Here is a 239,883-nt window from a genome sequence, read left to right as displayed (position 1 = left end):
ACTTGAATCAAAGCTTCTAAATAATAATAACTTCAAAAAGACTGTCTTTACATAAGGGGGGGGGGGGAATAAGTCATTGTTTAACATTGAATAATTAACTTCTTCTAGCACAAGGGAGCCAGTTCTCTTAAAGTATATCTCTTAAGGAGAGGATACCTTGCTATACATATTAAATGTTAAATATTTTTAAAAATAACTTGTAAATATAACTTCTGTTTTTCTTTATAGAATACTAACATTAATAAATAATCATGAGATGCCTACTATGGAAGATAATGTCTTTTATTATTTATGATAATAAACTAAACCAGCGGAACAGAATGACTTAGTCGTTATTTTCCTCACTTAAAAGAAGAAAGCTATTCTGATAAGGACTTTTGTTAATAGAAAGTGCTAACTGCTGGAGATATTAAAAATATTTATAGGCCTAACCTGTTTGGCTCAGCGGATAGAAGGGTTCCAGGTCAAGGGCACAGGCCTGGGTTGCAGGCTCCATCCCCAGATGGGGGCGTGCAGGAGGCAGCCAATCAATTATTCTCTCCCATCATAGATGTTTCAATCTCTCCCTCTCCCTCACTCTCTGAAATCAATAAAAATATATATTAAAATATATTTTAAATATATATATATTTATATTATCTGTTGAGTGGAAGTCCTAATCTCTCTTCTAATTACCTTTCTCCCCAAATAACCTGCCAATGACCTTCATAAATATAACTTACATTTTCATAACATTTTCTTTTTTAAAAATTTGTATTTATTGATTTGAGAGAGAGAGAAGCATTGATTTGTTGTTCCACTTATTTATACATTCATTGGTTGATTCTTGTATGTGCCCTGATAGGGGATTAAAACCCACAACCTTGGGTATTGGGACGATGCTCTAACCAACTACACTACCTGGCCAGAGCCTCATAACACTTTCTTTTTTTAAAAGAAATATAATATATATATATTTTTATTAATTTCAGAGAGGAAGGAAGAGGGAGAGAGAGCTAGAAACATCAATGATGAGAGAGAATCACCGATCAGCTGCCTCCTGCACGCCCCCCACTGGGGATCGAGCCCGCAACTTCAGCATGTGCCCTTGACCGGAATCGAACCTGAGACCCTCCAGTCCGCAGTCCAACCCTCTATCCACTGAGCCAAAGTAGCTAGGGCAACACTTTCAATTTGTTACTTAATCTGTCTTCATTTTAGAGCAAATTTTAAGTAGGAATTTACTCTCCAACTGTGAATATCAAAGATCACGCCAATTTTCCCTTCCAATTGAAATCAGCTGAACTACTAAAAAAAAAACACTAAAATTTGAAATCTTTTTAAATGGAAGCATTAAGACCATAAATTATGGTAGGCAGAGCCATCTCAGAGTCATCTAAAAGTCACCTCAGCCAAAACCGGTTTGGCTCAGTGGATAGAGCGTCGGCCTGCGGACTGAAGGGTCCCAGGTTCGATTCCGGTCAAGGGCATGTACCTGGGTTGCGGGCACATCCCCAGTGGGAGATGTGCAGGAGGCGGCTGATCGATGTTTCTCTCTCATCAATGTTCCTAACTCTCTCTCTCCCTTCCTCTCTGTAAAAAATCAATAAAATATATTAAAAAAATAAAATAAAATAAAAGTCACCTCAAATGAATAACACACCGTCCCCAAGAACAGAACACAGGAGCCCAGCCTGAAGGGCATCCATCAAGGGCAGGTGCTGGTGCGCTGTTTGCCGGCCGCTCTTGGGAGCTGTGGTTTCGGAAGGGACTTGCTCCCATTGGCTGCTATAAACAAAATCTGAATCATTGTATCATCTCTTACGGGGAGGTTAGAAAAATACCAGGCATAGTTTCAAGTATGGCAATTTATACAAGTGCCTCTCTAAATGCATGTTTTGGGATGGTTACTAAGCCGGGTAATCAGGGGCATTCCCACTTTTACTGAGGCATATTTGTGTGACAGATTAGGCCTTGTTTAGGCATCTACTTACAGGTCAAAGCCTGCAGGCCTTGCAAGGAGAAAGCAGGGAGCTCACCCAGCCGGGCCTCCAGCTCCCAGGCAGCTGTGCAATCCCACTGAACCAGTTTGGCAGCTCGGCAGGCACTGCTGCAGCTGGCAGATAAGACCCTCTTGGAAAGCCTGACAGTCCTGTCAATATGGAAACTGCGGAGAGCAAGTGGAATTTTCCAAAGCACCGACACCGATTCTCTGATTTGGAAAAGTGTTGGTACTCCGTCATGACAGGGAGCCCTCTGAGTAAGATTTTACTTAAGGTTAGACGACAGTTATTTGCTTCTTTAAGTCATAGGCAAATCTCAAGCTTATCTTGGTCATAAACAACCATTGTTTGTTTACCTGTTGCCTCACTGAAGCAAAAGGAGGCCCGATGGCCATAGCAACAAGACTCCCATTGTATTTCCGCTGCTTTTTTAAGCAATGGGTTGGAAGATGTTACACAAACAGAGCTTAAGTTTCCCATTTCTTACGTGAGCGTGAGTTTTCCTGCTTCTAGAAAGGCAGAATGGGCCTGGGCCAGGGAGCAAAGGAGTGTCCTACTCACAACCTCTAGTCAAGCGAGGTTTCCAGCCTCGGAGGAATGGAGCTGTCTGCCACTGAGCCGGTCCACAGCTCCCCTACTAGCATATCCCTCCCAGGGGCTGGAGAAGGTTCCAGAAATCCTGCCGAGTCTATACTCTTTGCTTTTCAAACCCCTGGTCTCTAAAAAGAGACTATGATTATTAAAACTAGATACCAATCACCCTCTCATTGTGAAAAAGAAAAAAGTTACTGGAACGTGATACTCAAGAAAACCATGAGGATGTTTCAGCCAAAAAAAAAAAAAGATTGAGTGGGTAGACAATGGTAAGAGGGCTGGAATGTAGAAGCCCAAGGGAGCCAGAAAAGAAGGGAAATGTGGTGCATGTGTCTGGTGGAGCTGTTTGAAACAGTGCCCTATCTCACTGTGTCTGATCGCTCAGGGTGTACTCTTATAGTGCTTTCACTGCCAACTGTCCTTTCCCTATAATGCCACTTTTTAGTGTAAGGGGTTGAGTTCCTTTCAGGATTATGATTTAGCTTTTCTTTTCTAAACAGCTTTTCAACTGTTTAAAAGAAGTTACATATACATATGAATAGTCTCACAAGATAACTGAAAAAAACCCCACAAATTCTTTGTGTTGAGGCCTTGATGAGACAAAGTTCTCTTAATTTGTTATAGTAATTTGATTACCACAAAGTACAATCAAACTTCAGGAAGCAGGGTGGTGGAATAAAACCGTTAAATAGGAGGTCCTGGAGGAAAACACCGGGCTATAAGGTCGTGGGCCATTAAAGAAATAAAACTAAAAAGTTTCATTAAAAGTATGAAAAGAAAATAAATCTTTTAACAAATATTGCTCTTTTGAATCACTGTGAAAAAGTTCTCTCTGAATAAGAAAAACTCAGGTCAAATGAATATAAACGTTTTTTGCTACATTTTATTATCTATGGGGAGAAAACTGGGGAAAAAAATCTTTAGAAGTTACTTAAATATATTTGTTTTAAGTCAAATTTAAATAAATTATATTACTCAATATTAAGTATTTCCATGACAACATTTCAAATTTTTCTCTAAATGAGTACCAAATTTCACTAGAAGTTTGTTGAGGATTTTTATTCATTAACTTATTACCCCCATGATGAAAATAGTTTTGTTTTTCTGATTATATGAGTAACAGTTTTAAGAATCTGAAAACAATATATAAACATATAAGGAAAACATTAATAATGACCTGAAATCTCATCAACCAGCCTGAGAAAACCACTGTTAATATTTTGGTGCCCATTCTTTTATTCATCTCATATATCTATATACATATTTATGTAAATGGAATACGTCTATGCTATCTTTATTGTGGCACTTAAAATTATTTTTAAAAATATTGCTCAGAGCCCTAGCCGGTTTGGCTCAGTGAATAGATTGTCGGCCTGAGGATTGAAGGGTCCTGGGTTCGATTCCAGTCAAGGACATGTAACTCCGTTGCAGGCTCCTCCCTGGCCGGGGCCCTGGTCAGGGCATGTGCAGGAGGTAACCAATCAATGTGTTTCTCTCACATGGATATTTCTCTCTGTCTTTCCCTCTCTTCCACTCTCTCTAAAAATCATTGGAAAAAACATCCTAGGGTGAGAATTAAAAACAAACAAACAAAAATCCCCAAAATATATTGCTTGGAGTTGGCTGTTTTTAATCAGATATTTTTATGGTCTATGGTATGTTTCTGTGTGTGTGTGTGTGTGTGTGTGTGTGTGTGTGTAATAGACATGTCTCTGAATTTCATCTGTCCTGTATAAACTACATAATGAAGATTTCTCCATGAAAATTGATGTAGTTCTAAACTCATTCTTTTTAATGACTGCCTAGTTTTATTTCATTATATGAATGAGCAATACTTTAATTAATCATTTTTCTACCTAATGCCTAATGTTTAAGTTTTATTTCTACTGGCAAACAAAGATGCAATAGGCATCCTAATCATATATTCTTTCATACTGGTGCATTTATTTAAATGAAAAAATGTTTTCTAAGAGTGAATTGCTAGAAAGAGAGTATGTATATTTCTTATTTTAATTTTGGTTTTCAAAAGTGTAACAAATCACATTTCTACTAGCAATGTAAGAGAGTGTCCCTTTCTGCGTATTCCTAAAAGCAGTAGCTGTTTCCTCTCTCTTTTTTTTTATTTTGCCAATCTGATGTCTATAGAGGGAGTTCAAATTTTTGCTACTTTAATTTGCAATTCCCTGAGTCCTCATGAGGCCCGCATCTTGGCATCTTTTTCTGTATCTAGTGGCCCTCTTGGATTTGCTCTTAGGTAAATTTACATAAATTGCCTTTTTACACCCTTATCCATTTTCTATTAAGTCATTTTTTTAAAGCCTTTTTTTAATAAAAGGCTTAAAAATATTACATATATATGTGTGTGTGTCTCTATATAAAAGCCTAATATGCAAATTGTCCCCCTGGGAGTTTGACCGGGAGACCTATCGCTCACTATGCCTTGCACTATCACCAGGGGGTGGCACGGAATGAAGGAAGGCCCCGGCCGGCAGCCAGCAACTGGCATCAGCAGCCAGGGAAGGGAGGCCCCGGCTGGCAGCTGGAAGGCCCTGATCGGCCCTAATTGCCATCCAGGCCTAGGGACCCTACCCGAGCATGAATTTCGTGCACCAAGCCTCAGAATCAGGCCTAAACCACCAGTCGGACATTCCCTGATGGGTCCCAGATTGGAGAGGGTGCAGGCTGGACTGATGGGACACCACCCCACCCCTGCATAAATTTCATGTACTGGGCCTCTAGTATAATATAAGTTAATGGTCTCACTTTTATTCTAACACATGTATAGCAAGGAGTTTGCCAGCAATATATGTGAAATGAATCATCCATTACCATTGCATTAAAGTACCACATTTTGCATGTACTAAATTCCCATATGTCCTAGGATAAAGGGTATGTGTGAAATATAAACTGTCAAACCAGTGTGGGCACAGACCAACAGAACAGATGTTGGTGGTAAATCAGTGCTCCAGGGACACCATGCCAACCAAGGACTGGATAGTAATCATGCCTTGGATCTACTCCAGATTCTCTATTCTGTTTCATTGACTTATTGATCTATTCCTATGCCAGGATCATGTTGCATAATTTCTAATTTCAGAAATCATTAGAATTATTAGAAATAGTTATCAGAATAATAATAGCTTATTATTATTCTACGAAAAGATTCGTGCGATAGGCCTTCCTTTCCCCTGGCTGCTGGCACTGGTTTTCCTCTGGCACCCGGGACCCAGACCTTTGCTCCGGCCGGAGCCGCCTTCAGTCTTCGCTGCTCTGGCCGGAGCTGCCTTCAGTCTTTGCTCTGCTGCTTCACGCCTACGTATGCAAATTAACCGCCCTCTTTGCTGCCTCCAATGGGAGGCGTAGCAAAGGTACGGTCAATTACCATGTTTGTCTATTATTAGATAGGATGTGTCATGAATGTTCTAAATACTCTTTATAATAACCCTATAAGGGAAGAATATAAAACTATTTTATAAATGAGGAAACTGAGGGTCACAGAAATGAAAGACCTTGCCCAAAATAAAAAATTAAGTCAGTATTCAAACCTAGTTAGTCTGACTTAAAGTCATTTAGAGTATTCTTAACCACTATGCAACAAATATGCATTTTAAAAAAATCATCTCAATAACTACACTCAATAAAAAGCTATAATAGTTTTTCTTTTTTTAAAAAATGCACACATCATGACTTTTTAAATTATTATTTATTTTTGAGAGAAGAAGGGGGAGAGAAAAAGAGAGAAACATTGATTTGTTGCTCCATCCACTTATGCATTCATTGGTTGATTATTGCATGTGCCCTGACCAAAGATGGAACCTGCAACCTTGCTTGGCCTAATCCATGCTCTAACCAACTGAGCTTCCCAATCAGGGCTATAACAGCTTTTCTTTAAATGACGAAGGGCTCTCAATCAGAGAAAGATAAGTGTCACATGATCTCACTCATACGTGGAATCTAATGAACAAAATAAAGTGATGAACAAAACAGAGACATAGAAGCATAGAATGGACTGTTGAACCTCAGAGATAAGGCAGAAGAGGTTGGGTGGGATGAAAGAGATCAAAGAACTTGTATGCATATAGGCATAGTCCACGGGCATGGACAATAGGGTGGTGAAGGCCTGGGGTGAGGGGCGGCGGTTGGCTAGAAGTTTTTTTTAAAAAAATTACTAGGGGCTCTAATCATAGAACCTTTATATTAATCACTCTGAGAATATTTTTGTCTCTATACTTTTGTTAATGAAATAACAATTTCTATATTTTAGGTCACCTTTAGGGATTTTAGTAATGGAAATTTCCAACAAGAGTCTATCACAGTCAATAGGTGATGGGCACTTTGACCTTTCAATTCAATTCCAAGGCTTAAGTGTTGTGGATATTAATGGCAAGTTGGTCATTATGCATTATATCTATATATATAAAAGGCTAGTATGCAAAGTGTCCCCTCGGGAGTTCAACCGGGAGACTGGAAGTTCGATTGCTCGCTATGACATGCGTTGACCACCAGGGGATGGTGCAGAATGAAGGAAGGTACTGGACGGCAGCTGGCAGCTGGGGAAGGGAGTCCCCGGCAGCAGGCGGGACGCCCCGATTGCTGGCCAGGCGTAGAGACTCTACCTGTGCACCAATTTCCTGCACTGGGCCTCTAGTTATACTAGAAAAGGACAGGTAATGTGATAGCATATTTAATGTCAATCCAGCAAGGCTTATTTCTCATTCTACATATCCAATGTGAGCCAGTGGGAGGTTGAGGTGGAAAGTGGATCTTCTCCGCATAGTCACTCAAGACCTCAGGTCAATGGGGGTGCCATCATTTTATGATGCTACCAGCTCAACCAGTTGCTTCAAGGGGAAGAGAGAGACCAGAGAGAATTTACATCCACATTAATTTGACTTGCTGCCCTTGATGAGACCTCACCTATTTGCAAGAGGCTTGCGAAATATAGTCCTCCTGTATTCCCAGGAAGACAAGAGTGCCACGTAGAAGCACACAGTACCGTCTCTACCACATCTATTCACTGCACCCTTTGCAGTGATTTCAATCTGTTGTGATGCTTTTCATCCATAAATTTCAAATGTTGATAAAAAGGAGATAATTAGAATTTGGCTAAAATTTGTTTATATGACAAGTAGTATAGTTGTGGTTTATGTTCTTGATAAAGTCATGCTAACCATAACATTAACAGCAATGAGAACGACGAACTACAATTTATTGAGCATTTATTATTAGTTAAGAAAATCTGTTTCAATTATCTCAGGCTGTAAAATAGTTCCTCATGTTATTTGAATTTTATGGATAAGAAAGTGAGGCCCAGACTTTAAGCAATTCGTCTAGGGTCGCAGGTGGTAAGGGGCAGGTCCAGGAATTGAATTTATGATGGCTGAACCCAAAGTCCAGGTCTTATCCATTAGGCCAGAGTAGCAAATGCATGCAGCTGTGCCCCATGATATGCTGTATAAACACGGCTATGCTTCAAAGCCTCTGTAACACTTTAAAGTGGCAAAATCAGGCTTTGATTCACGTAGGTTGGCACTGGGAAGCTTCGTAGAGATTACCTAGTACAGTACAGCCCTTTTGATTTTCTTGAAAAGAAGCCGTGTTCGTTAGGATCAAGTTAAGCCATGCAGTGGCTCAGGAAGGGGGTTTCTTTCTCTCCCATGTGACAGTCTCAGTGCAGATGGTCCAGGTCCTCAGGACAGCCTTGCTCCTCATGCTCACGCGGGGATCCAGGTTCCTTCCAGGGAATTGCCGTGCCCTTTCCTAGGGCTTGTCATCAAAGCGAGCTCACCACATCCAAGTTCCAGCAGCAATTAGGGGGAGAGAACACACACACGGTACATGTAAGCTCAGCCCCCAAAACATTAATGAAAACTGAAGGGGAAGGAGGGAGAAGGCCAAAGGCAGGAATATACAGAGGAAAACAAGAGAAAATGACAACCTTTTGTGGGTTTTTGTTTGTTTGTTTGTTTGCTTTTTGCAAAAGGAGGAGAGATTATGTGCTCAAAGTAAAAAATCTTATTAGCCTCAGGTTAAACAAAACATACATCAGAGGACAGACTGCTGTCTGCTTTTCCCCTCTTCTTCCTTTCTCTCTACTTTCTCTATTTCAAGTGTACATATGAGGAAGAAAAGCCTGGAAAGTGTAAATGAGCGAGTACCTCATCAATCAGTAGAAACACGACTGAAGAATAGGACAGGACGTACTTCTATCCTGAAATAGGTACCTGGGATGCCGGCACTGAGATATTGCGGTTAACGAAACTTTCCATTGAACCAGTAGTTAATCAGAAATATCTTTTGCTTGTTTTGTATTTTAAATTCAATTAAACACTTTAAAGTAAGCAATGCAGTCACACATGGTTCAGAAATCAAAATGATACTGATGATGACAAAAGCCTCTGGCAGCAATAAACGTTGCCCTTAAAAAAAAAAAAACCAAAATCAAAATGATATAAAGAGATTTCCTCAGAGAAATTTCCCACCCCACCCCCATCCCTGTTGTGAAAACATACTGGACAATTAAAGAGATGATTTTATCCTGGCTGTTACAAAGGGGGTATGTTGGTTCAGGAGGGGTGTCTCAGAGAACAGGCCGGGGACAGGTAAACAAGGGAGTCATCCATGCCAGTCTTACCGGGCGTCTGGAGAAAGAATGCAGATGGCTCTTATTTCAGACAGCAGGAGGGTCCTTGGTTATTTTCCGGAACGCAAAGGGCTGGGGGATTTCTTACCCTCACTGTTTTCCTGGAGCCCAGGGCTCCCGTCAAGTTAAACATTATCACTATTTATCCCTCCACCGCCACCACTCCCCCACAGGTGAATCCTTTCATTGGCGTCTTGTGTATTCTAACAGTATTTCCTTATACAAACTCAAGCAAATATGACTATTTTATTTTTCTTGAAGACTTAATTTTTTTTTCCAGTTTGGCAGGGTTTTTTTTTTATTGATTTGAGAGAGAGAGAGAGAGAGAAACATGGACCTGTTGTTCCATCCATTTATGCATTCAGTGGTGCTCAACCTTCTGGCCCTTTAAATACAATTCCTCATGTTGTGACCCAACCATAAAATTATTTTCGTTGCTACTTCATAACTGTAATGTTGCTACTGTTATGAACCGTCATGTAAATATCTGATATGCAGGATGGTCTTAGGCGACCCCTGTGAAAGGGTCGTTCCACCGCCAAAGGCTTCTTTATTGGATGATTCCTCGGAGTCTTCTCATGTTCATTGTGAATTTCTAGCAGGAAGGAATCCTAGCCTGAGTCAATGAAGCCCTTTTCTGAGAGCATCTGCGGGAGTTTTCCTGGGACACCCTTCTCAAAACATTAATAGAGAAACTTTATATCTAGTCAAGGGCCAACCCTGAGAAGTAATTATAGGTGTGTGTGTGTGTGTGTGTGTGTGTGTGCGTGTGTTAGTAAAAATTCTTGTTTTTCTTAAAACATTTTTCTAAACATTGAGAGGGGTGGAGAATGAGGATCCCAGTTAATCGAAGCTTATTAATAGTTGGATTAACTGAGGTACAGGATCAGAATTGGACCTGGTCAGCTTCCTCCAGGGCCAATCCAGGGACATAAGGACATTCATTGGTAAAGAGCAGTTTCCTAGTCCTTTTCCTCTCAGGGCTTTGCTGGGTCCCCCATTGAGAAAAGGCCGGCAGGAGAAGACCTGAACACTCACTTGCTGTAAGATGTTAAGGGTTGGTTCATTTGTTCGATTACTTATTGAACAATTTCTCACTTTATTGCCTGTGCTGGGTCCCCGAGTTTGTCCCACAAGAAATGTAAGGCCCTGCTGACTCCCCAGCAGTCCCTAATCAGTCAGTAAAATATATGCCCTGCAGAGAGGCAACAATGTAAGAGATTAAGTGACAAGATGAGAGCTAGGATAATGTTACTTCTCCCAGGGAGCGCCTCTCTTGGGAGTCTGCTTTTTAACTCTGGTAAAGCTGTGCTGGGAGCTCTTGGGGAATTTCCCCAATTCCACAGCCCCATAAGGAGGCATTTTCTTTCTTTCCTTTTTTCTTTTAAATATATGTTTATTGATTTCAGAGAGGAAGGGAGAAGAAGAGATAGAAACATCAGTGATGAGAGACAATCATTGATCGGCTGCCTCCTGCGCGCCCCCCACTGGGGACCGAGCCCGCAACCTAGGCATGTGCCCCCGACCGGAATCGAACCTGGGACCCTTCAGTCCACAGGCTGATGCTCTTTCCATTGAGCCAAACTGGCCAGGGCTTTTTTTGTTGTTTGTTTTTTTAAGTGTGTGTTCCCATGCACTCTCCCTACTTAGTTGTCTAGCTTTGGGTGCCTCCTGCATCAGGGTAAGCTGGCTTCTGTGGGGAATCCAAGAGGCCTGGCCTGAATGCCCAGGGTATTCCTTTAGTAGCCTTTGGCTCCACCTAAGGTTTTTCTCTGTTAATTGCAGTAATATGGCCAATAATGTAGAAGCGGGAGGGGGAAAGCTGTCTACTTTATTATTGCTTTCCCTCAGTCTTCTTTTCACCTCCGATTTTGTGTTCACTTCATAGTAGCCACAAATTCCTTTAGCTGTGGGTAAAATAACCATGCTCTGAATGTGAGCACTGGTGAGTAGCTTTTTGGCATCTTGGTAGCTTTTGGGGCAGTCTAAAAAGAAACGTGGTTTTTCAAAAGAGCTAAAAGGAGGACATATTTTAGAAATGCCAACATGCTTTTATAAGGGTTTGGCTTCTGGCAAGAGATTTAATGTTTAGGATTTCAAGGAGATATTCCAAAAAATGTGAAAGTACCTGTTTAAATGTGGTTTCAAGAAGTTAGAAGCAATAAGTCAAGCAAACTGGATGAACTTTACAAACGACTCCGTCTGGAATGCTTTTTCACAAAAGTAGTTCTACGATCAAATACGACAACCAAATACAACGATGTTCATCTTAGTGGTGAAAACATATGGCAATAGTTTTAATGTCCAATAGATAAATGAAAATTAAAATTAAGTTTCTGAAGAACTCTTAATGGAATTGATAATGTTTACTGTTCTGGATATATACAGATGTGCATAGAAAAACACTCAAAGAAAATACTTTATATCAAAATGTTACTGGATAAAAGTGATTTTCATTTTCTTGTTTCTTTTAGTTTTTTTTAGAACTTCTACAGTGAACATGTATCATTTTCATAATTAGAAAATTTGAAAATGAACATTAGTATTATAAAGAATTTATATCTAACATTCATTTTATGAGAATTGAAATGTGACTTAAATATAAAGAATTATTGTATTTTGGTGTAAACATTGTTCCTGTCCTTGAAAAGGCTAAATATACTTATAGTAAAGAATGCACTTAATTTTTTCTTTTTTTTTTTTTTTTTGCTTCTGTGACATACAGGTTTTTTGGCACTTCCATGAGGCAATAGAAAACCTGTTCTCCATCACTGTTTATCACATTTTCACAAACCCCTGTTGGAAAAATTAGTTGAAATTATGGTAATGCTAAGAAAATTTAATCTCTTCAACTAACTCCCTGGGGCTTAAAAAAAAAAAAAAAATTCAACACTAGGCTGTGTGATCTGAAAAAAACCTCCTGGGCAAAAGATTAAATTAGGAACTCTGGTTTGGCTGCCCAGCAAGACTGACATAGGATAGCCTTGATACTGTTACAGTGGAAACAAAAGTGGAAAAAGAATAGAAAAACCTAGGCAGTTTATAATTAGACAAAGTGACTGGATAAATTCAGCAACTTGTAAATAAGTCAAAAATACACAGGGCCCTGGCCAAATTATCTAGAAAATGCCACTTACTGTCTAAGGTTTTAAGTCAACATCGCCACGTTGTTGCCAGAGGCTACTACCTGGCCATCCTATTCCTTTAAAAAAGCATCCGCCTCTTTTTGACAGTTGAAGCAGAAAGGCTAGGGGAGCCTCTTTCATGAGTGGCAGTGAATGCCAGGGATTTGGTTCAGCATTCAGTCACTTACCTCAGGGTTCCAGACAGTCTGGAATCCCAAAGCAAGCTCTTCTCCAGGGTGGCAGCTTGCTGTAGAGAAAAAAGCTTGAAAATTCAAAAGCACCCTACCTTATCTTTCTTCCCCAACTGTGGAGCAGTCTAGAGAAATTAACCCTCTCATTTGTTAACCTCCATAACAGGCTTTAACAGATCTGCAGCCCTGGATGGCTCAGGCAATTGCCCTAATTCCTTTGGTATGGAGGGAGGCAGGGGCAGCAGGCACTTGGAGCTCGAGTCATTAAGCTTAAATTAAGAGGGGAAAAAATCAAGACGGTATGCCTTACAGATTTGACATATGAATTCCAGATGTTATGGAAGACATTTTACTGCTAAGGCTTTTGGGCCATTTTTTGTAATTAAGGAGAAGATTGGAGGGGAAGGCCTGAAGGCAGAACATGGTAAAGAGAGCAAGGTTCTATAGACTCTTAGAGCCTCAGGAGGTGTGTGTGTGTGTGTGTGTGTGTGTGTGTGTGTGTGTGTCCAAACTGAAAACTAGCAAAAACTAGCAACAGAGTCTTCAAATCCCCCTGCACGTGAGCCGCAGAGGAGTTATGTGTGAGGTGACTTGCTTATAGCTTTGCTGGCAGACACGTCACCTCCTTAGTTGGAAGTGCTTGTTTTGTTATTTCCTTGCAGTTTCTCTTAGGAATTCTAAATTTAAAATGTTAATGCAAACTCCCCAGTGTCCTTGGGAAGGTTGTTAGAATTTTTGTCCCACTTAGAAACAAAGACAGGTAATTATACCAGGAATAGAGCTGCACTTTTACTTCAATGATATGCACTAAATCCTGTTTCTTCTCCTTTTTCAGAAAATGGCAAAACACAGGGAAAGGAACAGGAGTTCCAGACACTGGGTACCAAAATATTACAGACACACAGGAAATGACTTTTCAAATCCAGCCTGTAAACCTGTCATTTCATGGGCTTGTCTGTGAGTCTTGAAAAGAGAGGCGAAGATCATAGAGCAGACATTCCTACATTATGGGAAGGCTGTACCGGGGCACCTCTGGAGGACTTCCCACGCCCCAGTGCTATGATTCTAAATTCAAGCCATAATTTGAAATGTTAGAGAAAAGCCAATGAAATTTGAAGCAAAATTTGTGGCTTAAAACTATCTCACTTTGCTTTAAAAAACAATTGACAAGCTAAAATATAGTTTTAAAGGGACAGGGATGTATCCCCGGCCCTATTGCTTTAAGGTGTTCAATTAAAAATACTCCAAATAGGTGGTAATTAAGCTACAAAGTCATTGAAATATGCATTGATCCTCTTTAAAACATTTACATATTGACCTTCATTTTACATCAGCCTAATGAAAGATGTTTCCGGTGTATTCAACAAATTCTGCACTTTTGGTGAACTGGTTTTGGATTCACTAATTATCCAAATATTTGTATTCTGAGTGCCTTCTGGGCACTCAAATTGGTTTAAACTGTCAAGATTTATTGGCACATATAACTGAAAACACAAACCTCTGCTGGATCACTCCCAAGCATGGGGTGAGGAATTCAGCTTACCATCGATGTCTAGGGGTAAGACATTCTCTGAATGAAACAGACAGGAATTAATAAATCAACCAGCTGGCTCATTCAGGCGCTCCTTCCTCTCCTTCAATGTAGTGAGGAAGCCCAGTTTTCTCCCCTGAAAAGAAGGGCTGGTCATAGCACATACCTCATGGAATTAAATGAGTTAATACATGCACCAAGAGCAAGCCAGACAAGTACTCAGTAAATGCTGGCTATTCGTTTAGTACTGAGCATGGGGGAAAACAATGTACAGGTCCAGATTTATTGATAAACAGAACCAAGTATATAAAGAAGGGAATGTTTGAACTGCTTCTTGGAGGATAAGAAGTATGTAGATGAAGCCTAGGCCAATCAAACTGTACAAGAGAAGGCACAGAACTATGAAACGAATAGGGTATCTAGGGAATTGTAAACAATTCATTAGAGCCAGATTAAGAGGTATGTGAGAATAGGAGAACCTTCAGGGTTTACTGCCCAAACCTATGTGATGGGAAGTGATGCAGAGGGCAAATTTCTAGACGGTGACACCATTAACTAGAAATGAAATATGGGAGGTGACATGGGTTTTGACACAGTCTCTGGTTTTGGACATGTGGTATGTGAGGGGTCTTTGAGAACCAAGGGGAAATATACAGTTGGATATGCAAATCTGGGGCCGAAACTTAGCTGGAATCAAGAACCAGTGTGGAGAATGAGAAAGGAACTATATAATCTACATTGGCATTCAAGGACTGTTGCCAAGAAAGAGCCAGAGAAAACAGAGACACGAACCAGGATAGCAGGGGGCCCTGGGAGAAATCAAGAGAGTAAGAAGAGTTTCACATCAATTGGGATGTTTTTGATGGAAAATGACAGAAAACTTAACTCAAATTGGTTTAAACTGTCAAGATTTATTGGCACATATAACTGAAAACACAAACCTCTGCTGGATCACCCCTAAGCCTGGGTGAGGAATTCAGCTTACCATCAAGTTAGCAGTTACACTGAGTGCCTACCATGTGCCAGGCATTGCTCATCAATAAACAAAACAGCCTGGAAGTTCTACCTCTGGGGGCAGTACATACAAATGCTTCTTGGTATCTTTTTTTTTTTTCTCCTGCATTAAAATTTGCCATGCTTCAAATTGGGAAAACCAAGTGGAAGGAAAGGAAGCTTCAGAACTTAATGAAAAGTTCAACAAAACACTTGCTGGGAATTTCACACCTGTCTGCCTGGCACTCCTGTACTAAGTGATCACGGAGGGTAAAACAGGGGAGCAGTTCTGGATGGATACAAAACTCTAACATCCAAAATTCCACCAAGGATACATTTTAAGTCCAGTTGTGAATGTAAATTCATCAGTTTTGACCTATCAAGTTGAGTTGCCAAGTTCATTCAAATTATCTATAAAATAATCACATTTTTCAAATATCTCTGGTAGGGCTTTGTATCTCAATCATGTGGCAACATGTTTTATATATATGTAGGTCATGTCCAAAGCTGCATCAGTTCATTCATATTTTAATTGTCCCTCCTCTCATTTGGAAATGATTTTAATGGCTAAAAAGTAGTGTCAATTTTCTCAACAATGCTCTTTGATTCCAATTAGAATGTTTTCCACAAAGCTTTATAAGGCTATTTACACTTTAAATTTTAAAACATGACCCAAAAATGCTTAAGTTCTTTTCTCAATTTTATCCTTATACAAAAAAGTTCTTCATGCTTGATACAACTTCCTTATCCTAAAGATGAGCAAACAATCAGAAATATCAAGTGATTTGGTTATCTAACAAGGAAGCAATCTGGTTAGAGGATTTTTCTTATCTATATGGGTTTTTCTAAGCTTTTTCACGAGCTAAACTAAGCAGCTCCTTACCTGAGAACCCACATGGACACCCTAAGCAAACATGTTCCCAAAACATCTCTGAAGGGGTAAAGAATCCATTCTCTAATGAGGTGACAGATATAGAAAGTGCCACGAAAAAGTCTACTTTCCAACCAGGGATATTTCTGTGGAAGGTGAAGAAACCCATCTCCCTTCCCATTAATTGGCCATATTTTGAAAAGAAACTCAAGATACAAATGGCTGAAACTGTTCCAAAATATTTAACCTTCCTTGTTATCTTCCCTTCCCCCTCCCAAATGAACACTAGCCTGACCACAAAAAAAAAAAAAACAACTAGCCTGACCTATGTATCATAGATGCACATTCCCAGAAGTTGCTTAATATCGCAAGTGTGGCCACTACTTGTCCTAAAATATTGAACCACACAACCCCTCCAAAAAGAATAGTATGTTTCCTCTCAATTCTGTTACCTTTTAGAAAGGAGGCTTAAAGCACCAATGGGGACTGCTGTAGTGAGCTTTTCTGTCTTAATTGGTATAAGCTGTGAGTTAAACCAATGGGAGTGGAACAAAAGGTTTAAGACTTTCAGACAGTGGCTTGATGGGCTTTTTTTTTTTGGTGGGGTTATGGTTTGCTGTCATTTTTTTAATTTTGTAATATTTCAGCAACTTCTGAGCTATCTGTCCCACCAATACACGCATTCAGACTATACATTTTGCCTCATAATTATAATCCCATTTAATTTGGTGCCACATTGGGTTAAGCTTTACCAGTTGATGCCATCCCCCTCCAAATTATTTACATACAAAGACTTCAACCTTAAACAGTTTCTTGCTTTGTCAATTACTTCAATTTTGGGATTCATACATTTGTAAACCTAGAGGATAGGCAGCTGCAGAATTGTTTTTTTTTTTTAAGTTTGAGACATACTAGAAACCATCATACTGTTACGTTCCTTGCTTATTCCAAAAACATCATGGCTGGTATATTTTTAATGACACAAATTTTAATCTACTTGATCATGTTCCCAACTAAACAAATTTTATAGTTTTTTAAAGATTGGCTTCCGGTATGGGGGGAAACAATTGGACTGGGGATTTTTCAAAACTAATGTCTTTTTTTGACACTCTAAATTCAGTGTGTCCTGTAATTAACACTGTCTCTTACAGGCCTAAGAATCATGGACAGACTGATGCAGTGTTTTTCCTTTTATTGTTCAAAATGTTACAAATAACAGCACTACATTTGACCATATAAGTCAAATAAAATATTATCTTCCTGACTACAATCTTGTTTTCTTAATTATCACTATATACAAGCATTAAAATAGGAGCTGGGTAGAGAAAACATGTACAAGTAGGGATGGCAGATAAATTATAAGACACCCAGTTAAATTTGATTTTCAGGTAAACAAATTTTCAGTATAAATAGGTTTTAAATATTACACATACTAAAACATTATTTGTTGTTTATGTAACATTCAAACTTAACTGTGTGTCCTGTATTTTTATTTTTGACATCTGGCAACTCTTTGTATTCAGCAAACTTACTATGTAACAGGGAAATCAATGAATTTTCACAATATAAGACATATATGATACGTGCAATACAATAGGTGAGGAGAGGATCTCCACTACCTACCACAGAAGGGTACCTGGAAAAGATGCCAATCACAGTTCCTAAATTTTGATTGGCGGACAGATGGTTTAGCGTGATGATTTTAGAGCTCAAGTGTCGTGAGTTAAATCCCAAATTCACTGCTCACTAGCTGTGTAACCTTGGATGTTACTCTTTATTATACAATAAGGCTACTAATACCTGTTTTACGAGGCTGTTTGAGGATCACAGATAATGTATGTACAAAGCACCTGGAACACAGGAGGAAATCCCTAAATGGTTAATACCTACTATTAACATCACATGGCAAAGAGAGTATCTGTCATAAATATTCAAATGTTAATGTAATGCAGTAATAGTACTATTGAATAAGTAATTTTATTTCCATGATCTATTTACACTGTACAAACACTGTTGAAAAGCACCCTACAAGTTCACAGTACATTACATTATATTTACTTTAAAAATACATTCCTTTATAAAAGGTTCATAGAACATTGGCATGTCAACATCTGACAGAAATCTCAAAGCATGTCACCAGTTCTGTGAAAGCAAGAATGCTTCTAAGTGTTGTCAACTTCACAATCACAAGTCACCATTTGAGTTTTAAATACATACAAGTTTTAAATAAAAAAAAGTGAATTTTACAGTGGAAAGTTCCTGCAGCAAAACTTATTAACAGGTACTTTCATGGAGATGATATTTCATATTTTACAATATCAACTTATCTGCCCAAAAAACCATTTCATCAAGAAGTTTCGCAGTTCAAAATCTGTCATTTGTTGTTTTCTACTTTTTCTTCTTTGTTGGTTCTCCTGGATCTACTTTGCGCTTTTTAGAAGTATGCTCATCTTTTTCATCATCTTTAAACAGGAAAGAAAGAGTTTCAATCAGTAATTTTTAAAAAGCATTACAATTTCATTTACTTTGTAATAATACCATCAGCTAGCTTCAACTAATGTTTCTTTTAAAGTTTCCCAATAAAAAACCAAAAATTAACTTTTAAAATTCTGATTTTAAAGTGCAAATAAAAAAAGGGTTGTTTTTTTTTCAATTGTTATACAAAATTCACCCTTTAGTGCTATATTTAAGGTAAAATACAAAAATCAGATTTGTTCTGAAAAAGCTATTCCCATGTATTCCACAGCATATGTTGTATGTGTTCAAATATATAACCTACACTTTGTACAAATGGAACACACTATTTTTCACACACACACACACACACACACAAATCAATTTAACATAACGTTATTTAAATGGCTATCAGATACTTTTTCCCTTCCAATCTGCTTTAACTCCCCCCTCTCCCACCAAACGAATAATTTCCTTATCTCATCCTCAGGCTCCTTATATTTTGCAGTTAAAAAAAATCACTTACAGGTAGATGTTTCACTGAAACTGTATTTTCAATTATGTCCTATGTAGTTAGTTCTACCTCCCTTACCCTCACTATCCCATTCCTAGCAGGGTGAGACTATTACAATGGTAATAGAAAAACAGACATCTTTCCTCCTTCATATTGTGAAGAATTTGAGAGGGAGGATGGAGAAGAACCTTACATTAAAACTATGTTCTCTTTAACTTTTCTAATGTCTGTAGCTACAAAAAATTAATTTGACAATATGTCAAAAATGAGAAGTGGACCATTTTTTTCAACTTAAAATATCCAACTACAGAAACAGAAAAATAACAAAAAAATCCAACTACATGTTTCAATAAAACACAGGGTAGCACAGACCAGCTGCTAATTTCCCATTTCTCTGAACAAATGTGTGGCTTTATATTAAGAACACTACATAGATGGAATAAATAACTTGTAGAAGATATGATTTACAAAATACAAATTTATTTTAAGCACATTACTGAATTCATTGAACTTTTGACTTTATTTTCTCCATCAACAACAGATACTCAAAGTTCAACAACTGTCACGTGGTGGTCTAAAAACTATTTTGATGTTGAAAGGGTCCTTTATATTAAAAAATTTTGGAAGCCAATGATATCAGATCATAAAACTATAGAGGAAATATAGTTAAAACCTTAAGTCTTCAATTTCTTTCTGCTAACTGTACCATACTCAGAATATTTCCTTTGTTGATATGGGCAATAATTAGTATAAAGAGCAGGTGATTCATCTTCATCTTCAAACATAGCATGGAAATGTTATTCATACATTTCATAAAGCACTATGGATTTATGTAGATGGTAAGATAAAAGACAATTCAGATTAACAAATCATCCCAGGAATTTACAAACCAAAGTTTTAATCAGTAGTTTATTAGTATACACGAAGATCCTTGCTCTACAAACCAAGTAAAATAATATACAGCTCAAATAAACCAAGCCTATGGTTTTTAATTGGAGTTTAATTATCATCATGCTTGACTTTAGAGATTATTTTCAGTACTAATATAAAAATTAGTTACTTTGTAACTCTACTAGAAAAATCTGTTAACATATATTAAAAAGATTATCTTAAGACACTTCTGCTTTTAACCCACCACTTGTTATAAGCGCATTTACCGAATAACAACAAAAACACAAATTACTGAGGCTGGAAAAGTAAGTTATCACTGATATGAGAAGAGCTAATGCCATCTAGTGACATAACAAGGCATTGCCTTAAAAACCAGAGCAGGAAAAAGCAACTCCAAAACCCTGAAATGTTCCTTCATCAGCTTTACTACTTTGTGCCATATACTACAGAGGCAAGAGTAAAAAAAACAATTTTTCTATTATGGAATTCATGTCACCAGAAGTAAATAAGTTTAAATTATTAATACAAGCTAACTTGCTAAATTAAAAAAGAAAGCATTAGCTACTTGAGCTAAGCTTTAGTGATTGTTAATAAAGCTACAATTCATTATCTAAGCACCTTACAGATCTATATTTAACAATCACTAAACAAGAGGTGCTAATAAACAGCAAGATTCAATGACCAGTTTTGAACCTTTCCCAATTCCTCTTAAAATATCTGGAAGAAGTTAACTGGCAAAAAGGACAAAAGGGCAGAAAATGGGAAGAAAAAGTAAGCACAATAATGTGATAATCTAAAAACTTAATACAAGATATTTTATGAATTAAAGGAAGGTATTTATTATAAGAAGATAGACTTCAGGATTATCTTTCAATCTTGTGATCCAGCTTTAAACTGGCTGAGTGTGTTTGGGTCCTTCTGTTTTTTGATATTGCCAACATTCACTTTCTGATGGAGGACCATCACATGATCAAAAGCTCAGAAAATAACTAAGGCAATAGCAGTCTGTCACATATTTGGAATTCCTTCTATCTGAACTCAACAGGCAAGCTGGGTAAAAAGGAAATTCTTTCCACGTGTCCTGGATATATAATCCTCGCCTTTTCCACAGAGGAACAAAGGAGAGCACCTGTGTATGGCAGGCACCCCAGTCACACCGTCAACTCTAGTGGCCTTGCTGCCATTCTTCCTATGGAATATTTCTTACGCGCTCTCTAGCTCGGAAAATATACAAAGACTAAATTCCAATTTAATAATGCGTCAGTTCCATTTAAAGACCTGAATTTGTGAAGGTGCCTGCCTCAGAGCATGCCATTTTCTAGTTTTGTGGCCTTGGACATGTCACACAAGCTCTCAGTTCCACATTTTCACAAGGTGTTGTAAAGATTAAAGAGTATTTATGCAAAAGTGTTATTATTAATGATATAAAATACTATACAATATGAGGTATTTTAAATGCCCCCTTCATTTGGTATCTTCAAAAAGATGCATTTACTGATGATGTGCCTTGATGATGTCTAATACGTATTGGGAAATCAGTGAAAGAAATGAAAAAGCCAAGTAGAATAAAAACTGAAGAACTACCAGTTGGTTACCCTTGCTCTTAAAACAATCAAAAATCTCTGCATGGTTGCCTTTGATTTATGGGAAGATGATCAGAAATCTATTTAACAAAAATGGTACACCCTTTCATTAAAATGATAGTCCAAAATATTTAGTCCAACAACTGTCCTCTGAGTACTTAGGATGTATTCTCCTGCAAATTTTGATACAAACAAACATAAATAAGATCTGGACCCTGCTGTGTAAGGAACTCACTTTCATAAAGGAGACAGACTGTGAATAACTAGTCACATAAAAGGTGGTAAGTGCAATCAACAGCATTAGAATACACAGGCACAGAAAATTAGTTAGAGGGAGTTTAAGGGATAAATGAGTTTACCAGCCAAAGAGGAAGAGAACATTCCAGACTGCGGTGCAACATATATTGAAAGGCGTGGAACTATAAAATAGCACGGCACACTCAGTTTTGAATTTTAAAATCTTAAAGTGCTAGAAAGGGGCCGGGTGAAATGAGCGCGGAGAGAAAGGCAGAGCCTGTCACAGAAGGCTTTGACTCTGTGCTGTTGCTGAAGGGTATTGGGCAGGTGAGTTACATAATCAGGGATGATTTTTGGAAAGTTAACATTATTAGCTGCAGTGTGAAGGATGAAAAGGGGTAATTAAAAGTGTGGCAGCAGAGATTACTGTGGCTATTTCCAGTCCAAGTAAGAAATGAAATTATGCCCTAACCGGTTTGGCTCAGTGGATAGAGCATCGGCCTTGGACTGAAAGGTCCCAGGTTCGATTCCAGTCAAGGGCATGTACCTTGGTTGTGGGCACATCCCCAGTAGGGGGCGTGCAGGAGGCAGCTGATCGATGTTTCTCTCTCATTGATGTTTCTCACTCTCTATCCCTCTCCCTTCCTCTGTGTAAAAAATCAATGAAATATATTTTTAAAAAAAGAAAAAAAGATGAAATTATGATATGATGAAGGCAAGACAACTAGGTCATTACATTACTATTTTTAATGACTATATAGTATTACCCGATTAAGCTCATTTTGTCACACTAATTTTCGCTTTAAACCACAACCCCTTTCATATAATATGAAGCCTTCACAACTGCAATCACAAGAAGGAATCCATGCCGTCATAAACCCCCATATGCCACTGCCTGAGATATCAGATTTCACTCTAGAGAGCAGTGGTTCCCAACCTTGGCTGCACATTAGAATCACCTGGGGATCTTTTAAAAATCCTGATTCCTGGGCCTCCTCCTCCGGAAATTCTGTTTCTTTGTTACTAATGTGGTGGCCCCACCCCATAACAAAGAAACAGAATTTCCGGAGGAGGAGGCCCAGGAATCAGGATTTTAAAAAGATCCCCAGGTGATTCTAATGTGCAGCCAAGGTTGGGAACCACTGCTTAGAGCCTGAATAATGTGTGCTCTTTCTCTAAAACAGAGCAAATACTACTGGCGGAGACAGCAGCGCTTCGCAGCTGACTACATACTATCTTTCAAAACAAAACAAAACAAAAACAAAAAAAACCCCACAGTAAAAAGTATTCAAAGACTCTCCTCATCCATTTGCCAGCTCGCTGGATTTAAACTGCATCAAGCACCTCCATCTTCCTGAACCACCTCCGGGTCCAAAAGGTGCTGGTCCCCCCGCCCGCCTCGCCCGCCCCCCTTACCCGACTCCACCGTCTCCTCCCCGTCCGGCAGGAGCCGCGCCTTCCGGACGCTCTGCGGGGCGTCGTCGCCGTTGTCCTCGTAGATGTCGGACCACTTGATGGCCATGTCCAGCTCGGGCGGCGGCGGCTTCTTCTCCGCCGCGTAGGCCTCCGGGGGCGGCACGCAGCTGGACTTCCAGACTCTGAACTCCTTCGGCGGCTGTTGAGCAAACACACGGGGCGCCGTGAGCCACCGAGGCGCCCGGCGTCCGCGGGGCACATGCACCTCCCTGCCTGCCGTTCCATGGCTGTGCAGGGCGACTTTCTTTTTTTTTTAAAGTTTAAAGATACATTTTTCCTTTTCCATCCACATCACAGTACCGTTAAGTGAAAAGCCAAAGGGTTCCCTAGAGACGAAGAAAGCTGATAACTTTTTTAATTACCAAAGCAGAGTCCGGGTCAGACACTACGCCAAGGCGGCCCTCCCGGCGGCTGCAGCAGACACTGTCTTGGAGGCAGCACCGCAGGCACTTCGGCGTCAGGGGGGAGCGGTCTCGGGGACCAGCTGCAGCGGGGGCGGGGGAGTCACCACCGTTAGTCCTGGCCCCGCCCGAGGGGCACCGAGCGCGGAGGTCTGGGTCTCTTCACGAGCGGGCGGGGCTGCGGGTCCGACCGGACACCCACCGGGCGGGGGAGGGGGCCCGGGCTCCCGGGGGCGGAGGGGGGCGGGGGGCGCGGCCTCCCCCGGGGGGGGGTGGTGACTGCGGGCGGGGGGGGAACGGACTTCCGGCCCCAGGAGGCGGCTCGGGAGGGCGGAGGCCGGGGCCAAGACCCGAGAGCGGGGCCGGGGGCCTCACCTCCTCGGGCGCCTTGACGACGTGCCTCTCCCAGTCGATCTGCTTGTTGAGCGGATTGTAGAGAAAGGCCGGGCGCGTCACGCTCCGGAACAGCTCGTCGGGGCCCGGCAGCTTCTTGTTCCCACAGCCGCCCGCCGACTGGGCCGGGTCCGGAGCCCCGCGCCTCGCCTCCTCCGGCTCGCTGCTGTCCTCCTCGTCCGAGGAGCCTGAGCTGCTGCTCCCGTACGCTGCGAAGTAGCTCAGGGGGTCCTTCTCCTCGGCTGCCATGACGGCGACGCGCGGCGACCGAGGCTTCCGGAAGCCGGAAGCGGTCACAGGCCCCGCCCCAGTGCCCCGCCCCCGTCTCGCAGGTAATATCGGGGAGGGGTGCGCTCCCTGGCGGCCATGCCGCGCTATTGCGCCAGGACAGGCTGAAGAGGCCGCGCTGCCCCCCAGCAGGGGCTTACTTGGCTCATTGCTGTCCGAGGTGCACCGAGAAGAAACAGGCCCTCGGTCAGTGGTCCCAGCCAAACTTTCAGCGCTCAGTAAGTATTTATTGAAGGCGCAGAAGAGCTAAGAATTTTGTCATTTCACTGCCATCTCCCTTTAGGTCTTGCCTAGAGAAAACCAGTATTTTTTTCTGATCCTGCTGCATCTTCTCTTCAAAAGAGAACAAAAGATTAAAACTATGAACAATAAAATGGCAACAAATACTTATCTATCAACAATTGAATCTAAAAATCAAAATATACGAACAAGGAATCTAGTGAACAAAATAAACTGGTGAACAAAACAGAATCAGAGGCATGGAAACATGGAACAGACTGAGGCATCTCAGAGGCAAGGGGGGTGGGAAGGGATTAACCAAAGATCTTACCTATAGACACAGACAATGTGGTGAAGGCCTGGGGCGGGGTGGGAGCCGGGTGAAGGGGGGTCATGGGGAGTGGGTAAAAAGGGGGACATCTGAAATACTATCAACAATAAAGACTTTTTTAAAAAAGAGAAAAGAATCACTCAGTGTGCTCCCTCCGTCACCATGGAAATCACACACCAAGTCTCTGCTGGTTGACCCCATTCCAGTGCACTCTGAACAGCCTCTCTGATGAAACTCCTTCTGGATTGCAACCCCCCATGCCAGGGTCCCCCAAACTCCCTGGTTTCTCTGGTCATCCTGCTTCTTCCATTCCTGCATCACTCTGTAATGGCCCTTAAATGTTGGTGTTTCCTAACATACAGGTGTCCAAAAACAAGTATACACACATTCACAGCTGATAGCTCCATGTTGAAAATGAAATGTATTTTAATAAAAACTGTATAATTATTCAATGTGTGTGCATACATTTTGGGGGGGCACCCTATCTTATACCACCTTTCAGCAATATTAACATTTTCCTACTGCCCATCCCTTTTTATGGCATTAACTACCTTGTGTTTATGACTCCCAGATCTGGGCCTCTGACCCCAGACTTACCCTCCAAGCTCTGGACCAAACCTCTACCTGGCTCTTAAACTTGCCATATGGATTTCCTGCTGGCATCTCAAACACCCACTTAAGGGACAAGTAACTTGTCTTTCCATATAACTTTCTTTTGCATTTGTGTTTCCTCTCAGTAAATGACATAATGATGTGCCTAATCACCAGGAAAACTAAAAATCCTTGCCCTGGCCGGTGTGGTTCAGTTATTTGGGCATTGTCCTGGGCACCAAGAGGTTGCTGGTTTGATTCCCAGCCAGGGCACATGCTCTGATCCCCAATAATGGGCATGCATGACAGATGCTTCTTTTTCCCTTTCCTTTCCCCTGTCTCTAAAAATCAATATATATATATTTTAAAAATCCTGACTCCTTCTAGTGAACTAAGAGGGAATGCTACCCAAGTGAAAGTGATAAAGTTGGTGTCATGTAAACATTCACAGACCCCACTAAGGATGCCCGCTCACTTACACAGTACCCTCATCTTCGGGGGCGGAGAATATGTCTCTTAGCCACTCCCCTTTCACAGTCCTATAGCACAAGCCTGAGGTCCTTGAGGGGGGGAGTTGATTATGCTTTGTTCACTTACATATTCCTAGTGCCAGCTCAGTGCCCGCCACTAAATATGCAGATGATCAATAAATACTGGGGATTATAACTTAGGAGGGTGTATGTATAGATAAATGTTCCTTAGAGTTTTCCATCCAAGTACATATGGTAATAGGGAAAAAGGATGGTCCCAAAGTGCAAAGTTTGGGAGACCATCCTCACTCTGACACCAGTTGCAAGCTCGCAGACCCCCCAAACCAACCTCAGGTTTGATAATCTGGTAGAAGGCCTCACAGAACTCACCGAAAGCTGTTTTACTCATGCCTATGTTTTATTATAGCAAAAGGACACAGATTAAAATCAGTCAAGGGAAGAGGTGCATGGGGCAGAGTCCCAGAGACTCCTACATGCAGAACTTCAATCTGGCTTCTTCCAGTGGAACTGTAGACACTGTTAACTTCTTGCAGCAAAGATATGTGACCAGGTGCGTGGAGCATTGCTAATCAGGGAGGCTCACCTGAGCCTTGCTGTTCAGAGTTTTATTGGGGCTAGCTCATATACACATAGTGGATTTCAGAGGTCAAGCTGATACAATGTGGCCCCCAAAACCCCATAACAGTTTTTGGGGGTACATAGTATAATATCTTGAAAATGTATGCAAATGTTATACATTAGTTCCTAATGTAGTTCTTTTATTGTAATACTAGAGGTCCAGTGCACTAATTCATGCACGGGTGGGGGCCGGCTGGCCCGGCCCCAATCAGGACAGATCAGGAAGAGGAGATGGCAGGAGGTTGGCCTGCCAGCCTGCCCTGATTGGGGCCCATCAGGGCCCAGCCAGCTGGGGGAAGGGGCCCTGTGCCCCACCCCCAGTTAGGTTTGGGGGGCTGATTGGGGCGTGGCTGGCCATGGGGAGGGGCTTTGCACAGTGAGCTGGCTGGCCCTGCCCCCGAGTGGGGTGGGGGGTGCCGATCAGGGGCCAGCAGCCTGGGGGAGGGGCCCTGCCCCTGATCAGGGTAGTGGAGGAGGGGACACCTATCTGGGGTGGGGCAGGGCAGGGGGAGGGGCAGCAGGAAGTTGGCTGGCTGGCCCCACCCCTAGGGGTGAAGCCAGCTGGGGGGAGGGGCTGCAGGCCAATCAGGGTGGTGGGGGCCCATAGGGGGTGGGGCAGGCTGGGGGTGGGGGGGTGGAGTGGGGGGGAAGGGTTGCAGGAGGTTGGCCTGCCAGCCCCACCCCCTATTGGGGTGTGGGAGGCGATCAGGGGCGGGGAGGAGCTGAGGGCCTGTTGTGGTGGGGAGGGCCGATCAGGGGCGGGGCTGGCAGGGGGAAGGCCGCGTGGGGCATTTGGCCAGCTGGCCCTGCCCTTGATCGGGGTGGGAGAGTCCGGTAGTGGACAGTACTTATTAAAGGATACTTTCGAGAACAGTAACTGGGAAGAATGAGAAAAGAGCAGGTTTGAGCAGAGAAATAAGTAAAGCTGCAATGCTGGCCAGGGATTAGCCTCAGAGAACCACATAGAGAACTCCTGGGTCAATGGGGAAAAAGGAGACCTATGTACCTAATCGGGCTGGTTTGCTGGCCACAGTGGGCATCATAGCAACCGGTCGTTATGGTCGCTGGCTTTTTATATACATAGATGCAAAATATTTTTTTTTTAAAATATATTTTATTGATTTTTCACAGAGAGGAAGAGAGAGAGATAGAGAGTTAGAAACATCGATGAGAGAGAAACATCGATCAGCTGCCTCTTGCACATCTCCCACTGGGGATGTGCCCGCAACCAAGGTACATGCCCTTGACCGGAATCGAACCCGGGACCTTTCAGTCCGCAGGCCGACGCTCTATCCACTGAGCCAAACCGGTTTCGGCTAGATGCAAAATATTTAAAAATACTTACCATTGAGTAAAACTGACAGTCTAAGATAACCACATTTATTCTGTGGCTTTAAAACTGTCCCACTGCTGAGTGCCTCTGCGGTTGGGGTACCCAGTTTGAGTCACATAAGTCCCTGTTATCAAAGTTGCCAATAGCTTCCATGTAACCAAATCTAAGAGCCACTTCTTACTTGACCTTTTAACAAGATAGGCCTTCTTCTTGAAACACTTTCCCCCCCGCCTTTCACTAGCTCATACGCTTCAGTTTTCTTCCTATTTCACAGGCCCCTTCAGTTTCTTCTGTCACCTTCTTCTCTGTCTTACCTTTAAATGTGAGAGCTCTTCAGGCTCAGCCCTAGACCTTCCTCTCTTTTCTATCAAACCTTATTTCAAGTTTGTTTTTTTTAAGGAGGTCCCATGATTTTAAAAACTTTTTTTTGCTAATAACTCCCACATTCATATAACCAGTCCAGAAGCCTTCCTTGACCACCAAACTCTTGTCATCCCATTTCCAACTTTACTAACAATTCCTTCAAACTTAACATATTTGTGGTAGATTATCTACCAAGATTATCAACACTGTGCATGTGCGCTCCTCCTTCCATCAAGAGGTGTAGAATCTTTCCTCTCTTTGAAGCTGGGCTGCCTTTGTCATTTGCTCTGATGAACAGAATGCTCCCACTTTGCTCCCTTGGGAACACTGAGCCACCATGTCAAGAGGCCCAGCTGCCCAGCTGGAGAGAGAAGGGTCCCTGGCCAGTTCTCAGCCAGTACATTTATGCTAGGTACGGCACCAGGCATGCGAGCGACGTTATCTGGAATCATCCAGCCCCAGTTGAGGTTTTAGTTTCCAGAATGACCCTAGGATAGATTAGAAAAATCATGAAGCTAAATCCAGCCCAATTTGCAGAATCATGAATAAATACTTGTTATTTTAAGCCACCAAATTTTGGAATGGTGTGTTATATAGCAATAGATAATTGAAAAATATGTCCTTAACAGAACTCTTTATTCCCTACCTTCAATACTCCTCACAGTCTTGCCTCTCCCTTTAATTTCCACTATTATTAATTAGGTGCTCACGACAAAAATCAGAAAGTCATAATTTTAAGTTTAAAAATATCTTCCAAATCCAAACACTTTTTACCAGTTCTACCTCTACCACCCTCTTCTTTTGCCCGAACAATTGCAGTAGTGTTTTTTTTTCTTTATTGCTAACTTTTTTTTTTTTTACATTTAATAACCTTTAAATTGGTTCAGATTCATGCATTGCATTTGGTAGTCATGTCTCTTTGTCTCCTTCAACCTAGAATGATTTTTCAGTCTTTAACGTTCATAACCTTGATATTTGGAAGAGTGTAGGCCAATTATTTTGTAGAAGATTCCTCATTTTGAGTTTGTCCAATGATTAGATTCATCAGTAGGAAACAGTGGTGTATTCCTTTCATTGCATTCCATCAGGAGGCATGGAATTTCAATTTGCTCTGATACTGATAATTTTAACTTTTTTTTTTTTTTTTTTGAGGAGGTGTCTGCCAGGCTTCTCTACTAAAAAAGTTATTTTTTTCTTCCTTTATAATTTATTAGTATTTTGTTGGGAGGTGCTTTGAGACAATGCCAATAACCCATTCTTCAATTAGTTATGTTTATGTATTTATATTAACACCGACTCATTGTTTCCTGTTTTATCCAATAATTGCAATCTATTACTATCACTAATTATTTTAATGTTGAAATTGTCCCAGTTTTGGCCTATGGGAGCCCCTTCAAGCTGGCTTCTGTGCCCTCTGGACATGCCCATTCTTTGAACACTTACCTACTTTCTGGTGTAAGATATTCTAGGCTTATTTTATACTTTGCCCTGGAATTAGACATTTTGCCAATGAACTCTGATTCTTTCTAATGGAGAATATTTAGGAGACATGATCTACGTGTTTGGTGTGTTCATTGCTAATGAGATGTTAATGTTCCAGGTTCTCTCAGTAGACAGAGTTAATGTACTTATTTCTATATCTATCACATTCACACTGATACCTCTAATTTTAATCCAATACTACAGGATTGATTACTTTTTGCTTTCTCTTCCCATATTTGTAACTTTATTTTCTAACATTGAGAAATCTGGCTTCCATTAGCCTAGATGTTATTTGATCAACCCCCAAGTATGCAGCCAACCTTCCGTCACTGCTGCTGGTCCTTCCCTCATGTGAGCACCCTGCTTAACCCTACTGGGCTCTGACATACAGCATTAGCTTGCCCTTCTTCAGACGCCCTCCTCACCCTGTCCCTACCTCCTACTTCAGGCTCTGATGTTGGACATCCCTACAGATACCTTCTTCACCAGCTCAGGCTTTCACACCTTTTGAGGGGACGCCTTTCTCTGGGCCCTGACACTATACTGAGCCATGTCTACACCCTTCTTACTGTACTCAGGCTCTGAGAGCCCATGCCCATCTGTATTTCCACTCTCATTCTTTTTGCACCCTAAAACTCTATACCAGCGATTTTCAGCCAATGTGCCGCAAGAACTTTTAAGACATGCAATACCTATTTACTCAGGGGCAGTGAGCTCTTTTCCCTTAGACCAATGGTTCTCAACCTGTGGGTTGCGACCCCTTTGGGGGTCAAACGACCCTTTCACAGGGGTCGCCTAAATACATCCTGCATATCAGATATTTACATTACGATTCATAACAGTAGCAGAATTACAGTTATGAAGTAACAACGAAAATAATTTTATGGTTGGGGGTCACCACAACATGAGGAGCTGTATTAAAGGGTCGCGGCATTAGGAAAGTTGAGAACCACTGCCTTAGACTGTCACATAAAAAAATGACAACAGCCAACACAGTAACAGCTGTCTGGTGTGAATGAATCGAAATTATACTTTTTTGGTCAGATCAGCAAAAAATATATTTTCTGGTGTGCCACAGAATTTTAGTAATGAATTTCTATGTGCTGTTGCTGGGGTCCAACCCCAGCAGGTCCAGGGGTCCCCAAAGGTGTGGACGGAGTCGGTGAAGAAGGAATGACACGGAGACAGCGTTCAGTTGATCAGCAGCCTAGCCAGGATCTCTAGCCAGGATCTCCAGCCAAGTTCTGTTCAGGATCTCCAGTGAAGTTCTGGTTAGGATCTCCAGCCAGGTTCTGTGTCCATGTTCTCTTGCTAGGTTCTCCAGCCAGGTTCTGTCCAGGTTCTCCAGCCAGGTTCAGTCACCAGGTTCTAGTCAGGTTCTCTTGCCATGTTCTATCCAGGTTCTGTAGCCAGGTTCTGTCTCAAGGTTCTTCAGCCAGGTTCTCTCGCTAGGTTCTGTCTCTAGGTTCTGTGGCCAGTTTCTGTCCAGGATTTTTTGCCATGTTCTCTCCAGAGAAATTCTTCTGTCTCTAGGTTCTGTGTAGGTTCTGTGTCTAGGTTCTGTGTGTAGGTTCTGTGTCCTGTTGTCTTGTTACATCTGTATTTAAACCAGTTGATTCCAATCCTATCAATCTCTATTCCAAAGGTTAAGGCGTTTATCTCCATTCCAGGGAGTAAAGATTATGTAGCTTAAGCATGATTGTTCGTAGTTAAAGTGATTAATTACCCACCTGGCACTTAGTTAAGGGGTTTTATTCCCTCCCTAACTTCAGGGGAAAATCCCTACCTGGGGAAACAACCTTTCTCAGAGAGGTGACCTTGGTTAAAACACATAGTGCCAAGAAGGTGAGCAAACATATTAAGAACAGTATGCCATATATGCCAGGTCCCTTGAAACAGCAAGCATGGACCGGCTCCTGGCATGCTGTGAGATGAAAAAGGTTGACAATGGCTGCCCTATCCCCACCCCATACTATGCAGATCCTGTCCGGCCTCCCACACTCCACTCTAGACCCCATCACTCCCCTAAGCCCTAGAGTGCAGGTACTTACTGTTTGGCCCCCAATAATGGCTTGTGGATTGAGTTGTTAAAGTGCAGAGAAGAGAATGAAAGGTTAGCATGGTTCTCAACCTTCCTAATGCCGTGACCCTTTAATACAGTTCCTCATGTTGTGGTGACCCCCAATTTCATTGTTACAAATTGAACGTAATTAAAGCATAGTGATTAATCACAAAAACAGTATGTAATTATATATGTTTTCTGATGGTCTTAGGCGACCCCTGTGAAAGGGTCATTCAACCCCCAAAGGGGTCACGGCCCACAGGTTGAGAACCGCTGAGTTAGAGGAAGGGAAAGAACAAAAAGATAAAGTTGATCTCTTTCTTCCATCCTGTCCTCCAATCCATTCTCCATAAAGCAGCCACAATGAACTTTTAAGACGTGAATCAGATCATATCACTTGTTTAATCCCCTCCAATTGTTTCCCACCTTAGAAGAAAATCCAAACCTTTGGAGAATGGTCTGTAGGCCCTTGTGAAATCTCATTTCTATCCAGGCTCCTAAGTTCCCCACTGTCACCCCTCACACTTATGTGCCAGCCACACAGGCCTATGAGGCTCTCAGTAACTCATTCCTGTCTCAGGCTTTTGCCCTGGATATTCCTTCTGCTGGACTTTTCCCCCAGAACTTCATGTGACTGACTTCTTCCTTCTTAGCATTTAAGTCTGAGCTCAAATGTTACCTGCTCTGAGTGCACATCCTTCATAATGCTATCAATACTCTTTCCAAGTGACTTTGTAGCTCATGCATGTACTATTTCATATCTATGGCAACTAGAATGATCTGGCTTTCCTTGTTTATTTTCTATCTCCCCTAAAATGTGAGTTCTACAAGAACATAGACTTTGTCTGTTTTATCATTATCTCCACTACCTACAATAATGGGGACTCAATAAATAATTATTGAATTAATGAGTCAAAAATATAATCTCCACTTACCTTTCTGCCATTTAAGAAATGCTAATAAGAAAGCATGGAGTTGTGGAAAGAACATTGATCAATCTTAGAATTAAACAGTCCTGAATTTTAATCCTAAAGAGCTATGTGATTTTGAGTCCTGAGTTTGTTTCTCATGTGTTAAAAAAAGCTGAAAATGAAACCTACCTTGCAGGGTTGTTATTAACAGTAAAAACAAGATCACACATGTGGAAACACTAAACACAGTTATTTGGCTTTTTATACGACTGTGGTTTCCAAATATTGTTGCATACTGGAATCACTTGGAAACCTTTAGACTTCTGATGCCTGGCTTCCACGCCCAAGCATCTGATTTAATTGGTATGGGGTATAGCCTGGACATTGGGATCTTTCAAAGACCTCCAGGTGATTCTAAAATGGGCAGTCAAGTTTAGGAACCACTGCAATCAAGAACTGACTTATCATTAAATGGTATGGCAAATTCAGAGTAAAAATTTTTGGAGCATTCAAGTTATCTATGTACTTTTTTGTACTTAAATTCAGCTCTCCTTTCAGAAAACCCTCTTAAGATTGTATTTAACAACTATGGATCAATTTGCTTCGTGGTTTGCTTTTTTCCCAGAGTGTACAATGTACATATTTACCCAGTGACACAAGATAAGGCCATAGCTTAAACTTCGTGCTCCCTTTTACATTGCTTTCGAAAGAGAGAGTAGCTATAAGACTTGACTTCTACCTTATACCATGCACAAAAATTACTTTGTAATGAATCACAGAGCTAATTGTGAAGCTAAAACAACTAAGTTTCCAAAAGGCCCTAGTCGGGCCCTTGGACTGAAGGGTCTCCGGTTCTATTTCAGTCAAGGGTAGATACCTTGGTTGCAGGCTTGATCGCAGGCCCCCAGTCAGGGCGTTTGCGGGAGGCAACCAAATGTTCCTGTTTCTCCCCTTCCTTCCACTCTCTCTAAAAATCAATTCGAAAAATATCCTCCGGTGAGGATTAACCAAAAGAAAACAGACTATCATTATGACATTAGGACAAAAATTTCTTAAACAGGAGACGAAAATTACTAACCATAAAAGAACCATTGGACTTAATTTTAAAAATTATCAAAATAAACAAACAAAAAACTCCACAAACAAAAAAAACTCCCAAACAAAACAAAACAAAAAAACCTCAAAACAAAAAAATTTGAACAAAAGCAAATTTCCCTTATGCTGGCTTGCCCCTAATTTGCCAGTATCTGACTTTGCGCTAAGAGCGACTTGCTGACGAAATGGAATTACCTCTTGAAAATGTGAGCTCACCATGAAAAGACATGGAGATACTTTAAACGCATATTGCTAAGTAAAAGAAGCCAAACTGAAAAGACTCTATTCTGTATGATTCCAACTATGAGATTCAGGAGAGGAAGGGGTTGGAAAGAGGTTGAGTAAGGGGTAAGGGGATCAGAAGATTTTTAGAGCAGTGAAACTACTCTGTATCATATTTTAGAATAGTGAATACATGACATTTTGCATTTGTCAAAACTTGCAGAACTGTACAACACAGAAAGAACCCTAATGTACACTACTAATTTTAGTTAATAATGTATCAAGACTGGTTCATCACTTCTAACAAATGTATCACACTAATTAGAGATGCTAATATGGGAAACAGGAGAGGGAATATACCGTAACTTCGTACTTTCTGCTCAAGTTTTCTGTAAACCTTTAAAACTGCTTTAAAAAAGTTTATTAATTCTTCAAAAAAGCGATTAAAAAGTGAGCTCAAAAGTATTGTGTTGATAACATGGTATCTGTAAAAAGTAAACTTTTCACTGCTATATTAATCAACCCAGTAACCAGTTTCATTGTATCATGTCAATCATTCATTTAAACATTTGTTGGCAATGGCTTGTTTTCAGTGTTTAGCTTGTTTTCAGTGTTTAATGGGGGGGGTGGTGGGGGGGGAATGACTTTATAGGATTCAGAAAACCCAAAAACCTAAATTTGTTTTTAAAAAAACACAACTTATATTGTCTATATAGCTATTCAAAAGTCTGAAAAAACTCAGTGTTATAAACTATAAATATAGGTACTCTAGCATATCTAAATTATGGTCTTTGAGCCCTAACCGGTTTTGCTCAGTGGATAGAGCATCGGCCTGCAGACTGAAGGGTCCCAGGTTCGATTCTGGTCAAGGGCATGTACCTTGGTTGCCGGCACATCCCCAGTAGAGGGCGTGCAGGAGGCAGCTGATGGATGTTTCTCTCTCATTGATGTTTCTCACTCTCTATCCCTCTCCCTTCCCCTCTGTAAAAAATCAATAAAATAATAAAAAAATTATGGTCTTTGATTATGAGTAAATCCTACTTAAATTTAAAAAAAACTGCATGTCAAATTTTAATAAGAAAAGCCTGCTTCTGCTTTTAAAATAGATTTATTTAAATGTAATGCCACTATTTTCTTATGCTACATTGGACATGAAACATGTTTCTCCATAATCCTTAGAAAATGTTTACACTAAAAAAATCACCCAGTCTTTACAATTTTTTAAAACCAATATGCCAATCTTCTTTATGAGCGATAAACTCAGTCTATCCAGAAATACAACTCGATCCCATAACTTGGAATGTTTTCTATAAAAATTAGTACATATAAAATAACTTTTATATATTTCTTCCTACTGAAAGGTTTGAAACTTCCGAAACACAGCACAATTTAAAAACTTTTATTGTTAGTAGCATGTTTCCATCTCCGTTTTTTGCAACTAATGGAAATATATTAGCTAGAGATCAGAAAATAGCATTATAATTTAAATGAACACAATGAGGGCATAATTTATAAATGCACAAATTTAGTCAAACTTGGTTATATAACAAATAGAAAAATCTAACTACTTTGATTGTTCCAAATAGTATTAAAAACAGACAAACACATACACACAAGGGAAAAAAACATTTTGTTCCAGTTATTTTAACTCGCACAGTGGTCCTCATAAAAGAAAATGAAAAGTGCAGAAAAAGTATTTCTTAAAAACCTCATCAAATTACATGTAATAACAGGTTTTTGTAAAGATATTTCTTTAGGAATGAAAATGTGAAAATCTTAAGTAGCGTGAATTAGTAAGGTTAGTAGATGTATGTTGGCAAATTGAGATTTTAGGTGGCTCAAACTCCTATGTTCCTGTGCATCAGAAGGGGATTTTGTTGTGTCTGCAAGCCAAACTAAGTAGGAAAGAGATTTTTTTTGGTTCACTGACAGTTTTTCCCATTAGTGACTGGCTTTATTATCAACTAGAGGCCCAGTGCATGAAATTCGTGCAGGGTGTGGTTCCTAGGCCTGGCCGGTGATCGAAGCACAAGCCTCTGGTGAGGAAGGACAGGTCCCAGCTGACCTCTGGGCCCTGGGCAGCACTTGGGGCCCCGGGGCCCTGTGCGCCCCCCTCCACCTGAGTCATCGGGTCCCCACCCAGCTCCCTCAGCGCGTGGGAGCCAGGCAGCGGCCCCACCCCCCACTGCCGCCGCCGCTGGTCACTGTCTTTGGGGCGATCGGACCCTGCTCGCACCTGCCTTGGCCTGGCGCCGCCTGCTCACCTGCTCCACCATTCCGCTGCGGTCCTGCTCTCGTCAGGGCCCATCGCCGGCAGTGCCTTCACTGCTACCCGCTGCCAGCACCACGTCACCAATGCCTGCTATGTTCCACGCTGCCCCCTGGTGGTCGGTGCATGTCATAGCGAGCAGTTGAACTCCCAGTTGAAGGGACAATTTGCATATTAGGCTTTTATTGTATAGGAGATTTAGAAACAGCTTCATCCTGAATATTTACTGCTAGATGGTTGGAAAGGACTATTAGACTGTGAAAATTTCTAGCACAAATGCACTGAGAAACATCATTCCCAGTCTGAGACTCTATTATCAAATAGAGAAATGTTCCCTATTAAAATTGGTCTTAAAACATAAAAAATGTGAAAACAGCAAATACCTATAAAATGAAAAACAAAAAAAAACCCCAAACCCACAAAATTCTCAAAAGTACATGATCAACATGATTTACTTTAGCTATCTAAAAGTATCCACAAAAGTCTATTTACAAAGTGTGCTTACATTGCATTTAAAAAGACATGTGTCAGGTGTTAATAAGTCATTATAGCAGTTTTATAAAGATTCATATCCTTCCAAATATTAGTCATTATTAAAAAAATAGAAGAGGCTGTAAACAGTCATTGCCTTGAAAGAGCACGTGATCTTAAGGGAAGAAACATCTCACTAGAGTTTCCACAAGTTTCTTCGTCTAGCTGCAAGTCTGGGGGCAAAGGAGGAGCCCCAGGGTCCCCAGGTCTGGGAAGTGTAGTTGAAGAGAATGTAGGGTTTTCACTTTTGCCTACTTCTAGGACAGGCAAATTCAGAGATGAATCAGTAGAAAAAAAGGGGGCTGTGCTGGATTCTCCTTCGGGATGGTACATAGTGGACGCTCTCCGTTTTTCAGAGAAATAACTCTCATCTGAATTAGATCTAGAGAGGTTGTTTGTGGCTCCATCTGGAAAAGGCTCACAGTTGCTACATTTTAGTCCTACAATAAAATTATTCAGATGTTAATAAAAAGTAACAAGAAAATAGAGTTCAATTTTAAATATTACAAACTAGTTACCACACAAAATTTAAATAACTTATAAATTCTGTCATAATCCATTTCACATTTCATTTGCTTTTCCCAACAACTATGAAGTGTATACAATTATATACATTTTTAGGTAAGGAAATAGTCTCAAGGAAGCTAAATAACATGCTATAAACTCATTTCGTATACTTATATCCTTAACCATTGAAAGACCTGGGAAAAATAAAGTAGTCCTTAAAATTTTTCATAAAATAAGAAATGGCTTTCAGCCCTGGCTGGTTTGGCTTGGTGGATAGAGCGTCGACCTGTGGACTAAAGGGTCCCAGGTTTGATTCTGGTCAAGAGCACATGCCCGGTTGCAGGCTCAATCCCGAGTAGGGGCGGGCATGCAGGAGGCAGCTGATCAATGATTCTCTCTCATCATTGATGTTTTTCTCTCTCTCTCCCCCTTCCTCTTTGAAATAAAAAATTATATATTAAAAAAAGAGAAAGAAATGGCTTTCACAACTAATATTCTTTAACATATTGGCACAAAAAACCATTATCTAATAAAAACAAAATTTTAACAGGGTATAGCTAAAATTCTATGAGTTAATTAATCTTTTTGTATTTTATTGATTTTTTACAGAGAGGAAGGGAGTGGGACAGAGAGTCAGAAACGTCGATGAGAGAGAAACATCGATCAGCTGCCTCCTGCACACCCCCGACTGGGGATGTGCCTGCAACCACGGTACATGCCCTTGACCAGAATCGAACCTGGGACCTTTCATTTCGCAGGCCGACGCTCTATCCACTGAGCCAAACCAGTTAGGGTGAGTTAATGAATCTTAATTACTGAGTCTTGAATCACAGGGTGTTAGAAGTGGAAGGGATTTTAGAGGTCATCTGGGAGAGCCTCTATTTTTTTTTTTTAGTCTCTTACTATTAAAGATAGGCAAAAGGGGGCCAAAACCAGTGAAATCATGCCCAGCATTCCAGGACTATTTCATTGAAAAGAGAGAACTAGATCCCAGGTTTCCTCTTCACATTAAATAATGTTCTGATTTTCAATCTAACAATTTACTTAAGTGATGGCAGTTGTTCTGATCAAAGAATTTTACCATATCAAAAGGGTATAGCCAACAATTAGCCTCAATACAGAAAGAATAAACACAAACACAATTTATTTTTGTTAGGCTTAGCGAAAATATTCAACCCACAACTATCTATTGACGCAGAACCTTCTGAGTTGACAAATGTTATGTAAAACTTGAAGTCTATAAAGCACATTTATATATCATTTTTTCCCACTAGTTTTTCAATTTCACAATACAGTCAGCATGTCTGTTCCATGCTATAGAAACTATTTTCTTAAATATGGCTCAGAAGGGGAAACTTCCATTGTGTTCCAGCATGCACATGTAGACAGTGATCTCCTTAAAGGCAGAACCCCAAATTACTCATTTCTGTATTCCCAGTGCCTAACGCAGCTGGAGTAGAGCTACATCATATACACATTTAACGTAACTGCTCTGGAAAGAGAGATGGAGAATGAGATGGGGTTTAGGGTGAGAGGGGAATTTAAATTGTACAGGCACTAGTGTTTAAAGTTATGTATAATTTATACAACATGATTCTTATAAACACAGTCAACTACTTTATCTTGTGGTCAACTGGTAGGAGAAACACTGAGTTGGACTTATTAAAATACTTTGCTTATACACTATTCTTTATGTGTTAAGTGCATTTTCAGGAGTTACTTTTGACTAGATTAAGCTGCCATTCTGCTGACTTTAGAAACAAACCCCTGTGTATACTGGGACTTTATTATAGTTATATTTTCTATAAATTATACTGTTAACTGGATATAAATATAGAACATTAAGTTATATTCCACTTAAGTGATAGTCCACTTTTCCAGTATAATGACATCCTACTATATATAAGTTAAAAATGCAAATGAATGTAATTCTGAAGCTTAAACTTTTCAATGAAAGCAAAATGATCATTTCTGGTTTTTTTGTTATTGTTTTGCATTTTACTTCTAAAAGCATTGTTACATTTTATAAATATCTTGGATACCTAAGATATTTACCTTTCAGATATTCTAGTTTTATATTTCGAAGTTTTAGCACTTCATCTGTAATCTTCTGTATCAGGAAGTTCTGTGTTTTTTCTCGCCGAATAGATTCAACAAGGGTATCTAGTCCTTTGGGGTTTTCTTGTAAGTAGTCTAACAATTTTCCAGCCCTTTTTCTACTTGATGTTCGGCAAGAAATTTCTTCAGTGTCTTCTCTACTGAGTATTTTTTTTGCACGCAGATGATCAAAATGTCTCTCAGCTATGATTTTTTCACACAGATATACACGCAAATTTTCTAAAGCCTGAAAGACATAAAATGTGCTTCAATGTTATTTTTTTTTTTTAACACCTAAGGAAATCACGTAGGAAACTTCAGGCTTACTTAAATGCATGCTATTAAGATGAAGGTCAAGTAGACAAAATAAGTCCTAGATGAGACATTCCGTACAGCTTCTGTCCTGCTCCGATCTCATTTTCACATCTATAAACCAAGACCAGGGCATTGTGAGAAGAGGTCATGGTAATCCAAAGGGTTTGGGTCCGTGGGAATAGAGAAGTCTGCTGAAGGCCACCTTTGGGGCTAAAGATGAGGGCAGAGGCTTCCATACATTTCAGTTACCATTTATCAAGGAATCCAGAATTAGTCAGGACCAGAGAGGGTAACTTGAGGTCCCATAGCTTACAACTTCCTCATGTTTGTTAATTTTCCATCTTCCTTGAGTAAAACCATTATAAAAAAAAAAAACGCCTCACTAAACTAAAAGGACCCATAATGTGTCTATCTTTGGAGTCAGCTAGAAAGACTGTAACTCAGCGAGTCAGTTAGTAGGAGGGAGGCAGAAAGATGTGGAGAAGCCCTAACCGGTTTGGCTCAGTGGATAGAGCGTCGGCCTGCGTATTGAAGGGTCCCAGGTTTGATTCTGGTCAAGGGCATGTACCTTGGTTGGGGGCATATCCCCAGTAGGGGGTGTTCAGGAGGCAGCTGATGGATGTTTCCCTCTCATTGATGTTTCTAACTCTATCCCTCTCCCTTCCTCTCTGTAAAAAAATCAATAAAATAAAAAAATATATATATCTAAAACAAAGAAAGATGTGGAGAAGGCGGGGGGAGGGGAGGGGGGAAGAGGAGAAACCTAACTTAAAGGAATAGTGAATGCTGAAAGAAATTAAAGGAAATCGCAGAAAACAGGTCTAGACCCGAGAGGCAGCTAAGGGGGCTTAATTAGCAGAAAAATGACATGGGTCCGAATAAACAGCATCAATAGTCCAAAGCCAGTGATGTATTCTAGCTCCTCCGTTTACTACAAACGGGTAAGTAACTCCTCTGTGCCTCAGTTTCCTCATTTAAGTGTTATGAGGAGTAAGTACATGTAAAGTTCTTAGAGAAGTTAATGATCAATAAACATTACTGATGGTAACAATGATAACTAATTTGACTTACATTTATAATGATGATCAAAAGGCAATGGAAGATTTTAGAAATACCCTAGTATATGGTGGCAGAAAAGTAGGCTAGGTGAAGGGTTCCTATAGTTCTCAGTCCACTGAACCCCAAAATTCATTTATTCACACAACAAACATTCATATATCTAAATACCTAATATACCAGGTCTGAGCATGCAAAGATCAACAAGACTTGAATCCCACAAGTAAAGGGCATATGGTCTAGTTGGAGAGTACGTATCACATGCAAGCCAATAATTAAAAGACAATGTGGTATGACCCAGAAATTAAAAGACTGGGGAAGCACAGAGTAAGCAATTCACTCTACCTACAATATCTGGGAAATTTACAGAGGCTACACTTTTGCTAGAGGCAAGGTGCACAGTGGCAAAACAGCAAAAAGTCTGGGGTAGTTGGCACACAGGCTGCATGTGACAGGGTGGTGAGGAATGTAATTAGGAAGGAAAACGGGGGTGAAATCATGGAAAAAATTTTAAAAATATATGTTTTTATTGATTTTAGAGCGAGAGGAATGGAGAGATAGAAACACTGACGCATCAACATCCATTGGCTGCCTCCGCCATGGCCCCTGCTGGGGATTGGGCCCACAACTGGGGCATGTGTTCTGACAGGGAATTGAACCAGTGACCTCTTGGTGGGTGAGTCAACACTCAATTGACCAGGCAAAAGAATTTTTATAACATGTTGAGGAACACACATTTCCCTGTAGCCAAAAGAGTCATCTAAGGTTTATAAGTAAGAAACAATAAGAACATTTTTGCAGAGAACTGGGAGAAGGAAAAACGAGGGTGAGAGGAGACCAATTAGAAGATTGCTGCAGTATATTACGTAATATATATTGAGTGCATAAATTTAAGTTGTGAGATAGGGACAGACTACATATAAAAGATGAACCCCTTGAAAAACCTCATGTTATTATTTTTACCACCTATATGCTGATGATTCCCATATTTGTGTATGTGATCAAGACTTTTCTCCACCTAGACATCCCAAAGGTACTTGAAATTCAACGTCATAAACCAGATTTACCTACCCCTATTCTTTTCCTTTGATGTTAAACTCATTCATCCACCCACCTAATCATGCTATAAAACCTACAACTGATCCTTGACTTTTTCTTTTCTCCCTCTTTCACTCACTTGCCACATCTGATCATCCACCCACCAAGACCTGCCACTCTACCCTTTATATTTATCTAATTTGTCCCTTCACTTCATCTCTATTATTAGCATTACTCTAGTTCAGGTCCTTATATGTTGCATGGACTATTAACAATGGACACCTAGCTATACTTCCTACTTCTCTCCTCCCTCTCAAAAGTCTCCTTCACACACCTATCTGATCTTCCAATTTTTCAAAAGAAAATGGAAATCTGGGGTGTTATATAGAGTCTAATATTGAAATGTCACCAGCTAATTTTTTGAAAATTTAAAACACTGTGTTCTACCCTTGACTTAAAAGGATCAATTTCCTCAACATCGGCAGAAGAATAGGTCTCAGACCAACCTCAGTTCAAATCTTGAGAACTGGGGCAAGTTACTTAACCTCTCTAAACGTCCTGTTCCCTACTGATAAAATAATAATACTTTAGAGGACTGCTAGGAAGACTAAATGAGACAGTGAATATAATAGTTATTTGATAATGTCAGACAGGGCACTTCACAGTATGGATCCTACCTACCTCTCCAGTTTAATCTATCACCACCTCTATCAGTCCTGGTACTTTATGTTGTACCTATAACTGCTTGTTCAGAACTCTACATTTCTTTACGTTGTTACCTTTATCTTGTTTTCTCTTCTCTATACCCCAAGTCGTTATTCATCCTTTAAGATCCAGGACAGTGGTCATCTACTTCAGGAAGCTTTACCTAAACTCCTCAGAATAAGTTAGGCACCCATCTCCTCTGTCCTTGCAGTACCCTATGGATACATTTCATTTTTCTATATACCAAGACTCCACTTTTCATCTCCCAATTCATCCCGACATTCCCATTCTGTCCCACCACTCTTCTCAAAGTCACCAATGACCTCCTTAATGCTAAATCTGATACTTTTCAATCATCTTCTCAGCAACACGAACACAGTTGACCACTACTTCCTTGAAATACCTTTTTTTGCCTCATATGCATACCACACTCTCCTGGCTTTCTTCCCATCTCTGTGGCTATAACTTCTCACTTTTCAAAATTCTTCTATGATTTCTCTCTTCCCTTTTAGCTCTCAACTTTCTAGGTGAACACATTCAATCTCATACTTACCTTTCCAGGTCAGATCTCTCTTCTGATCTCCAGACTTGTTGGTTAAGTTGCTGATTTGACATTTCTATTTACTAATCTGATTCCACTCTCTTCCTCAACTCCTACATTCAATCCATTACAAGGCCTATCATTTCTATTTCAAAAATGCACCTGGAATTCTCCTGCTCCATCCATTTCCACTGCCTTCAACCTGATCTAAATCACCATCATCTCTTAACTATATAAATTCTACGAGTCTCTTCATTGGCTTCCCTCTTTTCACTTTTGCTCTCCTTAGTCCATACAATAGGCAGAGGGATCTTTTAAAATATAACATTAGTTCTTCAATAAGTCCCTACAGCACTTGTGAAAAAAAATCCAAACACTTTACTACCATCTGTAAGACCCTTAATAATACGGCTCTAGCCCACCTTCCTAACTTCACCTCAGGGAACCTTCTGCATTTTTCCTTGTTCCCCAAGTCATAAGATCTTTGCAAATTCTGAGTTCTGTCATATCTTTCAGGAACCACTTTAAATGTAACCTTCCCTGACCATCCTACCTCAAGGAGATGCCCCGTTATTGTCTCAAAATCTGTCTGTCTCCTTAATAGTACTTAATGTAATTATACATTTATTTGTTTTCAACCCTAATGACCTACATGTTTGAAGGAGGCAAGAACCAGGTATGTGTTGTTAGACTCTGTGTACCCTGAACTTAGCAGAGTGCCAAGTGAATGGTGTTTTGGATAAATGTGTTTTATAACTTATAATTATCATTTTATGTCTATCTCCCTCCTCCTAAGAAATCTAGCTCTTTTCAAACTAGGATTGAATCTTAGCTTTAAAAATTTGAACTGTTAGATTCAACCTCAGTATCAGCTTCATAGCAGCACGTAATCCATATTAATAAAACTGAACTAAATTCAACCAAAAAGATGATGTAAACTAGATGGGGCAGAAGGGAAAGAGGAGCATAGGGAAGAAGTGAGAGTTTCCAGGAGGATGGATGGTGGTATACTATTCATCAAGGCAGAGAACACAGTAGGAACAAGAAGCTTTGGGGGGAGGGATGATAAAAAGTTCAATTTTAGACAAGGGGAGGAATCTGCAGGTTATAAAAGTGGATTTCCAGCAGATAGTTGGAAATAAGTGCCTCTAGTTGAGAGAAAAGGTCATAAACCATTTTGGGAAAATATCATGACAAAAATTTTTAAAAAATATGTGTATACACTTTTCTTTCATAGGCCTCCTGAAACTCATCCATGATTCCCCAAGGTTATGAATTTCTGATATGGCTGAAACCATGGAAATGGAGAGTATCAGTGAACTCATAGAAAAAAAATAAGGCCTGGAAGCTACTCTTCACATCTGTGTTTGTGTACAGGTTTTATGTTCTTCCACTTGTAATATCTCATTGCCAGTTTTATCAAATTCTTCCGGATCCGGGAATGAAAATACTCTCCCTTAGAGACTGTTGAACAGATTCAATGGGAACACTGTCAATTGTGTGAGACAGCCTCTGGAACAGAGCAAAGCCTAGCCCTCTGAGTTCATGGTTTTACTGGCACACATCCTGAATAAGACAGCACCCATTTATTATATATTAACTATCAATGTCCCAATCTCATCTCAACTAGGATGTAAAGGAAGGGCCTGCTATTTTTTCTATCTGTCCAGGCTCAAGGATAGTGCTTTCCACATAGCAAGTGTTCCATAAATATCTGCTAAACGAGGACACTACGGCAGAAAAGTCCAAGTTACGTCCCGTGTCCTCCTGCTAACGAATCCATGAGCAAATGGAATAAACTTCACAGGAGAGAGAAAAGGAGATTTTAAAGCAGATGAACATTTAAAAAGCTGTTGTCCTGCCCAGTGCACGAACATGATTTTGTAAGTTTTGTGTTGTTGAGCCAGAGCACACTTCCCGTGGAGTCTCTGTTTTTAATCTGCACTGACATAAACTATTTCAGTGGCAGGCGCTCATGCAGGTCTCAACTGGCAGAACTACAGGCACAGGGAAAAGGAGAAACAAGTCCTATCTCAGCAAAGCCAGTGCTGACGCATAGTAAATATTACGATTTTCTGCCGCATCCAAGCAGAACAAAACGTAACCACTACGTATTTTCAACGTCTGCGTGTCAATTTAATTCTCGGGCCACAGGTTCTCACCCCCCTCCCCTCAATTTAAATATGTGGGCGTTGGCTTACGAGGGGAATTCCAGGTCGTGCTTTCAGCTGTGGAGCTTCCCCCAGGCCCCTTTGCAAGAGAGTTTCACATATGTATTTGCTCCACGGCTCGGGTCCTTTGATCTGGTCCAGCCTCTGCTCCAGGGGGAGCCAGCAGCCCGGAGAGCCGGACTCCGGATGAGCGAGCGCCGTCGGACCCGAACAGCGCGGCTCCCCAGCGCAGGGGGGGCGGGATCACCCGGGGGCAGGCGGCGAAGAAACGCTCCACCGAAGCAAGTCCCGGACACCCCAGCTCTGCTTTCAGCGATTTAAACCGTAGATTCACAGGTGGCCGGGGGTCACTTCCATGAAGGCTCCCGGCGGCCCGGCCCGCCCCTCCCACCCGCAGGCTCCTCCTCTGACCCCCGACTCGGACTCTGGGTTTCCGCTTTCCGCGCCCGCCGAGCGGCAGGCAGCCCGCCCCCAGCCCGCGGGGCGCCAGGGCGAGATGGTGCTACTCACGTCCTTCTTCACTTCCGTCAGGTCCTCCTCGGTGAGGGACGGCGCGGGGGGCTCCATGGCGGAGGCGGGGATGGCGCTTCTTCCGGGTCCGGGAGCTCGGGCAGCGCGCCCCACCTAAACTGGGGGCTCCGGCCTCGGGAGGAGGGGCGGGAGGCGGAGCGGGTCGGGAGGAAGAGCGCTGCCCCTTCGAAAACAGAAGGGCTCGGGGGTCGAACCGCAGCGCTTCCTGCCTTGCCTCGAGGGTGACAGCGACGCAGACCTACGTGTCCGACGCGGGCCGTGGAACCCCGCTGCTTCCCTCTCCTGAAGGCTCCGGCGCAGGTGCCTTCCCTCGGGGAGGCGGGGCCGCGGGAAGAGCCCGCCCCCCTCGGCGGCAGCCAATGAGAACCAGCCCGTGGGCCTATCCTGTCCCGCCCCCCGCCCGGCCGGAGCCTTTCGGGAGTGGCTCCGCCCCCAGCCTTAGGTCATTTGCATGTGGCCGCGGGTGGGCCTCCCGGAAAGGAATCGTTTCCGCGGGTGGGAGCTGTGGCTGCGACGCCCGCGGCGCTCCCCGCCTCGCTGACGTCTGGCTGGCGGAGTCTCCTCTCGGCGGCTCCTCTGCGCCTCTGGGTTCCTCCCCTTTTCCCAGACCCCGCCCTCCGAGTTCCTGTGCTGTGTTTGCCCACTCAAGCCCTTAAATTACAGGATCACACGCCTAACTCCAACACGAAAAGAAATGTTTGACAGGGCGAAAGCACCTACAGTCCCACCGCGTCAACAATTTAACGTTTCTGTGCTTTTTGGTTACTGTTTATTATATATATGTTTTCTTTTTCATCTGTAAAAAAGGGCTGCCTCCATAGGGCTGCCATGAAAATGAAATATAAATGTTAAGTGTCTTAGAGGTACTCGACATACAGTGTGCTCTCAATTTATATATATATACATATGTATATGTATATATATATAAAATGTTATTTTATTGCTTAAATTATTACAAAGAGTATTACATATGTCTCCCTTTTTTCCCCGTTGACCTTCCCCCGGCCTCCCCTACCCCACAGTGTCTTGTGTCCATTGGTTATGCTTATTCAGGGGTGGGCAAACTTTTTGACCCGAGGGCCACAATGGGTTCTTAAACTGGACCAGAGGGCCTGAACAAAAGCATGGATGGAGTGTTTGTGTGAACTAGTATAAATTCAAAGTAAACATCATTCCATAAAAGGGTACGGTCTTTTTTTTCAATAGTTTTATTCATTTCAAACGGGCCGGATCCAGCCCGTGGGCCGTAGTTTGCCCACGGCTGGCTTACATGCATGCATACAAGTCCTTCTATTGATCTCTTACCCACCCTCCCCCCCCGCCCCCCCGCCCACCCCCCAATCCTCCCCGGCCACACCAATGTAGTTTTGATCACAACAGAGGGATTCTGCTTTTAACATTAGCATTATGTCGTATGTCTTTTTCCACATTGATACACCGTATTTTTTCTGATTGCTTAATCTCCCATTATCCTGGTATTACCCAATGTGCTTAGCTATTTGTTCTTTCACTTCACAAATATCTATTGAATGTCAACTAAGTGCCAGACACTGTTCTAGCACTAGAGGAACTAGAGGAAACTGCTTGTGAACAAAATAGGTACATTTTTTTTTCCCTCTTGGAGTTTAAATTCTAGTAGGTGTATGTTTGGGGCAGGGCAGATAGACATTTGAAAAGTGTTATGTAAATTATTTATTATGTTAGAAGATGATAGACACTAAGAGAAACTATAAACCAGGAAAGAAGGATGAGGCTTGATGGAGTGGTAAAACTTAAAATACGGTGGTTAATGAAGACCTCTCTGAAAAGGGGAAATTTGAGTTAGCACTTGAAAGAAGTGAGGGAATGAGCCGTGGGGACATGTGGAGAAAGAGAACAGCCAATGAAGAGGATTGTGTGACTGGGAAGGATATGAGGTCCTTGTGTGCCATTGTAATTTACTCTGACATTGTTCTGAGTCATATGGGTTCGCTCTGAGTCAGATGGGAAGCCGCTGGAGGGTTCTGAGCCCAGGAGTGGCACGATCCAATTTAAGATTTGAAAAGGAGCACTTTCACCGTTGCTCTGAAGGGAGGGAAGATGGAAGAGGGAAGACCAGTTAGGGAGCTCTTTCCATAACTCAGCCCCCAGGACGTGGTAGTTCAGAACAGGTTGGTAGTAGTAAGGGTGGTGAGAAGTGGGGAAGTGGGGAAATGATTCATTTCCTTTTACAAAGATTGCTGTGGCTGCTGAGTATAGAGTAGTAGACTGTAGGTGTGAGGGAGGAAACAGAGAGACCAGCGGGAGGCTACCACAGTGAGCCGGGCAAAGGGGATGGTGGTGTGACTAGGGTGAGAGCAGTGGTGAACAGTCCTCCATGGTTACCTTGTTATTTCCAATTTTCTATTGTTATAAGACATTTGTCCCTCAATTTTTCACCTACATATTCCCCATCCTTTTTTGAAATATGTATATATGTTTGTTGATTTCAGAGAGAGGACGGGAGAGCGAGAGATAGAAATATCAATGATGAGAGAGAATCACTGATTGGCTGCCTCCTGCACGCCCCCTACTGGGTGGGGATCAAACCCGCAACCCAGGCTTGTGCCCTTAACTGGAATCGAACTTGGGACCCTTCAGTCTGCAGGCCAACGCTCTATTCATTGAGCCAAACCAGCTCGGCTCCCCATCCTTTTTTTCTTTGATTACCATTTCCTTACCATAAACTCCCAAGAGCAGGAGTATTGACCCTTAAAGAAATGATTCTTTTTTGTCTTTTCATATGTATTTCCATGGGTTCCCTTCAGAGAATTGGCCCATCCATGTGTGGAAATGAACTGTGTTTTGCTAGAACTATACCAGCTCTGCTGATGGAGGAAGGGATTCAGAACCCATCCAAGTAAGTGATTTGAATGATGCCAATTTGACACACCATTTTGGTCCGGCTATTGTGATGTTGTTATTCAGTTGTAGTTCTATTTTCAATGAGACATTTCAAACACACTAAACTATAAAGAATAATATTCCAAACACCCTACATTCATTACCAAGGTTTAACAAACATGGATATTGCACCACATTTGCTTCTGTTACGGCTTTTGACTACCAAATGTTAATGCCAGACAGCCCTGATTCTTGAGCCTTCTTTCACGATGCTTACTATACATCTGACTTTCCTGGTCGTTGACCACCATTTCATTTCTGACACCTCCAACCTTCTTCCATCTTCTATAGTCATTCTGTTATTCATTTATTCAACTAAAAAGTCGTGTCTGCTGTGTGTCAGAGATGGGAGTTATGGAATGAGGTGCAGCTGAAAAAGGAGCTTAGGAATTTTTAACAGCTGAAAGTTTAGTAGCTTATTTTTGAGCCCATGTCTCCTTGTTCCCAAGTCAAATTGTGTCAAAACAGCCATATCAGAATGTCATGTACCTATCACAGAGCTAGTTCACGGCTGGCATTATAGTTTCTGCTTTTTTTCTAGTGAACCATCTTCCTTCCTAAGCAAACTTATTTCTGCTTCTTTGCTAAATCACAGAATCAGATTATAATGAAGGTTGGGCATATTTTCAAGAAAATAGCCTTGCCCATTCTCTATCTTACAATAATTCTACCTTCTCACATTCCTCTCGTTCCCCAACCCCCCCCCCCCAACTTCTAGATGTGTCATCTGCCTCCTACTGTGAAATACAAGGCATCTGGTTAAGATACTGTGAAGGACGTAGCTTAGGTCAGTGATGGCGAACCGATGACGCGTGTCAGAGGTGACACGTGAAGTCATTTTTTTTGGGGTTGATTTTTCTTTGTTAAATGGCATTTAAATTAATTATAAAATAAATATAAAAAATGTAAATCTTTGTCTTACTATGGTTGCAAATATCAAAAAATTTCTATATGTGACACGGCACCAGAGTTAAGTTAGGGTTTTTCAAAATGCTGACACGCCGAGCTCAAAAGGTTCGCCATCACTGGCTTAGGTGCTGCAAACATAAGGCAGCATATCATAGTGATTCAGAATGAGGATGTTTGGCACTTGATAGACCCAGGCTGGTACAATAGTTTCCTAGGGCTGCCGTAACAAGTTACCACAAACTGGATTGGCACGAACCAACAGAAAGTTCTTCTCTAACAGGTCTGCAGGCTGAAAGTCCACATTGGTGGGGCCAATCTCCCTCCGAAGGCTCTAGGGAAGAATCTTCGTGTCTCTTCCTAGCTCCTGTGGGTTGCCAGCAGCCCTTGGCATTCCTCAACTGTGGCAGCCTAGTTCCAACCTCGGCCTCCATCTTTACATGGCCTTCTTTCCTGGTTTCCTCCTAGATCTCTGTCTCCAAGGACTCTAGTTATTGGATGTAGGGGCCATGCTAATACAGTATAACTGTATCTTAACCTGATTAAAGACACTATTTTCAAACAAGGTCACATTCTGAGGTCCAGTAGATATGAATTTTGGGAAAAGGCCGCTTAACTCAGTACAGTTAGATTCTAGACTTGCTAATTATTAACTGTAAGACCTAGGAACAACTAATAAGCTGTCAGTGAAAATAGCAATTATAAGAGTGCAGAAGAAGGGAAGAGGGAACCATTTCTGACAACATGGAAGAGGTGTGTTTAAACTAGACCAGAGGATTTTAATAAGTGGAACTTTAACTGCTGTTTAAGGATTTATTGCACAACTTTTTGCCAGATACCCGGTGCTGTATTGAGCAGTGATTGTGTGATAAATTTTCTATAAATAGTTGGAGGAAAAAAGTGACCAGATTTGAGACAGACACTCCTGGGTTTTAATGGCAAGATGATATGTGGTGGGATTCAGACATTTCAGCTCAGGGACTTTGTGAAGACTCAAGATGATCCTGCCCCCAGGAGTGGCTCCCAGGAGGGTGTGGGGTGGTGAGCGTTGACCTTAGCAAATGCTCTGAGGACATTTGCAAGTGCACCCCAAGACTAGGACATTGTTGGGGCTGATGAGGGACCCTGAGAGAAGGGCTATTTCCTCTCCTTTCCCCATAGAAGACTGTTTGGAGAATGGGGACAGGAATTTGGTATTAGATAGAAGCTTGCATGTTTATGGGATAAGGTACTTTGAATATAATTGAGGGGAGGCAATATCCCATATACCAGGAGGGAAATCTTGAGGGAGGGGCTAGATCTCCCAGACTTACAACTGGCTGGGAAGAAGTAATCCCTAGCAATATATCAGCTGCTGCAATGTAACCCCTATAACACTCCTTCCAAGTGGACTTCACAGATGAGAAATCCGAGACTTAGAAAACACTGTTTACCAAAAGCCACTCCCTTACCAGGTAGCAGAATCGGGATTCCAACCCACCTCTGTCTGATGGCAAGGCCAGTGTTCTTCATTACTAGCAGTAGACTGAGCTAACTGCTTCAGGGAATAGTAACTCAGAGGAGTTAGGATTTTTGAACATTCCCTGGGGCAAAGCAAGAGGTATAATGCATTCAGGTCTATCCTCTGTCCCTGAGGTAGGAAAAAGCAAAGCCAGAAAACGTATCATGGAACTTTCCAACTCCCTAAATGCGAAAGAGAACACCCCAAAATTGCAGGAAAGGAGCTCTCAGGCTCTTGATGGACCCTGAATTCCAGCTTTATAAGAGCCTCCTGCCAAGAAGGGGGAGGCCAAGGAGTGGACCCCCTGCTCCAGGCCTAGAGATGCAAATGATGGAGCAAGACTCAAAAAATAGCATCAACATAACTAAGCAGAAGCCGAAGCTCAGGAACATACTAGTAGTAAGAGGACTTCTTAGCCTATAGTGAGGACTGTCCTCTGGTAACCAAACAGCTCCCCATGAGTTCAGAGGTTCTCAGTTCTGTCAGATGGCACCTCGGTCAGGGTATAGAATGAACCTTGCAATGAGAATGCCTGCTCTTACTGAAGATCCATCAGGCATTGTGCACAAGGAGGGAGGAGGTGGTACTCCCAAATTCCAGGTTGTGCTCCATCAAAGGCATAATTCTGGAAAGGCATATCAAAGGAGTAGCCCATGACTGTCTGTCTTGGAAGGGTGGGGACTGAGAGGCAGCATGGCTTCCTTTAAGATCAGTCATTTCTCTCCCCACGGTTAGAATCAGTGGTTCTCAGTCTGGGCTCTTTATTAGATTACTTGGCTGCTGATGTCTAAGTCCCAGTGCCAACCAATTTTTAAAAATCCCTGGAAGCCTGAGCATTGGTAGGGTTGTTTCTAACAGTTTTATTGAGATATAATTCACATACCATACATTCCACCTATTTAAAGTGTACAATTCACTGTTTTTAGTATACTTACAGAATTGTGCCAGTACCACCACAATCAATTTTAGAGTATTTCGTCACTGCTAAAAAGAACCTATACTGTTTAGCCTTCACCTTTACTCTTCCCATCCTTCCTATCCCTAGGCAACCATTCATTCACTTTCTGTCTCTAAAGACTTGCCAGTTCTGGACACTTAATATAAAGGGAATGACATATGACTTTTTGTGCCTGACTTACTTCACTAGCATGTTTCCAGATTGTAGCAGGAATTAGTACTTTATTCCTTTTTTATGGCTGAATAATATTCCACTGTATGGATATACTACATTCTATTTAAACACTAGTGACCTGGTGCATGGATTCATGCACATTGAAAGAAAATTAATTAGAAGGTGGCCGGTGGGGCGGGACTGGGCGAGACGGGCCAGACACTCCCTGGAGCCAACCTCCTGTGGTCCCTCCCCGGCTGGCTGCCCCTGGGTTGGAGCTGTGGCTCGAAGGGCATTTGTGGAGTGAACAGGTTCCCTCCGGCAGGGGCAGGTGGGGTCCTGCAGCCTGCTGGAATCGCGCAGCCTCGAGAAAAATTGGGCTTCTTCCTCTCTGGTTCCAGGGTGCGTCACCTGAGAACCACTGCTGCCAAGTCACCACAGTTCAGCAGCTCCTGCATTGAGCACCTTCCCCCTGGTGGTCAGTGTATGTTATATCTACTGGCCGGTTGGCCGGTCCAACAGTCACTTAGCCTTTTATATATATAGACTCATAAACTGGTGAACATTTGGATTATTTCCACTCTTTAGCTACTAAGAATAATGCTGTTATTATGAACAATTGTGTATGAGTTATTATTTGGATATATATTTTCATTTCTCCTAGGGATATATCTAGGAGTGGAATTGCTGCGTCACATGCTAACTCTATATTTAACCTTTTTAGGTGAAAACTTCCCAGTTCATTCTACTGAGATCATTAGAATCACAGGGCTGAAAACTATTGACATCAACAAAATGGTAAAACACAAACACGCTCTGACAGTTTCAAGGGAGACATTTCATAACCCTTGGGGGTCCCTGTGAAACAGTGAGATTGGTTCATAGATGGTTTTCCATCTGCACCCAAGATACTAGTAACTGCTGTCAACATGCAGGGAAATGTGCTTTATTGCCCTGCTCTTAATTCTGTTTGATTCAACATGTATGCTAATGACTTTATGGGATGAATATCTGGAGCTAGAATTAAAATTTTTTTTTTCTAACTGTGCAATTTTTTCTTCCAATGAAATCCTCCATGGAAACTTAAAAGATAAAACAGATAAAGATGGAGCTGCTCTAGGAACCATTAAGAAGAGAGTGGAAGGCCCTGCCTGCTGGGCCCTTAGACGCTTCCTCTCTCACCCACCGACCTACCCACCCACCCAGTCCTACCACTCTCAGCCCTTCCACACAAGACTCAGGGCTTGATAGAGCATTGTTTGAAAACCCATAATCCAGAAGGTACTTGTGTAATTAGTTTGTGGATAACCCAAAACTGAGAACATTAAATACTTTTCTTGACAGACTGAGGGTCAAGATGAACTCTAACAGAGATCAGTATAAGGTAAACCAAACCAAACCCAAACTGAACTTCTCCGGAGGGGGTTTTATTGAGAATGAAAACATTTCCTTTCCTGCAAGGTATTCAAGCATATCCCAGACAACTTTTCCTACAAAGAAGTCATAGAAGGGAATTAAAAAAACCACAAGACGAGGTAGTTGGCCCAAGTGATTTTGATAGTGGCCACAACCTTAAGCGTTTGGAAAACCATGTTCATACTGCCAGAACTCCTTGTATCTTGAGGATCTCTGCCAACCAGAGGAAGGGTTTGGCCTGCAGGATGGAAAGTTGTTGTTTCTCTCCTTCATCTTTCTCCTGATTTTCCTCATCCAGCTCCACTGGCGTTTTGCCTTGAAAAGAGCTGGCAATGATCAGGGGGCATATCAGAGCTACCTTTTTTATTGTTTAATTTTTAATCTGTTATTATTCCATTAGGTTGTAACATTCATAAGGCCAGCATTTTATCTGCTTTTTCAGTGGCGCTCCTAGAAGAGTGTCTTGCATATAGTGGGTGCTATGAAGGGAATGTTTTTGTCTCCTCAAAATTCATATGATAAAATACTAACTGCTCAATGTGGTGGGATTAGGAGGTGGGGGGCCTTTGGGAGGTGATTAGGTCAAGAGGATAAAGCCCTCATGAATAGGATGGGTGCCCTTTGTCTACCATGTGAATTTATGCAGCAGCCAGCAGTCTGCCACCTGGAGGAGGGCCCTCACCAGATCCAGACCAGGCTGGCACCCTGATCATAGAGTTACACAGCTTCTAGAACTGTGAGCAATGAAATTCTGTTGTTTATAAGCCACCCATCTGTGGTAATTTGTTATAGCAGCCTGAGTGGACTAAGACATTTCATGTACAATAAGTACATGTTGAATGACTGACCGACTAAAGAAAAGCTACTTGACGGGAATAAAGTTTCAGTTATGCACAATGAGTGTGTTCTAGAGATCTGCTGAACAACATTGTGCCTGCAGTTAACATGACTGTATTGTCTACCTAAAAATCTATTAAGAGGGTAGAGCTCATGTTAAGGATTTTTTTCCACAATAAAATAAAATGAAATAGAATAAAATGTCAATGTCATTTTAGCCTCGTCCAGTCCTTCCTGGTTCCTCTCAGCAGCCATTCTTACTTCTCTGACACACCAGGATGCAGCTAAAGGGTAATTCAGTGTTTTGTAACTCTCCCTGGCCTCTAACCCACTTGCCCCAACCCATCCCTTGCCTATGCTCCATCTTTGTGGTCTCTGACTCACACCTCATTCTCCGGTTTTCACTTGGACTTGAGTTAGTCCTTGACACTTACTGTTCAAGTTCAGGCAAGTGTCCTAACTGCTCTGTGCCCCAGGTTTCTCAGCTTTAAATATGTGAAGAGGAAGTAAAGGTAGACTGTTGGGAAATACTCACATATAAAGGATCAGAAATAGCAACATCTTATCTCATAGATTGATTGAATGCAGGTAAAGTGCTTAGCTTCCTGCATATGCCACACAGGCAGTAAATGTTAGTCATGATCACTTTTGTTATTCTTGAGACTTATTGTCTTTATTATCTCATCCATCAGAGCCGATGCTTGTCAGCACCTTCCTCTTGATCATGACCTTGATTTTCCTTGGCCACAATGCACTTTCTCCCCTCAACTATGCTGCCTGGAGGGAACAGTCCCCAGGCCGCCTCCTGAGATTCTGGTTCCCTCTGGGCAGCACTCACACCCTGTTGACTTACCTTCAGAGCAGAGAGAAAACTCCATTGCTGAGGGATTAGTAGTTGATTCTGTGTTTCTGGTTGGGCATTGTGCACTGCGTTGAGCTAGCGTCACGTGCTTTAAACTGCTTGGTGCCAGCTCTAAAAACCCCAAACCAACCACTTTTGATGATCTGGATTGTGGTCAAAATTCGTTTAGCTCTACCACCCACCCACAGTTTCATAGAATCTTTGCTGTGTATTTCAACTACACGGAGTTACAACCTTAGCAAAAAGTGCATCCACCTTTTAAAAACTGGAATAGCAACTTTGCCCTTGTTTCAAGGGAAAAATGATTCCATTGTGCCTTTTCTAGGTATGATTCTATTGAGGAACCAACCTGTGTCTCTCTCGGGGGTATATGTTGCCAGGGGATCTTTTGTAGGCACATTACCAATTTCAGGAGCTCTATTTTAGGAAACAGGCAGGGCGAGGATTTGAGTTTTATTTTAGGGAAACATCTCTGGGGCTGAATTGTGTGTGTGTGTTGGGGGGGGGGGAGTGGGAAACAGTAAGAGACGAATAAGACAGGAGCTGAGGAGGGAGGGCAGCTTGAAGGGGGACGCCCTGAACTCATGAAGTGGAGGCAGTAGTGAGAGACCGAGGGTGTGGGTTTGGGAGAATCAATGGAACTTGCCAGAACCACATGTGACGCAACAGCCCAACTCTGTTTTCCATGAAAATCCCAGTTACACTTGACATCGTGTGACGCTGAGGCAGGCACTGACTGGAGATGCTCTGTTCCCCGATGGCCTTCTGCGGACAGGTTTCTTCCCGCGATATTTTAGTGCTCACTCACACAAAATTGCTCTCCCATTTTTGCCCCACACCTTGATAGAGGTGTTTTAGGCGTTCTGTGTTGTCTTGACAACATTGTAAGTCACATGAACACTGCCCGAGTCAACTTGCGTCTAAACCGGCCATTGTTTTTCTTTGTTGCTCTCAGAAGCACAGATGGAGGGTTCTCTGAAGTCACCTTGGCTGAAACAGCAGATGGAGACTTGATTTGCACGCCATCCAGGTGTCCTTAATTTACCACCCATGCCTATAAAGTTACATTTTCTTTTTGTTTCTTATTGATTAAGATATTACATATGTGTCCTTATCCCCATGTTACCCCCTCCCCCTCCCCCTCCCCCGCTTATGCCCTTACCACCCCCCCCCCCCGTTGTCTGTGTCCATTGGTTAGGCCTATATGCTTGCATATAAGTCCTTTGGTTGATCTTTCCCCCTTGCCCCCACCCTCCCCTACCTTCCCTCCAAGGCCCGACAGTCCAATCAATGCCTCTCCGTCTCTGGATCAGTCCTTGTTCATCAGTTTACGTTGTTCATTATATTCTACAAATGAGTGAGATCCTGTGGTATTTATCCCCTCTCCAGTTCCATCCATGCTGTGGCAAATGGTAAGAGTTCCTTTTTCTTCTTCCTCTTCTTAAAGAATACCTTTCAGCATTTCATATAATGCTGGTTTGGTGGTGATGAACTCCTTTAGCTTTTTCTTATCTGTGAAGCTCTTTATCCGACCTTCAATTCTGAATGATAGCTTTGCTGGATAAAGTAATCTTGGTTGTAGGTTCTTGCTATTCATCACTTTGAATATTTCTTGCCACTCTCTTCTGGCCTGCATGGTTTCTGTTGAGAAATCAGCTGACAGTCGGATGGGTACTCCCTTGTAGGTAACTGACTTTCTTTCTCTTGCTGCTTTTAAGGTTCTCTCTTTGTCTTTAGCCCTTGGCATTTTAATTATGATGTGTCTTGGTGTGGTCCTCTTTGGATTCCTTTTGTTTGGGGTTCTCTGCGTGTCCTGGACTTGTAAGTCTATTTCTTTCACCAGGTAGGGGAAGTTTTCTGTCATTATTTCTTCAAATAGGTTTTCAATATCTTGCCCTCTCTCTTCTTCTGGCACCCCTATAATTCTGATGTTGGTACACTTGAAGTTGTCCCAGAGGCTCCTTACACTATCTTCATATTTTTGGATTCTTTTTTCTTTTTGCTTCTTCAGTTGGGTATTTTTTGTTTCTTTGTATTTCAAATCGTTGACTTGATTCTTGGGATCCTCTTGTCTGCTGTTGGATCTCTGTATATTATTCTTTATTTCAGTCAGTGTGTGCTTAATTTCTAGGTGGTCCTTTTTCATATCCTCCAGGGTCTCACTAAATTTATCGGCGGTTTCCATAAAATTCTTGAAAAACCTTATAAACGTGGTTTTGAACTCTATATCCAGTCGTTTGATTTCCTCCATTTCTGTCATTTGTGACCTGTTTCTTTGTCTCCGCATTTTTTATGCTTCCCTGTGTTGGTAGAGTGGTTTTGTGTGCTAGGTGTCCTGTAGGGCCCAGTGGCTCAGCCTCCCCAGTTACCTGAGGTGGACACTCTTGGTGCACCCCCTTGTGGGCTTTGTGCACAGTCTTGTTGTAGTTATGCCTTGATTGTTGTAGGTATCACTGGGAGGAATTGACCTCCAGGCCAATTGGCAGTGAGAATCAGCTGTGTCTGCAGTAGGAGAACTTCTGTGCTGAAGACACCCTTCTGGGGCAAGACTTGCTTCAGTGGGGCTTTGGTGCTCACTGAGTCTGCCCCCTGAGTGTGTCCCTTATGGATCTGAGGAGTTGTAATCTGGATGGTCCCACTCTGACCACTGGGTACACTGGCTTTTGGATCTAAGGAGGTGCTAATTTAGTCTCTGCCTGAGGTTACTCAGCAGGAGCTACGAAAAGATCTGCAGATTCCCCTTCCTTTTTTGGAGTTTGGAGGTGCCCAGATGAGGCCCAGCTGTGAAGCAATGCAAGCTGCTGTGGGGCCTTGGGCCTTCTCTTGGAAGTTCTGGGTCTGTCTGGCCCAGCTGTAATTTGTTAGGTAATTTTCAGGTTGCAAAGGGCCAGGGCATTCATATGCAAAAGCCTCTGCCGCAGCCTGGGTGGGGCGGGGTCTCAAGGAATCAACAGGGCAGAGCAAGCAGCTATGGTAGATCCTCAGCCCTGCCCTAAGGGGCTGCGTGCGTCTCAGTCTCCCGGTAATTTAATTGCTGCAAGCACCTCTGAGAGAAAGCCACCCTGGAGTTCCGAGCTCTGCCTGCTGCCAGACAGTCCAGTTTCTCCCCGTATGAGTCCTGAGTCCCCAGAGACTTCCCGGAACTGGAGTTCAGAGCAGTCGGGAGCTTGTGACTCCCTCCCGTTTCAAAAAGACAGCTGCATCCTCAGGTACCAGCCCCTTTCCGCGCTCGCTCGAGCCTCCGTACCTCTGCACTTTACTTCCGCAGCTCCTGACTCTCCGTGTGCTTTTCTCTTTCCTTCTAGTTGTAGAATTTCCACTCAGCCAGCCTTCCTGTAGTTCTGGATGATGTCCGTTTTGTCTTTTTGTTGTATTTTTGAAGTTGTTGTAGGAGGCAGCAATTTCGGTGTTTACCTATGCCGCCATCTTGGTTTCTCCCTACATTTTCTTTTAAATGTACAATTGTGGTTGCTTGTACACCCTGCTTCTGGTTTGGTGGCTGGAAACTGACCTCTGGCTCGTCTGAGGGCCCCCAGGCCCATCTTGTGTGAAAGCAAGTGTGTCCCTTGTGTTCTTCTGCCTCAGCCTCCTTGTCACTCAGCCACATGGCTGCTAGCGACCCTCATGAAATTGCCTCATCTGCTGGCACAGCTGTCTCCATGGCACTGTTACTGCTACCAGCATTTTGACCTCAGGGGAGGGGATACTGCTCTGTCCTTTGCTATTCAGGCTTGAGAATAGACAGACCCCTCCCCTAGGCTGTCACAGTCAAGAACACAGTTTGCTGTAACTTTTAGCATGTATTCCCTCCACGTAAAAATAACGGAAGGAAAGCCCAAAGGTGAGAATAACTAACATGAGAGGTGACTACCCTTAAGAGCTTGCAGGCTTAGATCCATCATGTCCTAGGTTGTGTTCCCCAGAAGCCGGCTCAGAGGATCTGAGCAGGTAGTTCATTTGGCAGATAATCCCCGGAAGCCCCAGTAAGAGAGTAGAGAAGCAGTTCAGGAAGGAAGTCCAGATCGAAGGCATAGATAAGTTTACCACGGCGGGCAATTGGGGCTCAATCCCGTGGGAAACCTTTGAGGGACAACATGGAACTTCCCTGGCCAATCTGGTAACTATCAGCTATGTGTGGCTGCTGCGCATCTGAAATGCGGCTCCTCAGAAAGGAGATATGCCCTAAACGTAAGACACGTGTCGGATTTCTAACACTTAGTACAAAAAACAAGATAAAATATCTCACTGATAATTTTCATATTGATGACATATTGTCATGATAATATTTTAGGTATATGGGGCTAAACAAAATCTGTTGTTAAAAGTCATTTCCCATTCTTCATTTTACTTTTTAAAATATGATTACTAGAAAATGTAAAATTACACATGTGTCTCACATCACAGGCCTATTGGACAGCACTGGTATAGAACATGCCTCCGAATCGTCTTCCCTGAGAATTGAAAAAACTGGGTGGATTTACTCACTTGCTCCAAACCATCACTGACCGAGAACCCTCTCCTGGGGGTGCTACTCCCTGGTATTTCTGGCTGCCTTGTGCAGAGGTGTGCTTCTGAGCTGGAGAGAGCCCCAGGAAGAGAGTCAGTAAGAAGCATTTTTTTTGGGGGGGGGCACAGACAGTGCCTGGTATATTCTCTCATTTCTGTCTCCCATAGCAAAAGCCCCTGCCTCCCCAAACAGGAGGGCTCCACTCATGTTTATCCTCAGAATCGAGGCTCCACCAACCCCAGGGAGAATAGGAAGGTACTGGCTTATTTTCCCCTTCTCTCAGCTTGATTGACAAGGACATCCCTTCAAGGGAAAAACATACCTTCATTGCTGGAGGTGAGGTCTGGCACGATGATCTTCAAAAGACAAAAGAATAAAAGGCCTGATAGCAGTACATTTCCCAAGATCTAGGTTCCTCAGTAAACACTGAAGCAGGACATCACAGCTCAGCCCAAACCTTGCTGAACCACCCCAAGTCCAGCTCCTTTTCCAACTTTCTCCTCCACGTCAGTTCCCTATGTCTGTCCTGCAGCCCTGCAAGAAACCATGTGAACAAGAACACACAACTCCACCGTAACAAGCCTCATATTATGGGCGCCACGCCTAATCCATATGGAGTGGGATAATGCTTTAAAGAATTAATTCTGTGTTCTCGCCTACCCCCAAACCTTCCCAACCCTTCCAACTCTGCTTTCTGATTTTCTTCACTTGCACCCCGGGGATCTTCCTCCCAGCCCAGAAAACTAGATATGAGTCATCCACTGCTTTAGGGGCAGGATGTCACTCTTGAACTGGAGAATAAAGGAGGCAAATTTATGTTTAACTTCAAACGTCTCTGGTGCAGGTGTAGGACAGAAAGAGCCGGATGCATAACTGCATAATTGCAAAGTGAGCTCTGTCCCCCAGACTAAAGATTCCACAGGCGGGGGGATGGGGAGAGAGGAAGGACCTCAAGGACAGAAAGAGAGATACTGGTAGCTGTGCTCCACCGGAACGGAGCCCATGAGCGCACACCCCTGGACGCTCCCACCTGTCCCAAAGCCCTCGGTGAGAAATCTGTTCTCCAGGGGTGAAGAGTGCCTGTGGGCTGCGGTCGCAGTGATGATAAGCGAGGTCCAAAGACAGCCACCTGGGCCCCAGGATTTTGTGCAGCTCTCTGCCCCTTCCGTACCAGGTGGGAAGCCCCCTTCCAACAGCCTGCGCCACTTAAAAACCCCAAGAGCAAAATGTTGGTCACCTGGAGGGTCTTCATAAAGTAGCACCTGGGCAAATAGTGCCATGGGATCAAGCAGAACGGACCCTAAACCTCTCAGCGAGCCAGGACAGTGGTGGACACACACCTGTGCTGCGCTTCTTAGCATAGGAGCACTTCTCCAAAGGGAATGGCATCTTTGGAGACAGGCTTCTGTCCACAGTTAGGAGAAATCTTCCGTGAGTGTGCAGAGCAGCTTTTCTCCTTGAAGGCATCTTGTTTTAACCCTCATTTTCCTGCCCCGCCCTAATCTATTAAATACACTTCTCACGGCAGAGGAGCAGTTTGCTCAAAGGTAAATCAATGAAACAATCCAAGTGTTCCAGAAACCTAAGGCTTGATCTCCCCTAGGGTCACCTTGTATCACACACACCAGAAAAGCATTCGAATGAGTCAGAGGCAGTCAGCGAGTGAGGCATGAGGCTGTGTGAGTGGCCTCATAATCACCCACGGAAAGGTGTGTTTGGGTGGATTCAGGATACACGGTCCTGTTTTGTTGAGGTGATTGGACTCCATGGGTACATTCCAGGAACTGGTTTCTCACACCCCAAAATCGATGGAAGAGGAAGGTGGAAAGCTGCCCACAGGACTTCTGTAACATTTGACTTCCTGAGGCGAATTCGGGGCAGCGCACATTTCTCTCTCCCTGAGTCACGCTTGCTGCTTTAGCTCCACCAACACTGGAAACAAGTGTTCAATGCCCCGGCGACCCAGCAAATATTTCCGAGGGCAGCCCGTTATGTTTTCTGCAGCCAGTGCTAGGTGATTGCGGGCTAACGACAGAGAAGACAAATGGAAAATATCTGGATATTTGAGAGAAAATGACAATAAACTGCTACTCGGATACTTTTCACAGTTTGAAGCACACCATCTGCTGATCAGGGTAAAAATGGCAAATGTTTCTGGGAGTGATCCCACCAGTACCCCCTTCTCTGCACCAGCTGCCACACTCATGCAACGTGACTCCACCCCATAGCTGATTAGAAGGGGCATGGACACTTGGCCCACGTGGACTGGTCAGATTTCCCCTGTGGAATCGGAAAGTGGGCCTCTGAGGCTCTTGAGCAGCCACACGTGGCTCCTCGGCAGAGGTTTACTGTGCAGCAGCGAAGGCAGGCGATGAGGAGGGGGCAGGATGAGCAGCAGCCTTGGTCCCTGGCTTTCCAGGCCTGGCTCCAGGCTCTCCCGATGCCACCTGTTCCTGGTGCCATGACCTGGTGTCTAAATAAACCCTCCCCTCTGCGCAAAGGGAGGAATTGGCAGTCATCCCTGACAATGTGTAATCCAAGAACGAAAGTCCTGCAGAACAAGGAAAAAACCTTAACATAACACAGGGTCAGAGTGAACTCTTGGGGAGTTATGTAACTGATTAAAGGCTTAACACGAGAGTATGTATTTACTTCATGGTATGACTCATTTAAATGGAACAGACTTGAAAAAAACAAAACACAAATCCCACAATGATTGGGTTTTCCATTTATTGTTGTTGTGGTTCTGGATGATACTTACTGACACTAAAGTCCATAATAATAGAAACCGCCAACAGAATGTGTCTTATGTAAGGGCACAAGAGGGACGGGTTGTAACATTTAAGGAGTTTAAGAAGCACTGCTAACCCAGGCTACTGTGTTCTGCGTGCCCTCAGACTACAGTGAGTAGGTGTCGGGTGTTTGGTAAACGGAAGAAGTGACTGTAGTGGCGGGAGGTGTGAATGCCAGAACGCAGCATGGGTTTGCGGTAACCACCAGAAAGAGCACGGAACAGAGGCGTTTAATTACATGTCAGAGTAGAATTGATTGTAGGGTAACCAGATGTCCCTCTTAAAGGAAATTGTCGTTCTCTAAACATCTGCCCCAAGAAGACTCTAAGGGAAAAGCCTTGGCTAGGTCTGATTGATGGCAGAGTTCCTTCCAGTTGGTCAGTTTGGTAAGGAGAACCGGGAGCTTGGCTCAGTGCCTCATGTTCCCCGCTTGGGAGCAGGCTGATCTGCTGTGAGCACACGCTCTGCTCAGCCCCTCAGGGGCGGGCTGTGTGCCTGCCGGCCGAGGCTGGCTGTGGTCTAGCGCTCAGAAGGGTCCTGTCTAACACTGAGTTCCTGTTTGCCAATAGGTACTACTTAGATCTTCCAACCTAACCTTTATCAGTAACCAAAGCAATATCTTGGCCTCTAAATACTTAGTCTATTTATTTATTTATTTATTTATTTATTTATTTATTTATTTTTTAATAGAGGCCTGGTGCATGAAATTTGTGCATGGGTAGGGTCCCTAGGCCTGGCTAGAGATAAGAGCCAGTCAGGGCCTTCTGGCTGCCAGCTGGGGCCTTCCTTTGTTCGGTGCTGCCCCCTGGTGGTCAGCACACATCATAGCGCAGGGACGCTTTGCATATTAGCCTTTTATATATATAGATTAATTTCAGAAGGGAGGGGAGAGGGAGAGAAAGATAGAAACATCAATCATGAGAGAGAATCATTGATTGGCTGCCTCCTGCACTGGGGATCGAGTCTGCAACCTGGGCATGTGCCCTTGACTGGAATTGAACCCTGGACCCTTCAGTCCTCAGGCTGATGCTCTATCCACTGAGCCAAACCAGCTAGGGCTATACTTAGTCTTTTGTCTTATTTCTCAAGAGTTTCAGAACTCAGGCTGGGAAGCAAAGCAATATTACTGAGACCCCAACAGAGTCCTGGGGGGCCTTGAGAGAGTCCTTGGGAGCTGCCGAGCTTGAGATTCAGTCAGAGGCCATGCACCTGCTACTCTGAAGAGACAAGCCTTTAAAAAATATTTTTTATTGATTTCAGAGAGGAAGGGAGAAGAAGAGAGATAGAAACATCCATGATGAGAGGGAATCATTGATTGGCTGCCTCCTGCATGCCCCCTCCTGGGGCTCAAGCCGGTAACCTGGGCATGGGCCCTGACCAGGAATTTAACCGTGACCTCCTGGTTCATAGGTTGGTATTCAACCACTGAGCCACACTGGCCGGGCAGAGAGAGACAAGTCTTCTGTGTTAGAACAAAGGCAACATTCCGTGGTTTCTGATACTATTCCCCAGTCACAAGGACAGATACTCCAAGTGCCAGGTGTGAATTGGTAGTTGAACCACTTCTCATCTGAGCAAGCCCAGATAGCATGCTGCAGGGTAAGAGTCAGCTCTCAGGAGGCTCAGGAGATTCAGCTAAGCTGGGGGTGGGGGTGGGGCTGGGGGTGGGGCTGGGGATGAGGGGCTTAGCAGCTAGGTTATTAAAATACTAGGAATTTCCTTATGGACTGGAATAGCACAGAAACCAGAACAACAATAACAAAAGCAAACAAACAAACAAATTAAAAAAAAAATTAAACTCCCCCTATAAGCCCCAAACTCATCCAAAACAAAGCAAACAAAACCCCAAATAAACCAAACCAGCACTTTAACCGATGGTAAGTGACACATCTAGGCTAGTTCCTGTACTGAAAAATAAAACAATTAAAACGTAACTTCACAGAGTAGTTTAGACACATTCACTTTGACCTACTTAACCTTATAGTATTCCTATCATCTCCATTCACATGAAAGGGTGAGAAGAGGGAGAAAATGGAAACCAACAACGGGGGCTTGAGAGGGAGGGAGACAGGAAGTGAGTTAGACCAGATCATGGAGGGCAGGCCTGGGACCAGCATGTGCAGATGTGGCTGGCCATGTGCTACGCTATCATATCTCAGCCAGGTTAGAATGATCATAGAACTCTGATATTATTGTCTCTTATATCTCTAACCACATTCGATTCCAGAAATAACTTTCGCTGCCAAGGGAAGCAGTAATCCTGCCACTCAGCAAGTTGCCCTGCCCAGGTCTCAGACATAGGGCGCTGAAGGCGTGCTGTGGTAGCCCTGGGGCTTCGCTCCTTCTCTGGGCTTGTACCACAGACCTAGGCTTTCCCCCGTGAATGTCCACAGGGAGCTTTCTGGGGCAGGCAGGGCTGACCAGGGTGGAGGAAAAGCTCCACGGAGTGAGCACCTCCAACATATCACAAGTGCACAGAATAGGAGCATGCCCTTGATCCTCTGAGATTCTCTCGATGACCTATGTGGTAGGAATATGCTATTTTATAAAGGAGTGGGCAAAAGGACGTGTACAGTGGGGAGTAGGTGAAACAGAGTCCATTTTTGTATTATTTTAATAATCATAACCTGTGTTAAGGGCCGGTAGAATACACTTGGTTTAATTTACGTCAGCTGGACTCAGGGGGCCGGCAGAGCCACTCCCTGAGGGCGTGACCAGTCAAAAGATTGGACGCCACCCAGTTTGACTCTCCCGCCCGCCCGGTGTTAAGGGGATGGATCTCATGATGTCAAAGGCCCACCCAGATGTGATGTAACTTCCTGTAATCCGAGTATATAATAAAGCAGTTTTCGGAGCTGGCTCTCTCTCTGTGTGCTCTGTCCCTCTAGAGGGTAGGCTCTCTTTGCCTGTCCCTCTGGAGGGCAGGCACCACACCCAGCCCAAGCTTTTAATCTATTTTATGTCTGTCTTTCACTATTTCTCAATCCTGAAAGCGCCTCCTAGATTGCAGGAACCGGTTCAAGTCTCCTTCTCCACGCGGGACATGGGAAGAAGACAGCCCCAGGAAACCGCTCTGTATAACCTGCATGGCTTTTTCCATACAACTATAAACCTACTTTTGCCCACCCCTGAAAATGAAGCCGTTGAGACTCACGGAGGCTAACTGACTTACCCAATCCAATTCTGGCCTCAGACGGCTTCTGAAATGTCTAGGAGAAACTGGGCAAATATTAAGATGATTAAAAGAAGTTAGTAAAAGGTGAGTGCTTGCTGAAGACAGAGATAGAATAGGCGGGTACATGTGATGTTACATATGTAGCATATGATGTAACATATGATGTTACACTTTGAATCACCAGGAACAAAACTACGTGAGTACTTTTCAATGACTTGTGGACTTTCAATGACTCGCGATTCAGGGAAAAGTCTGCCTAGGAAGAAAGCTAGCTGTTCAGGAGGGAAGTGTCCCTGAGAAGAAGCCAATGAGAGGTGAGTCCCATACAGATTGGGAGCCCAAAGCCAGCACCCGCCCCGATACAGAGGATGGGCTAAACTGTTGTTCTTGACATCATTATATGGGAAATGACCAGTTTTCATAGAATGCACCATGAAATTCTGGTAATATGGGGATGGGGTATTTTGTGAGGCAGATGAACTGAGATAGACAGTTTAGAGAAGTATAATGGAAACCTATGTGCCCATCACTTGCTTAAATAATGCTCAGCATTTGCTGTTCCAGTGTCATCTTCCATCTCACCATGCATTTTTTTCCTGGGATATTTTAAATGAATCCTTGTCATCATATTACTTTACCTGTAAATACTTCAGTATGTATTTCTATGAGAAAAAGGTATCCTATATAATAAAAGAGAAACATGGTAATTAGCCGTAACTTCGCTAACCTTCCCATTGGCTAATCAGGGCGATATGCAAATTAACTGCCAACCAAGATGGTGGCTAGCAGCCAGGCTACTGATGGGAACAGGAGGCTTGCTTGCTCCAGTGACAGAGGAAGCCAAGTTTCCCCACCTGTCGCAGCCCAGCTCTGAGCTGTTGTCTAAGAAACATTGTTACAAATATAGAGGCTAAACAAAACCCAGAAACCTGCTTTCAGTCAGCTGGGATCTCAGAGCTGGAGTCACAACAAAGTTTCAAATACAGTAGGTAAACAAAGCCAGAAACCTGCTTTCAGCAGCCGAGGTCTCACAGCTAAAGCCAGCTCTCAGCTCCAGTGACAGCCATAGGAGGTAAATAAATCCAAGAATTTTAAAAAAAGGAAAAAAGGAGATGTTGGGAGCTTCAGTCACCCGCCAGCCTGAAAACGGCCCTCAGCCCCTCACCCAGACTAGCCAGGCACCCCAGTGGGGACCCCCACCTTGAAGGGGGTGTGACCAGCTGCAAACAGCCATCATCCCCTCAACCAGGCTGGCCAGTCACCCCAGTGGGGACCCCCACCCTGATCCAGGACACCCTTCAGGGAAAACCAGCCGGCCCCCACCCATGCACCAGGCCTCTATCCTATATAGTAAAAGGGTACTATGCCTCCCAGCACCGGGATCAGCAGAGCTGAGAGGCCTCATGGCCCCTGGAGCAGTGTGACAGGGGGCAGCACCCAAACCCCCTGATCATCCTGTGGCTCTGTGTGTGACAGGGGGCGGGGCCACAACCTCCCTATTCGCCCTACTCTCTTCATGACAGGGGAAGGCGCCCCAACCTCCTGATCGGTCCTGCTCTGTGTGTGACAGGGTGTGGCGCCCCAACACCCCCATAGGCCCTGATCTGTGTGTGATGGGGTGGAGCTGCAACCTCCCCGTCAGCCCTGCCCTGAGTGTGACAGGGGGCAGCGCCCCAACCCCCCAATCGGCCCTACCCTGAGCGTGACTGGGGGTGGCATCACAACCTCCTGATCAGCCCTGCTCTGTGCATGACAGGGGGGAGCTCCCCAACCCTCTGATCAGCCCTGCTCTGTGCATGACAGGGGGGAGCTCCCCAACCCACTGATCGGCCCTGCTCTGTGCATGACAGGGGGAAGCACCCCAACCTCCTGATCGGCCGGCTCTGTATGTGACAGGGGTGGCACCACAATCCCCTGATCCGCCCTGCTCTGTGCGTGACAGGGGGTGGTGCTGAAACCTCCCCATCAACCCTGCCTTGAGCGTGACAGGAGACGGCACCCCAACCCCCCAATCAGCCCTACCCTGAGGGTGTCATCACAACCTCCTGATCCACCCTGCTCTGTGCATGACAGGGGGCGGCGCCCCAACTCCCCAATCGGCTCTGCTCTGAGCCCGACCAGGGGCTGTACCTAGGGATTGGGCCTGCCCTCTGCTACCTGGGAGTGGGCCTAAGCCAGCAGGTCGTTATCTCCCGAGGGGTCCCAGACTGTGAGAGTACACAAGTGGGGCTGAGGGACACCCCCCCCCGCCGCCCCCCAGTGCACAAATTTTTGTGCACCGGGCCTCTAGTCCTATATAATATGAGAGGAATATGCTAATTAGCCATTATGCCCTGAAGTGTAACCACCAAGCACGTCATGACCAGATCACGGATCAGTGGGTGGGCCAGTGAGGTACAAGCAGGCTGCAGAGAGCTACAGGAGGGGGCAGGGCAGCAAGCTATGAGGGAGGGAGGAGGAGCTACAGGAGGGTGGCAGTGACCTACTGGAGCACGGATTGGTGCACAGGGCTACTAGTTTTAATATAATTATAATGCTATTATCACACCTAATAAAATTAACAACACTTTCTTAATATCATTCACTATCTAACCTATGTTAAAATTTGCTCTTATAAAAATGTTATTTTTGGTTGATTTGTTGGAATCAAGAGCAAAAAAAGCTCACACATTGCATTTGGTGGTCAGGTCCACTGTGGAATTTTTCACCTATATCCACCACATCCTTACTGAGCATCACTAAAACCAATGACACCAAGGCTGTCTAGGGTCAGGGTGCGATAACCAAGCCAACCACAATACTACACTAGGAAATCAAACATTTGAAGAGGTTAAGAGTTGTAATCAATTTAAAATAATAGGTTTTTAGAAAAAAGTCAAAGTATTGCATCCAAGCTACATATCAACTACAAATGGAAAGATAATGTTACAGTGGAGAAACTCAGCAACACCCACCAAGTGATGGATAAAAACATCTCTAATAATAAGGCAGATCAACATTATGAACTCCTTGACATGAGAAGAACATAACATCAAAAATATATAACATGATTCCAGAAATATTGGACAAACCCAAATGTTACAAAATAACTGACCAGGACTCTTCAAAAGTGTCAAGTTCATGGAAGACTGAGAAATTGTCACAGACTGCAGGAGATAAGAAGACCTGATAACTAAATGCCATGTGGGATTCTGAATAGGATCCCGGAACATAAAAGGAACATTAATGGAAAAAATGGTGAAATTCAAATAAGGTCTGTAGATAGTTAATACTATTGTACCAATGTTAGCTTCCCATTCGTTCTTTAAAAATATTTATTTATTTATTTTTTAGAGCAAGGAAGGGAGAGGTAGAGAAACATCAATGCCAGAGCGAAGCATCTATCAGCTGCCTACTGGGGATCGAGCCCACAACCCAGGCATGTGCCCCTGACTGGGAATCAACCCAGCAACCTTTTTGTGCACGGGCCATCGCTCAACCTACTGAGCCACCTGGCCAGGGCTAATATCCCATTATTGATATGTATGCTGTGATCATGTAAGATGTTAACCTTAGGGAAAGGGGAGGAGGAATAGAAGATAATTTTTTTTTTGGTATTATTTGGGCCACTTTTCTGCAAGTTTAAAACTAGTTCAAAATAAAAAAATTAAAAGAAGTCTGACCTATTCCTGAGTTGTGCATGTTGGGTTCTGCAACTCTGAAATCATCCCTGGATGGTCAGCAGTTCCTCCCGGCTGAGGTAAGTCAGAGTTTTGTTGAAACACTCCGCCCAGCCAGGGTTTTACGTTGTCTTTCCTCTTTGCTGGCTCTCCTGACATGTGGGCAGCATAGACCATGACCACTTTCTGCTAATATCATGCACTTCCCCACATCCTGCTCCTGGTCACCATCGTCACTGACACCCACACGGGGTTCTCTAACAGTTTCCCATGTGTTCTGCCTCCCACTCCTACCAATTCTACCACTCCTCCCTCAGCCCCCAGGCCTGGCCGGTACCCTCCAATCTCTTCCCCTTTCCCGTGAACCAGGCTGCTCCCCACTTCCAATCTGGTCAAGGCCAGAGAAGGCTTTGGGAGACGACGACACCACACTTCCAATGGCTGTGGGCCATGTGAGTGCTGTGTCTGGGTTCTGACAAGAAAAGCCTTGTGGTCTGATTTCTGTGCCTACTGCCCAGCGCACATGCAGGACTTTCCAGTGGGCTGGACTCCGAATTGCATTACTTTGCAACAGGACAGCCCCCCGTCAGTCTTTCAGCAGGTGGGAGGGAGGGGAGGGAAGCCCAAAGGGCGGGGCTGGCCTTGTCAATGAGGACAGTTCTGACATTTCCTTTCTTCCCTGATTCTCTGCCTTCATCCTCATAGCTCTCCTAAGCAGGGTGGTGGCTCCCCGCAGCCTGCTCTCTCTTTGAGGTGGGTCTGGCAGTGGTAGGGGCTGTACTCATGAGATGTGGTTGGGACATACATAAACTCATAGAGGTCAGGGACAGTGTCAGAATCTGAAATCTCTATAAAACCAGAACCGTTGAGTGCTGGCATCTGGTAGAGCCTCAATAAAATTGCATTGAGCGAAGGAATGAATGGGGAAGGAAGTCAATTCCATATAGTGTCATTTCCTCAGCAACTTTTTCAGTTTAGATCTTCAGCCTTCCAGTGGCAGACTCTGCAATCAGTTTTTCCAAAACAAAAGGCTTTTTGGAATCCTCCCATTCCCTGTTTCCTGAAGTTTGGGAAGTGGCCCGGGGGTGCCCGAAGAGCCTTTGCAGTCCCTGGACTTTTAGAACGCCGTCCCATGAAGAGACTGCCAAACAGAGCCAACTGTTGCCTTTCCTTTCAGGTGCCTAGTTCTTGCTCTTTGTTGCCAAAACTGTTACTGTTTTGGAGAGCTCAAAATTTACAAGCTTCGTTATGCATTCAATCAATATTCAAATCGATATTTATGGAGCTCCTCCCGGGTGCCAGGCCAAGCCCTGGGGACGTAATGGTGGGAAAAGCCAGGCCCTGTTTTTCCCTAGGAATGAGCTGTTCTGCAGGCCATCTCTGCTGTCTCTGATGGGAGCAGCTTCCCTGCACGCCAGCCATTTCCACCCTGAGCCTCAGAAACCCATGCTCTTTCATTTGAAAGTCCAAGGACCTGTCCCTCAGAGAAGGACGAGAGCAGCCATCAAGATGTCTTTGTATTTGGTGGCCTGCTGGCTGGGATTCAGGCTGGAGTAATCCCATTCTTGGATCTGGATCTTGGGCTTGTTTTGGACAATAGACAAACGGGTATGTGCTATGATGCTTTAACCAGTTAATTAGAAGTTTATAGAACTCTCAGGGAAAAGTCCATAGATAAGTGGGTGGCCCAGGGTGAGGTCATCCAGGAAGAAGGCAGGTTCCTTCTATCTTGTTGCTTCACCAATTCTAGGGGTTTGCCTTTGTCATCATGGCTGAAATTGCCTCACCAGCCCACAGGAAGTTGGCAAAGAATGAGGAAGGCATTTGACCTATAAGTTGTTCCATCGCTTCCAATCAGGTCCCACTGGCCAGAACTTACTCCCGTGGCTATAATTAGCTTTAAAGGGAGGCTGGGAATGTAGACTTTGATGGAGTGGTCATGTGCCAGGTAAAATTTCCAGGGCCTATTACTATAAGGAAGAAAGGGAGCATGGACACGGCTGGACAATTACCAGTCTGTGTCACACACTCCTTTAGGCCTTTTCCCATTGCCCAGATTGTTCTTGAATCTTCATATTATCCATCCTCAAACCTCATTCCCATCTTCCCTAACCTGTGGCTCTCTCTGGACTCCTGGACCTGGCCTACTCCAGACTGGTTCTGGCTTTGTTTTTTAAATATATTTTTATTGATTTTAGAGAGAGACGAAAGGAGAGGGATAGAGAAATAGAAACAGTGACCAGAAAGAAACATCGATTGACTGCCTCCAGCACTCCCTCTACCAGGATTGAGCCCCAACCTGGGCACGTGCCCTGACTAGGAATCGATCTGGTGACCTCTTGGTTCATGGTTTGACGCTCAGACACTGAGCCACACTGGCCCGACCAGAATGGCTTTTTTTTGCTCTTCCTTTAAGTCTGTCTTAGGAACTTACTTGGGGACGGGGACCTTCTCATGGAAGAGGGTGTCCCCAAGAAGGAAACAAGATGTTGACAGCCAAGGTTGGGCCATCCAAGGTCAGATCCACCTATTTTATAGATGTTATAGACCCCTTCTGAACGCCAGCTTAGAGGGCTTACAGGGATAAAACATGTATGGAGATATTGCTGGGACATTTCAGGGCTTGCAGTTAGGAGAGAAAGCAGCTAAGAATGGATACTTGAGAGAGGGTCCACATATAAGCTAGATACTGCCATGACTGTATTTTCCTTTTCCTCCCCCACCTCCCCATCTTCAGCCTCTCCAGCATCACTAACATCATTATAACTATCACTTATTGCACACCACCTGTGCCAGGCCCTCTACATGCAACATCTCTTTTAACCTCCACTCCAACCCCAAGAGGTAGGCATTATTGTTTATCTCATAGCTTGAAAAGCTGAGGCATGGAGAGAACCAATTTTATACTGTTGTCATAAGGATTAAATGACCTAAGTTAGATAAGGACATCTAGCTCAGTGCCTGGAAAGCACACAGTAGTTAATATATACACTCTTATTGGCTTAACAGGGGAGGACACTGGCTTACAGGAAGCACGTGCTTTGCCAGGGTTGCTTCCAGGATTTATATATAGGAGGGGTATAGGGTGGTGATGTGGCTTGGGGTGTTTGGGTCTGCTAGGGGACTTGTCTTAAAGCTGTGTTTGCAAAAAAAAGTACACCATGTTAACTTAGCTTGTATATAACAAGAATACCAAACTTTTCTAACCTGATTACATTCATACTTGACATAAGATCAAGACTATTTCAATTGTTCATTACAGTGGTGACTACTGTCATCATTTGGAATAGCTTGAGGTCTGATGGAGATCATGGGTGGCCGAAGCCCCTCCAAGTTGCCTTTTGGTGCCACCGCTGTAATGGCCCAAGCTAGTAAGGGGTGGAGCCAGGCTTTGAGAGCAGCCCTGCCTCGAGAGCCCATGTCTTCACTACTACCCTGTGCCACCTCTGAGAGTTGGCAGAGACATGACTAACTGGAGGTTTGGTTTTCCCCAAGCCTGGCTCCTGCCTGAGGAGTTAGGGGTTGATGAGCTCCCTGTGCATATAACTCTCTCTGGGGCCACATCGCTGTTTCTTACAAAGTAAAGCAGAGACACAGAAACCCTAAAGGTGGATCTCTCTTTGGTGCATTTCCTGAAGAACAGAGACTCCTAGCTCACACAATGAGCTTGGACTGGATCTCTTCACTATTCTTCCAATTCTTCTGGAAACCTGTTTCATAGCATTAGGTCAAACATTCTGTCAGCCCAGCAAACTGACTGACTGCGACAGTATCCATTTAATCAGAATTTTCCGTCTCCAGTGGAAGGGCCCACGGTGCTGTCCGGCTCTTCTGAACAGCACTAATGACACAGCTTTTGCCCAGAGGGGTTCTATAGTGTTTGACAGATTCTGGATAACTGTGGTGACAGCGGGCAAGGCTGGGATTTTACAGGCAAAGGCTTCTCAGATCTGAAGAGAATATCAGAAACGCACAATTGTTAAAGCCTGTGTCAGATTCTGATCAGAGCAAAGAATGGATTTTAATGAGCTCTAAGTGAAAAGCAAAGCCAGCCCTGCCCTAGGGGAGATAGATGGCTGGCTCCAGTCTCTCACTCACTGACTCATCCCTTTACTCCTAGACCACCAGTATTTATTGGGCACCTACTATGTGTCAATAAACACCACCTAAGCACTGGGAATGTGAGGACCTGCACAGATCCTAACTCAGAGACCACTGTCCTCTGTAGAGGACGCGGGTGTGTAATGAGACAAGTGCTGCATATTATTTATATTGGGCTCACATCTGAGTTTGTTCATTTTTCTGCTTTTGCACTTTTTGAATGTCCTGAGCACTTGCTGTGTTAGATGGGAAAGAGGGGTAACACACACCCAGATCTTCATTAATATGGAAGAGCAGAGGTAGGAAAACTATACACCCACACATCATCATTTTGAAATTTTAATAGGGTACGCGCCTCTCATGTTGAAGAGCACTGGCCATGCTGCCCAAACTAAAGCGGGTTTGAGTCCCAGCGGCACGCCCACTAGCAGAGTGGCTTTGTCCAGTGCTGCGATGCCAGGAAAGGGGTTTCTGCCCTCAGCCTCTAGGGTGAGAACAACCTGGGCATAAACAACAAAAAGCAGTGTGCTGGCAGGTGCCGTTGCCAAATGCAATGGCTAGTTTTATGTCACGTTGAATGGGGCATAGAGCGCCCGGATATTTGGGTGACTATTGCCTCTGAGGAAGGAAGAATTCTTTCTCTCTCGGCTCGACGTCTTTGAGCCGAGACATCGTCTTTTCCTGCCTTCAGACTTGGATTCAGGCTGGAACTTACACTGTCGGCTGGCTCTCCTGGGTCTCCAGCTTGCCGATTGCATATCTTCGACTTATCAGCCTCCATAATTGTGTGAGCCAACTCCTTGTATTCTTTATCTATCTATCTATCTATCTATCTATCTATCTATCTACCTACCTATCTATCTAATTAATTCTGTTTCTCTGGTGAACCAAGATTATACACCTAGCAATAACAGGAGGGAGCCCTTGAAATGTTTGGTGCGTTGAACAAAAGTGCCCTGCAGGTTCTTCGTGCGTTAGAAGCCTCGGGCACTGAGGACTGCCTCTGCCGCCTCCCTTCCTCTCCCTCTTCTCTCCCTCGTTTCTCCACCTTTCTCTGTTCCTTGCCTTCCCCACCTACTTCCAGCTCTCATTATTCTTAGATTCTTGTCTTTCCCTTAAGACACAGGTTACAGTTAGGACCAGATGGGCATATTTCACACGAAGAAGTGAATAATAAGAATTAAAGTGCTGCCACCCCTACACCAGGGTTGGTGATTTCTTTTTTTCAGCAAGGGAACACATCCTTAGGGAAGGAGCTGATGCCCGTGGGAGAAGATGCGGACATGGGACAAGGAGTGGGGGGCAGGGGGTTAGTTCCCTGGCCATGATGCCTTTAGATTGTCCAGATTCCAGCGTGTATGGGTCTTACATGCCCTTGCAGGGACTTTGACTCCATTTCTGGTTTCAGCCAAGGACGGAGAGGCCAGGCCCCAGAATCTGCCCAGGCCAGGTCCACAGCCGGGTCCTCGGGAGGCTAGGTTCCCCTCGGGTTCACATGTGGCATAAAGGCCACCAAGTCAGCAGCCACGGCGTTCTTATGCCCCCGCATCTCAGCGCCAAGAGGCCTCATGAGAAAACGTAGATGACCACCTGAGGGCGCTGTTACTCCACAATTTTTCTGTAAAACTACAGTCAGCTAACAAGGGCGGTTAGATTTCCTTTGTTTTGGGGGCGCAACCAAAGGATGCCTCTGGGAAAGAGGGGTAACACACCCTCCCAGATATTAATTAATACGGAAAAGCAGAGGTAGGAACACTATACACTGACATATAATCATTTTGAAATTTTACTAGGGTACCGGCTTCAGTGGGCAGCGTAGAATCATGTTGCAGAGCACTGGCCATGCTGCCCAAACGAAAGCGGGTTTGAGTCCCAGCGGCTCGCCCACTAGCAGTGTGGCTTTGTCCAGTGACTGGGTCTCTCTGGGCTTCAGCTCTGTCATCTGCTTCATAGGGCACTTGTGAGGGTTACAGGGAGGAGGCTAGGTGCATAAAGCTAAAATAACTATTATTAAATTCTATTTACCAAATTAATAAAGAGACCAACAAGGGACCAGCTGTTTGCCAACCAAATGGAGGGTTGGGGAACGCTGGGGTTCAAAGCTGTACAATTGGATGAAAATGGAAGAGTATTCAGACAGAAGGATTGGACAGGTCAGGCCAAGCAAAAAACATGCCACTAAAAAGGCTACTATTCCCTCCTTTTGTTCAATGCACCCGTGTACATCTCTGCATGGCTGCTGCACTCATAGGCTTGCCTGGCTGAGGACCAGCTTCTCTCAGTATTACTCCGAACCCTGTCCTTTTGAGCACATTTCATTCTCATGCCTTTTTGCTTATTCAGACTGCGGTTCACCCCAGCTAGAAGAGCAAAGCGAAGGCCAAAATGTAATACGGGATTTGGGAACTGGAGAGGAAAGGAACAATGACCAGTTAGCAAATTATTATACAGGCCATGTGGACTCCACGGTTGACATAACGAGGAACTTGGTATGTGTGGTAATTGTGTGCACATGAGTTGAGTTTTAGAAAACGTATAAAAGAAACATTATTTCCTTTTTAAAAAAAGATGGCAAGAAGCATTTGTCAGCAATTATTATGCAGCACTATTTCAAGGGTTGGGCTCTGTCAATGTGTTTTAACCACTAAAGAAAAGGAAATCTAATTGGGCCTAAGGTAGCTGTAAGAGTGGCAGCTTATGAGTTTTGTACTGACAGGTGCTGGTGAAAAGCTGATTAATCCCATTCAAGAACATAATAGGCTATGTTTGTATAGCACTGCGTAGGGTACCACGTGCTTTTCCATAAACTCTCTCATTTGATGTTCCCAACCACTCTCTGAGATATGAAGAGGACAAAGAGTATTATTACTGTCATTAAGAAAAACAGCTTGATTGAGATATCATTCATATACCAAACAACCCACCATTTAAAGTGTAAAATTCAATGCTTTTAAGCAAATGCACAGATATATGTAACCATCACCGCAACTGATTTTAAAATATTTTTATCACATCAGAAAGAAACCCCTTATCCATTAGCTACCACTCCCTTTATTCTCCCTGTCTCCTTCTCCCCCTACTCTTGGCCCTAAACAGCCATGAATCCACTTTCTGTCTCTACAGATTTGCCTAATCTGAGCAATTAACATAATTAAATTAATATAACATATGGTCTTTCACTTAGCATAATGTTTTCGAGGTTCTATTATATTGTAGCATATGTAAGTATTCTATTCCTTTTTATGGCTGAATAATAGTCCATTGTATGGAGATAGTATATTCATCAGTTGGCATACATTTGAGCTGCTTCCACCTTTTGTTTACTTTGAATAATGCTTCTATAAACATTAATGTACGTTTTTGTGTGTGGCTGACACATGTTTTCTTTTCTCCTGTGTAGCGACCTAGGAGCGGAATTGCCAGGTCATGTGGCAACTCAGTGTTTAAGTGTTTGAGGAACTCCAGGACTGTTTTCCAAAGTGGCTGCATTTCCATTTCCTTCAGTAATGTGGGAGGGTTATGACTTCTCCACATCCTTGTCGCTGCTTGTTATTATCTGACTTTTTCATTCTAGTCATTCTAATGGGTGTGAAATATCTCACTGTGATTTTGATTTTCACATCCCTGATCTGATGACTAATGAGATCAAACAGGTTTTCATGTGTTTACCCACCATTTGAACATCTTCTTTGCACATGTGGAAAAGATCTTCAGATCCTTTGCCCATATAAAAATTATATTTGTCTTTTTTATTATTGAGTTGCAAGCGTTCTTTTTTTTTATTCTTTAAATTCTTTGTTTCATGCACCCATTTCAGCAATATTGAAATAGGTTTCTCATACGCGCACTCATTCCTTTTAGAGATTTAAAATATGAAATGGTGAACGAATTTTACAAATTATAATCAAAATTTATAACAAAGTGCTTTTAGAATAAGACTTTAGATTTAAGAATACGTTAAATTCCTAGCTCACATATAACACAGGAGTAAAAGGCGTTGGTGATGCTAAAATTCAGACTAGCTTTCCCCCATCTTAATTTCTTTTCTCCCTTCCACTTAAAATCTTAACAAGTATTCATTATAAGTTGGAAGTACAGAATTCTTAGAAAATAATAGGGCGATGAGTTGTATGATTCTCCTTATAGGTACAATCTAGTCTTCAGCAATCTGTGAGCCATTGAAAAAGTAACTCCACATCCAACAAAAAAAGCCAAAGCACGATTTGGCTGGGGGAAGGGTAACAAGTATGAAATTGTGTGGTAGATCCGTGCTCCAACCAAGAGTCTCAGTGCAGGATAGCCGTAGAGCGATCTGGACCACTTAGGAAATACAGAATGCCAATACCAAGAAATGGCACAATAGTTTCAAGGTTATTCAGGTGGGCCCTTCATACGCGTTCCACTCTATCATCAACCATCAGGTACTTCTGGGCCTTTTCTCCTTGCATAGTCTCCCGGGTTGGCAAAAACCTTTCTTGTCATTCTATAGAACGCAGTTGCAGCTCTCCTAAATACCATTTTTGAAAGAACAATTGTTGTATAGGAGCCAAATGCCATGAATACTTCATTTTCCATTAGCTGGGCAAGGTCAACCATTTTTTCAACTTTAGCCGTGGATCCCGTGGATTGCAGCAGGAGCAAAGCTGCAAACCTGTCCCAGCAGGCGGGTGGCTGAATTGGGGGACTTTCTGAGTTGTAAGCGTTCTTTATATATTCAAGATATAATACCTTATCGGGTGTATCACTTGCTAGTACTTTCTCCTATTTGGTTGGTCATCTATTAACTTTTTGGATAATTCCCTTTGAAGAATAAAAAAAATTTCAATTCTTATGGCCAATTTCCAGAGACTTTAAATGTTTTTATTTCTAAAGTAATCTTCAGCAGTTTTGTTGGGAAGCCAGTTCACAGCTCTTCTCACGCTGTCATGCTGGACATGGAACCCTTACTACTATTATATAATAGATGAGAACAATGTTCATATATTTGGGATACTGGGGGTAGCATTAGAGAAAGGAAAGTCAGCCAGGATCAAAACAGTACAAATGTCTAAGCATAGAATTTCAGGAGGTCAAGGACGTTAGATGTTACCTATGCCGGGTTTTACTGGATAAAGCAATCTTTCTACAATCATTCTTCGATGTGGCCCTTCAGTCTCTACTTGAACACCCCCAGAAATGAGGAACTACTACTATTAGTTTAGATTAAACATGACCCCCATGAGCAACAAAACTATGTAAAAACCCAAACAGCATGCGCCTAGCAAGGGCTGCTGAATATACAAACAAGAGGGGAAACAGAGAAAATAGGTTCTTTGGAATCCTAAACAATCTTATGTCACCAGCGGGTCATGGGCATGCTGCAAAAAGCCAACTAACTGTTTCTGAACACCAGGTGCCCAAGAGACTGCTCTAATTTTAGAATTAACATAGTGCTTACTAAAGAGGCCCAGGACTCATGGGTCTGGAATGTGATGTTCTTTCACCCTCGGGCTCATGTCTTATTGTTGAGTCTGCTCCAATCATTTCCTGACATTGAGAGAGGGAGAACCAGCCCACAGAACTGGCATGTGCCTGAGGAATTGGCCAAGAAATAGAAAGTAAATGTTGACCTTGAGAGACAGAGTTGATGGTGGCCACTCTCTGTTGAGCTTGTTTTCGTGGTGGCATTGTGCTTATGAGCCTCTGCCCATTTTATTTTTTTTAAAAAAATATTTTTATTGATTTCAGAGAGGAAGGGAGAGATAGAAACGCCAATGATGAGAGAGTATCTTTGATCGGTTGCCTCCTGCACGTTCCACACTGGGGATCAAGCCCACAACCGGGAATCAAGTCGTGACTTCCTGGTTCATAGGACGATACGCAACCACTGAGCCACGCCAGCTGCACGAGCCTCTGCTCATTCTAGATCCTGTCTCTGGCCTTAGACCCAGGAGGCTGAGTGAGCAGGGGACCTCCTGGCCCGGCCACTAGCCAGTGTGCAGGTGTGGTCAGTCTGTGGGGAGTACCAGCAGATCAGAGAGTAAGAGAGGCTGGGACACTGCTTCCTGGCTCCGGAGCCTAATCTTTGGCTGGAGCTGTGGCCCCTACCCTGTCCCAAATCGAGTAGCACCATCTCCTGTCCTTGTCCTGTTGGGCCTAGGAATGCTGCTGACAGCTGATTTCTGGGTGTCTCACCATCCCTTAGTTTGTACCCTTAATACCCATACCTTTGAAATCGACCTTCATGGAAATCTCTTTGATTCAAGTGGAGGCGAATTCTATTTCCTATCTGACAGATTCCTTGTCACCATCTTGCCATGGTATCAATGTTCCTTCCATCTCCTCCAATGATCATCAGGCAAGCAAGCAAGCCCATCATGCTGTCCTAGTGCTAACTCTCTGGGACCTCATATGCTCATCTGAGTCCCAGATAAGCAAGAGATGACTTTGTTCATAGCCCACCCTAGAGTTTCAAGCCTGTGTTGGATGCACGAATCTGTTTGCTCCGCACGCTTCTTCCAGCTAACATTTCCACAGAGCTCAAGTGTGATGTGGAATCAGATTGTGTTTGGTTCCTGAACTTTCCTGGTATCAGTGTGAGATATGCAGTTTGTATCTTTATGGAATAGTGGGCAATTTCAACACATAGCGCATGGTATCCTAGTTTAATTTTGAGCAGTTTTCCTCTGAGTTCTGTCCCCAAATCTGAGCTAATCAATGTTTCCTTGTCCCTGAGCAGGAGCTTAGAATATTATTTTTAAAAAAAGTTTAAGCATAGGAAAAAGTAAACTGCCTTCTAAGGTCTGTGTCAATTCACCCAAGCTTGCTCTTCGTATTCTTAGCCAAATGACTAAACCTTCTGTTTATAAATAGAGGGGCCTTCCCAAGACCTAGGGACCCATCAGGTCACCAGCCAGCGAGGCTATATTTTTACCAAGTGGTTCGCTGGCATACTAGTTTGAATCTTTTATTTATTTATAGTGACAGCAACATATTTGGCGCTTGCACGTTCTCCTGAAAGCCTGATAACCCCAGGTATCTCGTGCTAAAAGTGGCCGAGCTTCCCCTGATTTAGAAATGAGTGTTTGGAGGGGGAGGGTGGTGGGAAACATTCCAATTTGCCAACAGTGTACGAATGGAAGTGTGTCCTTGCAGCAACCCTGTCGGCTACCCAGAAATCCCTCCAGCTTGGAGGCATCGATGATGAAAACCTCGAGTTATTTCTGGAGTAGGTGATTGATGTTTCACAGGGCAGATGACACTTTGATGGGATTCAGACTCGATGTGATAGGAGTTAATGAGGATAATGATGATGATAATGATTATTTATATTTTCCCTTTCTTCCACAGAACCTTTCTGTCCTTTTATCTCATTTGCGTTGACAATGTCCTGTGGGAGGAGGGGAAGGTGTTATTAAACTGTTTTTTCAGGAGAGAGAATAGAGAGTTAATCACCCAGCTTTCAGGTTCCATTTGGGTGGTGAGAAGAGATGTTTAAGTGACACATTAGACTTGGAGAAATTAATCTTAAGAGAAGCACCAGTCTCACTTCCCATTCCTTCAGTGCCATGCTCCATGCCAAGCTCCAGGCAATATCCCTTCCTGACCCAAGTCCTCAGGGGATCCTCCCAGACTGCCAAATTCAGTCTACCTCAGCAGGCACAGCCCTGAACATTCCCACCTATGTGACCTCGCTATGCTCTTCTATTTTCCCACGTTTCAGCCAAACAAATCCACTTGCTCACCCCTTCCGTCTGCTCCGGGCACCCCTTCTCCTTTCATAAGGTTCATCACATTTGCAGTAATTTGTTTCATTTGTCTTCCTATTTGGATGAAAATTCCAGGACAGCAGAGACTGTCACCATCGTATCCCCCACGGCCTAACAGACTTAACTGGCACACAGTAGGTGCTTCTGAAGTGCACACCCACCTCCATGCCTTTGCTCATGCTGCTCCCTCAGCCTCCAATGCCTGCACTCCCATCTCTGCCTGCTGAACCCAGAGCTGTCCTTCCAAGCTCAGAGCCAACCCGAATCCTCTCTGGGAACCACCATGCCACTGTTCCTTTCAGTTCTTACCTGACCTTCAGCCGTGTCATAATCATTTGTGCACACGTGTCGTCTTCCTTCCCTGCCCCTCCCCGACTGTCAGCTCTTGAAAGGCAAGAGCTGTACCTGGAGCCTGGCACAGTGTGAGCACGTTAGACTTGCGTTAACTTGTCTGAAAGTATTGCCGGCCAGCATTCTCCATTCAGGAAAATTCCCATTTCCAGAGTCATCACGAAAGGGAATTTTTCTCCTGCTTATCTTCCTCCATTCTTCTGGGAGGCCGAGGGAAGATCAGTCAGGGAACCCTGCCAACTCTCCCTGTAAAAAGCGTCTCCCATCTCTTCGAGAAGCGCTCTGGCACTTAGGTGGAGGGCTGCATTTCCTACTGGGACCCAGGGCAAGTTTGCAGGGATGGCCATTGGCATTATTGAGCTTCATCACCCATATCAATGACAACCTAAGTACAGAAGAACTAATCAGTGCAACCTCAGCTGAGAAGGTGAGATGAAATCAGTGACCTCTCCGAGGAATTTAGTACTGGTCTGGGCTTCTGGTGAGCATTTGCACACATCATTCAGTTACAATAAGAAGACACCAGATCGGACTAACTCTGGGTAGGTGTGAAACTTTATAAGCAACACATTTTTTGGCAGCTTAAAGACCGCCCCCCTGCTCCCCGCTACTAGCAACATGGGCACAACAAACATCTGTGATATAACACTCCATACAAATTAGAAAGAGCTTCACCAACTGTATTATGGAATATTCAGGGCTGTTAAAATTGATGGAGATCTGTGTTTATTGACATGGAAAAGTGCCCATAACATATTGGTAAGCGAAGGAAGACGCTATAAAACAGCATAATTATGTAAAATTATTTCATATTTATACCTATATTTATTCATAGATGTGTGGATAGTCTCTAAAATGTTATAGTAGCTACCTCTAGGTGATGAAATGTTGAGTAATTTTTTCTTTACTTTTGTTTTTATAATTTCTTTTGTATTGTTTGAATTTTATTTTTACAGTGAGCAGTTATTTCTACAATCAGAAAAAGAAAACAAAGCTACTTTCAGCTAGAAAAACATTATCGAAAATGAAAGAGCCTCATTAAAAAATCTTCACTTTTTCTTTTGCTGTATCCCATTTGTTTATTTTTTCTTTTGTTTCTCTTGCTTGAGGGGTTATATAAGAAAAAATATTGCTGAGAGAAATGTCAGACATTTTACTGCCTATGTTTTCTTCTAGGAGTTTTATGATTTTGAGTCTAACATTTAAGTATTTAATCCATTTTTAGTTTATTCTTGGGTATGATGTAAGAAGGTGGTCGAGTTTTTTTTTTTGCATGTATCTGTCCAACTTTCCCCACACCATTTATTGAATAGATGGTCTTTACTCTGTTGTATGTTTTTGCCTCCTTTGTCATACCATATGATTTCACTTATATGTGGAATCTCAAGGACAAAAAACTGAACAGACAAGATAGAAACAGACTCATAGATACAGAGAACAGACTGATGGTTGCCAGAGGGGAGTGGGTTAGGGGGACTGGGTGAAAAAGGTGAAGGGATAGAGAAGTACAAATTGATAGTTGCAAAATAGCCACCAGACTGTAGAGTACAGCATAGAAAATATAGTCAATCATATTGTAATGACTATGTATGCTGCCAGGTGGGTACTGGAAATTTCGGGGGAAACACTTTGTAAAGTATATGATTGTTTAACTACTATGCTTTATACCTGAAACTAATGCAAAATAATGTTGAATGTCAACAGTAATTAAAAATAAAATTTAAAAATATTCACATTTCCTAAAAGATGCTTACTGTAAATCCATCAATCAAACAAACAAAAAACAAATAAACTCTTGTATGAGAGAAGAAACAAATTGTTTACCTGCCTCCATATCTGAGCCATGTAATGTACTGACCATGGAAAGCTTCTCTAAGGAGGAGCATGTGTGAAATCAAGCTCTCCTGACCTGGCCTGGGGAACATGCACACTTTTTAAGTGTCTGAAAATATAAAGTATCTCTTCAAACAGCATTGTAATTGGAGCTACTGATGGCAGTTGATTGACTGGCATAGTATTTCTAATTCTGCAGCTTATAAGAGAAAAAAAAGGACTTCCCATCCCTGATAGAAAAGAAATGATGACTTAATTCACCATAGCAGTTTTCTGTTAAAAAAAGAGAGACAGACATACTTGCTGATCACAGTACAACTGACACTTTATTCCATTGAAACTGATATACTTGTAGGATCAGGACAGCAAGAGACTAAAATCAGTGCAGAACTTCTCTGGACAAAAGGGCCGTGAAGGCATTACTGGTTTTGGCACACAGAGTGGATAACCATACATTGGCTGGAACAAGGTGGTCAGTAAAATGAAATGCATAAACCCAACACCATGTGGAAATCGTGCCTGAGTTCTGTAGAATGTTAAAGAGTAAATAATCACCACGACTAACATGCAGCTCTACATACATCTCAGTATTCATCTACAGACTACTTTCTCCCCTTGGAGATGAAGACATGGCTGTAGCAATCTATCTGTTCACAGTAGCTTAAAAGAGCAATCAATATACACTAGTGAGATCTGCCTGTTGATTTCTATAACAATCCATCTTAGTTTAATAATGCTAAATAATGTACTTTCTCTATATTGTCCTTATAAACTGAATCTTACTGACTGACCAAATAACTCAACTTTTACTTACTTAAATACAATCACTAATGTCTTTATAATGTCAAAAATCAGTTCCTGTTAGTTTATCTATCCTTATAAATCACAATAGACAAGAGGTTATCATTCTCCTTTAAAGGTAACATTATGCTGATGAGAACATTAAAAAAAAGTAACACTATTATGCTGCAGATATTTCAGATTTTCACATCCTATTATAGGTAGTCTAAAGAAGCCAGCCTTCTCTGTGACACAGCTGTGCAGAATAAGATTCTGAAGAGGCACACAGATTCTACCTCGTTTCTTGAGACAAAGTGAAGGAAAGAGGGAAAGTAGCAAAGGAAAGGAGAAGTGAAAACAGTCTTAGTCGGACAAATTAATCAAAAGGGAAATCTATTTCCTTGCAAGTGACTAGACATAATAGAGAACAGTTCTTTAATTTGGGATGATGCACATAGACATTGAAGATTATGTGCCAGTTTGCTTTAATAGTAAGCCTATACCAGCTGATTGGGTTGGTTTTTCCGTGGTTGTTTTTGAGATGTTGACTTTTTCCTGAGGGGATTTCTGCTTCTGCCAGCATAAAGGGCAACCATAACTGCTGAGGATAATTTTTCTTGATTAACTAGGGCATGTGGGTAACATTCATTCTCTCTCTGATAAAAACATATTGTTCTCTCATGATAAGACAGTTGGAAATGTGACATTGACCAAGGTATGGTTTAATCATAGGATATATATAACTAGATATTTGCATATGAAATGAATTTTAAAGTTAAGTAGCGAGGAGGAGAGGAATTTCTTCCAATTCTGGCAAAAAGTCATTAAATAAATGAAATAGACTGAGAATGGTCAAGGATGTTTTGGTTTCCTTCCCATTTGCTAAGGGGGAGATGAAAGAAATGAAGGTAATTCTCTTTCGATCATTAAACATATGGAATGTCTGATTACACACACATAGGTGAGCAGAGCAAGACTTGAAGTCGCATTTCTCAATCTGCCTGATTCTTACTCTTAAACAACAAGCCACAGGCAATATGGGAAAGGTGGAGATGACTAGAAAAATCAGTAACATGCCTGGATCAGCCACCCTTCCTTGGAAAGTACCATTTTCCTGGCCTGCCAACAGGCTGATTCTTTCAGGCTTAAGTCAACGACAATGATCTCTCCCTTCACTGTGGCATTGTTTTATGTAAGAGCTCCCTGTCAGTTCAAGGTTGTGTAATTTAAAGGCTAGAGAGGAAAGCAGTTTTAATTGAATTCCACAGTAAATGTTCATGGGTATTTCAAAGAATTGCCCATTGTCAGCAGCTGGTCTCAAGTACCCAGCCTATCACTTCCTGAACATGCATCATCCAGCTCACACAAGACATCTAGAATCAGTGTTAGATGGGATGTCTGTATGGAAAGAAATAACTTTGATAGGCCAGGATAATTGCCGGTGGTAGAAGGATAGTAATAGGATGAGTCACAATAGAGGGAAGTGGTGGGGTGGAATAAACTGAAGAGAAAATAAGACTATTCCTCAGAGTCTATATATGGCCAGTAACAAAGCAAAAATTCATGGAATGTGACTTAAAGACTTTCTAAGATGTTATACCCATGGGGTATTTCCAAGCTTCTTGATCTACGATTTCCTAGCAACCATCTGGTGCTGAATTTGCCTTCATAGGTGTGGTGCCCTACTTCTCTGGAATTTAGATCTCCAGGGGAAACCCCGTCAGGATGTGCCTCTGTGCTGTTAACTCACCTCCAAACAGCTGTGATCACAGTTCTGCTGAGGGATCCATTTGCCCTTCTGAGGGAGAGTGGAAGATGTAGCCATGAGGCAGAGGAGACCAACGACAGACAGGGTGAACTTGCAGGAAGGTACCCAGAAGGCAAGACTCCTGATTTTACCCAAGGTTAAGGTGAATGTGATAGAAGTGAGAAAAGCAAAAGAAAGTAATGGAAAAAAGTCTTCAGGGTTTGCTAGAAGAAAAGGAGGGAAAGAAGGAGAATCCATGGACCAGGGAACCAAAGATGATTAATGATAAATCCCAGCTTATCACACTAAGAAGACATTCTTCAGCGTATATTGGCAACTAAATGATTTTCACACTGTTAATACAAATGCTGAGTGTTTCCTTACAGTCATTAATCACTTTGACAATTCATTTGCTCTATAATTTCTAGGTTGCTTAACTCTTTAGCAAATCCAGTGTAGGTACCACCATGAGGGAATGGAGGAGAAGGAACAGAATGAAACAACGAAACAATTAAAATTGAACTTCTGTGAACCAGAGTTAGTAGCACAGTGGCACAGTAGATTGTCAATGAAAACGACAGGAGTGGGGACAGTTGGCCTTGTGAGTGCAGGATAGCCAGCTGCAGGGCGGGACTGCCACTCAGGAGTCTACCTTCTTGTTAATTAAAACTGAGCAGCAGGTGAGCAGCCCATCCACCTTTTCCAGTTCAGATTGGCTCACAGGGATCAGCATGTAGTCCTTCAGCTTCTCATAAACCTATAGCATGAGTCAAGCACAGGGAGAGAAGAAGGATTATGTTTCTGCTTCTGTCTTGTCACCTGCTCCACACCTGGTGCAGAAAATTAATTTGGTTGTGAATTTAGGCTTTTCACCCAAGATGTGCATGCACTCTAGACCACATGGGTGCCCACAGCCATACCCATAGAGCTAGGAGCTTTGGTTAACCACTAGCCCTGTGCTTTAACCTCAAACCCAGAGATGTGTCAGAATGTGGTTGGTACTAGAGATATTGTCATTGCTAGATTCAGTGATATATGAAAGGCAGTGGCCGTGTTTTCAGTCTGAATATTACTCTCTCTCCATACTTTAAAACTTTTATAACCTTACTTTAATGTTTCTTTCCTCACCAATACCACTGGGAAAAACCGGAGAAAATATCATTTATGTGAAGCATTTCAGATCAAACTGCTTTTAAATTACAGGTGTGAATTTTACAGAATCTTTTGATACTCATAGAAAGCATGTGTCAAAACTTCAAATTAACAGTCCATACATTTTTCTCTGATGATCAAACAAAGCACATGAAACACAACAACAACAACACAAAATCAATTGAAAACACACTGCCTAAAAACAATCAATCATTCGTCTTCAGGAAGCACTTTGTTCCTTAAAATCCAGACAGTGGTTAAGAGAGTGGCAGCCTGATAGAGTTGGATTCCAAACCCAGTTCTGTCAACTTACTACCTAAAGTGTGACTTCAGCCAGGTGACATCCCCTCTGAGCCTCGGATTACTTCTCTTCAGATTGGGGTAAGAATGGCGCCCTCACAGGGCTCTAAGGTAGTGCATGTAGCATGCTTGACACAGTGCCTGGCACAGGGGAAGCCCTCAGTCCACAAGGATGTTATCTTTCTCGGTGATGACAAAGGCTAAATCCAGAAGTAGTTAATGATCATCTGGGAGTCAGGCGATCAATGTGGCTGAAAGGCATAAAGGATCCAGAGCTGTGACACTCTAAGTGAATCTGGGATACGAGCGTTTGTTGATATCGAAGGTTCTAGGGTGGGGGTCGAGGAACCTGTCTTTTAAACAGCCCTGCTGCCAAAGTTCGAGTATGAGACCCACTATTCGTCCAGAGCTGGCTGAGCCCAGTCTGGGGTCAGAAGTCCTGTATTTTTCTCAGGTCCACAGTGTCAGCCATGGAAACAGAGAAAGATTGTCTATGGATCCCCTACCCTTCTCTTTTGTTAAGAGGGAGATGGATTATGAGGATAAGCCAAGAAATTAAACAGTATTTCATATTTAAAAGGTGATATTAAATATTTTCTAAAAAAATTTAAAGCCTAATATGTAAAAAAAAAAAAAAAAAAGAAAAAAGTAAGATCAATGGTTACTTCGAACTCTTCTGTAATGCTTAGGAAAAATAGCTGGGCATAGATGAAGATGCTGAATGCCTAAGAGGTAGGGGCACTTGAAAGATCTGTGGATGGGCACTGCTTTATCTGCTTGGTAGGATTAGATTGAAATCACTAAAGTGTACAGATGAGACTGGCGGAGTGCCCTAAAGACAAGGGAGATTTCATTAGATCAGGAAAAAATTCCTTATCTAGGTAAAATTCCCGTGTTGGAACACAAACACAGAGACTCTTAGAGGCACCAGTGGTTGATCCCAAGTGTTCTCTAGCTCTTCCTGCTCTATCCTTTCTGCTCTATCTGTATTTTAATGCTTATTATCCTAGGATGGGTAGCCCCTTCTCTCTGCAGCCCTGACAATGGGCACCCACCTCCTTGGGTCATTCGTACGCCTCTGCCTTGAGGAAAAAATGACCCTCTGATGAGGGTCAACTCTGACTTGTCAGAAAACAATGACACAGCTGACCATCTAGCTGTAGGCCCCTTTGCTTAATGAACACCTGAGAGTGGGAGGGGCATTTAATCAGGGCTGGAGCACAAGTACTTACCTGAAAAGCTCTGAATACCAGGCATGGCCGTATCAATCGCTGTGCAGGCGCCAGTGACCAATAACATGAATGAGAAGAGTGAGTTAAAGACACTTTCCCTGTGTCCTACCTTATATCATCTTTTCTGCTTTTCTAGTAATTTGATGTGTACAGAGGAAAAGGAAGCCCCTGTGATGTGTCATTCCGTCGTGAAAAAATCCCCGTCAGGCAGATTGTCAGGGAAGCTAGCCAGCTGCAAGGATGGATGATTTTTACCTTTGCACTTTCTGGATACTCTTCTGGGGTTCGGTGCAGCAAGACGTGCCCTTTGCTGGGGATGTTCAGATAGATACAGTTCGCAGCCATGTCGTCAGGCACAGTGAGCTTGTCGTAGCGGTGGTCGCTCATCTGTTGCATGATCTGCCAAGAGGAAAACAGCAGGCTAAAGCAGAGTGCCTCCCCACACCTTCCCAAACAGAGGGCAGGTGGGGTCGTGGACATACGCTTGCAGCCGAGGCCCAAGAACAGCGCTGTGCTGAAGCTCCCGTCCGTGACCCCTAGTCACTTAGAGCCCGAGAGGGAAACCTGCCGGAGCTGTGACTCTTTGGAAGAATCGCAAGGGTTCATCTTGTGGTTGTTCTTTTAAAAGCAGATGGAACTGGAGAGCATTATGCTAAGCGAATAAGCCAGTCAGAGAAAGACAAACATCACGTGATCTCACTCATTTATGGACTATAATGAACAACATAAACTGATGAACAAAAACAGATCCAGAGACAGAGAAGCATCGATCAGACCGTCAAACCTCAGAGGGAAGATAGGGGAGGGTGGGGGTAAAGGGGAGAGATCAACCAAAGGACTTATATGCAAGCTAATAGGCCTAACCAATGGACTCAGACAACAGGGGGGTGAGGGCATGAGTGGGGGATGGGGGGTAATGTGGGGATAAGGACGAATATGTAATAACTTAATCAATAAAAATTTTTTTAAAAAGTGTGTGGTCTCTAATTTTTAAAAGGTTTTAAAACTTTCTATAATTTTTCTAGTTTTTGTTCATAATCTGTAAGACACAAAATGGCCACATATATAAAGGGCCCAGCTGTTTTTTTAAAAAACTACTCATTTGAGGATATGTTTTTATTGATTAGAGAGAGAGAGAGAGAGAGAGAGAGAGAGAGAGAGAGAAACACCTATGTGAGAGAGAAACATCAATCAGTTGCCTCTGGTACATGCCCCCACTGGGGAATTGAACCTACAACCTAGGCATGTGCCCTGACCAGGAATCAAGCCCACACCTTTTGGCATATGGGACGATGCTCTAACTAACCAAGCTGGCTGGCCAGGGCCCCAGGTGGGGTTGTGATGGTATCCTTGACTGAATGAGCAGGGCTGACCTGGTCTGTAGGAAAAAAAGATTAACAGTATTCAGAATGGCCAGTAACTCGGTTTACCAATAACCACACATACACAATATATATTCTCCTATGAACACTTAAATTGGCTACACTGTCTGTTAGCAGGTATGCCCTTAATACAATTATCATAAACATCACCTGGGGAGAATGTGAAACTCATATTCCTAGGCTTTAACCCCCAATACCTGATTCTGGTTTGACAGATGTGAGGTGAGGCATAGAAATTTGCATTCTGAAAGCCCTTAAGGTAAATCTGAGGCAGACCCCTGGACCATACCTGGGGGAAAAACTGCTTTAGCAAGTCTATTCATCAAACAATGGGTTTCTTAGTGCCTTCGTATAAAATAAACTTTAAAAATAACATAAGATGAAGTCTGCATAAAATTTAAAATATTGTACTTAATCTTAACCCCTCAACACAATCAAAACAAAACCACCCCAAACACCCCCCATCCAAAACCACACACACAACAAAAATGTCCAAACATCAAAAACAAAGCAAGTATTACTTTGGCTTAGTCATGTAGAATCTTTCCATTCTTGATCAATACCCATACGTTTTAAGGAATCTGCCTAAATGTCTTGTAATGAAGGTATTAATAAGATATTTTCCACAATCTGGTTCTAATATTCCTTTCCAGATAGGTGTCCCTTTACCTTTCAATATTTGTGTGAAAATGTGTTTCATATGCCTAGACCCTCGAATTAGGCAGATTCGCCCACTTGGTCGCGTGGCGTTGGGAGGTAGAATTTATGAATGGTATGGAAGTGTGGAAGAGACTGCATGCTCCCCAGAGAATGTGAAGAGTGGTATGTAGTAAGCCCTTCCTGACCCACCAATCAGGCAAACCAACCACTTCTCCTAGTGAAATATGTCAAGGGTCGAGAGAGGCCAGGAGTAATCTGATCATGGGATATCCATCACAGAGAAGGAAACATTAGAAAGAAGATGAACTAATACACACTATCACAGGCTGAGAGACACAACGATGAGGAGGACATTGATCCAGTTTTTGAAGAGGTCACCGTTTAATGGAGGAGTCTGACAGATAATTACATTACACTAAGAACAATGATAAATATTTTACATTTATTATCTGATCTCAAAGTTCCTATGTTATAGATGAAGAAGCTGGATTTATAAAGGTCAAATCACTTGCTCAAGGCTTTGTAGGTGAATTCAAGCCCAGATCTGTGCAACTCAAAACCTTTATAAATCTCTGTGCTCTCTTTCCTGACCCCTAGAGCTGCAGCAGAACTCTCTCTCTATCCTATTAACTACCATTAACATCTACTTTTCTGTATTCATGTAGTACTTATTATTTATTCTCTTGTGGTACCATGACTTCTTTTTGTGTATGAATCCTATTATGACACGGTAGTCTGGTATAGCTACAGGACTTGACTAAACATCTCTCTTGCACTTTTAAAATTTAAATTGTTCTCTGAAAGGTAGGTCCACAGAGTAGATCAGCTGTTGGGTGGTTTCTTCAATAGAGCCCCAATTGAGAATCCTTAGATCTATTAGAATATGGGGACACTTAAGAAGTTAACACTCCTAATGATTAACTTTTCTAAGCAAATTAACAACATACTCAATTTAACCTTCTTTCTATAATGGATATGCTATGGAGCAAGGAACAGAGTGCGGAATCTCAGAGGGAAGGTGGTGGGGAGGGGGGATTGAGCGGGTGGGATGTAATCAATCAAAGACCTTGTAGCATATATGCATAACCCATGGATGCAGACAAAGGGATGGTGAGGGCCTGGGGTGAGGTGGGGTGGGACTGGAGGGGGTCAATGGGGGAAAATAACAAAGATTTTTAAAAGAATGGATATGCCAACAAAGAATGTGAAGAGGCTGATATAAGAGAAAAAAATCCAGGTCTTTTCTATTATAAATTGCTATTTAATGCAGACTTCCTTTTTGGATGCTTTCAAAATACAGTGGTTTCCATTTATTATTCTGTGGGAGGGGCACATTAAGGCCATCAACTCTGGAGTAGGACCTGGGTTTGAGTCTCAGCTCTAACCTTTATGAACTATGTAAATATAAGCTTCTTTTTTGACTTCTTGGCTTCCTCACCTATAAAACTGGGGATAATAATAGTCTTTTATACTTACTGTGAAAGTTAAATGGAGATAATGTTCATAATAAGGCAGGGTAACAAGCCCTTAATAAGCCACTAGTATTTTATGACAGCATGACCAGACAAACAGAGTTCAAGTTTCCAGTCTGCAATCCTATCTACTATTCTGGCAAGCTTTGACTTCAATCTTAAAATAGCTTGTTTTGGAGGTCTATCTTTATTCTTAAAACCATATAACACTATACCCATCACATTCCTATGGTGATTTCTTTAGTGTCCTTCTTTCTAAGGCCTGCATTATTTAATAGGCAATCCAATGGTCTTGCAGGTTTAGCATCTCTTCTGCCTGGATTCCCCAGAGAGAATTGTTAGAAAAATTCCAGGCTTTTCAAAATTAGGACAAATTTTGATATGCTAGTTTTTTTACAAAGTTTCTCTTTCTTTTCAAATGGACTAATTCCTTGAGTGCAGGTCTAGGCATATTACAGTGAGCAAAACATGGACTTTGGAGTCAGAAAGGTCTGGGTCTGAAACTTTTCTCTGCTTCACATTAACTCTGTGACCTTGAGCAAATCCCTCTCCCAGCCTCAAGTCCCTCAGTTTTAAAACGGGATGAAAATGCCACATCTATTCTCCATAGAGCAACACTGAAAATTATTTTTTAAATTTTTATTTATTTATTTTTTAAATCTAAAAATATATTTTATTGATTTTTTACAGAGAGGAAGGGAGAGGGATAGAGAGTTAGAAACATCGATGATAGAGAAACATCAATCAGCTGCCTTCTGCACGCCCCCTACTGGGGATGTGCCTGCAACCAAGGTACATGCCCTTGGCCGGAATCAAACCTGGGACCCTTGAGTCCGCAGGCCCACGCTCTATCCACTGAGCCAAACCGGTTAGGGCTTATTTATTTTTTGTTAATCCTCACTTAAGGGTATTTTTCTGTGGGGAAGCATGGGGCTCAGTTGAAAAGTCTATAAAAGGATTCTCTGAAAGGTCAGAGGCCTCTAGGGGGACCTTACCAAAGGCTGCAGACCCTGCCTTGACTTTTCCAAACAAGTCTCACCCCCGGGGTATTTTACTAGAATCTTTATGTGTAGACTTCAAAATGTCCTTGTTTGAAAGACACTACAGAGGCAGGTGCTTTCTCAAGGATACTTACTCTGCTGATTGTATCTAATAGTTAATTTTAGTTCAAGCTATTGTTAACAATACAAGCCCAAGGAAGCAGACAATTGAGGCTATTTGCTTCTAAAGCAAAACAGCCCCTTAGCCTCTCTTTTACAGAAATGTGTGTCAGAGTAATCATTCATCCATCACTCAGAGTCTGCCGGTCAGCCGTGGCATTGTTCTATTGATTTTCAGAGAGAGTGGAAAGGAGGGGGAGAGACAGAGAGAGAGAGAGAAACATCAATGTGAGAGAGACACATTGATTGGTTGCCTCCTGTACGCACCCTGACCAGGGCCGGGTAAGGGGCCTGCAGTGAGGTACATGCCCTTGATCAGAATTGAACCCAGGATCTTTTAGTTCATGGGCCAATGCTACATCTAATGAGCCAAACTGGCTAGGGCTAAGTTTATTTTTTATAAAAATAACAAAACAAAACAGATCGTGCACTCGAAGTGCTCAGCACATATTAAGCTAGCACATATTAAGTGTGTAATAAATGTGAGCACTCTTCCTTCTTTGTTTCCTGCAGGTCACCTGGCATATAGCAGGTGATTGAAATGTTTGTACCTAATTGATTCATTTCTTCATTCATTTCTAAGGATATAGGGAACCTTGGGAGCACACTGGGATGGACTAAGCCAGTGGTTCTCAACCTGTGGGTCACGACCCCTTTGGCGGTCGAACGACCCTTTCACAGGGGTCGCCAAAGACCATCCTGCATATCAGATATTTACATCACGATTCATAACAGTAGCAACATTACAGTTATGAAGTAGCAACGAAAATGATTTTATGGTTGGGGGTCATCACAACATGAGGAACTGTATTTAAAGGGCCAGAAGGTTGAGAACCTCTGGACTAAGTGATCAATTCTTACGTGAACAATTGCATTCGCTCAGAAAAACAAGATATGGTCTATGTCCAGAGATATAAATACAATTCATTACATAAAGTAAACCAGGCTAAAATCAATGAGCCCATGTTTGTCTTTTTCTGCATGCTGTACAGAAGGGCTATAACCTGTGCTCCCAACCCAGATGTCTTGGGATGTAAGACAATAAGGAACGGCGGACCTGGGGTGAACTAGAGGGCACAGCAGCTAAAAGCATTAAAGCAAAGGAAGGAAAGGAAGAAAACACTCTGTGTGTAGCAAACTGCACACATGTGCCTCTGTCAGCTTTAACCCCTGCCTGAGTAAAATGGTACAGGAACTCAAACGGCAGATTGGTTTCCTCATAATACAGATGGGCTGTTTCCAACTGTAGGAGAGAAGCTAGGACTTATGTGACTTTTCAGTAGTTATTCTCAGTCCGTCTGACCAGCATGCTTCGTTCCTGGTACAGGGGCGAGGACTGCATGATGACTGAATCCCTGCTCACTGTGTCCTGTGGAAGGTGGGCCACATTTGCTTATGTTTGCAGTCAGAACCAGCCTGTCATCGTTCACAGGGATTGGACCTAATTCACCCCAGGAGTTCAGGATTTCATCCAGGCCAGTAAGGAGACAATCCCCTGGGCTAGAGGTCTACTAAGGTGAACCCCAGGGATCCAAGGGCCTCACAGAAATCCTTAAAACATGGTATGTATAGCCGTTACCTGGTCGAGCCTAGACACAAACAAAAACAAAACCCAGAAAATCTAATATTTCCCTTGACTTAATGTTCTAAGCAGTTGGGAGAATTGTGGGTAGCATATTCTGGTCTATCACGTTCAGACTAGCTACCAGGTCAATTCATGGTCTACAGACGATTCATTCCACTTCTTTTCTCATAGATAAAGAAATCATAATGTACAAGGTAAGCTGAAGGAGAAAGCAGTATGGCAAGACCATACCCCACAGGCCGACTATACCTTCCAGGGTCCCATAAGCAGCCTGGGCACATTTCCCGCCTCTCAGTATGACTCATGCATGTCCGGTGGTGACTATGAAGCAGAAACATGGAATGTTGTACATTCCAGAGGAAGTGTTACCAAGGATTGTTATCGGTGCTGACTTCTTGTTTATCAGTGAGGGAACAAACGAAAATTCCGAGGTTGTGCCCACCTCTGAAAGTGCCCAGTTTTGTTAACATAATAGAGACTGTGTGTTTCCCTTCCCTGTGCCTTATTTACTTGGGCTCCAGCTCTCTCCACGCTCCCTCCCACTTCCCACCCTCTCCTCCTTGAGTGAACAATCCTACCCCCATGCCGGTTCCTATGTGTTTGCACTGTTCTTCAGTTAAAGGCATTTATTTGATATTCCAATCACTGCTTTTCCTCACTCTTTAGTGTTTCTCTCTTTTCTGGGTCTTACATTTATAATTTATACCTTCTAGTAGAAACATTCCTGACATTACTGGCATAAGGGCCAGTAATCATTCGAAATATGGTGTTCAAGGACAGCTCTACCGATACCCTGGACCACCAGAAAGATGAACAAGTGGGCCCTAGAGAAAATTAAGGCTGAACCATCTCTGGAGGCAAAGATGACAAAATTGAAGCTGTCCAACTTCAGGCACACCGTGAGAAGGCAGGGTTCCTTGGAAAAGGCAACGCTGGGGAAAACGGAAGGCATCAGGAAAAGAGAAAGAACAAATACGAGATGGATTGACTCCATAGGCAGGAGTCTGCAGGAGCCGAGCACAGGGTGTTGTGGACATCAGCCATCACCTTGGGGTTGCCAGGAGTCAGAATAGACTAAATGGCAGGACACACACACACACACACACACACACATACACACCACGTTTCGTTCAACTTAGTATTATTTCAGGATAGTTTAATTTTTTTCATTACTGTGAAGAATTATAATTTCCTTAGTGGGGAAATAATTTAATGCTGGGAATACATAAAGTAATTCACTGATAAATTCTACGGAGAGTTACTCTTAAACTAAATGTCTTAACAAACCACCAAAGCCACTTAAGGAGAAGTTTTTCAATTAATTTACCAAGGCCCCAGGGTTATCATTTTAAGACAGGTTAGAAAGTGTGCCAGAAGAAATGACTTTTAATAATAGAACAGGCCCCATTTGGAACAGTGAGTGGTTCTGCTTAACTGTGGAAAGAAAAAAAAAATGCAAAAGCTATGTCAGGCATAGTCTTTCTAAATGGAAAGGATTTAGGAAGTGGTAACTACAGAGAATAAACAGGAAATGCTTTTTTTTTTTCCATGAAAGAGTTAAAGGTATTTATTTTTAAAACTTTTTTATTGAATTTGTTGGGATGACACTGGTTAATAAAATTATATGGGTTTCAGGTGTACAATTCTATAACACATCATCTACATATTGTACTGTGTGTTCACCACCCCAAATCAAGCCTCCTTTCATCATCATTTAAAGGTGTTTATTTTAAACACAGAGAAATTCTGTCTGTTGGGACAAAGAACAGGTTTCTCTTTTCCTGTCAGAGTGATTATTTTCCTTTCTTTTGTATGTTGCTATTGTCTGAATAAGACAGCTTGCATTTATTTATAGCTGGGTTTAGGAGATACGTGTACATGTACATGCAGAGTGCTCACCATTCAGAGGGGAACAAACGCACAGAGAAAGATTCAGGAGATGTACGTCTCTCTAACACCTTTCCCTGTCATGTTAAAATGGGCCCTGGGAGGATGCACTCATGTGGCCTGCCTGGCAGGGCATCACCTCAAAGAGCGCGGGCTCCCAAAGAGGAGCCAGGGCGAGGTGGAGGGACAGGCTTTGTTTCCACTTTGGGGATGCACGGAAGCCTTTGTTAAAAGATGAGCATCATTTCAAACACCCTGAGAATGGGCTGTTTAGTTCCATGTTCCAACATTTTTTCCTAATAAAAGGATGAAGGAGGTATGTTGCTCCAGGGTTCTATATAAAGTGTTCTTTTTTTAAAAACAACAACGCACACACATATATTTTTACTGATTTCAGGGAGGAAAGGAGAGGGAGAGGAGGGGGAGAGGAGGGGGAGAGAGAGAGGGAGAGGGAGAGGGAGAGGGAGGGGGAGAGAGAGAGGGAGAGGGAGAGGGAGAGGGAGAGGGAGGGGGAGAAGAGGGGGAGAGGGAGAGGGCGAGGGAAAGGGAGAGGAAAAGGGAGAGGGAGAGGGAGAAGGACGCATCAATGATGAGAGAGAATCATTGATTGGCTGCCTCCTGCAATCCCCCCACTGAGGATCAAGCCTGCAACCTGGGCATGTGCCCTGACCGGGAATCTAACCATGACCTCCTGGTTCATAGGCTGATGCTCAACCACTGAGCCTCACCAGCTGGGCTGTAAAGTGTTCTTTTAACTACAGGGATGGTACATTGCGCTTCACACTCTGCCCTCAAGACAGAACTGAAAGGGGAAAGCCCTAACCCTTCCACAGCACCACAAACTCCCCAGGAGTCCCCAACTTTGGATGATACATAGCAGTTCTGTAGGGCTTTGGGGAGGATCTGAGAAGATGCTGCTTTAAATGCCTGTCTGACTTCTGCCATTTCTCAAAGGAATTGCTCCACGTTGTGTAAAGCATAGTAAATATTATTGGGGTTGGATATAATTGGTTTTCAGTTCAATTCCACGTCCTTGATGGAGGCTCTCCTTTGGGGTAGACACCTTGGCGGTGGGAGGTGGGAAAGGGAAAACGATGCCAAGGTAATGTAGTCGCAGGCTCTGCCTTCAGGAGATGATAATCCATAGTTTAAGGTAGGACAAGCACGTGGAGGGTATGCTGGCAGAAAAGAGAAAACCAACCTCACTTCTGTCAGAGGCACCTCCTCAACAAAGCAGGCACGCAATGGAGAGGAAGTGCTCTGAGGATCATCTTGGCCACGCCGTGGTCTGTTACGCAGCTGCTGGTCTGGAGGAACCGGCCTCGCTCCCCAGAGTGGAGCTGTCACAGAGCAGAGTGGGAAATGTCTGGCTTTCAGCCCAAGAGGATTTACATGGCTGGATGCATTAACAGCCAGGCATTTCCGGCAGTTCCCAACATTTCTGGGAATTTTCTCATCCAACGGACTGGAAGGCAGCTCTGTTCGCCCACTTGTTTGTTACTCATGGCTTTTTTGTATTACCTCAATTATTTAAAAACAAATTCTTAGGCTATGTTGTTTCACAGGACAATGAAGGACTTATTGGTCAAATATTGAAGCAAAGCTATATAGAAGGTATTTAGAGATATTTAGGAAATTCAGAGCACATTTGTGGCATACTCGTGATGGATTTTTCTATGAAATATACGTATGTACCCATGTCAACATATCAAAACTGAGCCCATATTGAAAACAACTGATTATAGATCCTATTGAGATATACAATATACGATACTCAAGCACACTTTCATTGTTACTGGGTATATAAAATCATTCATGCATTTATATCCATCCATCAAGCACTTATTGAGAGCCTGACAACAGAGTAGGCATCAAGCCCAGGCAGTCCTTTTAAAGCTGAGTCAATAGAGCTATGGATAGCATTTTAGAATCAATATCATGTTTTCATTTTTCTTAGTCCTTCTGCAAATCCGGTCAAAATGAGCAGAATTTGAGAGAGGTGGCTTTTAAACATCCTGTCTAAATTGATGAGCTGTATAGATTCTAAGAATGAGGTTACTTGGTTCTTTTTGGTTAAATCTGAGCATACTTTCAATGGCGGATATCCCCTTCAATTCTCTCTCATATTAGGAATGGCTGCTTATGCTCAGTACACGACCCACTAAATATGTGGAGGAAAGATTTCTGTTATTCAAACTGCAGCCAGAAATCACATGAACCATTTCTGGAAGGAACCCTCAAAAACAAAGGTTTCTGTAGAAGGCTGGGAGAACCCCCCATGCTGTTAGGGGACACTCTGAGCTCTCTGGGCCCTGGGCATGGGGAGGAGGAACAAGGGAGGCTCGCTGGGTGGGTCACAGCGCGAAGTTTCTAATTTCAGGGGTAGAAAGGAAAGAAAGTCAGACCAAAGCACCCCTTGCAGATGCAAAGTCTGGGATCCTGCCCTCCCTTCAAACCCCTGCCCATGAATTCTCTAAGCCTAGCTCTGTGGCAGAAGCAAGTCTCCCATAGTCTTCTTCTCATCTTTTGTACAGGGGTGGGCAAAAGTAGGTTTATGTATGTGAGTGACATTCTTATGAGTTAAAAAAGTGATTGTAATAATCATAACCTGCATGTCTTTCTCCATACAAACAACTGTAAGCCTACTTTTGCCAGCCCCTGTATGTCAGCGCTGTAGACAGCTGCCTCCTTGGCTATTGAAGTCATGCCCTGGTTATGCTTCCCCAGATAACTGCACCCTCAACCTCATCATCCAAAAGTAAACTCTGGGTATTAGGGGCTTGGTGATCTCTCAGGTTCCCCTGGGACATTCTACCACAAGAAACAGCTGGAGCATTTTTTGAACTATTTTCCATTTATTTATGGTTCACCTATTCTACACTCATTTTGCAAAACAACCCATTTTTATAGATGAGAAAACCCAGGTTCAGAGAAATTCAGTAATTTTTTCAAGGCCACATGTTAAGGCAGTAAATCCAGAATTTGATGCCCGGATAAGTCAACCTACAAATGCCCACCTTTTCTTGTCATGCCAAACTACCACATTGCTAATATCCCTTGAACGCCTAGACTCTGAGCCCACGAACTGGCAGCCTCTAAGCTAATTTTTCTTATACATACAACTTATTTAACATATATATAGTTTTAAAAGTTTGTGTTTAAATACATTTTAGACAGAGAAGATCTGGCCCTGAAGCCATTTGCGTTTGCTACTGGACTCTATGGGCTGGTTTCCGCAAAGCTAGCTATTATGTTCTTTAGTAGATAAAAGAGGAGCCAAGTCTTTGGGAATGGGAAAAGACAGTGGGTGGCAATGCATTATTGTTCCTTGAGCAGCAGAGGGGCAGGCACCAAGGTGAGAGATGAGAAATGGCCAAACAAAAGCCTCTGGAGGTTTTGCACCCCTGAGAGCAGTTACATGTGGCTTTGTTCCTCAATTTCTGTGAGTATTTCACATCTCTGAAATTTTTGCCCATTGTATACTCAGTAGTTCCGATGCATGAAAATAACATGTTACACAAAAAACCAATGAATATTGGGGCTGCATGTAGCTATTCCATTCCCTGCTACTGAAAAACACTCTTGCTGGCATGGGCTACTTGATTGTCAGTCACTGCTGTCCCTAAATGTGTCAGGGGGAAGCACCTTGCTCTGATAGGCTCAGAAATGGAAACTTCTGTGAAACAGGTTGACAGATCTCCTTCATATTTTAGGTTGTCATTTCTCACCCACAGCACTACTGACATGTTGGGCTGGATAAGTCTTTGTGTTGGGGACTGTCCTGTGCATTGTAGGATATTTAGCAGCACCCCTGGTCTTTATCCAGTAGCATCCATTCCCCCATCCCCTCACATTGTGACAAAAATATTTCCAGCCCTAGCTGGTTTGGCTCAGTGGATAGAGCGTCGGCCTGCAGACTGAAGGGTCCTGGTTTGATTCTAGTCAAAGGCAAATGCCCAGGTTTCGGGCTCGATCCCCAGTGGGGGTGCAGGCAGGAGGCAATGCTTCTCTTTCATCACTGATGTTTCTCTGTCTCTCTTCCTCTCCCTTCCACTCTGAAATCAATAAAAATATATTTAAAAAATATTTTTAAAATATTTCCAGATGTTGCCAAATGCCCCCGGTGGGCCAAGTTGCCTCTGGTGAGAAGCACTGTCTTTAGGAGAAAGCCATAAAATGTATTCATAGGTTAGGAGAAAAGTAGATACTTATGGGAAATAAGAAGAAATACAGAAAAAGAAAGAGAAAGAAATCAAACTTCCAAATAAGTATACTGTTCACTCTTCTATTCTTCCTCTGGTTCAATAAGATCCCTGAAAGGAAATGAATTAGAGTTTAAGGGAACAGCTGTTGTCCCCACATACCTTTTACGAGAAACCGAAATCGCCTGCAAATGACTACAACTAAACCATGGCTCCTGAAGAAAGCAGCATGCCCACCTTGCCTACTCTTGTGTGGGGAGTTACTGGGCTCCCTGCATTTCAAGTCTTACATTCTGGCATGGGAAGAGAAACCTTGGCCTCTGTCTGGATATGGCCTTGGATAGCCTCATACAGTGACCGTTAATAACATAATCTGAGCACCAGGAAAGTGGTGCCGTTTTTTAGAAAACTAAGAATTCTACATTTGAGAACTAGGCAGGGATTTGGGTATTCTCAAGCCCACTTCTCTTTTACAGGGGCTCAGAGATGAAAAGTTAAATGATTTACCTGAAATCACAAAAAGGTAGTCAACTGCAGTGAGGATGACCCGAGGTCTCATGAATCAGTCCAGGCCTTTCCCCCTGGCCGTGGTTTGGGGGAGGGGATTGAAGTGGGGCCCAGAGGGACACTGTCAGCTTTTCCATAGCCCCCTCCCTCCTTCACTCCCAAGTTAAGGGGTCTCTCTTCTCCAAGGTCAGATACGATTGTCTTGCACCTCTATTTCTTGATTGATGGACTGTCCTAGGGGCCAGTGGCTCTCAACCCTGGCTACAAATTAGAATAATCTGGGGATCTTTAAAAAAAAAATGCAGATTTCTGAGCCCAACCATAAAGATGTTTTATTTATTGGGCCCAGAGTGAGGCAAAACATTGGTATTTCTTCTTTTATTTTTATTTTAAATATATTTTTATTGATTTCAGAGAGGAAGGGAGGAGAGAGAGATAGAACGAGAGAGAATCATTGATTGGCTGCCTCCCATATGCCCCACACTGGGGATCGAGCCCGCAACCTGGGCATATGTCCTGACTGGGAATCAAGCCATGACCTCCTGGTTCATAGGTCGAAGCTCAACCACTGAGCCACCGGACCCCATGGGCTGGTTTTTCTTTTTAAACACTCCCCCAGGTGACTGGAATATGTGGACAGGATTGAGAACTACTCTTCTGTGACCTCTTAATAATTTCTACCAGTTTAGGGGGTAGAAGGTGGGAGGAAGAAAGGAGGCAGATTATACTCTCCTGTTTTCTCTGGCTCAGCTTCCACTGAATTAGATCTATGTGGAGATATGTATTTTTCAGGTGCTATCCCTTGTAAACCAGGTCAGCATACACAGTCATTCCTGGATTGCCTCAAAAAAACCCTATCCATGTAGGGTTACAGACTTTTCTCAGGTTTGGCAGGTTGGAGGATTGCAGTTACATAAACACGGAAAATACTAAGCACTGATGTATTCAAAGACTTGACTACTCTGCTTCCAATTCGGACCTCTCCCCACTCCCTTTCTTCTCTGCTTCGTTATCTCCACATTCCTATTTCTAACGAAGGACAGTTTTGCTTTCTTTTCTGCTGTATTGTTTCCTGCTGATCCCAAGCCTACAAAGGTCCCTTTACCCCAAAGGATTATCATTTCCTAAACAAAGGCAATTCTCCCCTCAGAGAAATTGAGGATGTAGATCTAAGGGTCTAGTGGACATTGTGGCTACATCCTACACATCAATTCCCTGCTTTCTCAGTAACTACCCCAAGTTTCATTTGTATATATTCATACCTTCCTGTGCAGCCCACATAATTGGGGAGGAGCTAATTCCACCCCTGGCTCCAGGACTGACGCACAGGACCTGTAGAGTCTCAGTTATATGGTTATGGTGCTTCTAGGTCAAAACAACAGCAAAAATAAAAAACAACTCCCCCCAAAACCCCAAACCAAACAAATAAACAAAATATGCCCCCACAAACCTCTCAAATCTAACACTTTTGTTTATCAAGCAGTTAGGTCCAAACAACTTAATAGCAGAATTGTGTGTGCTCTCTGACAGGTATAGCTGTCCTTTTTGAAAATTTAAACTATGCCACAGTGGCTCTGTGAGTTTGCTGCGATGCCCATGTGACAGTGCAGTCGGGGGACTGGAGCTCCTGGGTTAAGGTTAGAACTGGTTCAGGAATTGGGCAGAAGACCAATTTGGACTAATGAGAGTGGATAAGATCGGAAGGACGGATGCCCCCTCCCTGAATGTGGGGAGGAAGCATGTAGCCAGCAGCTGCTGGCAGCCACAGTGCTCCCCTGAGCAGGAGCCAGCTTCATAATGAAGCCCATCTGTGAAAGAGCAGAGAGATAAAAGGATCTGGTTTCCAATGACATCATGGAGCAGACAGATCAAACCTAACATCTGCATTACTTCAGACCTACATGGATCAATAAATCTCTGTCATTGTTTTGGTCAGCCTGAATTGGATTTTCTGTTATTGACTAGTGAAGGCAGATAGCCTTTATCAATTAGGACTAAATTAGACTGTAACAGAAACTACCTGCCTCCCAAAGTGACTTAAAAATGTTTGTTTTTCTCTCATGTGAAAGGAGTTTTGAGTACTGTAGTGCAAGCATGTCAAACTCATGGCCCGCAGGCTGCATGCCTCATTTATTTGGCCAATGTTAGCCTTTGAGTATGACATACTTGGTGTAGTGACTTGACAGTCATCAGAAATCCAGGATCCTTCTAGCTTTTTGCTCTGCCATACCTGGGACCCAGTCCTGGTCCTCGTGATATAAAATAGCTGCTGGTGCTCCAACCATCACATCCTCTTTCTCAAGCAGCAAGATTCAGGAAGGGGAGATGGCACAATGCCCTTTCAAATCTCATTAAGCAATACTTAAGCTCATTGCCATCCCCAGTACTAAGGAAGCTGAGAAATGTGGACTTTATTCCAAGTGGCAATGTGCACATCTAAAACTCCAGGTCCAATTCATAAAGAAGGGAGGGTGGAATGAAAGTTGGAAAAGGTGACTAGCTGACTGTCATCAACTGATTCAGAGAGTGATATATATTTTGACATTGCCACTGTACATATTTTGACCTGTGCCCCTTTAGGCAATTGTCATACTCTTTGAATTGAGTCAAGGTATCCAAGTCTTCCCAGAAATACAGGTGATTAGATGATTACGGAAAAGCTTCCAGGGAGGCACAGTCACATTGCTGGCCCTCTGCAGTAGTGCTTGGCATGTGGTAGGTGCTCAATACATAAAAACATTTTAAAATATCTTCACCTGAGGATATGGTTTTTTTTAAAAAAAATTATTATTATTTTGAAAGAGAGAGAGAGAGAGAGAGAGAGAGAGAGAGAGAGAGAGAGAGAGAACATCAATGTAAGAAAGAAACATCAAACGGTTGCCTCCTGTACACGCCCCGACCGGCAATCTAGGCATGTGCCCTGACCTGGAATTGAACCCACAACCTTTTGGTGTACGGGAGGGCACTCCAACCAACCGAGCCACACCAGCCATGGCTGTGTTCTTGCTGAGTGTTAAAATGAATGAATGATCTCTTAGCAGTACATTTCAACAACTTAAAATCTCCCTAAAATCTCCTGATGCAATTTCCTATAAGACACACTCACTTAGAGCTCAACCTTCAGGGAAGAGCAGAGAAGAGCCGTGGAGCATCCTGGTCACTCTGTCTTCAACTCTAACCAGCTTTGGTTGTTTTCAAGAGGCCCTTCTCAAGTTCTCCACAATAAGCTCAGGGAAGGGACCAAGCTTTTTATCCAAAGAGAGTTCTGGGTCTCTTTCCTCCTTCCACTATTCCCACTTGAAGAATTAGTTTCATGCTTGTTTTCAAGCCACAGGACTCCAGAGCTGGAAAGGAATACAGACTTTTCCATTCAAGTCCCGGGGCCCATGTGCCTAATGAGAATGAGGGCATAGCCCTCGCTGCAGAGACGCTGCATGTTCATATACAAATGCTGTCAACAGAGAGAAAGGCACTAGATGGAGCACATGATAAGCAACTTATTCTGTAAGCATTTCCCTAACAAGACACAGCATTTCAGAGAAAAGTTAGCTCTTCACAAGCCTTTGTATTTCAGTAACCTGGTAGAATCCTGTATGGTTTTCTTCCACATGAGAGCTATTCCTCTGAAGGGCCAGTTGTATTACTCAATATAATATTGCTCTGAATGATATTAGGTGGCATTTTCTGTTCAAGAATATAACAATTTACGTGTGGAAAAGGATTGTATTCCCCGGCCCTCAAACTCTAGTGTAGGAACTGATGCCAGGTGCATTCCAGACAGAGCCAGTGCTCCTCTCAGTGTGGTCTGGGATCACCTGCTCCGGATCAGGCCGTGGTTCCTGGGCTCCTTCCCAGCCTCCTGAGTCAGAATTTCTCGTGGTGAACCCCAGGAATGTGATGTGCCTTTCAAATGTGTGCTCCCTATCGTTCTTGGGTACACTGAAGTCTGAAAACCACTCGCTTAGACTTTTCAAGTTAAATTAACATGATATTCACGCCTAAAAGGAATTATTACTGCTACTGATGCTACAACTACTGTTAGCTAACCTATGTCAAGCTCTTATCAGTTGCCAAGGTGTGGATGAAAAGAAATCAATGACTAGAAAAATGCACAAGATGGCATAGATTCAACACTTTCATCTAACTTCTAAATGGTTCTTCAACACTCTGCACCATGAGTCACCTCTGCCTACGTGGTCACAACTTTGAACTTGGTCCCACCTCAGAAAGAGATGAAAGGGAATGGCTGCTGTAAACTGTCTCCAAAGCCGACTTTGACATTTGTAGACAGTGATTGAGTAACACGGGGCCCCAACCACAGTATCCAGTGACCACAAATACAAAATAGATTTGGAAATGTTCTGAAAGGCTGCTGGACCCATCTGACATTTTGAAAGATGAAAACAAGGAGAAACAGTAAGTGCTTATTAAGAGCATGGCAATGCGAGTGGAAGGGCTTTGCAGGAAAGTGGTGGCGAATTTATTTCTGTTTCTCACACCTGCCGTTATTTCTAAGGATGGTCCAAATCCCAGCATTGTATCAGGCCATGTGGATGTTCTCCCTAGAGGCTGCAGAATAATTCACAGTTAAAATGTCACCTCTGATTTAGTGTCTATGTTTTACCACACACTTATTAACCTTCAGCCAAGCAATAGGATGCTGCTCATCAACACCTAAAGCATTTAATACATGTGACTTTCACGGAGAAACAGTAACCCAAAACTCAACCATCCTCCCTCCAGCTCAACTGACACATTTCCTAATCCCTTCAGCATCATGGGTACTGGTGTTGGCATGGGCCAGAGGGTCACACAGGTCATCCTGTGATGCACAATTTTAGCCCATGAGGCAGAAACCATCTGTTTTTTTTTTTTTTCGGTCTTTTGCCAACTCAATTCAGCCAAGAAACAAAAGGATGCTGTTGGAGATGAAGAGCATGAAATGTGAAAGCGATTTTTTCTGGTGTGCCCTGAGAGTGAGTAAATAAAGACAATAAAAAATAAATGGAGGATGGTAAAGGACAGAGACTCCACATTCGGATGAGCCACCACAGCTGCCAATGGAAACTGAAATGGGAGCCAACCTCATTAGTGGCAGACGGGCTTAGACATCGGATGTCTACCAGAGCTGCTGTCAGGTGGATGTGTCTGAGGGTAGCTCAGTTCCCAAAATGTGAATCTAGGTCAGTAAAATCCTGCCCACCCGTTTTCTATGGTTTGTTCCTGTGGAGATGAGGTGCCAGGGAGCATTTGCACTCTTTTCCAAAAATTTTACCAAAGGCACCCCATCTGGTAGTCATTTCTGAAGTCATGTTGTTCATCATTGACCCCCAGGGCCTAGTACAGTGCCTGGTACACAACAAGAGCTCTACATATACATACCTGCCAAAGGGTGGCTCCACTCCTTCCTCCCTTGCCCCTTCAAGCCCATGGGTCACAATGTTCTGCTACTCCTCTAAATGACCTCAGCTTCTGCATGGCTCTTCCATGTTCACGGCTGCTCTCCTGGTCCAGACCTCCTTGCCTTTATGGACTTCATGATTGTATCTGACTAGTATTATCCCTCCTAATCTGTCTGTTAGATCATTATAGCCAGAAGGACAAACAGATCTTTCTGAAGGATCTTCAGCTTTTACACCTCTGCTAAAAAAACTCTGAGTGGCTCCCCACAGCCTGCAGATAAGAAAATCCTAATTCCTTGGCCTTTGAACCAGGACCATCTTATGTCTTGGACCTTCACGTTCTTTCTTTCCCTGCATACACCCTTGTTCTAGCCTTTGTTTTTGATTATAGAAAGGGTATTGTCCTGTTGTTTTTTTAAAAATATATATATTTTATTGATTTTTTACAGAGAGGAAGGGAGAGGGATAGAGAGTTAGAAACATCGATGAGAGAGAAACATCGATCAGCTGCCTCCTGCACACCTCCTACTGGGGATGTGCCTGAAACCAAGGTACATGCCCTTGACCAGAATTGAACCTGGGACCCTTCAGTCCCCAGGCTGATGCTCTATCCACTGAGCCAAACCAGTTAGGGCATATTGTCCTGTTTGTAACAGCCACTCCTCCGCCGTGCCAGTCTAGGGCTTGCTGCTCATGCAGGTCCACTTAGACTTTGCCTCCTGCCTCTTGTGACCACTCCCTCCTCAGAACTCCCATCACCTCTACCAGGCCCCTCTTACACTGCGACAGTATTTATCTTTAAACGAAATTTTTCTTAAATCCTCACCTGAGGATGTGTTTTTATTGATTTTTAGAGACAATGGAAGAGAGAGGCGGAGGGGAGAGAGAGAACCACTGATGTGAGAGAGAAACATTGATTGGTTGCCTCCCATACTAGTCCCGACCAGGGATTGAACCTGCAACCTAGGTGTGTGCTCTGACCAGGAACGGAACCCACAACATTTTCAGTGTACAGGACGATACTCCAATCAACTGAGCCACCCACCAGGGTGACAGTGTTGACCTGTCCCATCCTGTTTCCCTGGTGAAGTGGAGGGGCACTGAGGACGGAGACTGTTTCTCACCCATCGCAGTGTCCCCTGTGCTGAGGACAGTCCCCTTCACACAGCTGCTGTGACACAGTAAAGACTGCCATATCCTGCTGGAGAAACCCGTTCTGAGCTCAACTGGGATCACTTTTCAATTGCCTAATAAAAACTCTTTTTGCTGAAGAGACAGTAATAAACTGTTTTGGAAACCTTACCTCTTCTTCCTATCAGATTTTTATGTATGAACTAGAGGCCTGGTACACGAATTTGTGCACACTGAAAGGAAATTAATTAGAAGAAATACTTTAATATTGCTACTTGCCCTTTCTCTATAACAGAAGTGTCAACCAAATTCACAATCAACAATGACAGATGGAAACACACATGTGAGATTGGCGCGAGAGCTTTATATATATATAGACCAACTTGCTTAATGAGACCTGCTTTCCAATTTAGCTAAACTTTTTCCAGCCCAGTGAAGCACCCCAACTTCTCTTTCAGGTAATTGTCAGCAACACAGTAGTAAATATCAACATGAAGCAGATTATTATTATAGATCACACAGGGAGAAAAAAGGGTAAAATATTTAACTGCAGCAGTGTTTGACTATATTCTGCAGAGTGAGAAAACCTGAAGTCATTTGCAAGGTCCACCATTTTTTACTTCTTTTCACTTGGGTCAAGTTTCTAAACTTTCTAAATCTCTGTTTTCTGGCTAATGAAAAGAAAATAGGATTCCACTGAGTCTCCTATCTACCTACTCCTAGACTTCTGTGAGGATCAAATGAGAGGAGGCATGGGAAAATGCTTCACAGACATTTGGTTACAGTGTAAAATGTTTGCACCTGGCTATAAAGCAAGTCATGTTCCTGGGCTGAAGAAACCCCAAGGAGGCTAGTCGCTAGGGAGAGGAAGCCAGTCATAGCTACATGATGTCATTGCCTGGTGCCCACAGCAACCATTTTTCGGGCTGGGCTGGACTGTGGGCTGCATTTTGCGCCATGGGGTCTCAGCGGTATCGGCTGCGATTTGGTGGGCTATTGCTTTGGGATGGTGGCAGGGCCTGTGTCCCACTTGGGGGAAGCTAAGTGTTGCTTTGTGGGCGCCAGGTCTGTGGTGCCGTTTCTCTGTAAGTGGCCAGTGCACGTCACAGCAGCTCCTGCATTGAGTGTCTGCCCCCTGGTGGTCAGTGTGCATCATAGTGACTGGTTGGATAGTCGGACACTTAGCATATTAGCCTTTTATATATATAGATTAGAAAATGATGTTATCTGTTAGGTATCCAATTTAATAGTTAAATATGTCACTGTAGCCTCCTCAGAGAGAAGTGGAACTAGCTAGGATGGAGTCACTGTGGTTTTCTCTCCTCCAACGGGCATGAAGATGGTCAGCTAAGCACAGTCTCCCATCACCCACAGCCCCTGAAAGCACGATACTAGTGGTCAAGGGCCTGTGGTGAACCCACTTGGGAACTGTCCCTATCACCGTGCTTTATAATTAGACGACGGCTGCTGTTGCCAAGCGCTTTACACCCCGAGTTCACGACATGGTCTTTTCATCTTGACCGCATGCCACAGGATTTCCAATGGGCAGGAATGAAGCTCTCATTCCCTAGTGAGGCTGATTCAACGTTGTTTTTTCAGGACAAGCCTGAGTACAGGAGACAGTCACACAGGGAGAGCTGGAGGCAGAGCCAGAGGACAGCTGTGACCTGGGATTCTAAGTTCTCTGCTTTGTCCTCTGGACCATTGTGCTTCTTTAGTGGAATCAACATAGGATTATTTAAAAAAAAAAAAAAAGTCCTTCTCTGGCATCAGGAATGGCATGCAGTCTAACCGTTGTTTCCCTCTGGAACACATCTTCACACGTTAAGATCAGGTCATGTGTGTTTGTGGTGGGGGAGGGGATATAGAAACATGAGTCAAATTTCCTGTTCTCAGATAGGGATAACGTTAGCGACTTTTGGTAACTTAGACTATTTTAATAAGGAATTTTAGCAGACCAAATTCCTGAATGACAGCACCCAAGTTGTCACCCAGCTAGGTATTACATTTCAAGTGTATACAATGTTGAACTCTAGGCAAAAAAACAGGTAAGGAGTTCCTAGCTTCCTATGGCTTTAATTTGGATACTTTCTCTACTCTGACTGCTCCGTGGAATATGTTATTTTTTACCTGTGGATGAGAAAAGGGGCCACTACTAAACCTGACAAGCTCAGAGGAGGCCCGCATGGCAGGCCCTACAAACTCAGAACCTAAAGCAACCACACAGGATGGTCTGAACACACACATTTCTAACTAAAAGCGGCCATAGCATGTAGTCATGTCCTAGGCCCGTAGCTTCCTTGACAAAGGTCAATCTTTACCTTAAGTGGACCTGTCATCTTTTAAAAGACAATATACCTTTGAAATGTAATCTTTTCCAGGTCCCTCAGGGCACACCGACCCACCCACACCAAAGCACTGGACTGTGGAACACCTCAGTGCTATCTTGTTCCCCCAAGAACCACCTCTGTGTGCTGTACGTGATAAGTATTAACTATCCTGTACCCAGCAATACAGAAGAAGTATGTGTCTGTTTTACTTTTAACCCAACTCCAGAGATTTCCCTGCTCTGCTTTCTCCCGCCTCCCTAATCTACCACCAATGGATTTCATGTGACCCCCTTATATCTCCTACTTCAATTCTCATGTATAAAATGAGTTGCAAAACTGCCATTCTTCAGAGCATTTTCTCAATCCCTTGAGACGTTGTTTCCCGGGAATTGTCAGTTTGGCTCAAATAAACGCACAGAAATTCTCTACAGGTTTGGATGTTTCCTATGACATTCCTATAGCCCGCAGTGGTTGGTTTCTGTGGGGGTACATTCTGAGGCAGAAGCTTGTGGAAGTTGCAGGAATCCTCGAAGGCAGTGGCTCTCAATTTAGTCTGGGCACCAGAACCACCTGTGGAGCTTTTAAGAAATGAGGGTGCTTGGGCTCAGCCCCAGGCCCAGAACAGCCGCATTTTCTGAGCCAGGCCCAGGGGAGGGTGTTTTCAGAAGTCCCTCGGGTGATTGTAAACCCACCTCTCAGGAGGTCACTTTGCAACATCCTTTGTAAGCAAGAGTCTTGGATCAAAAGGCCCCTTAAAAGGCCATATACCCAACAGATGCTTGAATTCCCCCTACAACCTCCCATAGAGTCTGTTGAATAATTTTTGATGTCCTATCACATAACAGACAAAATAAACAGCACTTTAAAAATAAATAATTTCAGTCTGGCCGGGTGGTTCAGTTGGTTGAACATCGTTCTGTGCAGTGAACAGGTTGCAGGTTCCATTCCCAATCAGGGCACATACCTAGGTTGGGGATTGAATGGGAGGTGACTGTTTTTCTCTCACATGGATGTTTCTCTCTCTCTCTCTCTCTCTCTCTCTCTCTCTCTCTCTCTCTCTCTCTCTCAATAAAAAATATCCTCGGGCTCTAGCTGGTTGGCTTAGTGGATAGAGTGTTGGTCTGCAGACCAAAGGGTCCCAGATTAGATTCCAGTCAGGGGCACATGCCCGGGTTGTGGGCTTGGCCCCCAGTGTGTGGCGTGTAGGAGGCAGCTGGTCAGTGATTCTCTCTCATCATTGATATTTCTCTCTCTCTCTCTCTCTCTCTTTCTTTCTCTCTCTCTCCCCCTTCTTCTCTGAAATCAGTAAAAATATATTTAAAAAAAATCCTCGGGTGAAGATTAAAGATAAATAATTTCCCCCCCTCTGACATTTTTCTTGTAAGCTCAAGGGGAAAAACATAACATTATTCCCTTTCTCCTACTTGGCCAATTTTGCCTTCTTCCTGCCCTGAGACTAGGGCTGCAATTCAGCATGGCTGTTTTGGTACCAGAGCTTCAGATTATTTATTGCCTTGTTATGCCAACGCATTTTGTTTTTCGTGCACACCGCCCCCCCCCCCCCCACCCCTTCGTCAAGTCTTGTTGGCAGACAGCTCTGGGAACAGTGTCAGATAAGCAACTGCTGCCAGGACGCGGAGCATAAACAGTTGTTACAAACTCAAAGGCTATTTAGTTTTATGTTAATTTTTAAATTCAGACATGGTAGTTTTTTTTTTTTTTAAATCATTGTTTTTTGGATCTGGCACATACAACTGGAACAGACAACCAGATAATAAGGCTAAATTAAACGGGCAATGGGATTGTTAGTATGCCTTTCATAGCAGAGACCCAATGTGGGAAATCTTGTGGCTACACAGCATGCTTCCCTGTGACAACAACTAAACATTCAAAGTCTTTATTTTTCCATTTCATTCACCCCGTTGATACCAGTTAACTCTCATTCCATCTTTTGTTTTTTTTTTGCTGTTGCTGTTCCAGTTGTCATTAAAGGAAATTCCAGGCAATAAAAAAGCATACAAAACCAAAACACATTGAGGGTTTTTCCACCTTCACTTTTTACATGGCCATCTATAAAATAACATGGACATTTTTGGACACAGAACCAAGGCTGAAGCTGAGTCAAAACGAGAGGAAATACCGAGTGGCCTCTATTATGCACTCATTCAAAAGGAAATCACGCTGTGGGCCATGCAATTTAAATTACTGGAGTTGCAACGCACCCCAAGTCCTCCTTTAAGGAATCTTACAGATGCAGTTAGTTATTTCAGGAAGTAGATAAGAAACCTAAAAGACAGCTTCATTGAGATGCAGTACGAGCATTTTAATTTAAAATGGCACGTCTGCTGGAATTCTACTTACTATATTTCAGCTCCATTTACATGACAAAGAGACAACAATGGAGTGGTGATCCCATAATTCTTTTCTTACCACATCCTTTTAGTATTTCTACGAAATTTTTTTTAAAAATAATCATTCTTTGTGACACAAAAGAATAGAGTTATTAATAATAACAAAAAGGCCACTAAACAAAACTGCCTTTCCAAAGGAGAGAACTGACCTCCCGCGTGGGGTGAGGAAGGGGAAGGAATGCTCCTCTCGCTGCCTGGCCAGCAGGTGGCACAGCCCCCCCACTTGTCTGGACCACAGCCCCTGGAACTCCAACTTCGAGCTCTGGTAGGTCGGCAGCTTCCCCATCTGAGTAGCTTCAGGAAAGTTTTAGCTAAGGGTCACTACCCTCCCCACCTACTTCCCTGACTCCCACTTTGTCCTATCCACCTGCCCCCCCCCCCCCCATGCCCTGCCAATTCACTGGAGGACTGAATGCTATCAAGGAAATTGAGTTAAACCTCTTTACTGTGAGTCCCTCCGAAAGGCAGGAATTATAATCCATCCTCCAGCCACAGAGAGCATGATATTAATCCAGGTTCCTTTGGAATGCATCTAGAAAAAGAATGGGTGAGATGCGGGGCAAATCTACTCTTTACCATGCCATTTTTTTCCTCCCTGGCTTTATTAAGGTATCATTAACAATTAAAAATTGTATGTATTTAAGGTGCACAAGGGCTGGGGAAGGGGAATGGGGAGATGTTGGTCAAGGGGTACAAAGTTTCAGTCTTTTTTTTTTTTAAATCTTAGTTAAAAAAAATCACAGGCTAGTCTGGAAAAGACAGGCATCACATAAAAGGTAAAGTAGAGGTTTGAGAGTTAGATCTTACCTATTGGAAAGTTATTTCTCTAAGTTAAGCAGAGCCTACTTCCAACAATATAATACACGTATGCTTTTCTAAACTTAAAAAGTTAAAGTAGAATACACAAAGTGGCCCTTTGGGCCATGACTCCCTTCCTTCTTCTTAAAGTTACCCCTAGTCTGACTGCTAATAGCATAGAATAGTTTTGTCTCTTGTTTAACTTTAAATGAATGAAATAATAGAGTACGTGTTTTTTGGAGATTGACTTATTTTGCTCAAATTTTATTTGTGAGCAGGAGTTCCAGCTGTGCAGCAGCTAGATTCTCATGTCTCCGAGAAGGCAGACATTTCTTCTGCAAGATACAAGTATGTCTATTGCCTGTGCATGAATTAATCTGACACTATCTTCTTTTTTAGCTGGAGAGGCAGGTGAAGGTGGTAATTGCCCAGGGGTATGAAGGAATGATGGAAAATCTGGGAGAAAAACAAAAACGATAGAAAGGGCAGATTGCTCTAAAGACTAATTTTGCTTAGATAATCATACTTCTAAGGTAAGACTTCATCTCAAATATCTTTTTTGTTGTTGTTAATCCTCACCTGAGGATACTTTTCTATTAAGTTTTAGAGAGAATGGAAGGGAGGGAGGGAGGGAGGGAGAGAGAGAGAGAGAGAGAGAGAGAGAGAGAGAGAGAGAGAGAGAGAAACATCAATGTGAGAGAGACACATCAATTGGTTGCCTCCCACACACTCCCTGACCTGGGCGGGGATGAGCCTGCCACCGAGGTATGTGCCCTTGACCAGAGTCAAACTCTCGACCCTTCAGTCTACAAGCCAAAGCTCTATCCACTGAGCCAAACCATCTAGGGCATGTCAAATATCTTTAGGAATTTGTTCAATCAACCTAACCTCCAGCTCCCATATCAACAGTAAAATGCAGTAATAACTGTCCTCCTTTCTTCCTTCCCTGTATTACATACACTTTGTGCTAAATGTGTATTAAATGTACCTTATATTAAATGTGTTCTAGGCTTTTTAGCAGAGAGTAGCTAAAGTCTTCTTAAATAGATGATTTCATTGAAATATCCAATGCACACACTATGAAATCTACAGACAGGTATGATGACTAGCTACCTAAGAAGCCACTTCATCAACCAAGAATAGACTGCAAGCCATCACAAAGTGTTCTGAATGCAAGAAAAAACCCGTGGGCTCTCAGCTTGGCATAAATATGAAAGAAGTGGTTTTTAGACTCTGGAGGAAGCAAGCACTCTGCAAACAGTGACAGATTTGGGAAATAATCAAGCTTTCAGTGTGTGGTGCGGGAAGACACAATTCACCTCTGTTTAAATGCCTTCAAAGACATGCCCAAGTGGCCAGCGGCTTCTCTACACAGGCAAGATTGAGACATCAACGTTTGCAAGGGGAAAACTCACATCTTTCCTAAGAGAGGGCAGATCCTAGTTACAAGCAAAAAAAGAAAAAGAAAAAGGGATGAGAAGCATAGTTGGGGGACAGGCGCAGGTAGAAATGGGAAGCTCAGCTAGAACAAATCCATGGGAAAATAATAGGAAAATAAAAATAAAGGTTTTGAATAGAAAAGGAATGGGTGTTGTGTGCAGCGGGCAATTGACGAGAGGAGAATCGGGGCCCAGGAAATTTTATTCTGAAACCGTAAGATCCCATTCAAAATGCTTCATTTCATTGGATTTCAGTATTTGCACATGTGAAATGGAAAAAGTAAAACTGCTATGCTTTCATTACTTGCAAATGATGTATTTGTCTCTACCCATTTGTCTTCTTGCCTGTCTACATCAGTTTTTATATCTCAAAATTAGTAGTAGGACTTAACCCACTGTCAATTTAAGTGATTGTTCTGACACAGGAGACCAAACTGTTCTCAAATAAATAAGCAGTTCAGTTCACTAAATCTGCATTTCACCAGCCCACCTCGTTCTGACCTGAGCACATGCCCTCACACAGATCTCATTAGTCCTCAGCTCAGCTTGTCCTCCTGCTTTCGTTACAAGGTAAGAGGACCTTTTGTGATGCTAGGACATGGCAGGTGGCATTGGCCAACACCACAGGCCCACGGTTTAGGAAGAACATTGGCTGATAGAAAATATGATCTCCAAAGAATGCCTTTGTAGTCAGTGAGGATTATTTATAGCTTCTGACACAGAAGGTTTCAAGTATAGAGCGAACATCACTGTTAACACGAACTTGAATGAACTCAACAGCAAAGAGAACTTGAAAGGCTTGGATTTTCCCCCCAGGTCATCAATGGTCCTCTTTTCTGACTGCAGGGTCTTCCCCTCTAATTTTTTTTCCCCAAAAGAAATGATGGTCCAATGTCTCTGAAGCAATATAGACCCTAGTTTCCAGAGCCTTGTGGGTGCCCAGACATGGGCATCATGGACATAAACACATCCTCTTCCACACTTTTCAGTCCCTACCTCTTCAGACTTCACCTCCCCCAGCGGTATCTCCAGGAGCCCACAGAAGACTGTTTATTAGGTGGGCTAGTTTGCTTACTGCTCATGTATGTACTTTGCTCAGCCTTTGTTCCTACCATGTCCCCACCTGCTACATTCTCTCACTGAATCCCACCCTGCCAACCCTCTAAGACCCACGGCTAGCCCCATTTTTCTCCAGGAAGCTCTCTGTGAATATCTAACCCTCAAGGAGCTCCCTTCTCCTCTCTGAATAACAGTTAGGGCTCTTTTATAGAATGCTGGTTAACCATTTTGTATTATCTCTTCATTTGTTACCTGTTAGTTTCTCCAGAGTATTTGAGTTAGGGACCTATTGAGCTAGGAACATATTGAGTTAGTGAGAAACCTAGTGAGTTAGGGATAAACCTATTTGAGGTAGGGATCAAGTCTACCCAGAATGGCAGATGGGGCTACTTTTTCTAATTTGTCTACCAGAAGAGGTTCTTTCTGTTAATCCACACAAAGGCACAGTATACACCCTCTCCTTCCCTTCTAATCAATTTTAGACATGCTGGCATGGAAAGATACCATGGAAAGATGTCCATAAGGAGAAAAATAATCTCCCTAGAGTCCTCAGAGTGACACCATTCATCAAATTCTCGTTCAAGAGCCCACCATTTATTTATTTATTTATTTTTAAAGTATTTATTTGATTGATTTCAGAGAGGAAAGAAGAAGGAGAGAGAGAGATAGAAATATCAATGGTGAGAGAGAATCATTGATCAGTTGCCTCCTGCATGCCCCACACTGGGGACTGAGCCCTCAACCCGGGCCTGTGTCCTCACTGGGAATTGAGCCGTGACCTCCTGGTTCATAGGTCGACACTCAACCACTGAGCCATGCCGGCCAGGGCCCACCTTTTTTATATGCTGAAAGTGACAAAGCCTTCCAGATAAAGCAGAAGGAAGCAAAGGAAAAGCCACCACATTCAAATTCTGAGCCAGATGGTTCAGCAACAATTGTTCAAAGTTTTAGAAATACAATCAAAGATACAGTCTGAGCAAAGGAAGACAGAAAGGCCAGGTGAGCTGGCTAAAGGAATTGCAGAAAACACAGAGGGGAAATTCAGCAGGTGGGAGGCAATGACTGCTTCCCACACAAACTGTACCAAGTGGAGCACTGAGGTAATCTGGGCACACAGACTTCCTCTCGTTGCCTGGGAGGAGTTTCTGTCTTTGGTCCTTCAGTCGGTCATGCTTGCTGTGGAGCAGGACCACCCGAGAGGAAGGGGTGGTAGTCCTAACCCGCCATTTAGTTGGGGTGAGTCACTTGATCTAGTTATCCTGTGCAAAATGGAGATAATACTACGTCTTTCATTCATTCGTTTGTTCACTCACTCTCCATTCACCAGATATTTATTAAGGTCCCACTGTGGGCTAAGCACAAAGGAGCACAGTGGTTTTCGCCCTTCTGCAGAGCCCTGATCAACTCACAGGTTTGTTAGAGAAGAAAAGTATCTTTGAACTGTACGGCAATCTACTATGGAAAGTCTCTTCACTATCCATGGCTTCCACTCATGATCAAGCTGCGTGACCTGGGCAAGTCGTAGTTTTTTCTGGGCTTTCCTATTCTCATCCGTGAAATGAGGAAGTTCCCATCCTAAAACTTAGGTATTCCAAGCACCTATGAGGAAGTCCAGATTTTTAGGTTCTTCCGGATCATGGCTTGCTAAAAGATTGTTATGAAACAGTGCAGATATATAAAAGGGTAAGACTAATATCACGACCCCTTGTGCACCAACTACCAAACTTAGGAGAGAAACATTACAAGGAGCTCCACTGCGGGCTCCCTCCTTTTCCCCAGAGGAAATAACTCTGATGAGGTTGATGTTTATTCCTTTGAATAATGGCCTTTCTAGGAAACCTGGTGTGTGAGTAAGAATGGCTCGTCACCTGGGCGTTCCTGACGAATGAGAAGTCATGACAGTGTTATGTCAGCGAAAGCTCAAGCGCCGGCCTGTTCTCTCCCTGCCACCCCTGCAGACAGAATCACAAAAACCAGGTGGCAGGCATTCCCTAGAAGGTACCTCGTTTTGTATTTACCTTGAGGGCCTTCTGCGCAGACTCACTGGATCCAATTGCGATTAGGTTAGGCCCAGCCATGCTGCAGGAACTCTTCAAATGCAAAGTGTCGGCCACCGGGACTGTGGAGACCGCATAGTCCTATGCAAATAATAGAAACGAGCGGTTGGGCATTGCAGAGTCATTCTGAAACCCACTTGAACCTGCCTGAATCACGCGTGCTCCTCCGGAGGCTGCCAGGGGCCTGAATATCTGGAAGGAAAGCTGGAGCCCCCAGGCTTTGGTATTGCCAGCTAAATGAAGACTGCTTCTAAGAAGAAAGGGCACAGCTTTCTCCCAGATGTGTGACTGTATCAACAGCTTCGTTTGTTGATCCATGGAGTAGGCTACTCTGAAAGGACATGCCTACTTATCCTATGCAAACTGGAGCCTCACGTCTTCAGGGGGAACAGAGCTTCGTGGGGGTTCTATCCTGTCCTAAGCAGTCGGGTGAGCCAACCTGCTAGTGGTCAACAGAGTGAAGGGAACTTGAGAAGATGTGTGCAACCCCTAGCACAGCTTTCAGCAGCCACGTACATTCCAATCTGAAAAATCCACATCGCAGGTGAGAGTCCATTGGGTCTCCAGATTTTTTTTTAAAAAGTCATCGATTGTGCCATGAACACTTAGTGGTTGTCTGATGATACAGGGTGTCCCCCCAAAAGGTATAAAAACACTGTGAAAACTTATAAAGGCAATATTTACTGAAATATATTTCATTTTCGAAATGGAGCTATCAGAAAGTGTGCATACATTTTTTGGGACACCTTGCATACTGGGAGAACACAGATGTCCGTGCTAACCTTGTTGCTGCCTGTGGTAGCTCAATAAAGGCTATTTATTGAGAAATCTGAACTTGGTAGCTTCTAAAACTTCTAACAAACATATAAATATTAGGAATTAGTTTGCAAAGCCAGTGACCTATGCAACCATTATTCATGACCTCTGGGTTCAGTGGGTCTGAATATTTATGAATTACTCTGTGCCAGGCATAAATGGTCTTTCACCTACCTTAAACGTATCAGCCAAGATTTCAGCACCTCGTTGATTTGTCCTTTTGGAGAGACCCACAAAAAATTCTCTGCCTATAATAAATGACATGGAACACAGTGAGTGGGTGGCCCCCGTGCCAGCACCCTATTCCTCAATCTATAAATAATGAGCTTAGAGCATCACACCGTTCTTTCCCACCACAGAAGGCAGGTGTACGCATCCTCTGCCCTCTGCTCTTTTTACACAAATCTGATTTCAAACTACTGACCTTAGAGAAATAAACCTTTTCAAAACCATAGAGATGGAGAGTAGAATAGTGGCTTGGGAGAAAGGGGATCAGTGGATAAAACGTTTCAGTTTGGGGACAGAAGAAAAAGTGCTGGAGATGGATGGTGGTGATGGTTGCACAACCATGTCAGTGTAGTTAATGCCTCTGAGCTGTGCACTTAAAAATAGTTAAATGGTGCATTTATTTAAAAATATATTTTATTGATTTTTTACAGAGAGGAAGGGAGAGGGATAGAGCGTTAGACACATCGATGAGAGAGAAGCATCGATTAGCTGCCTCCTGCACACCCCCTACTGGGGATGTGCCTGCAACCAAGGGACATGCCCTTGACCAGAATCGAACCTGGGACCCTGCAGTCCCCAGGCCGACGCTCTATCCAGTGAGCCAAACCGGCTAGGGCTAAATGGTACATTTTATGTTATGTATATTTTACCACAATAAGAGAGTTAAGTTTTTATTTAGGAAACAATAGAATAAACATAGGAATTTTTAGTGGCAGATTGACATGTTTTTGGGTAATGGTATGATTGTGTTATCCCTTAAGAAAATTTACTACATACAAATCAAAACTTAAGTTAGGGAAAAATCTTTTACTTGACAAAAGGATGACTCACTTTATTTAAAAAGTTGAAAAAAAAACCCCATGAAATTTCCTTAATTAAGATAAAAATAGGTTTATAAATTAGACATATAATTTTTAAGAAAAACGTTTACTGCATTAAGCAAATTCAAACAAGTTTATAATAGGGCTTGCACACTATTTCCATTTTCAAAGTCTAAGGCAAGGTAGGGAGGTACAAAGAAAAGCAAAATGCTTATCTCTTTAAAAGTAAGTTGGACTTCTGTTTCTTGCAATATGGCAGGCTAGATCCTCTAAATGGCCTTCCTAGTAAAAAAGAACTGGTAAAAAGTGCTGAAATTGAAACAAATTTGTTTTGATTGTATGTTTCTTATATCATTTTCTGCTATACCAATTCATTCTCTGTTTCTGCTATTACTCATTTGGCATTAAGCCAAGTCAATTTGCATTGATAATTATTTAAATTTGTCTTGCTAACTGGGAAGAAAATTATTTGCAAATAACACATCTTGAATTAAGAATCTTTTAAATACAAACCAGATATATTGTCACACAATGAAAAACCATGCAACCCATAAACTCACATTGTAGAACAACATAGGCAAGACTTACAAAATGACAGGTACATATTGATAACAGTCTTGTTAAAAATGTGCAAATGCATGCATACAAAAGTGCTAAAAGGACATACATCCAAATATTGAAATGTTTATTTTTGAATGAAAGTTCATTTTTGTTTTTTTTCTTCTCTTTGCTGCTTTTCTGTATTTTCCAAATTTCTTGCATTTAGCATTTTTTACTTTGGTAATTAAAAAACTACAGTTAAATAAGTGACTATGAGCCCGATATTAGAAATATTTTTGGATAGGAAAAAGTAACTAAAATTATACCTGTGAATAAGACGTCTCCACCATCTAAGGTTGCATTTTCATCTTTCATCTCTACTATATTGAGCTGAAGTTTTTCTAATGCTTCTTTCATCATGTCAACCTGTTGAAAATGATCCAGATTAATATCTTAACATTTTCTAAAAGAAAAACCAATCATTTAAAATGTCTGAACACTGAATCATGCTCCCATGTGCAACCACACGCGTGTGTGCACGCATACACACACACACACACCTTTGTGAACATATGGCTATATGTAGTATAGTTTGGATCAGCCACGGTCATTTGCAAAATAAGAAATTATCTGTTAAAAATCATCCTTTTCATCCCCTTCTAGCTCAAGCTTAAGTCAATATTATAGTCCCTTCTTCTGTTGGAAGGTTAACTAGTTCGGACACTTTGGGAAGAGTGACTACTTAGGACCCGGTTGGAATAGCGACTTGTTTGGTCATACGAGTCAACAAAGGTGGGAGGCAGAACAGCCAGTCCTCCTACCTTCCCCAGCAAGTACAAGATTTCATGGTAAATGTTAAGTAAGAATGGCACACACATGGAGTGATATGTGGAAGGACTATCAGTGACAATAACCAACACCTTGAAATCTCGGCACATCGACAGTCATTGTTTTCTATTCAAATATTTTCTAAAAATGTCAGAACGTCTAGGGCTTCTTTGTAAATCTGAACTGTTATTTAAATTTAAACTGGGTCCCTAGAGGTGATTAACAAGTACAATGATTGCAATCAAACCAAAGCATACGTGAAAATGAGTTTCAGGGACTTTCTGTAAACCCAGGCTTCAGTCTCAAGCACAGAGATATTCTGGGCTAAACTAGGGAGGGCTTTTCTTGAGGTTCACTTTAATACAAGAAAACAATTTAAGGCATAACAGAGGCCCTTTGAACTTCACAACACAACTCACGTCCTTCGAGCGGCGCAACAGAACAATTTAAATATTTCTGAAAGGTCTGCATAACCTGTAACACAGTAAAGACATAGATGCAGAAGACATGAGTAGCTAAGGGAAAAACAGGAGATCACGTGACATTGGGAAGAGCAGGGAGTGCTGCCAAAATACATGCCAGTTCACTTAGTGAATTGTCAATGAAGAGTTAGGAGACACAAACATAGCAGAGTAACCTCTGGAGCAAGCATGTCAAACTCAAAGGCTAACACGGGCCAAATAAATGAGGCATGTGGCCTGCGGGCTGCGAGTTTTACGTGCTTGCTCTAGAGCAGCGGTTCTCAACCTGTGGGTCGCAACCCCTTTGGCGGGCGAACGACCCTTTCACAGGGGTCGCCTAAGACCATCCTGCATATCAGATATTTACATGACGATTCATAGCAGTAGCAACATTACAGATATGAAGTAGCAACGAGAATAATTTTATGGTTGGATCATAACATGAGGAACTGTATTTACAGGGCCAGAAGGTTGAGAACCACTGCTCTAGAGTAATAAAAATATGGAAATACTTTGACAACAAGCCTGACATTTGTGCAGTTAAAAAAGGTGAAAAAGGATACAAAATAAAATAAATACATCATCTCATCCTTGTCCTGGAACTCATGTAAAAATTCCATAAACCAGAGTGACTCAGAACAATAAAAAATTATTTCCGTGGATGCGATGGTCTTAACGTTGTAATAAAAGGGCCTAGTGACCTCTTTTAACAGCAGGATAGGGTTTTTTATGGAACCGGAAGTGGAAATCACTGCTATAGCATAAAAAAAGAAGCAAAACCAACATTTACCAGGACTTGTTGGGCAGTAGTGAACCCAGGAAAACACACAACAGTTTCCTTCTGGCATTGCCTCTGTGTCTATGGAATATTCATTCTGCTTAGCGAGATCATGAGAACAGAGCTACTGTTACCCTTTGTTTCTATTCTGAATGCTACTGCTCCTGTTAGAACAACATTTCAAAGGTTACTCAGAATTCAGCAGTGACACATTTTGGTGTGAAAAGTGTACATGTAATATCTCAATTTAGGAACTTTATTCAACTCTTAAGTGTTTAAAGAGAACAGAAGTAGGGCGGCTAACATATACCAGTTTCAGAAATAATGTATTTCTTTAAAAATCCTATGACTTTCAAATTAAAAATTTAGAGCATAAAATGCTTGTGTTTTTTTAAAAGTTAAAATAGCTACTGACATTAAAAAACTGGCTTTTGGCCCTAGCTGGTTTGGCTCAGTGGATAGAGCAAGGGCCTGTGGACTGAAGGGTCCAGGGTTTGACCCAGCCAAGGGCACATGTCAGGTATTGGGCTCAATCCCTGGTAGCGGGTGTGCAGGGGGCAGCTGATTAATGATTCTCTCTCATCATTGATGTTTCTTTCTCTCCCTCTCCCTTCCTCTCTTTAATCAATAAAAAATATATTTAAAAACACAACTGGCTTTTGTGCAAGGGCATTACTTTCCACCCCTTTAAAAAAATATTCAGTGCTAGTTATATAAACAAAGTCATCAAGGTAGGTATAGACCACAAACACTGATGATACTATATTACTTTCAAAGCTAAGGGTATGGACAAAAAAAAAATTTTGTTTTAAGCATCATGTAAACAGTTTTGAAAATGGCAGGACCACATGGCATCAAATCAGCAATGCTAACCCCCAGGAGATTTCTGGAGAAGAAACAAGAGAGGCTCAGCCACAGGCTGTCCATGGAGAGCTGCATACTCTTGGCACAGGGGTTCCATGAAGCAAGCTCAGCTGCAAACAAGGCCCAGTATTGCCCTGACACATGGACCATAGCACCCCAGCTACTCTGGCAGTTAAAACACTAAAGATGCCCTGGCTGGGTGGCTCAGTTGCTTGGAGCATCGTCCTGTGTACCAAAATGTTGCGGGTTCAGTTCCTGGTCAGGAAAACATACCTAGGTTGCAGGTTTAATCCCGGTCAGGGCGAGTCCTGGAGGCAGCCAATAGATGTTTCTCTCTCTCTTTCTCTCCCCTTCCTCTCTCTCTAAAATCAATAAACATATCCTTGGGTAAGGATGTGAAAACAAACACTAAATGTAACGGTAAAAGTGGTATTTTTTGCAGGAAAAGATCCAAACTCTGAGCCTTCAAGAAACAGCCCATTCTGTGGATACATAGCCATAGTTAATGTTGCCTTAATTAACTTTCAAAAAAGAAAAAAGAAAAAAGAAAAAAAAAGGGCCAAACAACACACCCACCTTTCACAGAGACACCTTACAGAGTAGAATTTAGCATTACTCAGGGTGGGGGGCACTTTCAGAACAAACAGTATTAATTCCAGAGGCTGAGTTGAATGGATTCATTTGGCCCATGAAATTAGAAAGAAAAAAGGGTAAATGAGAAATGCCTTAATTAACACATTGCGTACCGCTCACGAGCTTGCTCGTGTTTCGCGCCCCATCTGTTAATTAAAATATTATCCATATAATTTGCATCCTTTATTCTAAAGATTACATTTCTTCCTTCCCTTTTCACTCTACATGCTTTGTTTCATCTATTTACTTTATACTGTAAAAATATACTTTTTACCATATTTCTTTTTGCCCCAAGTTTTCTCCTCCCACCCTGTGCTACAGACCCCTCTCCTGGCAGCAGCGGGTTCAGATGACCTCTGCTACTTCCATTCACCCAACTCACACATCTTTCTTGCAAGAGCTGGTGCTAGTTTTTAGGTAATTATATTTTCCTTTTCTTTTTCCTCCCTCCCCCCTTTTTTTTCTGGAGTACTCATGTAAAAAATGTAGTGTTATTGGTTACACACTCAGCCCCTCCACTGGGAATGTCTCTGTAGTGTAGTGTTATGATCAAGGGCCTGGAATTCAAATCTCTGCTCTGCTACTTATTAGCCAAGTGACCTTAGGTTGTTGAGCTTTCTGAACTTCAGTTTTCTCGTTGCTAAAATGGGTGCTTAGTCATACCTATACCAACTTCCTAAGCTCTTCCTGACCATTAAATACATGTAAAGCATTTAGTACATAGTAATTGCTCAGTAAACATTAGGTATGTCTTCTATTATTTTGATGAATACCAGGTTGTGTGCACCCAGTGACAAACACTTGTACTATGAAACTGACCCACAAGAGAAAACAGTTTCTTTTTCTTTGTACATTTGGACAAGTTTCTCATATTTTATCACCACATGACAGATCCCATCTGCTTTCCAGTGAATTAAAATCACAGTCTTTTCTGCAAAGCCAATGTAAAGTTAGAACACCAACATGGAGGATACATTTAAATTTAAATCATTCCAATTTTATTTCCTCCCAGCTCCTGGAAGCTGTCAGGCTATGTGGTAGATTTCTTGTATACCTTTGCTTCGCAATAGCCCCTGGAGGTACTACATAAGGTGGGAAGTGGGCATGTCTGGTAAGACATCCCACAGGCCTCAAAAGAGCGTTAGGCAAGATGATATAGAATGATTACAGTTACTAAAGGCATTATCACTCTAAAGGACTCGGTCTAAAGAATTCCCCCTCTTTCATTTTTTTTTAAGATTAAAAATTTTTAATGTTTAAAATTAAATCTTTATTGTTGAAAGCATTACATATGTCCTCTTTTTCCCCCATTAACCCCCTGTAGCCACCCCCCACCCTCACCCCAGGCGTTCACCACCCTATTGTCTGTGTCCATGGGCTATGCATATATGCATACAAGTTCTCAGGTTGATCTCTTCCCATCCACCCACCTTCCCGACCTTCCCCACCTTCCCTCTGAAATTCCCCAGGCTGTTCTATGCTTCTATGTCTCTGGATCTATCTTGTTCATTAGATTCCACATATGAGTGAGATTACGTGGTACTTGTCTTTCTCTGGCTTTTTCGCACCCCTCTTTCTTAATGCCTAGTCTCCTTTCCTTACCATTTCTGTTCTACTCTCTCCTTACCTTCTTTATGGCTCTAATATTTTGTTCCTTGTTTGTCCTATCATGATTACATCATCATCCTGTCTTCTCATTTCACTCCTGTGGGGTTCCCATGGTGAATAGAAAGAACTGGGGATTTGAACTGATACCTGAAAGGCACTGATACAGCGAACAGACTGATACCTGAAAGGCACCTAGTTCAGTACCTGGCACATTATGATCAAAACTAGTAGTTGCTAAAAACAAATATCAAACAAATCAGTAGTTGCTGATATCATTTTTATTATGCCCTAAATTAACTCAGTGCTTGGTTTAGGTTACCTTTCAAAAATAAATAAAAGATAAAAACATACCATTTGCAGCATTAAAAAAAAAAAATCTATTGATCCCACCTATCCTGTTCTTCTTGTAAAATTTCCCCCAAAACAAATATAAAACCTTATACATTTATTATTGGGAAGCTATATACATAATAGCTTGTAACAGCGCCATAATTAGTTTAATACTTTATTTAGATGCCAATATGGTCTAGTTGGCCCTGTCTAAAGTTGACTTTGCTGGGCATACTTTTAAAATGTCCAGTTTGAATGTTTCACAGCTTCACTTTGGATATGAATGTTCTCATGAGGCCTATTGAGCCGTCTGTGCTGAGGTTCCATTAACGACCTGCACCAACCTCTGTTTGCCAAGCTGCTTTCCTTCAGCTGCTTTGCGGGACTAGCTGCCAGAGGTTATGACTACAAATGAGGCCCTCAGCCTTGGCCCGTCTGCAGCTGATGTGTCTCAGTTCTGCCCTGCGCTGGGAGCTGTGCCATCACCAACACCACTAGGTTTTCAACGCCATTTGAATGTTCTGAATCCCCTTTAACCCAATGCACTGTCAGAGCTTTAAAATCACACTGTCATCCTATTTATATTCGTATCCAGCTCCAAAGAGATGAATAGCAGCAACACAGCTTTGTTGGTAGGGGAGGCGGTTTCATTTCCTCCACTTGTGGCTGATGCTGTTTTGCCGTTAGTGTTAAGTGTGACGTGCAGATAATGCCGAGGAGGCCACTCGAGCCGCTGAGGTGATGTCTCTAGAAAGTCAAAGGGCAGCTGGCTTGGAACCTGCAGGTGCATCCAAGTTACATTGTGTTGTCCTGGCTACACTCAAAGGCCACACTTCATTTGTTTATTCATGTTCTTTGTTAACCAGCACATCTTAGCTTGTGAGGCCACATGGACTAGCACATTTGGCTGATTTTATAATAACTAATACTTAGCACCTATTTCATGCTTTCACATATATTTTCTCACTTGATCAACATTTCAGTTCAACACTTAGTGGATGACAACGTTTTTTAAAACCAGCTACAAAGATAAAAGACAAACCTACAAAACCATAATCCCTGTCCCTGGGGAGTTAATAATCTAGTAGGGGAGATATACCTCTCGCAATCTGGGACCCCTCGGGGGATGTCCGACTGCCAGTTTAGGCCGGATCCCTGTGGGAGTCAGACATCCCTCTTGCAATCCAGGACCGCTGGTTCCTAACTGCTCACAGGGACTGCCTGCCTGATCGCCCCTAACCGCCTCTGCCTCGGCCCCCACCGCTGTGGCTTCGTCTGGAAGGACGACCAGAAGGTCGTTTGGCTGTCCAGTCTAATTAGCATATTATGCTCTTATTATTATAGGTAGTGACCATAAAATAAAATATTTGTTGGGTGTTCACAATAACTCCGAAGGGTGGAAGGGAAGGCATTGGTATATCAGTACCTGTTTTACATGGGTGAGCTGAGGCTAAGGGAGGTTGACTGACTTGCTGAGTCAAGGCTGCTGAGCCCACACCCACGTTCGTTTCCACTGCACTGTGTAGTTGTGATTCTCCCGAGGCCCATCACAGAGCACAGCCTCCTCAGGACTGCAGCTCAGGCCTTCTGTTTCCCAACCCTGTGCGTTTAAGTCCACTGGGTATTATAAGATCCTATGCTGAAGTAATTTTGGGTTCTATGGTATCTTCAAATTGGAGATGGATGGCATTTCTGTATGTGAGGGCCTTAGGATGCTAAGGTGTGGTGTGATTAAAATGCTAAGTAATATGAACAAAATGTACTAACCACACTAGGAATGCTCACCGACTATGGCCTGTGAATTAATTGCCACCCTTTAACTGTGGGATGCTCTAGGTTCATGGTCAAGGAACATTCAATGATTCATTCCTTAACTTCTCTTCATGTGCTGGTTAAATTACTAAAACTAACCAAAACTACAAAAGAAAAAAAAAAGAGAATCAAAAAAGAGTCATTTAATATACTAAATGACTCAGTCGTAAAAATTCCTAAGTAAAAACATACTGGAATGCTCTTCTAAACACTAATTTTAGGACAAAGCTCTTAGGAGGAATTTAGTTAGCAATATATTAACAAACATTAAGATAGTCTTCTTATATGCCAGAAACTGGACTAAAAACTCCTACTTAACTTACCTAATCTTCATAATCTGATGAAACAAGTACAAATATTATTCCTGTTTCACACATGGGATCACTGAGGCAGGGTTGCTGACTTGTCCATGATCTTACAGCAGAGCTGAGATTTGAACTGAGACAGCTGTGCTCTGATGTTTGTGTTCTTCTTCTCTATACAATTTGAGATATCCACTATGCAGTCAAATGAAAATAAATGTTGGAATGACCATGAGGATCTACAAGACCTTTTGATTTATTTGTTTGAACAAAATGTGGACCCAGACATTCTGGAGGTTACAATGAAAGGGCAGAGGCTGCAAATTGCAGCAGTCTGAACTTAGGTTTGTTTCTAAAGATCCTCAATTTTGTCTTCCCAAGAATACAAACTGAGATTAATGAATGTTGGGAGCCATTCTTTCATCTTTCCAATATCTAGGTCAGATTATGAGAAGGAGTTATTTGTGGAAAAGTCTTTAAACAGTCAGCAATGCATTTTAAGCACAGTGAGATTACAAAAGCATATGGACATGTAGATATACTTCAAGCCAAGATACTATACACACTGCAAACCAACCCAACTAATCTGGAATGATGAGAAGGGTTCCTACCACACTGGGAAGTATGGGAGGCAGAATTGGAAGATGGTGCCCAAGACTGCCATCCGCTGATGTACACGTTGTGTGAAGATAAGTGTCTCCCTTTGAGTGTGAGAAGAACCTGTATCTATGATATCACTGTTGGGATTAGGTTACATTTCATGGCATAGGTAAGAGATTTTGCAGATGTGATTAAGGTTTCTAGTCAGTTGACTTGAGTTAATCCCAAGGGAGATGACCCTGGGTGGGCCTGATTAATCAGGGGAGTCCTTCAAAGAGGGTTTAAAAGTCAGCGGTGGAGGAAGTCAGAGAAATGTTCTACTGGTAGGAAAGAAAGTAAGCAACCATGTTGGGAACTGCCTGTGGAGGGGGCCTGCAGAGCAGCCTCGAGGGACCGGGTTGCTCCCCATTGACAGCCAGCAGAAAAAGCAAAGGAACAGTGGCCTTTGTCCGACAATCACAAGAAACTGAATTCTGCCAACAAGCTGAATGGGCTAGGAAGCGCACACAGTCCGGGTAACAATCATTTACGCTGTGAGAGAATAAATTGGTGTTTTTTAAGTTTCTGCGCTTATGGTAAGTTGTTACAACATAAAACCAATACAGAAAGCCCAAATTTAAACAGATTTTTAAAAAAGTATTTGTAAAGGTCTTTTCTCAGAAGCAAAAAAAGTTGAATAAATAAATGTTCATTTTCAAGTTGTTTGTTCAAAATACAGCTCAATGATTCTTAAGCTGCTCCTAAGAATTTACCAAATATACAATGTTTTAAATGAGTTTGGGGTGCCAGACCCACCAACTTCCTTAATCTGTGCTTTATTAAAATGTTGTGCAGTTATATTCTGAAATGATGAAAACAAGTTGTAATATTGTTTTCTGGCTACAAATCTAATACATGCTCATAAGAATTAAAATGACAAAGGCATATATGTCATTGTACCAGGTGGGCACATGGTACAATATAATAATACAAAGCAAAAATGTGCCTCGAATTATCCCAATCTTATTATGTCCATTTATTGAGTAAATGCTGAGTGTCTGTTGAGAGCTAGACACCATACTAGACAGTGGTCAGTGACCATAAAAAATAGACATGGCCTCTGCTGTCCAGTGTCCTTAGGGGCACAGACATTGAAGATTCACACAAGTCAACACACAGTTGTACGTTATGAGAAGGGCTTTGAAGGAAAGCAATAGTGTGTTTTGGAAAATAAGAGGGGTACATGTTTCAGGGGGCCCAAGAAGGCCACTCAGAGGAAGTAACACGTAAGCTAAGAAATCAAAATGTTAATAGTAGTTATTTATTCCTGCGGGTGGGTCATCTGGAATTCTTCCTTAGAACCCAAAGGGATTTCTGGATGATACTCAGATCATAAATGGCTCACCGCAGCCTATTAGAAAATGTAGTCAGTCAGCAAAAGCTAAGAACTACATGATTGCACTCATAGGTGGGATATAAGACTGACACTCGTGAAGACACATGGCAGTGGCAGTGTGGTGGTTGCCAGAGGGAAGGGGGTGGGGCGAGAGGGGCTCCTAACAGAAGGCGACAGGAGATTTGACTTTGGGTGGTGGGCACGGGGTACAATATATAGATAACCTAGAAACCCACACCGGAAACCTATATGTTCATGCTGACCAACGTCACCCCAATCAATTTAATTAATTTTTTTTTAAAAAAGAAAATTTAGTAAAGGGCGTCTCTATTAGAAAAATGGTCAATAGTACTGGAAAACATGTAATACACGAAGATCTTCAAAAGTTATTAGAGTCAAGTAAATGTCATTAATCCTGTAATCATTCTGGGAACTGGTGGTATTTATAGGATGGTTAACAAGTTTGAAAGTTTTATAACCGCCTAGCTCATTTTCCTCTTATTGAACTTTTGTAATAAAAACTGTTACATGAATGAGATCTCTTGAAACATTTCCCACAGACTGTTAAATAAATATCCATCACATTTTTTCCCCATTGGTTTCTTGGATTTCTAAACTAACTGGTCTATTTCTAGTGGCAAGTTCTAAAAATTAACCAGGATATTGAGCATCTTGGTTTTCATATTTTTAAGATGAGGGGGCAAAGCTTAAAAATGAGGTCATTTCCAGTTCTAGAGATCTGAGAGTTGTAGTCCCAAAACAATTTTTGGCATTCATAAATATGACTCTAACTGTAATTCTATCTCCTTCCCATAGAGTTTACTGAAAACACCCCAGACGATTATTCATGAGTAAAGTATTCTCGTGTTTAACCAGATTCAACCAGAAGCACTGAAGCTGGGTATATGAATGAGGGGAAATTAGGGCAAACCCAAAAGTGGCTAAAAAAAATCTGAGAAGGGCCCGGCCAGTGTGGCTCAGTGGTTGAGTGTCAGTAGGTCACAGTTTGATTCCCAGACAAGGCACATGCCCGGTTTTGGGGCTTGATCCCTGGGAGGGGATGTGCAGGCAGCAGCCTATCAATGATTCTCTCTCATCATTGATGTTTCTTTCTCTCCCTTTCTCTTAAATCAATAAAAACATATTTTTGAAAAAATCTGAGAAGGATGGAAATCCTCAGAGGTAAACCAAAAAATTCGGCTAGAGGAAAACTACATCTAGAACATAAGGTGTGTAACACTAACTTATGATACGGGGTTTTCTTGTGTGCTTTTATTTATTTATTTATTTATTTATTTATTTATTTATTTTTAGTAATCCAAGATGCTTCTAATTACCTGCCAATAGTAAGAATAATTATTCTATACAGAGCACCCATAATGCCTATCCTATGAGAAGACAGATGTCAGGCCCTGCTTTGTTGCTAACTCCTGCATATTTTCATATATAGTACAGTACGGTTCATAACCTTTGGGCTCATCCGTACCTAATTCCCAGGGTCAATTGTGACCTGAGAAAGAAGGACCTAACAAGCTCCAGGCAGATGCTCTGGGATTCAGCCCTAAGTCATTCTTTATGCTTTGTCTCTTTCTATCCATATACCTGGGCGCTATTATGGTTATTTTCACTGGAGGCCTGCTCTAATAATTTATCCCAGTCTCTTGCTATGAGTAGGGTGCTTCTCTGTGCTCTCCCTAAGGATTCAAGCATTGGTTATACAGCCCAACACTGTAGATGAGTTTCCTAGGTGCCCACTATACGAAAATGATCCTTGTCATCTCTCCATCTCCTCTACACAGAATCAATATTGCCAAGATCTGAGAATCCACCTCTTGAAAACTCACAACTCTGACCCTCTTTTACAATTTTAATGCTACTGACTTAACTTATCATCATTAATAGTAAGTAAAATGTATTAAGTTCTGTCTAAGTGCCAAGCATTGTGCTAAGTATTTTTGCATGGACTGTCCCTTCAGGCATCTCCTAGGCCAGTGATGGCGAACCTTTTGAGCTCGGCGTGCCAGCATTTTGAAAAACCCTAACTTAACTCTGGTGCTGTGTCACATACAGATTTTTTTTGATATTTGCAACCATAGTAAAACAAAGACTTATATTTTTGATATTTATTTTATATATTTAAATGCCATTTAACAAAGAAAAATCAACTAAAAAATGTCATAGGTTCGCCATCACTGGACTAGGCTAAACTGGTCATGGCATCTCTATCCCTCTTGCTAGGGACTGGTGCAAATGACATACTTTTAGCCACTGAGGGGAAGTCTGTTGAGAGGTTCCTGAAGGCATAGAAGTTCCTTTGGACATTGTCCTTTCTCAATATGGTACCTGGCACTGGGGCTTGGCCTGAGAACACAGCCATCATCAAGGATGGCAGGGCAGAGAGATGGAAAGGACCTGGGCCTTGATGACATTGTGAGCTGATGAATCAACCAACCCTGGAGCCCTGCAGCTCTGAATACAGGGAGGGGCAAAAGTAGGTTTACAGTTGGAAATACAGAAAACAGTTTATTCTTGTATTCTTATTTATTAATTATTGTATTATTTCCCATATGAACAATTTAAACCTATTTTTTCCCCAACCTGTATATGACATTTTTATGTCCTTAACTATTTTAAATTGAGTTTTCTGTTAACTGCAGCTAAAAGCAACTTACTTATATAACAAAATTGACAAGCAGTATCTAGAGTCCATAATGATAGACCATATTATTAAAACTCATTAGATTCTGATGTAGAAACAACTACAGGCCTTTTTTTTCTTTTTATAATTTGTGGGATGACTTGACATTCCACAAATGATACAATAAGTAAGGTGTGATTTTAACTAGTACCTGCTATTTTGGCTGATAAGAATGCCATCTGTAAGACTAACACAGGCCTGCTTACAGAAAAAAGCAGATTATAACTGATCATTTGTAAAGCCAAAAGTACCCCAAGAAGTGTTATATTCCTTAATTCTGTAGAGAAAGCACAAAGAGTATCCCTCCACATGTTAGAGTTGGATGTTAACGTTGCAACACTCCTCTCTGAACCAGTGCTCAGATCTGGAGGACATGTGATCAGGAAGGTTAGACAGAAATGCAGGAGGAAAACCCGTGGGCCCAGAGTACAAAGGTGAAAGAAAAACAGCTCCGAGGAAATCTGGGGGAGATCCCTCTCATTATCTGGAGTGGACACAACAAAAAGTTCTAGATGTTCCAAGGCTCCTCCTCAGAGATGTGGCAGCAAGACAGGTTCCTGGAAGAAGGCTGGAAACAACATTTAGCTTTTTAAATAGAAAATAAGCCAGTCAATGAAAGAAAAATACCACATGATCTCACTCATTTATGGATAATAAAGACCATTATAAACTGATGAACAAAAATAGATACAGAGGCAGAGCAGCATCAAACAGACTGTCAAACTACAGCGGGAAGGCCGGGGAGGGTTGGGGGGCGGGTAAGAGATCAACCAAAGGACTTGCATGCATGCATATAAGCATAACCAATGGACACAAGAAACTGGGGGGTAGTGGGGGCCGGGGGAAGGTCAAGGGGGGGGGGAAAGGAGACATATGTCATACTCTTTGTAATACTTTAAGCAATAAAACAAGATTTTTTAAAAAGCCACACACACACACACACACACACACACACACACACACATCCTATCTAATAAAAGAGAAACATGGTAATTGGCGTACGACCGCTACCCTTCCCATTGGCTAATCAGTGAGATATGCAAATTAACTGCCAGCCAAGATGGCGGCCAGCAGCCAGGCAGCTTGAAACTAACATGAGGCTTGCTTGCTTCAGTGACCAGGACTCCAACGTTCCCCGCCCGACTAGCCGGCCTCTGAGCCTGCAGTTTGAAACATTGTAACAAATATAGAAGCTAAACAAAACCCCAGAAACCTGCTTTCAGCCTGCCGGGATCTCAGAGCTGGAGTTATAGATTGTTTCGATTATAGAACCCAAACAAACCAGATACCTTCTTTCAGCAGCAGAGGCCTCAGAGCTGGAGCAAGAGCAAAGCTGGCCCAGAATAAAAAAAGAAAAAGAAAAAAAGGAGCGGTTGGGAGCTTCAGTCAGCCTGAAAACAGCCCTCGGCCCCTCACCCAGACTGGCCAGGCACCCCAGTGGGGACCCCCACCCTGAAGGGTGTGTGACCAGCTGCAAACAGCCATCATCCCCTCATCCAGGCTGGCCAGGCACCCCAGTGGGGACCCCCACCCTGAAGGGTGTATGACCAGCTGCAAACAGCCATCATCCCCTCATCCAGGCTAGCCAGGCACCCCAGTGGGGACCCCCACCCTGATCCAGAACACTCTTCAGGGCAAACCAGCCAGCCCCACCCATGCACCAGGCCTCTACTCTATATAGTAAAAGGGTAATATGCCTCCCAGCACCGGGATCAGCGGAGCCGAGAGGCCTATTGGCACCAGGATCAGCATGACAGGGGGCAGCGCCCAAACCCCCTAATCACCCTGCGGCTCTGTGTGTGACAGGGGGCGGGGCCACAACCTCCCTATTTGCCCTGCTCTGTTCATGACAGGGGAAGGCGCCCCAACACCCTGATCAGCCCTGTTCTGTGCCTGATAAGGGAGAGCTTCCCAACCCCCTGATCGCCCTGCGGCTCTGTGTGTGACAGGGTGCGGCGCCCCAACCCCCCACCCCCCTCCACGGGCACTGCTCTGTGGGTGACGGGGTAGAGCCATAACCTCCCCATCGGCCCTGCCCTGAGTGTGACAGTGGCAGTGCCCCAACCCCATGATCGGCCCTGCTCTGTGGGTGATAGAGGGCGGTGCCCCAACTCCCCTATCGGCCCTACTATGTGAGTGACAGGGGGAGCTCCCCAACCCCCTGATGGGCCCTCCTCTGTGAGTGACAGGGGGAAGCGCCTCAACCCCCTGATTGGCCCTGCTCTGTGCGTGACAGGGGGTGGTGCCGCAACCTCCCCATCGACCCTGCCTTGAGTGTGACAGGGGGCTGTGCCCCAACCCCCCAATCAGCCCTACCCTGAGCGTGACTGAGGGTGGCATCGCAACCTCCCAATCTGTCCTGCTCTGTGCATGACAGGGGCGGCGCCCCGACTCCCCAATCGGCCCTGCTCTGAGCCCGACCTGGGGCTGCACCTAGGGATTGGGCCTGCCCTCTGCCACCCGGGAGCAGGCCTAAGCCAGCAGGTCATTATCTCCCGAGGGGTCCCAGACTGCGAGAGGGCACAGGCCGGGCTGAGGGACCACCCCTTCCCCCCGAGTGCACAAATTTTTGTGCACCGGGCCTCTAGTATATATATATAAATATATATATAAATTAAATAAAACAACAGGGAGCATGAAAAGAAAAAGGAAATTAGGCAGGAGCTAGTCTGGTCTTTCTGCTCTTAACATATAATGTACTAATTCAAATGGTCTATTTCCTTGTTAAAGATAATGATACAACACATGTATTGAGTGACTAAGAGCAACTGACAGAGAACACATAAAAATATGATTTATCACCAAATGCCAAGTGAAAATAAGTGTCAGCTGCCAAAAAGCCTGCAAAATTTAGTATGTTGAGAACTAGGGAACTGACAAATTTTAAACTAATTTTCCCGAAAGTTGAAAACCATAAAAATTTGCTGTTAATGTCGTCCAAAATAAGCACCAGATAGCTTGAGGTGGCCATAATTTTCTGTGAAATCAGAGAAGTTGCATGCTGCATTTTTTAAAGGCAAGCAGCCTTAAAGTATGAGAAATATTTTGGATGTTCAGAACACAATTGATACCTTGTAGGCATTAGGCTGCCCTAGAAGCCTTCCAACATACCCTGTCCCCACCCAACTTTGGGCCTTGCATTGGTTAGAAATACCTTCTGTGTGTTCCTATGTCCTCCAAAAGTATTCTACTAACTAAAATGCTGGCCCAAGTAGACTCTGTGTGTGTACTGAATGAACAGATGAACAACTTTGCAAGTTAGACATAATTTCTAGAAATGTGATAGCAAACTTATGTATAAGGCAAACTCTCAAACTTTAGTGAAAGCATAGTACAAGGTGGGGTGAACTCTTCTAGAGAAGTCTTACAGCATTTCAAGGATGAGCAGGCTCATCTTCATTTCTAAAGATCTGCAAGTGAGAAAACGACCCTGGTCTATTCATTATAATAATCACTAACTGCCACTCTTCTCTTTACCTTCTCCAATAATGTCATTCATTTACCTAGTCAATTAACAAACATCTACCCAGTACGTTTAATATATTTGGCACTGTTCCAGGCCATGGGAATACGTCAGTGAAAAGAGAAGATCCCTGTGTATATTCTGGTGGGGATATAGATTCAGAAAGAGGACAAATCACACAGAATTTAGTAAACTAGCATAAAGGGTGGGAATTTTAAATGTTGTCAAAGCCTCTGTAAGTTTGAAGGAGGTGAGTGACACGATCTAACTTACAAAGACAATTCTGAGTAGCTGCATTGTGAAAACGGACTTGGAGGCAAGAATGGAAGCAAGGCAATTAGTTAAGAGGCAGTTGCGGTAGTCCAAATGAAAGATAATGGTGGCTTGGACAAAAGTGGCGATACCAGAGACAAAGAAGAGTGGCTCAGTCTGGGATGTGTTTTGAAGGAGAGTTGACAGCACTTGGTGATGGTGTAGATGTGGGGAAGAAGGAAAGAAAGGAATCAGGAATGACTCAGATTTTGTATGTTTGTCGTGAGCAATTGGGTGAATGGTGGACCAATCTCTTGTATAGATAAGGCAGGGGAAAGAAGCAAGTCTGGGGAGAAAATCCAAGAGTTCTGTTTTGCCCATTTTGAGTTTAAAATGCCTTGTAGATATTCAAATGGAGAGGTCAACACATTTCAATACATTAATCTAGACTTCTGGAGAGTAGTCAGAACTGGAAATAAGAATTGGGAATCAGTCCTGGCTGGGTGGCTCAGTGATTGGAGTGTCATCCCATACACCAAAAGGTTGAGGGTTTGATCCCTGTTCAGGAGCATACAGGAGGCAACTGATCCACGTATCTCTTTCACATCGATGTTTCTCTCTTCTTCTTCACTCTTTCCCTCTCTCTTCCTCTCTCCCTAAAAACCAATTTTTACAAAATCTGGGAAGAAATCAACCAATGAACTTGTATGTATATATGCATAACCCATGGACACAGACAATGGGGTGGTGAGGGCCTGGGGGGAGGATGGGAGTGGGCAAGAAGAGGTTAATGGGGGGAAAAAAGAGGACCTGTGTAATACTTTCAACAGTAAAGATTAAAGGGGAAAAAAATTCCTTGGGTGAGGATTTAAAAAAAAAAGATTTGGGAGTGAATGACAAGAAAATCTATAATAATAAAAGCATAATATGCTAATTAGACCAGACATCCTTCCGGATGTCCTTCCTTCCAGAAATAGCCGCAGTGGGTGGGAGCCGGGGCCGAGGCTCTTGCACAAATTTTATGCATCGGGCCTCTAGTAGTATATAAAAAACTTGGGGACATTAGAACTATTTCAGACTGCAGGAAGTGATGTGAAAAATCTGGCCTTGACAATTCCTCTTAACAGTATTCCAAGAAAGAGACTCCAGGATACATTTTTGGTTCGTTGCTATTACAGGGTATGGTGGCTGTTTGTAGCAATGGATGGAAATATCCCCCTTTGGCAGGAAAGAACTGCTTAATCCACATTCATTATAATTGCACAGATAAAGGCCTGGAAACATAAAAAGGAACTGTAATAAACTTTCCAGATTTAATAGGTATGTGATGGGTTCAAATGAGATTCCTTGCCAATTGCCTGCACATTGCCTTTTTAAATTCAGTTTTGTGGAAGCTATAACACAACAATAGCATAAGGTTTTATTCTTTCAGAAACCATCCATTTTTGAAATTATGATCACTTGCCCAGGAGACAAGGTGAAGTTCATTAAGCAATTAAATATAGTAAGCAAGGCTATAGGAAGAACAACCATCAAACACATTTTAAATCAGCAAAAAATGCATTCGGACTACAGCACCATAGGACTGAATGAATGCTTACTGTGCTCATTAAAACACATTCTCATTTCCTTATTCAAGTAAGGCCCCTAAAGCTCTTGGCTCAGACACCCTTCATTAGTATATCCTCAAAGACTGTTGTACGTGCTAAACATGAGTAAGGCTCTATTTCTTTAAAAAATAGTATACTTACTAATTTTTTACCAGTTGAAACCTGCTTTCTTCATAACTGGTGCAAGCTGGTGCTTTTTGGATTGTACCGCATTGTCTAGGGTTTCAACACAATGCTCACGATGGTTTTTAGAATGCTGGGATTGTTTTTTGGGAACGCTGGCTTTTATTTTTTCCTTCCTACTCCTGGGTTTGTGTGTGTGTGTGTGTGTGTGTGTGTGTGTGTGTGTATGCGGTGATTAAAGCCTTCCTGGGTGTGACAGGCTCCAGTCAGGGTTAGCGTACATAGTAATTCATTCTGAGAAGTTGCCTTCTGATGCCAGGCTACAGCATGGCACATGGTTTTGTAAATATTCACCCTTTGTCATATGTTCAAACATTTGCTTCTCTTGGAGCTTATTTTTAAAAAGTTAATGAAAAAAACCACCAGCTGAATATTTGTATGTCTATGGATATTAAGTAAAGGCTTATTTTTAACCATAGTTGCATAAAGTGGTTAGTTTCAAGAAAATCACCCTTGGTTTTGACAGTTGTCCGTATTCTAACACGGCGGTAACAAAAACAGTCAGTAATGTCTCTTGTCTGCTGCCACCTCTGAGCATGCACAACTGTCCTGAGACTGGAACAGTTCGATCACATTTTCCTAATAGAAACATTCCAGTCAATGTTTTACCAAGGAAAACGAATTACCATCTAACTAATGAGTTTGGCCTTTCCCAACTTACTTTAGAAAAATACGGTAACCTTCTTGCCCTTATGGTTTGCCCTCCTTTAAAAAAAGAAACATTTATCTCTGCCTCCAATGATTACAAAGTGTTAAATAATTTTAAACAGAACATTCATTTGAGCGATAGCTACAGGGGACACAACACAGAAGGGACTTCCTTTCTGGTTCTGAGTAATTCTCCAAGAAAATCACCTTAATGGCATCTAGATTCTCTTCTGATGAGGCAGCACGTGATGACATGAGATGCTCATAAATGTCACTGCCTCTATGGATTGTCTTTTCCCTTGAACCGGAGCTGAGCTGGCAAGGATCCATTGTCTCTCAACCAGATTTATTGTGGATCAGATGCATCCCATTGCACAACAGGAATGTGCTTATTATAAAATGTACAAAGCTTACAGTCCAACAAAGCACACGATCTATTGGCAAAAAACAAACAAACCCCACTTTGTTTGATAGTGAGTATAGCTTGAAAGTTTTTGGATGTATCTGAACTAAACTTAGTATCACAAAATTGACACTCAAATCTTGAAATAAATCCCTACCGAAGACAGTCATGTTTATGCTGTCAAAAACTAAAAGCATTTTAGTATTATGCAAATACACTCCCAAAGTGTTTCTTATTGACATTCTATAGTTAGCCAGATTTTCTTGTTACTTCAGTTTCTCCCGGATGGTAACTTGGAAACTTTTAAAAGTAGATTAACTCTTTCAGGTCTTCAGAGCACAATTTAACTTACTGCCTTCCTAGTGATGACTGTCATTTAGTATTTGTGCAATGAACTGAAGAGTACTGTTATACATACCAGGGAGAAACTAAGAGATATCTCTAAGAACAAGAAGAATGTGAATAAACTTAGCAGTAAAACTATATGAAAAACTAAATTACAACAACTTTTAAAAGTATGGCTGTTAAAAACTAAAAGGAAATGTGCAAAAACGAACAGAGCTGTGGTTTGTTGGTAGGTAATGGTGGTTGTTACTGGAGGAAGAAGTTGAGAAATAGCTGAACATATAAAATCTCATCTACTACCTACAAGTACTGCCCATTCTGGCTCCCAAGGCAGATCCATGTACAGAGGACACGGCTTGTCAATGCATGCTTTTTATTATTCTAAACTAGAGGCCCGATGCATGAAATTCATGTAAGAGTAGACCTTCCTTCCCCCAGCTGCCGGCACCGGCTTCCCTCTGGCACCCGGGACCCAGGCTTCCCTTGCAGCCCTGGCTATGTCTGGAAGGACATCCAGTCTAATTAGCATATTATGCTTTTATTATTATAGACTACAGGCCCGGTGCACAAAATTCATGCACGGGGGTGGGGGTGGGGTCCCTCAGCCCAGCCTGCTCCCTCTCCAATCCAGGACCCCCTCGGGGGATGTCTGACTGCTGGTTTAGGCTCAATCCCTCTAACTGCTCTCCCCTGCCTGCCTGATCACCCTAACTGCTCTCCCCTGACAGCCTGATTCCCCTAACTGCTCTCCCCTGCTGGCCTGATCACCCCTAACCGCCTCTGCCTTAGCCCTGCCACCATGGCTTTGTCCGGAAGGACGTCTGGAAGGACATCTGGAAGATGTCTGGTCTAATTAGCATATTACCCTTTTATTAGTATAGATGTCCACATAGTAGTGTGACCCTGGGTAAGGAAGAGTGGATCACTTGTTGCTGTATTGCAGAAGTCTTTTTTGCTCGGGCTATACATCCCTAGCTCATCTTTGTCACTCCATCCAGGCTCTCACTCTTGGGGTCCCCTTGCTTCCCTAGGCTACCTCTATGTACTGCACTTGAAACAGACCCAGCCCAGCTTTGCTTCTGCATGGCCTATTTCCAGTCCATGCAAACATTTCCACAGAACCAGGCAGTGCAGCTATGCCCAATGCAGTAGTGCTCTTTGGTTTCCTATCTAAATAGTCATGCAGTCTCTTACCTTCAAGGTCTCCTAGACCAGCAGTTCTCAACCTGTGGGTCGCGACCCCTTTGGGGGTCGAATGACTCTTTCACAGGGGTCGCCTAAGACCATTGGAAAACACATATATAATTACATATTGTTTTTGTGATTAATCACTATGCTTTAATTATGTTCAACAAAACAATGAAATTGGGGGTCACCACAACATGAGGAACTGTATTAAAGGGTTGCGGCATTAGGAAGGTTGAGAACCACTGTCCAGACTCTTGCCCACAGTGTTTCCAACTGCAGGAAATATATATCAACTCTCTGAGGGATCTCTTTGAAACCCACTCTCTCCTGACCTCCTATACCACAGATTGAATGTAGAAAAATTAGAAAGTACATATTAGTGAAAAAATAAGACCATTAGAAATCTTTGTAATCCCAACACCATGAATAGATACCACTATTAAAAATGTCACATAAACTTCCAGAATTTTCTATTAAGTATGTTTATGAAAACATTTTTTGCTCATGCTAATATAAAATTATAAAGTCCACACATTCCACTTAATAAAACGTGGGGTATTATTATAAGGCAGTGTAAAAATGAATTCCCACTTTAACTTGAGATTGCTTTAGAGTAAACTTCCCAAAAGTTGTCTTCCAAAATAGTATTTTGTTTTTAAGTACACCCAAACACAATAAGTAAAGCTCCTGGTATTAAATTTCAAAATCCTTCAAGGCTTAACCCTAAAGTAAGACTCGGCTTTTTATGGTGCTAAGAGAATTTGTGAACAACTTTCTAAAACATTTAAGTATTTAAAGAAATATTTTAGGATCAACTGGGATATGTGTTAAAATTTGAGGGTACAGCCCTAACCGGTTTGGCTCAGTGGATAGAGCGTCGGCCTGCGGACTGAATGGTCCCAGGTTCGACTCCGGCCAAGGGCATGTACCTTGGTTGCAGGCACATCCCTGGTAGGGGGTGTGCAGGAGGCAGCTGATTGATGTTTCTAACTCTCTATCCCTCTCCCTTCCTCTCTGTAAAAATCAATAAAATATATTTTTTAAAAAAATTTTGAGGGTACAAATCTATGTCATAATCCATTGAGCCTTTCTTCTCTGAATATACATGAGTCAGATAAGAGGAAAAAAATAGACATCTTTAACTATCAAAAATAATTTTTTCTGAGACATCAATAAAGATTTCTTCTGTGATGAAGTTTAAGTCTTGAACCAAATGCTGAGAAAGTACCCTTGCAACTGCAAAATGATTAATTATTCAGTGTTGGAAAGAGAGAGGCCCTCTGTTCTTGTGGATATGCAGAGCAGACCCAGAATGCACCTGGTGAATCCAGGTCCTCGTTATTTTGAAAACACCTGATATCCCATTACACCCAGCGAGGCTGCCAACTCCTTATCCACACTGACTACATGCCATGTACCCCATTTTATGACTAAAAAGGATTTAAAATGCATGAAGCTTGTTGAAAGCGCAACTGTCACATTCGACTCATTCCAAAGTGTATGGGAAAAAGAGCAGAGCAGACATTCCAACTAGAGCTATTATTGTGCCTGAGTAACCATATTCCATTAAATTGCTAATAACCTCCTGGAAGATGTTGATCACATCAGCCATACAGTTGCATTCCTTTCCCTTATACCAACTTGCCCAGTTGCATTCTGGGCAGTATACTCTTGCTGTGCCTTTTATTCCAAGGTTGCCCAGAATTCAAAGCACTTATTCAGAAAGTTTGTAATTCAATTTTGTATGCTATTAACAGAATTCTTTAGAGAAGATCATGGAAAAAGAAAATCAAACTTATTTTTGGGTCAATGACCAATTTTAAAGGAAACACATACTAAACCAGTTTCAAGGAAAAGGTCAGAATCCATGAGATGTTAAGGGGAAAAAAGTAAAAACATTAATTTCCACAATTTTCCAACATTCCTTAAAAATAAAAACAAGCTTAAGTATGGAATTGCAAGGTCCTGGTTCCCCTATGAATGGTGGGGAACAAGCCTGCCATTCATAGGAAGTTAGGAAGCAAGGGTTTTTCCTCAACACCAGGGAAGTTTTGGCTTCCTTGCCCTTCATTTATTCTAGGGCTCAAAATGGAATGTTATAAATCTTGAGTTAGTCTCTCCGAATATATCATAATATACAATGAATTAAATGCTTTAAAGCTTGCTTTTTACTAGCATAACTGTCTCTTCATTGTAAATTGTATATTAAGCCACTATTGTATTAGAGTATTAAATACTGAAAAAATATAAAAATGAATATATATCCTATAGGATTAGGCATTTTTTTTTTTTTTAGAGAAATTATATGCTACATACATTGTTTACCTGGTAACTAATTTAGTTAGTATAGCTGGCATTAAAAGATTAATTGAAAATGGATAATGGAAATTATGCATTAATGTTAAGAAAACAAATGTTTTAATTTTAAAATTCTTTCATCAAACAGAAAACAATTATTTTCCTATAATTTTTTTCTATTTGGTGCAACCATCAAAGAGCCTTAGAAGAAAGGATAGGTCTCCACAAGCTCAGAGTACCAAATATTTGTCTCTATCCGGACAGTTTTCCAACGGGGAGAGTTGGGGTAACATTTCTTTCCATAGAGCAACTGATTTGGAATAACCTGCCAATGAACTCAGAATGCTTCTTTTTTTCCACCAGCAAAGTCAAGCTGCATAAAAGTAAAATTCATTTTCTGGATTGTTTTATGATTATAAAAATATTTGTATCTATCTTTTCAGAGTGACCAAGATTAGGTATAGTGAAAGAATTTTTCCTCTCTGAAACACCTTAGTGAGAACACATAAAAACCAACTCTAAATCATGCACAAAGCCATAGCAAAGAGAAAGTAAATGTTAAAGCAACAATAATATGATTCAACAAAAATAAAAATGAGTAATAGCCCAATATAAAATGCTGGGAAATTACAGTAATTTCACAACCCATCAGAAACACCAAAACACACTATTACTTTAACAAATATTTATTGATCACCTAATAGATGTCAAAGGTAGATGAAGATATATGTGTGGTAAGTTTCTGGACTGGAGAATTAAATGAAAAGAAACTAACACAGGATATAACTCACAGAATCATGGAACATTAAAATCAGAAGAGACCTCAGTAGTCGTACAGAGCAGGAGACCAAGTCCCACCAGGTGTAAGTAACTCTCCCCATGCATGGGGGCAGAAGCAAGGCTAGAACTAAATCCACTTACTTACTAGTCAAGTATAACAAGATTCCTGGCTCAGTAGAAATGTTTTGAGACAAAAGTCAAGGTTAAAACTACTAATAAATAGTTGATCCCACTTAAAAAGTTGGAGAGTAAATTAACATATTATCAATTATCCTCTATAATAAAAGGCTAATATGCAAATAGACCCAACGGTAGAACAACCAAACAACTGAACAACCGGTCTCTATGACATGCACTGACCACCAGGAGGCATGTGCGGAACAAAGTAGGCATTGGCCGTGGTGGGATGGTGGAGCAGGTGAGCGGGGACACCAAACCAAGGTGGGGCGCGGGTCGCTGTCATTGGGGCGAGCTTCTGGTGGTTACTGAAAATTCTTTGCTCCTGGGCGTCATGGTCCCACCCGGCGCTTGCACCTGCTGCCGACCCCAGTCGCCCTTCAGGGCTTCTCCACCTACCCCTGCTGCTGAGGGGAGATTGGAGTCAGCAGCCACCTCTCGCACCCACTGCTGGTGACGGCCCAGCTCGCACCTGCTGCTGGTGCCAGAGCTGCCGCTCACACCGGCCCTGCTCACACTGTCAGTGGGTGTGAGCGGAGGCTGCCAGCCCTGATCGCCCCTGAGGGCTTCTCCACCTCCCCCTGCTCCTGAGGGGTGATTAGGGCAGCAGCTGCCACTCGAACCCACTGATGGCGCTGGCCCCGCTCACACCCATTGCTGGCACTGGCCCCAATTACTTTGTGCCTTCAGTGGTGCAAGCAGGGCCAGCGCCGTCAAAGTGTGGGAGCGGTGGTGGTGGGAGCAGGGCTGCCGGCAGACAGGTGACCAGGGGCCGTGGTGCGAGGGGCTGGGCGGGGGCACGGAGGATGGGCCAAGACCCGCCCCTGTGCCTACTGCAGCCTCGCGGCCCATAGTTCCTTTCAAGGCGCACAAATTCATGCACTGGGCCCCTAGTATATATGTAAATTTAAATGGTCTTCTTAGACTGAAGTACAAATGACCAGATTTCACATACAGTTTTCATATTCGCTGGGATTTCACCTTTCATGGCATCAAATAAGGAAGCTTCTGCCACTGCACAAAACCACAGACCACAGAATGAAGGTGGCTTGGCATTGGAAGACAAGAGTGAGGAGACCCTCCTTGGTGGCATTTTTAGCATTTTCCACACAATGCAGAGTTAATGGTCCAAGTGGTTTTCAATTGATAAAAATTTTTAAAAATCAAAGCTAGTCACGTCTGCCAGATTTTCTTTCATGAAGTAAAACATGTCTCTCTCTCATTTATGCACACATTACACACATTCAGTAAGCCTTTTGAGTAATCTGAGCATTGAAGATTGGCTTCTCAAGTACACTGTTTTCTTCCTCACAAATATTTGAAGCCTGCCTACATGAAAAATTGGAAAATATATAGTGTAAACTGTGACCAAGTTTTTCTATTTGGCTTCTAATTTCTGATAGCTGAACATCTTGAAAATGTATCTAAAGTGAATACAAAACACGTCATATGAAAGACATTGTCAGCATGAATATGAGGTAATAAAGTGATCAGATTTTTATAGATGACCTACTGGATTTCATCTGCTTATTTCAACCATATTCTGCATATTGCAACTTATAAAGGACATAAGTGAAAAATAATTTTGTTTAATACACTTGGGTGGGTGATTTTAATATTCAAATGTTGATAACCATCCTATATAATAAAAGGCTAACATGCAAATTGTCCCCTTGACAGGGAGTTTGACTGGGAGTTCAACTGAAAGTTCGGCCAGGGGGCGGGGCTGGCAGGCCAACCACCCTCAGCCCTGCCCCCCGGCCAGCGCTGTCCTTGATAGGCCCCCCCCACCTGATTGGGAGTGGGGCTGACCTGCCAACTGCCCATGGCCCCTCCCCCCAACTAGCCTGTCGCCCCAATCGGGGCGGGCCAGCCGGACCCCATCGGTGCATGAATTCGTGCACCAGGCCTCTAGTAACAGATAAAAGAAGTTAATGAGAATGAATTAAATCTCTCCTATTAAAGGCAAAGTGATGGAGCAGGTGTGCTATTAAGAAGAAGTCCTTTTGTATTTTCTCCTTAAAGGCTGTTTCCTCATAAGTTTTTCCCCAAACATACCAAGTGGAAATAAGCTTTGTTTATGTGCTTAGCATGGTCCTATTAATAAAAATTTCTAGAAATTTAATTGGAAGAGGGTTGCACTATACTCTCAAAAGCTTATAAAAAATAGGAAATTAGTACCCTGTCTTTAGAACCTGGGATTCTTTTTAACAAGTGAAAATTCTGGCAAATGAAATACTCTATTCTTGCAAATGAAGTAAACATCCAGACAGATGTTTTGTGACATCAATAAGACAAGCATAACAGAACCCTGCATTTATCTGAAACCTGAAGAAAATTTATTGTGGCAGGTAAGCAGAAAGAGCCTTTAGAATGAGGTACAGTTGAAATTATAAAACTTAAAAAAACTCCAGAGATGAATTTCAAAAATCTTTTTTAACTTTACCATGGCTAAATTTTTTTTACTGTGCTTTAAATGCAAAAAAAAATATGTTTTAGGCTGGACACAAAGGTACTAAAATGTGTTGAATGTCATTGATTGTTCCATTATCTGTGATGGAATTATTTCCATTATGGCTTATCGGTATCAAGGTTTTCTTTTAGATTCAACACAATCATACCATGGTGTAAGGGCTGTAAAGGGCCTCATTGAGAATTATCCAATCCCTTGTTTTCACAGATGCACAAACTGAGTTCCAGCTGAATATCTGGTTCAAAGTCACCAGCTATTATAGCTCAGTGCTCTTCCCATATGTCCTTAGCACTGCTCTCCCACCAATAACAACGGCCAAATCGCTGCCTGCAACGATGAGGCCCTTCTATGCACTTGCTCCATCTGGATGACTTTATATTCAAACTTCTTAAAGATCCATGAAGTCTATGCTATTTCTACACCCTTCTACAGAAAAGGAAACTGAGGCACTGAGAGCTTAAGTCACGTTTTCAAGCATCTGCCTCCAGAGCTATGTGACACCCTCACTCGGAACTACTACACTTCTGTTGACTTTCTTCTTTTTCTTCTTTGTACCCTGTAGTCAATGTGCTCATCTTTCTGAACTCATCTTTCCCATAAACCTGCTGACATCCCTCATTTCCAACTTAGTCAATGCCATCACTGTTCTCTTAGTCACCAAGCTTGGAACCTAGAGTCACCTCTGACACCTCCTGAATTCCTCACCCTTCTCCACATTTCTGCCACTGGAAGGGCTCTGAAACCCACGTGCACTGCGACTTCCTAAATATGGCCTCATTCCACACTGCCGGAACAATTAGAAAGCCCCCTGGAAACTGGCTTCTCCTGAGGCCTTCCCCTCTCCAATTCATTATACACACTGGAGCCAGAGTAAGAATAAACTTTGAAAAATAAAAAAAAATTTGTAACAAAATTTAGTAATTTTAGTAATAATAAAGTTTAGTAATTTTCTAAAACAACAGAAATCTAATTGGTTTAAAAGCCAAAGCTTACATAACTTTTGAAACTTTATTGTAAATGTATAAAGTATTTTCTCCCACAAATTACTTCTTAAATCTCATGGTTCTTTCTTTAGTCTTAGGCAGTTTCTCTTATGCATGCACAGATCAATTCTCGGCCAAAGACAGAGGAACAATTTCTCAGCCCCCTAGGATGCTCTCTCTCTGATGCTCCATCATCTCCAGCACTTCATCCTGAAAATGTTACCACATTAGACTCTCCAAATTGTGATCTTTGTCCTTTCAGCTCAGCAAGACCACCAGGCTCTAGTCTGTTCCCTTCCCCTCTTCTGTGGCTGGAAACTGCCTCCAGACAGTAAGCTGGGACAACTGTAAACCTCGCGTCATTTGTTTTTCTTCCGTCAGGGATCACAGTCCTATACTTCCAGTTGTATACTGTCTGGAAACCACTATTTTGTATAATTCATTCAGTGTCCTAATTGTTTTCAGCAAAAAGGAAATTCCTATAGGCTTACATGGGTAGAAGAGGAAGGCACCAATCTGTACACTTTAACATGGTGCCTTTGCTTTCCTGACAACTTCTGTGCCAATATTATATAATTTCTCACAACTTGAATGGCATTTTTTCTCATTAAAATAATGAGGGCCAACATTTCCCCCCTTTAACAAATAAATATATAGTCTAGAAATACGTCTGTTAAGAACAAGTATCGTGACTCTTGGTGACACTGGTCACGTTAGCATGAGAGGGCGTGGACAGCGCACGTGCTCCACTGTGCGCGTTTATTTAAATGTTACTTACCATGCTGGGCTCTAAATACAACTGTCAGCGTTAATAGAGCTCAGGAACTAATTAAGGAGGACATTTGTACCTATACAGTAGTCTGTCTCTGGAATAGATTTGGGAGATGGACCTGTAGCAAAGTGGTTAATAAGCAAATTTAACTATTGTGTGATGATTAATAGACGCCCAGAAGCACAGTTAATAATTGCTGCTTACTCTTGTCCTCTTCTCCTCTGGAGTATCTGTTCAAGCTCCTGAATAAGGCAGCCTTGGCATGCCAGAGCACCTTTGCCGAAGGAGTCAAAGACACTGGCACAGACCAAGGCAGCTGGAAGCATGGAACTAGAGCTACATCCAGGGAGCTTTTCTAACTTGAACAAATTCAGAATGGCTCGGTTGTGGGTTGGTGGTGGGGGGAACATTCCATTTAGGCCTGGTGAAGAGAACCAAAAACATCTTAGAAGAAAATAAAGGATCAGTAAAATAGGTACTAAATTTTATCTTAATGACTGTGCTCTTTAATAATTTACTTTTAGGAGAGCTATCTCATTTCAAAACACATTTTAAACGTATATTATCAAATTAGTACCAGTCTCTTCCTCAAATCATTGTGCTGCTGGGAAACCTGTATTGTGGATGACAAGGCCTTCCGTAGAATCAGATCAGTGTCCATTAGGCCAGCCTTGCATGGAGGCTGCCTCGGAGAGGAATTGGGTTCGTGGTCATTGGAATCGGCCAGACTGCCCTTTCAGTATAACATCAAGTACATGTTAGCTGTGTGGCCTTGCAATATTAGTCTATTACCTCTCCTGGCTCCCTAACCTGGAGCTATTATTTAATTTCTCCAGCTTCTGAGTGCTTGTTTTTATTTATTTTTTATTTTTATTTTTTTAAAAAACAAGTAACTTTAATACCAGTGACACCCATGCACAGGGTGGGAGTCCTGTCTTCCTTGCCCACAGTGCCTCCTGGGAGAGCCTGGCACACTGCCCAAGAGGCTGAGCCCACTCAGGGCAAAGGGGGCCACAGGCACCTTCCTCTATGCAGAGCCATCCACCTCCCCAGCCCGTCACATGGCCACACGGTACTGGATGTGCTGGGGCTACCCCGAGTTCCCACCGCAGCCCTAGCTTCGCGTGGAAGCCCCAGAGCGTGGGCTCAGCTCCCCCTCAACCCGGAGGGGCCCAAACTGGGCACAGCCACGCCCACTAATGGGCCCTCCCACCTCACAGGAACACCAGGCACCAGGAGCTTGCCCAGGAGACACCATTTGCTGGAGAAGGGGGGCGGGGTGGGGGGCCCATACTATCTCCCTCTCCACCCCTCCACTCGCCTTTGGAAACCCTGGCTGGGGGCAGTGGGCCAGAGCTCCAGATATCGGCCGACCCGTGTCCCCATTTTATAGATGAGCAGCCTGAGCCCCAGAGGGTATAAGACTTCCCCTCCCCATGGCTGTGTTTAAAACTATGGAGGATACGGAGCTTCCAGCAAATCCCATGGCCTTTCGGCGATCCCAGGTCAGCCTCCACTGGAGTGCTTGTTTTTAAAGTGGAGTTTATAATAGTGATTGTCTCATAGGTTTGCTATGATGATTCAATGAAACAATGCATGTAAAAGCCTTAGTACAATGCCTGGCACATAGAAAGCTCTATTTTAGCTACTGTTACTACTATTATTAAGGGGGGGGGGATCTTAATTCCTGCTGAACACTAGCTTTGTAAATCCAAGTAATATAAACAGACAGTAACTATTATAAACTCTGAGATTATAGAAATAACCTGAGTGGGTGAGTGAAAAGTAATTATATACAAATAATATTAACCATGCTCATTGTTTCCCTTTAGAAATCAAACTGGAAGCAACACACTTCATTTGCCTCAGTTCCTTGTCCCTATTTATAAATACTGACCCCTTACCCCTTACCCCTTGTTCTATTTATAAATGTGTTGTCCAGAATCATTAGGTCCCTTAGTAAAGTATAAAATTATACTTTATGTTTAAAAATTCCTGACAATTTCATTATGAGAATCCTAGGCATCTCTTCTTTAACTTATCTGGATGTAACAACCAGAAAATTCCTAGCAGATACAACCATTCTAGGATAATCACTGGCTCTCTGGAAAATGACAAAAAGCAGAAAGTGTTACGTTCACTGGGCTCCTGACAAAGATATTTTTTATCTACTTTCAACAGAATAGTTGGTTTCCTTACTGATAGATGGCTTCTTTGTTAAGGTTGCCCTGGCCCATGATTCACTAAAAAGAATTCAAACAGACAACTCCCAAAGGCTGTACAACAAAGCGCTTGAATTTACAAGCTTTGGACTTGGTTCAAATCCTTGTTCTGATAGTTGCTCATTGATTGGGCAAGTTCCTTACACTCTGAGCCTCGGTTTCCTCATCTGTAAAATGGACATTAAAGGGTGTTTTTACTTGACAGGGTTGTTGAGATGAATAAAACGGTGTATGTATATAGAGCATTTAGCAAGGTGCTCTACCCACAGCAAATGTTCACTTAATATTATTTATTTACTATTAAGTGTTAGTCTGAGAAGCCAGACCATCCACATGAAAAACTGAACACTGCCCATGTGCCGCTTCCATCACTGCTGGTTCATTGGTCCACTGAGCAGACGTGTGTGGACTGGCTGATGCTGGGTCAGGCCTGTGCTCAGGGCTTCAGTTACTTAATTGAAATCCTCTTGCCATGAGGTATTCACCATGGACTGTGAGCCCCGTGAAGACAGTCTCTGCTCCCATGTTGATAGTGGCATCTCCATGGGCCTGGCAGGCTGCCTACCAGATAAGAGATGCTAACCAGATGTTGGGGTGTTATGTTTTTTTTTAATGGATAAATGAGTAAGGGATGAATGAATTATATGATACAAAGATGATTAATTTGAACTCCCTGACCTCAGGGAACACATGTTCTAGCTGGAGTTGGAATTAGGCCCCCCAAAAGGGCATGGAAGCAGGGAAGGTAGGAGAGCATTTCAGGCAGTAGGATCAGCATGATAAAATACCAAAAATGTCTATTACAGTTATGCTAATACTGTTAAGAGACAATGGCAAAAGAAGAACTTTTACATTACTAACAATAAAAAACTCCCCCAGAAATATCTTTATAATTTTTCATAGAAAAAAGAAGTTCAAGTCAACTTTATACCTGATGTCAAAGACTAGAAAGGAATGCTGTCACATAGTCTTCTACAGTAGGTCACACCTACTCCTGCCCCATGGGGTAGAGGAGAGGAAGTGGGTAGTGATTGGCACCCCTTGTCAAAAGCAGGTGTGACCTACTGTAGAAGACTATGGCTAATTAGGAAAAGACACAGGACAAATGGGGATCAGATACCAGCTGTGTTGAGGGTCCACTGGCAATGACCTTTAAGCAGGCCTCCTACTTTCCGTCAGAGCTGAACAGCCTCATCGGCCAGCAGGGCGAATCTGATTTAAAAACCCAACTGAGCCATCCTCCACTCCACCCACCTGTCCCAAGACATTCCACAAGGAAACAAGAAACAGAGGCACAGGGCATGCTCTGCTGAGCGAAGAGAAAAAGGTGGAACTTGTTTCCTACTTTTGAGGCAAAATGACCTGCCAATCCACTAAAAAAATGTGGCTGATCAAGGGGATTAGCCACTTCCTGGCACGAATGGTTCACTGGACCAGAATGGTTCACTGCAGTGGTTTCCTTTAAGGAAACAAGAGGAAAATAAAAAAAAGCACTCCACATGCAACTTTCTATTTAGGAGAGAGAGGATCCTATATTGTTTTTGGATGAACAGATGCTTGTTCTGCTATAGTAGCAGAAAGCCAAGAACTCTGATTTGATTTATTTTACCCCCTTACTAGGAATGGCCTGATAAGACAAACTTACTAATAACAAAGCAATAACCAAAAACAAGAGACTACAGCTCAGATAGCCTAAAGTCAAAGTCATTTTATTATTTATTTGCCTTATAAGTAATAATCTGGGGGAAATGAAATATTTAGTTGCCTGGGTGTGCATTCTCAAATAGTTCATCTTGGAGTCAACACCAGGAAACAGTATTGTCTACATTCAATACAGGTTTTACTGAGTTTTGTTGCTTTTGTGGGGGTTTTTTTTGGTCATGAGGAGTCCAGGTAAAGAACCTTACAATTTTTTGAGAGGGCATCTATGTCAGCCCTGTTAAAGAAACAAAACTGTGGGGTCATGAAAGCTCCCCACATGTTTTTGTCTATGTGCCTGAGTAGACCCAAAGATGTCCCTCCTCCCCCTTTGGAAAAATCTTGGCCTTGTTTTGCTGTATTCCAGCTACTTTTCCATAATGAAGTCTTGGGCTCACTGGCACTGTTTATAAAAAACAATCAGAGAGGATTGCCTGAAGGACCCACAGTCTACTCATCCAGAAATTCTGAAAGATACATTGAATTAAGACAAGTACCACCATATGATTTCACTTATATGTGGAACAATGAACAAAATAAGCTAACAAACAAAATAGAAGCAGGCTCACAGAGAACAGACTGACAGCTGTCAGAGGGAAGGGTGTTGGGGGGCTGGGTGAAAAAGGTGAAGGGATTAAGAAAAGCAAACAAACCACCTCACAGACACAGACCAGAGTATGGTGAGGGAAAGGTGTGTGGCGGGTGGGAGGTTGAAGAGGGTGAAGGGGGATAAACGGTGATGGAAGGAGACTTGACTTGGAGTGGTGAACACACAATACAGTATACAGATGATGTGTTATAGAATTGTATGCCTGAAACCCGTATAATTTTATTAACCAATGTCACTCCAATAAATTCAATAATAAAAAAGGGTTCACCTACTGCAATACTGAGTTCAGTGAGTTGCATCTGCTATAGGAATGTGATAGATGATGCTATTTATGTCTCCACACACTGCCCACATCGGTCTCCTAAGGGGATATGCCTCTCTGAGCTTAGTAACAAGACCACTTTCACTTCTCCTCAGTAACTGATTTTTCCGTATCTCTGGATCTTCGCAGGCTGAAACACCTACCAGGCTCACCTCCTGGTAAGAACAGTTAGAAAGCTGCGAGTGGGCCTTGTGACCCGTCTATAACAGTGTGGATATCATTCATATCATTAACTGTATTCCTGGCTCTACCTGATTTTTACTTTTCCTTTTGTCCATATTTTGATTGATTCTACCTTGTATTTTACATATCTGTGCAGCCTCATGATACCTACATGGAAAACGTAAAAGTGTAAGCAGGAATCTGATCCATGACCACAGTGCAATTATATTCTTCAAAGCTGTGGTATCTGGGGTTTCTGAAGCTTTATTTATGCAATGCCAGAACATTGGGCTGAAAAGCAAACACTTGCGAGTACATTGGACTGACCCACTCTTTCATCGGGAACTTTGGGTGCTGTGTAGAAACTGCCTTTGAGTACTTAAAAGCAGCTATGATAAAATAGTGTGTTGTCACAGGCTAACAATAAAATGATGACAGAAATGTTTCCTTTTCCCAAGAGCCTAGAGCTTCAAAGAGAGAAGGGAGACTACTGTGAAAACTTGATATTTATCAAAAGTGAAATCTTCCATTATTGACATCTTTTTACCTGGATTTATTCACTTTTTTTTTTTGGGAGCACAAGAGAATGATTAAATAAACCAGAAATACTGAAGACAGTTCTAATAGCATATACAGAATGGCATGGTTGATATTTACCTTCAGGAAATAAAGGCTGAGCTAAAATACACCTTTACTTTGAATTTTAACATAAGCAGTTTTTGAGTTATTTTTAAATTTCTGTAATTGAACTGTACAATCAGATATTGCTCTATGGCAATTTAACGACAGAGCACTATTTCTACCTTATTTGACAGAAATCATTTTCATAAACTGTTCTGCACTTAGCTCCTTTTTAATGCCCTGAAAGTCTAGTCTTTTAAAGTTCACCTCATATTTCTCTCCTCCAGAGTCTAAATGTGAAATATTTTCCTTAATCAGTCTTTGCCTAACAGCAAATGAGACTACACCCCAAACTATTTCCCAGGCAAAATATTTCTAAAAAGGCAGTATATATGAATTTCCCACACTATTTTAGACTCGGGTTAATTTGGTAATTTCTTCTGAAATCTGTAATTTCAATAACAAATATTAAGTGCTTTGTGGGTTTTTCTGGTAACTACAGGGGATCTAAAGTTTCCTTTCTAGAAAACACAATTAACTCATAAAAATCTCAGAATTCTTGTTTTTGCTCTAAAAATATTAGTTTAACCTCCACAGACACCTGCCCTCTTGGAGAGCTGTGTGAGTGCCCGCGGAGGACCGTCTGCTCAGAGTGATAAGCAGGGATCTGTGTGTGTTGGCAGTGGGCTGGGACCCTCCCTGAGGGCCTCCCAGGGTTTGATCTGGAGACTGAAGATAGCAAGTTTGAGGGAATTTTTCCTGTGGACATGTACACTCCTGGGTTTATCAGAATTACAGAAAAGACGTAAAACAAAACAGAAAAAGTTACATCCAAGGAAAATCTGAGAAGAACCATTCAAAACGTGTGAGACACACTATACTTAAGATGTACTGGAAGGCTCACTGCTGGGAGGGCAGCCTACCCATCCCCAAGCTCCACTATTCAGGAATCTTATTTCCAGGCACAGTGTCCTGGAGCATTTGCAACTTTTCAATTGGAACTCTCAGCACTTTTCTTTAAAAATAGCCTCAAGTCAGAAACTGAAATACGGATCTATTTTTCAACCCCCAAGTTGCTCCTTAGTCTGCGTAACATCGGACATTTCTGAACAAAGGGATTCTTAAGGCTGGCTGTGGTTCAGGCAAGTCCTAAACTTACTAAAGGGAAAATAAGTTATTCACAAAAGAAAAAAAAATTATGTCTCTCCTCAGTTGGAAAAAGATCTATTTCCCCCTCTCATGTTGAATTATGTATTAAGTCAGTTCAAGTTTTATTTTGGACCACTGATCTGTAGTTTAACATCATTTTCAAGAAATGGGAGTTTTGGTCTATTTTATGTCAGGTTGTTTACTAGAATAATAATTCAATGGGTAGAAGCATAAAGTAGTGTTCCCCTTGTGTGACTGCTCACAAATGGACACGTTGTACTCTTGGCAAAGTTTACACGTTACAGTTTAACAATGTCATTGCTGACAATAAAACACTTCAGTTAATACAAAAACAATTTCTATATCTTAAATCATAGCTATATTCCTCCTGCTACTTTTAAGAAGATAAAGAAATCTTTCTATAACTGGTTTTAAAAGTAAATTTCTAAAACATTTTAAAGCCCACGTAAGAGAAAAAAAAATTTATGGAAATTTCCTTTAAAACTGCATATCGTATTTCACAAATAAAGCTGATCAAAAAAAAAAAAATGCAGAGCAACATTACAGTTCACAAGTATTAAGAATTCAGTGACCTCCATTTCTAAGATCCCCCCCTTAGCGGATGCCACCGGGACATAAAGCCGCATTATACACGAAAGGGCTGCAGGTGACTGACCCGCAGGACCACAGGCTAGAGAAGGTACTAACTACTGAGCTGCATTCGTCCTTACCATCGCTCACTGCCATCCAGAATTGCTCTAGGCAAGCAGTTCCTCCGCAATCTTTTCAACAGATTCCCTGTTTTAACATCCACCTGTGTTACTGCAGAACAGTCTGACCCGGAGTGAGCTACGGAGCAAATAATAACACTAACTGCAACTCCAGACAGAAAAAAATAGAAGCTCATTTTCCAGACTCTTGTGGGAATACCGACCATGTCTGCTGAAACTGACTCCAAGAGTTCAATGATATTGTAGACTCAAGTATTTCTTTACACTCCACGTAATGGCTTTTCCGTTCTTGGTGTTTTATAACACACCACTGAGCCATGATTTAGAAAGTGAGGGAAGTTCTCTCTCTCCCTCCCCGACCCCCGCTCAAGTTGGATTACACAAAAATTATAATTGCAAAGAGAAATTCTAACAGAAAGCCACAAGGGTTGTTCCATTTAGTGCTCTTACTGAACGCCACCCCTGTGATTTCAGTGTATGTATGCCAATGTTCTTTATTTGGGAGGAACACCATTTCTTTAGGCGTAAAGGCCGTATTTCTTTCCTTTGGGTTTTGTTTTGCTTCATTTTTTGCCAGGGAATGACTGAGTCTCCAATCTGCCTTAAGGTGTGTCCTCACTGTCATTTTCAACTGTTTTATCTTCTTTTGACAAGGACAGGCATGTCCTTTGGGGAATACCAGTGTGAAGCTACATGAGCCCCTCTCTTTCCATATGCAGGGGCACCTTCACATTTTTCTGAGAGCAGAGATTCTGGCAATTCTCGTCAGTTTAATTCAGTAGATAGGCCAAATGGATTTGACTGCATTTGGTCTATGGCAGTGGTCGGCAAACCGCGGCTCACGAGCCACACGCGGCCCCTTGAGTGTGGCTCTTCCACAAAATATCACATGCGGGCGCGCACGTACAGTGCGAAGTTGACTTAAAACTTTAAGTAAAGTTTATTAAGTTAATTTTAGGGAACGTTGTGGAGTGAAAGAAGATGTAGTGTCGAGGACTGAGAAAGGTATGTTGAGATGGTTTGGACATATAGAGAGGATGAACGAAAGGAGACAGACGAAACAAGTATACAAGACGAGTGTGGATGGGAGAGTTGGAAGGGGTCGACCTCAGCAAACGTACCTCAATCAGATTGAGGATGTTTTTAGCAAAGGCCAGCTTAGGAGTACCCTAATTAAGTTAATAACAATGTACCTACCTATATAGTTTAAGTTTAAAAAATTTGGCTCTCAAAAGAAATTTCAATCGTTGTGCTGTTGATATTTGGCTCTGTTGACTAATGAGTTTGCCGACCACTGGCCTAGCATAATAAAGATTACCTAAAAGAAATAGGTTTTAAACCGTATCTAAGATTACAGAGGGAAAGAGTCAAACACCTGGGGACAAGATCTTGTTTTTCCCTGACATTAAAAATCATGCTATAAAAATAATGTACTTGGTTCTATCATGGGAGTATATCATCAGATTGTTAGTACAGACACGGAGATACTGCCTCTAAACAAACACAGGTGTCAGGAAGCTTAAGCATATAAACAGGGGCCCTCCTTTTTGGTAAATTTGCTTTAAAGTCTTAAAAAGTAATCATCTGTATCCACAGAACAGGGCTGGTACTACGGTGTGGTTCACTTCCTACTCCAGGTTGGGCTGGGGACATACTTGATCCTTGGCTGAAATTAAAGTGCCCTCAACGAAGTCCTGCTTTTTAATAGCGAATAGTAAACTGGAGACGGCATGTTGGATTGGAGGTCTTATAAGAAGCTGGGGTCCTCAGCGAGAAAGAGAAGACCCCTCAAGAGGGAGGAGGCAAGAAGCCAAGAATCACCAATGGTTTGTTTCTCTTCAAGAAAGGAGGCCAATGGGCAAGACCCTTCCGTAGTGACCTCCCGCCTCCTCTCATCGAATACACCTCTGTTGAAATGGGAAGTAAAGCCAACACTAATGTTGCCAACTTAAAACACAAAGGGTTTGGTTGTGAGCACTTAAGAGCATGTTGATATTAGCCTCCGACGGTTTTAGAGAAGCTGAGTCCTGAAGTTCACCCAGGGCCCACTGTGTGCCAGGGCTGCCGCGTTTCCTCAGATGAACCCCAGAGCAACCTGGGGTGGTGCGCCTGATGTTACAGCTGTGGAGGGTGGGCTCCAAAGAAGGTGAGTAACTTGCTCAAGGTCACACCATCTAGAACATGGAACAGGCAGGCCTGTCGGACTTTAAAGCCCACATTCTCTCTCGAAAGCTTCATCCTCATGAGAGATTTATGGAATAGAATTTTATGGAATAGAATCCTGGGGAACTATGAAACAGACCCAAATCCAATAACTTTTTAAATAAAAAAATACCTTGTTTTTAAGTTAAGATACATTATGTTCTCTTCCTCTTTTAAAAATAGTCTCAATTATCCCTTTCCTCTCATCAAAGATTAACCTCTGTGATAAACGATGGGATTCTCAGTAATGTGAAATGATCACAACATCCAAAAAAGAACAAAATAAAACAACTATTATATATATTAAAACTTGAAATATTCAGGAATGATATATATAGGACATAATATACTCTATATATCCATAAAGTACAAACTGAAAAAAAATTACATTCCATTCTTTTATGGTATTTTTTTATTTTTACATTTAAAAAAGTACATCAAAGCTGTAAAATAACATGCTAAATTACAAAGCAAGTCTTTATGACTCAAAGAGAAATGATGAAAAATTGAAACATATAAGAACAAACACACATTATATTTCTTGAAGAGTTTAACCCTTCCCAGTTGAGAAGTTTTGGGTATCTGTGTCCACTTTTTAAATGTTTCCATTTCCTCCTCACACATATTTTTGAAGAGTTATGAGCAGGCAGCTTTCTCCTGTATTTTCCCAAGTAGACAGTGTCCCAGCTGCGCACCGGCTTTCCCATTGCCCCAATATTCAAGATCTGGGCAAAGTTTTAATTACTAATTTGAGACAGAGGTGGCATTTTAAAATGTAATACATTTTGCCCTTTTCACAGACCACGCAGAATGAAGCCTCAGTATGTTTGAAAAAAATCTCGTAGCCACTGGGAGTGGAGCTGGCCAACAATGGATGATTCATTGATTTAGCTGGAGTGTGCAAGAATGTCTGCCAAAAGGTCTGAATAAACTCACATTGCTAGACACTATGGTAAAACGTACCCCGACCTCTTTGAAAACTCTATCAGAGGGGAAAGTCAGACTCAGCTTTCCAACAATTTACGGGCATCTGGAAATACACTTGAATGATATCTAGCTTTTACATTAATCGATAGACTTTCTTAAATTATTATTTTCACCTAATTAGGATAGTATGTGCTACTAATTGAAGATTTCCAAGGGGACAACACCACTGTGTTTTTTGGCACTAAAAATAATGGTTACACATTCAATTTATATCTGAAAGGAGGCATTCTGAAATCTGAAATGGAAATTACTGACAGTTGGGTTTTTTTTTTTTACAATACTGACTTAAGAATAATGCAAGATTACCCTAAACAATAATTTGCACATTTAAATTGGTAAATCTCATGCAACAGTACCTGGTGTCTGTTAGTTTATGCTTATATGTAGAGATTATATCGCAGCATCCTATCTTATGTTTACATAAAATTCAAAAGAGTTCAGTTCTTTTGCCTACACCTGTCATTTTTCTCCTCCAACATCCTTTTTAGGGGGATTATTTCTCCTGGTTTAGAGCTGGAAGACAATGCACATGGAATTTAAATTGTTTGCTTGAGCTCATAGTGATTCAAAGTTTACAATATAGATTTTCAAATTAAAGACTGGGTATTAGATCCATTGCACTACTTCACCAATCATAACTTCAGCAACAATATTAAAAATCATCAATGAAACCAAATCCTGTTTTTCCAGTATTGGACAAAAACGTATTCTTTTGCTCTTAAAAAACATCCATTCTCCTCCCTTTTTTCCTCTTTCTCCTCCTCACCCTCCTCTCCTTCTTTCTCTCTGTCTTTTTTTTGCATTGTTTTTTGGTAAAATACTCAAATAATAAAGATTAATTGAAAAATCCTCCTTCCATTTCTGGTCTTTCCCTCAGAGGTAACCACTGTTATCAATTTGGAGTATTCTCTTTCATACCGTTTTCTGGGCACTTACATAATTATATGTATACATTTAAAATATATAATTTTGACTTGTTTTTTTTCTCTCTAATCTATTTTCACACATTGTTCTACAAATTAGTTTAAATAAAACACTTCTTGGAAATATTTCCATATTTGTACATATAAATCTACTTCACTTAAAAATCTTTACAAGTATTTCATAATATGTATCTTATTTTCTGAAATGGTACAAATTACACACATTCACTAAAAAAGTAGCTGTTCTTCCAGCATAAGCTAGGTGGATAAGCAGAATGAAACAGAAATGTATGCAAAAGTATAGATGAGGGGGAATATTTAGTTTTTAACCTCCTTTACTGATGACAAATCTATGCATCTGACATCAGTAGAATGAATAAATAGACTTGTGCCCTCACTGGTTGCTCAGTAGTTAGAGCAGTGGCCTGCACACCGAAAGACTTGATTCCTATTCAAGAGCGCGTACCTGGGTTGCAGGCCCAATCCCGGGTCGGGGTGCATGGAGAAGGCAGCCAATGGTCTACATCTCCCTCTTTCTCTGTCCCTCCCTCTCTCTCTTCTATTCTCTCTAAAAATCAATGGAAAAAATATCCTTGGGTGAGGATTAATAGCAACAAAAAAATTAAAAATAAAAATAAGTAGGCATGCTACATTGGATATTTTGAACCAGTACAAACTGAGTACTAAAGTAAAAAGGATGGGGCCATATCAACTGGGGGATCACAACAGGAGTAGAGAGTTTTAAGGAGCAAAGCTGAAAAAAACCATGATGATCCCTATCACCATGGAGCTAACAGCCGAACTCTAAATACCCTCCAGCTTCATCTCCTCCTTTTTATTCCCACAATCACTGTCAGTCCAGACCCTCAGTGTTTCAGCATAAATTACTTCAGGGTCCCCTAAGTGGTCTTCCTGAGACCAGGGTTTTGACCTTCTAATCCACAGCGGAAATATTCCCAAATAGCAAGTTCTGATCATGTCCTGGGGCTAACACCTTCATTATTTCCCCTTGCACTAAAATACAGGACAAAGCTTAACCATCTCAGTGTGGCATTTTTAGTCTAACCTCGCAATGATTCTCTTGTTACTTTAAGTTCCAGTCACATCAAACTTCCTGCTGTTCTGTGGAGATTCTCTGCCACACCTCTATGCTTTTTCGCATACTGCCAACATCCTTCACCTGCCTCCATCTGGAAATCCTACCTATTATCCCAGACCCAGCTCAAGCACTGCCTCTTTTGTGAAGGGCTACCGGGTTCCCACAGCAGTTATTTACTTCTGCGCTTCCAAAGCAGTCTGCATTCACCTTGATGGCATCTCATTCGGTCTGGCATCATTTGTAATGCTTCTATGAGCTTTCAGAGCTGTGTGCAAGACAAGCTGCTGATTAGTTAAAACCAGTTTAGAGGGTCCTATGCTAAAGTTTCATCAAAACTTAAAACTATTGAACATGACTCATTATTTCACTAGTCTTCATCCCTACTTGAGATGTTAAACGTTAACTGGGCAGAGCCAATGCCTATTATAATCATAAAAATTCTCTTGTGTATGTACCAACAGAGAGTATAAAAAGATACATATAAAGAAATTCCTTAACATTTGTCTCCTTTTGAGGAAAGGGAAAATGAGATTAATATTGAATATTTTTAGTTTTAGCTACCGAATGTGATTTAGTTTAGAATGTATAATTGGAATACATTTTAAAGGATAATTTTGCAGTGGTAGGCATGACCTAGTCCCAGGAAAATTTTGATTCTCAGTTTTACTTAACTTTGTTCCATAAGTAATTAATTCTTTGCTTCTCTGATGGAACACCAAATCAAGTAAAACAATGAGGAAAAAAACCACACCATTTACTTCTGATGTAACAAACTTGGGGAATATGGATGGACCAACAAGGCCCTGGGGAGGGAGGGAGACACCACATAAGCCTAGTTATTATCAAAGAGGGGCTGGGCTGTAGTAGACGGGTATTGTTCATCCACAGGAGTGAGATGGTGTCTTAAGACCCAATTCTATCCAGCTATATTCTTCAGAGGTCCTGTGACTGAGTACCTGGCAGGGACCCAGACCCAGTTTTGGTCTAGCCCACAAATAATCACAGCATCACAAAAACCACTGTGGGACATGTGAAAATAGTCACCGTCATCCACAAAACAGATCAATAACAGTATGACAGAGAGGCAAGGGTCTAAGAAATAGCAATAAACTGTTATGAACTGGCCCAATTAAATGTTCACAGAGCTTTTTAGGACCGAATAATTGAAATAATATAAATTAAGTAAGCTCGGGGAAGGGGTTTTCTTTTGCTTTGTTTTTGCATGGTTTTAAAAGTAATTCCCTTCACAAAGTTGTTAGAGGAGCTAGAACAAAGAATTATAAATTAAACATTTGAACAATTGCAATAAATAGCTTTGAATAAGATTTTAAAACACACTACACGTGTTAAGGTCAAGTAAGACAAAGAGAAGACCTCATAGAGCTGAAAAAACAATGAGAAGGCCAAAGGGCCTGCCTGTAGCAGGATGCTCCTTGGCCCGACAAAGTCAATGCTGACCCCTGACTGGGGCGACTGAAGCTGGGTTGATTATCACAGTGTTGTCATGGTGTCTGCCTTTCATTTCTGGGTCCCAGCCCTTAGCAAAATGACTGCTCAGGGTACATTTGTCTAGATCCAGATGCCAGGACAGCAGACAATTAGTTCTCATGGTCCCTACCTACGAAGACTGAAAAAGACATCTGCAGTTTCCGATAGCTGTCATGATGACAACTGCTGAGCCATTTGAGGGCAAACCGCTGTGTTTCAGTACCACTCGGAGGCCCTGCCTGCAGACTGCTGCTGAGGCATCCTTAGAAGTATTCTGCTCATGCTGGCTTTTGCTGGGAGAAGGAGGAATCTTAAAGAAACCAGAGACAGATCAGCTGACACCTCGGCTTCAGCACGGTAGGGGCCAATCTATAGCTGGAAAAGGAATTAGAAAGGGATGAAAACAGAATCTTCACCCCACCCAGGCCTGGAGAAATGTTCTGCACTGATACAATCAGAGCTTCCTTGTAATTTACCCTGTCAACATAGCTGTACTTGTAGATTTTAGGAAAGACAGAGGCATTGGACTGATTTCTTAATGCCTTAATGTACCACATTCCAGGCATAGTATTAGTGGTAGGAAACGGAACTTTTAAAAAATTAATTTAAAAACATTTTGTTTTAAGCCTGGAATGGTCTCTCATTTGCTATAAACTGCCTTTATAATTGAGCTCTGACAACAAGAATTTATTGAGTGTGACGTCTACTATACCATGCTAGGTGTCGTAACGCTGTTCGCTAAATGTACCAATAAACACAAAAGTAGTCTGCTGTTAGGACACACTGATTTTCACCTTTTAGGATGATCTATACTGATTGTTCTCCTTCTTAGCAAACCACAGTGTCACCTTCACGTAGGGGAAGACCGCCTTCCTACGACTATAGTCTCTCAGTCATTATTGCCTCTGTGCATTGCTTAGTCATCCCCCTATCTAAAAAGTCCTCTCCTCTTCTTCACTGTCAATTGCTAAGATGTAGCTCAAACTCCCCCTTTGCTCCTCTCCTAATCCCATCTCTTCCCACCATCATCAGGTTGAGGGCATCTGTTGATGATGCCTCTGCCATCAGGTGGAGGGAGATGCGATGGATGGAGAGGACACTCTCCATTCTCGAGAAAGCACTAAGCTGGTTCCCTGGGGAATAATGACACCTCTCAAGAAAAACACAAATAGTAAATATGCATAAAATAATGTGAGGAAAGGTTACTTTGTTAATGTATTCTGAAACACATTGGAGTAAAATGTAAAACAAATCCATCACTGTGTACACATGGGTAGAATTAATACAATTAAAGAATTTCTTTTAACAATCTATAATATTACTTAGAACCTACATATCACCTTGCCACATGACTATTACTGTTATCAATCTACAATTCATTTTGATGGGATTAAGACAGCTCAGTGCCCTTTAAATAACTGAACCAAGTCTCTGATAATCAGGAAGTTTGCTTGTAGTTTTACCATATAAGGACACTAGATCGCAGTCCTGTGAACCGAAGCCTTTGCACATATTTTTTGCAGCTGCTTGATCCACTTCAGAACCAAAGCTGAGCTTTGAACGTTTGGATTCCTGTGTGTTGTGATAATCAGCTGGGGTTTGGAAATGCCTTCAAAAATCGAATGCTCTGGCACTTTAACAAGGCTTCTGAAAAAACAATTTAACATCTGGAGTCAAGTATTCTGTGGAAGTCCAAGGCCAACAGAGCAAAGAACATTGCTTTCAGGAATAGTTAAACTACGGCACTTCCCTTTCCTTCATCAAATAAATGGGTTTATTTTATAAAGATTCTGAGGTGGTTTATAATAAGTAAAATATAGAATAGAAGCATAGTGCAGAAAACTGGATGCTCCAGATATTAATCACTGCAAGTCTTTCCTAGATGTGTTTCTTTATTCTTTCATATAATTTTCTCTTCCAAAACTCAGTTCTGGAAAAGAAACAAACTACCAAAGTCAACCAGTCCTCTACATTTAGCCAAAGGGACTGCAGATTGAGGGTGAGTAAAGAAACTACAGAGTTCAACTCCACCTTTCCCTACATGCTTTGGAAGAGGCAAAGACAATGACGGTGCATATGTGCTTCTTAAGTCTCTCATCAGATCAAATGCAAAAATAAGTGTTTATTTTTACTGAATGTTCACGAATTCTCTACAGAGTTTTCAGATGTTTTTTAAAACAACATTTTAAAATGTGTTCTCTACTAAAATAATAATGAATGCTATCTACTGAGTGCTTACCATGTGTCAGGCACTGTGCATTTAACTTCCAAAATAATTATTATCCTTTTCTTTTTATGATGAGTAATTAATAGAGTAGAACAGTGATACTGGCTTAGAGAGAAGCAAATAAAACAATGAAATAGAAGGGAGATCTCAGAAACAGAGCCACACATTCATATAGAGACACAACTCACGTCAAAGAAAGCATTGTAGATTAGCAGGTAAAGAAGAGACCGTCCAATAATGATGCCAGAAAAGTCCGTTCTCCATGTAGCGGGAGAAGAAATTGAATTCCTTCCTCTATCAATCTACAATTCATTTTGATGGAATACATTTCAAATGAAAGTAAGAACTTAAAATTGAAAGGCAAAATTCTAAAACTTTTAAAAGACAATATAAGAAAAAGGATCTGACTATGTTAAAATCAAGAGTTTTTGTTCATAAAAAAATACCATAGAGTGAAAAGACAAGCCACAAACTTGGAGAGAATATTTGCAAAACATATGACACAAAGGCTGTTTTCAGAATATATAAAGAACTCCTCTGAAAAAAGGAAAACAACCCAATAGAAAAACGGGCAATCAATAGGTACAGATTAAAGAAGTAGAACAGACCCAAACAGTGTCTGGCACAAGGGAGGTATTCAAACAGTATTTGTTGAATGAATGAAAACACAAATGGCCCATAAACACATGAAAAGATATCCAACCTCCCTGGCAATCAGGGAAATAAAAATGAAAATCACAATGGGATGCCACTTCATATTCACTACCCTGGAAAAAAACTAAAATCCATCAAATATTGGAGGGGATGGGATACAGTGGACACTTTTACCCATTGCATGTGGAAACAGAAACAGGAACAATCACTTTCGAAAACATTCTGGCATTACTTAGTATAGCTGAAAACATATATACCTTACTAGAGGCCCAGTGCATGAAATTCGTGCACTGAGGGGGCGGGGGGGGGGGGGGCTCAGCCTGGCCTGAGCCCTCTTGCAGTGTGGGAGCCCTCAGGGGATGTCTGACTGACTGGCTTAGTGCTGCCTTCGAAGCAGGAGAGGCTCCCGCCACCGTTGCTGTGCTTGCCAGCCATGAGCCCAGCTTCTGGCTGTGGGAGTGCACTGACCACCAGGGGGCAGCTTCTGCACTGAGTGTCTGCCTCCTGGTGGTCAGTGCATGTCATAGCAACCAGTTGTTCTGCTGTTCAGTTGATTTGCATATTAACCTTTTATTATACAGGATAACCCAGATATACTCCTAGGTACCAACCTGAGAGAAATTCTTGCATATGTGGCCTAGGAGACATATTTAAGACTATTAATTGCAGGATTGCTCATAATAGCAAGAAGTGGAAACAGCTCAAATGTAAATCAGCAGAAGAATGGGTGAATACATTATATATATTGATACACTGGAATACAATACACTAATGTTAAGCAAAAGAAGTCAAACAAAAAATATAAACTATGATTCTATTTATGTAAAGGTTACAAACACAAAATTAAACACTATCATATTTGGGAGGAAAGCACATAGGAGATAAAATTATAAAGAAAAACAAGAGACTGGGTTAACATAAAATTCAGATGAGTAGCTACCTCTGTGGGGAGGATTGTGATGAAAGGGCATACAGGGGTCTTCTAAGTTTTGGCTTCTTAATCTGTATAATACCAGTAAATGCACATGTTCATTTTATTATTTTTCTTTAAGCTGTTCAGTTATGTTTTATCATACTTTTCAGAATGTATAATGTATTTTTTCTTTTTTCAATAATAACTAATTTTTAATTAAATTTTTTTCAATTACAGTTTACATTTAATATCATTTTGTATTAGTATCAGGTGTACAGCATAGTGGCTAGACTAGACTATCACATACTTTACCAAATGTTCCCCCTGATATATCCAGTACCCAAGTGGCATCATACCTAGTTATTACACTATCATTGGCTGTATTTCCTTTGCTGTACTTTACATCGCTGCGACTATTTTGTAACTCCCAATCTGTGCTTCTCAATCCCTGTACCTTTTTCACCCAGTTCTCCAACCCCCCTCTCCTCTGCTAAGCATCAGTCTGTTCCCTGTATCTATGAGTCTGTTTCTGTTTTGTTTGTTCATTTATATTGTCCTTTAGGTTCCACATATGAATGAAATCATATGGAATTTATCTTTCTCTGACTGACTTATTTCACTTTCACTTAGCATATTTCAATAATTAAGGAATGATATGTGAGCTGCATTTTTAGGTAAATCAAGTTCTACATGAATCCTACCATAGGAATTACCTACTTCCATAAATTACATCATGAAAGCCTTGGTAAAGCAAATAAAGTAATTTTCTGATTTATCTATGTTGATACTCATACCCTGGAGTTTGTTTATGTTAGGACATATTTACATAAAATTTACATCAAGGTACAAAAAAACAATAGATCTTTTTGGAATTTTTTTGCTTTAAGAAAGTCACTCGTTATCATAATAACGAGTCTTTGTATGACTGTGAGTTTGGTTTCCTTCTACAAATAATATCTCAGTTTGATTATCTGCAGGGAAATACAAAGTCTATAACACATTCACAAATTATATTATTTTAAAAACAATTATCTCTAATTTCTAAAAAAAAAAAAAGGAGTTTAGAATGGTGTGGTTAGATCTGGAGTAGGTCAGATAATTGAACTGGTGTTTTTAACCAAGTTTCATTCTCTCAGTAGCTTTTACTGGGTAATAGTCTGACATGTAACATCATGCAAAATAACACTGGGTTATATTTTATTTTTCTAGAAGACAATTTTTTGTGGGTGAAACCCACCAACTGAGAAATAATCAAATTACCAGATGAAAAAAAAATCGGATTTTAGTGAAGAGACTGTTAGTATTTGGAGATGAAATCTGAGGCCTCTGCAGCCAAGCTGGCTGGGCTGGACATCTGTGTGGAGCACAGCGTGCAGCCAGGAGCTGGCTGTAGCCAAGGACAGCTGTCTCCTGGCATGGCTGGGTCAGTCCTCTACTGGGTGAGTGGGAGGGGAGGAGAGGGAAGCCAGGCCTGTGGTCAAGAGCCCCATTCACAGCGAGGCAAGTGGGTTCAATATGTTTGCGTTCTAGGAATTTTGGTCTCCACCCCTCCCACCACACCAGTCTCATTCCCAACATCACGGCTCCCAGATCCTCCAAATGTTGACAGGCCCACTCCCCAGGGTTGGGCTCTTGCCCGCTCTTACAACTTACTCAACTGAAAAGTCCAATCAGATTTTCTAAGAATTTAAGCAAACAGGAGGGTCCTTTGAAGAAAACCAAGGTTAGACTGAATTCCATTGCCTTCAAATCTCAAAGCCTAAAAAATATTCCTCTTTATACACCTTCATATACATAACTCTCCCTATAACTTGTAGCATCTTCCTGCAGAATTATACAACACACACAAAATAAAACCATGTCTACTGTCATCTATAACCCCAAATGGCATCTATTTAACCTATCTGCACTATGAAAGCCATATTGCTCCTGAATTGAAGAGCAAAGTTAGGAGTCAACTGCAATGCGTGCAAAATAATTGCGAAAATCTCCTATTTGAAAACTAAAAATAAAAAACGTCAAGCTGAGATTCTCTAAAAGATGGTCTTAAACAATGTCTTAGACATGTAACTATCAAGCATATTTACACACCACATACCGTTCTGCTAATGATTACAAATAACGGGCGCTTTGCGGAAAGACTGTAGGAAATGGTGGCACAAGATAAGCTTTCAAAGAGTTTGATTAGGATGGGCAGAGCGAGCAGATCTGCAGAGCCCTTTGAAAACATTAGGGTAAGAGACTGAAACAGCAGCTTCATCTCTTTGAACCTCACTTGTTATTAAGTTGCTGCTGCCGCAGGCAGATAAGATCCAAGACCAAATACAAAAACATACATTTGATTCAGCATGAGGCTTATCTCAGTAACTGGACCTACTCTGTGAAAAAAAAAAAAATAAAAAAAAAAATTGGCCTGAGAAAAGCATTTTTCCTTTTAGTCCTAACAACTCAGAATCTCCCTTCAGTGTGAAAAAAAAAAAAAAAGTAAAAACATGAAAGGTTCCATTTTTCTTCTGTCCCATTAAAATAGAACCAATAATTCTCAGTAAAACAAAACATAACAAAATGTATGAAGTTCCTTTTTAAAAAAATCTCTTTTTATATGGTTTTCATTACATAATTTGACACATCTGGGGGTTTTAATTTATAGGAACAAAAAGTGACAGAGCATTAGTTTGGTCTGGAATGGAGGAACTTTTATGATCTCAAATCCACTGGAACACAATTTATGGACCAAATACCAGGAGAAGGTCTCATATTTCATGGGGATTTCAATATTTCATTTACATATTTCAGTTAAATGCCCAAATTTTCAGAGTAGTCAACAAAGGTTTTTATCTTTTCAGGTTCTCACGCAAGCAGGCTGGAAACTGTAGCATTTCTTCAGATGCTGGCGAAGATCTCCTCAGTATTCAGAAATGTCGCCACTGACACTTTCAACATAATTCCCGTATGCCCTGGGCTTTCTTGGCCCATTTGAATTGGTTCCTGGTTCAGATGTTTGCAGCACCAGGATTGCCATCTGTGCCGTGCTGTGGTTCCCACCCCATCACTGAGCTCAGGGGTGGGTAAAGGTCTGGAGAACAGACTGAAGGCCAGGGCAGGAGAAGCCCGTCAGATTTCCCTATCGGGGTTCCATCTGCAGTCTCTGCACATCTGTAGTGGGGTCGATGATGCCTGCTCAACCAGAGGAGGAGTGTCCTTCTTACATCTTTTGTAAAAAATTGGTCACTGACCCAGCCCAGCCTTCCTCCCCTAAGGACACCAGTGAAGTAGGATCTAATCAATCAATGAAAAGTCACACAGGGAAAACATAAATTGATGCCTGAAAACGTCATCATTGCTCTTAGGACAAAGCCACTAAAGTTGGAGAAGCACTGCTGCCTTGCGAAACTCCGGGAGAGACCATCCACATGAATTTTATGAGAATGGTGTTTCCTGGAGATGTGCGAGGCAGTGACCCTTAGGACAGCAGCTACAGGTACACTGTGATTCCTCCCCTTTTCTGTATTTGTTTATAAAAATAATGCTGTTTGTAGGTCGGCTTTAGATTTACAGAAACGTTGTGAAGCTACTACACACCTCCCTTCTATCCCTGCATCTCCCATTAGCACGGCACGTTTGTTACCAAACACCAGCGCATGGTTAATGAAAGCACACGGTGTAACTGGCTCAAGTGCATACTTTATTCAGATTGCCTCAGAGTTCACCTGATGTCCTTTTCCTGTTTCAGGGTCCCATCCAGGATGCTACATTGCATTTAGTCATCGTGTCTTCTAGGCTCCCGTTGGCTGTGACAATTTTTCAGACTTTCCTTGTTTTTGATGAATCAGACAGTTTTGAGGACTGCTGGTTAGGCATTTTGTAGAATGTCCCTCAAGTTGGATGTGCCTGATGTTTTTCTCATGATTAGATTGGGTTTATAGTTTTGGGGGACAAAGACCACAGAACTGAAGGGACATTTTCATCACATGATAACAGGAGCAGATACTGTCAACAAGACATTATTGATGTGGACCTTGATCACCTGGTTACGACAGTGTTTGTTGGGTTTCTCCCCTGGAAGGTTACTTTTTTCTTCCCTTTTCTATTCTGTAGCTTTGGGAGGAAGTCACTATGTACAGATTGCAATAAAGGTGTGGGGAGTTTTTGCTCTGTCTCCTTGAGGGCAGAGGACCTACATACATTATTTAGTGTTCTTCTGCATGGGAGTATTTGGCTTTACTCCTACATGTATTTGTTTATTCAGCACATTTTTTATACCAGTATGGACGGAAGTATATTTCTTTGGTAAAAAGTCTGTTCTGACCTTTTGCCCACTTTATAATTAGTTTTTTTCTTTATTGTTGAGTTTTAAGAGTTCTTTGTATTTTTTATCACATATGTGTTTTGCAAATATTTTCTCCCATCTGTGCTTGTCTTTTCATTCTCTTAACAGTTTCTTTCAGAGCAGAACTTTATAATTTTAATAAAGTGCATTTATCACATTTTTTATGGATCATCATTTGGTGTATCTAAAAACTTATTCCTAGGTCACCTATATTTTCTCCTAAGTTCTCTTCAACAAGTTTTATGTTTTGCATTTCACATTTAGGTCTATGATCCATGCTGTATAGATTACTATAACTTTATAGTAAGTTTCCAAATTAGGAGTTGTGAATCTTTCAGCTTTGTTTTTCTTCTTCAGTACTTATTGGCTATTCTAGGTTTCTTGTCTTCCCATATATTCCATATAATTAATTTTTTTTTATATCTATAAAATAGCTTTTTGGGATTTTGATTGGGAATGCATCAAATATACAGATCAAGTAGAGAATAACTAACATTTCAATAATGAGCCTTCCAATCCATGAACATCAAATCTTTTACTTAGATCTTTTAAAATTTCTTTCACCAGAATTTTGTAGTTTTCCACATATATATCCTGTACATATTTTGTTAGATTTAAATCAAGGTCTGTCTTCCTTCCTTCTTTCTTTCCTTTCATTTTTCTTTATTTTTTTATGTTATTTTAAATGGTGTTGTTTATTTGAAATTCAAATTTTTCATTGCTGGTATATAGGCAAGCAACTGACTTTTGTGTATTAACACTGTGCCCTGAGACGTTGCTATATACTTCCATATTAGTTCCAGTCTTTTGTTTTGTTTTGTCTTTGGCCAATTCTTTGGGATTTTCCTGGGTAGACAATCATGTCATCTGTGAACAGTTTTATTTTTCCCTGTATAGCTTTTATTTCCTTTTCTTGTCTTATTGCACTAGCTAGAACTTTCAGTACAATGTTGAATTGCAATGGTGAGAGAGAACTATCTTTGCCTTGTTCCAAGAATGTAGGGGAGAATATCTAGTTTGTCACCAATAAGTATGTGTTAGCTGTAGGTATTTTGTAGATATTCTTTATTAAGTTGAGGAAGTTCCTCTGTATTCCCAGTTTGCTTACATTTAAAAAAATCATAAATTAGTATTGGATTTTGTCAAATGTTTGCTTTTGTACCTACTGATATGATCATGTGATTTTTCCTCCTTTAACTTGTTCATGTGATGGATTGCATTAAGTAACTTTCAAATGCTGAGTCAGCTTTGCCTACCTGAAATCAATACCATTTGGTCATGGTGTATAATTTTTTTATACATTTAATTCCATTTTCTATTATTTTGTCGAGAATTTTTGAATCTACATCCATGAGAGATACTGGCCTTTAGTTTTTTTTCTTGTAGTATCTTTATCTGGTTTTAGTTTTAGAGTAATTTGGCCTCATTGAATTAACTAGGAAGCTAAGAATGAGTTTCTGGAAGATATTATGGAGAACTGGTGTCATTTCTTCCTTAAATGTTGGAGAGAATTCATCAATAAAACCAACTGAGCCTGGTGCTTTTCTTTTTTTTTTTTTTCTCTTGAAGGTTATTAAATTACATTGGATCAAGATGATAAAGAACTATAAGACCAGTGAGACCAGGTTATAGGATAGATTATGCAACTTGTCATACCCATGTTTTCTGCATAACTATGAACTAAGATGATATCTGTCAACACATAAGTGCACATATAAGTACAGAAAAAATCTTAGTGAGCATAATTTTTAAAAAATCCATTTCTACATAAGTTCAAAAATAAAGCTAAAACAAATTTTGTATTTAGGGATGCATGATAAAATGCTACAACTAATAAAAAGCAAGGAAGTGCTTACTAAAAAAAATAAAATAAAAAATAAAAAATAAAAAATCCATTTCTTTTTTTCCTTTCCTTAGCATCTCCATACTCTCAAACGTAAAAATGGGTACCATTATCTTCCTCTTCTTTAGCCCACATGGATATATAATTAGAAAATGCCAGTCAATTGTTTTTGAATTTTTAAAGGACTTTATATATATATATATATATATATATATATATATATATATCACCTCTCTAAAGAAAATGTCTAAACTCTGAGATTTCATTTTTTACACTTTTCTATATTCTCTGAGTATGCGTTTATTAGTTTTATAATTAGAAATAAATGCAAAATAAAGGGGGCTCTATCTTTGGTTTTCCTTTCTAGTTTATCATTATAAAACAAGAAGTAAGCATGAACATACAGGAAAGAGGTAAAAATTGCATTAGTTATACAAACAGCAATGAAAATTATCACAGTCCTAGAGTCCATTACCACAGGCTGTTCTTCAGAGAGAGTATACTTTTTTAAAATTGAAACATTTACTTATGCTTTGCTAAGAAGCCTTCAATGTTTCAACTATTCAGTTCATGCAATATAGTTTGTAAATGAAGCATTTCTTTACAGTTCATTTCCAGGTGAGCTGTCATATCATGTTAAATGCTGGCTGAAGTTAAATGCTACAATTCACAATATTCTTTTATGTTGAAACCAAAATCTCACTTTGACATTGTATGTTTTAGATTTGTACTTTTAAAGGGCAATCCATCACTTCCTTTCTTGTTTTATTTTTCTTTCTAGCTTTTCACTGGTTCGTCTTTATAAACTAGCAACTTTCAGATGACTCAAGTTTTCTTTATGTTGAAAGTATTACATATGTCCCCCTTTTTCACCCATTGTTAGTTTTTCTTAAGTATTTTATTTTGACTAACCTGAATTTGCATTCCCCCTCTCCACTCCCATCTCAAGCTTCTATGGCTAGTCACACCACCATACATTGATATTTTTACTAGGGGCCCAGTGCACAAATTCATGCACCTTGAAATGAACTGTGGGCCGTGAGGCTGCGGGGCACAGAGTCAGGTCTCGGCCCATCCTCTGTGCCCCCGCCTGGCCCTTCCCACCGCATCCCCTGGCCCCCTGTCTGCCGGCAGCCCTGCTCCCACTGCTGCCACTTCCACATGCTGATGGCGCCAGCCCTGCTCACACACGCTGACGGCATGGAGCAATTGGGGCTGGCGTCAGCAGTGGGTGCAAGCAGGGCCAGCACCATCAGCAGGTGTAAGCAGCAGCTGCCGGCCCTGATCACCCCTCAGGAGCAGGGGGAGGAGGAGAAGCCATCAGGGGCTATCGAGGCTGGCAGCCACCACTCGCACCCGCTGACGGCGCCAAGTGATTGAGGCCGGCGCTGGGTGCCAGCAGCAGGTGCAAGCAGCAGCTCCGGAGCCAGCAGTCAGTGTGAGTGCCTGGCGGGACCGTGGCATGCGTGTGGGAGCAAAGAATTTTCAGTAACCACCAGAAGCTTGCCCTGATGACAGCAACTGGCGCCCCGCTGGTCTGGCACCCCCACTCACCTGCTCCACCATCCCACTGCGGCAAATGCCCGCCATGTTCCGTGCTTTGTTGCCTGCTGCCGACACCCGCCATGTTCCACACGCGTCCCCTGGTGGTCAGCGCACATTATAGCGACTGATTGTTCAGTTGTTTGGTCCATTTGCATATTAGGGTTTTATATATAGAGATAATGGATAGATTAGAGCTAGACTTTCCTAGTTTGTAATGAGCACCTTGGCCAACACAAACATAAAACATCACATAATTAGAGCATACATTTTTTTTTATTATTAGATAAGGTATTACAAATGTGTCCTCATCCCCCCCTTTAAGCCCCAACCTCCCCCCCACACACAAACTCATGCTCCCATCCCTCCGTTGTCCATGTCCATTGGTTTGGCTTATATACATGCATACAAGTCCTTCGGTTGATCTCTTCCCCTTACCCCCGCCCTCCCCTACTTTCCTTCTGGGGATTGATAGCCTGATCGCTGTTTCTCAGTCTTTGGGTCTGTCATTTTTCATCAGTCTATGTTGTTCTCTATAATCCACAAATGAGTGAGATCATGTGGTATTTATCTTTCTCTGACTGGCTTATTTCACTTAGCATAATGCTCTCCAGTTCCATCCATGCTGTTGCAAAAGGCAAGAGTTCCTTTTTTTTTACCGCAGCATAGTATTCCATTGTGTATATGTACCACAGTTTTCTAATCCACTCATCTGCTGATGGGCACTTAGGCTGTTTCCAAATCTTAGCTATGGTGAATTGTGCTGCTATGAACATAGGGGTGCATATATCCTTTCTAATTGGCGTTTCTGGTTTCTTGGGATATATTCCTAGGAGTGGGATCACAGGGTCAAATGGGAGTTCCATTTTTAGTCTTCTGAGGTATAGAGCATACATTTTTAAGCAGAAGTACCAGAGTACTCAGTTAAACAACTGTTTCCCAAACCTGATCTCTATCAATACATAAGGATTACATACCAAGTCTGAAATTTTACATCAACTGAATGCTACTTTGCCAGAACCTAAATCCAAAATAAGATAAGTTCTTATGATTTTCCAAGGTATTTAAAAACTTCCTCTAAAACCACACACTTAGTTTGGTTGGTGGCTTATTTTAATACAAGGATAGTTTAGCTGAGTGATCTTGGGCAAGGATGGTAACTAATTGTATTTTTCTGTGTATAAGATGCTATTTTTTTCTCTAAAATTGTTAGACTAAAAATTGAGGGGCATCTTATACACAGAAGTCAGCCAAGAAGGGAGCCAAGTGGGTGCGTACCTGCCCATACCTTGTCAAACAGGCTTCCTCCAATCACGAGCCTTATTGTTACTGACGTCAGCTGATGCTGTAATTGGAGGTGGAGGTGGACAGTGCACAGATGCAACAGGGACCAGAGCATTCTGAGCCCATAAAGATGTCAAAAAAATAAAAAGATAAATACCGGTAAGCGATGGTCTTACTCTGCAAAATTCAAACTGAACGAAATGAGCTATGCAAAAGAGCATTGGAAACAGAGCTTCAGAGAGACAATCTGAACCTCCTCCCACTGAGTGTATGATCAGACAGTGGAGAAAACAGGAAGAACAACTCCTTAAGATGCCAAAAAAGAAGAAGGCCTTAAGAGGAAAACCAGAAAATTGGGCAAACTTGTAGCAGAGGCTTAAGACTTGGATTTTGGAGCAGCACCAGAGTGGCTTATGTGTGTCAACCAAACTTATTCAATGGCAGGCAACAATGTTTGCAAGTGAAATGAACATTGTAGATTTGACAGGAAAGGCAAAATGATGCTTCAATTTCATGAGGAGAGAAGGGTTGGCCATGAGAACACGAGCAAAGTTAGCTCAGAAAATGCCACCAGTTTATGAGGATGATCTCACATACATAGAAAGTGACTCAGAAGACAGCAGTGATACAATCAAAGTTGAAGAAATTGATATGACTGGAACTAATAGTGGTGAAGAAGAGAGCAGTAATGCAACAGAGGCTGAGTAAAGTGATATGCTGCATAATATCATAGTACTGGTATGTAAATATTACCTGTGGTAATATATAATAATAAAAGCGTAATATGCTAACTAGACAAGACAACCAAACAACCTTCTGGACATCCTTCCGGATGACCTTCGGATGAAGCCAGGGCTGGGAGGGCCGAGTCCCTTGCACAAATTTCATGCATCGGGCCTCTAGTTACTAAATAACAATGTGTTGTGTTTTATGTTTAAAATATTGATTTCTTAATTTTGAGTTGGAAAAGTGTGGGGGGGTGTGTCTTATACATGAGGGCATCTTATACATGGAAAAATACGGTAATTATCTTGTGCCTTACTTTCTCTATCTGAAAAATAAAGTTTAATTCGCTCAAAAAATATCTATGGAGTGCCCATTTCGTGTTAGGCACTATTCTAACTGCTGGGGATACAGCAGTGAACAAGACAGATAAAAAAATTCTCTCCTAGTGGAGCTTATATTACATTCATCACTAGTAAGGATAATTTCCGTTCCTCCCTCTCAGGACTGTTGTGAGAATTACATTAGTTAATACATGTGAACCACTTAGGACAGTGTCTGACACACAGTGAGAGCTCATGAAAATTAACCATCATCATCATCTTCATCATCAGAGGATATTTAATTTTCATAAAAAATTTCCCTTTCATTTTTCCCCCCATTCCTTGTCTCCTTGGAACCCAGAAATAATGGATTGAAATTAGTGTTCCAAGTACATCACTGAGTCTCAATTTCCTCATCTGTGAAATGGTGACATCTGCCTTCTCCACTCCACAGCGTTAGCATGAAAATCAAATGATATACGGGGGTGGGCAGGAGTAGGTTTAGAGTTGCATTGTGGCATTCTTTTGAGTTAATAAAGTTATTGTAATAACCAAAACCTGCTATAAGCCTCCTGTAATTTATATGAACAACTATAAGCTTCCTGTAATACATATGAAAGTGCTTTATAACCATTTTTTTACTTTTTTCAAAAAGGAGATAAAACAATGGAAAACAAGCTAGAGAAGGGAGTAATCAATGGTGGCATATCAGAAAAGCTGCCCATTTTCTAAAACATTTTAATGTGAAACTCTAGATTTCTAGCTGTCAAGGTGTCTACTCAGAAGAAACACACTAGTCATGGGACTTTAGGGTTTTTTATTCAATGGGTTCATATGGCAACTTGGATTTCAGCAAGACTTTTACAGCTGTAACATCTCTATATAGAAACGGCATGTGCAAAATGTGCCTGTCTTGCCAGTCCATGCAGGGCCAGCTCCAACGGACAGACCAGAATAGTCATCTATCTTCTTACATGATCGTTAAACTGGGCGTGTTTACATGACTGACTGTTGTCAACTGCTCTTGGAAAACAAACAAACATGGCATAAATATTACGACACAAGTAAGAGAGCGTAAGTAAGTGGAGGAGATAGAAAAGGTCACAGAAGGGGCCCCTGATATTTGGGCATATTTTTTTCTTTTTACATCCTTCCCATTTCATATGATGTGTTTCCTAATGCACTGTGCCCCCAAATATCCCAGGTGAGGGAGGGTGTAGGAAAGGTTCTTCAGGTATCAAATTCTCCTCCAACTTTGAGATCTGAACATAAATAAGAGAAATATAACCTGAGGTGCTGAGGCCCAACTCTTCTATTCATGGCGCCAACACATATCCCAGTCTTAACTGGCTGTGGAAGGTTATAGATGGCTGTGGCAGCCAGGTGTTAACCAGCTGAGTCCCTGCTAAGGGCCACGAAGTTGTCTATCCATATTAAGAACCCAAGTAGTTGGTGTCATTCAAGATCCTTCAAGTTATCCACCTGCCTTTCCAAATTTCTTAGAGTCAAGGCTCAGAAAAGAAATTTCATTGCATGTGCACAGGTTTGCTTGGTGACAAATGCCACTCAAGAAGGGTCAGGCTATTGCCAGGTCAGTGAACAGAAAGATATCTGAGAAGGCAGTAGGAATGGTCTGTCCCCCTCTAACTTCCAGCAGCAGCCTCAAGACTAGCTTCAGACAACACAAACCAGCCAGCAGCTTGCCTGGACAGCAAAGAAAACAGTGCTTTATTCAGGATGACCAAGCATTTTAACCCCAGAGGGCCAGGGCCCTGCTGGGCTACAATTTTCTAGTGAAAGCTTCTCTTATTGAGTATGTGTGATAAGGGATGAGAATTTGTGGCCATGTGGCTGGAGAGAGCAACATGGAGAAGTGAAACAGGGAAAAAGGGCAACTGCTGAAGCCCTGAGCTACAGACAAGAAGGCGGGGAAACTGAGGAGAGCTGTGGGGATAGAGAGCTTCTGAACCCCGCTGAGGGTAGCTCGGATAGGTCTGCAGAGCAGGATCCTGGGCAAATGCCTCACCTTCCTTGTGTGGCAGCAAGAAGACAAATGTTCCAGGGAATGAATTGGACTAGGCTACTCCTTGAGCTAAAATGCTCCTCCTGTGTCTACTAACAAGGAAAACTTTCCTTCTGCCCTCCCTTCTTTAGTTAAACAATATGATAGTGTTTAAAAATCACTTCTGTAGGTCTTCCCCCGTACAGTAACACCTAGTACACTATTAGGCATGTCTTAATCTGCTACTGGGTGAGCAGCACCTCCATCGCAACAAAGCTGATGCTTGGAGGTGTTAGCAATCTTCCTTACATAATTCATTTACAGCCTCATAAAAGGAGCAGAAAAGTCAAACTAGGTAAAGTGAATGGTCTCAAAGTGCCCCTCCATTTCTCACCCACGAGATGATTTTTGGAATCAATACAAGAGGCAGGGCACTCAGAGGATGATATACTTTTCCACAACTTTAGGCACTTGATTTGTGCTAATATCCCTGGCAGGTACTATCTATGTTAACTCAAATATTATAAGCTTTATAGTTCAACTAGAGGCCCAGTGCACGGATTCATGCGGGGGTTTGGGGGGGTGGCGGGTGGCAGGGGGGGAGGGTCCTTAGCCTGTCCTGGGCCCTCTCGCAATCCGGGACCCCTCGGGGGATGTAGCAGTGCACCAAGTGGCAGGCGGCCAGGAAGGAGCCCAAGCTGGGGCTGGGCGCTGCATTGCTCCTGCTCACCCCAGCCTGCTGCACCTGCCGCAGAGTCAGGAGAGGCTCCGCCACGCAGCTGCACTCGCCAGCCATGAGCCCAGCTTCTAGTTGAGCAGCGCTCCCATTGTGGGAGTGCACTGACCACCAGGGGGCAGCTCCTGAGTTGAGTGTCTGCCCCCTGGTGGTCAGTGTGCGTCATAGCGACTGGTCGACTGGTCCTGGTCGTTTGGTCCTAACGGTTGCTTAGGCATATAGATAGACAGACAGACAGACAGACAGACAGATATTTTGTTCATCCCTATGTATAAACGTTCTGAAAGAGCCTCAAAGAAATGCGAGGTGACCTTGCAGAGTTAGGGCTGTGTTTAGTTGTATGTCCTTTGCAATTTCTCCTAGACTGTGAGCTCCTTGAGGGCAGAGGTCTAACCCTGTCTGGTAGTTCTGGAATGTGAATGAATAAACAAAAGTTCACGATAGCTAGATTGAAAACCACCAAGCAGGGAACTCCTTGAGGGCATAGCTTCTTCATTTTCCATTTTCCTTTCCTGATGGACTAAAACAATACATGGTATAAAGTAGACACTTTAGCTAACCTATGCTAAATCAGTGAGAAGGCTCCCCGTATCCTTCTCAAGGGTATGATTCTAAGATGTCTAAGCAACACTACAACACAGAGATAATGCAAATTCTGCTGTTACAGATGCTTCTAAACAGAGTCAAATCTATTTTATTTTTGTGTGGATTAATCATGGCCAATTTTTATTCCCAGTGGATTCCACCCTGCCCGGAATGATGAAAGAACACCATATCCCTTGATGTCACAATTGAATTGTACTCAGGAAATGGGGTTATTTTAATATTATTGTAAACCAAACATAATTAAGAATGTGACTCTTCCCAGGAAAATATCACATGACATACTCCAGAAACAAATATAAATAAATTGCAGTTTACTTGGTGATTTAGTTTATTGACTCCCACCTCCCATTAGTTAATTGAAATGACTAGCATTTAAGGCATCTACAAAATCAACAGAATTTTTCACTTTGAATTCTGGTATTTTAGTATCTTGAAGGCATGGTGTGGTGAAAGCAAATTAGGGGCATGAGCTGATCAAGATTTGGAGTGACTCTCACAAACCCAAGCCAACAAAGCATAAAAATACTCCAGACCTTACAATTCTCCATTTAGTTTTGGCGAAAACGTATTGGTTCAGAGAAGATGACTCCAAACCGTGGAATCCATTCTATGACACTGATACGAATCCATGTAAAAAACTGGTTTGGGGCAGGGTTGTGCACACACACAGTACTCTTTTATTTGTTTTTAAGGTCTTGTATGTGACACTTGGTGACTTTTCATGGAAAGGCTGAGTTGCCAAGAAGAGTTGTAATTAGGAGGTAAAACATCAAGGGCCTGGCAAGGGACCCGAGCTGGCAGGCCCAGAGGAAGGGAGCAGCAGGAAAGTAGTGTGGGTTTGAACTCGGCTCCGGGGTGGTGAGGAGAACTTGCTTTTTCACCTCTGCATATAAATCTACCTCCCCTCAATGATTTCTAGAAAAATGCATCAAGTATTTTGTTTACATCTATAGATTCCTGTCCTTAATTTTAAACAACAATGACAAGTGCAATAATATACATCTAGCACATAGTCTGAGAACATCATTGGGATTTTCTGGAGGAGGCTAATTAACACAAAAAATTATAAGGAATTTCACAGGTATTATTGCTAACCCAACAACTAGGCAAAAGAGTAATGTACATAAAATTTGTATTGAATTATTTAGTTGGAAAAAATTGAGCAAATTATTAAAAATCTCATGCTTCCATGTTTAATACCATTCTCTCACAAGAATATCATTAAAATCATCCATGTTCTTTCATAAAAACAACAATGTCAGTAAGGTAACAACCATTCAGTACAACCTAGGTGTATTATTTGTAGCCAAAGCTATGTTAATTATGGAGGGAAATACTTGGGAAACTTTAAACTGAGAATAAAAATAAAATATTTTATTGTTTCTAATTTATTTAATTTGAAACCCATGTAAAATACGTTAGATATTTTTGATATTTGCTTTTGTAGAAAACACACACACATAAAACTCAGGTATATTTTCATTTTTTATTTAGAGCAAATGTAGGACTAAAATATAGCAATTCAATATTTTTGTATACCATATTTTTATTAATTAAAAATCAATTTAAGGGATGTTTTTAGGGTGTAAAATATAGTCAAGATGGTTGATTTTTCCCACCGTGATACCATTCCCTATTTTACGTTTATCCCATTCCCTCCACTCCCTATCCCGATAGTGCATAAAAATAACTTGTTTCTCTTTTCCTTAATGGATTATTTTTTAGGTTTGACATTTAACATTTTGAACCATCTAGAATTTATTTTGATGCACCACATGATACCCAATTTTAAAAAATGATTAATCAGTTGCCTAGCATACTGATTTGTGATGCCTCTTATCAATCACATTTATTAAATATATATTTTTTTACTTTGATAAATGGCTTGTTTCTGGGGAATGAGTATTTGTGAATACAAAACCTGGTCTTATCCTTTTCTCCCACTTCTTTTTTTTCTTTTCTTTTTTCTTTATTGATTAGGGTATTACATATGTGTCCTTATCCCCCCTTGGCCCCCCCACCCCACCACTCATGCATTAAATTCTTATGTACAGTCGAGTCTGGGCCTAGATACCTATTATGTTTTATGTCTATTCTTGCACCAGTACCACTTGAAGAATTACCGTACAATATTATACTTTAATATCTTACAATAAGGGGAATTCTCTAATCAAATACAATTCCCTCCTCTTTAAAAGTGTTCTTGGCTAGCCCCGCCTGTGTGGCTCAATAGTTGAAAGCATCAACCCATGAACCAGGAGATAACCATTCGATACCCAGTCAGGGCACATGCCCAGGTTGTGGGCTTGATCCCCAGGGAGGGCTGTGCAGGAGGCAGCTAATCAATGATTCTCACTCATCATTGATGTTTTTCTCTCTCCCTCTCCCTTCCTCTCTCTGAAATAAAAACATTTTTTAACAGTGCTCTTGGCTGTTTTTACTCACTTATTCTTGAAGTCAGACTTTTAAACTTTAACTCTTGTGAGGGCAAAAAAATCCATTGGGATTTGATTGGAATATTGTTCTATGTGATTAAATAACATAAACATTAATGATTATTAAATATGTATTAATTTAGAAAAGTAGAAATTCTCACAGTATGTAGTGATATGTAGTGATCCAGAAACATTATCCTTTTATCTTGTTCTTGTTTTATGTCTCTAAGTAAAGTTTTATAATTTTCCTTATGTGGGTTCTATACATTTTTTAATAAAAGTTTTCCCCAGGCATTTTATATTTTCAGACGACTTAAAAAATATTTACTAATGATACTATATGAACAACAATGATCTTTCCACCTGATTTGCCTCTGTTTTACTTTTTAAAATATATTTTTATTGATTTCAGATAGAGGAAAGCAGATGGACAGAGGGAGTGTACCATACATACATGTAAGAGAAGTGTTCAAGGCAAGTATTCAATCAAGAATAAGTAGGGGAAAACCCTGAGGAGAGAATGTTTCTCTGCAGTGGTCAGATAGGAGTGAGTACAGGATACAAAGTAAGTGAACTAATGACACATCTGATTGTGTAGGCATCTTATTTTCATTTTATATTTATTGGCTTGGCTAGAAATGTAAGAACAATTTTAGATAGAGGTGAAAATAGGTCTCCTTAACTTGCAATAATTTTTAATAGAATACCTTTATGTTTTACGTTGATCATTGATTTAAACAGTTATTTATAATATTTTAAAAATTATGTCAATTCACCGTATTAACAGAATAAAGAAAACTGGATAATTAGCTCAATGGTTGTAGAAAAGCCATATGAAAACATTTAATACCTATTCATGAAATCATAAAAACTCTCAACAAACTAGGAATAGAAGGAATTTTTCTAAATCTGACAAAGAGCATCTGTGAAAATCTTGCAGCTAACATTATATTTAATGGTGAAAAACTGAATGCTTTCCCCCTAAGAGTGGAAATAGGCTAGGTAGGATGTCCACTCTCACAACTTCTTTCAATGTTATATTAAAGGTTCTCCTTAAAGCAATAAGTCAGAGAGAGAGAGGTGGAGGGAGGGAGGGAGGGAGGGAGGGAGGGAGGGAGGAAGGGAGAGAGAGAGAGAAAGAGAGAGGGAGAGGGAGAGAGAGAGAGAGAGAGAGAGAAGAAACGACAGAAAGGAGAAAAGGCATACTGTTCAGAGAGGAAGAAGTAAATAGATGTGTGTGTGTTTTGTTCATATGACATGATCATGTACCTAGAAAATCTTACAAAGTCCTCACACAAAAATACTAGAACTAATAAGTGAGTTTATCAAGGTTGCAGATACAAGGTCACTACACACAATTTAATCAATTGTATTTTTACCTATTAGCAAAAAACAACTGGAAGAGAAAATAAATTTAACAAACAATAAAATTGCTAACAGCACCAAAAATATCAATTAGATAAGGGAACTATAAAAGTACAAAACATTGCAGGGGGGGGGGGGGGACATTAAATACACCTAAGTAAACATTTGAGTCTTCTTTGTATGATTAAATATTAAGATGTCATTTCTCTCAAAATTGACCTACAGATTCAATATACTAGGTAAACACATGGGTAAAAGGTAAATGAAAAGAACCGTGGAAGTTTTTTGTAAGGTACTGAGGAATACCATGCATATAATGGATTATTATTAAGAGAAAAAAAAATGAACTACCTATTGATACTGGCAATAACATGAAGGAATTTCAAAAGGTTATGCTGAGAAAAAGAAGCCACATACAAAAACCCCTCACCTGGCAGAATGAATCAGTGCCTTCATCTTTCATTTGCCAGAATAGTGTCAGAGGAATCCAGCTAAAATAGAAGGTTTAAATACGATCCAGTCTCTCATAATATAATAGTTAAAATGTTCAGGTTTCAACTGAAAATCTTGCATCATCTCAAGAGTAAGGAAAACCACAATTTGAATTAAAAAAAAGACACCACACACAACAAACATTAACACCGAGATGACAGAAATGCTACAATTATATGACAAAGATTTTTAAGCAGCCATCATAAAAAATACTTCAATAAGCAATTATAGACATACTTGGAACACACAAATAAAAAAATGGGAAGTTGCAGCGAAGAAAAGACAGACAGAAGAGCAAGATGAACTTACGGAACTATAACAAAAGTTCTAAAATTCATGTCACCAGAATCCCGGAGGGAGAGGGGAAAGAAGGTAAGGCTGAAAAAGAACTCAAATGTATAATGGCTGGAAGCTTCCCCAAATTGGCAAAAGGCACAAACGAACAGATTAAAAAAGCTGAACAAATTCTAACCAGGATAAACAAAAAAATAAAAAATAAATCCAAGATACATCATAGTCAAACTTCTGAAAACTAAAGACAAAAAAACATCTTGGAAGAAGCAAGATAAAAACAACAACTTGTCTACAGAGCAAAAACAATTCAAATAAAAGTGGATTTTTTCATTAGAAACTATGGAGGCCAGAAGGAAATGACACAACACTTTTCAAGCACTAAAAAAGGTTGTCATACCAGTATCCTATATACATGAAAATGTCCTTCAGCAATGAAGGAAGAATCAAGACGTTCTCAGTTAAACGAAAATTAAGAAAATTTATCACCAGCAGTCCTAACCTTAAAAAAATCGCTAAAGGATTTTCTTTAAATAAAAAGGGAATAAAATGGACACATATGTAATACCCTTTGTAATACTTTAAGCAATAAAAAAATTAAAAAAAATAAATAAATAAAAGAAGGAATCTTGGAATATTAGGAAAGAAGAAACAGCATTAGAAAATAAAAATATGAGTAAATTCAATATAATTTTCTTCTTGAGTTTCCTAAATAATACTTGACATTTGAAGCAAAAATTATAATGGCACTGATGTAATTCCAAATGTGTGTAGAAGAAAAGCTATGAAAATCCTATCTAATAAAAGAGAAACATGGTAATTAGCCATACCTCCGCTACCCTTCCCATTGGCTAATCAGGGTGATATGCAAATTAACTGCCAGCCAAGATGGCGGCCGGCAGCCAGGCACCTTGAAGTGAATATGAAGCTTGCTTGCTTCAGTGATGGAAGAAGCTAACCTTCCCCGCCTGCTGCAGCCGGCCTCTGAGCTTGTAGTCTGAAACATTGTTAGAAATATAGAAGCTAAACAAAACCCCAGAAACCTGCTTTCAGCCAGCCAGGATCTCAGAGCTGGAGTTGAAACAGTGATTCGATTATAGAACCCAAACAAACCAGAAAGCTGCTTTCAGCAGCCGAGGCCTAAGAGCTGGAGCCAAGCCTCAGAGCTAAAGCTGGCCCAGAAAGGAAAAAGAAAAAAAGGAGTGATTGGGATCTTCAGTCAGCCATCAGCCTGAAAACAGCCCTCAGCCCCTCACCCAGACTGGCCAGGCACCCCAGTGGGGACCCCCAACCTGATCCAGGACACCCTTCAGGGCAAACCAGCCGGCACCCACCCATGCACCAGGCCTCTATCCTATATAGTAAAAGGGTAATATGCCTCCCAGCACCGGGATCAGCGGAGCCACGAGGCCTCCCGGCACCGGGATCAGCATGACAAGGGGCAGCGCCCAAACCCCCTGATCGCCCTGCAGCTCTGTGTGTGACAGGGGGCGGGGCCACAACCTCCCTATCCGCCCTGCTCTGTTCGTGACAGGAGAAGGCACCCCAACGCCCTGATCAGCCTTGCTCTGTGCCTGAAAGGGGGGAGCTCTCCAAAACCCTGATAGCCCTGCGGCTCTGTGTGTGACAGGGTGAGGTGCCCCAACGCCCAGATCGGCCCTGCTCCCTGCTCTGTGTGTGACAGGGTGCAGCGCCCCAACCCCTCCCCCCCCCACGGGCCCTGCTCTGTGTGTGACGGGGTAGAGCCATAACCTCCCCATTGGCCCTGCCCTGAGTGTGACAGTGGCAGCGCCCCAACCCCCTGATCGGCCTTGCTCTGTGGGTGATAGAGGGTGGCACCCCAACCACCCCCCCACGGGCCCTCCTCTGTGTGTGACGGGGTAGAGCCATAACCTCCCCATCGGCCCTGCCCTGAGTGTGACAGGGTGTGGCGCCCCAACCCCCTGATCCGCCCTGCTCTGTGTGTGACAGGAGGTGGTGCCCCAACTCCCCAATCGGCCCTGCTCTGAGCCTGACCAGGGGCTGCACCTAGGGATTGGGCCTGTCCTCTGCCACCCGGGAGCAGGCCTAAGCCAGCAGGTCATTATCTCCCGAGGGGTCCCAGACTGCGAGAGGGCACAGGCCGGGCTGAAGGACCTCCCCTCCCCGCCCCCCCCCCCCCGAGTGCACAAATTTTTGTGCACTGGGCCTCTAGTTATATTATAAATGAGGGAAAGTAAAGGGAAGTAAATGAGAGAAAGGTTTTGATATGCCAAACTGACAAAATGTCAAACCAGCAGACTGTGTTATATAATAACCTAGATTGATCACTAAAAAAGCTGTACAAAGAAATACACTCAAAAACACTATATAGGTAAATTAAAAAACGGAATTCTAAAAATTATTTAAGTAATCCACAGAAAGGCAGGAAAAATGCAGAACTATAAACAAACAAACGAAAAAACACCAGAACTAACATAAAACAAAAAATAAAATGGCTGACTTAACTCTAAAATATCAATCATTACATTAACTGCAAATGGTCTAAATATATCAATTAAAGTGGATTTAAAAACCTGACACAAACAGGGGGGTGAAGGTATGAGTAGGGGGAGGTGGGGGGGGCAATGGAGAGATAAGAACACATATGTAATACTTTAATCAATAAAAAAACCAAACAAACCTGACACAACTATATGCTGTCCACAAAAACTCACTTCCAACATGATATAGGAAGACTGAAAATAAAAGAATGAGAAAAAGATATATCATGGAAACCTTAGTTAAGAGATAACAGGAGTAGCTTTATTAATGTTAGATAAAGTAGATTTCAGAGCAGAGAAAAACTACCAGAGATAAAGACATTACAAAATGCTAAAGGGGGTTAATCCATCAAGAAGAAACAGCAATTTTAAATGGCTATGCACCAAACCATAGCGATACAAATTATGTGAAGCAAAACTGACAGAACAGAAAAGGGAAACTGGCAAATCAACAATTATAGTTGGAGACTTCAACACCCCTCTCAGCAATTAGCAGAACAACTAGACAGAAGGATACAGAAGAAGCCAACAACAGCAACCAACAGAACCTAACTGATATTTACAGAACACCCAACAGCAGAATACACATTCTTTTCAAGATATGTTTAACTTAATATATCCTGGGACATAAAACAAACCTCACCAAATTTAAATACAATATACAGATGGTGTATTATAGAACTGTATACCTGAAATCTATATAATTTTATTAAGCAATGCCAGTCCAATAGATTCAATAAAATTAAATTTAAAAATGAAACAGAGGATATTACTATAGATTCTGAAGACATAAAGAAAAATAAGAGAATACTTCAAAAAACTCTATACTCATAAATTCAACAACTTAGATGAAATGGAGCAATCTTGGAAAAACATGGACTACCACAATTTATTCAAGATGAAATTGATCATTTGAATAGTCCTATATACTACCAGGAAAATTTCATTGGTAATTTTAAAATTTCAAAGGAGATCTCTTCCAGCCCAGCTGGTTCCACTGAAGAGCTCTGCCAAATGTTTAAAAATTTTATACAATCTCTTCCAGGAAACAGAAGATGGAACATTTCCAAATTCATCTTATAAAGCTAGTATTATCTTAAAACCAGACAAAGATAGCACACACACACATGCACACAAAACTACAGAAATATCCCTCATAAACATAGACACAAAATTCCATAATGAAATATTAGCAAATAGGATTCAGAAATGTATAAAATGAATTATATACCATAACGAGTTGGCTGATTCCATATTTCAAGAATAAATCAACATAATCTACCATATTAAAGAAGAAAAATCATATGACCATATTGACAGATGTGGAAAAGCATTTAAAGAATTCAGCACCCACTCATGATAAAAACACTCACAACATAAGAAACACTAGTGGTCCAGTGCACGGATTCGTTAACACTGAAAGGAAATTAATTAGAAGAAAGATTCGTGTGGTAATTACGTTACTGCAAAAAATTACATGTCAAAATAGTATATATAATAGAGTATTATAAAATTAAAACTTGTGTGATCGGCACCAGCGAGAGCTTTATATATATCGCGCATGTGCGAGTCAACGTTTATTTTTAAATTGTCAGTGTGCGTCATATGTACCAGCTGGTCAGCCGGTCGGTTGGTCAGACAGTCGGACGTACATACAGTTGGTCACTTAGCCTTTCATATATATATAGAATATCGATAAGAATACAGGAGGACTTCCTCAAGTTGATGAAGATTATATATAGAAACTGGTTATAGCTGTCTGGTTATTATTCTTCCTACCCTCAACCCCAGTAGACTATGATTTAGTGACTAGCATATTGAACTCATGTGGGTCTTTTATCATAACAGCTAGCTGGATGACATCAAAGCTAAAGTCTAAAGGGAACTGCCATCAGAACTTTTGTGGGGGCAAACTCATCTCATTGCCACTGCCGTTAGAATTAGCTGACAAGGATGTGAATCCAGATGTCAGCTGCTTCTTTGTGGGTACCAATCTGGGAGTGTCTGCTCCCTCCTTTTTTTCCTCAGCAACCTTTGGGTGATGTGGAAGAAGCACCCTTCACCCACCAGGTTCTTAATTTTTAGAGGCACATCTTGAGTGTTATTCCTTTTACTAGAGTTGCTCTTTCAGTTTCTTGGAGTTTATCATCTCACTCAGCTCTGTATAAGTCCCCCACAGGCTAGCTCATGAAATCGCCCAATTAATACAGAGCAGTGAGAAGCAGCCTGGGTCCTTCCTCCTTCTTCCACAATCTCAATGCAGGGCTAGCTATCAATTCCAATGCTTCCCATGAGCTCAATTCAATTATAAAAACATTCATTATGTGGCAACACAATGTCACTGAGCCCCCCGAGGTTTATTTGGCCTTCATGCAAATGGAAACTCTGCAAGTTCTCAGACTGCTGTTCGGATCCTTTTCTTACCATACAGGCCACCTCACAGTGCATGAGAAAAAGAATTTACCTCATAGTAATACCACTGCAAAGAAAGAGCATCATCTAGCAACTGGGAGTTTTTTGCATTATGACAAGGTATTGGGAGGGAGGTAAAAGGACGAAGAATTAGTAATTACTCTACCAATGGTTATAATAGAGTATTAGGCTGAAAGCAAGGGGGTGGAGGAGTCAAAAGATCCAGTTTAGAATCAAGTTTTCTAGTGGGAAATCTTGGGCAAATCACCGTATCTCTCAAGGCCTTGGTTTTGCTGCTTGTAAAATTTGGGTATTAACACCTGCCTCAGAAGATTAAATGAGATAAAACATTTCAAGTCCCCGACACACAATATTCACTTCCTAAGTGGTCACTACTGATGGTCAGAGTCCATTGTGTTTGAACTCAGCCTTATTACTTGTCACTATGGTAATGCACCAGGATCCCTGGTATAGGTGATTGCATTTTCCTGGAGACAAAGATTGGAGACAGCTGCTTATGGAAGTAAAATTAAGTAGCATAAGACCCCACCGCTCAAATATGATAAAGTGATTAAGAATTAGGAGGTCACGGCCATGTCTACACTCCCCATACCAAGTGCCATATTTTAAAATCAGAATATGTCCTTGGCCGGTGCCTTCATAGACTACTATGCAATTTGTAAGATGATTAAAAGGAAAGTGCAGAGTCCTTGGCCCTCACATCATAAATCCTGCAGATTACTTCAGCTTTCAGAACACAATGAAACTATGTCTGGGAAATAAGGCAGAGAACATTCTAGACAATATAGATGAAACTATAATAATTTGCTTTAGTAGTACATGAAACAATATTCCCTATTATTTTTCAAAGCTCTAAAATGGTTTAGTACTTAAATTTTATTTCCTAAAAATGTATTTTCACAAACTTGAGGACAATATGCAGCAAGATTTATGAAAATACAGAGCTGCTGTATTTTATTTTCCAGCACAGTGAAATCATCAGGAGAGCCAAAGAAAAACCCCGCTTTGTCCCTGCAACTACTCTATTCTTCCTAGAAAGGCTAATCCATCTCTTTTCTCTGCCATCAAACAGTTGTTTGCCAGAGAGAGCTAGTATCTTCTATTAATGATAATTATGTTGATTTAATAGTTCAGGGAACATGAGAGTGTAGTGTACTAAAATGGACAGTGAAGATTTGGGTAAAAACATTCTTGGAAGGCTGTGGCATATCACTAATACAAATGAAGAGGAAGCAATAATGACTCTAGCTGGTGAAGACGTGTGCTATGCAGATGGCACACTGTGAGCCCGGTCAGAGGTGGCTCAGGTACCAGGCAGTGCTGCCGCTGCGGGAGCTCTGCTGATTGCCCTGGTGATGGTGCCCAGCACTTCTCTGCACTTCACTCTCCTGGGTGAAGTAATCATCTGGGTAAGTATTATGGTGAAATGAGGAGGGGTGTGGGCTGACTGAGCTGGAAAGTTCTGAGGTTGGGAAAGCAGAGAAGCTCTATGGCCACACAGGCCATTGCTGATGGGAAGAGAGATCCTGAAAGGAGGTGAGGGAGGCGTTGTGGAGTGATGGGCGTTTTTGACAACATGCACTTCTTCCACATTTCTGCCAAGGGCAGGCCCTATCTCCCAAAGTTGAGACAGAAGGAGCTACTCAAGCAAGGTTCATGGTACCACAGTGGTTTTATAACAAGTTCACAAGTTCTTGGACATTCTCCCAGTAAAATGTAAAGACTAATTAATTCTCTTTCACTTGAACATGGGTTGGCCTCCGTAGCTTGCTTCTAATGAAAACAAAACAAAAAAACAAACCTATGATGGTGAATGATTTCCGAGACTAGGTAGAAAAGGCAATACACAGCATCCACCTGTCTCTCTTTCTCTCTCCCACGACTCTATCTCTCTGATGTTCTGAGCCCACATGTAGGAAACCAGCAACTCTGATGCCACCATGCTGGACAGAACACGTGGCAAATCCACACGGAGATGGAGAGAGAGGCGTATGGAGCCTCAGCTGTGCCAGCCTCCAGCTGTTTGAGTCTTTCCAGTATCAACTGCCAGAAGCATAAATAATTATTCTATTCCTCTTTAAGCCACCCCATCTGAGACCAAGCAAAGCAGAAATAAGCTATCCCCACTAAGTCCTGCTCAAATTGCAGATTCATGAGCAAATTAAGTTCTGTCATTGCCTTAAGCCATTCGTTTTAGGATAATTTGTTAGGCAACATTAAATAACCAGAACGAGCATCAAGATGATGATGGGGAAGATCTATTTTCATATCTAAGCTTTTGAGACATGATATATGGATACCTGGAGAACTCGGGTGAACAGATGAGGGTAGGCCAAAATAGACGTCTTATGAGGAACTAGTGGAGAAGGTGAGTAAAAAGTTCTATAACAGGATGATAATTAAGAGGATGGGGCCCAACCAGCGTGGCTCAGTGGTTGAGCATCAACCTATGATCTTGGTTCGATTCCTGGTCAGGGTGCATGCCTAGGTTGCGGGTTGCGGGCTTGGCCTCAATAGGAGTCTTGTAGGAGGCAGCCAATCGATGAGTCTCTGTCATCATTGATGTTTCTATCTCTCTCCCTCTCCCATCCTCTCTGAAATCAATAAAGATATATTTTAAGAAAAGAGGATGGGTTTTGGGCCTACGACAGACTAATATAAATCTAAATAACTTCAGTCCTCACTAAGTTTGTGATCTCAGTCAAGTTACTTAACTTCTCTGAGCTTCAATGTGTATATATGGAAAACTGTGATCATAACATTGAGTTCATACGGTTGTTGGAAAGATTAAGTGAGATGATAGTAAGTGCTTAATTAATGATGACATTGTTATTTACGCAGTCTTCCCATCGTTGCATTCTACCATAATTAGCAGTGGTGGAATACTAAAGTTCCAGCTCATGCCAGTTAACAAAGCATTCTTTTAAATAGACAATTCATTCAAGAATCAAAAATTTCCCACTGAATTCTCTACAATGTGCTAAAACTGTGGAAACTACAAAAAAAATGTAGATCATCACCCTGAGAAGCCAATAATTTAAACATCCCAAACTGAGGTGACATGTTGAGCAAGTGAATTCAGCTTCCCAAGTGTTTGATGCAATTCTTATCTCCAAGTCTTCTTGCCAAAGAGCTACAACACTGTGGAAAGGCTTTCACCACAATCCCTGCCTGCTACAGAGAGTTCTGCAGATTATACAGATCATCAGTATTTAGCAATCAATACATTATACATTACACTTTATTTTCTAACATCTAATATCAAATATTTCTGAAACCATGTGGTTTTTAAGACAAATTTTAATTGTCTAGTTATTACACATTAAAAATTGCTTTCTGTCTCCCTCTTTCTTGAATATGCCAGTGCCTTTCCCCACCCCCTCCTTTCCCCAAGACATGCATCAGAGCTCCCTCTCCTCTCCTCTCCTCTCCTCCCCTCCCATCACCCCTCTCCATGGAATATGCCCACACCTTCCTCCTCTTCTTCCCTCAAGTCACATACCTTTTGTTCTCTCTCTCTCTCTCTCTCTCTCTCTCTCTCTCTCTCTCTCTCTCTCTCTCCCCTAATCTCCAAGGGCCCTTCTTAAAATAAAATTAAAAAATACGTAGAAGGTGCTTTCCATATAAGATCAGAACACTTGAGTACCTATTAGTGAAATTTAAGTCTAGTAGAGTAACCTAGTTTCTGATAAAGATAACAAGATGATTCCTCTGTAATGAATGAAGTTGGATGATTAATTTTCCTATTTTAAGACATATTAATGAAATATATTTATAAAAGCATAATAGAAAAGTAAAGTTCAATTCCTAATACTAAGACCACAGCATTTTAAATGCATGTGTTCACAAACAGTTCAGATAGCCTTTGATATGATGTTTCATAGCTGTGCACAGAGGAGTTTATACTCTTCTGAAAGAAACACAGAGCTTTAATTGAACCTGGATAATTATCCAGGTCAAAACAAAACAAAAGCTACCATGGGTTTTCAAAACTTTAGATCCACATAAATTTGGCCTAACTTATTAAGATTTTTGCTTTTTTAGTACTTTCCAGAATGATGACTATTGAGTCTCTGCTGTTTATGAGCATTAACCTAAGAAGAAACACAAAATATCATGGTATAACTGAGGTATTTTAAATTATTTATTATGCTTTTTCTTAATCAAGAACATGCTTTTTTCTTTAAGGCAAAGTATGATTTCTTTTTTTTGATCCCTGAGTCAAATCTTCAATCTTCTCTGCAGTTCCAAACAACTCCATTTCCTTTGGCTATTAGCTTCTCACCTCTCCTACTTTCCAATTTCCCTCTGAAACTGATGTGTAATGCCAAATTGCACTGTGAGTTTATAGGGGTCTAATAGTCCTGAGCAGCCAGGAAGGATCACTATATAGTTCTATGAACTGTCCCCTAAAACCTGGAAGTTTATTTCTCATCTCTGGCTCTACACACAATACTCTCAATAGTTCTTGTCTTTGAAGGTGCTGAAGAAAGTTATGTAAAACTTTTCAAACTCCAACTTTTCACAAGTCAGAAATACCCAGGGGCTCTGGTTTTTAATGTAACTTCCTTAGATAACAACCAGTTTCCGTTTTCCAATCCGGGAAGTGGATGTCTGTAATACAACATAAATTACATAGTTTTTGATTTTACTGTCTAGACACCATCAACCCCCTTAACACTACCTTCTCTGTCAAAAGTCTGGGCATGGCCCAAAAACAACTGATGTCCAGCTAAACTCGGAAATATATTCCTTCCAACTAAAGCTGGCAGGACTCTAGTGAGCACATTTGAAGCCAACAAAAAGCAGGATTGGAAAATTAAGAATGGTTGGGAAAAAAACACTAAAGGAAGGGCAAGTACAAAACCCTTTCACAAATTAACAAGGCTCCATGGCATCATGTACTTGAGTACTTGAAAGGTTTCCATCTTCGCCTTAACCTCCAAATAAAGTAGCTTATCAGCCCTGTAGATAACTGCAGACCTGTTTATAGCCTCACCATTCTCAGTAGAGGCTCCACTGTCTGACAGACACAAATAATAAGAAAATTAAGTGCATTCTCAAGAAAACAGCATCGCTCACCTGGATTTTTACACTCCTCTTCTCTGCACTCAAAGTCACTCTCACAGCACACAAGTGGAGACTGGATTACGGAGAAAGGAGACAAGAAACCAGCTGCTTGCTCAGTGTTAGAGGGCTCCAGAACTATATAAAGATTGAAGATCTGCTGTTCTTTTCAGATCACCCAACCGCTTTCCTTGGAGCAGGCGGGAAAATGCTACGTTGTCCCAGTAACAGTAGCAATAACAGCCATGGCAGCCATCATTCACTGAGTGCCTACTATCTGCCAGGCACTATACCAATGTTTTGTATTTATTGTTCTCACAACAGCACAGCTTTCAACTCTATGACATGTTTGCTATGAAGCAGGATTCAGGAAAAAAAAAAATAGAAAGAAAAAGGTTTTCTTGGATCACACATCTAAGGAGGATTATTTTCTGAAATTCCAAAAGGATGGTTTTGATGATGTCTCGCTCATATATAGCACTTTAACATTACAAAGACTTTTTTCACTTTTTTTTTTTCATTTTATCTTCACAGAAAGTCTTGAGCAGCAGGCATCACTGTCCCTCTTTTACATATGAGAAAACTGAAGCTCGGGGGGACTGTGACCAAAGACACACACATTCGTGAGGAACAAGGCCAAAGGCTGGAACACAGGTGGCCTCAGCTCCTGTGCTTTTCCCACGACTCAACCCCAAGTTGCCACGCATGAGAATGGGCCCTGAGAATATTGTGAATGCTAAGCCGTACGGAACATATAGAGTGCATTCAATTCAACTAACGTTCATTGATTCCTGACTGTGTTCCATTAATAGAAGTGAAAAAGTCACAGGTGATGGAGAAAAGAAGTTCACAGATTGCTGAGGGAGACCATTGTGCAAATAGGTAACTATAATCCAGAGTGGTATGTGCTCACTAAAGTACAGGGGACACAATAACTCTAGGAGCTGGGTGAAAGCTTCAAGGAGGAAGGAGATCTGAAGCAGGTTTACTAGGATGAACTCAGGAGTTCAGCAAGCAGACTCTGTTTTAATGTCAGGAAAGAAGAGAAAAGGATTAGTGCGTTGTGCAATGTAAGCACTGTGCCCAAGACCAACTATTTAGGAACTTGACATATGTGGCTTTGCATACCAGACCACGGTCATCACCTTAGAAGTGATGGCTAATGGTAGAAGCAAAGAAAGATACACAAAAGGATAAAACAATCTTTCTCTCCTTCCTAAAGGAGAGATTAACTTATCCCAACAGTTAAATGTCATCTGCAACTCTGCCCGTTTGTTAAAATGGCAAACCAAAATATTACGCCCAGTAGAGATAGATGTCTGGACTCTCCAAACGCTTTGTTTTCTGGCGTCTCTCTAATTGGGGTTGGTCAGAAGTAGAGACACTAGTGCTGGGCTGTACTACCCCAGAGGTTGTTCACAAACTTGTGCACTGGAGTGCTTTCAGGAAGAGGGAAAGCTGAAGGCTAGACTAGCTCATCTGTTCATCTCCATTTCAACTCCACCTTTTGTCCTATCCTTTGGCAATGTTATTTCAAAGGCATAAGTTGGAATTCCTACCTTCGGAAGCTGCCCACTATTCCATCTCTCCCTTGTGCAATCCCCCCCACCCCACCACATCGTGTTTTAGTCCCATTTCCCTCCCTCTTCTGCTCCCACAAACTTCCTATCACCACCCCCAATCATCTAATTCATGGCTTAGCATCATGGAGATGTATCAAGTTTCTGTGTAGAAATTGAAGATTTCATATCTAGCCAGTTCGTCCCCATTCTCCTTCTCTTTTCCCATTTTCCCTTCTTCTTCTCTATCTCTACTCTCCTTGCAGCCTTGTATAGTATATCTTAATTTTCACCTGGGGGCAGGAGGGAAGTGTTCTCACTAAAGGGATATAGGACAGGCAGGCCACCTTTCAACAGGAGAGGAAAAAAAAGGTCACCATCATTGAATTTCAAAACTCAAAGGGTAAAAAGACAAGACTGTGGTACCCACAGCATTTTTTCTTTCACAAGGGTTCGGTGTTCAGATTCACTTACTGGCAGGAGGAAGCTCACTATCTGTAAGACACACCCACGGCCTGTCTGTTTTACATGCTGGGGTCTACCCTGTCTAGACTCCACTGCTCTAAGCAAACTTACTCTGGCCCTTGATTGGGAAGCATAGCTGACTGAATATTGGGCTCCTGACACAGATCCAGTTTATTCTTAGGCTGGCCAACTACCTATGACTTGGTTGCCTGGCTCAAAAATTTAGTATGGGCCCATGAGACTCCCAATTTGGGAATCTGAAATTAAGAAACTGGAAGTCTGAGTCAGATTGACATGGCAGCTAAGTTAAAGGGTTATGAGGTAATTTCTGGACCACAAAAAAAGCTGAAGTTATGAAGAAACAGAACAGAATGAAACAGATCCACGGAGAGAAGAGAGAACACGAGGAAAAAGAGACACGCCATGTTCCTAACGATTTTGTGGTTTGGGTTGGAGTATACCCTTGCATTTTTTCCTCCTCTTTCTTGCAGTAGATGAGGATAGGTCTCTGTTCACTGCTGCAACCCTAAAAAACCCACACATCTGACTAGAATACAAAATCATTGACCCAATAATATGATTGCTAGTCTTAGCGTGGAGGTAGACCTGACAACTCCCTATCAAGTTAGTTCCAGAGCTTGCCAAAAATTCAAATCGAGTTACCAGGAATTGTAGGTTTAGTCGGTCTAAATTATGCAAAATGTTAACCAAAAGTTGCACGGGCCCTTGCTCTCTGAATTTTCCCATCAACAGGCTAATTCTCAATGGAAACACTGGAAAGATTTCTCCTCTGCAATACTGCCTTCTTCCTTCACATTCAATCATTAAAACAAACTGGCTGTGCCCCTGGTTTCATCACTTGTAATCAACCTGAGGAAGACATGGAGACCTTGTACAGTGCAATATGTTCAGCAGTAAATATCAGCCAATTATGAGGAGGAGCCAGAACCTTCAGTATCCTTTCTTGTGAGGACATTAAGGTCTATTAGTTTGAAGCTGTTATTCTGAAACATCTATCAAAATTCATGTTTTTATTATTGCTAATTCTGCCCTTTCATTCTCCCAACCGCCTCTGTTTATCTTCTAAAAAATAAAGAATGGCAGGAATTGAATGAGAGTTTTTGAGAATCTGGTTTATTTTAGAATTCTATGAAGGATTCATTTCCTCCTCAAACCACTGGCTTTTGTTTATAAGTGAATGTCTCTCTATTGCTCTCCTTCAGTGCAAATATTCACAAGAAAAACATCTACACAAACGAGGGGTGTCATAATCTGAAGAAATGTGCTGTGCCTCAATAGCAGTTCCAAGGCCCCACAATGGCTTGGGACACTCTGATGACTCAAGTGACCTTTCTGCTAAAGGATTTGCATCACTTCCTTTGTTCTAGGTTTGAACTATATGGAATTACAATAATGTGAATAATTTTTCTTCTACAAAAAACAACACAAAACCCAGGAAATCTATAAAAAACAGTTTTGCCCTGGCTGATGTTGTTTAGTGGTTTAGAGCATCAGCCTGCAGACCTAAGGGTTGTGGGTTCAATTCCTGGTCAAGGGCATATACCTGGGTTGCAGGTTCGATCCCCAGCCCCTCGTGCAGAGGCAACCAGTTGATGTAACCCTCTCACATTGCTATCTCTCTCTCTCTCTCTCTCTCTCTCTCTCTCTCTCTCTCTCTCTCTCTCTCTCCTTCTTTCCCTCTCCCTCCCTCTCTCTAAAAATCAATATCCTTGGGTGAGGATTAACAAAACAAACAAACAACAAAAAACACACAACAGCTTTGATAATTGAGACTATCACTTTTTAACTTGTTTAATTAAACTCAGTAAGATTATTTTTCTACCAGCAAATGCCAATTTACTAAACTGTACTAAAGTCAGTTTAGTGAGAATTCTAAGAACAAATTGATTAATTAAACTGAGCCAGAGAGTAGCATTTAATTGATAGCTAATTATTATAGGAGGTGGGGAAAGAGAAGGAAAATTAAATGTATGTAGTCAAGTCACCTTACCTCAAAATTCCAATAGGTTGTACCTAATAAATACTTTAAAACATATAAGCATGTTGGGTCTGAGTTCCAGTTAGCAGAATGGTCCACCAGGGCAAGGCCCATGACCAGGGATGCTTCCAAGTGTGGGCAGAAGGAAGAAGATTCAGGATGACAGTGGCATAAAAGGCCCAGCAAAAGGGACCAAACTGATAGGTTCACCCCAGCATAAGGCAGGGTAGTGGTTGGCCTGACACATTTACCAGGCATATATATGAGAGGGCTGGCACAACATGGCTTGGCAGTCTATTTCAGGGATCTTCTCACACAAGGATTAGAAGCCACCCTCGAGGTGTTTTGTGGGGGAACCTAGGCAAGAAATCAGCAAAGGGGGTCAAGATATAAACCAGTTAATGGACCAGGGCACAACTTCAGCATTTGAAATGAGTAAGGGTCATCTCAGAGCAAGGCCAACAGCAGACATGAGCAGGCTAACCCACTGACCTAATGATCAAGGGGGTCCTTTAATTTCCTCTGCTAATAACCAGGCTGCTCCAAGAGCTTGGAACAGGACCAAGACGACTGGTAAAGATGATGGATTTAAAGTGCTGATGCACAATAAATATATGATAAATATTATTATTGCTGTTATTTATTCTGGGTAAAAGGATTAACTGAGAGAAGGTGGTTCACACACTGTGTGGGGTCCGGAAGGGAGCCTGAAAACGAGACCTAGGCACACAGAGAAACATATTTGGTGGGTGGAAGTCCAAGCAGGTGGGGCAGGCTCCAGAAGTCCAAGCTATCTAGCAGCAGGTCCCCATGGCACCTAAGAGTACAGGGGCAGGACTCTAGTCCTCTATAGAGGGGAGGGGAAATATTCATAAAAACAAAATCAGGAGCCACTAGTGGCATGGGTAATGCATTGATTTCTCTTAAACATGGGTAACATTGGCCCCCTGAGAGCAAGACAGAAGAGAGAGGAAGGGTAAGAAGCTAAACGGCTTCAAAGTTACTCTAAGTGTCTTAACTGTGGGGTTAAGGGATGCTGGGACCCAAAACCAGGCATACTATCCTACCTTCCCTGCTCTAAGATACAGGGAGAACAACATCCAGTCATACTCTATGCGCATCCCTACTCCCTCAACCAAAACACAGGTGCACAGGAATTAGACAAGTTGCAGCTTGCTTGTGTTGTTTCTAATATTGTGGCTTGTGTTATTGCCTTGTTCACTTTGGGGTCTATGTTACTGAGACACACACCGAGTTAGGGCGACATCCATTTCCAGAATAGTAATGATCTGTGTCCGTATCCTTTATGTATTTTTTCATATAATTTTCCCTTTGATTTTACTCTGGGGAGACTAAGCAAGACTTAGTGTAGTTGTACAGATGGAATTAACTGTTGTTTTCTACCCTCACAGAGCCAGGGAGCAGTGGAAACTTGAGCTGGGACCGTTCCCAGGATTTCTGTTCAGACTTACTCAGCATGCCCTCTGGTGTATACAAGGTCAAGGTTCTCCATGGGTTGCTTAATTATTTGGCAAGGAACCCTGCCAACAAGTATCAAGCCCAGACTAAATGCATGGCTGGAGACACTGGTCAATCCCTCTGTGGTTCTTCTGGGTGGGGAAGGTTTCTGGGCTAGCCTCATGGATGAGGGGTAGAGGGATGAGTAGTTGCTGAGCTGAAACCTATCTTCTTGGTGTTTCTGGGCTAGCCTCATGGATGAGGGGTAGAGGGATGAGTAGTTGCTGAGTTGAAACCTATCTTCTTGGTGCCCTCACCAAGATGGGACAGCTGTTCCTCGATGGCATCAAGCCTGTGGCTGTGGTATTTGTATCAATGTGGTCTCACTACCCCAAATTCTCTAATGACTGGCATGCCTTCTCTGTGGTATAATGGTCAAATGCCTGGGCTTCGAAATCAGAAAGACCTGGCTCCCCATCTTGGCTTCACTATTTAGTAACAATTTGACCTTAGGTAAGTCCTGTAACCTCTCCTCAGTTTCCCCATCTGTAAAATGGAGGGAACTGTCTGGGTGAGATGAAGTGGGGTAAACAAAGGAGCATGCATAGCGCACAGTAAGTGACGGTCATGTGTGTTCTTGGAGCCTACTTAGCTCCCACGCTCTACTTACCGAGGGCATATTCTGAAATGATGAGTTTCCTATGGCTCTGAAGTTCCATAAACTAGCCAGTCCCTTAACATATATCACTTCTGTAGATCCTGCTATCAAAGCTCTGAAAGCCGCCTGAGGCAGGCTGGGGGGTCCAAAGGGCTGGTTCTAAGACTGTGAGTCCAGGGACCCATCTTTAGGGTCTGTGGCAGGTGGTCTGTGGCCCAGTTCCTATGGGTGCTGAGTTTATCGGTCAGAAGGAGCCACTACATAACACCCACAACTATGCTGCTCACAGAGTGCTTTCCCATTCCTTTCTTCATCCAAGCATCAGCACAATAGATGGTGAGTAAGAGCAGCAGGATCCCCAGTTTCCATATGGGAGAAGTCCACAGCAATCACCTATGAGCCCTCAGCGACAAAGCTCTTTAGAGCTTTTAAGAGGAGAACTTCAAAAACAGAACTTCCACTGTTTTTAAGTGCAAGTCAAGACTTTTAGTATATTTGTGATTATTTATTTTATTTTCTGTCCCCAATTACACCACAATCTCCATCAGGACAGGTGTTATGTTCGCTTACTTTATCAGTTTTATATATAGGAGGCACTCAACAATGACTGCTTGTTGAATGACTAAGTCATGTTATCCTTTGTTTCAGATGACAAAACTGTACCCAAAGGTTATTTGCCCAAGTTCACCTTACTAATAAGCGGTAGATTTAAGCCTTTAGTTAGCTGAAGCTTTCCAGGAGTAGCCTCTTTCTATCAGGGTCCCTCTCATAGGGTTTTCAGAGCTTAGTGATCACAGTGCAAGGACACTGGTCAAATGTAGTCAGTCAGAAACATCAAGAATACACTGGTCATCTCTAGTCCCTAAATGACAATGTTACTACTGTCATTATGTACAATCTATCACTTATCATAACGTTACTGGTGTAATCACATTTGTTTGGAGCATCACAGTATTCAGTACATTCTGATCTTCAACATCCTTGGGAAGCAGGCAGAAAGATATTTCACTGGAAACTGAAACTTGTGCGTTGCCCATGATGATGTAACTGAGAAGTGGAACCAACACTCAACTCCAGGTGGAATTTTACCTCTCCATGTAAGAAGTTTTAAAGTTCTTAAAAATGGAAAACCTATTCAATGGGTAAAGAAGTTGGAATCTAATGCCCATGTACAACCAGTTCAAGATCAAGGGCTAAGTTTAAAGGCAGAGATCCTATTCACTCAGAAGGTTGAAAGCGTGAAGAGAAATTATAGAAAGGGTAGTATCTTTGGATTCAGGTGGGTGTGATGACTTACTCCCAAAATGGTGAGGTGGAGAGAAGGCCAGTGCCCCACATCAGATCTGCCTTTCAGGTAGCACAGGTGCTGCTGGGGGACTGGCCCAGCTGTGCGCTGAGGCTCCAGCAGATGTTTTTAATGGTTTTCCCAACCTCCTGGCATGTTTCAGTAGAGGCAGCACAGGAGTCCAAAATAGAAGAGCCATGAATCCTAACAGCTAAGCAGAGTCTCAATGTCTGGGTAGGCCACAGGCAGCAAGACCATAGCCAAAGGAACAGAGGTCTCCAGGGAGAGAAAGAAGCAAGAAAAAGCACAGCTCCAATCCTGAGGTATTAGAATGCCTGCTCTCTAGAAAGACAGAAAGCAAGTAACAGAAAAAAGAGAGCTATTCTTGCATGGTACTGCTTTAATGCATATTTAATGCATCTAATCATCATAACGAAGTCACAGGGCAGCCAAAACCACACCAGTTTTCGCAGCAGATGATGAAACTGGCGCCCAGCTTGCTCCAGACCACGCAGCTAATAAGCAGTGGAACCACAATTTGAATTCACAGCTGTCCTCTTCCACCCCTCAGGGTGCATTGGAAAGGAGGAGAAACCACAGCTCAAGGCATGCCTGTAAGGGAGTCAGTCTGCCTCCTGAGTCAGTCTACAAGCATGTGTCTCTAGATAGTAGGCTCTGTGAGAGAGATACACATGCTGGGGGTGATGATTGAAGTACCTGAGATAACGTGGCACTTTCAGCGACTATGGATTTGGGGAACGGAGCAAGCTGAATCAGCTGCAGGTGGGCAGACTATGGGGAGCAGGGGAAAGCAGATTCAGTAGAAATGAGGCTGGGGTCAAAAAACATGAAACTATCCTGGGCTCTAATGTGACCCTTTAAAAAAAAAAAAGTTTTTATTAATTTCAAAGAGAGAAAGGGAGAGGGAGAGAGGGATAGAAACATCAATGATGAGAGAGCATCACTGTACGGCTGCCTCCTGTATGCCCCCTACTTGGGATTGTGCCTGCAACCCAGGCATGTGACCTGATCCGGAATAGAACCGTGACCTCCTGGTTCTTGGGTCGATTCTCAACCGCTGAGTCACACTGGCCAGGCTAATGTGGCCTTTTTAATAAGAGGTGCACTTTCTGAACACCTGCAATCCTGGCTTGTAATAATACAGCATCATGATTTTGTTTACAAATGACCATATCACTTCTAAGTGTATGTAAATTCTCTATAGCATTTATGTGAGGGAGTCCTTGATATTTGAAAAGGTCTATTCACTGAAAAGAGCCCAAGACTTTCCACTTATTTTTCCTCTACCTTTCCACTGTTTGTTTTTTCTCTTCCTCTCCATTTCCTGCATTTTGCTGCATTTAGATGATTGGCTTTAACTTCCTACTAGGTAACAGCGACCAAACTGCCCATTTGCTCAATGAAAGTCAAATGCCTCTGACCCACACCAAAATTCAACTGGTCTGAAAACAGCAAAGACTGTCAGCAAAAGCTAAAATGATAGCATTTGTTTAAGTTGGTGTTGGTCTCCTAGACAAGTAGACTTTAATGACTGTGACCCACAGTAAGGAATACACTTTGCATTGGAATCCACAACACACAAAGGGAACATGTATATACATGTGTATAAACAAGACAAAGATTACATGAAAAAACACAACAGGCTGTCGTGTGGGTAATGCACACACCATGATATTTTCAATTTGATTCTAGTTCATCTACAAACAACAAAACAAAACAAACAAAAAAGTGGAGTGACCCACTAGGCTGACTCTATGATCCACTTATCATTTGAAAGTTGTAATTTGATGATCACAACCCAGGCCCAGAAGATGAGGACAAACTCCTGGTGTTACAAGAACACCCAGCCAGAGGGGAGCAAAGAGGCCCCAGGAACTGCATCCACTCTTTCTCCTCCGTTGACAGCTCCAGAAAAGGGTGAAATGAAGAGGAAGGCAGGTTGACAAGGAGGCGATCACAGACCGAAAGAGCCCAGTGGAAAAGGTAAATTCACTTAGAAACGTATTTCTTCTGGCTAATGGTCCACCAAAATAATGTAACTCAAGAATCCCTCTAATCATTTTTGATGAGCCACATTATTACCAAGCATTATTCGCAAGGAAGGTAATGTGAGAAAACAGATTTTATCCAAACTTGATTTAGTATAGTATAAATTCTTGATTTAGAATAAGTATAAATTCGTTCTCCCTGGGTGTATGGGTGTGTGTGTGTGTGTGTGTGTGTGTGTGTGTGTGTTTAAAACAGGCCACGGGACGGTAGCTGTTACATTTGTGGAATTTCCTGTCATTAGGCTGACCTCAGGGCAGGCGAGTGTTTCAGGAAGCGTGTCCCGAATCATAATGGAGCTCTCAGCCGCGCTGAGGCCAGTGAGCTATATCTTGTGTGTTTTTGTGCATTTACTTTCAAGAAAATGTTCTCACTGAAATCCCTATTACTCCTCTCCCTCACCAAGAAGCTCCTCTCTGGGGTCCAGTCAGCAGCAATATTAATCCTCACTTTTCTTGCCAACCACTCAGAGGCTTTGGTTATCCAGCTCAGTGCTTGCAAAGAAAAATGCAGACACGGACATGACAATCGCACTACCCATTTCTTCTCATGCAATTATAGCTCCAAGATGCACAATCCCAAGCCCTTCTCCTACCAACACACAATTTCTCCAGTCCCAGCCACCCGGTGTTTGCTTCTATCAGTAACGTCTCTTATAAAAATCTTCAAAGCCCTCCTTTTGCGGGGGACAAAAGAACATGTGTGAGGGAGTACACTTCGCTCTTAGTACTAGACTGCTCAGCTGTGAAGATGGGGTTACCCCTGAAAATCAGATGCTCTGTTTCCCTGTAGACTTAAAGCCACTCATTACTAACCAGTCAAATACACTGTTAGAATGAACCCCCAACTTGTACGTCAGTCCAAATGTTTCAAACTTAAATGAGCACCATCAGCATCAAATACAATTGAGATAGGGTCCTTGGGGAAGAAAATTAAATTTCCATTGGGCACTAGTCCATAAAGGCTTAGAAGTGGATTTCCACCTATTTAGTATTGCAGAAGTTTGAAGAAAAAATGATAAACGCAGTGTTTTTCAGGGTCTCTTCCTAGGCCCCCAGGCAGTGGTCTGAGCACGACATAAACATTATAATTGTTTTAGCACATTCTGTGCTTTGACACATTCTGGGACTCTTTGAACAACAACAACAAAAACATGTTCTGGGTTTCCATTGCAATCCCAGAGTTCCCACAGCCAAATTCTGACCTCGGACCCTGAGGCTGCCGGTAGGAAGAGCACAACCCTTTCTGATGCGAGAGCTTTGGGGTGTGTGCTGCCACTGAATATACTCTCATCAAAAGCGAAAGTGATGCAAGTTCAGATGGAAACTATGCTTTCCGGTCTGAATCCATGCAACCTTTCCTTAACTGGCTTAGAATGTCACCAATGGAGAGGGAGAATCAGCTTCTAGCAAATGGCGAAGTCTACAATCTTCCTCATTTATTTTTTTCCTGGATGGACAGGGTCCAAACAGCCAGGACGTCATCACTGTAAGGAGTGGAAATCAAGCATGACTTGATATGCATAGAGAAACATTTGCAATTTTGGTTATGATTCCCAGAATGCACTGGGAAACAGGCATGGCCTGAGTCTAGATGTCTATGAAGAGGCTCAATGTCGCGATATGTTTGAAAGGAGATACTGTGGGTTTTCAGTCTTTTTCTTAACGACCCACAGTGGGAAACATATTTTATATACCTACTAAGTACACATACAAACACAAATACATACAAATGAAAAAAGTTTCATGAAACAATACTGACCCAACTATGTTGCTGTGTACTCAGACATTTTCTATTGTTTCTATTACAATAAAAATAAATGAGCTGGTCATGATCCACTAAATTGATTTCATGACCCCACTAGAGTGAGTGGAAAGAGGCGATTTGAAAACAGACACACACAACCGTACAGAAAGCCTTGTCTTGAAGCTGTGCTCTATTCAGAGATAAACTGCTTATATACTGGGATGGTTTGGGAAGCTTGGAGATCAGGGGAGACCTAAAGCTTTAGAAAGATTTAATTTGAGAGTAACATGGCAAAAAATGAAGAAATCCATGCTTTTTTGGATTAGGGCCCCACTCTCTTCCTCCAGTTTCAGAGAAAGGGGAGCAGGAAAGGGAGGGCCCCTGAGGAGGACTCAGAGGGCATACCAAAAACAAGAGCAAAAACAGTTTGAGTACCTCAAAATAAAGTACGTGGTTTAAATTTATCCACATAAAACTCTTGAATTAAAAAGTTTGTTTATATCACAAATGACCTAAAATATGTCCCAAAGCCAAACTGTAGTTATATTATTCTTTCTTCATAAAATGATGGTTCGATTACGACTGAAATACATAATAATTAAGAGAATAAAATGGATGTATTTTTTTCTATTATCTTGTAACTGCACCAAGATTATTTAATTAACGAATTTCATGTTTTCTTAATCATTTCAGGCTAAAAATGACTATGCTTTACCACAAGCATATCTGCAAGTTTTAAAAAATAATTACATCAAGATCTTACTGTGTTTGCAATCTTAATTTGTATGCAGCTTACTATAGAAAGTCTGCATTGAAACAGGTGTCTTTTCCTTTTTTGTGTTTACTCAGAAACATAACTTTATGCCGTTCTGGGAGACCGAAGTCAAAGCTGTTAACTTTTGAAAACGAAACTCAATTTTAGCACCAGAAATGGAAATCAGCACATACGTATGGAGGGTTTATAAGAAAGAACTTCCCTGGCCAAGTTAAGACTTTTATTTCTAACAGAAAACACACCTTATAACCCATACCTCAGACCCACTTGCTCTTCATTTCTTCAAGTCATTGATTCACATTTACCACAGAAACATCAAATAGCAGATACTGATGAAAGTGACCTGTGATGGTAACAATCATGTGGGTCTAGGAACCATGCTCTTTCAAATGGCTTTTATTTAAAGTTGTCTATAGGAAAAATTATTTATCAAATGTGTTACAATGCACAACTTTTGAAATAGCAAATTCAATTTCATTTCATAATGGATTGTTATTAATAAAGCATGGATTTATATGAGTGGTTAATTAAGTAGAACAAGCATAATGTCTTAGGTTGGACAAACTTTAGTATTTTTTATTCATCAAACCATAATCCCACATCATGAATATAAGTTATCATAATTTTCCCTTCCATTTTCCCCCATCTCTTTCTTTCTTTCTTTCCCACACTCCACATCCACCCCAACACACACTGAGATCCAAAAGGAAGTATAGCATCTCCAAGCTGGAAAGAATATTACATCATATCACTACAAAAATCAAAACCAGTGTTCCCTGACCCCTAGAACAGTGTTGTGTCCCTAACATGCTGCCTTTTGTAGCATACACAAAATGCAACCCCTCATCATAGATTCACTCTGCACTTGATTTATATTAGTGTGAGATTCAATGGTGTCTCCTGCCAAGATGGAGATTTGTGAATAAAAACACACTTCAACATCAAATAGAAAATAGTTTTCCCTTACCTGCCTTTGAAAGGGATAATGTTATATACAGCTGACCCTTGAACAACACAGGTTTGAACTGCGCGGTTCCACTTATACATAGATGTTTTTCAATACTAATATATAGTTGGCCCTCCGTATCCCTAGGCTTCAAATCCGTAGATTCAACCAATCACAGACCAGTATTTTCCACCCCACAGTTGGGAATCTGTGGATGTGGAGGGCCAACTATATGCATTGTTCTAGACCATCTTATAAAGCATCTGTGAGTTTTGGCAGCCCCAGGTGTCCTAGAACCAATCCCCTGCAGATACTGAGGGATGACTGAGTTTGCGGGAAGTCAAAAGTTAAACATGGATTTTCGACCACTCAGAGGTGGATCCCCCCCGCCCCCTTACCCTCACATTGTTTAAAGGTCAACTGTATACCTATATATTACAGATGCCTGATTTGCCTGACACATCCTAATGTGGTAAATATTACCACAGGGAAAATATTACTGCCCAGTCAAATGACATTCTATAACCTCAAGAAATGAGTCTCAAACTTGGAGTCCACTCTAGCAGTTGGTTACACTGCTCCCAAACTAGTGAAGAATCCTGGAAGGGGTGCCAAACCCTCTGGAGCACCTAATAGGAGAAAAGATGGGAGTACAGTTAGAAATGGGGTGTACTAGGCCCCCAATCCCTCTATCCTCAAAACAGGAAATATGGTTAAGGATGTGGTTTTCATTGGTGAACTTGGAACTGAGGATCCAAAAACCTCAGAAATCTGAGAGGGCACAGAGGGCTTTTTTCAATCCTGCATCCTTCCAAATATTAATGAAGTTAATTCTTAATGTACTATATCACTGCATCCTATCTTACAATGCTATCTCCGAAGGCTGCCCCTCTCTGCCTCCCCTGGTTACTTCTAGCTCAAAAATTGCTTCTTCTGAGAAGTCCTGGTGTCAGACACACCTCCCAGAGTTTCCATAGCACCAGACAGAGTTCTGTCATAAAACCAGACCTCGGGCTCTGTGAGTGTCTGCCACCGGTCTGCCTCCCTGACTGTGAGGTCCTTGTGGGAAACAGTGGAATCTAATTCATCTACATCTCCCCAGCACCAAACATTGGGTCTGGTAAGTAGTAGATAGTTGCTGAATGCAAATGCACAAACGTGTATGAGTGATGCAAGTATTCCTTCATCTTCAACATGCACAGTCATTTAAAAAATTGTTTTTATTGGTTTGAGAGAGAGGGAGGAAGGGAGGGAGAAAGAGAGAGCGAGCAAGACATCCATTTGAGGGAGAAACACCGATCAGCTGCCTCTTGCATGCACCCCAACCGGGACCAAACCTACAACCTTTTAATGTATAAGGACAGCCACCTGGCCAGGACAAGAAAGCACAGTCATTTTTAATCTTTACCTGGGGATATTTTTTCCACTGATTTTTAGGGAGAGAGGGAGGGAGGGAAGGAGGGAAAAAAAGAGACACATTAATTGTTTGCTTCCTGCATGTGCCAGGGAAAGAACCTTCAATCCAGGTATGTGCCCTTAACTGGGAATCAAACTCAGGACCCTTAGATGCGCAGACTGATGCTCTACCACTGAGCATACCAGCCAGGGCGAAAGCACAATCATTTTTAATGCAATCATGGCACTCATAAGCAAATTGGAAAACTGTAATATTTCTTAAACAAAATAAAAACAAATAAATCAAGGCAATTCTTTTATGAAAGCAAAGGTTATTTACTTATGCATATTCAAGTCAAGCAAAATACTGAACTATTCACCTTCATCGGAATGACAACTTACCCCTGAATGCCCATCCAGCTGCAAAGTGGGGAGTGCTTAAAAGTTGTATGTCCCTTAATTTGCTAACCTAAACTAAGTCATGTTTGCCCACATGAATTTGCTGGGCAAAATTAAACCAACCCTGTAATGATTTGTACTACCTTCAAACTCTGCTGTGCTGATTTCTCTGATCATATCTGCTTGGATGATCTAGACATTTAAAAACAGGAGTCTAAAGTCCGGTGATGTATTCCTTCCCATGTGATGCTACTATTCCTTCTGCACTCGGCTTCAGGAAAACAATGCGCATTTTCACATATTAAATTACTTGACAAAGACAAAGTGAACGAGGATGGCATTACATGCACGTGTCTTTTAATGGGATTTGTTGTCTGATATTACTCCTGCTTGTTCGTCTGCATGAAAGGTACCTGTTTATGAAATGAGCCTAAGGACTCTGACAGATTTGATACCTAATACCAGTTTAGGAACAGCAATGAAAGCCAACTTCAAAGGTCAGAGGAGAATTTTGATGGAACATCAGGGATTTAGTTACAGTAAATAAATATTTATTGACTATTTGGGATGAACAATGAATGCACTGTGTTCTGTATAAAATATAAATGAAACCTTTTCTCTCTCTCATTAGATTTCCATTATTTTATCTTTAATTATGATACCTCTTGATTAGGGGGAAGAACTCTACCACATGTCCAGATCTCCAGTCAGAAAACTTAGGTTTTCCGAAGTGGTTACAGATTTTAATATCAAATGCCGTAAAATAAGTAATAACCAGCACTCACTTTTCAAGCATCTCCATATTTATATTGAGGCTCATAAGAGGCCATGAATAATTTATTTATGATGCAAAGGCAGTGGAAAGTAAATCTGTTTGCTCAAAAATCTTAAGTAGATTTTTCTGTGTTGCGGTTTATATTAATGGATGGATACCTACCATTACTATAATAAAATTAATTGTGAAGAAATCTGAGCTCATTAAGAATTCAAAAACATGCAAAATCAATTTCCCAGCATATCTGAACTATAAGGGATCCATCCCTGCCTTCTCAGTCTTGTAATGATTCTCTAATGACTCTAGGAATCTCTGCAGAAAGCTCATTTTCGCTAATAGTATCTAATAGAACTCACTCCCTACTCATCATGTTCTTTATTTCAAGGCTTTCAAGATCAACTGTACGGGAATAGATTACATTATTGGATGCATCCCATTTTCCAGGATGCATCAATTTCCAGGAGCTTTTTTTGCCAAGGCCATGTCGAAGAGCTGAAAAGAAACTGAAAGGGAGCAGTTGTTCTAACCAGTTGGAGGTGACACTTTATCAAGAACCGTTAATCTGCTGCCACGTCAGGAGCTTCCAGCACATTCGCTTTCCATCCTGGTGAGAAAGTAATTTCTAATTATAGTTTATGGTAGTTTTCTCACCTGAAGTGAAACAGGAGTTTAGGAAATGTGTGTGTTTCAAAAGTTATCATCCAGTCAGCTGGTAAGTAAGACACAACTATGCACAACTGTGCCGAGGCAATTTTGGGGTTTCGTGTAAATGACTGAATTATTATTTTTAACTAAAATGAAAAAAAACACCCTACTATAATTTATGAGAGAAGAGACTCTAAAATAATTCACTTAGTTAATATCCAAGTTAGATTGCATATTATTGGTGTGTGAAATGGGATTTTGTTAGTTATTTTATATTGATTTAACCTTTTGTTATGATTAACCACAACTGGGAACAAGGATTTCAAGCAAAAATGACCTTTGCATTCTTACGAAAACCTCATTTCTGCCACTTATTAGCTATGTGCGACTTTGGACAAGTTACTTAACCATAGTTACCCGAGTCTCAGTTTTCTTGTCTTTTAAATAGAGCTAGTCGTTATTAGCACCTTTTGGGGTTCACACACAGAACTTGGCACATCTGAGATCAGCATAATTATGCTTTTTCCTAACCAAAGAACAAACCCAGGACTAAATAGTAGGTCTGAAGAGTTAAGTGCCCCAACAGAAGGGTAATTTCTATCCAAATATGTATTTGCTCATATCTTTTACTTATGTCCCTGTGCACCACTAAATTCAACTTTGGGAATTCATTACCTTGTACTAAAGCACTGCCGTCTTTGTATAGACGTCCCTAACAATGCAAATGCTCCAGGAAAGGATAATTAAAGGCATTACCACTTTGTGAGTGTGGTTTTTCTCCTAGACAGAATATCTGACGTACTAATATTGGTACCTGGGAAAGGACAAAAGAACTGTGAAAGAAGGACGAAAGGTCACAGGATATATTTCACAATTTTGCTTGAGTAAGCTTTGCCAATTAATCATGTATTAGGCACTAAAAACCTTCTAGAAGGAAACTGAAGAAAGTGGTGTTAGTAGTTGCTTCTGTGGAAAGAAACTGGGTAGTCAGGTACAAGAGTGGGGTAAGGAGAGCTAGACAAACTTGCAATGCATATCTTCTCGTGCCTTTTGAATTTGGTACTTCAGGCATGTATAATCTATTCCAAATTTTTAGTTAAAAAAAACACACCCCAATCCTCACACCCTGTCACTTATCTTACTTCATCATTTGGATATTTGTTCACAGGACTTTGACATTTAGAAGTTGACCTTTTTTCCTCTACAAAGTAAGCTGGATTCATTTAAAATATAATTGGCTTATCAAGGCTAATGTGTTTGTTTCCAAAGTACTAAACATATTAAAATATTCATATTCCTGAAGATACAGAGTTATTAGACAATTAACATTTGACGACTTTCTGTATATAAAATTTCTTCACTAAAACCTATATTTCCTGCAGACACAGCCTGTGCTTTATTGACCTTTGGAAGCCCCACTGTGGCAAACAGAGAGCTTTTATAGGATTACTTTCTTGAGTTCCATACTTGCTCCTTTCTTCCAAGGAAGAAAAGTCATTATACATAACGTGATGTTTTGATTAAGAAGGGACTTCTCAGGAAATTTTTTAAAAATCTTTATTGTTCAGATTACTACAGATGTCCCTCTTTTTTCCCCCCACAGCTCCCCTCCACCCGGTTCCCACCCCACCCCAGGCCCTTGCCATCCCACTGTCCGCGTCCATAAGTACTGCATACATGCATATAAGATCTTTGTCCAATCTCTTCCCGCACCCCCCCACACACCCCTTCCCCCCCAAGAATTGTCAGTCCGCTCCATTTCCATGCCCCTGATTCTATTACATTCACCAGTTTATTCTGTTCATCAGATTTTTTATTCATTTGATTTTTAGATTCACTTGTTGGTAGATATGTATTTGTTGTTACTTTGTTGTTCATAATTTTTTATCTTTACCTTTTTCTTCTTCATCCTCTTCTTAAATAATACCCTTCAGCATTTTATATAATGCTGGTTTAGTTGTGATTAATTTCTTTAGCTTTTTCTTGTCTGTAACTTTGCTGGGTAGAATAATCTTGGTTGTAGGTTCTTGCTATTCATCACTTTGAATATTTCTTGCCACTCCCTTCTGGCCTGCATAGTTTCTGTTGAGAAATCAGCTGACAGTCATATGAGTACTCCCTTGTAGGTAACTGACTGTTTTTCTCTTGCTGCTTTTAAGATTCTCTCTTTGTCTTTTGCCCTTGGCATTTTAATTATGATGTGTCTTGGTGTGGTCCTCTTTGGATTCCTCTTGTTTGGGGTTCTCTGTGCTTCCTGGACTTGTAAGTCTATTATTCTTTATTTCAGTCAGTGTATGCTTAATTTCTGATTGGTCCTTTTCCATTTTTTTTGGCATTCTCACTAAGATCCTTGAAGGTCTCACTAAGTTCCTTGGAGGTTTCTAGAAGATTCTTGAGTACCTTATAACTGTGGTTTTTGAATTGTATATCCAGTAGTTTGCTTTCTTCCATTTCTTTCATTTGTGACATGTTTCTTTGTCTCCACATTTTGGCTGCTTCCCTGTGTTTGTTTCTATGTATTAGGTAGCTGCTAAGTCTCCTTGAGTTGATAGAGTGGCCCTGTGCAGTAGGTGTCCTATTGGGCCCAGTGGCTCAGCCTCCCCAACCACCTGAGGTGGACACTCTTGTGGGCTGTGTGCACAGTCTTGTTGTAGTTGAGACTTCATTGCTGTTGGTATCACTGGGAGGAATTGACCTCCAGGCCAATTGGCTGTGAGGACCAGCTGTGTCTACAATGGAAGAGCTGCTGTGCAGGAGACACCCTTATGGGGCAGGACTTGCTTCAGTGGGGCTTTGGTGCTCACTGAGTCTACCCCCTGAGAGTGTCTCTAATGGATGTGAAGAATTGTAATCTGGATGGTCTCACTCTGACCACTGGGTACATTGGCTCTTAGATCTCCAAGGATGTGCAAAGTCAGCCACTGCCTGGGGCCACCCAGCAGGAGCTACAGAGAGATCTGCAGATTCCTCCTCTTTGTATGGGGTTTGGAAATGCCCAGATGAGGCCCAGCTGTGAGGCAAGGCAGTCTGGTGCGGCCTTGGGCCTACTTTTGAAAGCTTTGAAGCTCCCTGACCCAGCTGTAAGCTTTTTTGACAGGTTTTAGGCTAAGAAAAAACAGGCCATTCATATGCAAAAGCCACTGCTCACAGCCTGGGTGGGATTGTAAATTGGGTAGGACAGGGTTGCAGGGAATCTCCAGGGCTGTGCAAACAGCAATGGCTGCCAGTCAGCCCTGCACCAGGGAGGTCTCTGCACAGGAACAATGACCATTGGGAGCACCTCCATCAGGAAGCCACCCCCGCATTCCTGCCCCGATGCCAGACAGTCTAGTTTCTCCCCTTATCTGTCTGGGCCCCCCAGAGTCTCGCCCGGCAATGAACTAGTGCAGGTAGGAGCTTGTCTCTCCCTCCCGATTAAAAAAACGGCACACATTGGTGCCAGCCCGTTCCACACCTCCACACCTCCTACCAGCCTCAATGCACTTTCTTCACCTCTCTAGTTGTAGTACTTCCACTCAGCCAGCTTTCCCACGGTTCTGGATGATAGTTGTTATGTATTTTAGTTGTAATTTTGATATGGTTGTAGGAGGCAGCAAGTACAGGTGTTCACCTATGCCACCATCTTGGTTCTCCACTTCTCAGGAATTTTATAAAAACAAACAACAACAAAAACAAGAGGCAGAGATAGGGCAATTGAGAAAAACCTATCCTTATAATGAAACCTTTGTGACTCTACTGATGGGGGTGCTTGCAAAGCACCAAGTATGTCATAATGAGGAAAAAACTAAGGCTGATCTAAAATCATGGACACTTATGCTCAAAAATATGTTTGTTGCATGATTATTGGGTGCAAGGCCTTGGGATTAAAATGTTGAACAATACAGACATGCTTCCTGCCCTCACAATTTTGATAACAGTGGGGGATATAGAATGGTAAACAGGCAATTACTATGTGGTATGATAAGTACCATAAAAGGGAGCACAGAAGGTTATAGGTGCTCATAAAAGGGAAAGTGATGTCTAACATTACAGAGATTGGGACTAGAGCTTTAGAGTCCTGCAAACCTGAGTTCAGATCCTGGTTTCACTGGTTTCAATCCATAACCTTGGCCAATTTATTTAATCTCTCTAAGCCTCAACTTTATCAACTTTAAAATAGGAATAATGCTATGTTGAGCTTAAAGGATTGATGTGAACATTCATTGAAATGCATATCATAAATCTGGCAGAATGTCTGGTAAATGGCAAGCACCCAATAAAGATTTGCTAATAATATTAATGGTAACAATAAGCTGAGAACTGAAGCATGAGTACAACCAGGTAAAGTGGAGGAGAGGAAGGAGGGAGATTGTCCTAGGCCCATGTGCCCGCACGTGGTATTTTGTGGAAGAGCCACACTCAAGGGGCCAAAGAGCCGCATGTGGCTCAAAAGCCACAGTTTGCCGACCACTGTGACCTAGGCAAAGGAGAAATGCATACCCCGAAAAGCAATAGGAGGCACCTGGGGTGGGGTTAGAGGTGCAGCTTGTTCTGGAAAGGCAAACAGAGCTAAGCTCAATGAGTTTATCTACAGTGGTTCTCAACCTTGGCTGTACATTAGAATCACCTGGGAATCTTTTTAAAATCCTGATTTCTGGGCCTCATCCTTCAAGGCCCAGCTCCCCTCATCTGAGGATGAGGCCCAAAAATCAGGATTTTAAAAAGATTCCCAGGTGATTCTAATGTGCAGCCAAGGTTGAGAACCACTGGTTTATCAAGTTCATTAAAGGCCCCTCAAGACTTTTAATCACAGGAGGGACAAGGTCAGATTTGAGTTTTAGAAAGACCAGATTGGCCAGAGTGCAGAGAATGGAATGCAGAGTGAGAAGACAGGAGGCAAGGGGTTCTGTGATAATAATTTTAAGGTAATGCCTTGGCTGTGGAATTTCACAGTTAGGGAGGCAGGTGTCACATTAAAATATATATAACAATCCAACAAGGGCCTTCATGTTGGTATTAGCTAATTAGCATTTCATTCATTCACTTAGCATTTCATTCATTCAACAAGCATTTATTCACACCAACCAGGACAGCAAACTTGTGCTCTGAGAGATTTTAAAGGGAGCTAGTTACTCTGCATGGCCTGCTTTCCAGAAGCACCCCATCCAAAATGGCTTGGCTGGAAGGTCTGTTACTCTGGTGATCCACATCATGTGCAATGGCAGAAACCACACACCAGCAGGAAACTCAAGCTGGGAGGCAGTGCTATGTAGCAGATTAGGATGGAACCTAAGGTGTGAAGATGACTCCCCTTCACCCGGGGAAGGGGAAATGTCACTGTAACTCATCTGTGCACATTAGACTTCTTACTACTCTGGAAGGAGTAAATCTCCCATGGAACAATAACCAACATTCATGAAATGTCTTGTCCTATGCATTTCAGGTGGGTTAATGGATTCATGACAACTCTATGAAATAGGTATGATTATGTCCATTGTACAGGTGAGAACACTGAGGCAGGAGACACGCCCCCCTCCCCACCCCCAACCCCAAAGGTCACAGAATTAGATACAGTCTGATGCTTTTATCCACTACATTATGTGGCTTCTGGCAGCAGACCACCAGGCTGACATAAGAATAAAGTCAATTTAAAATGTATGCCTCAGAAATCTGACAGGGAAGAAAAATCACCGCCCACTTTAGGATTAGGAAGCTCAAAATTTGGAAGGTTTTATTATAAGAATAAAATGAAATGGATGATTAAATATGTGACAGTCTCAACAGGGATTGTACTACTATGCTCATCAAATAAGTACGATTTTTAAAGGATTTCAAAAATATATTTTACTCTTAAGTACAAACCTCAGCTCTGCCATATGGCCTAGGATATTTTAGAAAGTATTCAAAAGGAGTTCCATGCTTACCACTTTAAAACAGAGGGGGTCACCTCACAGATTCAAAGATGGAGAGGTGTGGCAATGGAGATAAAAGAGCTAAGAGAGTGAGACCTGGTATTCTTTTGGTTTTCTGCTAAGGTAGGGTGACCAAAGCTAATGATCTCACTGCCAAATAAATACAATATGCTTATTCTCTCAGAACATGTAAGGTTCTATTAACCAACTAGCGAAGCGTGCTGTAGAATGAGCTCTACGAGGCATTGCAATATGAATCGAATAAAGGCAAAAAGGGGGAAAAAAATCCCTATCCCTCCAGATACAAAAGAAGCCACTAGCTTTTTGCAATGCCACTTGACGCCAATAGCAACAGAGCGTCCTCAGCCAGGGCTCTCAGAGGGCAACGAGAAGAATCTCAGGCCGGTTGGTATTTTAAAATCCAGTCTCACTCTATTTGTCTCTTCCCACCAGCCTACCTTGTGTTTAAAGCAATCACAGCCATTTTCACAAGCTGCAATATTTTAAAGTAGTCCCCATCCCTCGAGAACACCTAAAGCTCTGTTACGAGTTCAAAAATATTGAAAATAAAACTATGGAATTTGTGAAACAACTATTTCTAATTAAACACACACACACACACACACACACACACACACACACACCCCAAAAGTGGAAAGTATGGCTTTTCAAGCTATTTCAGTCTCATATTTGACTCCAGTTCACCCACAAACCACTCTCCTTTCATTCATTCACTTGGCAGTCCTTTTCTGAGGACTCACTCTCCACCACTGAAAAGTAACTTGGGACGCCCTAGGTCTCTAGGCACCCGCACCCCGATAATTCATTGGGCCCGCCCCGCCCTACTCCCAGCTCCAGGCAGAACTTGGAGGGTCCAGTGTCACCACCTGGCACTGCCCCCTGGAGTCCTCGCCCAGCCTCCACCAGCCCGCCCGCCCGGAGCGGCACCCTTCCCTGCCTCCGTCCCCTTGGAGACACTGTGAGTTGTATTGTCTTCCCTGCTTTGTAATCTTCGCAAATAAAAATGCCTGTGAGATGGATTCCCCACCCCACCCACCTGCTCGAGGCGCGCAACCACACTCCTTCGGGTCCTCTCCAAGGCACCCGAGCTGCGCCGACCCGGCCGCGGGAGGCGTGAACAATGAACTTCTCTCTCTCCGACTCGCCGGTACACACCCTCGCCCCCGAAAGGGAAGTTCTGAACTAGCCCGGGGGCCAATGCCGCGATCTCCCCGGGCCACTCCGGCCCGGGCGGTAAGGGGAGGGCCCCGCGCGTCCCCGGCCGCGCCCTCGCGTCGCCGGGCGGGCAGTTACCTCCTTCCTCCGGCTCGGCGCCCCGGGGCGGGTGATGAGAGCCGTCTCCTCGCACACCACGGCCACGTCCTCCACGAACACGCAGTCCGGGAGGCTCTCGTCCGCCGGCAGCGTCACCACCTGCAGCCCCAGCTTGCTGCCCAGCACGTCCACGTAGAGCTGGTGCTGCCGCTCCGCGCGGGCGAAATCCACCTCGTCGCCCTTGGCGCGCCTCAGCGCGTGCTGGCACAGGGACTCGGGCAGCGCCCGCACCACGGCGTGGGTGGCCCGGCCGAAGACGGCGGGGTGGCCGAGCGCGGCCATGGCTCCGAGCGGAGGCGAGGCTCCGGCGGCGGTGGCGGCGGCGGGGCGGGGAGGCGGGGGCGGCGCGCGCCGAGCCTGCGAGCGCCCGGCGACTCCCGTCGGCAGCCGGGGACTGTGGTGTGCGGAAGGCGCCCGCTCGCGCCCCGAGCCCTGCCCGCGCCACTGAGCATGCCCAGAGCTCGGGGCGCCGGCCCGCGCGCAGCCCGCGCCCACCCCGCGCTCCCCGGTGCGCGGCAGCCCAGGCGGGAGTGGGAGTGGCGAGCCCCGCGCGAAGAGCGGGGTTGGGGGAGGCGGTCAGCACGGGAGGTGGGCGCAGGTCGGGGGCACCTCGGCCAACAGTCACGGAATCCGGACCTGGCTTTACCTGCGTTCTGCCTCAGGTGCACGCACCTCCTCCTGGGAGAACTTGGGGAGTCGCAATGGTCTTGCCAGAGCGACTGGAGGGCTTCTTGCTGGTCAGGCGGCAAACGATGGAACTATTTTGTTGATTAAGTACCTTGACCGCTCTCCCTACTCTCCTGTTCTTGGGTTGCCCAGCATGTGTTCCCCTTTACCCCCCACCCCCGGTTCTTAGGGTGAGAATCTGCCTTCTCACCCAAGTCCACAATACCTTGACTTTCTTTGCAAATGACCCCTTACCGCACGGGAGACTCGATATGATTAAAACATTGTATTTCTTCCAGTCTTTGAGAAAAAGGAAGAGTTCAAGAAACACATACAAAGAGACAAAAAAAGACATAGAAACTCAACAGTGTTTCAAGGACAATCACCTCTCCCGAACAATGTGATTCTTGCATGTTTGTTTGGAGGGCCAACAGCGGTAGGGAGGGAGGCAGAGACCAAACGTGCTCTATCCAAAAAAGACATGAGCTCACCTTGTGCGGTGTTGTGCAGCATCATAATTCTTGTCATTGAGTGAGAGGGTTTCCAGCCTTCTCAGCCTGGGCTCCGCTGTGGGATTCCCGTGGTCCCTGTGGAAGGTTTCTTTTACCATACCCTCAGGGAGCGCCTTTTCCTTCCTTCCATTTTCCTCCTCTCATATATCAAAGATTAAAGAACCCACGGGTTCTGCTTTTTTTCTTTTCTTTTTTTTGAGGGAACTATCCACTTCAAAAACCAGGTTATAACTACAAAATAAACTCAGGTAATCTTTCTTATATTCTGTAGAACGTTTCTAACTTAAAGATTGATTAGACCATAGACCCCTAGATTTGAATGGGACCATGGAAACCCTCGCATCTAACTTCCCATACACATGTTCTTGAATTACAGCTAAAATATCTATGACAGTTATTGGACCTGACCTTGGACATTTTAAACCTCACTTACAAAGTACTAGTATATTCCGCTTTTGAAGAGCAATATGGTTAAAAATGTCTTCATTTTGGGCTTATATCCCACTCACTTGAGTTCTGCCTCCTGGCGTGACCTAACATGCTAGTATTCTTCACAGCATTCTCCTGTGTGAAGACAGTTAGGATATCCTGCCTCATGCTCCCTTCCCACACACCATCCTGACACCTTCCAGGCCTTGAGACTGAACCACCAAAAAATAACTAGTGATTTGGTTTCTAAGTCCCTTCAACATTCTGGTCATCCTCCTTTTGATGAAGGATTACACCAGTAATCCTTTAAAATCATGGTATCAGGAAAAGAAACAATTCTTCCTGTGTGGTCTGATGCCACACAGACTACAGCAGATCCTTTGTGCCAGATGCTGGCACTGACTAATATTGTATTTGCTTTTTTGATGGTTTGGTGCCAAGGACCAGGTCATCATAGCCTTCTTGCCAGAACTCTGATCCCAGTTCTTAGGAAATAAGGGTTTCTAGGAGCAGATCTAGGATGGTGAGGATGGTCAAACAGTGGTTCCCAACTGAGCCCAGAGAACTTGCTACCTGCCTTCTTTCCCCTCTCCCAAGGGTAAAATTTAAATTTATCCAGGTGATGTGGCATTTCTTACCATCATCAATTAAGGCTCTTAAATGAAGGACAGCTCTAACCCTGGTACTGGGGAATGGACCAAAAGGAAAATAACAAACCTTTCTACTAGGCTCTACTTCTGAAGTACAACTTAAGGGGACCCAGGCTGCCCAATTGGCACCAGTCTAGTGTCAGAAATCACTGAATGGTATCATCATCGGACAGTGCGTTCCGACTAATGCTGCAGATAAAAGTTGACCCAGATGCTGAGCTTGCCCAGGTAAAAATATGGATACTTGTTCACCCCTTTACCCAAAATTAAAACTCTATCCATCTCCTGTTTGCCTCTACATAGCAACCTTAATTCATGCTGTGCCTTGTTAGTGCTTGAATGCTTTGCCTGACACCCAGTGCCCAGAGCCTCACTATGAACAGAGTCCTGTGTGCAACTTTGGGCTCATTTCAGCTTTGCAGCCAATTAAAACCTGAACTTTTTTTCCTAAAAAAAATGATGTTAACCATATATAAATTGGGCTGCTGGGTTTTGAAGTCTAAATTCGTACTTATCCCTATTAAATGTTATCTGCTTCATTCCAGCTTGTCTAGTTTTGATTCTGCCATCTCGTGCATTATTTATTACCTCTCGTTTTGTGTCATCTGAAATTTGATAAGTATGCCTTCTGTCTCCTCTAAGCAGTTGTCAAAAAGTGTTAGAATGTGTATATTGGTGAAGAGAATAACAAAAACACCCACTGCAGTAAATTATAGTTTACATGCTTTCCTGCCTGAGCAATGAAGGACTGTTTTTAGGAAAATGGATTTTATTGAGCCTAATATATTTACAAATTCATTTTCCCAACAAATACTAGTATTTATTGAAAATTCCCAAAACATTAACACCATGTTATGCACTTCAGAGTCATACAAGACGCATAAAAACATGATCCTTGACCTTGATGAGCTCACAATCTCACTGGAAAAACAAGACATCCAAAATTGGAGCTATGATATGATAAGAGGCAGAGACAACCAAATGCTACAGGAAGTCGAGGGAAAGAGATATCACTGTGGCTGATGGGAATGGAATAGAACTGCTTGAAGGCAATTGGACCTTATTTAGGCATTGAATAATTTTTAGGATGTAAATAATTGAGAATTCTAATGAAAAGTATGTACTAAAGCCAGGAACAAGAGATAGATCAGCTCAATTCACATATGTATCAGTTAAGGTAATTCCAGCTGCTATAAAAAAAAATGACTCTAACACATATAATGGCACAAAGTTGATAGAAGAGTATCTCTTTTTCACTTAAAGTCTAACAAACATGGTTCTGATTGTTGTCTGACTCTTCTCCAAGCAACATTCAGGGTTCTAGCCTTCTTCCATTTTGTGGCTCCAGCTCTTCAAAATTTGGCACCACGCTCACCATGCCCACTTTCCTCAAGCAGAAAGAACGGGAAAGAACATATAACACCTTGTGAGAGACATAATGGGCCAGGCCAGGAAGTGATACACATCACCTTTCTTGCATCCCTCTGCTGGAACTTGTTGCCATGGCTACAATGACCACAGGGAAGGTCTGGAAAATATAGCCTCTGTGGGCCCAGAAAGAAGATGAAACAGGTTGGGGAAATAGCTGTTTTTTCCCCACAATACAATGGGGAAATAAAGGTAGATAGGTGGGCTAAGCTTTCATCACCTGAGCAATGGAGAGACACTTGGTATGGAGAATGAGTGTAGATTCTGGAGCCAGACTATGGGTAGAAGCTTGGTTCTCCTATTTTATTATTGTACTAGAGGCCTGGTGCACGAAAATCTGTGCGCTCAGCCTGGCCTGCACCCTCTCACAATCTGGGACCCTCCAGGTAGGGTCCCTAGGCCTGGCCTGAGATCAGGGCCTATCAGGGCTTTCCTTCCCAGCTACAGGCAGCTGGCCCCACCCCCGCCTCTGCCTCTGCTTGCCATCTGTGCAGTGCTGCTCCCCCCCCTCCCCTGCCACTGGTGGCCTCCCTCTGTAGGCGACAGGCGTGGGGTGCAATGGCTTGGCTGACCTGGGCCTCCCTCTGCAGGACAATCGCTGGCCAGTCGCACACCTGCCACAGAGTCGCTGTAAGTGGCCTGGGCCTCCCTATTTTCTGGGGGGTGGGACCAGCCCTGCGAGGGGCCGTCTGCCTACCTGATCACCCTTAACTACTTGCCTGCCTACTTGATCACACCTAACCACTCTGCCTGCCTGCCTCATCACCCCTAACTGCTTCCTTGGGGGTGGAGCCAGCCCGGGGAGGGGCCCTGATGGTTCTGGTCTCTGGTCATTCCAGTCATTATGCTTATGGTGGCTGGCCTTTTATGATATAGGACTAGACGCCCAGTGCACGAAATTCGTGCACTGGTTGGGGGGTATCTCTCAGCCCGGCCTGCACCCTCTCGCAATCTGGGAGCCCTCGGGAGATGTCTGACTGTCCAACTGCTGGTTTAGGCCCGATCACACACCAGCAGTCAGACATCCCTCTCGCAATCTGGGACCTAACTGCTGACTCCTAACTGCTCGCTCGCCTGCCTACCTGATCGCCCCTAATCACTCTGCCTGCCTGCCTGATTGCCCCTAACTGCTCACCTGCCTGCCTAATCTCCCCTAACCACTCTGCCTGCCTGCCTGCCTGATCGCCCCTAACTGCTCGCCAGCCTGCCTGATCGCCCTTAACCATCTCTGCCTCAGCCCCACCGCTGCAGCTCCATCCAGAAAGATGTCCGGAATGACGTCTGGAAGATTATTCGGCTGTCCAGTCTAATTAGCATATTATGCTTTTATTATTATAGATTATCTTAGATAGGTCACATAACATCTCTTTGACTCAGTCTCATCTCATCTCTAAAATGCTGAGAAAAGTGCTTATAATAGTCCCTAGCACCTAGTAGGTATTATTATTCCTTGACAGGTTTGAACAGAAGGCTTTGAACATGACTTCCTACCAAAGGCCAAACTACATATCCACATCTACTGAATTATCAGAGTCATACAGGTATCCTAATGCTTTCCAACAGAACCTGTGGTCTTCCTAAATTTTGTAATAGATTTATCCGAGGTACTGTGCTAGGCACTGGGGATGTAATTGTGAATGACAATGTGGGGCTTAGGGTCAACGTGCTCCTTCTGCTCTTCCACACATTTCAAGACCTTTGTGACTATTCCCTGTTTAATTCCCTCTATTTGAAATACTTACAGCTGTTTCTATTTTCCTGGCTGAACACTGATTGATAGAAAGGCAGTTTTTCTTTATCCCATGGTAATATTGCTGGTACCTACATTGGAAGTCAATTTTAGATAACAATTTTTTCAGGTTTTAAGAAACATTCTTGCCTTATTCCTTTCTTATTCAATGTCTAGCAAATACAAGATTTACTTTTATTGGTGATGGGTGTTTGGGTGGAATCTTGAAGGAGAATGAGGACTCAAGGGTGTCCTCGTCCATCCCAAAGGCTAGAAGTACTGGATCAATAAGCATCATAAGTCTGTAATCTGACACTAAGTTCTAAGTGTTCCCACATGAGAATCATTAAATTTGACACAAAAACCTTTACTGTGACAGAAGCCCATTACATCCAAGGAGTGAGTGATGTTTGATCAAATGAGCAAGCATTGGGTTATAGACAGAAGATGGTTGGTTTCAGGAGAGCCAGGGCTCTGGTTCCTAAAGTTAAGATATATAAACTCCTAACCTCAGTTTCTTCAATTTTCATCTGGAAATTTATTCATCAAACAAATAATTACCAAGTACCTGCCATGTGTATGGTAGAGGAATACATAAAAACAGTGACTAAGGCATCATGTACCTAACTTTGACTCCTGGCCTTCCTGCATTCTAGTTGTGTAAAGTTGGTGTGCCCCAGGCTCATGCTCCACCATTTTCTGTCTTGCTCTATAAGCCCTGGAGGACTGACCTTCATGGACTGTTTCACCTGAGATCCCATTATTATTGACTTTGGCCAATGGGAGATGCTTGCAAGAGATTGGAGGGTTAGAGGAGAGAGAGGTCAACATATTAATTACTCTCACTCCCTTTCTGCTTTTTCATGGTTCTAGCAACAGCTGCATCCTTCTATAACTACAGCCTCCTGCACACCCCTGCTGGGGATTGAGCTCACAACCTGGGCATGTTCCCTGACCAGAAATCTAACCAGCAACCTCTTGGTGCATGGGCGATGTTCAATCCACTGAGTCACACTGGCCAGGCTCAGCTAAGAATTTTGAAGAGAATGTTTAATAAAGTATATACTTTTAGAGGTATAGACAGGATAAAGCAAACCAACGAAGGATGTTGGGGCACCAAGGGACTAGCAAAAATGGGAAGCCATTACCATTCCTAGATGTAGATAATTCAAAGAACATCATCAAACAGTTCAAGGTCAGGTGTAGAAAACTGACCACTTCTTTCCAGAGAATAACAGTCAGGAATTCTAACTTTACTGCTTTCAACAACGTCTTTACATCAAACAAGTACTGATGGCTGTTATGTCAGATCCATCTATCACTTCTGCAGTTACTCATCAACATTCGGAATGCCAGCATTTGCAATGCCAGGAAACACTTTGAGAAGCTGGTAAGAGTGGATGGCCCCATGCACACACAGTCTCCTTGTACACTAAATATTGCCAAATGCTCTTTCTGAAAATGTTGAGTTGCCTTTTTTTTTGCATCTTTTAAAAATATTCATAATGTCATGTGCTTAAAGTGGGCTTTGAAATATGTGCTACTTATTTCCATGTAGGTAGTTACAGAATCAAGCGAGGAGCTGGAATCACCAAACAGGGGTTACCAAACAGGCATGTACCCTTGAACAGAATTGAACCCGGGACCCTTCAGTCCTCAGGCTGATGCTCTATCCACTGAGCCGAACTAGCTAGGGCAAGAAAAAACCCACATAAAAGAAAATAATTCTTAGCTGAGTATGCCATTTATTTTTATCAGGGGTGTTACTTGGATCAATTGAATTTATGTGTAAAGTAGGAGTTCCATTACCTTGCTCTCTGAGTTGTGTTGAGGCTGAAATGTGACAGCATGCACAAAAGGTCTTTCCATTGCCCCTGGCACCAGGAAGCATTTGATTAATGATTATCACTAATATTAATAGCTATTGTAAGTTTAGTGCCAAACCCTACGATGAATACCAAAGTTTCCACCTGCCTGTGTGTAAAATGCCCATTTCATTCACTCAAAATATACTCAAGTTCTTCAAATGAGATGAAGTACCTGCCTGGGCACACTATAAGCACTCAATAAGTGCTCTTAGCTCTTCAGAGCTCAGCCTTCTCTTCCCACACTCTCCCAAACAAGCAACATTTCTCTTTTTAGAATTTCTGTAACACTTTCTGTATTCTCTCTTATGCCGCTTATTACTTTCTCTAAGCAGTGTAATAACCCATTGATTCCAGAGTCATCAATTTCATTACAACCACATTAGGGGCTAACGAGATCATCAAAGTATATTGGAAATGTGCTGAGTTTAAATGACAAGTTTGTGATGAATTATGATGCTATGTAGAGGTTAGTGTAGCCCTAAACTGTTAAAATCTTCACCTGAACATGTTTTTATTGATTTTAGAGAAAGGGAGAGAGAGAGAAACATCAATCTGAGAGAGAAACATTGATCAATGGCTTCCCTTACACATTCCAATTGGGTTTTAAACCTTCAATCTTTGGTGTACAGGATGATGTTCCAACCAACTGAGCCACCTGGCCAGGGTGCCCTGAATTTTTATACTTCTATCTTTCTTTCTTTTTCAATTTCTCAGAACTTTTTGCAACATTATCTTTCCACAAGTATTTTTAACCAATTTTTCTTACCCAAATGTATGTTTGTAGGGGAAGAAATAGATGAAGAGAAGAGCCCTTTCAGATTTTAAATAGTCTAAATGAATAAAAGAAAAACATTCTTTATAGTTGAAACATATATATGCGTGAGCACACACACACATATGCACACACAAAGCATGCATTCCAGAGCTCTGATTAGCCCCCCTCGTTTTTCTTACGAAATTAAGTCACTTCATTTCCTTATGAAAAACAATGAAATGTCAGTTTTGCAATACCAGGGGATTTTTATGTTTGCTTTTGTGGTATCAACCCACAATTGTTTTAACATTGCATTAGAAACACATGTTCCAGGCATCCTCCCTCATGCTTTCCTCTTTTGCATCAATGGCATTGCTCTCTCCTGCTCCCTGTTTTATTGCTTATAAATGTTGGTGTTTCTCAGAGTCCCCTAGCCTCACTATCCCTTCCTCCAGCATTACACGCTCCCTCCTGTGGATGAGCTAATCTGGGCTCATGACTTCAAATACCATGTCAATCCTAACAATGCCCAAATCTTCATTTCTGGTCCCGTGCTCTTTGCTGAGTTTCAGAACAGCCTAGAAGACATCCCTGTTTGTCCCACAGGAACTTCAAAGTCAACGTGTGCAAAGCTACATTAATTGTGTTGTGCCCAGAATTGCTCCTTCTCTCCTTCCATTCTCTCTTCTATTTACACAGAGAATTGCTCAAGCCAGTAATCTAAGTATTATCCTTAATTTCACGTTCTCCTTTGCCTCCACATTTAATCACTCATCATGTTCTGACAGGTTAGTCTTCTTAAAATGACTCAAATCCCTCCATGTATCTTCACCCATTCTGCCACCACCTAGTCTGGAATATAATTAGTGGTCTCCTGGATTATTGCAACAGCCCTCCTATCCAGAGTGGTTTTCCAAAACTGCAAATATGACCATGTCACTTTCTTGTTAAATCCTCCAGTGGCTTCTCAGTACCCTCGTAATGAAGTCCAAATGTCTTACCATGGCTCACAAGAATCCCCTTCCCATCCTCATTCCGGTCACTTCCCCATTCTTTGCCCATGCTGTTCTATAAACTTGAATGTGGTTGACCCATCCCTAATTTTCCTTTAAGTAACTCCTAATCCTCCTTTAAGACTCAGTGAAGGCATCACTCCTTCCAAGAAGGCTTCTCCAGCCCCCAGCATGGATGTGACACATCTGTACCCCTGTTTACCCTCATCACACAGTGCTGCATTATTTACTAGTCTGAGGAGCAGACACATTTTATTGCTAAATCCTCAATCCCGGTATTCAGATAATAGCCTAAAGCAATGGATGGCATTCACCGCTCCCTACTTTCATCATCCCACCCTCATAAGAATGGGTTTCAGTTCTTACAAAATAAGAGGATTATACCAAGACCTCTTCCAGCTCCAAGAGTCTATGATTCTTTTGCTCCAAATGCCTATTAATTGCCTTGGGGTAGTGGAGAGTTCATAGTCTGGGTTTGAGTCCTGGCACTGTCACAGCTGTGTGACCAAGCACAATTTGCTTAACCTTTCTGAGCTTCAGACCTTCGTATGTAAAATGGGAATAGTGATCCCAATCTTAGATGAATATGAAGAGGATAAAATAAAATTAAACAAGTGAAACATGATTTCCCTATCCTTCCCAATAGTTATGATAATCAGTATTTAGATAGGCTTTTCTGTCCTAACCGGTTTGGTTCAGTGGATAGAGTGTCGGCCTGCAGACTGAAAGGTCCCAGGTTCGATTCCGGTCAAGGGCATGTACCTTGGTTGCGGGCACATCCCCAGTAGGAGATGTGCAGGAGGCAGCTGATCAATGTTTCTCTCTCATTGATTCTAACTCTCTATCCCTCTCCCTTCCTCTCTGTAAAAAATCAATTAAAAAAAAATATATATATATAAAAATAGATAGGCTTTTGTTCAAATCCTGGCTCCACCACTTACTCCTGCACAATCCTGGTTGGTCAGTTTTATACACAGAGCTTCGAGTTTCTTCATTTGTGAAATAAATCTTATATATTATATGTCTACATATATAATAGCCTAAGCGACCGCTTGACCATTTGACCAGTAGCTATGAAACTGCATCAGGCCTCTAGTGCACCATGCCTCTAGTATGCATATAAGATCTTTGGTTAATCTCTTCCTGCCCTCCCCCCACCGCCCTTCCCTCTGAGATTCATCAGTCTGTTCCATGTTTCCATGCCTGTGCATTGAGCGTCTGCCCTAGTGTGTTATAAAGATGAATGAGATGATCCACATAAAGCTTTATAACATATGGATCAAATAAGCACTCAATAAATATTTCTGGCTTCTGTGATGATGGTAACATTATTTTCCTCATTATGACTTTACTTTTGTCACTCTTTGTTCCAGTTATGTATTGTTGCTTAATAAACTGCCCGGAAACTTGGTGGCTTAAAACAATCATTTTATTTTGCTGATGATTTGTAGATCAGGAATTTGGGAAGGGCTTGCTGAGAGGGTTATCTCTGATCCACGAGAAATTGGTTGAAGCAGCTGGATGGAGGATTCACTTCCAAGATGACTTCCTCACTCACATCTCTTGTGCCTCAATGTTTCTTAGCCTCTCTCTCTCCACATGAGTCTCTTCCTCCAGGGCCTCCACATGTGGCTTGAACTTCTCATAAATGGTGGTCTCAGAGTAGTCTGGTGGTTGGCTTCCCAGAGATGAGGTGTGGAAGCTGCCAGGCCATGTAAGGACTGCACACAGAACCAGCTCAGCATCTCCGCGGCCATCCTGGGTTGGTAAAGGCAGTCACAGGCCTGTCCAGACTCAAAGAGAGAGGAAACAGACACTCCATGATGAAAGGAGTGCCCATCACTAATCAGCCACATGCTCAGTCTCCATGTTCTGCTATTATTCCAGGATGGTAGTTCTATAACTCTTCCAGAAAATTTACCTTCAATTTCTGAGGTTTTGCTAACCTTTTCTGAGTTAAAATCAGGGCTGATTCATGTAGACCTATTTACACAACTAGCACTATTTACTGACTAGTGTGAGGCTCTAGGGCTGTCTAGGGAAAAAGAGATATAAAACAAATAATCATATAATTAAATACTTATTGCCGGAGGCTGGTCCATCCTTGTTGCTTGACACAGTCGCTACACGGAAGAAACATCTGCATAGCATATATTTCAAGGGACCTGGCATACTGTTCTTAATATGTTTGCTCCCCTTCTTAGTGCTATGAGGGCCAACCTTCCCTGAGAAAGGTTGTTTCCCCAGGTGGGGATTTTTCCCTGGAGTTAGGGATTAACAGGACTAAGGAAGGGAATAAATCAGTAAAACCCCTTAACTAAGTGCCAGGCGGGTAGTTAATCACCTTAACTACGAACAATCACACTTAAGCTACAGTATCTTTACTTAGGATAATCTCCTTCAGTTACTTCCTTGTAGCTTAACAGAACAGTAGAGTAGTGACCTTGGAATGGAGTTAACAGCTTTGGAATAGAATGGATAGGATTAAAATGAACAGAACTAGATGGAGATGGGATTTTTGGCAAAGGTCAGATAAGAAACTATGGTCATGAAACAAGGAACTGTAGAAGGTCAAGGGAGGACCCAAAACATACCATGATGTGATTATAGAGTCATGCTTATAGGATCAAATGGTATAAATACAGATGTAAGAGGAGAATGAGAAGAGAAAACCTGGCTATGCTAATCATCTGAATGCTGCTGTCTCTGTGTCCATCATTCTTTGCCGACTCCGTCCACACCTTTGGGAATTCCTGGATCTACTGGGACTGGACCCCAACAACTTATAACTCAGTGCTATAACGGAAAAGAACTAGATACCCTGTGCATATATAATAACAGAAATTCACCTGAGGAGGTGACTTTTGAGCTGAGACTTATAGGATTTTATTAACTAAAATTGGAGAGGAAATTCCAAACCAAGGAAATATGTGAGCAGAGGCAAAAAGGTGAGAGGGAGCTTAATGTGTATGAAGAAATTTTAAAAAAATAATGTGCTGCAGCTGGAAAGTGGGTGATATTGTGAACCTTGTTTTAAAAGTGAGGAAACTGAGTCAGAACCCTGCTGAGAGCCTTCTACAAGGTCAGGGTTCCACCAAGCATGCCTCCCTAGTGATGGGCAGTTTGCTAATAATAAGCAACCTGCCCTCGGGCCTCTTCCACAGCTTTTTACAACTAGAAGAGCTACTGCTACAAACCCAAAGCTGCCTTATGTGAGAGACATCTAGACTCAGATAAATCACCCTAAGAAAACATTATCTGCAGAAAATATAACAGATTCTCGTGGTATTACAGATAAAAGCGTAGTTTAAATGTAAATCAAGACTCACTCATGCCAAGATTATCTAACTCTTTAAAAATGGTATGTGATTCACACTACTATCTCCATTATATATATTTTAACTTTTATGTGACAGCTAGAGGAAAACGATAATTTGTGTTCATATAGATCACATAATTAGCTACTTACTAAATTTTCCAGAAGTCATTTAAACACCTCAGCAAGTCAGTATATGCATTAATGTAAAACACTGCACAGATGAGCTATAATTTACTGGTCTAGGAAATTTTATGTTTTTATGCCCTAGTAGTATATGGACTACAGTTTTCTGTTCAGTTCTTAAGTTATTTTAATGTATTTATCATTGAAAAATTAATTAATTATGCCATCTGCCAACTCAAACGTGGAAAAAAATTTAAAGGTTTTTAAAGAAAGACTTTTTTTTTTTAATAGAGAAAGAAAAAAGAAAGAAGATTGCTTTGGAAAACAATTATTTTTTCCTGTGGGAATGCTGTGATAGATACATTATTTTAGGGAGAAAGAGCACACAAGTAGTATAAAGTAGGTCCTCCCACCAATCCATGATTTCACTTTCCACAGTTTTAGTTACCAGGAGTCAACAACAGTCCAAAAAATTAAATGGAAATTACAGAAATTAAAAAAAAATCTCATAAGTTTTAAATTATGAGCCGTTCTGTGTGGTGAAATTTTTGTACCAGCTATGTCCTTCCCCAGAAGTGAATTGTCCCTTTGCCCAGCGTAACCACACTGTATAGAGGATACTCACCCATTAGTCACTTAGTAACCGTCTTGATTATCAAATCAGTTATCAGAGAGACCACATTCACATCACTTTCATTAGAGTATATTGTTATAATTGTTTCATTGTATTATTGTTGCTGCTAATCTCTTCCTGTGCCTAATTTGTAAATTAAACTTTTTCATAAGCATATTATGTTTAGGGGGGAAAAACAAGACAGTATTATCCACAATTTCATGCATCCACTGGGGGTCTTAGAACTTATCCACCACATATAAAGTGGGGCTACGATATAGAAAAATCAGAATTTCACTTTTATGGAAAACCCATGAGTTCCCACAAAAGACCATACAATGCATTTTTAAGAAGAAATGAAAGAAGTTTCAACTTTAATTTGCTTTTTGCCAAGAACTCTTTCTGACATTGTAATTAAAATGAGGGACTGTCATTTCAGTTGTATCTTTACTTTTGTGACTTAGTTAATATTTCGTGAGCTTTACAATATTGTCTGTTTCATTGCAACATCATTCTGATCCTCATCAGAAATTGTCATTGCCTGATAAGGTGGAGTTCTGGGGAAGAAGCTGGGCATTTTCAGGAAAGACTGATGGATGTCAACTGATGAAGAATGGGCTGGTAACATTTTAGGGAATAATTCTCAGGACCTTATACCACTCTATAATATTGTACTCTATGTAATTTTATATTACTTTATAATATTTAGTCCAAGGAATGCAGTAAAAGTAATACACCCTGTAAAAGGAATTATATTTCTACTAGCGGCCTGGTGAACAAAATTTGTGCACGTGTGTGTGTGTGTGTGGGGGGGGGGGTGTTCCCTCAGCCCAGCCTCCACCCTCTCCAATCAGGGACCCCTTGGGGTATGCCCGACTAAACCAGAAGTTGGACATCCCTCTTGCAATCTGGGATCGCTGGCTCCTAACTGCTCACCTGCCTGCCTGCCTGATTGTCCCTAACTGCCTCTGCCTGCCTGCCTGATTGCTCCTTAACTGTTTCTACCTGCCTGCCTGCCCCTGATGCCCTCCCCTGCTGGCCTGATCTCCCCTAACTGCTTCTGCCTCAGCCCCACCACAATGGCTTTATCTGGAAGGAAGTCGGACGTCCGGAAGATGGCCAGTCAACCTGGTCTAATTAGCATATTACCCTTTTACTAGTATAGACTAGAGGCCCGGTGCACAAAAATTTGTGCACTCAGGGGGGAGGGGGAGTCCCTCAGCCCGGCCTGTGCCCTCTCACAGTCTGGGACCCCTCTGGAGATAACGATCTGCTGGCTTAGGCCTGCTCCCCAGTGGCAGAAGGCAGGCCCAATCCCTAGGTGCAGCCCCTGGTCGGGCTCAGAGCAGGGCCGATTGGAGAGTTGGGGCGCCGCCCCCTGTCATGCACAGAGCAGGGTCGATGGGGAGGTTGTGGCGCCACCCCCTGTCATGCACAGAGCAGGGCCAATCAGGGGGTTGGGGCACTGCCCCCTGTCACTCACAGAGCAGGGCCCATCAGGGGGTTGTGGAGCTCCCCCCTGTCACACACAGAGCAGGGCGGATCAGGGGGTTGGGGCGCCACCCTCTATCACCCACAGAGCAGGGCCAATCAGGGGTTTGGGGTGCTGCCACTCTCACACTCAGGGCAGGGCCGATGGGGAGGTTATGGCTCTACCCCGTCACACACAGAGCAGGGCCTGTGGGGGGGGGGGGGGGTTTGGGACACTGCACCCTGTCACACACAGAGCCACAGGGCGATCAGGGGGTTGGGGAGCTCCCCCCTATCAGGCACAGAGCAAGGCTCATCAGGGGGTTGGGGCGCCTTCCCCTGTCATGAACAGAGCAGGGTGGATAGGGAGGTTGTTGCCCCGCCCCCTGTCACACACAGAGCCGCAGGGCGATCAGGCGGTTTGGTCACTGCCCCCTGTCACACTGATCCTGGTGCTTGGAGGCATATTACCCTTTTACTATATAGGGTAGAGGCCTGATGCACGGGTAGGGGTTCCCACTGGGGTGCCTGGCCAGCCTGGGTGAGGGGACGATGGCTGTTTGCAGCTGGTCATACACCCTTCAGGGTGGGGGTCCCCACTGGGGTGCCTGGCCAGTCTGGGTGAGGGGCTGAGGGCTGTTTTCAGGCTGGCAGGTGACTGAAGCTCCCAACTGCTTCTTTTTTTCTTTTTCTTTTTTAATTCTGGGCCAGCTTTAGCTCGGAGGCTTGGCTCCAGCTCTGAGGCCTCTGCTGCTGAAAGCAGGTATCTGTTTTGTTTGGGTTCTATAATCGAAACTCTGTATCAACTCCAGCTCTGAGATCCCGGCTGGCTGAATGCAGGTTTCTGGGTTTTTGTTTAGCTTCTATATTTGTAACTATGTTTCAAACTGCAAGTTCAGAGGCTGGCAAGGCAGGTGGGGAACGTTGGAGTCCTCCATCACTGAAGTAAGCAAGCCTCATGTTAGTTTCAAGCTGCCTGGCTGCCGGCTGCCATCTTGGCTGGCAGTTAATTTGCATATCACCCTGATTAGCCAATGGGAAGGGTAGCGGTCGTACGCTAATTACCATGTTTCTCTTTTATTAGATAGGATTGCCTGTTGAAAGCTTAAACATAATTTTTGTTTTACTTTAATTTGCATTTTTCTTTTAAAAGATTCATGGCTCAGTGGTTGAGCATCAACCTCTAAACAAGAAGGTCACAGTTTGATTTCCTGTCAGGGCACATACCTGGGTTGTGGGCTTGATCCCCAGTAGGAGGTGTGCAAGAGGCAGCCAATCAATGATTCTCTGGAAGCCAATCAATGATTCTCTCTTATCGTTGATGTTTCTCTCTCTCCCTCTTTCTTCTTCTCTCTTAAATCAATAAAAATATATTCAAATAATAATAATAATAAAAGATCATGGTTTGCTATACCCTAAGAGACAGTAACCAAAAAACTTAAAGTAGTAAAAAACCTGTTATTATTTCCCTCCCTCCCTCATGTTTCTCTTATAAAATAACATCAGAAGGAAATTAAAAACTTAATTAAATTAAATGAGCTGAATACTAATATTACCATGAAAAGTGTTTACACCACTAATTGTTTTTTTTTTTTTTTAGTATTATGAAAATGTTCACACAGTGTGAAAGTAGGGAAGGTTTAGCCACAAATCAAAACAGGTAGTAATAGTACCAGCAAAATGCCAGACAATTAAATATTGCTTGTTTAGTTTGCTGAGTCTTGTCTTAATCCCTGAGGGTGAAAATGGTGCTTTATCTAGTTGGGGAGAGTCCTGTTGGATTGGCCTAATCTTATTTCCTGGAAGAGTTCATGTAGATCTGATTTGGGAATTTCCAGAAATGGAAATCTTAACACATACTGGAATCTAAGAAAGTAATATTTCTTTGTCACCTAGTTCTAAAGAAGTCACTCAATTAAATTCAAAGAGCACATGTCTGCTCTCGTAGAAACAACTGCAAACAACTAAAAGAGAAAACAGAACATGTGATAAAACAGCTACTTCATCAGAGGAGTGGGAGCATGAAACCATTGTGGATAGTTCAACATTTCTATCAGTAAGTCAAACTGTGATACGGTCAAAATTCATCTCAGAAGTTCTTCAATGCTCCCCCTCCTGACCCTCAACTGTTAACGACTCCCATCCCTGCATTGCCCCTATCAGCCTGGGCTTAACCTGCCCCCTCCCATAACCAAGCTGTACTGCTCTGGAGTTCATTCTCTCAGATTCCTCCTAAGTGACTAATTAAACATAGTAAACTGATTTGTACTAGGACCCTAGTTAATGACAATTACTTTAATCAGCTCAACACTTTTTAATTGAGTGACTAAGTATGCTTGGCACTGTGGCTAATAATCTGCTTAAGAAACAGTTTCTTTATTTAATAAATTGGGAACAACTGGGAAGCCTTACAATAAGGGAGTAGTTAAATAAATCATAGTACATCCATACCTGCAGGATACTCTGAAGCCACTAAAAAGAAAGCTTTTGAAAATCATGCTTCCATCCATTATGGATATTAACTAAACTTATTGTGGTAATCATTTCACAATATGTATGTATATCAAGTCCTTATGCTGTGTACCTTAAATGAATACAGGGTACAATGTCAATAATATCAATAAAACTGGGGGAAAATGACAATAATGCTTTAGTATTTATGATACCAGTTGCATTTTAAAATTGTGCATAGGAAAAAATAATAAAATACAATAGCAACTTTGTTTATCTTTAAGACGTGGAATTGTATGTGATTTTTATTTTCTTCTAACTTTTGTATACTTTCCAAATTGTTTTTTCCTAATTTTTTTTCAAGGAGCATATACTTGGGCTATAACTAGAAAATAAATAAACATCATTTCTAAAGACAATTTTTCTCTGGAAGAGTTGTCAATCTAGTCCAGATGACACTAATTTGAAAACAAACTATTAGTACGTGTTATAGTTTGTACAAGGTGTTATGAGAACCACTAACTACCCCATATAGGTGATGGAAGATTTAATATGCTACTGTTCCTAATAATTTTGTAAAGATCTTTAATATTATAAGGAAAAGTACAGTTCACAGTTGCCTATCTGAAACCTTTGGTGCCATATATGTTTTAAAACCTAAGACTTTGGGGATTTTAGAAAGGTAATAAGGTGAGTATATGTGTTTACACACCACCACCTCCTTCCCCAGTGGGCCTGGGGCAGCACCTCATATCCAATATATTTATTCCCATTTAGTGAGAATCAGGATTAAAAAGCTTCTCATCAGGTTAGGCCACCAAATTTGTTACTGAAAGTCTTGCTTTCCATAGTCCTTTGGATTTCTGAATTACAGATGAAGAATTGTCCACCTGGATAAGAAATGTGGGGACTTAGTACCAGATCCTGTGCAAGGTGCCGTTTCTTACATATTTCTCAGCTCTTGGTCATCAGGCCTAACACTTGCTCTGGTTGTAGGAGTCATAAAACTGCTGTTGATTCATGTTAGAGTGTGTGATCGTGTTTGATCATAGATGCGCACTCCAGTAGTAAAAATGCTCTAATTCTGTCTTGAAAACATGAGTACTTAAGGGGTCTGGAGTTGTTTTAAAAGAGAAATAAATGTTATCATAAACACACCTTACAAGCATATTTTCAAAAATATGTGGGTCTTATAAGTAAAAAAAATATTAATAGAATTGGCAAAATGTATATCTCACAACTTTTTAAAACTTTTTTATTGAACTTATTGGGGTGACATCTATGATAATAAAAGTATAATATGCTAATTAGACTGGACATCCTTCCAGATAACCTTCCAGACGAGGCTGGGGCTGCAAGGGAAGCCCGAGTCCTGGGTGCCTGCTAGCAACCAGAGGAAAGGCTGCATCCCGGGTGCCAGAGGGAAGCCGATGCTGGCAGCTGGGGGAAGGAAGGCCTACTCTTGCATGAATTTTGTGTATCGGGCCTCTAGTTGGGTAATAAAATTATATAGATTTTGCGGTTTGGGTAAATGGGTAGAGCATTGGCCTGCGGACTGAAGGATTCTAGGTTCGGTTCCGGTCAAGGGCACGTGCCTGGGTTGTGGGCTAGATACCCTGTGTGGGACATGCAAGAGGCAGCCAATCAGTGATTCTCTCTCATCATTGATATTTTCATCTCTCTCCCCCTCTCCCTTTCTCTCTGAAATTAATAAAAATATTTTTTAAAAAATTACATAGGTTTTAGGTATACAATTCTATAATACATTATCTGTATACTGTATTGTGTATTTATCATCCCAAGTCAAGACTCCTTCCATCACCATTTATTTATTGATTTTTTACAGAGAGGAAGGGAGAGGGATAGAGAGTTAGAAACATCGATGAGAGAGAAACATCGCTCAGCTGCCTCCTGCACACCCCCTACTGGGGATGTGCCCGCAACCAAGGTACATGTCCTTGACCAGAATCGAACCCAGGACCCTTCAGTCCGCAGGCCGACGCTCTATCCGCTGAGCCAAACCGGGTAGGGCCACCATTTATTTATCTCAATACTTTTTAAAATCTGTCTCTAAGTCAAACATTTTCAAACCTCTCGTGGAAGAGCACTGGCAGCTAAGTCACCAAAGGCTGTGGTTTCAGATCTCAACTATAATACTGCTCAGTTTATCGATACATAGCCAGCGTAGGAGACATTTTGTTTATTTATACTGTATATTACATATATGTGTTTTTTTCAACTTCTGTTGCATACAATGAACTGTGTGCAATGTCTGAGCTAATATTGTACCACGGAGGACCAGTAGCAATTTCCATGAAGTGACAGATAAATGTTTTTTTTGGAGGGGGGAGGGGCGAGTAATTTGCCCAGGATAATTCATTTGAAATCAACCTTGAGAGTTTTCCTGTTGACAAGGCTGAAAGAAGGGAGAACTAGAACAAAAGTTAAATTCTTCAGTTCTAGTAAACTGCTTTGTCTTCAAGGCTGCCTTCTCCAAGTTCTGCTAGTCCATCAAGATGAACTATTTGATTTTCTCCACTAAATACAGTCAGGCATACCATACTGAGCTTTTTACAAAAAAAAAAAAAAAAAAAAAGGAATTTCTTGATGGTTTTACAAACCATGCATTCAATGAATGTTGATTTGGTAATGCAAATTGACCATCAAGATTTATATTCCACAATAATCCCTCAAAATAGTGATTTGGCAATCATTGCCAGCTTCTCTTTGAATAATCTTACTACCAGAACTATCAGTATTTAGCACACTGGTTGATTTGACCTCCTGTATGCCTTTCAGCCTCTGGCCAAGCAGAAACATGGTCCTAGGGCAAACGCAGGTGAGCAACTTAAGGGACACAGAGTGCACCTATGAGTCACTGGGAACTGGCTATTTTGAACATCTTTACAGCTGCTTTCACATAACACTAAACTCTTTCTTAGCAGCTGTTACAGGCGACTGTGTGCTATGAACAGCACAAGCAGAACTTCAATAAATTTTTTCCATGTTAAATTCACATCTGATCAGCCTACTTAGATTCCTGCCTTTAGCATCATCACACTAAAAATAATTATTCCCTGTTTAATATTATATAATGCTGTGTCGGCTCCATAGAAAAGAAATTAAAGATACTTGGGTCTTGTCTTTGGGACCTTACAATTTTGAACAGAGAATGACACCAAACAGAGAGACATAAGCTATAAACAACTGCATGAATTAAATAAGGAAATCATTACATTGAGAAACAAGGCGGCTTCGGTAGACCTTTAGTTGATGAACGAAGAGGCAATTATAGACGCAACCCACAGGGAACTGCTGGGTTTTTGAAAGGGCTTAATTAATTATTTAATTAAGACACTACTGTAGGAGGGCAAATCTGGAAATGGTGCAGATTTGGCAACTGCAAAATGATTGAAGTTCAGGGGTGGGAGAAATATTTCAGAACTCTTGTTATTTTCATCTCTAAACCTTGCAAGAAATGGCATCAGAACTAAGGTCCAGCAAATTCTGTTGGCTTTAAGTTTTGCCTTCATCCACGTGTAACCAAGGGCAAATGTGCAATTTACATTAAAAAAAACGTCAGGGTTGTGCTCAAATGTATATTGAACTCAAGCTTGTGACAATGCTCACCAAAATGAATACAAATAATACATTTTTATGAAAAAGTAATCACCACCTCCAAACACAGTACCTAGTGGTGGTGTTTTATATTTTTGGCAAAGTGGAGGACAGCTGGATTCTCATATCGCCTTCCACATTCAATCTATTGCAAATCTTGGTGTGTTGTTGTTTTTAATGACAATTGCACCTATTTAAGGAGTAAAACATAATGTTTTGATATCCATATACATGGTAAAATGATTACCACAATCAAGCTAAGGAACAGATCCATCTCCTAACATATTTACCATTTATTTTTTTGTGGCGAGAACACCTAAAACCTTCTCTCTTAGCAAATTTCTAGTATATAATAAAGTATTTTTAACTACTGTTATCATGCTGTACATTAGATCTCAAGATACTGTAGAAAATGAGTACTATATTAAATATATTAGATATGTTATCTAAAGATATTAGATATATTAATGGACACATTTCAACAGCATCAGTTGGACAATTAAAGTCAATGCACTCTGAAAACAAATTATTATGAGGCCATACTTATATAAGCATGTCTGAATAGCTGGAGTTCAAGCATTTATTTTATCTACTTTGTTCAGGATAAACAGAATTAATGAAAGATAATGGGCCTAATGCAAAAATCTGTTTCACTAGTGCCTTATTGACACAGCTCAAACCCTCCAAAATCAGCCCTTTTCATTTGGAAAGTGAATTCTTTCAGCTTGAAAATCGTAGTGATTTCCCCCCCCCCTGCAAATTGCATACCATTTTAAAAGAACATGTTTGAGAAAGACACATGAGAAAGAAATCTAACTATGACCCTGCTGTCACTCTTGCTCTCTGGCAAGCAAATGTGGATCTGAGGTTCTAGCCAAAGGCTCACTTCCCCAGGGTGATTTCTATAGATATATACCTTACCACAAAGCATACAAAATGTGGTTTTCTGGAAATAAGGATGAAAATCTACTGAATTGAGTGCGGTCCTCTATGCTTGAACATGTAAGAAATAAAATGCTCTTAAACAGAGGAGATCCTCAAAGAGATGCCTTAAGATGAGAATCTCCAGTAGAGTTTTCAAACCGCGCCCCCCCCCCCACACACACACATACACACACCCCTACAAAATAGAAAGTTTTCCAAAGAATCAAAAGGCTCCTGACAGAATTCAGCTCTTCAAGTCAATGAGGGGCTGAATAACACAGTTACAACTCAGAGACTAAGAATCCCTCCTGTGAAGCATTTTCTGTAACCATTGGTTAGGATTTTCTTATGGGGCACTATGATATTTTTGTCATTAACATATCAGCCAGACTGTATATTTATTCATTCATTCAACCATCAAGTGCCTACTGGATGCCAACATTGGGGATGCAAAATGAATATTGCTATGGCCCCCGAACTTCTTGAATCTGATGGATGATGTCAGGAAAAACACTCACTTCCATTTAGGGGAGCTTCATCAGAAGGAACAAATAGAAAGGTGATCCAGGCAATGGAAATGGCATGTG

General features: G+C 42.0%; 3 protein-coding genes and 1 pseudogene across 4 annotated transcripts; all 4 read right to left on the bottom strand.

The window, feature by feature from the left end:
- Positions 1 to 16,529: 16,529 nt before the first annotated feature.
- LOC308515803 (UPF0690 protein C1orf52) lies at positions 16,530 to 24,185 on the bottom strand. Its single transcript, XM_081086413.1, has 3 exons — positions 23,862 to 24,185; positions 23,026 to 23,224; positions 16,530 to 18,392 (listed from the first exon to the last, which is right to left on the bottom strand). The coding sequence occupies exons 1-3, from the start codon at positions 24,126 to 24,128 to the stop codon at positions 18,319 to 18,321; spliced, it is 540 nt and encodes a 179-aa protein (XP_080942539.1). The 5' UTR covers positions 24,129 to 24,185; the 3' UTR covers positions 16,530 to 18,318.
- A 12,405-nt stretch (positions 24,186 to 36,590) lies between these two features.
- On the bottom strand, positions 36,591 to 45,944 carry BCL10 (BCL10 immune signaling adaptor). Its single transcript, XM_081086412.1, has 3 exons — positions 45,626 to 45,944; positions 39,248 to 39,536; positions 36,591 to 37,125 (listed from the first exon to the last, which is right to left on the bottom strand). The coding sequence occupies exons 1-3, from the start codon at positions 45,680 to 45,682 to the stop codon at positions 36,776 to 36,778; spliced, it is 696 nt and encodes a 231-aa protein (XP_080942538.1). The 5' UTR covers positions 45,683 to 45,944; the 3' UTR covers positions 36,591 to 36,775.
- Positions 45,945 to 77,575: 31,631 nt separating this feature from the next.
- LOC308515801 (microsomal glutathione S-transferase 1-like) lies at positions 77,576 to 78,031 on the bottom strand (annotated as a pseudogene). Its single transcript has one exon. The product of its transcript is annotated as a microsomal glutathione S-transferase 1-like (transcript).
- A 5,643-nt stretch (positions 78,032 to 83,674) lies between these two features.
- Positions 83,675 to 218,150, bottom strand: DDAH1 (dimethylarginine dimethylaminohydrolase 1). Its single transcript, XM_081086411.1, has 6 exons — positions 217,709 to 218,150; positions 120,792 to 120,891; positions 119,051 to 119,124; positions 118,022 to 118,141; positions 88,834 to 88,977; positions 83,675 to 86,651 (listed from the first exon to the last, which is right to left on the bottom strand). The coding sequence occupies exons 1-6, from the start codon at positions 218,009 to 218,011 to the stop codon at positions 86,535 to 86,537; spliced, it is 858 nt and encodes a 285-aa protein (XP_080942537.1). The 5' UTR covers positions 218,012 to 218,150; the 3' UTR covers positions 83,675 to 86,534.
- Positions 218,151 to 239,883: the final 21,733 nt, after the last annotated feature.

This window comes from Myotis nattereri (genome assembly GCF_964212035.1).
Source record: "Myotis nattereri genome assembly, chromosome: 3".
Classification (NCBI taxonomy): Eukaryota; Metazoa; Chordata; class Mammalia; order Chiroptera; family Vespertilionidae; genus Myotis; species Myotis nattereri.
This window is presented reverse-complemented; position numbering and strand designations above follow the sequence as displayed.

Bases quoted from the DNA above. Each gene is read 5' to 3' on its own strand.
- DDAH1 (XM_081086411.1), bottom strand. From the start codon at position 218,011: ATGGCCGCGCTCGGCCACCCCGCCGTCTTCGGCCGGGCCACCCACGCC. The intron at 118,142-119,050 runs GTAGGTGAAAGA...TTATTTGCATAG, and splicing joins TCTTGGCTGATACGTTTAAG to GACTATGCGGTCTCCACAGT. The intron at 88,978-118,021 runs GTAAATACAAAA...TCCTCTTGGCAG, and splicing joins CTGCGCAGAAGGCCCTCAAG to ATCATGCAACAGATGAGCGA.
- BCL10 (XM_081086412.1), bottom strand. From the start codon at position 45,682: ATGGAGCCCCCCGCGCCGTCCCTCACCGAGGAGGACCTGACGGAAGTG. The intron at 39,537-45,625 runs GTGAGTAGCACC...TATGTCTTTCAG, and splicing joins TGACGGAAGTGAAGAAGGAC to GCTTTAGAAAATTTGCGTGT. The intron at 37,126-39,247 runs GTAAATATCTTA...ATTTTATTGTAG, and splicing joins AAAACTAGAATATCTGAAAG to GACTAAAATGTAGCAACTGT.
- LOC308515803 (XM_081086413.1), bottom strand. From the start codon at position 24,128: ATGGCAGCCGAGGAGAAGGACCCCCTGAGCTACTTCGCAGCGTACGGG. The intron at 23,225-23,861 runs GTGAGGCCCCCG...TTTGCTCAACAG, and splicing joins TCGTCAAGGCGCCCGAGGAG to CCGCCGAAGGAGTTCAGAGT. The intron at 18,393-23,025 runs GTAAGGGGGGCG...TCCTGTTTAAAG, and splicing joins GGAGGAGACGGTGGAGTCGG to ATGATGAAAAAGATGAGCAT.